Below are 288,358 nucleotides of genomic sequence, written 5' to 3'. Positions count from 1 at the left end.
TCGCATGTACAGACAGACTGGGGAATGAGAGGCTGGAAAGCAACGCTGTGGAAAGAGACCTGAGAGTCCTGGTCAATGGTAAGTTGAATATGAGTCAACAGTGCCCTGGCAGCCAGGAGGGCCAACTGTGTCCTGGGGGGCATCAGGCAAAGCATTGCCAGCCAGTCAAGGGAGGGGATTGTCCCACTCTGCTCTGCACTGGGGCGGCCTCACCTTGAATACTGTGGCAGTTTTGGGTGCCACAATATAAGAAAGATATTAAGCCATTAGAGAGTGTCCAAAGGAGGTCAGTGAAGATGGTGAAGGGCCTTGTGGGGAAGCCACTGAGGGCACCAGTGACAGGACCCAAGGGAATGGCCAGAAGTTGTGTAAAGGGAGGTTTAGGTTGGATATTAGGGGCATGTTCTTCACCCGGAGGGTGGGTGGATGCTGGAAGAGGCTCCTCAGGGAAGTGATCACAGCACCAAGCCTGACAGAGCTCAAGAAGCATTTTCACGATGCTCTCAGGCGCAGGGTGTGACTCTTGGGGATGGTCCTGTGCAGGGCTAAGAGTTGGACTTGATGATCCTTGAGGGTCCCTTCCAGCTCAGCATATTCTATGATTCTGTGAACTCCTAGGGCTTTTGAACTGTGTGATAATTCCTCTTCAACTGTCGAGAATTCCCTAATATAGAATTCCCTTGTGATAGGGACAACATTTTAGGATTAAATATTATCAGAATTAAATGTCTGAGGATATTTGGCAGAATGAGATTATCAGCATATAACACTCAGACTGAGATTCCTTCCAATAACAAACCTTTTACCTTGCACTTTATAGGTAAATATAAAGCCCTTCAGTTTTTCCTCAAGTCTTTGATCTATGGTCTATGTCCTACCTGTTAGGACATTGACTTCTAAAAAGTCATTAAGTGTTTGAATCTGAGCTGGAAGTGATTCAAGCTGACAGTATAATTTTTGACATAGAATAACACTTTACCTCCCTCTTTGTCCACTCATCCCTTCCTAAACAGGTAATAGGAGAAGAAGAAGCACTCTAGTCATGCAGATCTTCTTATCATGCTTCATTCTTACCCAAAAGTATGAATTTATGCTCAGAAATGCATTCTAATTTCTGTTATTACACAGGTCACCAGTATTACTGCGTGGGAAATTAGCACATTTATCTCCTCTTATCCCTGAGTGCCTTGATTAATTTTGTTCTTGGCATCTTGATTTTATGCTAACTTAGTGCTTATTTATCCTCTTCTCTTTTATTAATTGCGTACCTTCCTAATTATCCTCCCTGTCTGCCCCCTTAAGCAGTGAGTTGCAGGTTGCCCAAAAAGTTCACTTGCCTCTAAATAGAGATTAGTCTTGCACAAAATCTCTCTTCCACAAAAATCCTCAATTTAACTGACTTTACAACCCCCCCCAGCATTTCACTTCCACGGCCTTACACACTGCTTCTTTCAGAGACGGTCCCTGGATATGGTCCTTACATATTCAGCATCCCTCCAGGTTCTTTGTGAGTCATCTGCAGTCTGTGCATCCAGGATTTGGTCTTAGAGTGCTTAAAGGTTGCATCAAACAGCAGAAATACCATGGGATATTTCTCTGTTTACAACCATATTGCTCTGTCAAGGTAATTTCTGTAGTTTCTCCAAATACCTGGTAATGCCTGAGTGCTATGTAGAATTCATTCCTCATGTCCTCTGCACTTTGACAGTCCTAGCACAGCCATGTTCATTCTGTTCATCTCCTTGTGGAAGCCATCTCACCCTCATGCCTCTGGATGGTACAACATGCAAAGCTACTCCTTGTCTGTCTCCTGTTTTTCATCCCTGACCAATCTGGTTTCTGCTAAGCTATTGACACTTCCAAAATCTTAGCTTCAATTTGTCTGATCATCTCTACTGACTGTGTTTGTCCCTGCTAGCTTCAGTTTTCATATGCTCTAGGTCCCTTCTGAATTCATATTTGCTTCTGCTGGCTTTGGTACCCTTCTGATCACCCAACACTCTTCTGTGCAGAATCAAATCAAATGTATGTCACACTTTATACACATCTGACATCTGTAAGTCTCATGAGGTTAGACAAGACCAAGTGCAAGGTGCTACACCTGGGTTCGATCAGCACCCAGTATCAATCCAGGCTGAGGGATGAACAGATCAAGCGCAGCCCTGCTGAGAAGGACTTGGGGATGCTGGTGAATGAGAGGCTGGACATGAGCCAGCAATGTGCACTTGCAGCTCAGAAAGCCAGCTGTGTCCTGGGCTGCATCAAAAGCAGCGTGGGCAGCAGGTTGAAAGAGGGGATTCTGCTCCTCTCCTGAGAACCCACCTGGAGTACTGCATCCAGCTCTGGGGTCCCCAGCACAGGAAGGACGTTGAGTTATTGGAGTGAGTCCAGAGGAGGTTACCAAGTTGATTAGATGGATGAAACACCTCTTCTAAATCAAAGGCTAAGACAATTGGGCTTTTTTAGCCTGGAAAAGAGAAGGCTTCAGGGTGACCTCATTGTAGCCTTCTTGTACCTGAAGGGAGCCTAGAAGAAAGAGAAAGACTGTTTAGGAGAGCATGTAGTGACAGGACAACCAAGATGGCTTCAAACTGAAAGAGAGTAGGTTTAGATTAGATGTTAGCAAGAAACTCTTTACTGTGACAGTGGTGAGGCACTGGCACATGTTGCCAGATAGGTTGTGGATGCCCCATTCCTGCAAGTGTTTAAAGCCAGGTTGGATGGGGAACTGAGTAACCTGGTTGGGTGGAAAGTGCCCCTGCCCATGGCAGGAGGTTGGATCTAGATTGATCTTTAAGGTCCCTTCCAACCTAGGCATCCTATGGTCCTATGATACACTTTTATGTTATATATAGGCATTTGGGGAGGTGCCATTTTTCTATTCCCTCATTACAACCACCTGTAGTTATTTGTTGGGCTGAAAGTAGAGATGAGAAATCTTTGCTCCAGATAATGATCAGATTGTCAGGCAAGTAATTTTTGTTAACTTGACTGGGAAAAGCTTGCCTAATTTTCATAGATTACGTACTTGGGAACCACAGTTTCTGTTCGGTATGCACAGCAAACACAGAAGGTCTGAACCCAGGTGCATGAGCATTACTAGGTGTACATCACAAAAGTGTAGTGTCTGGCTGTGGTTGAGACAGGAATCGTGATAGAGATTACCCTTTGGAGCAGCTGGAGACAATAAACCAGCCAGCCTTCCAAAGAGAGGTTAAGTAGTTGATCCTAAGAGCAATCCTCTTTATGTGAAAATGCTATCAGTCACGGCTGTGGTATTCACAACCATGCAGGGGTGCCGACTGCAAAATAGACCTCCTAATAACCTTATAGTTCTTAGCTGAGTAGCTCTGTGTTAACAGCTGAACAGTTCAGATTTTCTATCTTTGGAGACCTGTACCCTTGTTTGGCACACCCAAAAACTTTCATTCAGGAAGCAGCTCCTGTCATAAGGAAAATCAGGAGATGTGAGAGACCTGTCATCCTACTAGAAGAAGAATAATCCTTCAACTCTTCTCCATTTAAGATATATTTCTACTTTTTTAGGAGTCACTTAGTCATGGGAGATTAAACATATGCCATATGCATATGTAATGCTGTTCCACGGATTTAATGGGAGCAGACTGATTAAATCCTATCAAGGATACTGTTGTCATCAGCACTGTGTCTTGAGATAAAGAACTTGACACTGAAGTAGAATCCATCACTCCACTATTGAATTATTAGACGTAACTTAGGGGTTGTTACCAAAAATTAAAAGGCAACTCACCATATGCCTACAGTAGGCATATGACATGAGTCTAAAATCCTACCCTTATCTGGGTCTTAGTCATCAGGTATCAAACTATAAGAGGAATATTAGAATTTACCACTCTAAACTATTTCTATGGTACAGCACTGCTATTGTTTTTTTAAGCATGGACAAAAGGAATGATACATCCTGTCTTTCAAAAAACCATGGAAAGCAAAAACCACAACTCCTTCATCTTTTCTTAGATTTGAACGTCACTGGGAGTCTGGACAACCCAATTCATGACTGTTGTTTGCTTGATATAATGAAAAAATTCATCTCTCACCTGCCTGGAGAATGACATAACCTCTAGTTTACAGTTCCAGACACTGAACAAATAAAATATTTTGTGTTGCCCTCTTTTGAAAAGGTGTTACTAATAGTGCTTCTTTATTTTTCTTTCTTAGCACCTTTATAAAAAAAATCATATAGATGCTGCTTAACCTGTCATATTGCAAGCACCTTCAATCATAAATGAAACTTTTATTTTCATGAGTTCTCAATTTCAGGCATAATATGGGCAACATGTGTATTCTGAATCATATGCACTATTTCTGACCATGAGTAACAGCTATTCACGTCAACCAATGGATGTGATGAAATGCACCTGTTTTGTGTTGCTGTTTTTACTACAAAATGCCTTTTTTTAACATGTTATAGGATTTTAGTCAACAACAACTTTTCATTTCTATGTTTGTATCTGAAGCTGAACAACATACTTCATCCTGGCCTTCCCTTGAGTTTACAATGTCCCTTGGTTCCACTCCTGCATAGAATTCTACTAGCAATTTTTTTCTGTAAACATTCCTCAGAGCAGTAATATTTTAATCCCCATAGCAAACAACCATTCTCCACTGACAGATTCAATTTCCAGAAACATTGAGGCTACATTTCTTTTCAAGTAGGTGGTGAGATCATTCCTAAAAGGAGTAATGCACTAGCCTATTCAAAGTATGCCTTATTTCCAGAGCTATTTCCCAGCCTGTATTAGGTCATCTAGGGGAATTATGCACTTTCTGTATATGTTTCTCTGGGGAGCTGGAACAATGAAGATAGTTTTTCTGTAAAACTACGTTTTCCTGATGCTGTGTAACAAAGGTCATACTGGTGAGCTGCTGAAATCAAAGCTTCTCTCTGCAACCTGGTAGCTGAACACAGGCTGTTGTCTACCTTTGGACCCAGGATACTTATTATTTGATTAGACCAATGTATTTTTTTCCCTTCCAGGTGTTAATTGGTGAAATTTAGTAGTTCATCAAGTTATACTCAATGTGCCCTTTTCAGATTGTGACTCCTTACTCTCATTTTCGGTTTTCTGTATTGCTTTGAAAATCATTCTACACATTATTAAATGCCCGGCCAATATAAGACAGTGAAGTGGAAGCCCACATCTCGTAAAGGAAAAGCACTCTGTCCTACCACTATGAGTTACTCTGCTTAAATGTGGCCAGTAACCTGAAACTACTTATTCCTTTTCTAGTTCCTCTCAGACTTTAATTTTCTTTTTGGTCCAGTATACTTAATTATTTTAAATACAGTGGCCATCAAGCTCATTGACTCATAAATTTGGAATGAACCTTTCAAACATGAAAATGTCAAATGTCTAAGATACTCTGCAGCTGTGAAGTATTCAAAAACCTGTATCCTTCATTTTCTTGAGCGTGTCTGTTGCATCTGGACAATACCTTGAGTAAATATCTAGGTTTGCAAAAGACATCACAGTTCGTTAGCTTTAATTCATACCACAGCACATTCACCTCAGTCCCCTCTGGGCTTTACAAACATTCCAGCAAGTGCCTCCTGAGCTCGCCTCTCATCCACCCATGAGGTAATGGTGTTTTGCTGTCTTCCCTCAGCCACTGACCCTTTTTTCTTCCAAATACAGCAGATACAATTGTGAAGGAGTTGGAAGCAGAATGGGAACGATTTCAGGAATGGAAAAAGATATACGGCGATTGAAAGGACTTTATGATACGGACTTTACAGTTCTTATGTGTTTTTAAATATATACATTGTATGTTTCCCTGGGATTTGTATTTCCCGGGCACACCCAGGCATCCCGCTTCCCTGCTTCCCTCTCTGATAGGCTGAAGAAGCTGCAGACAGGAGACAGTTACCATTCGCCCTTTCCTTCCCTGTTCCTCCCACGTTCCTCCCCCTTCGCCTGTGTCCCTACTCCGATTCGTTTCCCTGGTTGTCTGTCTCTTACTCTACCGCACGTTCTAGCCCTTTCCCTGCCCGAACTCATAAAATCCCATTTGCACCTCTACCTTGACTCTGAATCCGTCCGTGCTATGTCACGGCCCATTCCTCTCCCCTCTCAGACCGTGGCATACAATGACTTCTCTAATGGGCAATATTTCTCCTTAAACACCAATAAAAGTGATTTGGTATTTTGCGTTTACTCTTCACCTTGCTAAAAAGTAGAGCTGCTCACAGACAGGTTTTTTTTCTTTCAGCTGAGGGGAGACAAAGACTACTATGTAAAACACATCTGTTTTCTGCAGCTGACCCTATCTGAAATCCTTTGACTTTATATCAGCTAATTAAATATTCATTTGACCAGAAAAAGAGGGAGTAAGCACAAGGGTGACATGGTAGCATGACTGCCGTTGTACCTTCTCAGTTCCAATTTCCTGTCACAGTCAAGTAACTCCTTGATGTAAAATAAAATAGCCAAGGACTGCAGTTCAGATTGCTTTGCTTCTCAGGGAATGTCACAGCCTCCTCTCAGGAGAATCGTAGCCTCTACTAATACTGCAACCTAAGCCTGACTTAAGCAGAATTCCCTCAGCCCCTCCTGCTCTTCAATAGGCAGAGTAGTCTGTCTGACCATTTCCCAAAACAATTTGTAGCTTAGTGATAAGGGGACTCATATAGAAAACGTAGATTTGATTGCCTTCAGGAAGAAGACAGTATGGGACTACAGACTCTCCAATCACAGAAAAATGCTATGTGCTAAACTATGCTGACAGCAGCAAGTGATTAGCAACATATAGAGGCTTATTCAAAGTGTGAGTCTGTTTCTGAGGACACCTAACTCATCAGGATTCTGAGACAGTATCTGTGGAAATGCACCAAATGAGGTGCATTTTCTGTATCCTAGAAAAGTTTAGATGGAAGTTCCACCACAGCTACCATCCATACCAAGATAGGTTAAGGCGTATGAGAACTTCTGCTGTAGCAAATATAGGTCTCAGTGCACCAAGATGCTTCCAGGGCTAGGCAGAAACTGAATTTGGGATCTGATTATTCAGATTTTGAAATTAACCATGTAAAACAGCACCAGCTCTAGCTTTCTGCCTAACTCTTTCAGGGGTCCATCCTGGTCCTATAAGAAAATATGATCTATGATTGTTGTAGGCCATGGAAAAAATCCTTGAGAAAATGCAATTAGTTGAAATTTAAGTATATCCACAGGTTGATTTTTATGAAATTTCAGATGAGAGTACTGACTTTTTAGTTCTATGTTATACTAATGTGGATATTATTTTATTAATATATTTATAATCTATTTAACTATTTCAGTGATAGCGAAAGGAAGTGTTTCAAGATCATCACAGTGAACCGAATATTTCCAAGCTGATATTTTATGGAATTAAATAAAGTTTAAAATGTCAGGAATTCTCATGGGAATTTTGTTTGTTTTCTGATATGTGAAATTGTTTTCTGGCAGAGGTAATTGAAGTCTCTTCGGTGAGATCAGCTCCTTACAGCACTGAATCCTTGTTTTTAGTAATTAGAGTTCATAAAATGTGACTCCTGTGGTAATGTGTTGCTAGTATTTTGAGAAGCACTATCCTTCTCTAAAAGAATAAGGAAAGTATGATGAGGAAAATTACTTAATTTGAATATTGGATTGTGTTCTTGAAGAACAAAAAAGGTGGGTTATCGAAGTGTCCATTACTATTATGACCTTTTCAAATGCTTCTATACCAATTGAGAAGTATCTTTTATAAACCAACTCATTCTGCAACTTTTGTATTTAATGGAAAAAATGGAATTTATCTGAGAATGTATAAGCATTTGTAGTTATCAGCTGGAGTTTTCCATGTCTGATCTTCCTGCAGGCAAACAGAACCTGTAAATTTAACATGCAGTATGGGGATGGGGTATTTCTGTGTGTCCCTGAGAATAACTGTGGAGCATTGGAAGTACAGTCCAACTCACAATTGCAAGTGAATTACTAGAGTTTCATATGTGACTAATTTTACTCCTACAGGTTGTGCAGGGAAGGGTAAGACTCAGTGTCTGTGTAAGTAAGTTCACGTAAGAAAAGAAGAAAGGAATAGAAGACAAGTTAGGGTATTTCAGAAGTGTGGTTGTCATCCTACTTTGTGTCTTTTTGATGTATATTCATTTAGATTTAGATATAGTGACAATTGTCATAATTTAGTTGTACAAAACACACTTTTTACCTATTTTAAATATACAATGACTAAATTTTGCAAACATATTGGGAAGAAGTCTTCAGTCTTTTCTATGCCCCTCCTTAATTTTTCTCTCCATGTTTCTGGATGTCTTGTCTTAGAGTCACCTAAGGGATTTTGAGTCAGAAGCTAATTCAGTTAATATGAGTTGTTCCTAATAGATTTACTACCATAATCCAACATCCATGAAAAGTTATTACAGTGCATGACAGTGGCTGAAAGCAGTGGATGGTGGTGATGGTATCAATGGATGTGCCTCATGTCACCCAGGGATGCCCACACCTTTCTCAGAATGAATCAAGACCACAGAATTCTCCCTGGGTCAGAGACAAACCATTTTCCTTGCCATTCTCCTTGGGAGGATTTTGCTGCCCAATTTCAGGTGCAAGATAATACACCATGGAGCCACAGGGAATCATTTAAACTCATTTTGACCTATCTATTAAAAACACCAGAATCTCAATAAAGTGAGGCTTGTATTCATAAGCAAAGGAAATGTTCTTTTGCCTATTACTTTTGTATTTGTGTCAAGAATAACTTGCAAGCAGTTCTCCTGTATTTCCTCAGTCTGTCAGTATAAACAGCATTTGTTATTCTCTTTTTGTTAGGAGCAATTTTATTAAGTTGAGATCTATTTTCCTATGGGAAATGAGTGAAATTATCTTCAAAACTCTATCCACATTCCCTGCAAGATCCCACAGCAAATTCTTGTGGTTAAATAATTTCAGCTGTTATACTGGGTACTGAAGTATGAGAAGGTTTGTTGCCAGAATGCCTGGCTTTGCCTTTCAATACAGATGTATTTTTTATGAAATAGTCATGATGTTCACCTCTTGAAAAGACTGCATTAATTCAAAACCAGAAGAATCAAGCCAAGTAGAGATAACACTTCAGTTTTGACTGTCCAGTACATTAGGAAATAAGAGAATAAAATCAATATCTAGCAGCAAGATTGGATTTTAGAGGGAGGAGAGAGAGGAAGGAGAAAGGAATGTGGCTTCTAAAACTGTTAAAGCAGGTAAATGCATAGCTTGGAGGCAATGGATATTATATGTTTATTTTAATCTTTCAGTTTCAGGAAACTAAAAGTTAAGGTGGATGTATTGTTTATGGCAAAATTGGATTGACCAAGCTGGAAACCTGAATTCTCTATTTAATGACAGGCAAGACATAATATGCATTAGAGCCAGGCAGTATTTTCATGCCTCTTCACTAGTGAATTTTGGTTCTGATCAAAGAGAGTATCCTTCTCTCTGGAACTGGTACTGTACCTGGAGGCTGCCTCAGCCTAAGGCAGTGCAATACAGTGCAGCCACCACGACTGGGCAAACCCCCAATGGCTCTTGAACCACAGTAACACTGAGATGGAGATGTGAAGTTAATACTTCAGTCATGTTTCTGGGATTCTATCCTGCTGGAACTACTAGCAAACACACAGTGATGGGGTTTTTTTATATTGCCCATCTGGTAGAACTTAAACCTCAGCCTATTGAGCCCCATTTCATGGAAGAACCGCAGTTTCTCTTCTCTGGAGTGATCCTTGCTAGTGGTTAATAAACACAAAGCATCTGATTACACAGAGAAACAGGGGAGCTTTATCAACACAGCACTAGAAATAGGCAAAACCTGCATCCAACCCGTAGTAAATGTAAGTCTCGTGGCAAGAGTAAGGAGAGGCAAAAAGTAGGGGTTCCAGTCACACCTTTTAGAGTCATTTATCCCCTTGATAATACTGACAAAGATAATCAAATTCAAATCTCAGTTGCCCTCAATAATATCTGACTGCTGAGTTCTAGACTGTAGTGTGCATCAGTGATCCTCAGACTGGACTCAGCCAGTACTAGTCTGTAAATGTGAATTTAAAGACATGTCTGAAAGATAATTTCTGTCATTCCACCTGGGGTAACAATAGCTGTTTTCAGCCTTTTCTTAATGCTAAGGTCTCTGATGTACTGAGGAAGTTATTCCAGTTTGACTGATACAGGAATATTGGCTCACATCCAACAGGTTCTTACCTCTTACAAATAATTGTCTTTGTTTGTGGAAGTAATTGTGGAACTCGTATCACAGTCAGACTGGTTGGTAATACAGAGTTTGGAGCAAGTTTATAAAGTCTGGTAGCTGCGTTGCTGTTGGCATATCTGTTGACTGAGGCATAATAACAGGACGTGTGTTATATCAGGAAATGTGAAACTGCAGTTCCAGGCCACTTTATTTTATGAGCAACATTTTGTGGCTGCTACTCAACATGTATAATTATTCAACTTTGTTTTTTTCAAATCTAGCCTTTAGTATTTTCTGATATAAATAGTTTGATAGTAGAACATTACTCTATGCAAAGACAACAATAAGCAAATCTAGTGTTTCTAAAATGCCGAATTGAAAATAGACTGCAGTGATAAATAAGATGGACATGTTGACTTGTGTTTTGGGAGGTTTGTTTGTTGTAAATGATGCAAACAAATCAATGGTAATTTGCAGGGACTGTGCTTTGCAAATTGAGAATTGGCAGTGAAATAGCAAGACATTACCACTGTTGATATTAGCAGTGACTACAGTATATAATGTTGCATGAGGATGGACTATAATCATAAATGCAGCTACAGAGATCATTCTTTTCAGGAACTTCCAGCCATCCAGAAGATAAATGTATCTAGAAAATGGATATGCCAATTACTGTGGCTTTGCAGGAGTAGTCCTTACTGGGTAGAGTACACCTGCTTATAGGGAAAGCCCCCCAGAATAGCACAACCTCTTTCCAAGCACCCTTCCATACTGTTATTTCCCTCTGTGTGATAATTGGGAGATCATGGTAAGAGAAACAGGCAAAGCCAGATTTGCCAATAGAAGAGCCATAAAGAGGAAAATCAGTAGGAGAGGGCAGGAGATGTAAAGGATTATTTCATGTACCTGGGAAACTGGACAAGATAATGAAAGAATTCATGTCTAGTCTTATATTCCTGTGCAGCATTCCATGTATTTGTGGAGATGATATGACCCAATCTATTCACCTTATTAATGGAGTGATTTGTAGAGATATATTTTCTCCCTTTGTATTTTCTTATTTGTTTTGTGGGCCATAGTTTTCCTTTGGTCCAGTGTAGAGCTGATCCACTAGACAGCATTAGGGAGAGGGACTCATAACACACATCTGTTGATTTGGATAGTTTCAAGTTAATCACTCAGTCTGGGTCTGGAAGTTTTACTCCCAGCTATATCCAGACCGTGTCAGCTGTTAAAAAAGTTTACACTTGAAATTCTGAAAAATTTCTAATGAGGCAAAAACCTTGAAATCAGATGTGTGAAATTAGTAAATGATAGCAGAGACCACAGCAGGTTCTGGCAGAGGAAAGATGTGCTCTCCAGGTTGGAACAGATTCAGGAACTGAGCTGGGCTCATGATTTTAACAAGCGTGTTGGAAATATCATTGCAATATCAAATAGAAGTCAAAATGCCTCAGCATAGGTCAGCACTGGTTCCTGGCACTGACATACAGCGGAAGTATCTCAGAGGAGAGGGAGCTGGCTGCTACCTGTGACATTTCTTTTACCTTGGGGAGACTAGATGAATTCCGTCATGAGAGCAGTGACTCCACAGTACCTCTGTGCATTGTAGCTAATGTGAAACTAAAGTAAGGCTTTCAATTCTTCCAAATCCATGTAATGCCAATAGCTGATATTTATTAAATGCTGTTGTGTAAATCCAAGTTTCTGTACAAAACAACAGTGTGATATAGATATATCATTGTATATTATGCATATATTCAGACTAAAAGAATGTCTTCTCTTGAAATACTTTGAAATCAGTAGTAGTGCTGTTGTTTGACATGGGAATGATGCATCCATCTGGTCAGGCCAGATTCATCCATGGAGTCCAGGAGATAAGTGAACCTATGTCAATTACTTTCTGATAATAAGGGTATTTGTCTTTGATCTGAGGGTGAGATAATTTAGAGCTTTCTGTCCACATATTGATGTGTGAATTATTCAGCATTGTAAAGTACAACTTGTACTCTGTCACTATTCATAGAATTCCTCAGAAATGTTTCCTAAATGCAGCATAGCCTCATAAGAAAGCAGAGAGAAAGGACTTTCAGAGGCTCCTTGGTCCAAAGTAGGCTCAGATATACCTGTCACTCTGCACAGACTTTCCTCCTGACAGGGGAAGATGCCCATTTGTCACCATGGGCATCAGCCAGTGATTTATTCTCCTTGAGTTCGGACCAACAGCCAAATTGTATTGCTTTTCCTCTCACTACATGAAAAAGAAATGAATGCAATAAGAACAGGGTGTGAAGAGGCTGTTTGTGTCAACTTGTATGGTTCAGCTGTCAGTGCAGCCAAAGCTCGATGTGGTGGTACCCATCACCCTTCAGGGGAGGCTCTATTCTGACCTGGTGAACTGTGCCATTGGATGTCTACCCTGTGGAACAGCTCCTCTCTTTACCACATTGTGCGGTGGGGAAGATATGATGGGATTCATTGTTGTTTGAGCATGAAGAACCAACCCCCTTTGGGATTGGGCATATCTGTGCTCTGAGCACCTTGCAGGTGTGCTGTGCCACTCTTTCTGTGCAGCTTTTACTGCCACTGCTGCACGGGGCTCTCACAAAACCAGCTGTGACAGGTACACGCTCAGCCAGCCCCTATGAAATGCAAAGAAAAACATACTGACCTGGATCACAGTAAAATAGTTTTGCATTAAGACTCAAATATCATTTTTATGTGTCTGACAACAGGTAATAAAAGTTGTCAAATGGGCTGGAATCATACGTTCATTTTGCTGGGTAGACTCATTCTTCATCTGTATATATATGTAGGAAGGTAAAAGCAGGACCTCTCACAACAATCTACTTATAATGAGGCAGGAAACTCTTCACATAACCCGTTCAAGAATCCATTTGCTCAGCCCTGCCACAAACTATGGTGTACAGGGAAGGCCCAGCAGTGTCTCAGCTCAGGACACGCAAAACAATCTCTTCTGCAGTCAGTGTTCTTTGAGGATTTCTGCTTATCTGCTCAGAAAGCAACACTGGAAATAAAAACATCTGAGCCTTTTTCAGGTATATATGAAGGTACATTGCAGTCATCCCTTGCTGAAACCTCAGCTAAGTCTGCCAGAGCTGAGTGGTGAATAGCTCTTATTCACAAGTGAAACTCACAATAAATCAAACGCTTACCAGGCCACTGACTTCAACTGTGAGTATGAAAGTGCCATCAATAAAACACCCAATAGGATTTAAAAAATCCCCCTCTCTTAGTGAGTCAGGCTCCATCCAGTCTTTCAGAAGTCTATCACCTTTGTGCTCTGAGTTGCTCAGTTGACTTCTTACCTCATGCTCCAGGCCTGAAAGCATTTTCCACTGCATGATCTGATATTGTGCAATTTCCAAAAACCCCTACAGGGGAAACAGAGATATCTGATGTCCCTTGCCTGCCCTAAAATGTAAATTTACATTTTACAAACCACAGCAGCTCATAATCCCTGAGTGTCCTTGGTAATGCCAGGTTGTCTCCCCAGCTTGTGTTAATGTGCACTAATGAGGAACAGGCAATAGGTATTTGGAAGACAGATAAGCAAAAAGCATGTCCTTCTAGATCTTTTAGAATATGTTATAAAGAAAGCCCAAAATGTTTTGTTTGGTTGCAGTGTTGTGGTTTAAGGCAGCTCCTCTTGTTCTCTCAGGGATCAGCAGCTGTGCTGGTGGGGTCCCAAGACAATTTTTGGTAGGGTGCGAGGGCAGCAGGTCACTCACTGGGATGCAGCAGTTTGGGGAGGATTCCAGGTTGTTCCTAGGGTGGTGGTGAAGGAAATGTGGTTGTAGGGGGGTGTTAGCAGGTATGTTGTGTTGATGAGGGAGGCTGGGGTACTGGGCTGAGCTCAGCTCGCTACTGTCTCGTGGTCGCAAACCACAAACCCTACCTCTAGATTATGTGTTGCTGAAGAAGTCTCCGGGCAGTTAATGGGTAAGGGCAATCTCTGTCCCTGCTTTTGGTGAAACTCATATTCTTTGGGGCAGAAAACTGTGAATGAGTGAGACTTTTGGGACTTTCCTAGGCTCTGTTCCCACAACTATGCCCACACTTCATGTTACATGGACACCAAGGCAAAAAAAACCTAAAAGTGAGTACTATGACCACAAGTTCTACCTTTAAATAGAGCCCAGCAGTCATTTTGGGTGAAGAGAGAGGAGGATTAGGGTTAAGATGTGAGATTTACCATTCCTTACTTCTTTTGTGGGTTTGACCCTTTGCCCTCCAAGGGAAGACCCAGGAGTATCTCTTCTGTGTAGAGCGTGTTTGTGCTAATAAAACCAAGTCCTTTCTCTCTCCCTTTGGATAGGTCAACCTCTGAAATGCAGCCCTGGATGATGGACTGCCCTCATTCTTCCTCGGTTGTCTCCTTGCTCTGTTATGCAGCCTATAAACATACAGTTTATTTCTTCTTTACCCAAAGTCGTATCCTTTTTTCCCCGTATTATTTTACTCTTAATTGCTTGATTCTGCACATGTTGAAGCGACCAGAACTGTTCCCACTACAGACACAGTAACAACCCAGAGATCCCCATATCCAAGCACAAACAAATGGATGCCACAGATTCCACTATCACCTCTTTGAGAAAGGTAGTGAAGGGTTCAAAACATCCACTGCTCAACTTGCATGCTTAAAGTCCACTGAAATAATTTGAAGCACATAACAAAATATCACGAACTCTCCCCTGGGAGGGCAAGTGGTGAGATTGATTTGACATAAAAGACTAGCTATCGTTCTTAATTCATAGTTTGGCAGATCTCACGCATTTTAAGTGAATGAATAAATTCTGTATTACAGAATGTCCTTTGCAGAATTCAGGTTTAAAAAAGAACATTTTAAATTTGGGCTTTTTTAAAATCCTTATGAAATCCTCTTTGTGAGTATTATTAATTGTGCTGCTTTAGAAATTTCATTTTTGTTTTAGGTACTGTATGTTGTCACAATTTGCGACACCAACAGAACTGGGTGGAACTGGTAATACTGTGAGTCTTAAAGAACTGTGTATAATAACTGTGGACAGTTGCAGAGTTTGAACGTGTTCCCCACCCAGACAAGGTGTCAATGTTCATCATTATTTTGTATATTCATTCTGCCTGCTGAAAGAACAGAAGAGTATGAGCCTTGGCAAAAAGATTAAGACAAAGGCTGCAAGCTTCAAATTCAACTTACCTGGTGTTCGTGAATATGAACATATGATTCATATAATATATGAATCAAATAAGGACTACTTTAATTTGTGTTACAAAACATCCATGTTTTTCTGTTAGATTTCGAGCATAAGGAAAAAGCTTCCTAACCTAATATCTTGGGAAATGCTAAAATTTTGAAGTTTTCAAACCTGAACTTTCTCCCCTTTGTCAAAATTGATTCCATAACCACCTCTGTAGTGTGCTGCCCTAGGAACAAAATGCAGCATGATTAATGCGGTGAATTCCAGGGACATGCTTACACAGCGTATTGTAAAACACTGCTCTGGCAGGCAGCTCTTCCAGCATTGGATAAACAGATTTTCCACAGCCTCCCAGGGCACTGGTTTTGGCTAGTGACTGGGACACAGCAGGAGGGTTAGAAAAGCAGTAACTTTCCAAATGCTGGGAGCTGGGTGACTAACTGGGGGCTAGTTCTGAATTTATTACAAATCCTGATAATTAAGGGGGCTCGAAAGGATCTCTGAACAGTGACTGTAGGCTAGTGCTGCTCTTAAACCTTGCCAGCAGCATCTGTGTGATAATTCGCAGGTGCAGTCTCCCTGCTGAGACACAGAAAGCTGCTGAAACCACTGAGCAGGTGCCAGTGTCAGCTTCAAATCTAGAACTTATAGCTTTATTCCTGAGACCAGCAAAGGGTGTCTAACAAGGGTACAGAAGCTGCTCTTTTAGTCCTATTTTGCTCTGAGCAAGAAGGTTTGTGAAGGTCTGCACATCTCACTTTGGGCACGACCACATTGGTAGCTACATGAGCGTTGTGTCTCACCAGAGAAGAAAACTACAGGACATAAACGACAAAAATATATTTAAATGTGACTTCAATCTGGACACAGGTTATATTCAATTGGATGGGAAAGAAGGAATATGTTCCTAAATATCTTATGTGTGGACTCCTGCTCACAGTAGACAACTACCTATACATTTGTTTGAGGTTGAAACTTTTAAACTGAGCAACCATAATAGGAAGCTTAAAAGCAAAAAAAAGAAAAGCCAGATCCCTTTTATGGATGGAGTGTTCTCTTCCTGGACATTTCCAAAGTCAAGAATGTACTTATTTTTATTCCATTCATGTGAAAATGAGATTAATGGTCATACCCAGGATTATTCAAATGCCTTTTTTTTTTCAGAACAGTATGTGGTATTTCTTAATTTATGGTTAAAGAAAGAGATGTCCTGATGCAGCAAGTCTTTGATCTCTCTTTTCTTTGTATGGTGAGACTTCTGCTTTCCCTTCTGGAGTTTACAGAAGTTTCTTTTGCTGGGCAGCTTCCCATGACTATATACTATTACTTTACACTGATTTTATGTGTTAATTTAACATTGAAATTACTCATGACTGCCTTTGGTTCTTGAATGAGATGAGTCCTTACCCTTTTGTCTTCAGAATGACCACTTTGGTACATACTGTGGCATAACAATCATAGAAAGGTCCAGTGTCAACATTTTATTTCAACTTGCTTGTTTTAATAGTTTCTATAAAAGTTAAGTTCAACAGAAACATGTAATTACAAACATTATGCAATACACAGACTAGATAAGATAAACTAATGCTGTAAATGTTTTTTAAGTACTGTAAGTAGACTTAAAATTACAGTAATTCATTTTAGATTACATAGTTTTAATAAGCAATTTCTTCTTAATCAACCCTGCATTAGGGTTATTTGCTTGCTGGTTGCTTCTCCTTGCTCTTCTTTTCTTTTTCTCAGACAGTTTTCCTAGAAATTGCATCCAGATACTCTTTGGGTCCGTTTCCATTTTGGCAAGGGAGCATCCCTGACCATACCAGGAGCTCTTGCACGATAAAGGTGGTGACAACACTGATCAGGAAGATCATCTGCCCAACGAAGATGGGGAACAAAGGACAAGCAGTTATTCTGATATGCCTTGGTAAATCCCTAAACTGATCTGTAGCCCTAGTGGAATGGTGCCATTGTTACTGGACTTTTTTTTGGGAAAAGAATCCGGTAGTTACCAAGTTGGGTTATGGCCAGGATGGAAACTTACTGATGACTAAAGCCAATCATCTTGTGACCCTATAAACAATGGTCCTAAGTGAGGCCCTTTGAGCTATTCTGGACCACAGTGGGCTGCGCCAGCACCTCGCTCTGAATGGGACTCCTCTCCAAGTTTGCAGCCCTCAAGTTTTCAATTCTCAAAAGACCATTGCTGATGACAAGGCCTAGGCTGACATCCCCCCACATACACACTCTTTGAGGTGCAGCCCATGCCTGTTGAGAAGCACAAAGGGATTTGACGTGAATATTTCACTGAACTTGAGGGAAATTTTTGACAGGTACCTTTACACACATAGTTATAGATGTGTTATCTCCTTGCCTGTGTGTATTAGTGTGAATGGATTATGGTATGAATGGTATTAGCATAAGTCTATAATTACGTCTGTTATAATTGTAGTAAATCCCATTGAATCACTAGTTTTTCAATGCTAAATTAGTCAATAATTAAGTGCTGCTAAACCTTTTCAATATTCTTTGCACCCTTACCCTTTGGCATTCCCAGCCTTTCTGTAAATAATTCTAAGTTGATTCTAATCCAATTTTCCTATGTATACTTCATCTGTGTATTAAGCAACAGAGTGAATCTTCACATGAAGCTCTGTTGAAGTTGCATTTACATGAATTGATATTAAAACCTGACTTTTGGCCATAACTTTGATGTTGACTCTTTCAGCATCTGAAACCAGTTGTTCACAACACACATCAGATCTAGTTCAACAAAAGATTCTGACAATCTTTGGGTTTGTGTATATTTTTGAATGACTTGTTGAATTATTTGTTCACATTCCCTTTGAAATGAAAGGAACACTTAGAATCTATGACTTACAATTATGTGCAGGCTTAAGTAATATTATACGAATTTTCCCTTTCCTTTCATTCTTTAATGATGCCTTTTGTCTGACCATCTCTGATTGAGAGAGAGTTTGCTGCAAACTTAATCTTAATATATTCAACAGAATCAGAAACACTGCTTTAGTTTCTTGTGGTTGGTCTGCCTCAAAATTAAGATATTTCCTATAAAGTGTCTAATTTCTTGTAGCTGAAGGAGAGCTGCCAGTACGTGGGTGTGTTGTTTGGGTTACTTTAGTCTGTAAATTTAAATTTTTTTCAAGGTTCAAAATGAAGTCCAAAGCTTTGCTATTCAGACAGTGGCTGCTGCTTTATTTGAAGATGTGAGGAAGTCTCTAATTTTGTTTTAAAAATAGAGATACTAACACTAGATATTTTTCTTTTTTGACAGTTATTAAACTACTTAAGACCGTAGGCATTTAGGGTCATTGGGGTTGTGTGGCCACCTGTTGAAACCTTCCAATAAACTATTTCAGAGCCAAAGGAAAAATTGCAGTAATGAAAAATTGCAGTAATAAAAAATTGAAAATAAACCCTGTGACTTTTGGTAGTGCTGTCGATACTGATGCTTCAATGATACAAGTAGAATTGAACACCCAAAAGAGAAAACAATTGGACTGGAAGGCAGCTCTTGAGCCTCATTCTTCTTGAATTCACTTAATAGCAACTTATTTAATTTCTTTATTAGCATCGACTTTTAAAAGTAATAGTTGGCTTCAGAGGGAAAAGCGATGAATCTGGACAGAACTGATCAGGGTGTCTACTTATGTGTCATGGAAATAACAGTGAAAGCAGGAACAGTATTAGAAGAAAAGGATGGAATTCTGTTATTGAGAAAAAAATTCAGAATAAAATGGAAAAAACTAATTTTTGTGTTACTAACCCGCCCTTAGAGCTAGACTTCTCCCTTAATTTTCACCAATTGCTATGAAAGTATATATTTAGAGGATTTTTTTCTGTAACATGGTTGTTTTTACTCAGAAGGCCCCCCTAATGGTTTTCTATTTTCAAATTTTCTCATGCTTTTGTGAGGTTATTAGTGGCTTGGTGTGGTATGTAACTGTCCTTTGGTTACATTCGAATGACCTATAAGCTTCTTAATTTTGCCTAGAAGCTTTTAAATATCCATTTGTGTCTCAGTGCAAAAGTAATTACTGAGGCCGTTCTTATGTTGGCTTTGATCTTTTGGGGAAATCTCAACCAGCACACTTCAAATCTACAGCTGTATGTATTCATGTTCAAGTCTGCCTGACTGTTGGTTTACTTTTTATATTTACCTATTTATGCATTTGTGTTAGCTCATATTATAAAACACACAGATTCTGCAAGGCCACTGCTATAAAAGATAATAAAGAACATATTTGTAAATACATTAACACAAAAGGAGGGCCAAGAAAAATCTCCATCCTTTATTGGATGAGGGAGAGAACACTGTCACAAAGGATGAGGAAAAGGCTGAAGTACTTAATGCTTTCTTTGCCTCTCCAGCTGTCCCAGCCTATCTTCAGAGGTGTCCCAGCCCTCTGATCATCATTGTGGCCTCCTCTGAACCCACTCCACCAAGTCTATGTCCTTCTTTTGTTGGGTCTTCCCCCTTCGATTTGGGATAGTGGAGCAGAAAAACTGGATTCAAGGAAGTGAACAGACAGAGATTAACAAAGACATAAAGTGTGACATTTACTCAGCTGAAAGTGAGAACCTACAGTGTGTCTGCATAGATCTATGTCAACATATACTAATCTGGTTTAAAATTCCTCTGTAATCACTTTAGATTTAGGTAAAAAGATCAATAGCAGCTGGGAAGGAATTCATGTAATACAAACAGATACCACCCTTTGCTCATATGAATTCCCAACAGCATCCACAGTATGAAACTGACTGCAATGGAAGCTTTGTTATGTATCTCAGGTAGATCCCTCCACACAGAGCAAAGCAAGTCAACTCTACCTGCGTTATCTCAATTAAACTTGTCTCACTCACCTCTGGGGTGCTTGAGAAAATCTGAAGGTGAGAGTGCTTGAAGGTCTGGTGGTTTTGCACCATGCAACTGGTGACTCCAGTCCTAGATCTTGACCCCTTTGAGTGAGACACTGCCCAGATTCAGAACTAAGAATGATTTCTGTCCCTGAGGAGCTTACAAGCTGACTGTAAAACAAGACAGAATTACAAGCAGACAAGTATAAAAGGAAAGGCGAGGTATAAATGAAATCCCTGAAAACAGAAGGAAAGAAATTATGTAATGGAAGGGTATTTGCATTTGTGCATAGGCCCAGAGCTAACCTTTTGCGATGACTTGATGGGATAACTTTTTAAAATATGGTGGTATTACAGCCGTGGAAAACATCTTCTGAAGAAGCACAAGTCAGAAAGAAAATATTATTATGTTGGCTTGCCTACTCTATTTTCTTGGATTTGATATCAATGTGACTTAGCTTGTCTCTGAAAGCATGCATCTCACTTCTGCCTCAAAAAAAAGCAGCAATTCAAAAACAGAGCAAATATTGTCATTGTTTTAAAGTAATTTTTCATCTGGCATTTACCTCTATCCAAATGCCACATAACTTTGCAGCAACTTGAGCACCAAAACCTTTTCTAAAGTATGTTTTATTTTGAAAACTTAGCTTATTTTTATAAAGATATTAAATTAAAATCTATAGCCATGTTATGACAATTTCAACCATTCATTGCATAAAATGAACTGCTGATTATCTTAAGGTATGGATGAGATCTGGGTGCAGTCTAATAAAAAATTATCTCATCATATTATGTGTCAGGTTCTATTACTTCATTGCTGGAGTGGAAACATCAAGAGAAGAAGATCAATGCTAATTCGCATGAGAGAAAAGTTCACACAACATCTTATAATGACAGCAGATAAATGTCCGACTTGCATTTTATCAATCTGATTATTTTATAGTGGTGAAGAGAAAATTTGATAAAAAACAAAGTTCATTTCCTGTTTCCGCAATGTACCTTATTTACTAATACAATTAGTGTGACAAACTGACACTTGAGTGTCTTGGTTTTGCTTAAAACGTTAGATTTTTGTCACACAGAACTTGGAGAGTATGCAAAGCTGAACTAGCCATAAGAATGAAGAATGAGATGTCTAACCATCTGTGTGAGGAAAGTGGCCTGGATTCAGCTGACAAGTTGCCAACAAAATCTCCCCTTGTGGAGGAGAAATCCCCAGTGGCATTAGGTGACTAAAGACAGATTGGGTCTTATCACTTTCATGGGAGGGATGAAGCCCACAGGGAACAGCTCCAAGATGGCAACTCTTCTGGGTCTCCATTCTCCATTGACTGTTCCTGACTAACCAAAGGATGTAAGTTAGAATTAGCTTGTAGCTGGTTAATGGTTTTCTCTTTGATGCGCCAAATACAACCTGTCTGCAGGAGAGTCTTATTCAGCATCAGAGGAAGAGCAGTGGGTTCCTGTAAGACATTAAAGTAAAAGCCTTACTGCTGAAGACAGCTATTAGGATAGTCCAGAGAGATGTAAAAGGAAGGAGGCACCAGTCCTATGCTCACCTGGACTGATTCATCTCTGTTCTCAAGAAAATAAGTGGAGTAATGGCTCACTGTCTGTTTTTCCTTTGCAGAGGGGAGGACTAAGTCAGAGATCCCTGATTAGCTTTTGTGTGGGGTGCCTGAATGGCATACTCTTGGCAAGTGGTCTGCTTAACCATAGTTTTTAAGATAAGAGCACAAGCATGAACAGTGTATATGTGTAACAAATACGTAAAACTGGCTGGGAGGCACTGACCAAAAACTGATCAAGTTAGAGAGGTAGGTGACCATCAGCCAGATCAAAGGAAATTGCGAGGAAGCTTTAGAAATGAAGAAAGAGACTGAAAAGAAGTATAAAAGAAGCATGAACATTTTTAATAGCATTAGGGATCATCATCATGGCTGGGCTTCACAAACGAAGATTTGGGAAGGACTATACCCGCATTTGCTACAAGCGCGCTGGTGGCTAAAAAGGCCAATACGAGATAGACACGTCCGGTTGCAAAAGGCACAGCAGAAAGACTCCTTAGATGGTATCGGCAAGACACGATTCTTTCTGCACTGTCTTTTCTCCTCAAGAGTGATCCTGCGTGCTTTCTCAAAGGAAACAGCAGCGTTATAGATGGTGTGTCTCCAGGCCTCCCAATTTGAGGCCAGAGTAGACCAGTTATGTTGATCAATATGGCCAAGGCTGAGATGTTGTTTCAGGGACTCCTTGTATCTCTTCTTTGGGGCTCCTCTCTTGCGGCAGCCGGTGGCAAGTTCACCATAAAGCAGGATCTTAGGGAGGCGGTGGTCCTTCATACTGGAGACGTGCCCTGCCCATCGCAGCTGTGTTCTCAGCAACATGGCCTCAATGCTCATAGCTGCTACCTGTTCAAGAACAGATGTATTGGTCACATAATCTGACCAGTGGATGTTTAGGATTGTATGGAGACAGCGTTGATGGAAGCATTCTAGGAGTCGCAGATGGTGGCGGTAGATGACCCATGATTCAGATCCATATAAGAGAGTAGACAGCACTATGGCTCTGTAAACACTGATCTTGGTACTTTTCTTCAGGTGCTTATTTTGCCAGACTCTTTTACGGAGTTTTCCAAAAGCTCTATATACCTTTGCTAACCTGTTGTCTATCTCCCCGTCAATTTTACCGTCCGAGGAGATGAGGCTACCTAGGTAATTAAAGTGCTGGACTGATTTGAGCTCTGATTCACCAATGCTGGTATGGGGATGATGGAAGACTTCCTGAGGTGCAGGTTGATAGAGAACTTCTGTCTTCTTTAAACTGACTTCCAGCCCAAAGAGCTCAGCAGCATCTGCGAAGCAGGATGTTAAATGCTGCAGAGCTGCTTCTGTGTGGGTGATGAGGGCGTTGTCATCAGCATAAAGCAGCTCCTAGACAAGATGATTTAAGGTCTTAGTGTGGACCTTCAGTCACCTTAGGTTGAATAGGCTTCCATCAGTACTGTATAGAATGTAGATACCGTCCTGATCATCGAGGTCTGCTGTGACCCTTTGGAGCACGATGCTGAAAAAGACTGTGAATAGAGTTGGTGCAAGAACGCAGCCTTGTTTCACACCACTGGATATTATAAAGGGCTCAAAAAGTGCATCTCTGTGATGGTTTCACTCTAGGTCTTCCTGGAGACCAGCTTGTAAACAGGAAGGAACTAGGAAGGTGATCACGGAAGTATTCCATGCTATTCCTTTACGTAACTGGAGGTATAAATAAAGCCAGCAGGAGGGACCTTACTCTCTTCCTTTCCGGTGAGGTTTGAGAACGGTGGGTCCCTGTCTTGGTCTGGCTTATCTGGAGCTGAGGCCTACAGCGACTGCTGTTATGTGCCATGCGTGAGGGGAGAGTGCTGGGCTGTGTCTAGCCATCCTGCCTGTTCAAAGGGAAGTGGTGAGATTTTGCTAATTTACCTTCAGTTGTCTAGTTGCTTAGATTGTGTAGACTTTTTTTGGTCTTAGTCCTTTTTTTGGTCTTAGTCCTTTTTTTTTGTCCTTTTCCCTTCTCCCTTCCCGTCTCCCCTTTTGGGGAGCTATTTAGGATTTCTATTGTGGTGTATAGCATTCTCATTGTATATATCTGTCTCATATAAATATATATATATATATTTTGCTATAGCTTTGGCTGCTTAGGTCGTTTTTTTTTCTTCGCTCTCTGGGAAAGCAGGTCCTTGTTGTCGGGTTTCGGGAACTTGGCGGGAAGCCAGCTCGAAACTTGTACAATCGCCATATCTGACTTGGCCGCACTGATCCTCATGAAGTGAGATGATCATTTTAAGGAACGTTCCTGGAATGTTTAAGGAATGTTCCATCAGGGATATTTGAGTGGAAACAGCAGTAATCAAAACCCACCAGAAGCTGCCCTAATGTCCCATCAATCTTTGCTCAGCGGGATGGAACAGCCACCCCATCAGATACTGTGAGTTGCATTCAACTGGTTAAGGAATTGCAGTGAGGACTTGCACCTCACACATGCTTATGCAAACCTGTGGTGGGCTTTCTCACTGGCATGGGGACCAGCAGGCTATAAGGAGTGACAAGGATTATCCTGAGTTGCTGATTAATTGCACATTTTTTTAATAAACCTCTTCAGTCCTGAATTGGTTTAAACTGTGGGAACTCAGTAGCTTGTCCCTGTGAGAGCTTTTGTTGCTGTTCTTGAGTATCAGGCAAGTGCAGAAGGAGTGATGTGCACTTGGAAGCATGAGAAGAGAGAAGGTGTTTTCTGGCAGGCAGGAAAGAGGTAAAGGGTCTGCATGCTTGTATTGTCTGTCTTCCACCCTGCAGTTTTTCTCCCTTTGTGAAGATGATTTGTAGAGAACTCAGAAGATGAATGTTTCTAAAGAGAGTTTGTCTTCCTCCCGCAGGTTTGTCAGTGGGAGGGAGGTCAGAGAGTTGCACTGAAAATCATTTTGGAAGGAGGCAAATCAAGGCAGAAAACAGACAACAGCACTGAGACACATCAGATATCTCATATATCCTGGGTAAATTTAATTTCAAAATGCAATCACCCCATTAATTCTTGCTTTTAGGGCACACAGTCAACAAACCCACAGGAGGACAAATAACTATTAGCTCTGAGCAGGTCCAGAACTAGAGGCTCAGAAGATCCACCCAATGTCAGTGACCAGAAGATGCATGGATTTAACAGCTGTACTGAGAGGGAAAACAAAGGTATTCCTCACAGTAGAATGAAATGTTGTAATGGAAAAAGCTACCCTAAAATGAGGAAGCTTGTTAAAGAGACATTTAAAATGAGCAGATAATGAGGTAAAATGCAATTGGGACACATTATACTAGAAACTTAGGGCCTAGGATGATCATTTCCATATCTTAAAGCTGGCATAGCTGAACAAAAGAGTAAAGGAAAGTATTAGAAGTAAAAATACTGCATACCCTTAAAAGTAGCAGTAGTATCCACTTGAGAAGAAGATAATGGATTGTAGCAAATTAAATACTAATGAACAGCAAGGCAGCCAGTAAAAAAAAAAGAATAGGAGTAACTCAGCGAAGATATAAATGCCAATAATTAAAATTCTTTCAAACACATCAGAAAGAAGGAGCTTGCCCGAGTCACAATTATGAATAGGCAATGAAGATTAAAAGCTTTGATCCTCACTTATTGCAAAGGAAGATGGGGAAGGTATCACTGTTGCAAAACAGGAGAGATGAGGGTCGTGGGAAATTGTGTCAGCCAGAATTGTCAAGAGCAGGGTGACTGAACACAAACCTCTTAGAGCTGCTATTTTTTAAAAGAAATTCAGATATGTGATCTTCATAGAATAATAGATTTGACAAACTATTCAGTAAATATCCTACCTGTTGCTTGACCCAGCCTCAGAATCAGGGAAATAAAAAAAAAAATATATGTCTAGTATGGTACCATTGGTGTTTCAAAGGGTGCCTCAGATCATCTCAGGAAAGACCAACCAGTTACTTTTGATTTTAGAACCATCCAGATTGGCCAGGAACTGTAATGAGAAATGGAATTAATAAATATGGATGAAAATATAGATTTGAGATGAGTCATAGACAGGAATGTCTTGTGATGCTATAAGTATTCTTTGAAGAAGGCAGTTTACTGGTAAACCTGTCAATCCAGTATACTTGGGCTTAAAAAAAAAGGTTTACAAGAGCTTTCAGCAAAAACTGCTGAAGAAGTTTTCCTTCAATTAACCAAAATAATTTTTATCTCTGTCCTGTTATAACCACATATGCTAGTAAATGAGCATTTTAGATTATCGAGAGTCTCAAAAGATATGTACTAGGACCTGCCATACTCAGGATATTCACAAATGATAACAACAAAAAAAAAGATAAACAGAGGGGAACCAATTTTGCAGAGCTTATGAAATTATTTATGACAGTTCATTCTAAAGCTGAATTCCTCCAGAGATGCAGAAAATCACAGTGCTGAATGACTGGGTGAAGATCAGATAACATGCAGGGTTAATAAATGGGAATTAATCCACATGAAAGAACAAGCACTCTATCTCTCTGTGTTTAATAGGAGACATACAAAAGGGTATTATCACACAGAAATGAGACTTTAGGGTCATTCATGGCTGTTCTCTAAAAACGGTAATGGAAATTTCTTGTCAGCAAGACACATGCACAGTACGGCTGTGGCAGAGAGTTAAATGACTAGTCTGAGAAAACCCACACAACAAAATCCATCCAGATGGGTGATTCAAAATATTGCTGTAGTATGTTAATTACTTTCAAAATCTTGTTTTGGGGGGGAAAAATAAAGGGAAGAATTAGAAAAGGATGCAAAAGTTACCAGTGAAGTTCAGTGAAGTTTCCACTTCTTTGTTGTTGTCTTCAGTAAAGCCTTTCACTTTTGATTCAAAAGCTCATTTGGTGATATAATTGCTTTAGTGCAGTGGTGTGCTGAGGAGGAGAGCTGAGTAGCTGCTTTTAGGTCTACTGCAAAGCAATAAGCAATATTACTGCTGAATATTCTTGGAAGGCTTTGCCTTTCCATATATTCTTAGATTCTTCTTGAACTACTTTTTCATATATTTCCTATTGGCTCCATTGGATAACCTAAAAATGCCATTTCATGATGAAATACAAAAGCAGAAAAATATTAGGTTTGCGTTGGGGTTTTTTTACCATTTAAGAGAAAATATTTTCAATCCTAAAATACAAAGTTTTCATATAGGGGCACTGTATTCCATTATCTATGACACCTGGCACCTCATATTTGCCTTATATGTTATTCTTAATTGATCATGTGTCCGCTTTCTTTGACATTTTGCTATCATTATTTTAATTCTGTTCCTATGGAGATGATATTGCAGGGACAAATTCCGGCTTAAATATGTATGAAGTAATCAAATATATGCTTTTACTTTCCTTGCTTGGAGAACAGTGAAGCTTTTGGGTTTTTTTGTTTCTTCCTTTTTTTTAATGCACAGGACTAGCAGCAAATATCATTAGTGTGAACTTTGTCTTCTATAGACAACATTCGGCACAAAAGGTCCCAGACACAAGTTCAAAACTGTCATTAGAGTTCACAGATGTCAGATATTCTTCATACACCAAACCCTAAATTGTTCATTCTGCAAAATGGGGTCATTTTTTTATTTCTTTGGACCTTTGTTCTTATAACAATATTCTGAAGATTACTTACTGCAATAATTATTCTGATCATTATTATAGTGAGTACTGCCCAAATTTAAGTTAAATTGACCTAGAAATGTTAGTCTCTAGGATCAACTTTGTTTCAAAATATTGTTGACAGAGTCTGAATTCCCAAGTAAGGCACTGACACCTGTGGAGCACAGATTTCTTCTCTCTTGGGACTTAGAGCATTTCAACACAAGACCATCCTTCTCATGCCTGCACTCCCTACTTCACTCATTCAACTCTTCCCAAGTTCTTGCCACAAGTGAAACCATTTCTAAGTGGGGCAAAATTAGATACTTGGAAAACAGTGACAGAAACCAAGGGCATGACCTGAAGTTGTGTCAGTGGAGGTTTTGCTCAGATATTAGAGAATGGTTCTTCACTCAGAGGGTGGTTGGGCACTGGAACAGGCTCCCCAGGGCAGTGGTCACAGTACCAAGCCTGACAGAGCTCAAGAAGCGTTTGGATGACACTCTCAGGCACATGATGTGGCTCTTGGGGATGGTTCTGTGCGGGGCTAAAGGTTGGACTTGGTAATCCCTGTGGATTCCTTCCAGCTCAGCATATTCGGTGATTCTGTGAACAGTTTTCTGCCCTACAAAACCCTAATTTGCCCCCAAATCCCAGTTCATTATTTCCCTGAGGAATATAGACATGCATTTGATTCTGGCGAATCCTCATTTTTTGGCCGGTGCAGCCTTCACAGGACTCTGTTTCCAGGCAGATTCTGAGGAAACCTTTCACGGGGTGTAGATCCCTGAACTTTTAAACAGCAGACATGAGCTTGTTTTAGTTTCAGTTGTTGGTATGATACTCCATGATGTCCTGTGGTTCTCCAACAGCGAAGCAGTTTGACCCCTCTGCATGCATGCAGGGGTCAGTCCTGGCTGCTGCTCACACCTCTGGTACCAGATACATAAATGGGGCAGGAGTTCTCCAGCCTCTGCTCCCAGTAACTCTGCCTACATCCAAACAAGGTGAAGAAAGAAACCTGCCAGAAGTGTGCAAGGGCAAAAGCCAAGCACTGGAGGTCCTGCAGTATCTCACCATCATGGGAGATTTGGCATTCTCATTGCCCCACTTCATTTGCCAGCAGCAGCAGACCAGCAAAATACATGTATCTTAAGTTCATTTCTCAGGTTTAATTTCAAGGGAGTATCTTCCAGTCACCAGGGTCCTTATCCTCCAGGCCTCTCTAACTTTGATGGCTTCTGGTCTTGTGCCTCCCTAGTCCCTGAACGAGCTCTGCCCTGCCATCCCACTCAAGGTATTTTTCTTTGTCAAACTCACAGAGTTTCTGTTCCTTTACACCCATCCTACAGAACTCTCTTCTACTCTGATCACGTCTGCACTGGTTTTGGGCTCTAATTCTTTATCACTCCCCATGGCCAGGTCTCCCAAAGTCAAAAAAAATCTCTCCATGCCTGATCATAGGGTCTCCTCTCCTGACTTGCTTTCAGTGGGGTCCTCCTCCAACTGGGTGTCACAGAAAATGAAATCCATGTTCAGTGTCTCAGCTGTGCCATCTCATTCTTCCCCTCAAGTACTGTAGTGAGGATGGAGCAAGCTAAATGCAGAACAGGTCCTTGGTGCTTTACTTCGACTGCTCACTGCTGATATGTGGAAGCAGGTTTTTCAAAGGCTTAAGGGCTGAGCAGTTTTCCCATGAGAACACAAAGGCGTAAACTTTGCAGCAGAGCAACCCTCATACCTCACCCCTCATGACCTGCATACCAAACCACAGGCTGCTGCTGCTTCTCAGCCACTCCTGCACTGCGCCTGATACCCTGTGATCGCCCAAGGAAGGCATCCTGTCAGGGATCAAGAACATCAAGAACTGCAGATCCAGTTAACCTTTGATTGCTGCAATTGTAGAGTTTGGGCACAGTAAAAGCATGAATTGAAAACACAATCTTCAAGGGAACAGGCAAGATCTATTGTAATGGAAAACAATTGTTATAGCAACTGAATATGTATCAGCGCCAAGTTATTGTGTCGAGGCTCCAAACCACTGGCATTAAACTAAACACACAGAACAAATCAGGCATGCATGTTTGAAATCTGTTTGACATAAATGCACCTTTTGTTGTCATGGTTAAATCCACAGGGGTTGATTTATTTTGAATATCAGACAATTGGTTTCTTAATAAACCTATAAAAAGTGTGCCTCCTAGACACAGGAAGTTTTTTAGAACAAGAGAGCTTAGCTGAATAAAGAAATTTTCTTCTTATAATTTTTAAAATTGTTACAGTGAAAAATGCTAGATAGGGCTCCTTCTTAGCCAAGGTGGCAATTTGGTCAACCAAACATTTTAATGAGAATATGATCTCTTTTCCATGTTCATATAAAATAAATGAAGAGAACTTTAAAAGGTACTGAAACTTCTTTGCTGAAATCCTGTTCTTAATCACAGTTTTCACATATTTTTAATGTTTTCTACATCAGGTCTTATGTGTGTGCTAGACCACTGGACACTTAAAGGGAGTGTAATCATGTGATTTTCCCCTAAGCTTTAAATTTTGAAGCCAGTTTGAAGAAGAAGATATAGACATCTTTGCTTCTCTTACTCAGGCTTCTGAAAAATTACAGCCTGCACATCCTGTGGGATTTCAGTTTTTTGGACTTAGGCCAGCGCATGTCAAAGTTGTAATTAGTCAGTGCTTGTAAGAAGCTGCACAAACTGGTGAAAAGCTTTCCTACAGATAGAATAGCAGTCTTAGTGTGATTTGCTAAAGAACTATTGTAATATATTGCTGTTCCATTGTGTGTTGAAATATCCTAATGACACAGAGCATGGAAAGACTTTAAAGCCTACCACTGGCTAGCAAGGGTTTCCCACCTTGCTTTTAGCCAGGCATGTTTTACCTCCCAGGACAGCAGACACTGGCAGTCTTGGCAGGGGAATATGGCAGCAGCTCTTTGGCAGGTGCATGAGGTCCTTGGTAGCACAGTGCTGTGCCAAGCACCACTCCTAGTCCTGGACACCGTCCCTTTTCCTCCGTGCTTTCTGCCTGATGTGGCAGTGCCCGTGTTGGAGAACCCAGGGCAATCCAACCTTGCCTCTGCTGAGCCTGTGTGATGGGAAAGCAGGTGGGATTTCTCACAGAGAGAGGTGCTGTGCTCTGTGATGGTCACTACAGATTGCCAGCACCACCTGTCAATGGAGACTTCCAAATAGCTGAGAGAAGTGACAGTGGGGCAGATTTTGTTAAGGATACCCTTTTTAAGGAGTGTGGCACCTGTGGCAGGAATAGACACAGAATGCAGAGGACACAGAACAGAGTACCCCTCAGGGTTTGCTGATCACCTAGTTCCACCTTTAATTCTCATTATCTGAAGGTAAATATTTTGCAAGTTGGACCTGAAAAATGACATCAGGAAATTTCTTAAACCATGTGTTTCTCTGGGCAGCAACCTGTTATTTGTTCTAAAAAGCATCCACTGCTCTGGTCCATCTGAAGTGAAAAATTAGTTCATAAGCAACACAATTTGTTCTTTCTCCTTTTCTTTGTATTTCTGAAATTGTTTCTTCCACCACTTACAGTTTTTCTCATGAAGTGTGAAGTAGCTCACACTGAAAATCTTGATTTTTGTCTTTGAAATATAATTAAAACTCAGGCTAAAGAAATTATATGTACTTCTGGAGAAGAGCTTCCTTCTGGATCCTGTTTGCACTTTGAATCTTTCAGGATACGTGGCAGCTATTTTTCTTCTATTACTAAAATTGGATATTCATTGATTATATAGCATTTCTTTCTGGACCATGACAAAATACAGGGATAGCAAACATTCCTGAACCTCTGGTGATGGGTCATTAAAATGAAATTTTAACTATGTTTCAGAGAATGGATGAGAGTTTACTAGAAAAAAAAAACCCACAAATTTTTTTAGAATTCATCCCATCAATAACTTTTGAAGACCAGAAAACCAACCTACCAGCTTTGATACAAGCAGTGTGTCACCAATAAGTTCCTTGAGAGCCAGCTAGTCACTGCAACAGCAGGTGACTTTCCTTGGTGATTTTCAGTGCTAGAACTAGCTTCACTAGCATGATTCTGACTGCTTTGGACTCCAACCTGATCATCTTTTTGAAAGAGTTTGGTTCTTCGGCAATGTCCTTGTTTCACTTGTGCCCATTATGCACTCCAAAAAACTCTGTATAAGAGTATAAGAGAAGGGGAATTGCTTGAGACCTCTGAAGAGTCCCTGACCAAGAGATTGGCACAGTACGACATACTGCCTCTCTTACTGTGTGAAAGCCAGTTTGAACCTTTTACAAACTTGAGGTTTTAAAGACTTATTTTATAAGTCTTATATTTATTGCTCTGTTTTCACAATGTAGCTGCCACAACAGCACCAGTATCATTTTTGTAAGGATGTGCAACTCTTGACCAGTCTTTCCTGTAACAGTATGTTTTTTTCTGTCTACAGGAGTTTTTTTGTTCAAATAAGATATTCATTGTCACCATCACAAAAGTATTTTCACCTGTCTTCATTTTGGATAATTCCCTCTTCATCCTTTCTAACCCCAGTGTCTACATATCAGCTCAACTGTAAAATTGAAAATATTTAAATATAAACTATTCATGTGTCACCAGTATCCTTCTTTTGAGAAACCCAGCAGAGAAAGAAATTTTTTGTTTCTGCTGTCAGCACTCTGCTGCTGTCTTTATGAACAACATTCCAGGATGCCACTGGAATGAAGAATAAACCAATTGAGGAAGGAATATAAAAATAAATAAATAGACTGTCCTCACAAATCTGGAGACCTTTTTGAGCCAAATATTTCAAAATATTTTTACTATTCAGCTAACTCCTATTCTTCCTGTCATTATCATACCTCTAATTTTTTAATGTGCTTAGGGTAAAAAAAAATGGTATAATGCTGAACAACAATGAGAGATGAGGTTTTGAGAGTTTTCTACTAGGACCTTGAATTGAAATTATCAGGAAAAATGGTAAAATGGATCCTATTAACTTTTCATCCCAACCTTTTGAGAAGGCTGTTCAGGAGAACATGGTTATGGAAATCAAAGTTTGTTTGGAGGCACAGCCATCACTGATCCCTATTCAAACAGCATCTAAGGAGCAAAAACATTATGAGTAAAAAATTATTTATATTAAATTATTTTAAAAATTATTTATATTAAAAGTAAAGTAAAACATTATGAGTAAAGTAAAAGGTTTGGTATTGATCAGCCTGTGTGCATAATAACTTGTGAAGTTATTAATAAAGTTATTTGTTATAACAAGTACACATATCCATTATTAAGAAATTTTGTAAAGAATTCATGCAAACAACAAGTAGTAGGGATGATGAATCTACTTCTGCAGCTAGATTTAGTGAGCCAAAGTGCACAGAAGAAAAAGGAGATCTAAAGGGAAAAAATTCAAAAGACAGATTAGAATTTTAAAATATATTCACAGAATTTTGTCTTCTTAGAAGTACATGATTCCCACAATCAAACATGACCAACATAACCTATTACTCCAGGTTATTCTGGATGTGGATAGAACTGAACACAAAAATATTCTAAGAGAAACAAAATACAGGGCTAAGTTTTGGGCCCAACAACAGGAGAGATAAAACTCCTAGTGGTTCCCTGAGCCAGGCATTCACTCCAGAAGCAGCTGCACAAAGGGAAGACATAGCAAATAGGTAGATACAAGCTCTGCTGTGATAAGTGGCTCTCAGACACACAAAACATTTTTCAACTGAAATGTAATAGAGAAATTGAAAAATAACAGACATAAATGTTTAGGTGCAGTATTTAGAAAAAAAAGTCAGTACTGACACTCTAGCAGTGATTATGCATAAATAATATCAAGGGTTAGCAGAAGTGTTTAAAATAAAATGCTCAAACAATTACTCAGAGAAAAACAAACAAGAATGATGAGTTTATTTTTTCATACTCAACCCTGTGGATACCTAAAGACCAAAGGAGAAATAAAGAATAAACAGACCACAATAAAATTGAGTAGTGAAAAGAATCTGTAGTTGAAGATTGTATTAGGTTTGAAGACATTGTACTCTGTGGATCTGATTATTGCAATTCTTGCTTTCCAGAGAGAAGAACAAAGGGACAGTGTTAGCCACTTACTTGTACAATCTAATGAAGTACAAGGGGGTTGTGGTTAGAGAAAATCTGTTTGCTGTTGAGAACATTTGTTAACAATAACTTGTCCTTGAGAAATTTAAAAACATCAGATATTTTCTTTTTCCCCCATTTCCAAAAGTGTAGGAATTATTTTGATCAGCTGCCAATTAGGAAAAATGTAACTAACACACTGCTGGCTTAATCCAGTTATCCAAATTTCACCCACTGGAAAAAGGGAAAAAACTAACAGCTGCTGTGGATTTTTCTGGTGCTTATCTCATTAGTTCCTTCTGCATTTTGATTATTTGTAAAAGACTGATGATTTAAACACAGATGCCTAAGTGTGGCTTCCTTCTGCATCTGAATTTTAGTGAGGGAAATGTTCCCTTGTGCAAAGTTAAAATGGATTCTATCCATGGATAGATAATTTTGAATCTGATGGTACTTATGTCATACATGCAGTCATTGATCTGTAAGCATCTGACTATATCTTGCAAGTGCAACTGGGATGGAAAATATAAAGATTTAAAGTGTCTCCCACGGTGCTGTAATTTTAACTCTTCACAAATCCCCAACCCAGCTTAATTTCAGCATCTGATTTCTTGCCATCTCCAAACCTAGCAGAATAAAGTTTCAGAGTCTACTTTGACACCAGGGTCTCGTGTCAGCTCTCCAGTGTCTCCTCACTTCTGAAAGCTCAGTATGTTAATAGAGGAGGTGGCTTTCATGTAAACAAGTTCCCTAGGACATGGAAGCAGGCATTTTCTCTAACTTTTCACTGTCTGACACATTCTCTCCCTTCCTCCCCCCCCCCCCCGCCCCCATTTTAATCTCTTCTGCTCAAGAATAAGTGGTACAATGCTTCTGGAAGCAAACTGAGAATAGAGACCTGTTCTACAGTGCATCTAATAAAGGCTCATCTGGAAAAGACCTATAGCATGTTCCCTTTTTAACCATTCAGTAAAGATCAGGAATGATATCACTCCTACCAACCATTATTGTGTGGATTTTTCAAAGGAAAATTTCTTTCCCTACATTAAAGATATTTATAAATATATATATTCTGTTGATGTTTTCAGCTACAGCTCATTACTGGCCCATTTTCAGTTAGAGTCTGAAAAAAAATCTGTCTCCTTTGTCTTGGTGATACCAGAACCACATGCGAAATTAGTTCTATAACAAGCTATAGAGGAAACTTAGATATGGGGTAATAACTGGAATTATAATAAGAATTTCTTCCATTTGTTGACATTCATTGACACTGCTCTCTATCAGTTATGAATTGGCCTTGAGTCCCAATAGCATAAACTGAGAAAACACACAATCAGCCCAGAACAGACTCAATCAGGATGTCAAGAAACAAGAGATATCAAGAGGAGATATTTGCAACTCAGACAGAACATTTCTACAAGGTTTGAGTGTCAGCCTTGGTATCAGGACAATTTAATAACATCGTGTCACCAAAATACAACACGGCATTGCTTTCAGACTGGTCTGGAAGTATTGAAGGAGCTCAGTCCCAGCGTGGTCACTTCTAGCTGTGCTTCATCACTGTTAGGAAGGACCAAGAATTTTCTTTCATTCCCATTTCTAGTGTCTAGTTTTACATCCTGCGAAATCAGTTGGAGTCTCTTGATTAGCTTTAATGAGACTTTATGACAATACCTATAATAAATTGCTGTCCCTGTATGAGGCTACATATAGTGCTAAATTTTATCAGAACTCACAAATTCTCACTTCACTGTCCCCAGTAAATGTAAAGTGAATGGCTCAAACATCTGTAAACAAGCCACTGCAGAGTCATTTGGTGACTGTGGAAAAGTAGCAGTCCATTCCACAAGCAGATATTTCTAAATGTAGGCTGTGTAACCCACTGGCCCAAAAATCTCTCCCCATTTGTCTCTTTCTGATGGCAATGGTAAAAAGGAATATTTTATCTACCCATATATTTAAAAACCTACTTCCAAACTCCTTGAATGATTCAAAATGCTTTTGTTTCTAGCCCCAGGGAAAGATTTGTTTTTGACCCATACCATGTGTCAGTACTCCCTTCTTCTTTTGACATGTCATAAAAATTGATGGTAATTATCATGTTTCTGGTGATAAAAAAATGATGAGAGAGGCATACAAATTGCCACATGGAAGCACAGAGAAGTTCTGTTATGATATTTATCTCTGACACAGGTCAACATCAAATTTAGGGCAGTACATGAAATACAGCAATCTACAAATCCAGAAGCAGTTTTCTGGTTGCTGCCATCTGATTTTTTATTTATGCCTGAAAACATGCAGATAAATATTTCTTACATGCGTGGCTTATGTACACGACTTGACAGTGTCTTTCTACTCATATAAACTTCTCATTTTTTTACAAATACCAGTTATGCTCTGGGCCTCAAAGATACTGGGTAACAATTCTTCAGAGGAGCAATGCCCAAGTAATTGCTACACCATCGTGTCAAACCAATAGCAGACAAACAATGGCATTGTATGGCAGATGTTTAATGCGAAGTATGGTAATAAACATGATTGCTTTTTATTTCTGTTCTGCTCATTTTAGGCTCTGAAATTTCCATGTAGGAAACTATGCAAGTAAGCTGACAGCACTGTTGATTATATTACTCTTATTTGTGTGGAAGATTCTCTTGTCAGCCAGTTATTACTGTTGTTATCCTTGACTGGGACTTAATCACTCAAGATATAACAGTGACTTGTCACCTTTCCAGCCACTGTGTACAATTTTGAGGGGAAATGAGTGAGTCCAATTCAAAGCAGTCAGCATAATTTTAATCAGTCAGGAGCTGCCAGCCTTCTAAACACAAGGGTGTCCCTGGGTCAGCAGATGGACAAATCCTTCAGCAGCTGTTTCTGCGTTGTGCTGAGTTGCTCATTTGTCAGTGGAGCTCTGCCCTTAGCAAAACAGTCTGAATACCCAAACACTGCAATACATCACAGCAAAAAAGGAGACTGTAGGCTGGATTTTTTTTTTCAGCACTCAGTCCCTAAAGTAGCAGGAATTTTATTGCAACAATTGTGTTTTGATTAAAATTTGACACATGGATTCACAGATCCAGCTTCTGAGGCTCCAAATCATGGCAGTGAAAAATCTGGTGATGTTTATTGATTATACTTTGGAGTGTGTACAGATGCACCCACAGTAGACATAATATATGTGAATTATTATTATTGTAAGTCTTGTCCAAACATATAGTTTGTGTGTGTGTGTGTGTATAAACTGCAAACATAACTTGATTCCCACCTCTACAACTGACCTCTTCTTATTCCTGATAATATAAAAATTCTCTGTGCAGGCTGAATAAAACTGAAGCTCCTACAAAACTCTGTAAGTTTTCCAGAATCTCTTATTCTATAAAAGCACAAACCCAGAACATTTCATGGTGTTTTGCTTAAAAAAGGAAAATCAGAAAGTGGATGAGAGTTACAAATGCACCTTTCTTTCATCCTAAACAGAGATTTCATCCTTGAGCTGAAATATCTTTCCCAAATTTTTACTGGAACAGATGCGTTTCTACCACACAATTTTGGTTCTAACAGATTTGCATCAAATCTCCACCATTTACAAGGAGAAAGATTTTTCTTGGAATATATTTACACTCAAGTGGCTGAGGCCTTCTGAAACAAAAAGAAGAATTTAACAGGGATGTTTAATTAAGTAGTTAGAAAGAATTTGTCCCTAACAGCATTTGAGTTAAGGCCAATTTGCATTTTCAGGTTCTAATTTTCTGAATCGTCTCACCCCTCATTTCTGTATATTCTAGTGATACACGGATGAAAATTATTATTATATACTTGGAAAGGAACCTTAAAATCATGGTGAAAATGCAAGATATATGTCTTAAACCCTTTTATTGATGACCACTAAATACAAGGTCCAAAAAAGGGTCCTTAAATTTTCCAGGAATGGCGTTGTCTAAAACCTAGTCCAAGCTCTTCAGAAAAGAGGGGCACTTTGATTGTCAAAGTATCAACTCTTCATTTGTCAACTTCTTCATGTTTGTCCAACATCTTTCTACTTGTGTGAAATACTTATGTCTCCTCACTTTTAGGATTTATTATGCTAAGCATTTAGTTCAGTTATCTTTGCTACCATAATTGAAATTCCCCACATTAGGCAAATATCTCCCAAGAAATCATCTTTATCCTGTATTTTCATTTTAAGCTGGACAGCTGGGCCATCTCTTACCTCTAAGGACAGGTTTGTGCTGTGTTTTGACACTCCTGTGTTTGTTCCCCTTTCTGCGCTTGACGTTTTCCCCACATGGTCTCATCAACGTCTGTATTTGTTTTTCAGTTCATAGGCCTTTCTGCTTTTTGTGAACCCAACTTCCATATTCATGGGACCAACTTTTGCAAGTAAAGAATTGAAGTAGAGAGGGGAAAAATGGCTCAAATAATCTCCTCTCACACAGAATGAGAGCAAGATCCGGCCCAGACAATTGTACAAAACCTTTTAAGTTTAAAGATTTTTCAAATTTAGAGTCACACCCTAAATTTTTGAACTAAATTAAACTTGTCACATTCCAGTCATTTCTCAGGAGAGCATGCACGAATTGAAGTAGCATAAGAGAAGCTGACATTTCAGCATGACAAAAGCAAGGAAGAACTGGAAATTGAAAAGACAGGCTGTGGTTTCTGAAACTAATTGTAAAAATCCAGCACATTATATACTTTGAGCTCTGCAGAAGCATCTCAGCTTCTGAGATCTGACAAGAACAAGAAATGATCTCTGAACCTGCTGGGGATCCTAATGAGATTCAGCTCTCATTAATAATCTCTTTCAGTATCATCTAACTTTTTTTTTTTATTTCTTTGCTACATCTGTGAACTGGCCAGAAGTCACTGTATTTCACACAAAATCCTCCCTTTGCTGTTGCCTTTTAGCTCTGTCCTGCCTTCTGCAAGTTCTCATGGATGTTTTCAGTGCAAAAATGTTAGCTTTAGATTCCCATTGAAGTTTGACAGCACTTCCATAGTTAAATTTATCACCATGAAGGTGAACACTCGAGTCACCAGACCTGCTACTAACAGCTTGATGTTCTAGTGAATTGGTACTAAATGTTTCCAAATGTTTGTTGGAAAAACTGGAGCTGTAAAGAAATTGTACTGCCCTCTGGTCTCCAGCTTTAGCTTGAAAAGCAGCAGCACCATGAATCCTTAATTTCTCTGCAGAAATAAAGAGTAGCAGAAAAGATGTGACTGGAGGCTGAAGTGCACCCAGAAAGGCTCAACATACCAGCTGCATCCTGTACTAAGGGAAGAGAGTACAGATCATCACTCAAGCTAAGTTTTGAGAATGGATCATAGATTTTATACAAGCAATGCTGTATGGATGGTGAGATTTAGATAAAAGACAGCTTTAAGAAATTAAAAACAAGACCTTTACAAAGGCCGTCCAACCTTTGCCACATTTCTTGTCATGAAGGCTCACCTTAATCTTTTCTCCTCTCAGGTCCCTCAAAGACTATTCAAGACCTGATGGCATCAGTAGGTGTTTTGCCATGGACTTTGCTAGTCCTTGAACTTAACTGACTGTTCATTTGCTGTTTGCTGTTTCATCTATGACCTTCCATCAATGCTCCTTCCAGTCTTAGAAGCAGAAAGGACTCTGGTTCACTCAGTCATTTATATTCACTTATCTCATGAGATAAAGGTGGCCTAAAAAATCGTTTGGTATAACAATGGTCGTTTGGTATAACAAAATGACCATTTCATATATGGATATACTTGAAAATTTGCTTCCATTTACTAGTAACTTAAGTTTGTGGTAGTATTTGCTTCAAACTCAAGTTTTCTGAAATTAGAATAATTTTGCCCTAAAAGGCCCCAGATAGACACTGCAGGAGGACTCTGTTGTTGATCTCAGGTAATTAAATAACCCTTACCACTCTGGGGAGATTGGCTCTATGACAGATGACAAGGTACCAATGGTGAATGTGGTACAAAAATTAAGCAGATAAAAATTCTCCTTCACAATTAACTGTGAAGCTATTATATATTAAGCAAACTTTTTCTGGGATAAACAGTTATATGCTTTAATCTCCTTTACGTACATTTTCAGGCACCTGAAAAACTCCAGTCTTAATACCTCCAGTTTTTTCAAATTGCATATTTTTACGGTGAACTTTTTAGTAATCATGGGTGTCTCTGTGCCTTGTGGGTCTTTTCCAGCTAGGGACCTGTTATAATTAAATTTCAAAAAAATTCATTAAACACACATACATCTATATAGAGAGCACGATATAGAAGAGCACAGTTTTTTTTTCTCACTTAGCTTCTTCCAAAACACTACTGAGTTACATTTTTCCATGTGTTTAAAATCCAAGCTTTCACACAAGTGACTTACTTATCATAGCCAAGACTCAGTCTCTTTTCTGTTCAAACCTACCTTTTTAAAGCAGTCACATATTTGTGTATCTTAATAAAAGTAGAGAAGTGATCAGCGCTTATTTTACATTTGGATTAAGTCCTGGGATAGAATTTTATTCTTTATAAAGTGAAGAGAATGACCATTTGGTGCTCCTTCATTAAACCAAGATCATATTTGCCATTTGCAAAGGAAGTCAGGTTCTTCCAGGGACATAACTCTTTCCTGGTTATTAGTTGTTCACAACTGTTAAAGATTTTCTCGAGTCTGGACATCAAGGCTCTCTCATTAAGATTTGTGAGAGGAAAGTTTCTTGATTTTTTCTCCCAACACAGAAAACTGACAGGCATGAAAAGGCTAACTCCAAAAATGAATTTTCAACCAAAAGGAACTGTTTTCAGAGTTAAATCCTGCATGACAATCAAAAGCCATTCTGTATTTAGGAAGACAAAACCTTTTTATTCTCACAGTTCTGACTTATTTAACAACACTGCTCCTACTGAACTTTTATTGAAATTTAGGAAAATTGATCGGATCCATCAAAAGATTCCCCTTATGATGTTATGAGTTGTTCTTCCAGCTTGGTGGGACTCAGTATTCTGAGTGATCTGGTGAGATATTGTCAACTTATCTTCAGTCTCCAGTGCCTTCTGTTTTCACCTTTTTTCCTTTTGTTGCATGAGAAACTGTCTGTGCTGCTTTACATTTTATACCAAGGAGAATACTTTGGTCTAAAAAATACAGAACATCTTTAGTAAATTTTGAGCAGATTGTTGTGAAACAAGTTATGAAACTCAGATCCTAACTTACTGGAATGCAGGGGATTTTACTGTTGCAAGCTTTCATTTAGCAATGTTTATTTTATTCTTCAAAGATACATGTTCTTTCGTCCTAGATGAAATGCGCGATATGCCAACTGAGTCTGAGAAATGGAAATTCTTTTATTTAGTAGCTTTGCAATGATAATGTTTCCCTTAACATTGTAGTGATTATTTATTTTATACTGCGTTTGTTTTTTTTTTTAATAGATACAATATGCATTGCAGGGAACTTGAGCTGCAGTGTCATGCAGGTTTAAGCAGATGTAGATCTAAATATTTTTTCAAATAAACTTGAAGTTGTGACAAACTTTTACAAATTTGTGACTTGAAATCATTTTTTCTTGGCCTCCAGCATTTGTGGTTTGCTTCTGGAGTGTTGACTTGTATTGCTGGTTTTGGATTTTTTGGACTTTGTTCTGATGATAGGTTGCTTAAAACATTCCTTGTTTCATCCAGGTTTTGATGACCTTGGTCTTTGCTTTTCTGAATATAAGTTGGAATATTAAGTTAAAGAAAATATCATTTAAGAAATCTGAATTTACCTAGTAAAAAGAAAAAGAAAATAAAAGCTACAGGTTAAATACTAAAACCGAATTTTTAACTTGCACATTAGGAGCAACGAGCTAGAGAAGTTTTGTAGGTATCCAGATTATACTCAGATCTACCATCTAACCTGACAGAGATATCCTATGAAGGAGCAAAATCACATGGAAAAAGCTGTCATTCACCCCAGATTCATGGTTCTTCAGGTGTTGGCCAACTGCCAGGTCATAACTGAAAAGCTCAAGTTTGAAATTTTTCATTAAAAGATGTGAGGTTGCAGATCCAAAACAATCCAAGGGGATTTTCCTCCTATAAAAATCTGGAGGAGTCATGATCTCTGCCTTGGGCCTTGCCAGGAGTTCTGGTGCCTATTAAAAGCCACAGAAGTGGCTGATAGGGTGCCAGGAGAAGCTGACAGAAACATCACCACCGCCTGAATTTGACTGAAATGAATTGATTTGCATCAAATGTGACAGCTTGGCTAAATCATCAAATTCCAATGAATAATGTTTTCTCTAAGAGCTTTTTTTTACTTTCAAACCTGCTGTAATAAGGAACTTCTGCAAATACCAGAGTACAATGAAAAATGCAAAAACACAGTAGAAAAGGAGTAGAAATTTGGAATAGCATATCAGGAGGCTGTGGTAGAGGATGGTAATTCATGCCTTCAATTTATGTGAACATGGGTTATGATGGTGTTTCCCTTCGCACTGATGTAAATATATACACATATACACACATTTACACTTGAGACTATACATAAAGCTGTGTGGTTATCTATATTCAGACATGCAGATGTAAGTTTTAAGGTTCAGCAGTTCTCTTCCACCTCCCCTTTCACCCAATCTTTACCTGTATTTTAAAATTTAAAATTATCAAAAGAAAGTAAAGAAAATTTGAGCAAAACATTTTACTTGATGCACAAGTCACTGAATAAAGGTTTATAGCGTGTATTATGAGTTCAGGCTATACAGTTAGGGTGACACTTTCTGGTCTCAAAAACCACAGAAATTGTCTGGCTAACATTTCCCAAGCTAATTTATTAGAGGTCGGATATCTATCATATTTTATAATTAATTGTCACTTCGAATTTCAAAAAAGTTCCCAGAATATTTCCTGTAATCATAGTGGACTCTTGAGCTTCATTACAGAGCCGAGACTATTCTAAGGAATTTCCATCCTTGATTAGTTTTTAAATAATTGAAGAGATGTGTATAGGTCAGATACAACAGAAAACTGAGGAAGAAGAGAGGATGCTTTCAGAACGTTACTGAACAATTTGGCACTGACATCTACTTAGAATTACACTACTTACAGAAATAGGCTTCCCTGGAGAACACCAAAGTATGTATTTCAGACAGTACTTATGACCTCTGATGAACTGACCAAACTTAATTGTACTACATTGTTGAAATCCGTATCAGAAGGATATTGACTTGGTATGAGCTAGTTGATATTCTTCTCTTTTTTTTTTTTTTGTGCACGTAAATGTTCTTTTAAAAAGCCACTCTAAACAAAACTAACTCAAATAATGGGGAGAAGAGCCATTTCAAATGGGCTTTTCCACAGTCACCTTTTATTCTTCTTGCATAAAGGACAATATTTGGATAGTTTTTTATTCATGGTGAGAAGCGAATACTGGAACTAGACTAGAACTGCACCCAGAGTTACAGTCATCACAGTAGTTTGGACACTACTAAAATCAACAAGGTGCTAACATAAATTTAATATAGCTTAAATTCTTGGTCAAATATAGGTCCAAGACCGACTGTTGGGCTGTAAACTATCCAATGGCAGTACCTAATTATGTAAGAGGAATTTTTTTGGTTTGGCATATTTTCTGAATTACCATTAATTGAAAGTCTAACAAAGAAAGTGCCACACAACTTTCACATCTGAGACATGTAAAGGCAATATTCCCAGTTCAAAAAATAACATTCCCCCATAATCACACTCCTCTGAAAGGAGAGAAGTCCTCAAGATCACTCTGTGATCAGAGTTTGTTCAAGTCCAGACACAAACCTGAGCAGAGACAGGACAATATGCTACATTATCAATAGCAGACTAGTTGCAGATATATTTTTCCTATCTCCTCTCTCCAAAAAACTCTATTTCCAACAACTTCAAACCCAGTTTTCCTCCTTTTTAAAAATTTTATCAAAAAGGTTCCTTGCATTGAATGACTACCCCTTCTGATGCAGGGTCACTTGTCTTTAGTGCTCACATGTTTGGGATTTAGAGTGCAAAAAAACTTATTTTGCATAACAGGACATGTTGTCACTCCTCATTTTTCCCTATTTTTGTCAATATGATTCTGAGGTCAGAGCATTGGGTTAATGGAAAAACCACTGATGGGACTACTCTAGATGATGACCTTGATGGTTTGTTTCCAAATCTTTACAGAAGTTTCCCCATCAGTTTTTTTTTTAGGATTTCTCTGTATCCAGTAGCTAAAGTAATAGCAAACACAACAGTCAACTCTTCATGTCAAAGTAAGTTTACCAACACCTCCTGAACACAAAAACAAGGCTTCAGGACAACTTCAGTTTTCTCTATGGTCCTTATAAACACCCCATAGAACTGGTCATCATACGCAACCACAGTTATTAAAAAATATGTCAGCATGGAGTCCAATTTACTATTTTGTCTCCCCAAAGCTAAAAACAAAACCAAAAAAATTCTGTGTGAACCAATGGCACCTTAGAGAGAAATCTGCCATAATGCAAATATACAGACAAGAGGCCAAACGTCAAGAGATTGTGTTCATCTTGCAAACATGGAGGTGTTTAGGGATTTAATCTCTGTGTCTTTCTACCCAAGTTTTTCTTTTAGCCCCATCCTTAAATTCATCTGATCGAAGATGACAAGTGGTCAAACTGCAAGTGACCTCTCTTGGTCCAAACAAGAGCTGTCAAAAGATGACAGCCTGATCCCTGACAGCCTTCTTGATAGAGACAAAGGTGCCACTTGTAAAAACCTACCTACCTGTCCCACCACATGTTTATGAGTCATTCTGGCCAGTGTGGCTGGAAGGTAAATAAAAGGATCAGCAAAAGTCTGAGTGGAAGCATGAAAAGGTGGCACATGATATGAGCAAAACTGGCAATGGAAGATGGAAGACTTAATGTCTTCCATAGATAGCTGCAGGTGCATTCCTGTAAGGCAAGAGCATATCAATATTTTTCATTCCAGCTGACAGCCTAGATGAAATTCAGAAGAAAGAAGGAGAGAAATGAAATCACAAGAGGAGTTTGCAGACATGAAAAGTGACTTTTGTAAAAAACTTCACCTTGACGCTGGTCTGGTGAACCAAATGGTAGACGTGTTTGCAACTTCTGTACCAAGCAAAATTTGGAAATGCTCTTGTTCCTGTGGTGGTAGTGGCTTTGCAGCAGACACTCTCCACACCTTTCCAGGCAGAGCAGCTCCTGCACTGGGAATTTTGAATCACTCTCAGCTTGATGGGATCATTGGCTCATGCTGAAAAGTCTGAAGAGGTGCTTGGAAAGCGTGTTAGAGCTCTTTTCTTCCTGCTGATCTCTGAGATTATGCTGTTAAATGTTCTTAATCTGACCATTCAAAGCCAAATCAAGCCTGCTGTTACTTTTACCACAGAACAATGGTAATAACGATTAATGTCATATTGTCATAACAATAGATATCCTATTGCCTCTAAAACCCACAGGACTCAGACAGCAGCAATTACAGTAGCTCTTTTGAGACTTTGCTAATATTCTAAGCAGCAGAATTATCATTAAGGGAGAAAAATTCTGGCAACTGAAGGGATTATTTAAATTTGAGATGCCTCAGATCTCAGGGTTTCTGATTTGTTCATACTTATGTATTTCCTTTCATGCATGTGTGCATGCCCTCCTGAGCTTTAGAGAAGTGACACATGAATATGGAGTGGAAAGAGAAGCCTCTGTTTGTCCTACAAGGAAATGAAAACACAAATCTACCTTGAAAAGGAATATCGGCTTAATTACACTTTACCATATTTTCTCAATTCATTATACAAAAGCCAGTACAAAGATTCAAATAGAAGAAGAATAAATGAAGTGCTGTCTCCATTTGATTATTAAACAGAAATGACTGTGAGGCATTTCCATTTTTTAAAAAATATCACCCTAAGAGGCATCTTCTTGAGCTCATCACCTCAACATGTCTCCAACACCCTTGAATAGCAAAGATTTATGACAACTTTTCAGCTGAGGCTTCATTTAATTGACAGAACTTTGTTGCCACCACTGAAACATTACTCTGCAAGCTTTAGGATATGAATGCAGTGACTAGTACATGTGAACCCTGTCCCAGTTTCTTTCCAAACTATGCTCAAGCGAAACCCCTCAGAGGTGGCACCCACCATTTCTCACTGTGAATTGGAAAACAAGCTGCCTTTCTAAGCTGCCTTTTCCTGAAATTCCATCTCCATTACTGTTTGCTGCCTTGTTAACAAAAAAGCTTTCCTTAGCTCCTAGTGTTTTGTATGTTTGGCAATTGAGCACATAAAAAAAAAAAAAGGAAATGGGCATACAAATCCATATCTGAAGAAGATTCCAGATTTTGAAACACACTAGTGACACTGCACACCTCAATGAGTGACACAGTTGGGAAATCAATCCACTCATTCAAATACCTGCAAAAAAACTAGGAATACAGTTGAAAATAAGTAATTCTGTCTCATGAGGAATTGTAACATTTCAATGATCCATGTCTGAGGGGAAACTTGGTTGAAAATGCAAGAATATTTAGAGAGGAAAAGGCCTGTAGAACTAACCTGAAGCCTAGGAAATACCAAAAACATTGAACTTGATATTAATCTATGCCTTCACAAGCAGCTACCTCAGGACAGAAAAGAAACTTAAAAAAGAAAAAAAAAAAGAGAAGGACTTTGTTATATTATGTACATTTCCTTCTTGATTTTATAAAACAGAACTTAGTCAAAAGATCTTGAAGTATCAAATTAGATTCCAAATGATCTGTGGGTTTTGTAACAGAACAGACTAGTGGTAAAAAAAATCATGCTTCCAGAAACTATAGTGCTGAGTTCTACAAAGTCTTAATAACTGGATGTTATGATAGGCATCAATACTGATTATTTCAGTGACTTAACATTTGGGAATAATTTTGCAGCAAACAACTCTCTGGAAATGTTCTATCAAGTGTGATACATATTTATTTTTTGGCATAAAATATAGATCACCATTAAGTTTTATATCTTTTCTCTGAAAGGGTTTCTCTCTGATGAGTGGCTTTATTGTGGTTCCTCTTACAGGCAGCATTAGACACAAGACTGGTGTTGCTCTGCTCTGGAAGCAGTGAAAGTTGTGAGTGTCAAACACTTTTTCTTGATCTTACAAATTGGACCACTCAGATTTTAAAATTCTGAAATACTTTTCAATCAAAATGACACATTAAAAGAAAAAGACAACAAAAACCAAACGTATGAACTGACCAAAAATTACACCGGGTTGTTCAAAATAAACAAATGTATTTTTTACAATTAGTTAGACTAGGTTTTTTCATTTCACTTGTAGATCCCGAACTTCAGGATTTAAGGTCCCTAAAAGCCTAATTTCTTAGATTTAAGCCTTTCATGTGTTTAAGGATGAAAGAAGATAATTGCCTAATATTCTTTCATGATAAGTGAAAGTATGGTGCCCATTTTTGTAACAGAAACCTGTAAAAACCATTAATATAATATATAAATTTCAGTAGATGTTTATGAGTCCTGCACAGAAAACAATTCCTATCAGCAAAACTGAATCTGAGTCCTGGGGTTTTAACCTACAAGGGTTTAAATAATCCAGATAAGGCCATGACAGATGCCAGACAAAGAGTTATCAGGAACCTCTTCCCTTCTGATATTTTCAAAATTGGTTTCAGTGATCCCTATTTGCCTTCTACAAAATCCTATTCCCTTACTAAAATTTAAGAATTTAACTCCCTGTCCTCATACCACTCGTCCTTGCACCACCTGTTGTTGTATTACTGTGACTGCCTCAAAGTCTTGACTGAATCCACACCTTGCTCCTTGACTTAGCTCAGTGTCTCTTTTTGATTCTCTTGGTGTGGTCACAGAGATACGTCTGCCTTAATCTTTACCACATCAATTAAATGATTTTTTCCAATCTAAACTGATTACATTTAATGAATTAATTATATTTAAGTGAGTTTAATAGTGATATATTTCCATACTCAGGATATCTGTGTTTCAACTGCCTTCATGTCAGCAAATTGAACCATACATATGAAGTCACAAGATCTCCACAGTTAATAAATCTCTGTTATATCAAAAAGAAGCTTCCACAAATATTTATATATTCAAAAATACTAAAAAGTAGTAATTTTTTTCTCACTTTGAGGTGAAAAAGGACATATGGGTTTTCTACAATCAGTTATGACTTCAAATTGAAAATGCCACTGGTCTTCAACCCTTGTCTTAAAAGTGTAGCTGGAAAGAAAAGCAGAAAACTTCATACAGTTATTTAAGTGAAGTACAAAATACATATTCACATATATGTGTATATATAACCAGATTTTATACAATAGCATTTCTAATAGTAAAAATGAGATTTTACAGCCTCTTGAAAAATGCTCACAATTAAGTAAACCTGGAACTTGAGATGCATGAGAGCTTGTTGCCTTCCAGAGACTGGCTGTTCCACACCGATACATTTTGCTCCACAGAAGACAAGGATAATTTTTCCTCTAATATGCCAATTTTGCAAGAAGTGAGTTAGTCAGTGAACTGAAGCACCAGCATGCAAAGAATAAAGGATTGTTGGAAAAGTTTGTGGAACTGTAGGCATTTTTTTCTTTGTGTAAACTATTGCCAAACAACTATGAGAAATGAATTCACTACTACTCTGAAAAAATATGTTGATAGGTAATACCCAGTGATCTGGTACAAAGTCAATGAGTTAAATCCTGAATTTTAAGAGACCATATAATATTCCAAATTAAATCAAAACTGGGAATGGGAATCAGTCGAACAGTCTGTGTTATGTTAGTCACTAAACTCATTTTCCAAGAGATAAAGTCTAGTAAGATGTACTGTTTGTATTGCTTGCTTTTGGGATCAGCATTAGTCACTTACACAGGGAATTTTGGTGTTTCTCCAAGAGCTCATAGATGCTCCCAGATGTTCCTCTTAATTTATGATTCAGGCACAGAGACCCCCTCCTACAGACTTGTGTTTCTTTGATCTTCTGTACCATGGAAACATGATATTACTGGATTTTGGGGGCTATGTATGGGTACAGAGCTTGTTTTGGATTTCTCTAGAGGTTGCTGGAGACACTCTACAAAAGGTTACATTTTTCTTTTGGAAGATTATGGGTTTAAAAAGTAGTTAGTGTCAATTGCATCTGACTGGGTGATGTGTAAGTGAGGTGACTACGTTATTTTTATCCTGTACCATCTGTTAGATGGAAGTAACAAAAATATTAACTCAGCCTAAAATTTATTTTGAAATAATTAATTTAAAATAGACACATTTAAGCCTTTCGGTGCACAATTTTATTTCACTTGTAGTTTTTCACTACAATTTCACTAGCAATTCTTTTCAGATCTATATGATTGATCATCCTATTTTGCCCCTGCTTCAATAAGCAGCTGCCTGACAGACACCATATGTTGTTTAACCTAGATCTGGTACTGTGTTGTTTAAAATCCTCTCTTGCTGCTTGTTTACTCATTTTTTGTCACATCTTTTCATTAGGTGATTTAGTTTTAAATGGGTCATGGTATTTTCTCCTTTTCAGAGTGGTTTTTAACGTTGTACGTTTTTTCACTCCACACACGGTTTCTGTTTCTGTACATATTACCTCTGTCAGAGTCTTTATCTTGAGGATCATGACTACATTTTGCAGACCTCTGGTATCAGTAAGAACTCATGTATTAACAGTTTATTTTATTCCTCTAGTAGCATATTAACTGACTGAATTTTCTGCCAGCTATTTCATAGCCTTCATGATTTTTTCCCTATTCAGGATTTTGCGAGAGAAAGGAAGATTTTACTGCAACCCATTTTGCCACATAAAAATGTATCTTTTTCCCACTCCTCAATTCTGTTATCACCTGCAAGTTTTCTCATTTCGCTTTAACAGAGTACCTCTTCACCACTCTATGGATAATAATTTGCATAATTATGCAAACATTTTCTAATATTACGTAAATGCCATAATGAAAGAAAACAAAACTTTGACCTATAATTATTAAAAGGCACATTTGAATAACACATCTATTCTAAGGCTCCGAAATTGCTTTACACAGAAGGATGAGTGCCTAAACACTGCAGTCATGTCATGGCTTAGCTCCCTAGGGAAGACTTGGCAGGAACCACATCTGCAAAGGCTCAGCAAAAGTGTCAGAGGAACCCAAAATCTCTTGTGTGTCACTCCACAGGCCCATGGGATTCAAGGTGCCAGCAGAGATGTGCTTATGTGTAATACACACCAACAGGATGAAACTCTTCCCAGAGATCATCACTTTTTTTAAAAAAAACATACAGTCCCAAGAAACAATGTTGTAATTTTAATATGTAGTGTCTAAGGAGATTATCAAACTGCTTTCTTGCTTCGGGGAAAGTAATCTAATTTAAAGGAAGAAACCTCAAGGGATTTTTTTTCCAGAATGATAAGCTACATCCCCATTTCAAAGCAAAAATGCTTTTAGGCAGTGGCCAGTACATATGGAAATCTGTGAGGAAGTTAGTGCCCATGTTCTGTTTCTCTTTTGCTCCAGTCAGCAATAACTTGGCAAAGTGAGAATTATAGATATGCCAAGATGCTCATCTCAGCTCTATGATTCTCATTGCAATTGCCTTTTGTTCCAAAATATTCTATTTTAACCATTCATTTCCACAAAGATTTCCTGTATTATCGTATGGCAGCCTGTGTCATTGAGCTGTTTTTGTTGCCTTTCTTCTGTATTCTTATTTTGCCTTCTCTCCTCAGATCAAACGGCAGAGTAGCTGGAGAAGTTGACAGAATTCATAATGGTAGACTGAACATGAGAATGATATTAACGGCAATTCCTATTCCTCTCTGTGTCCAGACATAGATTCTAAAAAGGTTATATGTTCCCTCAGTAGGAATTCTCAGGAAGAAGGAAAAAATATAAACATGGAGATAGAGGTGTAGGAGCAAAGAAGGAGAGAAGGAAATAAAGGCTTGTGTTTTACAGTGAAGGTAAAGTTGTGCTGTATTCCAGCACAGTCATTTTTGTGAGTGATATAGTGAGAGCATAATGTGCAATAATTTTAAATTATCATGAGAATTACCCAACAGTATCTCCACACCTCAGTATCTTGGTTGTCACAAACCAATAAAAGGAACCATGGTGTCTGCTTTTTTTACATCTAATGTTGTGGAGGTTCTGCTTAACCTATCATTTACCAGTGAAAATGTATCTGATTTTATTCCTAAAGCTTCGAGAAGGGAAAATTATACCCTGTGTATTAAATTTAATTGAATGTAATATATAACAGTATAAATCAAATTTAATTGGTGTACTGTTCCATACAAGAAGTGACAAGATACTTCTTCAGCTGTGGAAAAGATAAAGTGTGATTGATGGCAGAAATTAATAACTGAGGAATGTAATTCACTGCAATAGATACAATCTACGGAGCAGTTTTCAAAATGGTTAGGCAAGGCTAATAATGGGAAAGGTTTGACACAGCTCTTGTTTGAGAAGCACAAGGTTGTGAGCCAAACAAACAAATAAATTAGAAGACTATTAAAGACAAAGAGAACTGAACTTGGACACCTTTTTAAACAGAATGCCCATGACCACTGCTCGTAGAAGTGAAATGACAGAGGTGAGGAGCCCCTGGTGCTGAGGACTGTGAGTGCCTCTGCTCCAGGACACTACACCCACTTTGCAGTCCACCCCATCAGTGCAGCAAAGGAAGATGCAGAAACCATTTTTGAAACAGAGATATGACAATAAGAAGAATCCTCTTTTAAAGTCACATTCCTGCCTGCCTGCATCTCTTGACAAGAAATGAGCCTTCAGTGGTTCTATAGCAGTCCTGTGCAAGGACATATGTTAAAACACCCAATCCTGATCCTCGATGTAATCGACCTCTCCCTCTGTTCTGGGAACAGAGGGCCATGTCCTCTTCTCCTCACTCCTGCCCAAGATCAAAAAATCCCATACTTGCACAGGTCATTGGGGCCACATCTGGAAACAATGGGAGGAGAGGAAAGGAAGATGCTGGGGCAGAGGTGTTAGGTATGCCCAGCAGCATTAGGTGTTGAAGTTTGGTTCTTGTGATACTTAAATATAGTTTACTCATCACCAACCCCCTTTCTTTACACCTGGCCTGTTGAACTTGAATAAAAATGTAAAGGAAAAAATAACTATAAAGAAGCTAAAAACTTCTTATTATATCAAGTTACTTAGAAGGAGTTTTGTGAATTGCTCTTTGGGCTGTATAAGAATTCAGATTTTAACTTTTTTACCCATATGAGTCAGGCCAAAGTATAGCTTTGTACTCTTTTGCTTTCCCCAGTTGTGGGAAATCCTCATGCCTACCTCCCTGTGCAATCAACTGATCAAATGAGTGTCCTCACTAAGAACTGGCTAAAGATCCCAGAAGGGCAGCCATTCCAGCTGATCTAGATAGCCAGTCCTTCCTCCTATATATTTGTAAGATCAATAAAGCACTTTCAGTTGATAGCCAGAGGAGTAAAGCATTGTGCTGGATTCAGTTTGCAATAACCATTTCCAATTGTCATGACAAAGAGGGTATTCAGCTTATTATTTACCTGTTATGCATCAGTGTCACAGCCATGTAATTTATGTTATTCCCATGGAGCTGATCCCTCAGCCTCTGTTTCCTCCACAGGCACATGCTGGAGCTCCTGCTACCCTGAGCCTGATGAGCTGTGATGAGCTGACAAGATCCAGACAGTCCTCCGGAGACCAGGCTTCAGGTGCACCACCCACTTTCAGTCTCGCCTCATCGTGTTAGTCTTCCAAGACAAAAGCTATTAGAAATATGCCTGGCACCCAGAGGAGTGGTATTTTCCACCTTTCAGGCAGCGTGTAGTTTATGTTGACATTGAATAAGCCTTTTTGAAGTGAATAGATTAGAGAAATCATTGAAGAACAGTTCATCCTTTATAAACATTATAATGACTGAACCGAACGTTTTCAACTGAGCGTGTATAAAATTTGAGACGCAGGTGTAGACATGAGTAATTAAATTTCTGGTTTGAATTCATCAAGTGGACTATTTTTTTCCCTAATCATCACCATCACTGTTTCATATTCCAGTGTAAATTAGACAAAACACAATTATTTGAATTGAAATTTTATTATTGAAACAAATACCTTCTTCAGCTTTTTTATTTTTGAAAAAGGTAATGGTTTTAAACTTAGTGAAGGAACCAGTCAAAATACTAGGACCAAGGACACACTGCTTGCTGCACTGCACAGAGCTAGGATGCAGCCGCAGCTACCCTGTTCCCAGCAAAAAGCATCTTAACCCTGGGCCCAGACTCCTGCCTCAACACAAACCCGTGTTAAAAAGCCTTAAGTCTTGGCTGTTAGCATCTTTTCTCTTTCTGTTTGTGTGGAAAAAACCCAAACAAATGACCCCTGAGGGGTCTGCTCTTTGCCATTAAATGTTCTGGCCTGAAACCTTGCAGGTGGGCATGGATGGAGAGCAAACTGCCTTCCAGGAGAAGAGTTAATAAGGCAACTCAAAAAAAAGTACACTTTCAGATATGAAGTAGACCACGAAGAAAAAGAGAATTTTGCCATTGGTTCAGTTGTTCTCTCTATGTCAACATTTTTCCCCCTTGCTTGTCTCTGTCATTCTTCCTCCTCTTGTGGTTTTTTCCTTTTATTTTACTTTCACCTTTTTCCTTTCCCCTATAACTTTTATATAACTAATCCCTGCCCTTCACCAGAGGCATACAGCAGCTGGATCATTTCATAACCTGGAAAGGGTGATGCTCTGCTCCCAACAGCAGAAACCCCATGTATGAGTACAATGCCCTTACCCTCAACCAGGTGCAGAGGGATGCTTTCCTCACCATCCCTTTCAGTATCCCCAGCTTCTCACAGGGGTTTCATCCTGACACACCTGAAATGTCCTGGAGCTTTTTTCAGGAGTCAGTAATGCACAATTTCTTTTACGTCCATGTATAATTTTTTAGTCATGAGAAACAACAGTAAAGTCCTCTTATAATCACACATCTAGCCTGATTCTCGGATACTAGTCAGTGCCTGTTGCTGTTCATGTTAAATCAGTGATATTTACCCACAGAACTGCTGCTGCAGCTCCTCAAGGGTTGATCTTGCTTGTTTCTCACCTATTTTAAATTTTCTCAGTGTCCTCTAAACACAATTCTGCCCTATCAGTTTGAACAGTTCCCAAACTTTTCTTGGAGAGAGCCAGATTCCAACATCTTTATATTAGGCACTCCAGCAGTCATCCCACTGAAACCAATGAAGCCACTTAAGAAGTAAAAGATTATCCAGTTTCAGAAGGCTCATCTTACCAAGGCAACTCTATCAGTTCTTCTGCACTTGAGAGTTTAATTTGGCTGTCATATGTTGGCTTGTTTAGATTCAGTAAGTTTGTTCTGGAGAGCTCAGTTAATTTTCTACATTCAATTTGTTATAAGTATTTTGCAGACACCTTGTCCCTGCCAAAGGCTGCAGTTCACAGAACATGAATGGATTAGCTTCCTTTAGTACAACAGCTGACTCTCCTTTTGCAAAGCACCTCTGTAAGTGTTATCTTGGTTTTGACCCTAAGGGGCCAGCTTCTCTCTCCAAGAGTGGAAAGAGCTACAAGTATAAATATCTTCTGAGGTTTATATCCAGTTCTGCATAGCTTCACTTTCAGGTATGAAGAAATCCCACATTGATAAGCAAACCTAGATCATGACTGTGTTTTACCTTACTACTCAAAAGTCAGAGTTTCATGATGCTTATGGAAAAGATTTGGTAGTTTCATATTATAATGACACCTGGATTCCCTGCAGGCAGAGGCAGAAACTCTTTCTGAAACAACTGGCATTGCTGGAAAATACAGGCAAATATTTACATGCAGAGATACTTCTTCAGGTCATCTGCACCTGTAGCAAACACACACCTCTGAAAAAGGGTCAGAGAGTTATAAACACACCTGACACCCTGTATTGCAAACTGCAGCAGCATGTTAACTGATACTCATGTGCATAGCTGGAGCAAGGGCTTTTCCTACTACCCTTGCTCTCAGTCATTCCTGCACCATTCCCAAACCAGAATACATACTTCAATAACAATGAAACTCCAGTTATATTGAACCCGCAATTTCCCAAGTATAATACATAATTTTAGCTCAGGACAATGGGGATATTTTATGGATTTTTTTTTCTGGTTTTGAGCCTTCTTTTTTATTTAAGCCCGTGATGTATAACAGAGCTGAAACAGCAGATTTCAAGTTTTGAATGAGCATCCTTGTAATCAGTAACAGGAAAAAAAAGAGATTACAGTCATTGCAGTGCAACTAAAGTAGCTGCACTGTAAATATGCTATTAGAAAGTCCAAAAATGGCCTACGAGAAGCCCCCTGCTTTCTTTTTTCTCCCATCTCCTGTAAGATGATCTCCTAGCTGCATTCATAGCACAGCTAGCACTCTGCTTCCTGCACTTGGAAATGCAAAATGGTTTCTTTCATACCTCTAGGAAAAAGCCTCATGTATGAACACATCACACTCAGTTCCATGATGTCTGTAGCAGACAGACAATCCAACCCCTGCAGTGAGATTAATCATTTGAGTTCAGCAATACATTCTCTCCTTCTTAATAGTATTACTCATTTGCACAGCCCCTGCATGTATCCAGGCACTGGCACTACAAGGAAAAAACCTCATTCTTGAGGAGATGAGAGTCTCATCTGAGTTACACTCTGAAGGGGGGCTTGAGAGGGAGAAAGTAGTCCCAGGCTTTGCAATGACATCTTCAGAGCTAACTAACTGGGGTCTTTGCTGGGTCAGCAACATGATAAAATCATGTTAGATACCTTAAATTCTGCAGTTGTCATTGAGCTGCCACCATCTGTCATCCACCAGAGGTGACAGAGTTATAAACAAGGAGATGAGAAAGAACCTGGTTGCAAGAACAAGATTGCCCCATTGCAAAGACTGCATGGAGTCAGAGAGAAAGAATAAGATGCCATACAGCTCATCAGTTGTCCTGCCCCTGGTGTGCAGGGGTGCCTCAGCCAGCTTTCTCATTTCTGGGTCTTTCCACTGAGCCTTGTGACAGAAAGATGACGAAGGGGGAGGTATCTGTTGAAACATATATAAAGTCATAGCATACCAAGCAGTTTAGGTTGGAAAGGAACTCCACATCCAGTCCAACATCCTGCACAGTTCAAAGTTAGATCAAGGGCCTGGCCACCCTGAGTCTTGAATACCCAGCATTTCCACAGATTCTCTTGCATATATTCAAAGGTGATTTTGATTTTTCCCCATATATCCATCAGAATTTCCTCGTTGTAGCATAGGACCATCACGCACCTCTGAGAAGAGTCTGACTTCTTCTCCTTAGAGCCTTTTATCAGTGAGGCACCACATTTCCCCACTGGCCCCTCAGCATTCCCTTCTCTAGGATGTACAATCCCAGAGTTCTGTCTCTCCTCACACATCATGTGACACAGTTCCCCACATCTCTCAGAGACCTTCTGCTGGACTTGCTGTGACTTCCTATCCCTCCTTTGCATGGGAGACCGCAAAAGTATTCCAGAAATGGCCTTCGAATCTCTGAGCAGAGACAATCAGTCATTTCCCTTAACCTGGAGCAGAGGGGCAGTCTGACCTGTGGAGTGAATCAGCACTGACTGGGATACTGGAAAGAAGAATAAACAGGATGATGGAAAACTGTATTGATACTGACATCTAAGAGCTGTGTCAGTTTGCATAAGACACATATGAGACTTCAGATGTGAAGGTGTTTATTCAAACCAGTCCCCTAAAACTTCTGAAGTTCTTCCATCCCTAAATAATAGGAGTACTTTCAAGATGTTTTTGTTTTCCTCCATCTGTTCTTGTTTCCTTGGGAGTCTCTTTTACTGAGAGAAAATGATGGTCTTTTTTTTTCTTTCGGTGAGAACCACTGACACATTGCCATGGAAACTCGAAGTTCAACATTTTAGTGTCATAACTTCAGAAAAAACATGCAGGTATAGCCAAGCCCATTCAAATTTATTTGCAGGAGTTTTTCTTTAATTTACTGCTGTTTCTAGTTAACTGTGGTTTTCATCTGTTTCTCAAAGCTTGGTCTGTTGGCACATAATTCATCACGATGAAATGTGGTTTTCCTTCAGCATGTTAACTGCTTATTGGTTTTCATAGAAATCGATTTATCAGCTTCAGTTTGTGCAGATGGACCTAGATATGTGTGTACAGGATTCAGACTTTCCAAGGACTGGGCACAAGCGATTTTGACAGTCTGAAGTTTTGGTTGTCTCATCTGAAGTAATGAATTTCCTCACCATATTCTGAAAATCCTGCCCACCAAGGAACCTAACTATTAGGAAATCACCTGAAAGGAAGATAGGCGGGGATTAGTTTCTTCTCCCAGGTTACATGTAATAGGGCAAGAGGAAATTACCTTAATTTGCACCAGGGGAGGTTTAGGTTGGATTTTAGGAAAAAATTCTTCACTGAAATTGGGGTTAGGCATTGGAACAGGCTGCCTGGAGAAGTGGTGGAATCACTGTCCCTGGAAGTGTTCAAAAAACATGTGATATAGAATCACAGAATCATAGATATTATATGGTACTTAATGGCATGGCTTAATGTCTGGACTCAATGATCTTACAGGTCTTTTCCAACCTTTGTGATCCCATGATTAACTATCCATGACTGGTAGTTAAAGGTAGTCTGGACTAAGAGCTGTCCTTTACGTGGGTACTCATTCTACTGATCAGCCACATGGAAATTATGAAACGAAGTGCTGTCTGTATTCACAGTAGAAACAACCTGATACATATTAAATACTTTTTGTTCCTAAAATTAAGTAAGCTTTTTAACAAAATACACTCAGTTTCTCTGACTCACACAGAACAAAACAGACGACAGATTGCAGAGATCTTACCTGTGGGAGCAGCTCCTGCAGTTGCGTCACAAAGCATGCAGTTAGCCTTAACCCATCCAATGTTTGTGTGCTCCCATAAGTGATAATTGCAAATTAGACCTTTTTCAAAATATTGAGTGCTTGCTAACACTAAATTTACATGACTCCTCTGTTACACTATCAGCTGTCACAGAGTTACCAAACTTCAGTTTTCCTAACTATCTTAAAAAATATAATCTGCCTTCAAGGACACTCAATGTCAAAACATCATTAATATCTAGTTGATAAGCATTTCAATTTGTATATTAATGTGTTACAGGGTTAATTATGCTCATTATACCATTAACAAATCTTTTACCTTCTCTCACAAATGCATTTCTGCTATGCAGAACACTTGTGCTCATTACACAAACCTGCTGAGCTGTTAGCAAGGCTGTCAGCAGGGTTCCTGCCTCACCAAATCAACCCTTACTTTTTCCCAAATGAGAGCAGCAGTTGCTTTGTCTTCCTCGTGGACACTGCAAGTTTGGCTGGTCCTATGCAGCAGAGAAGAAAAAAGTAGAGGGAGGAAGGTCTGCTCCCTTGCAGATGCAGATGGGGAGCTGGAGGAGTTTGTCTTCTGCTGAGGAGGAACGTTATTGTGGGAAGTCCTCACTCCTTTTAAAATATATGCATTCTCCATTTAGTTATACATAATTCATATTGCTTGGCTGAAGAAGTATGGGAGCGACTATCCATTATGTAAACCATTTCTCAAAAATACCATTTGTTATTTAAAAAGTACAAAAAGACTGATGGCAGCAGCTGTGAAATAGAATCTGTGTTTCAGTGAATTATTTAGACTAAAAACAAATGCTCCAGGGTGGAAGAAGATTATTGTTTTGCTTTAAGTCTTGTCATCAGGGAGTGTAGTTTAAGGGGAGAAGTAAGCTAAAGCCAAGAAGTGAAGGAACCCAAATAATTTGTTTCCCTGTTAATAAACATCATAATATGAACTAGAAAATAGCACCATGAAACAAAGTGGAGAAACAAAGGAACACATTGTGTCAGGGCAGCAGAGTTAGGTTGTGCTCCCTGTAGTAAGGCAGATGTTTTTCATAGAAGATATAAAACTGAGATTGCTAATTTTCTGTATTTCTAGCTGCTACATACTGTTGATCTAGAAAGGGTCACAATGGCTAATATCAGTCCTAAACCTTTGCAGTAGAAAAAGCTCCTGTGCATATTAGAAACCTGTCTAATGGGAAGCACATGGTAATATTCAAAGAAACAGCAATTAATCATGCAATAAAATGATTCATCTGTATCATACACCCAATTAAATGTGAAAATTACCCCAAGGACATTTTAAATATTAAAACCAAATTTTTACATTAATATTAGGGTAAAATTATGAGTTCACTGTTCATTATAACCGAAGCGCTCATGATGAAGTTACACTGACAATATAGGGAAGTTTAGGTTTTCTTTGCACTCCATACTGCTCAAAAAGCTAATATCTGTTAAGAATCAACCTTTTCAGCAAGGGGTCCCCAGAACATTAACTTTTGCATTGTAACTCACAAAGAACATGCAAGAGCCCCCAGCTTGTAGCCTAACATAGTCCAAGAACAGAGGTCTGCAAGATCTGAAGGACATAAGAGCTGTGGGTCTAAGAGCAGCTAGAAGGAAGTAGATCTTAATCAGAAAATTGTTCTTAAATTGCAGGTTAGTATAAAAATGTAGACTGTGAAATATGTACAATCAGGATAAACTACACAGAGTTTGGAGTCTATTGGTCAGAAGCAATCATTGGTTGCACAAAGTGTGTACCTCTCCCCTGTAAAAAGAAGACTGCATCGTTTGCACTTGTGGCCATCAATTCATTCCAAAGACCATTTAATCCTGCAGCTCTTCCTTACTTAAAATCATAGAATCATAGAATCAGACGGGTTGGAAAAGACCTCTGAGCATCAAGTCCCACCCTTGATCCTCTACCACTGTGGTAACTAGACCATGGCACTAAGTACCACATCCAGTCTCATCTTAAAAACCTCTAGGGATGGAGAATCCACCACTTCCCTGGGCAAACCATTCCAATGTCTGTTTAACCTCTCTGTAAAGAATTTCTTCCTAATATCTAACCTAAACATCCCCTGGCAGAGCTTAAGACCATGCCCTCTTGTCTTACTGATAGTTACCTGGGAGAAGACACCAACCCCCATGTGGCTACAGCCTCCTTTCAGGTAGCTGTAGAGAGTGATGATAATTTTTTTCAGCTCAAAATGATTAATTGTGCACAGAGATTGAAGCTGAAATTTTATTCCTTCCCCTCAACGTAATATTGATACTCCAGCCATATAGTTGTGTATGAATATTTTAGAAGTTCTCAAAAACCTTTCCTAAAGACTAAGATCTACAAAGTTTATTTGTCAAATTTGCAGTCTTACTTTAAAACAAAAGCTCTTTCATTTTGAAATGCCAAAAATATTCCCGTTTGTTTTAAAAATGACTTTGCCGTAGTTGCTGTTCTCAGCCATACCAATAAGGGGGAATGATGGAAAGTGATGACTTGTCAGTACAGAACAAAATGTCACCAGAAAAAAAGGTCTGTGCTGTAATTGTGAACACTTCTTTTCAAAAGGAAAATAAAAAATCAGGGAGTTATAGGGAAATTATTGTATATCTACTGTATCTAAATTGTTATGTATCTACTCCCACAATCAGTCCCTATGACATAAATGTTCCTAGTGATTTCAGTGACTTTCTATTGAAGCTGTAAGATGTTACATTCTCAGAGAAAAGAAGTAGAATTTTTTTCAAGTATGTGATTTATAAGCCTAAAATCTAATCTGTTTTCCACAAAGACACTTTAGAACACAAAAATATTTTTATAAAATAAACGTGTTAGTAAGTGCCAGTGCCAGTTTTTCTGCAGTTCACAAGAACATGCTTTAAGAGTAGTACTAATTGTAGTAGAATTGACAGCAACAGCAATATAAAATGTTGTCAACTTCAGATCTTTTTGAGGGAGTCCATTTCTACATCAAAAACCCAGGAGGTACCCAGCCATAAGCTGTGTTTATGTTCTCAAGTAGTAGCTTGGGTCATTATAGAAACTGATGTAATTTCAGTCCAGAAAAATGGTCATTTGTCCACTAATAAAGCAGATAAGAGGTCTCAAGTTTGAGGTCTAATGATGCAACCTCCCTTGTGAAAACTGGGGACTCCAGTTGCTGGATAAACTTTATAATGTGAATTTACAGCACATTCAAATTAAAATACAACTTTTCTACAGAGAGGTCATATCTTTCATTAGATCAACCAATGTAGGTGGGACAAAAAATCATAGGCTTTTGTGCATAATTATTTTTTTTTTGCATTCAAAAAAGGTTAGAAAGTTCAAATGTAAATGCAGACTGAGAAAAACTGCTCTGAATTTAATTTTAGAAGTGTTAATCAGTCTGACCACATGAAATAAAACGTTATTGGTATCCATAAAGTAAAAGGAGAGGTGATAGGCTGGTTTTCTCTTGAGAATAAAAAAGATTCAGGTCATTTATTACTTGCAGAACACTGAAGAGTTAGTGAGAGAGGAATAATAATATTCCAAGAAAACACTCTCTAATGTACATTGCTTCACTATTTTGTAGAATTAGGAAATATAATTACTTGACCTGAAAAGTCAAAGAAGGGTCTTTATAAAGAAGTACTCCCATACTGGTTAATGAGTGATTCTATCCTTTGCTTGTTGTCTATATGTCCTCCATATCGGGTGATGCTCAATTACCTGAAGCGGGATACAACATCAGACATCAAAGCTGTTGGAATGCAGAAAAATGTCAGTCTACAGCACAGGTCAGTGTTGGCATTTCCCTGGAAAGAATAGCCCTGTTATTGTTATTTAAGCTGTTCTATGTCAGCAGAGTAAACACTGGAGGAATTCTTAGCAGCGTCTTGAAGAAACAGAATTAAATTCTGGCTTCAGGAAGGAGTGCAGACTCCCCACAAAGACAGAAGGTGAAAGCCTGGACAGTGATACAAACTGCCTCTCATTCCAATTCCCACCTCCCCTTCTCTGATGTTTATCTTTCTACAAAAAAAACCAATCCAAAACTTGAAAGGCATTTGGGGTGCACATCTGCTCCTGAAATTACTTGTTTGTTGTTTATTAAACTTCAGTATTTATGTTTCTTATCTCCGTGTTCTGAGAGATCCAGCACCAGGATGAGTCTTGCACACAGCACAGTCCCAACCACAGAATCACAGCATATGCTGAATTGGAAGAGACCCACAGGCATCATCGAGTCCAACCCTGAGCCCTGCACAGGACCATCCTCAAGAGTCACACCATGTGCCTGAGAGTATCATCCAGAGACTTCTTGAGCTCTGTTAGGCTTGGTGCTGTGACCACTTCCCTGAGGAGCCTGTTCCAGTGCCCAACCAGCCTCTGGGTGAAGATCCCTTTTTTAATATCCAACCTAAACCTCTCCTAACACAGCCTCAAGCCATTCCCTTGGGTCCTGTCACTGGTCACTATAGAGAAGAGATCAGTGCCTGCCCCTCCTCTTCCCCTCAGGAGGAGGTTGTAGACTGTGATGAGGTCTCAGTTTGCAATCAGCACTTGGGACAGGAACTGGGACATCCCCCGGGATTGAAACGGCCCAGCCAAGATGACTGGAGAAAGGGAGGTGGTTAGGAATGTTCTAAAGCACTCCTCTCCTGCAGTCTAGATGCAGCCAGCCTAGTCTGACACTCCATGTCTATCACAGTCACACCTGAGTACATCCTTCTGCACAAAGGCTTCCTTATACTCTTTCCTGTGACATAATTAAATAGATCTAGCTAATATTCACATTTTCTTTGAAAAAAAAATGCTCTGTCTAGACAATTCCTAGAGTACTACAGGTCCTAGAGTTCCTAGAGTCCATGGGACCGCATGGCATCTGATAGAGGCTGTGTACTATTCATAAACTTTCATTTGTGCTTCCTTAATTGTTGCTGAGTGGACATGGGGAAATTTTACTCACTCTTTTTATACCATATTGATGAATGTTGGTTTTCTACTCTTGAATCAATTAATGACATTCCGTGAAATAACATTCTCTGTCTCTGCATTGACCAATGTTATACTAAAGTACATTTAGAGGAAAGGGTTAAAACCCTTTCATGTTATGCAATTAGAGTGAACATCCTTTTACATCCATCAGGTGTGAAATCCACTGCATAAAATCCATTGTACACTATGGATTTCAGCTAAAAAACCCTGATTTTGCTGTGTCTCATGATGTCCAAGGTTTATCAGCTGAGACAGATATTTAGAGTTATATTGCAAACAAGGCTAAAATTTTTCTACCATCAAGAATAATGAGAAAGATTCTGACCATAATCACGAGGTGGGAATAGTTTCACTGAAATCAGTGACAATTGGGTAAAAAGAAAATTAGCTCATATTCTTACCTAACATCTGTTTTTAACACATTACAGGCCAGCTTGTGCTATTCTGATTAGTGTTAAATAATCCTGTTTACAGTCAAATGCTGTAGAAAAATGACCCTATAAAATATACTTGTTTCTGGGTTAATAGTCAGAAGGGTATGAAGAAGTACCCAAATGACAATTTGGAAGTTATGGTAAATCTCTATGCTGTTCCAGTTCTCTACAGAAAGGCCAAGATAGCTATATGAAGTGCTCAGTTGGCAAATCAGCTTTCACCACTTTTTCTGTTTTGGCCACTGATTAGACCTATAAAACCTTTGATAAACTCCATGAGATGGGATATTAGCCTCATTTGACTTTCTAATTTTAATTTTTATAGGTTGCTGCTGTTTTAAAAAATAGCCCAGTTGTATTTTATTACCAGAAATAAACAGGAGCCTGTAGTTTCCTTCCCACTTTGATGGCTAGATTATAAATATAATTTTAATTTGAAGGTAAATAATACAGTGTATGTTGCTCCACATGCTAGGCAACATGGAGCCAATCCCATTTGCAATTCCAATAGGCAGTGTGGTCCTGAAGGTACAGATTGCTGAGCAAAGGGTAATCACAGCCCCTCAGTCCTACTGCTGATGCAGAAATGTTATGAAACAGAAGGCACATTTGCATAGAAAAATAAGCATGTTTTAAAATGTTTCTCCAATTACAGTTACTTCTGAGAATAAACTCATTTAAGTGGAAGAGTAGAACAAGAATTTGAAACCTTTTCTATCCTAAATAGGACACCTAATTTCACAGTGTAATCCTAAATTTTGTTAAATTTAGTTTTTTGTAGTTTAAAATCAGGGAGGCAAAAATGATCATTCTACTGAATTTCTACATAAAACAGTTAACTTAATGCCACTGATAATTTCTACCGCAAACACATCTTTATAACATTCCTAGAACATATTTTTTGAAAGGAATTTAATCTTGAGTAAAAGATTCAATTTATGGTGAGATTATTACCTCTGTTAGCAAGTACTTTTTTGTTAATTGAGCATGAAGAGAAAAATACCACACTTTACATTTTTGTCACTTTAGTATTTGAATGTTGGATTGAAATCAGATTTATGGAGGTTTTTTAATACTTTCTTTAAAGACGGCAAACTGCAGTAATCATATGTGTGATGAGGATGCTGAATCCTACTCGATTGCAGTTGTGTAGCATCTCTTAGTTGAGATGCTGTCTTAACTCAATTTTTATGTGACTTGCTTTAGCTTCCTTTTCTTTTGAAGGTTCCTCTCTCCAGCAGTCCCCAGACTTTACCTCAATCTGCTCTTTGAGCAATGTTACAAGATTATTTTCAGGTCTGGCTCAAGACCTGGAAGCACCATTCTGTAGAAATCAAGAAAACATCCTTTTCTTGTTACTCCTAACATTTTTTGTAACTTCTATTCCACAGCATCTCACTGGAAGAACATATTGAGGTTATCTATCATTAACCTTAAGGTCTTTTCAGACTTGTTGCTTCTAGAACACAATTTTGTAGTCTGAACTTGCCCTTCTCAGTTTTGATGTTTGTGTCCTCTCTAAAAGCATGCTCTATAAGTAAATCTACTTTGGTAATTTTTAGAGCCAGTTTTTGGGGTTTTTTTCCATTATGCATTTATATTTCACATATTAGAAGAGACTAATAGAGATTTCTGTTTGATTTGGGATGCCAAGCTCTATGTTTGCTTGTTCGAAACCCACAGCTGGATAGAATGAATTCGCATCAAGGGCTCTTTGTTCCTAAGTGTCTTTTAATGTTCCTTTGTCCAGGAAAGGGCCTGTCTTAAGTGTCCACTTGAAAACATATTAATGATTCCACTATGATTTTGTGTGACCTTTTGTTAAAGTTTTTCTCTGCTAAACCGCCGATTTCTGATACTCCCTTGAGTGGATGTTCAGCAAAGGCTTAAGGATGCAGTATTAAAGCTGACAACTTCTGACTCTGTTTCAGTAACATTTTGAGATAACAATTAGAAAATCCTATCAGTCAAATCATCTAAACAAGACTCCAGAATGCCATGAAAAATATTTTTTTTTTAATAAAAGCAGTGTTGGTGAGATCCAGAGTTTCCTAAAGCATTGAACTAGCTTTGGAAGGGGAGATATAGAAGAAGTAAAGAGTTGATATATTTGTTCTAAAATAAGAGCCTAAATTCCCTCTGAAGTCAATAGAAAGCATAGCTAGGATATCCCTGAATGCCAGGAGCAGTTGTAGTTTCCTAAAACAATCGTTGTTCTCCTCCACTGGCTGTCCAGGGAACTGGTAGGAATCAGTAAGAATTGTAAAGAATTACAACCCAGAACTTCCTATTCCTCTCCTGAGCAATAAATTTCCAGTGAGCAAAGCTTTTAAAAGGTGGTAGCAGTGATATCAGTTGCCCCCTAATCTATATGACTGCACAGTTTGCACAAAGGTGAACACTAAGGTAGGTGGCATGGGAAGGGCATCAACAAGTCCCAGGGCTAAACCCAAACCACCACAGTGAACACAGTAATGTGCTTTTTCCCCCTCCTAAGTCTGTATTTAATTAACTATGAGAATAGAAAAGGACTCTCATCTGGGAAAGGGCAGGAGAAATAATTAAATTCAATCTGAACTCCCATCAGATTTTCTATAAGAAACTACAACTGGTTTTTTTTGTATAAATGTAAGAAGAAATCTATCTGGCTTTACAGCAGTCTGTTCTGTTAGAAACTAAAACTATTTGGTCATATAAACTTAAAAAGAAAGCCATTCGTGACATTGATTCTTGTCCTACAAGTTAGGGTATTTGTTCTTTAGTGAAGAAGGTATATGTCTTTCCCGGTATAACTTGGACTACCTTCATCAGTACATTTGGAATCGTGTTTCTTTCTTTCCACTCTTTATAGGTGTGCTAGCAAGTGAAAAAATCCATCAGGATAGAGAAAATTCATACACTAATGTGTATACTTATAAACTAGAAACAGATCTACCTGACAGAATTTGTCAGCTTTCACATTCTTTCCTAAAACACTATAAATAAGCAATAATTCAATAGTGATGAATCAGAAATAGGATACTGACCCATACATTGATTCTTTTAAGTGCTGTTGATGCTCAAATATTTCAAACTTCAGTGCTGTGAATTACCATACAGCCTAAATATTGCTATAGTCCCAAACAGTCACTGAACAGCTTAGCATCGGGAGGAAAAAAAAATTAAACAAGGATGTTGTGGATTTTGTGTTCAAACAGGAGGTTATTTTGCTCTCATACTAGAACTGGTATCTCAACACCTTGAGAAGCTATTTATGTGGCACATCTGAACCACTCTTGTTCTGGTAGGATCAAAGAATATATTCTTTGGGGTAGGAGGGACCACAGGAGGTTTCTAGCCCAACCTCCTGCTCAAAGTTGTATCAGCTCTGAGGTCAGCCCAGGTTGCTCAGGACTTTGTTCAACCTGAGCTTGAAAATCTCCAGAGATGGAGACTGCACAATCTCCCCAGCACAGTGACCCACCGCTTCACTGTTCTCATAGGGAAAAATGTTTTTGTTCATACCCAGTTTGAACTTCTCTTGTCCCATTGTCTCTTATCCTCTTATCCACAAGGCATCACTTTAAAGAGCCTGCTTCTGTCTTCTCTTCCTTGTAGGTACAGGCAGGCTGTGGTTCAGTCCTCTGAAGCTGTCTCTTCTAGGATCTGAGGAAGCCCAAGTCCCTCAGTCTCTCCTCACAGGGCTTTGGCCCCACTGTCACAGTAGTGGTCCTCTGCTGAACTTGCTACAGTTTAAGGATGTCTTGTTCTGAGGTGTCAAAGCTGGACATGGTGTGGTCTAACAAGTGCTGAGCAGAGGTGAATGATTTCTTCCTTCAATCCACTGACTCTAATTCATTTCATGCAGGAATTGTTGGCACCGTTGCTGCCAGGGTTGCTCATGCTCAGGTGAACATTAAGGACCCCCAGGGCCTTTACAGCAGAGTTGCTCCCCACCAGTCAGTGTCCCCCCTCAGAGGGACAGGACTTTGCCTCTCTCTCTGTGGAATTTCACAAAGTTCTTGTTGTCTCATTCCATCTGCAAACACTGCAAACAGCCCTTCTTTACACTATTTTGGTCAGTTCATTTTCTTGGTCTTAGTCACAGATCACTGGTGATTCCCAATCTCCCCTCCACTTGGGTTTACTCTGTAAAATGGCCAACTTTTCTTAGAGGTAAACATGTTATGTCTGCTCTGGTATTTATGCACTTCTGGGACCTGTTTTATTTAAGTAAAGCTCAGTATAGCAGTAAAGCTCAGAAAATGCAGACAGCATATAGGTGCAGGTGAATAGCGCTTCTGCTGATCAGAAAGTTATTTCCTGGATAAGAAGTGCGATGTTGTTTTAAAGGCTGTGCTGTGGAGCATGGGATTAGTCACTCGCCAAGATAATCAGTTTGACTCTCCACAGTGCTACTCCAGCTGCACTCTTTCCTGTGCATAGCCATTGTAACAGCGCTTAGAACTGAAGTCATACAGCAGTGAATCAGGCCTGGAAAGTTTAAGAAAATAAGAAATGGAGGTGTGGTGGGAGGTTAATTTCCCTCCTACAATATTTCGCAACAGTGAAAGCAATGTAACTACCTTTTTTCTTTTTTTTTTTTAGATGAAAGAAATGTAATCTAGCTCTCAACTCACCACACAAAGGAGGAGTGTTATGGTTCAACAGCTGCTTGTAAAAAAGTCCCTGGTTAGTAGCATAAAATGTTTTCTTCTGAATTGTTTTCAATGACAATTATCACTGATGAAATATGCAAAGAGGGAAAATAAGAGAAGAAAAACAGAGAAAATAGTATTCAATGAAAGTGCATACTTCAAAACACCTACAATTAAAAAAATCAGACCCACAGTTTGCTGGATATTTGCACAGTATAGAAGATTTCATCTTATTTTTCCAAAGTTGATGTGACATCATTGCTATTTGAGTAGCTGGGATATAGTTATAAAAGTTGCAGTTCCATGGAGTGACAAATTAGATCTCATCTATTTTATTTAAAATAAATAAACAGTTGTTTTGGCATTTTTTACTAATGCTAAAGAAAAAAAACCCACTGTTTTAAACAAGCTCTTAGTTTACTTCCTTTTGCTTATTATTTTTCTTTCTTAACCCTGATCTTTATGATCAATACATGACAATGTGACATAAAAGAGCTGACACTAAAGTCAGAAGTTTCTAGCAAACTATCTACTTATACTAATCCATAGGGAACATGGTAATGTACTGAAGAGCTTCTTTTGGGTTTCCAAATGCGTTGAATGAAGGCTTTTATTCTTAGCCTTTCAGTTCACAAGAAATGGTCTTAAATGTTAGCAGATCTATTTGGTATTATATTGGGAGTTATAACTTCTCTGCATTCCCAGAACTTTATGCTCAATAATACTATAGAACAGTACTAATTTCTCTGCTGCATTGGCAAGTTTTCTCATTTTAGTTACAAGAAACACAGTATGAAACTGATGAAAAAAAGCTGTGTAACAGTTTGATTTCTGTATAATTGAATTTCCCAAATCTTCCCTCAGATGCTAAAGTACAGCTCTGTCTAATTTACAAGAGCAAGACAGAGACACATATATCTGAACAAAAATCAGCACATACTGTTTAATTCCTTCACAAATCTGCTTTTAGTATATTGACATCATTATTCTATTACCCTATTATTATTCTTTGCTGGACCAATGTTCCCTGACACAACCTTCCCCCAAAAGATTTACCTTTCCTGACATAAAGAGAAGTCCAGACTCAAAATGTAATTTTGATCTTTAGTTCTCTGTTTTTCAAGAGAAGATGCGACTGTGGCAACCAATACCAGCAGCAAAAGAGTGAAGTGTCTGTGATTTGCCTTCCAGCAGCAAAGCAAACCTGTTCCTTTGTTTATATCATTAGCAGTCAGATTTATCATTGTTGCGTTTAATGCTCTCCAAGAAGAGGTCCCCAGAGTGCTTTATGGGCATAATTTGAAGGTGGTCACTGCCCCAGAGAATTTTCATTTAAAATCATTCAGATGGGAAATAGGAGAAAACTTATCCGCAAGCAGAGTCAAGCGGTACTACACCTATTTAGGATTTTGGGGAGGAGGAGGCAGTGGAAGGGAACACAAAAGGGTCCATGGAGGCAATTAGCTTAGAGAAAAAGAAGAGGGCTGATTAGGATTCTTCCAGCAAGAACAAGGCAAAGGGGAACAGACTGAGTGAAACTTGGATAACAGAGGGTGCAAGCCATCACTCATGACAACAGGGCAGAGTGGAGATTATCAGTGCTAGGGAACATCTGAAACCTCCTATTGTTTGATTCCTGTTCTCACCAGCTGGGTTCTCTCAAGTTATTCTGCACCTCCTGGTCTGGCCTCCCAGAGAGCAGTGACCATCTCCCACTGTCTACAGGCCTTCCTCACATCATTTTTGCTGGTCAGGAACCCATCCCTGGTTGCCCCCATCCCTTGCTGATGCTCCCATGAGGTCACTTATCACTGCTGCAGTACAGTGCTGAGGCTGCTGCAGCAGTATCAGCACACATAACACCGTGGCAGCTGTGTTCCCTTTGTAAGAGAAACATAGTTTTCTAGAGTTTCGTCATACAAGGCACATCCCCTAAACCAACCCCCTCAGAGTAGGTACTGAAAAAAGAGAAGACTCAGCAAGGTAAAGAGAGTACCATAAGGATAAGGACAGTTAAGCATGCCATCAGGGCAAGCCTCCTGGAATTTAAGAGAATGAGTCCCAGTGAGAAAAAAAACAGGTGGGCTTTCTCATTCATTGCAGATCTGCATTTAAAAAGCCCAAGTCAGCTGGAGCAAGCATATTTCTGCTTCTTCTGCTAGGTATGAGGTATCCTAGGAAAAGAACATCCTCTGCAAAGCAAGAAAATTCAGCAGGTCAGTCTGCATCGTTCGCTAACACAAACAAATACTTTTCTAAAAAGCACAGCCCCTTTAGGATTGTTAGGGAATCATTCTGAAAGACCAAAAAATAGCCACTCCAAAGCATACTTAAGGATCTCCCTCTGGTTCATGCACATTCTTTAAATAAACCTTTCTGAGAGAGAATAACAAGTTCTAGAGCTTGTATTACTATTATTTTACATATTACTTAAATGATGTAAATTAACTTGTCAATCTCTGATCACATATATCAGAAGGAAGCTGCAGCTGCTTGTAGTCTGAACCATTGTCAACACAAATCTGTTACTGGCAACAATAATATGGGATGAAGTATTTTTCTGACAATCATCAGAATAAATAAAAGTATTACATAGCCACACTGTATCATAAGTTTTCTAATTAGGATCCACACTAATGATGTCTGAACAAGAATTCAGTTTTTAAACTCTTTGTTGATACCAGTCTGATTCAAACTCCAGTGGTGCCACAGAAAATATTTATGGAATGGAGACTTTTGCTTGTAATGGGAGTGAGGTGAAGCCAATGCATAAATGGTACTGAAGAGTGCTACTATCTCAGATTATGGTTCTCATTAGCCTCTCAGAGAACATCTCAATCAATAGTTCATTGAATATATACTTTTCTTAAAAAAAAAAAAAGGAATTGTGGATCAGAAATTACATTCTTCTGTTCCCATGTCAGCTGAGTAGGTATGGAACTGGGTATAGTTCCAGACGCTTCTAAAAGACTCTTCCACCACCAAACATAGCCTTGGTGTCAGTGCAGCGCTGTAAGCAGAAAAATGGCAAGGCCACATGAATCAGCTTTTCTACCCGCTATCTCTGGCTTCAAATGTTTAATCAGTTTACTTTATACAAACTGATTGAGGCTACAGTAGAATCCTTTTTCAAGCTCCTTTCATGCTTCTTTGGTGAATAAAGATGTCCTCTCCTCAAGCATTACTCGTCAGCTCTCTTTGTATTGTGTTTTGTAGATGCCTAATTAGCTCACCTGAAAGAGCCTGTGAGAATTTAGAAGTTGCTGTTGATACTGAGCTCCTTTGACTGTGCTCCTTGAGGAACAGCCCTTGGAGGTGAGATGGGGGTGTTACTATGGCGACAAGTGGAGTCAGTGTTCTCTCATGTCCCACTCACATAGAGTGACATGAATCTTTATAACACAGTAACTTGGGGTTTAGTGGTGAATATGGTTAATGGTTAATGGTTGGACTTCATGATCTTAGAGGTCTTTTCCAATTTGATGATTCTATGATTCTATAACAGAAGAATTTCTTGGTCTGTCTGCCCATTTGCAGGATGAAAGAGTAGCCCTCAGGGACTGAGATGCAGAGAGGGGTTCAGGTGACTGTAGTTTGATTGCACATACACCGAAATAAATGGCTGTTTTCCCTTGGCTCATAGCACATTTCTGATCCCAGATAATACCCTGAAATATAGAATAGACAGTGATAGCTGAGTTCCAATGGAAGATATGGCAAAAGTTATGAGAAGCTTTGGTTTAGGAAAATATAAATTTACAAAATGAAGCTACATGTATTACAGACTATGGAATTGCCTCTGTCCTTCTATGTTCTCTTGTATTTGGCATTTTTATACTGTGTGCTTTTACCATGACTGGTCTGTGCTTAAGAAGCTCGGTTTGATTTACATCAAGCACTTAAAGAAACTAATTTCCTCCATTTTTTCCTCATTGTGATCCTTGAAAAAAAATTGTAATGGAACTCAGGATTTTGAGAAATGTTGAAATCAGAGAACTGTTAGCAGGAGTTATTGGAAGCTGTTACCCAGGTAAAGGGGCTAAATATTTGTAACTGCGGCCAGGAATTACAGCTGGTTCTCACTCTCACTTCAAAAGACTTAAGATGCTTCCTGCAATTACAGGTAATTAGAAATTTCCTGGTAAATACAGTTGCTTTGGGGTAATGGAGGGTTGCAGGGAGACAGTTGTACCCAAAGATGGAAACTTTGCGTTATCAATTAGCATATCTATTATTTGCATAGTCTGTGTAATCACAGAGCAAACAAATCTTGAGGAATAGCAATGTTATCTTTTGGGTCCTTCTTTAGTTTTGTGGTAGAATCATCAGAACAGTGAAGATTACTTACATTTACAGTGAGAATTTCCAATCCTTTTGAGTTAAGGTTCTGTCACTGGTGTTTTGCTAACATTTTTGTGTATCTCCTTCAGAAATATTCAGAGGTCCAGATTTCCCTACCAGTTTTGACTGGGACAGCCCCTTATCTCCACTTATTTTCAGTTCACCTTCCCAAACATCTGAGCAAAATTTGGCAAATTGAATTTTTCTGTGTCATAAAAAGAACTGGGACAAATAGCACTAAGCAGCCAGGAAAAAAAAAGAAAAAAAAAGGAAAATTTCGAGATCTGAAATGAACCTCTGACCAGCTGCTCAGTGTTTTCAAAAAGATACTGTGATTGCTCATAGAGTATGGAAATGAACAGGACAGTAACAACAAGCTGCATATCGCTCAAGTGTCAAGTGAAACAGTAAAGCAAATCATAGGGTCAGGGGGTGAGCTGAAATTCAGTAAAGTACAGTTAAAAAAGAAAATCAGCCAAAAACACAGTAAAAACAGGCAAAAAGACACTACAAGAAGCACACAGAAGTTTTTCTGCAAGGGCATATTTTCTGTAAGTTTGCCACATTGGCTTTTGCACTATGAGGTGGGAGCATGATCTGCTTGCAAGAGGGTTTGGGTTAGAGATGTTCTTTTCAAACATTCATCAAAGGCTATGGGAAAGAGGGGCATTGACTATGCTTCCTTGGATAAAGCAGAGAGCTTTCAGATTCAGTGAGGCAACTGGGCAAAGGTGGGAGCTGCAACATGACCAGAATTAACAGCACCATCCTGGTCACACAGGGAACGGGAGAAGCAGAGGATAGAGTGTTTTCTTCTCCGTGCTAAAAAGCCACAGAACTGCCAGCAGAATGTTTGAGTGTTGTCACCTGGTTTATGGTCATCTAGTGGATAATAAAAACAAGACCTGAAAGAAGAAAATGTTAAGAGAATTCAAGCTTGGGGCTCTGTTTCTATTCCTTGGCTGATAAAATTGCCAACTGACAAGTGGTAACCCACAGCAATCAGAAAAATTTATTGAAGATACAAGTTAATAATTACAGTGGTACACTGTGTCTGTAGCTCTGGGACAGACTGATGTGCTTTCTTTCTGTCCCTTACAAGACTATAGAAATCCACATCCTGCAGTTATGTCCAGGGCCTTATTCAATCAGATACTCCATGAATGAAGCAGACCTGTGACTGAAATTAGGGGTTCCACCTTGCCCTCCACGTGCATCTGATTTCAAGCTGAGACTGTGCAGGGAGTGACTTACATTTCTGCCTTTGAAGATTTCTGTCCCTCATAGGAATATTTTTCAGTTCAAGATGGACTACCTTATTTTCATGTAAGATGTACTGCCTAATAACATAATTTTCTGTGCTGCTGTTAGGATTATCACATCCCTAAATCTCTTTTCATCTTAGGCTCTGAAACTCCTATTTTTCACAATTTGTTTCAAAAAAGAGGTATTTTTCATTCTATCACTTAGCTTGATTAATGTCTCATTTTTCTTTGACAGCACAATGTGTGTTATCATTAGGATTTTCATGATCTACTTAGTAACTCAAAGCAGTTAATTTTTTTTCTCCTCTCACAAGTACTCCCCTTTGAAAAAGCCCAGATGTATTAGGCCTAAATTAGGCGCTTAGTCACTACTAGAGATTGATGCAGCCCACCTCACACCTAAACTGACCCTTTGAAGCACCCTGATCTATGGAGGGAACCTGCAGAGATCAACCTGATGGTGTAGGTGTATCAGTTATGTGTATAGAGGTAAGTGGGAAGGACCACAGTCTTTTGCTTCTTGTGGCAAAACCTTAATTCTTTGCTCTTGTTCATAATGACAGCTAATTTACTGTGCCTTCAATGACAGTTAATTCCATTTGCCTTCTTTTTTTAAAATATACCCCAAATAGCACACTGCTCAAAGCAACTGCTTTGGAAATATAATATTAGCTGTTCAATATGAAATTATGGCTTGCAATACCAGATCCTATAAGGCAAAAGCTTACAATATGTTTAATTTAATGCATTTGTACTAGCACAGAATTAGCAAAAGGTGAAAAATATCTAACTTACAAATAAGTATGTACAGAACAAGTTTGCAAAGCCGGGGTGCTACCTAATGACTTCTGGCTTACATATATAAAATGCCCGGTTATTACTTCACTCCTTGTAACAGTTCTTGTTTGACAGTATCTCAGTGTATTTTGACATATAAATAACTAAAAATAAGGTAACAAGGTACTTGTTCCTAGGAGCTCTGTAACACCTGTAATGAGCTTACTCTCACCCAATGGTAAATGCTTTGACTTTGATTCTAATCCTGACCCCTCACTAGTGCGTGACAAAGTCAGTCCTAGCTCTACTCTCTTTCTTCCTGCTGCTCTGATTTTTGTCATCGTTTGATGTTAAAAATTCCTGAATTGTGTCTGGGTTTTCTGTGTGCTAAGGAATCAGATTGGTAGAACAGGCTCATTTCAAAATCTGCAGTAAGGTGAGTCAGACTCCAGTCATTGCAGAGCACAACAAGTCTTCTTTGGAGGGGACAAATTGCGGAAGCAGGAGAGATGCAACTTACCTACAGACCAGCATCAGGAGCAGCTCTCTTTTAGTTGTATTGATACAGTAAATATGTCCTTTCTTTTGGTTTAGCATTTCCTTTGAACCTTTCCAGTTCCTCACAAAATTCATTTAAAATAGGTTTTGTTCACAATCATGAAAGCTTCCTCTTTTCTTCCATTCTGCTTGTCCTACACCATCAATCCTCTTTCATGCTGCCAACAAACCTGCAGCCCTTCACTGATTTACTGAGAAATACATTTGCATGTCCTGTTCTCAGGATTAAAAGGAAGCAGGAATCCACAGTTTACAAAAGAATGAACAGAATGAAATGGAATATAATTCCCCTCCATCCTAGCAAAACCTTTTAAATCAGATCATGTTCCTTCCAAGGAATAGGCTTCTTTCCTGATAACTTATTTCCCCCCAGATATTTGGCCAATGTGACCTACTAAGTTAACACAATGTGAAAAAAACTCTCTACAGCCTGTGAATGAAGTCAAGCCACCCTGAAGACAAGATGTCAAAGAACGTATGTTTTGTTCTACTGTACACAGATGAATTGAACTTTTACTATTCCTTGGGGTGAGGGGAAAAAAAATTACCCTGGAATGGAGACACTCCAGAAGTTGAGGGGTGCTTGGGGTCCCCATTATTTCCCCATGTTCCTTTGCAAACATGATCCACATGTTCCTGCTCTTACATAAGTAACTTCTGAATCAGGGATGCTGAATGTCTCTGGTCCTCAGCTCTGTGTGCCAGTTGCAGTTGCATGTGCTCTGTGGGCTGATGGGGAAGGAGAACAACTACAGCAGTTACAAACCATACATAAATATTACGTGCTGGCCCACTCTAGCATGTTGTCCAAAAGTGGACTTGGGAAAGAAACACATTCACATGCCCTGCTATTAGAGAAAAGAAAGGGTGTGTGTTAGCACAACCTTGTTCACCGCTGACTAGTAGAAAGGGAAGAGGTACAAAGCTCTTGGAAGAGGTACAAAGCTCTTCTGAATAGTAAGTTTTGTCCTGATAGTAAGTTCGGAAGGACCTCACAGAATTGAGTCAGAGAGCGAGCGAGTGAGTAAAAAGGTGTCAGGTGAGCTTCACTATAGATTAAGGTAAATTACAAAGAGAAAAATAATCAAAATTATGCCAGTATTATGTTGAGTTTTGAACTGATGATGGCAATTTACGAAAAGTATGATGGTATCATCATTGTCTCTCTGAAACTGTGGAGTCATTGTGCAGTGGGAGATAAATGCCCCAAAAAGTGTTGGGTATCATCAAAAATGGTATTGAGGAGTCTCAGGGTAATGACGTCATGAGTACTACATGTACTTTTGGTTATCCTACCACAAGTTGGACTAGTGATGATAGAACAAGCATATAAGATAGCAAGTGAAGTAGTCAAAGCAATGTAGAATCAATTACACGAGGAAGAGTTAAGAAGGCTGGGATCTCCAGTTCCGGAGGACAGGGCTGAAGCAGATATTGCTGAGATTTAAAAAATCTTGAAAGCAGTTGATAAGGTGATTGATTACCAACTCTCTGAGAAGTAGAATGAGGGAACAGCAATTGAAGTTGGTTGGATGTCAACTTAAAACAAATAAACTATTGTTTAAATAGAGTAGTTAAGGAACTTCTGGAGCTTGTTGCAAGATAAGGCTTGGTGGCAAATGGAATCAAGAGCTCCTAGAGGGATTAGACAAATTCACAGTCTAATGTTTAAGGCAATAAATAAAGACGTACCATTTTAACTTTCCTAATCCTAAAACTGTGAATGCTGTGAGAAGTATGGAGTGTTGGTCTGCTGACAAAGGGCAGGCTCTGGTACTCTCCTTTAACAATATCATAACAAAATGCCATTTTCAGAGATAGAGTACAGGAGTAGCTGGAGCTCTGGAACTCCTATCAGACAAGTTAAGGCATTTCTTATGTACCTAAAACTAGTTGAAGACATGCCCAACCATGTCAGTCCCTTGTGTACTCCTAATACTCACTCTCCATGCCTCTGAGGTCCTAGTTCACCTCCAAAGATGTACCAACTCAATGGCTCAGATGCTCACCTCAGTGAGGTGGTTTCTGTGTTTTAGGCAAGTGCCTTACTGTGTAAAGGGACTGGGCAGTTTTGTTCAATGTGTAAACATGCATCTTTAAATATGTGCTAAGCTGATTTTCATTCTGTGAAGAATGTTAAGGCATTTTGCCATGACAAACTCTAGTTTGTGTTTAGAGCCTTGAAGAGCCCAGAGACAAGGACATTGACAACAACGATTGCAGACAGTTATTTTGTACAGATATTTGAAATAATGTGTTGAAACTCCAGCTACCACAAGCTAAATAACCCCCTCCGCTTTTCTTTAAGCAAAGTTGAATACAAATTCAGTCTGTTAAAACCTGTGAAGTGTGCTAGGTAAGTGATAGAGAAGGCAAAGATTACTAGTTCTTTCTGCAAATTGTCCCCTCTGAGACGGAGAGTGTGACATTAGAGTCTGCCTTAATCAAAAAGCTAGTGGGTAGTCCAGATACACTGTTTGATGCAACCAATCTAAAGGAAAACTCTGTAGGTTTATCATCCTCCTGCCTTTTCCTCTCTAATGTATTTTGCTTTCTGTAATTTGCTTTAAATTGTATTGAATAAGCAGGCTGGAAAAAAATCAAATTCCCTTAAATTACAAATTACTTACTTGCTGTATTTCTTGTTTTATTATACTTTCAAGAACAGAAAATACTTGAACAAAATGCAATCCCTTGTGTAACTCTAGAACTTGCTGTCACAAAAAAGAGACAATAAAATAACATTAGATTTATACATCAAGAGGAAATAAAAGTTATGTACCTATAGGAAACACTTCAAATGCCAGCTCTACTAAACAGCCATATTTACTTGTGAGAAGATAATCTCTTGGTACTGGGTTAATCAGGACCTCAAGCGTTTAGAACATATCCCAGGATTTTAGATCATCCTGCATGTTGATAGCTGTAATAGGGAGAGTTCAAAAGGATGCTGAAACTGAAACCATGCACTGTTGAAAACTCAAAAACCCCAATATTTATTACCAAGAGATGTCCAACAAAACGAAAACACGAGAGAGAGGAAGGAGTAGGAAGAATAAGCTCTCAGTATGACTCCCCCAGTCCCCCAGGTGCTGCTTATGAAGTTATCTTACCAACCTAGAATGCCTAGAATTACCCATAGCAGAAGCTGCATTCTCAGACAGTCGGCAGGCTCACAAGATAGCGGGCATCTCCGCAGAAGGCAACTTTGTCATTTGATGTGAAGCTAGCTTTTTTCATCCTCCACCCAACATGAGCTGTCTGCTTTTTATACAATTAATTGGTGACATCTACCTGGGCAGGTGTGGCCAGCACTGCCCAGCCTTCAGTCCCACCCCCTGTTATGCAAGTGGTATCACTTCCACGCACACGTGGGTATCTTGGAATTCCCCTCGCTCTTGCGCATTAAACCTCAGGGGTCTTTTCTAAATGAATCTGGGGGCTTACTTCATCCTCCTCCTCCATCCTCCATCCTTCACTTTCTCCTTCAAATGCCCTTTAAAGGTGATAAACCAATCATAAGGCAGCAATTAGTTTCAGTTTATACAAGATACTTGCTTCAAGGACGAAGTTCTCGTTTATCAGTGGTTGTTTTCTCATAGCTTGGCCAGAAAAGAACAGAACTTTCACAAGTGGCTGGGCCAAACACAGACCAAAGTATCAACATCTAATTAAGCCCTGATACAACAGCATAACCTTTTCCTATGACAAAATATCCCTCTGTTTGCAATCCATCTAGAGCTAGCATGGATATCTACACAGACCCTTGGAATTTCTGTTCTTGAACCCATCACATGACATAATCCTTTTGGAATCACTTTATCCACCATTTTCTAGCTAATAATGGCTAATAGCTAAGAATGTCTACATTAACTGATAGTCTGTGTTTGGCTATTTAGTTTACTGTTATTTTAATAATATGTAGTCCTCCAACAAGATGAAAACTTTGTGTACACAGCACAAGATCAAAGACATTATTTGACTTGAGACATGATTATTATATAAAAAGGGGAGTAAACAAGGTAAAATGACAAATGCCCTGGAAGAACAAAATGCAGTGGCCCAGATTCATGGTTTGTAATTTCTTTTTTGATTTTCCCGTTTCTAAAAAAAAAATTCCTCATGAACGGACCTATTTTGACAGAGAACTATTCTTCTATTCTGTAAAATGCACAATAGTACATAGTTCCTTATGTTCATATTCACCTTTCATCAAAAACTTCTTAAGATACCCATTAAAATTGTTCAGTACTATCCCCACTCAAGTCCAGCTTTATCAAGGGTCACTTACTGAGGCAAAGTTTCATTAGATAGTACTTCACATACTGTAAGGTGTTATAAGCTGGAAGCATTTTTCACTCTGATTGAAATCTGCCATAATATTTTTATTACTTTGCACAGGTGTACACTCCTGAAGTATTCCCAGAGGTCTCATTCTTTTTGTAGACACTATTTGTAGACACAGACTCGGTTTCTGTGAGTAAGGTGGGCACTGTCTCATCATCAAAACCAGTGTTCAAATATTCTTTCTCTTGTTAAAGGCACCATCTTCCTCCCTCTCATTGTCCCATCAATTTCATGGGCTGTGCCCATGAGGGATTCTGATGTGATTAATGGTAGATTTTACACTTTTGCTAGCAAAGCACTCTGTACTTCCAGAACTGCATAAATAGGTTATTTTAAAATTAAAATGTTAAATAAATTGAGTGGACTTTCAGCAATGGAGAAGTAGAATCACAATTGTTTGGGAGGCATTGTCATTATAATATCATAATATCAAAGAGCAGAGAATATCAATGCTCGCAGACATTCCTGAGTGTTTATGAGAGATTTTGTGATGAGACAAGGCTGTTTGAGGGCTCACATGCAGTGGCTCAAGAGTCAGGGAAGAGTATCAGGCGTAGATTGTGGGACAAGATAGGAGGAAGCACAGGGAAAGAAAAGTGATGAAAGAAAGAACAATTTTCTTTTTGCTAGAAAAACTAAGTCTCAATGTTACTGTTGAAAACATTAACTTGCACACGAAAATGATGGCATGCACAACGTACAATGATATCTAAACAACTCATTTCCAGTGAGCTTCAGCATTGTTGAACTTTTGCCTAAACATGGTTACAGTCCTGCAGATACTTAAGGCTACCAGCACTTTGTACATTTATTATATTTTTGACACTGCTCACAGTACATAGCATAATCATAGAATCATTTAGGTTAGAAAGACCTTTTAGATCATGAAAACCAACCATTAACCCAGCGCTGCCAAGGCCCCCACAAACCTTCTCCCTAAGCAACACATCAACCTGTCCTTTAAACACTTCCAGGGATGGTGACTCCACCATTTCCATGGACAGCCTATTCCAGTGTTTGATGACCCTTTCAGTAAAGAATTTTCCCCCAGTATCCAATCTAGTGCAATATGAGGCCATTTCCTCCTGTTCATTGCATTTTACTTGGGAGAAATACTGATGCCCACCTTGCTACAGCCTCTGTCTGGTCATTGTATCTTCCCAGACTAAGACCATATTTCTTTGTGGATGCTGCCCAACATAAACTAACGCTTCCTGGCTTTCAGATCCAAAACTTGAATGGTTCTTACAGAACCAGTGTTTAAAATCAGCTGTATTTCTTCCCTCCATTCTAGAATGTAGCAGGTTAGATGCAGAGACAGAAGACTATCCATAATTAAACCTGACCAACAAAAATTCCAATTAAAAGCTTTTCCAAATCACCAGTCCTTCAGCAGGGTTTCATTCTGTAAAGTTAATACACTGAAATTTCTGCACAGAAGGAAATTAGAAAAGTTTTCAACTTTTTCAGCTTTATAACTTGAAACAAGTATACCTGTATATCTGTACAGTGGAATGAACCACTGTGTGGTTACAGCTGTATCAGTATAAACCACTTTGCACCTTTGCTCATTTCTGTAGTTTTTGGGATTTTTTTACCATGAAATCACTTTCAACCACACTTGGTCAAGTTATTGATAAAGAATGAATAATTTGGAGAAAAGCTGATCTTCTGTGATATCTCTTGTGCAGTTGCCCTAAAAGACACCAACTAAATTCAGAAAGCTCCAGGCCAATATTTAGTGCAATAAACAGGTCTTTTCCTTGTGCATGTGTATGTAAAATCTGATTTTCTCTGTAACTTGCAGCATTATTGATGTCCATATATCTCAGCAGAACTCAGTGCACTTCCCTACTTTGAATACAAAACAAGAATTTTGTTAAACAACACTCTGATTATTTTGGGAAAGTTTTGTCTGGATAAAGAGTTTTCAAGGTAATACAAAGTCAAATTAGATCATCATGCTCCTTCTACCCTGTTAGCTAACTATCAAATGCTGAAATTCTAATTAAATTCTTTATGGCTACACTGCACTTATCAGCCAGTCTAACATGATTTGTTTCAGTGTTTTCATTGATAATTTAAATCAGCTTTGGTAGATGTGTTATGCATTTTTCTGAAGCGCTAATATTTGCTGTGTCTTAATGAAATAATTCAACAAAATATTAGTGTTATTCCTGAAAAAGATTTGGTTTCTGTAGGAAAGGAGAGATATTAAACAAATTATACACTTGCTAATGCATTTATTTTGAAACACAACTACAAAGAGAAAATCAAGTGAGCAGTACTTGTAACCTCTTTAAAGGACTGGGGTTTGTCTTCATTTTTTAAGTTAATGAACAATTTAGAAGAAAAAATTGACTCATCACTGCTAAGACTTGCAGAGGACACCAGCATGAGAGAAGTACTAAATGATGAAGACACCAGGCCAGTTGATCAGAAGTTATTCTAAAAAATATTCATAGGATTAATACTAATACTTGTGATGAGTTTTTGCTACTGGTTTAGAAATACTAAAATTTTGAATACCTTAAAAATGTCACTGGAATTGCAAATTCTGTAAAAAGTTGTATAGATGTAGATTATCCAAACTTGCTTGGGCACTTCTTGAAGTTCTTTAACCTGTTCAATAGACTACAGATGACTACAAGCAGTGTTTTAGATCCAAATACTCATATGAACAGATTTTTCCTACAGATCTAGCTGTCCCAGAGGTCCCTAAATATAAAAGAGAATGCCAGGCACCAGAGCAGAACAAAGACAGCAGGAAGAAACAGCTTGTAGTGTGAAATGCAATTAAATAAATTGTAGTAGAGAGAGAATGGGTTTCATATGGAAGTATAAAAAGTTCCCTGTAGTTCCTGGAGTGGATAAAAAAATAACTCTTTGATGAGTATCATTAAATGTTGTGGTTCTATAATCAAAATTGCCCTGGATCTGCAAGAGGCTTTTCTGCAAGCAACACTGGAAGAGCTATTTCTTCAAATGTTTTGAATACTATACACCTTCATTTTCTGAACGAGGTGCTTTCTGGAAGAATAAATTAAATAAAAATGTTTTGACTGTGAGATTGTTGCACTGTAATTCTTTCATCTAGGCAACAAAAAAAGTTAAAAACTCTTAATTTTAAACAGTCACAACTGACAGAAGCAGTTTAGATCTTTGGCTGGAATAAATTGATGTAGCCACAAGAAATTGAGGAGGCTACACTTCCTTCTTATATGAAAAAGATCTGTCTCTAAACTAAACATCCGAGGAGTTCAGATTATGCACAGTTTCAGCAAACTCCTATTCAGATGCAAATTTCTTGTGGGAAGAGGGAGAAGGGTAGGACAGAGGTACTTCACTCTCAGCTTCACTCCCATCTCCATGTGTTAGTACACTGAGGCATCCAAATCCCAACCCCGGCACTCAGTCAGTAAATATGGAAACACAGTGACTTATGTCTCTCTTCTTGGCTCCTGAAGTCTTGGGTCACATTTAACACCCTTTTAACAAGCGCAGTTCAACATTTGTAGCCCTTCTGAATCATGGAAAAGATTCTCATTTTTTGTGTGTGACAGTGGCATTCTCCAAACTATTAAAACCGTCCAAGTCTTGTGCCAAGGAAGGCACGAGGACCTCATCCCTTGTTGTCCTTTGTGACCACTCCACAGCCGAAGGGATGCAGAGCGCTGGACACCAGGCTGGTGAGTACTAGCCAGGCACTGGAAACTGCAAACTGGCAAGTGCAGAGCATGACAAGAGGGAACAGAGAGTAAAGCTGAGGATATCTTGGAGCTGGGAGTAGTGAGATCAGTTTTAGGACACAGAGAGAGGATGTGGATGTGTGGAAAGCATTGGACTGTCATGTTATTTAGTGTTGAGTACTTCCATAGTGAAGAAAGTTTAGTCTTATAGCAGTGAAAAGGATTTATCACCTCAGTGTTTAGGGCACCAGGCTTCATTAATTCTCTCCCTCATGGAGAGAGGAACTTGGTTTACAATAGTTCTAGTATCTCTTATCCAGTGGAGAAGTGTCAGGTAACAAGTATTTATTGAAGTTGTTTTCGTTACCTTTCTTTGAAACAAGCAAGTAGTTCCTTCAAGCTTGTCCTCTGCCAGATTAATTTGACCAGTCCAGACTGGTGGCCCAGTACCAGAAGCAGATGCAAAACTGTACGGGGTAGAATGAAATGAAAATCATTGCATACAGGGGAGAGGAACTGCTTTTGAAGTGACCTGAATGAGTACTGAATTTTTTTATTTCCATGCAGCATGAAGAACACCATGTACGAGGAGAATGCAGAGAGTGATTCCTTTAAAAAAATAAAATCAACCCGTTTGATAATGTCTTCTTGTTTCACAGTATTTAGGGTTTTATCACAGTTAGTTCTTAGTGGCTTGGAGTGTTTATCTTCACACCAAGGCTGAATCACAAATAAACGGATTAGAAGTCCTCAGTAATGCGAAGGATTTACATTGACAGGAGATGCATAAAGAATGAAACAAACTGTGCAGCTGAATCACCAGGCAGAGCAACAGCAGAGTGCTTCCATCGACATGTAGGTGCTCACTGATTCACACCAAGGAGCATTCTCTGCACGACACCAAAACTCCTGCACACCGCAGACTGCCACAGACAGAGCCCCATGCCATTTTTTGGCATTAGGTAAACAGACACATACTGGAAAGATGTATGAAAATATAGGACAGGCCCAGTATTCCTAGTATTTCAGTACCATCTGCAAAGTCAAAATTTATTCGGACTGATTTAGAAATATAAATTTTGCTTAGGAACTCTGTAAAGAGCGATCTCAGTGGAGGTTAATTTTACATGAATTTGGTTGTGGAAAATAAAGTTAGGTGTCTAATAGGGGATGAAAACATTCAGCAGTGTTCTTAGCATAATCACAGGTATGCTTTTCTCCACAGAGGATGATATTTTACATAACTTTTAGGAATTCCATGTCTTTGAGATCTCTTGTCCTCTACAATTAATATCGATCAGCAAATCAAAAAGCCAGTTATAGGTCCCACAGAGATGGATGAATAACTCATTTACCAGCACAATGTCACTGACGGTCCACTTCCTTAGGGTTTCTACAAAATTGGATCTTGAAGCTGAGGAACCACACAGTGCTTGCCACCATGCAGAAAGCACACAAATCAGCACACAGTGTGATCTTTGCTTTATTAATGTGCTAGCTAGCAGGAGCAGTGAGAGTTTCAGAACCATGTGCCCAAGCACAATAAAAACACAACCATGGCTGATTCATGCCAAAGAGTAACAGTCACACTGTTTCAAGGGACTTCAGCCAAAACCCTGAACGTTGGCTCTTTCTGGCTTGGACCCTACTCACCTAATGGATTGTGTGAAGAGCATCCCTCCTGCTCAGCTGGCAGAAGCCTCTAAAAAGGCAAAGCTGGGTGAAGGGCGCCTGTTGTATCTGCTTCTGTCTGTCCCTGCTAATACAAGCATCAGACAGGTCCTCAGAGGAACAGTCATCTCCTCTGAACTCACCCAGTTAGGAAAAGAGGAGTAAGTCTACCTCCAGAATTGCATTTATAGCAGTTGATTTTCCAGCTTCACTTTGCGTGACATGCCAGGTTTTTTGCCACCATTTTCTTTCATTGCAGGCCACTTTAAAATCTCCAGTGGTTTTAGTGATCTGAGGAAATTGTACTGCAGCTAGTAAAACATTTTTTAGAGAGACATTTCCTTCCTATGAAGCAGTAGAAAACTGTAGTTCAAAGTTTTCTCTTAGGTGTAATATATACATAGCTCATACTGTAAAACAAGCACACCAGGAGGAAGCCAATTAGTATTAGGAGCAGAAACCTCCTAACAAGGTGACATCAAGTTGCAGTTTCTTTTTTGTAACAAATTGTTGGGACACCAAAGATATAAATAACCTCTCATCTATTCAGGAAAGGAAGGATGTAAAATGACACTGAGGTGAGCCCTCCAATTCCAGTTCAGGCTGCTCTACAAATGGAAATACAGATTTTATATTTGTAATTTTACAATATACGGGTCCAAAGAAGCACACCAGTTACAGTAAGGCACAGTGTGATGCCTGTATGTGGTTTGTGCATGCTATGTAACACTACACTGTTGTCATTTTGACCAACAGTGGGAGGCAATAATACCCTGGTAATGCCCTATGTTTAAAATGAACTGTCAGAAATCAGTTCAAAATTAATAAAATGTGTATCGATAGTTGGTATTTAAAAAAGAATCTGAAGGCCATTAAACTGCAAGAAGCTAAACTCAAATTTAGGGGTAAGAGTGAAAACTATAAAAATTAACAGCTATACTATAATTGAGTTTCAGTTCCTAAAAAGTGCTAACAGAAAGCATTCTCTGTAGGTACTGAAAAACGATTTTACCTCTTATTTTATGACAGTCAGAAATCCTGATTCAAAATATAAAAAGCTTCGAAGTCTAAAAGTCAAAGGTATTGAATATAAAATTTTGTCAAGTAGGTTTATGTTGCTGTATAACAGATAAATAGTTCATATTTACATTTTTCAACACTGGAAGTGTAAAACTTGAAGAAAGTTTTAGGTGGCCAAACACTCATGAAAATTTACCCAATACCAAGTCCTGTTAATAGTTGAATTCTGGTCCTGCTCACAGGTATGCTGGTTTGTCAGGTGAAATCCCACTGATGTCAGTACAGTCTTGCACAAAAAAAAATCAGTTTCATTATGAAAAAAAAAGACCACTATTAGAGTGGTTCATACTATTGTAATAAAGTAGATACATAAAATGAGCTGGAAGCAAAATGAAAAGCAATGCTTCTCCAGAGCTCAGGAAGACAGGTCTAATGCAGTAAGTTAGGCTGACAGACCATCCACAGTCACTTGTCTGGCACTTTCCCATCACAAGGCTGTTTTCAGCTGCCAAAAGTAATTATTTAAGTTAAATGTGCATTTTATTTCTCCACCCCTTTGTGGCAGAAGGAGTGATGTACAAGTGAAGCAACCTTAAGAAGGAGGGGGAAGCCACCAGGACCCCCATAGAGAGGAGGCAAACCTGGACCTCCTACATCCTCAGCCTTAGCTACCAGGCATTTGGGCAGGGGGAGGCCAACATGACCTCTGAGGGCCAAGGCATGGACGTGGAGGGAGCTGCCCTGGTCCTCACAGACTCCAGTTTTTCTTGGTTGGGCCTAAGAGCAGCAGTACAGTGGCCTGGGGTATGTTATCATTGAAGAACTTCCATAAGTTAACCTTATCATGTAGAGGTACATCCCCAAAAGTGCAGTACCTACAATATTTTTCTGCTCCAGTTCTTAGTGTTAAACAATTTGTTTGTGTGCCAGCCTAGTACCAGACCCGGCCTAAATTTGCCTCTTAATAATTATGAACCCGGCAAGGGAAAGTGTTTTAAGAGAGCACCTTTAACTTTCATTTCAGCAGTTTCCCTGCTGGCATTTGTTGCCATTATTCACTTTAGAGTTGATTTCAAGTCGTATCAACTTAAACCTTCAAAAGAGGCTTAAAACACTCTGAAAAAAGAAATAAAAAATCCTGCATTGAAAGTGTCTGAACTTTACCAATGGCTCAGCAACAAAAACATTATTATTACTGTACCACAGGAATGAAAGCTACTGATGCACTGAACTACCCATGCAGGACCTCAGCACACACACACACACACCTGGAAGAGAAGTACACTGGAAAACTAGGAATGGACTGAGAAACCTTAATTTGCTCTATATGCATCTACTTTGTTTCTTTACCTTCCCTTTTGGGGTCATAGGAATTGTTGCCTTCAAAGCCTAGAGGAGGGATAGGATGCAGTGAGCAAGCAGCTTTCTTTATGGTTTGTTCTCATTGACCAGAGGGTGGCCTTGTGCTTTGTCTGTTAAGTTCAACTAGAGTATCGTTTGCACTGAGAATTATTAACATTCCTGTGGCATTTTCTACAGTATTCATCATTGTAGTGCCTGATTGCCTTGCAAGAACTAGATAATTAAACCCTTACCGTACCACTCGGAGGTGAAGTATATTAATTTTGCAGGTAGGGAGCTGACAAGGCAGTATTGAATACAAAAATTTACTGCTGTGTTGGGAGCTCAGTTTACAGAAACTATAACCCTTCCTGGAGGAGATATATTGATTGTATTTTCTCCTTAAGACTGTCAAAGGTGCTTTTATAATTTAATTTTCATTGACACACATAGATTAGACTGTCTATTTTACAGACCAAACTCACAAGAAGATCTTATTTGGATCAGTATATGTTTCTTCTGACCCACTTTCCTCATACCCAACAGAGTCAAACTTAGGTATAGGCTCAACTCTTCACAGGGGGTAATGCACTATAAAGCATAAGGCATTATATGCAGTACTACTCTTAAAACCATGACTTTTACTATCAGCTTCTGCATGAACATGATATTTATTTATTTAATTTAAAAACCCTGAAAAATAACCCTTTTTTGGTTAGCTACATAAAAAAAGAATATGCTTTTCAGGTTCTTTGCAAGTAGGATGACTATAAACAAAGTAAAATATTGCCAAGCCTTGAAAGAGGCCAAATCAAAAGGAGGAATTGCAGGATTTCATCATGCCTTATGAAATAAGAACAGGTTACCAATATTTTAGGTCTTTTAAATGTGATTCCAGTTTGTGGCTATACAGCAGAAAGAAGCCTGGAAAAAGCAGACTTAAAAGTGAACAGCCAAACCAAAACATATTTATTTCCCTTCCTAGACTTAGGCACTTTAAACTCTGCATTCAGATCACTCAGAACATTAAAGAGCAGTAAATTTCAAATATGAACTCTTAGAGAGGCTCATAATTCAGACAACTGAAACTGAGAGCTCTAAATCCAGTTTCAGCACCAGAATACAGAGGACAATATAGAACCTCAAACTGTCCATTATAATGCCTGCCTTAAAGTCTGTCACATGCAGAAATAGCTTCCTTTCATACTCGTTACAAACACATGCTAAAAGCTGCATTTCATATCTTTTGCTGTGTTACTTTGTAGCTCACTGAAGGACCATATACCATTCTTTGCGTTAAGGTACCTGAAAAGTAACCCATAATTTGGAGCTCTCAAAAAGTGGCAGTTCATTTCAAAAAGTTTTAAACCTCTTTTTTGGGAATCATTCAACATGTCTCATATTTGGATTCTCAGAAGTGGTTATCTCCATTCACTAGTCATGTTAGAAAATTTTCTCTTGAAATTTCTGTGCTGTGGGTTTCTCTCTTGCTACTAGCATTTTGTAAAGAATCATCTTGAGCCTTAGAAGTGTTGAACTCAAGCAGTGTGACACCAACAGTCTTATAGTCAACTATTTCCCTGATACTGAATTTTGCACATACAGTGTTTTGACACTGGCTTTTGTTTTACAAAGTGAAAATAAATTTCAAGTCCCTATGTTTTATGAAAACCATATGGCTTAACTCACAGTTCTTCAGCTTGGCAAGATTTGCTTCTGTAATCAAACATGAAATGAATAGCTGATTTCCTTCTGCATTTAAATTTGTTCTTGGAGATGGCCTTGACTGATACTGAAAACAAGTTATATTTGATTTAAAGTGATAATCACATGATTTAATTCCAGATTATATTATAAAAATGAAATTAGATATAAATAGCAAAAAGAGACAAAAACTAAATGGAAATTAACACAGTCCCAAAGAGAGGTGTCAAATATGTAGGTTAAACTGTAGGATTTGGTGGAATCTCTCCAATGACTCTGTAGAAAATCTGTTAAGACTAATGCTGCCTCAGGACTAGTTTTTGAGACTTCTTATGCATCATGTGGTACAAGATGCTTTTAACAATTTTTCCTTAAGTAAATAAAGAAAAATAATAGTGAAAAGAAAAAGAAGAATCCCATTTTGGGAGATATTAAAAATACAAATTCAGGTAAGATACACCTTCTAGTGACAGTGGAATAAATTGGGATACTAAGAACTCTGAATATATCAGCTTCAGACTGGCAGAAGAGAAAAAAACTGTACTCATTAAATTTTATCTCAATTTATTAATCTCTTTTGTTATCAGAATTTATGCACAGGGACAATTACATTATCTACTCCTGGGGCTCAGATGAGGAAAGGGCAGGGTTTGGTTTGGTGCTGCCAGTTGTTGTTCAAAGGCAATATGCTCCCAGTGCATTTGAAGCGTCACTGAAGTTTGTGCCTGTTGCCTGTCCTGGGTGCACAGCTCTCGTGAGGAGACAGATGACTGCTGGACCACCTTGCACTGTGTGGTAAGTTAGACTTGTAGGTGGCTTTTTCCCCTTCCCAGACTCAACCCTGACTCCACCAGGAGGGAAACCGTGTCCAGCATATCAGTACTTGGATGTGAACAACCAGACTCCAAGTAGAGATGCACACTAAGCTTGCACCAAAAAGAACTCATCTAGAGCTCTAACTTGCTAACACAGATGCATCCATAAGACCCTGTCTCCTTCTCACACACACAAAGCTCCTGAAAACTTCAGTGTTGTTGGAATTACATACCATGGCCATTAATTTCATTTATTGATTCCCACTAAGAGGGTCTTATACTTTGGATATTAAAATTCTTTTATTAGTAGCCACACACCAGCAAACCTATTCTCCTCCAAAACCCTTTGTCAAGCAAAGGGAATCAGTTCCTCTGCATCTACTACCTTCTACATCCTCTGCAGTAGAGGTGACTGGGACAACATACATTTTGAGTAGCATTTGGAGTAGATTGATATGCAAGCAGAAATCTACTTGTCTTTTATTATCTTCACATTTTGTTAGTTGGATATATTCTTGCTCCTTTCTCACCACTTCCAGCTAAAACCAAATTTAATGAGTCACTGTCATACATGGTTGAAGCTATGACTACAGGTGGTGTGAATCTGGGACAAGATTGGAAGAGTGTATCATAAAATGTCCTTAGGAAAACCAAAATGTTATGGTATTCCTCACTTGATACTCAGTATAGTATGGAGAAGACAGACACACTGTGCTCATCACTTTTGTGAAATGTAGGCTTATTTAAAGATATTTTGCCTCACTTAAGCCCCAGAGTCATCTTTATCAAAGGGAAAAAACCAAACTCTCACCTTGATGGGTAAGAATAAGACTGAAATATTAGTGAGACAGAAAATCAATGTTTATAGGAAAATTATTTTTTCCAAATAAAAAACTTCAAGAGAATTCACATAAAACCAACAAATATGGTGTGTATTTAATGACCTAGGTTTCTATTTTTCTCAGCTGTAAGTATATTCAGTTGTCATTCACTTTCCTACTAGAATTACTATTTTCCTTCTTAACTAACCACTTTGAAGTCCCTTAAAATTTGTGTCATGACACCAGACTCTCTCAGTTATATATAACCTAGTTATGCTGATATCTAAATCTGTACAATGTTAATAAGTATGGATCATGTGTGGGAGAAATTAGTTATGTACGTGCTATACAGAAATGAGCTCTGATAAAGACAGATGATAGACATATCTTTCTGTCTAAAGAGAGAAAGATACGCCTGTTACAGCCTTGCTTTAGATGCTTAGATTAGTCTACATCTGACTTCTTTGTCATTTGACTGTTCAAAGTGTTTGCAGCAATAACAAGAAGAAGGAAAACATCACTGCAGGGTTTGCCATTAAGGTTGGCTAATTTTAATTCCTGCCTTACCTGGCTATGTCTATATTGCTGTCACTGGCTGTACCTGAGCCAGGTTTAAGGCAGTGATTCGAGCAAGTTGCATCCATACAGCTTGTGGATCTTTCTTGGTGAAGAGTCTGTTGGTTCACTTTCGACCACAGCCAGAGCAACAGGTGACATGCAGGTGATAAAGGACCACTTCATCATTTCTCCTCCTGCCAACACCTCTCCAACACAGAAATAACAACAATCCTTTATTTCAGGTGATGGAAGCACATGGTACTTACCTTTGAAAATTACTTTCTCTATTTCAGGCCTGAAAGAGAACCCATGTGCCTGAGCACTGGGGTATTTTTCCAACTATATCAGTTGATCTAATAAAAACTATGACCTCTTCTTGTCTTGTTTATATCCCTTGATCTTAACAGTGACAGCAGCCCTACCACTACAATAAAAAGTAGGCAGTCTAGTAGGTCCTGAACATGGGAACAATAGTAATAAACAGTCTGAAGAGAACACTCTCCTTCTATTTTATGAAGGCCACATTTCATCAGTTTTTTTCAAATATAGGTGTTTCATTCAGTTTTAGACTCATACCAGTCTTCTATGGACAGAATCCGGATGCAGCAGTGACACACTCGTTAGCACAGCAAAGGGGAGCCATCAGCTTTATGGCACAGCTTTGTTGCTCAGTCTAGTCACATGGGTGTCTCTGATGGCAGGCCATTCTGCCTCTGTCTTCTTACTTTTGAGGTCTTAATTTAAAAAAGATGAAATCTGTGTCACTTTTGTCTATTGTGTGTCTTACTTTTCTTTTGTTATTCATTTCATGTATCCAGTTTTTCAAACTTCTGCAGTGTTTATTTGAAATGAAATAAGATTCTTATAAAAAAGTAGAACTTTTTTTTTTTAAAATTCAATTCATCATGAGAAACAATCTGTGTTCTACCTTTTATTGCTACTCTTTTCCTAGATAACCTGTGCAACATTGCTTGCTATGGTCTCTTCGTCTCGACTGTGTGTTCATTTCAGCCTTTATCTGAAATCAATTTTAGGATTATTGTAATAGTTGATATATTAGTTTGGAATCGCTCTATTTAGGAGCTTCTGGGTGTGTTCATTACCCACCCTCAGAAGACTTTGATGCTATGTAATAAACCTTTGATTAAACGCAAACATTTATTTTCTTTACAAGCTATTCTCCCATTTGTACAGGGTCTCTCATACAAACCCATCTGCTCTGGGTTTTTTTTATGATACACTTCCAATGCAGGCAATTTCTTCACAAGGGCAAAACATCACAGAATAAATCAATATTTATGTTATTTCATATTCCTACTTCAAGCACCTTCAAAACCTCCACTGAGTTTACTGCCTAAAATGTGAAGTTTTTAATAATATATATTTTCCACAGCATTCTAGAACATTGCATTTAAAATATATCCCATAAAGCAAAGCAAAAGGTTTTTACATCAGCAGCAGTGTCATGGTTGCCAATCTGCAGTCTATAGCCACCTTCATTTATCACTGTTTGGCAGTATAGGATTTTGGAGACAGAGTTCTGCAAAATAGAGTTTTTGTTTTGAATTTAAGGAATCAGAGAGAAGTATGTGTCTTATTAGTTTGAGTCATCCTTTGCTTATCTCTAATTTCCTATTGCTTCAGATGAATCAGCACATTTTTAATTCATTTTCTTGACTGATTGTCACTCAAACGCTGCCATCCTCTCCATCAAAAATAATAGCATTTTAAATTCTTTATCAGAAACTTAGAATGGTTATCAGATAACAGGTTAAAATCCCAAAGGCTGCTTCTTTGGAAAGAGGTAAATCCTGAGTGTAATTAGATTAAGAAAATACTTTCTAAATGGTGTCTTGAAAGCTTTGAAAATACAAGGAACTGAGACATAGCTTACTTACATCCTGGAAGTGTAGATTCTTGTCAAGAGGAGAGGAACTGAGGTCACTGATTGTCAACACTTAGAAGATTTACAAAGGAGATAGCAAGTCTGTCTCTAAAAAAAAATGGTCCAGGTATTTGGAGGACAAGAAAGAGGAGTCTATTTTCACTATTTCATTTTATTATGATTGCCTCTACAAGAATGCTTTTCAGAGACTTGAAAAGTTAAATAATAATCTTCCAGCAACATGACTAAAATCCATATGAAAATAAGTAATCTGATCCAAAGAAGAGTCAGAAATCATTAGGGGTACCAAGACGAGTTCTGGGGACATGAGCAATTGGTTTCCCCAGTTTGAAGAAATTGTAGAAGGTTGGTACCAGTGGATGGGAGGATGAGATCACAGGTCCTTGCCAGAGGGAAGAGGAGGAGTTGGCCCATGCAGGTGTTTTTTTGCCCACAGCCTCTTCACATTACAATTCAGGTGCAACCACAGCCCAGGCAAGCGCTCGTGTCTTACCTTTAATCCAGCCAACCTGGGCAGCAAGAGTGGAGAGGATATCACAGGCACAGAGGGCAACCCAGACCGCGTGAGCAGATCCTCAGAAACCCCAGCAGGCTGCTGCACTGTAGGAAGTGGAGGACAGACACCTAAAATCAGAAACTGTTTGTAGTTTGTGATGCTAGTCCTGTGTTTCCCATCAGGAACAGGAGTTATAGAAGGCAAAAATTAATAGACCTGAGAACGTATAGCAAGCATCAAGCAGTAATGGTGAAGGTGAACCATAGAGAAACACATAGGGTAGGACAGGAGGCAAGAGAGTTGCTTTTAAATTGAACAGGTAGGGTCTTGGAAAGATAAAACCAAGAATTAAATTAACAACTGTACTGAAAAGGAGTCTCAATTCAGCAATGATCTTGTTTATGTGGCCCCAATAACCACACCAAGAAAATACCTTGCTGCTTCCCTGGCCATAAGCGCTTCTTTCCCTTTCTGTCTCTTAGAGGCTGACAGCTTCATCATTTCTTCTGTCACTAGCATCCCTATTTGCTCCACAAGAACTGGCCTCCATTTCTCTTAAATTGTTTCATTCATTCAAGACCATAATTTAAACTCTTAGCAAATCCCCTCAGATTGTATTAGATTTTATATTTTCCTGGGGAAAACACAGGCTTGGGCCTAAAGGAGTACTCACTTCTTCAAAGCATGGCACTGAATATGAGATTATTTCTCCCAATAATTGTTGATTCTTTTATCTTTTCTGACAACATCCAGGACTGGTTAACACAGGAAACAGATATTCTAAAATAATAGAGTCTTTGTATGTGTATATTCAAGGAAATGGAAAAGGCTTATGGAGATACAAACATGTCATGGCAACACCAAATCTAAATTACAAATGTTGTTGAAATTTTTTTTCATCTTATAACCTCATTACATGTCCTAGAAGAAAGACTGAAGGCCGCATGACACCCAAGGCTGAAGGACACATGACACCCAAGCCTTGGGTAACCTAACATCAATGTGAAGTCCCCTCTGTTACAACACATGGCAGGGTCTGTTACTCAGTTTTTTTCCCCTTTCTCATCTGCAAGTTGTTCTCTGCATAGCTCACAGTAAATGACTTCTTTATTGTCACTATTACTCTAATTGAGAATTCTGGATAAGATAATGCCTCCTTTAACACTCCCCTGGCGTTAGGATCATGCTCCTTCATACCTTGCCTTTGCAGATCCCATAACAAGTTTGCTGCCCATGTAATACCAAGAGGCAAAGCTTATTTGAGGTCGTTACAGCAGCCACAGCAGACCCTGGTATGCTTCAGTGTTTTGAGGTTTTGTGCTCAGGTTTGTAGTGGGATTTGTACTTAGCAGCAGTGTCATGGAGAGAAGATTTTATGTCTTGTAGGAGTTGAAAATTCCGCCTGTGAGAATCAACCTGCCCTCATCCACTTAACACGGGTACAAAGAGGCACACATTGCTTTAGCCTCTTTCCATACTTGTAAGCCAATTTTTCTTCAGTGCAAAACCTGTTAGCGTTGGCTTGCACACATGGGCTTTTTATGCCTGAAATGTGGATTTGGCTGACCACGACATTGAGTGATTTTGGCTATGACACTGAATTGCAGAACCCACGAAACCTCCGAGTGTGCGTTTGTAGTGCTGAAACAGGAACTTAGAAGTAGGAGTGCAAACATTCTAAAGGAGCAATATGGAAACTTTGGCATCCTCCTGCACTTTTCCCTGTCCTGTTTCCTCTCTGGAAAATGCTGGGAAGCCTCTCTCAAAGCCCGTCCTTGTCTGCCAGCATATACTGACCCACGTTAAGCACTGGATGCGTCACCTGTACAGAATTTAGCTGCAAAGACATCTGAAGCTTACATGGATTTTAAGAATGATACCATTTCCATATATGAAACAGGATGATTTTTGAAAATATTCACACTTATGTGCTTTCTGGAAGCATCACTTATGTTTTCAAGACCCAATAAGCTAAAACTTCAGTTCTTGATTGTTATAGGGCTAACCAGGCAGTCTCTAAATAAAGTTTGGAGTTCATTCAAAAAGTTAGAAAATTTGAGCAGTATCCAGGTATGGAAGGAATGGTACTGAAAACACTTCCAAAATTGGATGCAATGACTTTCCTGGCATCAGACCTGGGATTAATTTGACCTGTTCAATGCCATATGTGCTTTCTCACTTGCTGTGTAGTACCTGTGATATCTTGATTCTTTGTGATTATCCCTCTGTATTGGATGGATTTGTATGACAGGAGCTCACTAGATTCTCTCCACTGACCTGCCTGCACAAGGTTTGTTTCAGTAGAAATGCATACCCCTCAGGGAAATGTTTAATCCTGTACCTTCTCTCACACCTTCTGCTCAAAATGCAGTCTAATCTTACTGAAAGTACACAGATCTTGAGTGTGTTTGGTAATAAAGGCATCGATTCTTCAACACAAAGATGTTACTATCTTCTTTGAGTGTCTCTTGTCCCTTTATTCGAAGCCTACTTGTATGTTTGATAATAAAATACATCTATCCATGGAGACAAAAACCTTTTTTAGATGACAGAGAAATATAAAGGTCTGAATTTTGCAGTTAGGATCCAAAACAAGAGCAAGAAGTCAAAAATAAGTTTGTTTAAGTTGACATTTTTTCACAGTATACAAAAAACTAAAGACTTTTCTTAGAGAACACAGCATCACTTAGCATTTCATACAGAATTTTGCTTTTGTTGCGGCTGGGAAGCAGAAGTAACCAGGCTCTCAGAAAGTAAGGAAGAGAGCCCATGCTAAGTGTACTCTTTACAGTATGGTAAAGTAATGCTGGAAAATTGCCAAAAGCAATGTGTACATTGAGGAGGATTAGAAACAGGTGTCTGCGAAGCAGCTATAGCAGAAAACTATATGCAAATAATCAAAAATATCTTCTGCCTTAAGAAAAGAAAAAAGAGCTGCTTTAAAGAAGCTTGAAGTGTAAATACAATTGAGGTATGTTATAAATCCTTACAAATAGAAATACGAGGACGTAAATGTTGTTACAGTCTTAGGTTTTTCACTCAGACTGAATTTCCCAAACACTGCTTTATTAGCCATGACACCAAGACAGAAGTATGGTGTGGCTGATGCCTTCTGTCAGTCCACTTGCCAGTCACTGCACTCATTAAAATGCCAGAAAGCAAGGTGCTGCAGAAATAATGTACATATTGGGGAGAGTCTATATTGTTTTTAACTATCTCTGCAAGAATTACACTTGTTTTGTTCATTTCTGAAAATTCTTGTTTCTGATATTTATGGCTGAACATCTGTTTTATAATCTCTGGAGAAAGCTGTGTAGAATAAATTCACTGTCATTAAATGCAGAACAATGTTGAACTATTCTATTCCCCAGTTCAGAACACTGCTGTTATTTAAGGGCTTGAAATGTTTCTCTTCATGGCTAATTGATCATGATCCATGTGACAGCTTCTCCTCTCCAAACAGAAAGTATCACTAAGGGATTCTTTGCCTTTCTTAAAGTCTGTGTCTTTATCTTAAAAATTGTCTGTTCTTAGCTGGGCAGTGGTTTTGGTGGAGTCAAAGGTAAGGTGGAACCAGGATTAAAACACAGCCTAGACTACCCTGACAACCCACAAATCTGATGACAGGCATTATCCAACCTGCCATAAAACCCAGGGATGAAGTAGACAAACTTCCCTCATCAAATCTGAGAAGAAAAAGTATCCACTCAGGGAAGAATTTGGCTAATGCCATCCTCATGGAGGGACACTTACGTACATCATTTCTGGTGGGAGACCATGTGAAGCACCCATGATGATGCATTTGCTGCTGTATGGCTTCCAAGCTGGCTCTTGGAAAACCAACCATCACTTTCATTTACGAGTTAGCAGTCCCATTAGAAATTCACTGGTGAAAAAGCATCTCTCAGGCTGACGTGTCATTGCTAGTTACTTTCCATGACACATTCCTGCCTTTGATGCTTTTGCATGGTCTCCCTCTGTATCTGTATCATTCAGTTCTTGTCTCCCCAGCAGTCAGCCTGTCAAAGCTTGCAGGCTTTGCTTTTTTCCATTATTCAAAAGGGTACTAGGGACATATTTTAAATTGCTTTGGTCCTTTCTCTCACAAGGCCTGATCCTACTTCTCATCCCTGTGCCCACCATCTTCTTGTGGGCTCTGCTTGTCTCTGTGATTAGAATTATCTGGCAATATCACGGGTCTGATCACAGCTGATCACAGCAGCCAAGCATGAGGTTGCCAGGAGGTAACAACTTCACAAGACCCAGAGAACAAAAAAGAGAAAGCAGCTAGAGTTTTTAGAAATAACTGAGCATCCTGTTTTTCATTAAATTTTAATGGGCATGAAGGTCATACACTGAGCTCATGATCCAGCTTGTGCCTGGGAGAAAGAATACAAACCGAAAACACTGTGATTGTATCTTTGCTTTTCTTTCTTATCAGTTACAGTAACAACACTCTCTGGCATGCTAAACTGGTATTTGTTTTTTAACATTTTTTATTTTTTCAATCTGTTTTATTTTATACTGAGTAGAAATAATTTTCTGAACATTGTTTTTAAAAGCAACTGCACAAGAACTAAAGATCATAAGGTTGGAACAGAAAACAAAACCAAAGTTGGTGGGTTTTGGAGGCAGAAGCCTGAGCTGTCACATCAGCTCACCATTCACCTCGAAATTCACATCAGTGAACACCTTCAAATGTGTTTATGGTTTCAAGGCCCCAAGCCTGGAACAAAAGATACTGATTCTTCCAAAGTATGTTTTCTATGAATTTCCCCTGAGTGTGTTGTCCTGCCAAAAGCAAGACAAACTCTGTATGTCTTAATGTGCTGCCCAAAATATGACACAGTGGAAAATTAAAAATTTTGAATCTATCCTGAGTTTTTCTATATAATGACAAAGATAAAAGGTGAAGACTTAACACAATACCTTGCTGCATAAGGGGACCTTTCATTTGGAAGTTAATAACTATTTGAGTAAAAACCATTACTGACAAACTAACATGCATACTCAAAAGAGAGGCAGAGGTCTGTAAATAAAACAAATCTATTTCCTTTTTAAATTGCATCCTCAAGTGTGTTCACCACTGAGAATTATTGCATTTAAAGGGGCTTCTCAAAGAGCTGCCTGTGTACTGGCTGTGTGATGCAGGACTACAGCCTCAGCCTCCTGCAGGAAGGAAAACCAGCTGAGGAAATTAATATGCTGTGCTCAAGGCTGAGGTGATCAGATAATTTTCTACTGCTTCAATGCAAGCTGAGACCTACTCAGAACTTCATTGTACCTGTACAGTGACACTTTTTATCAGTGTTTCCCTACTGTAACGAAACTGCTTTCTGAGTGACCCTCAGAATTGAGAGGCTAATTCACTTTCTTTTGAGCCTATAACCTGCAGAGGTTATGATCGGCCTCACTCAGAGTACTAACAATGGGAAAAAAAGACAGAGACAGTTCCAAACTGACGGTTGACATCTTAATAGCAACTTTTCTCCAAACATATTCCTGTTATGTCTGTACTTGCCAAATCAGGCACACAATTAAAAAGTGCTGAGGAAACAAACAGGACAGAATTGCTGCTACATTACACATTTTGTTTATCTTGCATCATCTTATCCCTTTCCTTGTGAAAATTAATTTGACCTCTTTTTCTGCATCCTAATTCCAATTTACTCCTTTCTTCATTTATTTTTCAAAAAATCTAAATATGTAATATACACTATGAAATTTTCCTCCATAACATTATATCCCTTCTCACACTCTAGGTCATCTTCTTTTGCATTCCTAGCTAACATGGATTCCCAAGGCACAATCTGAGTGATGTCTTGGTGGATGCACAGCAGAATAAATGCCGTGGAAACAGGAGGCAAAGTGGGGTGGAAAAAAACAAATTAAAAAAAAAAAAGGAAATAAAAATACCCCAAACAAAGCAAGAACAAAGAACAACTTAAAAAGGAGAGGTTTACGCTACCCTAAAAAATCCTTGTTCATCCCCCCCTCCAAAAAAAAGAGAAGTGCAGAAGAATGGAGAAAAATGCAGAAGGAACCTCAGTCATTACTAGTAGCTCAGTCCCACCAGCCAGAACCTTCAAATATGCTTACACATCTGCAGGAGCTTAGATTCTGCAGGTATAGACATCTTTTTTCAGCTGGTGCTGTACAAAGTTTGCAAGATCACAGGAACTTGACTAAACAGAAAGGATCACAGTAGTTAAATGAGATGTCACTTGGTTTTACCCTGGTTCTTGAGGTGCACATGCCTTCAAATCCTCTGGGCACCCTCTGATGAAGTCAAGTATGTCAATGAAAAGTTATTTTCTCATGATTTACTGTCCTTTTAAGTCATTCATCCGTACCTGCTTCTGCAAGGTAAAAGCTTTCTAGTTTAACAGCTGACATTTCCCTCACATTTGGAGTTTAGTGCTTACCAGAAAGCAACTTCTACCAGAAAGGAAGAAACCAGGTGGAAACTCACATATTGAAGCTTTTCTCCTTCATACCTTCAGCCTTATTTTATACTACCTGCATATAGACACTAACCTCTTTGCCTCCAAATTTAAATGACCCCAGTGGAGATCAGGTAACAGGGAGAATTTTCATTTTCTTTTGGATGACTCTTTAGCCTTTGAATGACTCAAGCAGCTCTCAGCTTGATTTATTTATTTGTAAAAATTTAATGCTATCTGATAAACCATACATACAAATGCCTTTAAAGCTCATGTTAAAGTTTGGAAAATAACAAATATAGAGCTTCTTGCTTGGTCCTTGGGTGTTGTCCACATCTCAGCAGGATCTCTAATGGATTTTCCACATCATTTAATATCTTGCAAGACACAACAACATATCGTGTCATTTTTCAGAAGCAATTAAGCTAAAGTTATGATTTGAGGGAAGCTGACTGCCACTTCATCAGAAGGCAATATGTTTCTTTTGCCAAAGTTTAACCATCACAAAGGGGGCAAATTTAATAACTCTAAAGAGTGAAGCTCAGGATCTATAGACATTTGTAAAATAGTTCTTGTAAATGGTAAATTTTACATGCATGGATGAAAACAGACCCTGGATTTACCCTGTTTGGCACTACAAACTGTGTGGGCATAACCAGGCTTGTGCATAACCAGCATAGCTCATGCATAAGGAAACACCTAATCCACTCACTCTACCTTGGTCATTAGCTCAGATGAGGCACTAACACATCAACGTGGTTGCCAGGGCTGCCACATGGCCATCCAGGTTGAACAACAAGCAGGGGATCCAAAGATCCTCTGAACCTACCCATGCAGACAAACCCTGTGCCCACTCAGTCTCTTGGGAGGAGCTGTGTGGATCAGAGCCCATGCTAACAAGTTTTTCTGGTTATCACTAAGATTTTGCTGTTGACAAGGTGATGGTTGAGATAGAAAAAAAAACCCACAAAGAAAACAAAGGAAGGCAAGGCCATGGCCAAGCTCCAGAGGACAAGGAAGAGCCAGGAGAGGAGCCAAGATGAATATCGGGAGATTCCTGGAAGTCACTGCTTAAAGCCCTCCAAAAGCTTCCATGACATATCTTTAGATGGACATATGAACTGCATTCACATGCTGAACCAACTCACTGATTTACAGACAGCAGCTATTGGTCTTTCTAGAGGTAAAATTTCTTTTTAGGCAATTTTTAGAAGTCTATAATAGTCTAATTCATTTTAATCTCATGGGGTTTTTATGCTTTCCTCTATGCCAAAGCTGAAATATTTTGTTAAAGTTGAATGGAAATCAGCTTACAATTTCTGGTCCAACTTTAAAACATAAGCAACTTTGCAAACCTAATTATACATATTCAGAAAAAGCTTAGAGGCTGTTTAGAAAACATTCCTGCCCTGGAGACCTTACAAGCTTATGAAAATCTGGAGATCAACAAAGGGCAGAACTGTCATGCTCATTTTGCACATTTCATTAGATCTAAAGAACAAGCCAAATGTGTGGTGAGGAGGAATAGGGCAGGGTAGGAGGTCTGGCTTGTAGCCTTACAGCTATATGCATTTGCAATGCAAATTCCTCACGTATGCACTAAAGTTGCTATTACAGTTTGATCAGGAGATGGTTTTAAAATATATGAACTGAACGGTTTATGAGTAACCTCTTTACACAGCTTGTAGTTGGTTCCGGTTTCAATTCCAGTCCTGAGAGCAAGAAAACTCATCTCAGACTTTTGCATTAGGTCCAGATGGGATATCAACCTTTCTGCTTCAAAGCACAATACAGCCTGTAAGTGCAGGAATTTCAAATAAACTTTCCAAAACGTGGAGGGTTTTGGCACTTACCTGACTGGTACTTTGCTTTTCCACATGGTGTAAGGCAGAGTGATAGTTGCTCTGAGGAAGAGGCACTGAATTAGGATTACTTGGACAATACTTCAGTACTCTCTTTTCTATGCACCTGTCCATTCTTCAGATCAGGTACTTACGTTCCTAGTAGAGGGTTTAGATCTGTCTCATTCCTTTATACTTGTCATAAGTAATGTGGTCTTGCATGGCAAAAGATATACATCAGCCAATCTTACTCATCACAACTTGAGTCTACAATTTTTTTCATCTGAATGAAGTATTACTTTGACTGCTGTTGCTAGTTAGAAAATGGCAAGTTCAATAGATCTGTCACCTTTAAATTTCCTGTAATGATTTAATAATTCTTTGTTAACTCTTTCAAATATATAAATTATTTATTCCAAGGTGAGGTAAATCCTGTATGTTAATGGCAGTTCTAGACATAGGCAGGACAAGATGTTCTGTACCTATTTATGTTCATTTTGCAAAAAACCCTATTTTTGCAAAAGCCAAGAGGAATCTGATAATAGCCTCTCTTACATTCTATTGTATTACAAAGAACTACCCATGGCCATGTTCACTTAATGAAAAGAGAAATGTATTTTTTTTTTCATTACAGACAAGAAAAAAACACAACCGTTTAGCTTGCGGGGATTAGAATGGAAATTCACTAAAAAAACATAAGCATTTACCATTGTGAGACAAAAAGATTGGAATCCTCCTTAATTTTTAGGCATCTTATGAGACAACATTCTGCTCAGGATGCAAGCATGGCACCTTGACACCACCAGTGAGTAGGTCTTTTGCAGCCTTCTCGTGGTAACTCAAAAGTCAGTTTGCAATGACTTCACCATGTGGACAGAAGAGACACTGTAAACCTCCTATTTTTGAAGTTAACCGAAAGCAGAGTGAAGGAAGCAACTTCACAAGCTGAGAAGCACCTGCTGCAGAAATTGTAGTTATTACAATGAAATAAAATAGTTCTTTCCTAACCCTACTGTATCTTAGTCAACGTAAATCTTGTTGACAGCCCACTTCAGAATACTTATGATAGATATTGGAGACATCTGTCATCACTAGTATTTGGCTTTCATCCGCTAACAGGAACAAAAAAACTTATTTTTTTAGGTGCAAAAGAGAATTCCTAATCCCCCACATTGCACACATACTAATTATTCTCATGTTGGTAAAACTGGTAGACTGTTGGAGGTAAATACATAATAGAAATAATCGAAGAGAGATCTTCTATTAAAAGGAAACTTAAGGTTTTATGTCAACATCTATTTTTGAAAACTTACATGGAACCAAATGCATATTGAAAGGACCAGTAAAAGGCTGGAGATTTTCACCACTGTGCCTAACTGTTCTTGGGAATGAAGAGGTATTTCTTGGTAACTATGGGTTGATACTTTCACAAAGAAATGAACAACATGATTGAAGGACATCTCTGACACAGTTTGTATTGAAATAACATTGAGGACAGAAGCTGGAACTGAGTGTGGTTAGATATTTGTCATGTATTATTAAAATTTCTGCAATTATTTCTGTGTCACTTGAAATAGAATTTACCTCATGATCAAATTAATACTGAGGGAAATGATCCTCCAACTGTGTAAGTGCAGACACTTTGGTCTGTTTGCCTTGAACTCTAGAATTACTTAACCTTGAATGTCTAATAACTCCCACTTTATGGTTTCAATTATACAACAATAAAAAAAATCAGAGCCTTTCACAAGTTATATATTGTTAAATAAAATGTACAACTCCCTAGATATGACTACAAAAATCAAACAAAAACCCCCAAAAATGAATAAAAAACAAAACCCCAAATGCTTTTGGTAAGCATATTATTATCTAGTCCAAGGTAATTCTCCTAGAGAATTATCTGGTTTTGTAAAAGTCATTCTCCTTACAAGAGTTTTAAAAAAGTAGCACAGACTACCTACCACTCACTACGGTCTTGCTACCAGCTTACCTGCCCATAAACCAAAATCCCACAGTGTCATAGCAAGACATCTTCCTTCAGAAAAACAAAACAATCATATTTTCCACTGAAGCTTGTTGCCAAACCCATCCACACAGTAATTCACCTTTCTCTACATATAATTTTTGTAAAACATGGAAACAGTTTTGGAGGCACTGAATGTTCTTCCCCACCTATGGGATGCCAACCTTTAAATCCTCTCTTCAGACATTTTTAGACTATATTTGACACATGCTAAATTTGGAGGTAAGACTTACAGCTGATTCTATTCTTGAATAGAATAGAATAGAATAGAATAGAATAGAATAGAATAGAATATACAGAGTTGGAAGGGAGCTAGAGTCATTAAGCCAATGCCTGACCCTGCACAGGATACCCCAAGAATCACATCATGTGCTTGAGAGCATTGTCCAAATGCTTCTTGAACTCCGTCAGGCTTGGTGTTGTGATCACTGCTCTGGGGAGCCTGTTCCAGCGCCCATCCACCTTCTGGGTGAAAAACCTGTCCCTAATATTCAACCTAAACCTCCCCTGACTCAGATTCATGCCACTTCCTTGAGTCTTGTCATTGGTCATGGGAGTGAAGAGATCAGTGCCTACCCCTCTACTTCCTCTAATGAGAATGCTGAAGGTTGCAGTGAACTCTTCCCTCAGTCTCCTCTTCTCCAGGCTGAACAGACCAAGTGACCTCAGTTTCTGCTCATACAGCTTTCCCTCAAGGCCCTTCACCATCCTCATGGTCCTCCTCTGGACGTCCTCTAATAGCTTAATGTCTTTTTTATGTTGTGATGCCCAGAACTGCCACAATATTCACAATGAGGCCGCCCCAGTGCAGAGCAGGGTGGGACAATCCCCTCCCTGGACTGGCTGGTGATGCTTTGCCTGATGCCCCCCAGGACACAGTTGACCCTCCTGGCTGCCAGGGCACTGCTGACTCATATTTAACTTGCACTGACCTGGTCCCCTAGGTCCCTTTCCACAGCTCTGCTCTCCAGCTTCTCATTCCCCACTCTATACACACAACCAGGGTTTCTTCATCCCAGGTCTGAATCAAAAGACTCGATTTCTGTCACAAATATGATTATGATGTCAACACCATTCTACAATTCTTCTGTATCAAAATCAAATTACCAAAATTCTCAACAACTTAAAACTGTCAACTGAAAAACTACCATATTATTGAAATAGAGAAACTAGCATGAATTCTACAAAATTTATTAATACTCATAATCTCTGTCCAGGTCAGTATAACTTGGACTGGAAGAAAATTGTATTTAAAAAAATAAATCAGAATACACACCATTTTTATAAACCACTATAGTACTGCTCTCAGTCTGTCATATTTGATCATTCTATTCCTCCTGTGCAAATGACTTTTCTTCTTGCCTGTTCCCCCACTGCTGAGCCTGTCACCTTCTCACCTATCAGCTCCAGAAGTGCTAATTACTCATTTTTTCTCTCTTGTCATCTAGTGGATTAGAACAGTTAAATTAAAATATGAGCAGTTGTTTATTACTTGTGGTTAGCTTTGAGTTTGTTACTTCTTTGTCAGAGGTCATGCAAGTACCATGTGCCAGGAAGCTTTTTATATCTGCATCAGACTGCTTAATAAAACCTGTTAAATCTCTCTACACCTGTTCTCTTATATTCTTAGTACAGCTACAACACGAAACAGCTGTTACTACATTTGTACATTTGTAGGGCAATTTCTGAGTTAATTGAGCCACTTCTTCAAAAATAAATGGAATCTATTGCATTTCGTCTTGTTTAGACTTTGCTTCTGATTATTAGGATTTCGTTTGATTTTATCCACTTCAAATAAATGACGTATTTTAACACTCATAATGGGGAAAGTTTAGCAAAGTAAGTGTCATGTACTGAGACAAAACTCATTACAGGGACCTTCTGTGCTAGAAGACCTGTAAATTTACTTTTTTAGAGTCAATTTTCTACTCAGAACAGGAGCCAACGAGTAATTTTTTTTCACAGAATCACAGAATACGGTGATTGGAAGAGACCCACAAGGATAATCGAGTCCAACCCTAAGCCCTGCACAGGACCATCCCCAAGAGTCACATCACGTGCTTGAGAGTATCATCGAAATGCTTCTTGAAAAAGGTTTGGTGCTGTGACCACTTCCCTGGGTGGCTGTGTTCCAGTGCCCAGCCACCCCCCTGGGTGAAGAACCCTTTGCTAATATCCAACCCAAATCTACCCTGATACAACTTCAGGCCATTCCCTCGTGTCCTGTCACTGATCACCACAGAGAAGAAATCAGTGCCTGCCCCTCCTCTTCCTCTCATGAGGACATTGTATCTCTGTTTTAGCTATGGGCTTTCTTTCACTTTTGAAATCTGGGGTAAACAATTTATACTGAAGGCTCTGCAAGAAAATTTCAAAGCTCTGAAAAAAACACTAGGAGGTAGTCACATAGGGATATATAGGAATATATTCAATAGTGTAAGTGAAAATTTTAACAAAGAATTAATTTTCTTGTTGAAGTAGGGTGTTATACTCTACACACAATATGTTCATTATTAAATATTTACATTTTGACTTCTCTGCCACTATCTTTTTTCTTGCCTTTTAGCAGATGTCAGAATTTATGGAAGGAATATGAAAGATTGAAGATCTGCAGTATTTTTCTGTTTGCTGTCTGTCTTTGCACTCGTCTGGGAAGTCTAGAAAGGCCTTTACAAATTTTTTTATCTAGCTGTATTCAGAAGAGTTTTCACTGAGAATCTTTGTCATTTATGTGCTGGAATGTAAGAGGAATTCATCAAGTCTTCTGTACATAAAATGTGTCTTTTGAACATTTATTTCTGTAAAGACTCTAGGGTGATGTATAATTAGGGATTATTGGTATGGAAGTGAGAAAAATAAATAAAATAAACCTATGGAAAATAAAAAAGATTAAATGAAAACTGGGTTCATAACTAACTGCCCTTTAAAAACCTGTATTTAAGAAATATCTTGGTGATTCAGGCTAATACACAATACTAGATCTCTGTAAGACTTTCACTCTTTCATCCCTCCTCCTCTTCGCTCTTTTCCACATTTGCTATATTTAATCTCTGATTAGATGTAAATGCTGGGAATCAGGCAGAGGTCACCTTGAGTTTGAGCAGCACCTAGTTCAGATGAGTCCTATTCTTAGCGGTAAAGTTATTACTGGATATCATAAGATCACCCTCAAAATAGTGCTCCAAGAAATCAGTTTCATAGTTCCCAGTCCTGCAAAGACTGCCCAAATTAATTGAACCATTGAAGAAGCATGTGTTAAAATGAGTGCAAACAAGCCTTTGCAGAATCACACATGCTTCCTGGAGATTAAGAATATATTCTCTGCTGCATTTTAGAGGCAGAAGTCTAAGCATATGGAGCAGGGATGCTGAACTTCTGTTCCTTAGCATTTATGGAATGAGCAACAGTGAAGATACTGTGAAAATGTGTGAAGGAGAGAACTAAACCTTTTTCATCATCTTTTTCACCAAAGAAGTCACTCAAGACAAGGGAACTAATTTAGTACTAAAGACACAAGGCATGCTGCCTTTCTTTATTGAAAGTTTCATCTGAGTGGAAAAAAAAACAACAAAAGAAACTTTAAAAAAAACCCCACCACATTTGCAGATAGGGAAATTATTCCTGGGTGTGGGTGTAGATAGAAAAATAAAAGTAGCACTTAAGATTAAACAAGGAGTAGGAGGAAATGTCTGTAGAGGGGAAAGTAGAACTTTATATCCTTAAAGTGTGAAGTTAAAAGACATCTGAAATATATTTGAAATACCATCAGAGATAACATCAGTATAGAAAATGTAAAATTATGAAACATACCTTGATAATTTGTCAATATGGGTCAAATCCATTTGATTTTTTTCCTGCTGTTTTCTTTTGGCAGTGAAAAAAAATTCATTATCCACAAACAAATCTTCTCTCTTTTTTCATGGTTTGTTTTTTTTTTCTTTTTTTTTCTTTTGTTTTTTTTTGAGCTTTATAAGAAAAGCAGTCAAGACAATCATTAAACTGTCATAACCATCAGATGATTTTTGATAGCTCTCAGGATGTGTGGGACCTAAATTAATTTCCTACCTCTAAAGTTTAAAATGTTCAAACCTACATCTCCTGCCTCCCAGGAGAGAGACCTCAGAGCCTCCATAATTTTTTAAAAAAATTAAGCAACTCCAGCAGGAAGTTGTTTGAAGGAAACCTACAGCAAAATTTCCTTTCAACAAGTGATGAGACTGTTCCTATGGAGGCCATTCAATCAGGAGACCATTCAATCAAGGAGCTGGGCAGCACAACATTTCTAATTATGACAAAATACGGCACCATGAAGGGATCTTTCAGGTACAACTAGACATTAGCATAATGAAGTAAACCAAAGGCATCCCAGCAGGATAATTCACCCACCAACATTTTTGGCCGTGGGTACCCAAAGGAGAAACTCATGTAACCCTGCTGTGGGGCGTCAGATGGAGATGGTAGGGAGTGTGGAAGCGGGAAGCAGGCTGCCCAGAAGGAAGGTTCTGGCACATCACCAACTCCCACCTCCTCTTCTGGCCAGAGAGAGCTCTGACAGGGACTCATATGTGCACTTGGCGCTGTTGCTCTTCACTTTTCCAGATCCTGCTGTTGCAGGACCTCCTTTTCCCCTCCTTCTCTTGTTTCCATTGGTCTCTAGTATCTAAAGAAGTTTTCCAGCTGGTCACTGAGGTTGGCCAAGCCTTTTCTGGCTGTCTTTGAACCATCAAAGCCCCAGATGCTTCCCAGAAGGATATTTCAGCAATGTTGTTCTGCAGGCAGACAATGGTGGAATGGGCAGGGAAAACAGGAGCATTGGTAAGCTCTCTGGAAGAGATGGAATTTTTGTGGAAAACTGAGAGCAAAAATAAACATTTGTGTTTTACCGGGTGTTTTCCCTCCGACTTCAACTTAAATAAAATGAAAGGACACAGAGTTTGTCATTCTAAACATATAATTACTGTCAGTATTTTCACTCTCACCATCAGGATTTCCACTCTCAAGTCAGTCAGTGTGACATTGTCCTTGTTATATACTCACAACCACTGGCTCAGTTTCTTGGCTACCCTAATGTAGATCCATAAAAAATTTCCAAGATTAGAATTAAAGTCTTTCTAATTTAACCCAATATCCATGTCACAGCTATCACTCCCATGACTCTTCTCACCTCTCTCCAGAGAAGCCAGATGCTGCCCACCAACATACCACATTTGAGTAGCCAATTTGCAGAGCCAAAGAAAACACAAACCCCTGTAAGTTCACACTTTAGTGCCTTTACCTTTGAAGTAATCATTACAGAACAGTTTCCATCAAGGCTACAGCATAAGTAACTGCACAGAGAAAGGCCAGGAATTAGAGTCTGTTCCCAATGTTGTCAGGTCAATGCTTCTTTTAAGTGCAGTGCTAAATTAATTTATGATTACAGACAGCTGTGTGCAGTGACCTTCCCTCCATACGTTACACAGCAACACAAATCTGACAAATAATTCAGAAAGAACTATTTGTAACATTCATAATCATACTTACTCACAAATACACCATCAAATGATCCCAGGCTGGCAGTTTAATAGCTTTATCTCTGATTACTGTTCCCATAAAAACCTCAGAGAAACAGAAGTGCCTGCATTTGGATGACAAAATCCCCAGCTATTTCAAAGACAACTAAAATTTTAAAACAGTAAAGATGTTTTTATTGTTCCCTATAGTAACAGCATGACAGACTAAATAACAATACTAGCACAAATTCAAGCAACTCTCTCTCTAGCAGAGACTAAGACAGGAATCATTGGCCTCAGGCATGAGCTCAGTGAAGTATTCATAACAATCTTCATAACAATTCTTATTTCAAAGTAAAAACAGCCCATGTTGAGATAAATTTGAGATACTCTTTCAGTTTTAATGTGTTTCTTCTTTCAGATATCAAAGATGCTTGGCATAGGGTTTTCAAAACAGTCTTCTACTATCAGGGCATTCTCCACCCTGCACTGACACTACAATTGTCAGTAAAGCAGTTTCCCTATCACACAGCTTTCCTTTTATTCCAAAATTGCAACTTTGACCTCTGTCCATTCCAGAGGTATTATTTGTCTCCCTGAGGTTTACCACTACAGCATCTTAACCCTCTCCTTGCCCGAACAGAAAATGAGGACTCCCACTAAGCTGATAGCAGAGCTCTGCACTTTCAGCTACATCCCCAGGGTTGGAGAGGAGGACATGCTCCACACGTGCATCAATGGGAGAGCCATGCACCAATACTGGATATCATCTGCAGGGACCTAAGGAAAAAGGTTACTCCTGGGCTGAGCTGAGTTATGGGATCTGGCTGTAGTTTGTGTGTCATACAAGGTGAGAAACAGTACAGAGTTGTGTGTCAGATTTGGTGCTTTCATCACCTACTGCTTAATTTTCTGATATTCAGGGTGGAATTCCTGTCTCCAATGAGACATTTTTACAACTAGGTTGGCGTTCTGGCAGCCACTAAATAGCCAGGAAAGAAATGGACACTTTTGGCATGCCTGTATCATTTTGGTTAAAATACCTGGGTTTTTCCATGGTTTATAAATGCAGTTACCTTGACCATCTGCACTGCAGACATGCAAAAGTGTGGGAAAAAGGGGAGATGAATCCCTACCTTTACCATCAGTGCTGTAGTTAGAGCACAATAAGTAGGGAAAGAAAAAAGAATTAAAAATGGGAGAGGGGCTTTTAACAGTTATTTTGTAATGACTATTCTTACTCCTCTTTGAATAGATGTCATTGGGCTGAGCAGAGAATTATTATTAACAAAGAATGAGGGAAAAGCTTTTTTTTGTTCCTAAACATGAACCCACAGTGATAATGTACCAGGATTACTTCTAAGAGGTCCCGTCTGTTTATCCTGTTATCACAAAGCCAAAACACAAGCTTGCCTATGGCCTCCACAATAACTGGAACTTCTTTGAACCGTGGTGTCTAGCCCAGTAGAATATTAGTAACGATATCACTCCAGTATCTCCCCAAGGCAATGTTATATCTGCAGATTGTATTATTCCTCCCTTTCCCGTCAAAGAAGTGTCACTAAAGGAATGAGCTTTTATCTCTGGAATTGTATCTACTCTGCCAAGAACCTAAGATGTTATTACTGGTAAAGTTTTCTTTATGGAGAGGAAACCATGATGCCTGGAGTGCTTTAAGCATAAAAGAAGGAGATATGAAACTAATCAGTGGTTGCAGTAAAAGCGCTTGGAAACAGAAATTTGCATCCCATTGGAAATTCTAACACTTGATATGGGTTTTGTTCTTAATTTGAGAAAAAATATATTTGCAAATGAGGTTAAAATTAAAACATACAGAGAAAGAGTTGTTCACAACCAACAAAAGACTTTGTTTCAATAAGCTAAAACCACAGAAAATGGAAGTTAAAATAATAACTTAAAAGAACAAAATAGAAAATACGGATTTTGCCAATGGATGAAATGAGCTGGAAAGAATCCTTTCTATTGTATTTTATAAAGCATTTAATCAAAACACTCATATGAAGCTTTTCAATTGCTAAAGCTGTCCTTTCTGGATTAGCTAAATGACATTTCTCCACAGAAAACTTGCCCTCTGGTTTTTGAGCAGACCTATTTCAGGGGGTTGTGCAAAAAGGGGTTAAAAGTTCCCAGGAACACTCCAGTATTGTCCAAGCCAGATCAACCTAAGAATGCAAATGGAGGATTGTGGAGAGAGGTCACAGATTTCCAGGGGCCAACTGGGAGAGCTACAGACTCAGTTGAGTTTTAAGGTGTTCTGCAGGGTGGAAGTAAAAGCAGCAATGTCCAAAGGTGCTTGCATTTGTTGACAAGTGCATTAGCTTAAGTTAGGCCATTTGAGAGAAAATACACCTGTTAGGTCCAGGCACATGTGGAGTCCTCAATGATAAAACAGCAATGTCAGCAAGTTTCAGGGTTCATTACTGTTTCGTAAACAATTAAAGAAATAAGCAGGTTCAGCACAAAAACCAAGCCAAGCCTTTTTTTCTGTCCCATTTCATGGATACTTGCACCCACTTCAGGTTAATGTTTCTGTTAAGGACCTGAATGATGAAATACAGATGTGTTTATACTCTTGCTCTTCCTCTCAAACAGGGCTGCTGTGAGCATTCATTCAAGAAAATGAAAACCAGAAGATGCATTAAAAAAATGGAGAAAAAAACATCTTGGGCAGCTTCCTGATAGGAAAAGATCTAGAGGATGTGACACTGGGTCACAAAGTGAGTACAAGTTAATGGGGTACACTTAATCTTCAGGAAGTGTCTACATAAGAATTGGAAGAGAATCAGCAATGATGACTAATGTATCCAGTTTTAAGCAACATACACAAAGAGGTATACTGAAAGATGGAACACAAAGAGAATGATAAGGAGTTTGGAAAAAAAGATCTTTGAAGAAAAGTGGGTGTTTGGAATATAAACAATTTTACTAATGGGAATCATAGAATCATAGAATCCTTAAAGCTGGAAAAGACCTCTATCCAAATTATCAAGTCCGAACATCAACTTAGCACCACCACCATATTCACCCTTAAACCATGTCCTCAAGTGCCATATCCACATATTTTTTGAACACTGCCAGAGCTGGTGACTCCACCACCTCCCTGGGCAGCCTGTTTTGATGCTTGAAAACCCTTTCCATGAAGAAATTTTTCCTAATATCCAGTCTAAACTTCCCTGGCTCAGCTGGAGGCCATTTTCCTCTCATCCTGTCTCTTGTTACCTGGGAGAAGAGACTGACCTCCACCTCACTACAGCCTCCTTTCGGGTAGCTGTAGAGAGCAAAAAAGGTCTCCCCTCAGCTTCCTTTTCTCCAACACAATACTTTTATTTATTTATTTTAGACTCATCTTAATTGCCAAAATATTGTGGATTAACAGCTTTCAGCTAACTGCACTGTGTTTGCTGAATCTGTGGATGGTTGGCTTGAAATCTTTACCTGTGCTGAGAGAAGGATTATGTTAGTGGAAGAATTATGCTTAATGCTGTTGGCTACTAATGAGTACAAGAAGTAAACAGAGAAAGAAGTAAGTTTTAAAAAGGGATGCAGTGGTAGAGAAACTGTGAGTTTTCTGTGTTTCCTCCTTAATTCAGAGATGAAGTAGTACCAGGCTTAGTTCCAGAATGTAGAGGAAAAGGAACAAGGAAGCTAATTGTCTTGTTTTGAGTGTAAGACAACAATTTCAGCAGTTTTATTTTTTATTTTCTGTCTGCAAACTCCAGTGACAGGAGATTTTTCTTCGATGTTAATGTGAACACTGATAAGTGAGCACTCTGATGGTGCTCAGTAAATTATTCTGCTTTGTATTAAGCCATACACCCGCCAATGCAGAGATAAGATGGAGCTTTGCCCAGTGGACAAAACCATACAGCCTCTGATTTGCATCGTTTTTTTTCCTTTAAGGGAAAAAATTATAAAACGTTGGCTAAATGGACATTATCTCAGTTACATGGTTGTACCCTACAGCACTACTGCTGAGTACAATTAACCTTGTTCCAGATATAAGATACTGAAATTGTCATCGGAAGCAGTCCTGAAATTTGGGTCTATTCTCCTGTACCATGAGATCACAAAAAACCCCCATCATGTATAACACTTTTCTAAATGACTGACTGAATTAGTCAATAATTGGGAACCCTTTTATAGTCAACCTCAAATTTATTTTTTACAATTATCCATCTTTTCAGAATAACCTTTAATTAGGAGCATTTAAACTTTGTCTGTGAACTTTTGGTGCGTGTGTACCTAAGAGCATACTGCTGTTTGTGTCTCATAACCATGTGTTAAATTGACAGTTATCACTGTATCCTCCAATACTGAACTTTGGCAGCTTTGTCAGATGTTACCAGCCAACAGTGAAGATGATGAGGCTGAAGGAATGCTTGCACATGTCAACATGCCATAGGGACCAGATGGAAGCACCTGAGAAATTTGGCACTCTTGATGCTGACCTACATTAAAAAATTTTGAGACCATCCATTTGTTAAGGAGGCATATGAGACAATAATGTGAGAGTCAAAGCAAGCTCCAATTTGCTTACATAATGTTCCACATTTTTGGAACATATCCTAAGTGACTCCTTTTCAAAAGGCTGAAAAGAATTTGGTCTGATACAGAACAGAAACTGACAATTGCATTGCCAGTACTTTTGCTACAGATCTGCTTTACTGTTTTGTGCTGAGAACAAAGATGCAGCAGGAGACAAATCAACTTCACTCCAAACTGGCTGCACACATAAAATCCTCAGAAATATTTAATGAAATGAAATGAAATGAAATGAAATGAAATGAAATGAAATGAAATTATTTTGCTTGGAATTTGTGCAGCTCAGTAACCTTCTGCAGCTCCTGTGACAAGTCTCCATAGAATATTTTTCATTACTGTATCTCACATATTAGCAATAATTCATTTCTCTTTTTAATGGCTCAGGATTGTCATGTACATTATACTCCATGAGAGAGCTGGAATCTAAATCCTGGATCTTTTACAAGCCAGGGCAAGGTCTTTCAGATCAGTTTCCTCATAAAAAAAAAAAAAAAAACAAGGAATAGAAATGATACTTCAGAAAGACTCCATGGTATCAACTCATCAAGTATTCAGTGTTTCATACAAAGCTCTCAGAGAGCCATGGCTAAGTGCTATTTGTAGCAGTGTCAAATATTGGAGTTATTAACAGAGGTAACCACAGGGCAGTCAGGAGGAAAAGTTTTAAAAACAGACTTCAAAAGAATAACAAATACTAAAATTCCCTTGCTTTGCAAGTAAAAGTTTAGGGCCTAGACAGCTTGTTCAGATATGTTCAGAATTTAATTTTTTTAAAAACCCATAAATTTATGTTAATTCTGCAAATTCTGACAACTCAATTTAACTCCTCTGTCCCAACTGCATTATCTGTAATGCCCCACGTTTCCTTCCACAGAAGCCTTCATCTTTTGGTCAATTGTATGTCTACTGAGGATGTCTATCACTAATATATTAAAGAGCAGATTTAATACACTAATAGCACTAATACATTAAAGAGCAAAATAATAGCACTAATACATTAAAGAGCAAAGGCTTATTCTCTTCTACTCAACACACGTACGTCAGATGCTGTTATATTGCTCACCAACTTGTAATAATTTGCTTTCCTTGAAGAACAAAAGGGAGAAGCTTATTTAAGCCAAAGGGCTTAAAAAGACAGCAGAGCTTTAGGCAGCACAGCCTTTGCAGCAAATACACTTTTGTGTTTTGCTGAGCTTGCCAATCAGCCTCTGGCTTCCAAAAGGGAATATTTAATCAGGAAGGACCAGACAGTCATTAAATGAAAAGTTTTAATTTTTGCTTCTTATTTTTAACATTACCAATCTCCAATGGTATGATTTGCTATCAAATCCCAGTAGTACAATTCCAAATTTAGAGCTTACATGTCTGTATTCAACTCCACTTAAGGTTTTTGGTACAAACAATTCCAATCAATTGCCATCACGTATATTTACACTGCACAAGTTATCCTACTTCTAATAACCATACTAACAGAAGTCATGAGAATATCTAGAAAACCAGGCATCCAGCAGTCTGGAAGAATTGTTGTCTCTCTTATTGATTATTCTACAGAATGTAATTATAGGCTTATGTTATACATCCTTCCTGCAAACAAGACTGAAGGTCTTGACTGGAGGATGCTTGGGTCCTCAGAAATCTGCTTCCATTTAGGCATTAGCAGAAATAAGCTGTTAGTTGCTCTGTGAATATGTTAATGCTTAGTGACTCCAACACCAAGGATTGCTATTATAAACAGCTGGGACCAGCAGCCCCAACTACTGGAGAGTTCATGTCTGAAAACACAATTACAACTGCAGAAATATAGAAAAAATGCTATGGTGGGAGGAACTTGATGTATATCTTGATGTAAGGCAGCCTGGGCATTGTGCATGGGTCCCAACTGACATATTTGCTATCATCCATGTGAGTGTTAGTCAAGAACCAAGATTAAATGTACTCAGCAAGCGGAGTCCACATGATCTACTGGTACTTACCCACTTAGCACATTTTTAAGTTCTTCGGTCTTTTCCAGATCTCATAAATTTATAAAACTTGAGAAGTAAATGAAAATTCTTCAGGCTATGGAAAGCAATAAAAGCTGTTTTGTAGAAAGCCAAAAGATGGGCATTCTCCACTTTCATTCTCTCTACACAAGGGTCACACTTTAGATGTGCTCTGATGTCAGGGGAATGTCTGGTCTTCGGACTCTTATGCAAGTGAATTGTAGCAGCATCTCTGCAGTTGGTCTACAGCTGCAAGGGAGATAGAAACCAGGAAAAAGTACAGATTTGGACTACTCAAACCCTTCTTCAAGTAGTGGATTGTCCCTGACTGAACACTAGCTGCCCACCAAAGCTGCTCTATCACTACCCTCTTCATCTGGACAGAGGAGAGAAAACATATCTAAAGGCTCGTGGGTTGAGATAAGGACAGGAAGAGATCACTCAGCAATTGCTGTCATGGGCAAAACAGACTCAACTCGGGGAAATTAGTTTAATGTTTTTCAATCAAATCAGAGTAGGATAATGAGAAATAGAACACCTTCACCCCTCTGTTCTTTCTGGGCTCAACTTCACTCTGTATTTCTCTCCCTACTCTTCTCCAACAGTGCAGGGGGATGGGGAATGGGTCTGAGTCCATTCATCACACTTTGTCTCTCCTGCTCTTTCCTCCTCAGGGGCAGGACTCCCTACATTCTTGCCCTGCTCCAGTGTGGAGTCCCTCCCACAGGAGACAGTCCTCTATAAACTTCTCCAAACTTAGTCCCTCCCACAGGCTACAGTTCTTCATGAACTTCTCCAGTGTGGTCCCTCTGTGGGGTCACACGTCCTGGCTGGAAACATGTTCCAGTATAGGCTTGTCTCTGCATGGAGCCACAGGTCCTGCCAGGAGACTGCTCTGGCATGGGATTCCCATGGGCTGCAGGTGGATATCTACTCCCCCATGGACCTCCATGGGCTGTAGTGGTACAGCCTGACTCATCATGGTCTTCACCACAGGCTGCATGGGAATCTCAGCTCTCCCACCTGGAGCACCTCCTCCTTCTCCTTCTTCACTGACATTGGAGTCTACAGGGCTGTTGATCTCAGATATTCTCAATCCTCTCTACTCTAGGTGCAATTTGCTCTTGCACAGTAACTTTCCCTCCCCTTAGCTCTGTTATCCCAGGTATGCTACCACCGTCACTGATGGGCTCCGCCTTGACCACTGGCAGGTCCATCTTGGAGCCAACTGGTGTTGACTCTGTCAGATATCAGGGAAACTTCTAGGAGCTACTCACAGAAGCCATCCCTGTAGCCCCTCCACTACCAAAATCTTTCCACATAAACCAAATTTACTGTAGCAGAGAAATTCTCTCTCCTTGCTACAAAGTTTTTAATAGACTCATGGTAAAATTGAGGGTTGGGGAGTATTGGCAAAAAATAGCATAAGCCACAGGGCATAGGTACCTAAAGCTTTATCCTCTTGCTGCAGTCTTACATCAGGACAGTTCCTTTGATTTTTGTCCTGTGGATAACCAAGTGAACAACCCAGACATGTATATTTATTGAGAATACATGCATTCACTGCATTAATTGTAAGCAAATTTTTATATTCCTTGGTTATTTTTTCCCTAATATAATGCAAGCTGTAGTGTACTTTGTACTGGTCCCTGTACTTTTAGAGACACTACTCATGGCCTTTGCACAAAGTACACTGACAAAAACATGGTTTTGACTGAAGTTAAGCAAGTGGATTGTTCCATATTGGATTTAGTAATTTTGAAGGGCACAGTTTTCACAGAAAGTGGTTGAAAAAGGAAAAATATTAATAATTATATATCCTTGATTAGATTGTAGCTATACAAAAGTAAGTTCTTGATTCTCTGCAATCCTCCAAACAAAGGTACTCAAAGTATAGGAAAGCTAAAGACAAACAGGACTCATGTTTGACAATCTCCATGAAGGATATATAAATTGACTAATACAAAGAAATTTAATGGCAGATTGGAAGAAAGTTAGCTTATCAAAAAGAAACTTGACCCAATTAGAAAGTATTTTGATATTTAGCACATCAAGGAATATACTTCATATTTCTGTATTTGTAACTGTGCTGTTTGGCATTTTCCTTACAAACCCAAGATAGTCCTATCTTCTCTTGGATGAATCCTATCCTTTTCAGATTTGCTGGGAAATTTGGCAACATACAAATAAGACCGTTCCAGAAGTGACCTCATTTCTTACATCTTTCAAACTAACACCAAATAACCTTAATTTTCACTTTCCATGTATAAATCATAGCTACAATAAAGACTTCATCTTTTCCTCAGTTATCTTTTAGAAATTAGACAATAAAATGTCACTCATGCTGTACTTACTGAAAACTAGTCTGAGATAGAAATCAGTTTATTAATTACCAGTGCTGCAGGAGGGCATAGAAACTATCACGTTAACAGATTAGTGATTTTCTACTAGATGGGCATAATTTGATTTGAAATCACTGACTAACTTAAGTGGTGGTTTCCAAGCAGAGTAAATCAGCAGGTGTACTGAGAGTAAATGCAAACAATGCTAATGTGCTCGCACATTTAGATAAGAAGCATCAGCAATGTTTCCTGTCACATTTATTTTATGGTCTAAATAGTATTTGGTGCCAAACTAAAAGCAAAAATATATTTTTTGTTTTATTTCCCACAGCTCCATTTGAATAAAATACATAATTCCAGGCTAAAGGTGCTAAAAGCATGTCTTAATGAGAAAATCAATTTTATCCTGACCTTTTTTGAACCTGTAAGATCTTTGAAAAAGAAGCTATTTCTTTGGCCTGTTCAGAACTGAGAATCCAGCTTAATTATTGAAAATAATTAATAAATTGGGTGTTGAGGAAAAAGCCTTAAGCTATTTGGGATAAACAATATCCATCCCAGCCACACAACACTTAAACTCAAACAAAACTTCAGCATTGATCCAACCTACCAGAGGCATTCAAAGCTGACTGCCTGTGCAATTTCGGCATAAAAAACGCACTTCACTGAATACATGCGCTTTTGTACCATCATGCTTTGGTTGAGTCACAAGCATTGCTGAGCTCAGGGCTGAAGAATGTGTCCTGCCTGCTTATCCTGCAGCACCTTCTCTCTGTGTTAGTTCCAGAATGGTTTTCTTGCAATTGGTCCTTGTTGACCCATGTTGACTTTTATTAGCAGTATGTAAGGCACCATCCCATGTTAGAGAGCAATTTCAAGAAGATCTCATCTGAAAAAACTGTCTCAGTGCTACTTGTGTTAGTCAGTTCTTAACCTTCCCATGAATTACTGCAGAAAAGGGTTCACTACAGTAACTCAAATTAGAAGTAGATGTTATAAAATTATCTAATTTCAATTGCTATATCCATAAATTAAATTCTTTACTTCTTGTCTTAGTCTCAGTGGGTATGGAGACAACTAATTATAGTCTGATTTAAAAGGTCTTCCTGCTGGAAAACTAGAGTTCCCACTCTGTTTTCTCTTTGTAGTGTCTGTTTGTGCCTTTGGTGATGTGCCTGATATACCTCTCATGTACCTCCAGGGACTAACAGTGCTTCAGCATGAAAACATCTCAAAAGTGGGGTCTTTCCTTCCTCAAACAAATCAAGTACCTTCACGTTGGGAAAGGCAAAACATGATCAATGTATTTACCCAGAAGCAAGTTCTCCTATCTGGAAAATGGAACTGGAAAAAACAGGAGTTGGCTAATGGATAGTCAGCTGAGAACACAAATGTTGTTGTAGCTGGGAGGGAATGTTTTCTTCACTGCAGGATTCAGAGACCACTGAGTCATTTCCAGCTAACTGATAATGTTGCAAATAGCTGCCTTGAATAATAATTGCTTTGTCATGAGGTACAAGGCATGCTGAGATCAAAGATTATTGGATCTCAAGAGTACCATCAAGTTCATTGCACAAAATGATAAACTCTTTGTATTAGGGAGGTTTCATCTAGAGGGAAGTGGTCTTGTTTCTAACATTGTGTTGAGGGCCAGCTGGCAAGCAAGTTTGCAAGCACAAGATGATGCAGCTGCAGGCACGGCCCAATATCCAGTGTTGTTAGATGCATCACTACAGCACAATGTTATGTTCATGATGTCAGAATAACAACACTCATGCAAGATATAGGTAGTGGGTTTAGCCCTCAGTCATAAGGATTCAGCTGTCAAGTGAGTCAAAGCCACTCAGAGACTAAATATTGAATGATTTAAAGTTGCATGTGCCAGAAGACAACCCAAATCCAGTTTGTTGTTGCTCTTAAAATAAAAAAAAATCCAGTGCAAAAGACTCAGGGACACAGGACACAGTGTACAATGTCATAGCAAAGGTGGATGGCTTTGCCATGTGGAAATATCAGGATTGTTTTGATGAAAATAGACATTATAAAGATGCATCATGTATAGCATGAAATTAGCAAGAAAGCAAATTTCTTGCCAAATAACCAAACAGAAGTTGAAGTAAAGCTTTCTCTCTTCAGATGTAAAGGGTAGGCAAAAAAACCCAGAAGATCAGCAGCAAGCTAGGCATGAGAAAAACATCCAATTCTTTTACAAAGGCTTAAAAAATGTTTGTAGTTCTAAAGGTAGGGATGTCAAGCCACTTCTCAGCAGTGAGAGTCAAATACAGCTGGCTGATGAAAAGAAAATCTTGTGTGAACATTGTAGCAGTTTATTAAATGGTCTATCAGCTTTGACAAAGTGCTGTAAGTCCCAAAGCAGCCACTAGCAACCCCAGCAAATTTGTACTCTTAAAGTCACCAAACAAGGTTACCAGATGAGTCAAAAGGCATCACAGGTGCTTCTATAAATTCATACATGGATGGTGGGCAGCAGATGGTCATGTTACTGCTTCAGGTAATGATCAATTCTCAGAAAGTTTAATGATACAAGCAATATTCCCCACTCCGCTTCAAAAACCAGGGAAGTGACCCTCCACATTCCACTGTGCTCAACCTCTGCAAAAATCCTTGGGAGACAAATAGGCAGCTACTCACTTAAGGAGCTTGCTGGAAAACTGTTTCTGAAGGACAATTGAGCTCTCAATGTGATTGAGACCTGACTGCAGCAACCCCTTTTTATAGCTGGATAACGTCAGGTGAAGTATGCAGTAAACTAAAGATTTGCATACTGTGTCAGATGAAAGCCTTTGAGACTGTAAGTTATGAGAGTCTTTGGAAGTAATTGCAAAAATCCTGATGTCCAGATAGTTTTATGAATCCTGCTTCATGGTCTAGAGATGAGGGTTCCTGATCACAGCAGGCTGCCACAACATTTCACTGTACTGGTACTGCGTAAGGCTGTATTTGCTACCTGCTTCCATTTCATCACACTTCTACAGTAACATTTTATTCAACGGCAATGGAAGATCCATTTTCAATTACCAGATGGTGTTTTCACCATAGAGACACACGATCCAAAGTCAAAGGCTGTAGAGCAACCGCCTTTACAGATGACTGTGCATTATTCACCCACTCATGTTAGCCTGCACAACACATTATAGGCTTATAAGATCACAATTCCAGTCAGCTCAAAATTATTATCACAAAAAAATTCAACCCTGTACCTTTCCTTACTGGAAAGCACGATGAGCATGTTGAGAAGGGTGACAACACAGTAGCCAGGCCCTGTTAGTTCAGCTACATGCTGCCACATAACACTGCAAGTGATGATGGAGTTACTTAGAAGACTGTAGAAGCCAACACAGATTTGGGACAGATTGAAGAGGTACGTCTGGAATGACAAAAAAAAAATCGTACATCTTCAAATAAAATAAATGCATACTATGCAGGTGTCATTACTATTCTTCAATGTGAAAAAATTGAAAAATTTAGCGTCATTGCATCAATCATACACAGGCTTTCTTGTCTCCTCACTGATAGCAATTTCTGAGCACTGAGTTCTCAGAGCATTGATGTCACAAAGCTCTCAATGTTTTGGTCTGGGGAAATGTGCTGAACAAAATATCTTCTGAAATTTTCTTTGTACGACCAAATCAACTGGGTTGCGGGTCTGAAAACCAAGTTAGAAGGATATTTTCAGTTATATGGAACTTCCTCTACATCATGGAAAACTACATATAGAGGCTATCTACTAAGGCCATATCAATGTTGTCTGAGCATGTGAGCAGAAAGAGATTATAATGCACAGTCAAGAGGTGAGAGAGGACAAGGAGAATAGATGTGGTGTTATGCAGATAATGCTATGGATGATAATTGCACTGAAGAAATCAGGTTACATTTATTAACAAAAAGCCACAAAATTTCAGTGTAATGTTCTGAGTCAGCAGGAGACACTATGATTTCCCAATAACAATAATAACAGTAGATCCTGTTATTCCAGAATTCATGCAATTTCATTAAAAATTCATAGTCTCCAAAACTGACTAAGTTTGAAAACAGAGGTTTTTTTATGAGAAGGAAATTCACACATTGTAAAAATAGAATATTCACCAACTCAGATATTCAAAATATAAAGAGAGATTTGAATATGCCTTCTACCAAAGGTCTTGTTCCTTGGGTTATTGCCCCCACAGTATCCTCTGCCATTCAAGTAGAGGTAGTAAGACACTTGTAACTTGCCTTGTTTAAAGGAGAAAAAATTTTAGCCCTCGTATCTGTGTCACAAAAGTCACCAAAATTAGTTAAATGTCGTGTACACAAGTTGCAAATTTATGTAACCATGCCTTGCACATTTGAACTGAAAAAGGTGCGAGCAAAATTTTATTTGGTAGGTGATTTTTGAACCAGATTAAGAGCAATGAAAATGCCACCATCATCATGAGGATAAAATAAGAATATGGACAGAGGTCCTTGCAACCAAAACCCATTCCTTCTCTCATTTCATATAAGGGGTTCATTTCAGATATCTCAGCATCACCTATTTTCAGAATTAACAGTCATCATCTCTATTAAAGCTGCAGATTTGAACATGAGCTCACTCAAAAAAGTGTTGTATTCTTTTTTTCTCCCATCTGATACCATGCTAACTATCAAGGAGTTCTGAATTTTTTTGTTTGTTTCAGTTTCAATGGAACTAATCCAAATATGGCAAAGATCCATAGTTCCCTAAGGGCTTAGCCAGTAGAGAAAGGCTTTACTCATGAAGGCAAGATAATGGATTTCTCAGATATATTTAGTTAGCACTGCCTGTATCCTCTGCAGGAAGCACAGCCTTCTGCTACTCTTCACTTCAAATTATTCATTTAACAAATATTTGACATGTTACTCACTAATATTTTCACCCAAAAAGCAGTTTATAACAGCTTCTGCAGTAAAGAAGAATCAATATTCATGGTGTTTTCCTTGCTACCTGTGTTCATTTCACAGTCTCTTTGTTTCTGTTTGCCTAAATGATAGAAAGTGATTTTCTTTGTCCTCTCTTTCTTTCTATTGATGCAAAACATAGGGTCTATGAATTCTTGGACTTTCAAACTTTGCCCTAAGTAGTAAGGATGAGGTAAAACTTAGAGGGCATTTAAATTACAGGGATATGGGGTGTAAGACTAAAGGATTCTTTTATTTTCCTCCATTGATCTAGGCACTGATGCACTTCAAGATCAGTATAAAGACTGTTCGGCTTGAACAAGAATAAAAGATGAGCCACTAGTCAGTGTCAGAAAAATTCTGTCACCATAGGGATCAGTAAAAACATGCAGGGGATTCTTGAAGAAATCAACACTCCAAAATACACATTTGACTCTTATCACCAATTATCTATTGTGGCAGGCATAGTGAGTTAAATGTGGAAGAAAAGCTTTAACAGACAAAAAAATGGCAAAAGGATTGATGAAGAACTGTAAAAAATGGGGCGAAGAAACATACAGCGCTGTGAACACAGAAGGAGAAAAGGAGCAGATGAAGATAAGAAGGAAAAGAAACAAGAGAGAATTCTTGTTCCTTTCAGAGTACTTCCAGCATGTCCATCCCCAGGCACAGCTGCAGGGTGAAAGGTCCTCATTCCCAGCTGTCAATATGTCTCCATCCATGTTCATAAACCTGGTCTAATGAAAACAGAATACCTCGAACTGCAAGGCTGGAAAAATCCAAGCACCCCAACAAAATTTCCCCAACCCGGGAAATTTAAGGGTCAAACTGCCTTTTGACCCAGCTCTTATCAGCAAGGTTATAGTCACAATTAAATTTACATCCAAATTAGGCAGAACGGAGCATATTCGTGGTGCCCAAGCATTAAGATGATTTACTGAATTTACAGTATCTCTTACACAGATATACAAGGCAAACCTGACATGAAATATAAGGCCCTGTTATAAACATGTAAATCACTGCAGAAGGAAGAGAACAAGAACTGACTTCTCCAGGCCAAATGAGTAGCCAGAATTTTTACTCTGAGTATCTGGGACTTACAAGTATCTGATATTTCATTAATGTGCTGTTCCAAAATCTTCCTAGTAAAATATAAGTGTCTTAAAAAATGTTCATATAAAATCTGCAGCCAAAAATTAAGAATGCTAATTTTAAAACTTTTACCTATTAACAGCACACAGCTCCAGTATTTCAGAGCTACATTCCTGTGACTGTAAACACAGTTTACAGTAGAATAATTAAGTAACCTAAAAAACTTCTTTACAGTTGCCCGGTATAAATGCCAATAATTTATTCATTATACCACGAATAAGGCAGTTCTCCAAAGGACTGACATATTACAAAACAATAGAGGTTTCTACAGTATCCAAATAGGTAAAGCAGATTCTGAACTGGGTAAAAAGAATCTAAAGTGGGATTTGTACAAGATTTCACATCATTTCTCCATATGAGGTCAAAACCTGCATTCATACTGAAATGCCTATTTTAAAGAAGGTCATTCTGTCAGAGGTTATTTCACCTTTGAAATAATGTTATATTTGTGATTAAGAAGTGCAATTCACAGTGGCACTTGGTCTCATGACACATATTCAGGACTGCAATGTCAACCTGTACAACTAAGTGCAGTATAATTGTTGATAATATATTAGTTTAGTTTTAACATTTCCTAAAAACCTCCATAGTATGCTGATAAATTTTCTCAAAGCAATTTACCATTAGAATAAATTTATGAGTACTATTATACCAAAATTTTAAAAATCAGGATATCAATTTAGGCAAAAATGTGTTTTGAAAACAGTGGAGAAAGCTTTTTGACAGCGTTGAAATATCTTGTTTTGACATTTTCAGCATAAGAAAGTAGGATCAGGAGTTCGCTAAGCAGGAACAGTGTTAAGTGACTCTGTACAGCTCTAGACTCTCTATTTTGATCACTTCAAAACTCTATTTACAGTAGCTATTATTTATATCAGATTTCTGCAGTGGAGAAAGCAGCTCACTAAGAAATTAAAGTGTTTTGATATGGATATTGAAAAAAGCATCATCTTAATCCATCCACACTTTTAAAAGATTTTTCAAGAAAATAGTAAATTGTTAGTTATGTCATTTTCTAACTCTTTTTTAGAAAAAGTGGAGTTGACATGAGCTTATATGCACATCTTTAAGTCACTGTAATAAAGGTTCATCTTCTGATTGTCACACTCCCATTCCTGGACTATAGAGACCAATTTTATGTTCAATTTAGGATGCCTGTTTGAGCTCAGCAAGATAATTGTGGTCAGAATACCACCTCATCAGTTGAAATTCTGTCAATTCAGTGGCTCTGCTATCTTCAATTTGCCTTGGAAAGAAGCATAGGGTTCTTTCAGCCAACAAACTCCACGGAGAAAAACTAAGGTCCTGGAGTGAAATTTCAAGAAAGAAGGCATTTATGTCAAAGAGCAGTTGTGCACCTGTGCTGTCAATAAATCCAAATGCCAACCTATAACTCACGGTGGATCTTAATACAGGGTTTTGTGAGCAGTGTTAAGGAACGAGATAAAGTCTCAAGCAATTGGTATTTTGTAAGTAGAGACAGTGGATAATGAAAGAGATTGAGAGGAGGAAACACAGCTGTCCAAAGTGTATATGTTCGATGGGGTTTCTGTCCTTTAAACCTTTAGTTCATATTAATTTATTTTCTTGCAGGATTCTTATTGCTGCAGCTCACAGTTGTACTGAATTACAAAGGGGTTGTAGAACTTATGCCATGTGGGAAGTAAGACTTAAAGTCAAGCTTATATTATACACACAAATGTGATCAAAAAAATTACACTATTGGATTAAACTTTTAATTAGTGTCAAGATCTTGTACAAAGCAGCCATTGTGAGTACATCACTGTTCAAACTTAACTTTACGCAAACAAAAGATATTAAGGTTATGCTAAAGTGTTTGATAAGATATTGTTAGAATTTGATAGTCAGGAGAAACAGACAAATAAACAAGTGTATTTTGTACTAAAATGAAGGACTGAAATAACTGATATTGATAAGGTAATCCATACGCTTGGAAGATTTATTTACAACTGAATTCCCTGTGTCATCCTCAAGATGTAATGCGGGTGGTATACATATAATCTTTACAAGATATAAAAATACCTGAGACCATTAAATGTGTCATCCAGAGGCTTATTAACAACAACAACAACAAAGAGAGTCTTGTTAAGGCAATTTCAGTTGAAAACAGATTTAGGGTATCTAGTTTTATTAGGGCTATTTAGGAAGTCTCATTCCCACAGATTAGCCAAAGAGGGACACAACTCTTTGAGGCTGTGCAATTGACCCAACTTGAGCAATGCAATTGCCAGGTCTCTGTTGCCTACTCACACTCAACTCTCTTCCACCAGCTGCCTGATCCTATACATCCAGGGTTGATTTTAAACTGTGTGTTTCCTGTACTGAAAACAAGAAACCATTTGCACAAACAACCTGACAGATTAAAGAGGACTGCCTATAACCTAAATGCCCTACTTTATAATTCTCTGTGGGCTGTGCTCAGTGTTTGTATCTAGCATCACTGTCAGTCATTCCTGCATCAGCTGAACAAACTTCTCACACTACCAGTTGGTTGAAAGAAGATTCAAGGAACTTCTAGGCCAAATCATGAGATGTCTACAGGCTTATATAACCACAGGATGGAGACAACTTAAAATGTTCGCTCATACTTAACCTCATTTTCTTGTTATTTACATTTCAGTTCATATTGAATTCAGGTATGGGTTGGACTGTTAAAGGGCACTGAAAAAGGTAGAGGATATCATTTCATAGGCTACCAAACATCTCAGTCACTTGTCCTAAATTAATCTAAAAATTTGATGTCCACTGTTGTTGGAGGTGACAAAGAGTTGAGATACATCAGTGCGGCTGGCAGAAGTAAAACAGGAGCTAGAAGATGTACATGGCCTAAGGGTGCAATGTCAAGATTTAGGCATCTACAGACAGATATTTCTAGATGAAGTGTCTTGAATTTGGAACTTATCCTGTGGCTTGGAAACACTCTGTTCTCGTTCCATGCAGCACAGAGGTCTGATGACTTTTTTAAACAAGTTCAGTAAAAGTTCTTTTTCACCAATACTGGTTTGTTTCTTTCAATGCTACTAAAAAGAAACCAACAGAAACACATAAGTATTACTTACTTAAGTTTAAGAAGCAACAAGAGAGATTGCTTGCATTGACATGACAAAACGCTCAGCAAAAACACTTTGTGTCAAATACCTATTGATTCTTTCTTACATTTCAAAGGCAGGCAGATGTATATGCATCTTTCCTGGAATATATTGATCTTCAGTAGCATATAAATAATAGAGAATAGATAATTTCATTGTATCATTGTGATGGAAAGTGACACGACATCTATAAAGCAGTAAACAAAAGGTAAGAACATCAGGTATGTGCACGTTGTTGAAATGTTTCAATATATGGTGGGAGAAAAGCAACATTAATTTGAGAGAGAGCAGAACTGAGTTTGCAGATGCAAAACCCTGGCATTTTACACTGAACCATTATGAATAAAAAAAATACAGTCTTAGAGAAGACTTAATAAATTTTGCTCCTCAGTCACTTAAGTACCACAGTCTAGTTCATCATTACAAGTTCAGAAATTTGATATTTGAGTGTCAAGCATCTACTTCTGCTTGCAAAAATTAAAGGATTCCCTTGAGTCTAGAAAATTCCTCCTTTACCACTGAACACAAATCACATAATATTTCAGAGATCCAATCAGAGAAGCATTAAGACATTTCCTTGCATCTTGTGTTAAGGAAATTCTAAAAAAGGTTTCAGTTATTGAAAGCAATCACAATGAGACTTTTAGCTTCAGCTTGCATTTCATTCTGCTGCTACTCGTCTTCAAAAAACAGGTTGCAAAGGAAAGTCAAAATTTTGCAAAGGGATGTTTGGTCATCTGTATTGGTGATAAAAGGTCAAAAAGACCTTTATAAAGTTTCATCCAGTAACTCAATTGTGAGAGCAGTGTCCTCCTTTTGGACTTCCTGAAGTCTTCCATTTTCTTTATATTTACTTTTAGATAGACAGTTAGCATCTAAAAATAAAAGAAGACTGATTCAAGAAATAAACAGCTGGTTTATTACTTGTCATAATGTTGTAATTATTTTATAATTCCCTTTGCTTTCATATTCTATTCCCCCTCCCCCCTTGAAAATAATCTTGTGGAAACAGGTAGTAGAATGGGACTGAAGTGATCTCATGTACAGCAGAAATAATTTACCATGAAAGCAAGTAGCTTCAGGAAACAGCATAGACTGAAAATTGTTCCTTCTGTCTTCACAGTGAAGACTTTTCAATCGTCCTGCCATTCAAGGTCAATTCATAAAATGACTTTGCAGATAAATAGACAGACTATATTTGCAACATATATTATTTGCAGCAGGCAACGTGAGTCATGCCGCCTGTTATTAACAGAAACATGACCCCTGTATCAGTGGACATTTCAAAGAAATGTTTCTTTTGCAGATTTTAACCCATGCATCTACCTATGCCCATCTACACTACGTGTAGTTTGAACTCAGTAAAAAAATCCTATCTTTCAATATTTACATTCTAAAATATATTCCTTTGCTCGCTTAAGACACGTGGCTGTCTGGCTAATGAAATGCTGACAAATGATCTGCTATGTTGTAAATGGGGCATTCAGAAGTGGACAAGACAATTACATTATTTATCAAATGACTTTTCAATCAAAGTCAAGGAGTCTTGCAAAATCATATGCAAAGTATAAAAAAAAAGACTGGGGCGTGTTTGTGAAAAATACCATAAAATAGACTCTGTTTGCTGGTAGAGAAAGAATATGAGCACACCATTGGAATGAGATGAATATTTCATATTAGTATAATTGTATATAAATATATACCTATTTTTATATATCTGTTTCTGTCTTTCCAGATACATTTTTACAGAAATTAAAAAATACTCAACATTGATAATATCAATGACAAATATGTTAAAAAATGTGGATCCTCTTTCATTGTATTCAGACTGAGTTTTATATCTCAAAGATTCTCTCGACTTCCTCTGACTCATATCTGTGCAAATCTGGGACCAAACTGCTGAAGTCAGTTATACAGTCACAGATCTGATGAATAAAAGACCTGAATAAGCACATAACCAACATACAGAAAAAAAAAAAAGAAGATTACAGTAATAGTCCCCTTAATAATAGTCCCCTTAATATTGTCATATTATCATACAAGCATTATTTCCATTTCTAGAGTGAATGGTAATCTGTCATAACTAGCAATCTCATAAATACAAATCTGCTTTCAAGGATTTTAAATTCTTTTTCAGATTTTGAGTGAACCACAATGTGGTATATATGTATGTATACAAAAAAGTCCAAAAGAAAAAGAAAGTTGCCATTTAAATAAATAAACAAAACAGCAATCTTTTCTCTCCAAAGAGCTGGTGAAGGATCTGGAGCACAAGTCTCATGAGGAGCAGCTGAGGGAGCTAGGGGTGTTTAGTCTGGAGAAAGGGAAGCCGAGGGAAGACCCTATCACTCTCTACAATTACCTGACTGGAGGCTGTAGCTGTGTGGGTGTCAGTCTCTTCTTGCAAGTAGCAAGTAACAGGACAATAGAAGATGGCCTCAAGTTGCACCAGGGGAAGTTTATATTGGATATTAGTCATAGAAAGGTTTGTCAAGCATTGGAACAGGCTGCCCAGGGAAGTGGTTGAGTCACCATCCCTGCAGATATTTAAAAGACTTGTAGATGTAACACTGAGAGACATGGCTTAGTGTTGGATTTTACAGTGTTTGATTAACAATTGGACTTAATGATCTTATTGTCCTTTTTAACCTAAATTAGGTATTTAAAATGCATTATATTTTGGATTTTTTCTTGGACAGACATGTTGCTAAAAAATGACCATATGTCATGTAAGCAATGAAGATACTCCACAGAGGCAAAAAGTAAGTTAGTGATGAAAGCACATTTATCTTTAAAGTTGCAATTTGAATAAAAATTTTTGTGAGTCCTTAAATATCATACAGTAAGGAGTTGGGTTTTTAAAAAAATTATTCATAATTCAAGGAGTCCTGACAGTCTGAAATTCTCTTGTGTTCTTACATGAATTTCTACACGGGTGGACATTAGGGAGCTTACGTTCAATAATGCAGATGTAATTGTAAATTCCCATAAAACAAATCGGGATTGGTGGTGGAAAATGCTTATAAAAATAAATAAATAATAACAGGACCAGAAAAATTCTTGGTCACCAAAAAATCACCAAAAAAATGGTGATCTACTTGTTTTTACATCTTGATAATCCATGTCTGACCCTTGACCCAAGCAAGAATAGAACAGAATTCCTGAATTCTAGTGTAATTCCCAATAACAGAGACAACACTTCTCTCCTCCCAATACAATCTATTCCTCCCTTGGGCAGGCATTATCACTAGAAAAGTTTTCCTAATGTCTGCTGTAAAGAGTCCTAAAAAATTCCTAAGGAAAATTAAGCACTCTCCTTTTTGTCCTGTGTGCTGTGAACAGTGGGAATGGACATTTTTCCTCCTCTCCCAGGCAGTTCTCAGGAACAATGACATGGCAGGTCTACCTACTTCAGCCAAAACTAGCAACTGATTGTCTCAGGAGAAACAGAGGTATTGATGAGGGAAACTTGTTACAAGGCTATAGCCTCCTGCTTTATAAGAGATTCCATGATTTCAGGATTTATGCAGTGTCTGGAAACTGTTATTTCATCATACTGATGTCATCCCTTTATTAACTGAGAAACAATAAACAAAGTGATGAAAAAATCAGTAATCACTCTTTTGATGGCGTGAAAAAATTCTCACTGCACTTCCTAGATTGATGTCAAGCAATGGCAAACTTGCTAATATCTCTTCTCAGTCTCTGCCCTAAAACATTGCAAGTTCTCTGATTTTCTAATTGTACTGTCTTAGGAAGAGCTGAGGATGAGATATTCCAACTATTTCACTTTACAGCTTTTCTTTCCAGTATTGCAAATCAATCTGCTTTACCAGAGTTATAAATGATGCCATTTGATTTGAAATTCTGTTGTTACAGTTCCCTGTGCATGATACAAAGAGGCATGAGAAAAAATTAAGACCCACAATGACAACAAACAAAGCCATTTAAGCCTCTAAAACTTTTTAAATGAGCCCTGGGCAATAGCTGTTCAACAGCTCAATTCTGCGTTTTCCAGAGAGACCACTTTGGATGATTTTTTCTTTAAATTTTAGCTATAATACTTATGCAAACAATATAACCTTATAGCTTATGATCCTCTTTTGTGAAAGAATACTGAAACTGAGTCTTCAACAAATTCATGCTAAAACTAAGAGTAAAATTTTAATATTTTAAAAAGTTATCAAGAAAATAAAATGTTTCCCCAATATAATTTCAGAAGTTCACCTGTCCAACAATTTATATTTGCGCTATTCGTGGGAATGTTCAAACATTTTACTATACTAAGTGTTTTCAGTAGGCACACGATGTGATCTGGTGATGTTCAACTAGAGCAGAGTGATGTTGGCACTTGAAAATAAATGTTGGATAGTGTGATGACACGGTTATAAAATGACGGCTGATACAGAAAAATTACTCACAGGTGCAAAATAAACCACATCTGTAAGCGTTGGTATGGTAGAATTCATGGTGCCAGTGAGACAAAAAAAAGCTGTGAGAAGGGGAGTTGTTCAGTGCATGAGGAACAAAGAAGCACGGAGACAACAGTGAAGGCTGTGGAGGGATGGCTTTTGATAGGGCAGCCATGGGAGAGAGTCCTTGATACAGGAATTGTATTGACCCATTACTTTGATGTCATGAGGAAATCTGAGGGGCTGGGAGAGGAGTTTGGAACCTGTTATTGCAGTTCAGTGAAAGGATGGTACTGGTTTCACATTTCTTGAGTCAGTGACCAGTGTGGGGTGAGTATCAGGAAAGCCAAAAACAAGAGGAGAGATGAGATCAGACTAAAATCCTATGAAACCAGCTGTGCTTTGTGCCCTAAAAGGAAAAAATGACTTTAAAAAATGTTTGCTGGAAGTATAAGTAGAAGATAGGCACACATTTTTTACATGTTAGTTGGACTCTAGAAACCAATGTAAAACACCTGCAGGATGGCTAGACCAGTATAATTAGCTACTCTTCATATTTTCCACATAATAACAACTTCAACTTTATTGCAACAGAAAGCTGTATAAAAGTAACGGAGCAGGAAATTATCTCCACAGTGGAAAAGATTTCACTGTTGTGACAACTGATGCACATTACAAACTGTCTGATGATATAACTGTGGCATCAGAGCAGAAAATATTCTATTCTGTATCACCCCTAAATTCCCCATTACAGTTGTTGTAATAGCTCAGTCGTATTATTTTTGGAGATCATAGACAAAGCTGAATGTTATCTCAGTTATTGCTTCTTGCTTAATGGTTGTTTCATGATGTGGGTTGGACACACTAAGGACAAGCATGGTCTTTGAGCTAAGAAAATGCTTCATCCAAGGAGCTTAAAAGCTAGACATATGTGCAGGTACTTAGTGAAATATCACCATTTTGAGAGATAACTTTATGAACTCAGCTCCTCCGCATAATGTCAGCTGCTTTAGCTCATGTTTGTGTTTCACTGCACACCCGTAGAAGGCATTTCTCTTTTTTATTCTGAGGTTAAGAGATGCTCCAGAAGGTCTCAATTTCTAAGAGAAGCTATGCTGCTCTATTCTCCTTCATCATTACTGGGGTTTTCCACAGCCAAATTAAGTGTTCTGTGCTACCCATTTTCATACTTCACTATTTCAATGCCAATTAAGACCTAAAGGGTCCTCTATACTTTAAGGAACAGAGAAAAGTTTATAGAGATCTACAAAAGCACAAAAGGAAGTAAATGTTAATCACTGACAGCAAACCATGGGTTTGAACACACAATCTCATCCATCATTAGAAAAAGATTCTTCACCCAGAGGGTGGATGGGCACTGGAGCAGTCTCCCCAGGGAGAGGTCACAGCACCAAGCCTGACAGAGTTCAAGAAGCATTTGGATGATGCTCTCAAGCAAATGGTGTGACTCATGGGGATGGTCCTGTGCAGGCAGAAAGGTGGGACTCAATGATCCTTGTGGGTCCCTTCCAACTCAGCATATTCTGTGATTCTGTGATCATGTGCAGCACATCTCCTAGAAAAGATCTGCATTGGCTTGATATTGAGTGAGGGCTGGTGCTGGAGCCATACACTGGATTCCTTTCTTTCCTTCCTTCTTTTCTATCCTCTATATATCTATTTCAGATTTATGTCCTTTGAAAGAGGACGATGGCAGGGACTGGTACTGTGAACCTTTATGTGCTGCTCCAACAAGTTTATGTCAGACTTTTCTTTATGTTAGCCCAGAGCAATCCATGTCTTTGTTCTGGGAAGCCACAGCACTAACATAATCAGGGATAAGGTAGTATTATCACCAAGCTGATCTAAACCTTTCTCAGGATGCCCTCTTCACCTCTGCTATACACGCTGTGTTGTAGCTCAGGGAACTGTTCGCCATATTTCTGGTTCGTGGGTCATTATTGCTCTTTGCACAGGTGATATCTGAGTGAAACAAGATTGATCACTGCATTGTTTGAACTGTTCTTTGACTGTCCATCTGCTGAATGCTTCTTGATATTAATTTCAAAAACTGAAGAGTTCTGAGCCAGAAAAGCACTTTGAAGAGCCTCCTCTGGGATATTTATTCAAGCATTACAGCAGAAAATCTGATTTTTAAGACAGCTTCCAAGATGTAGGTTTCCCTTTATGAAACAAGGATCTCGATATAAGGTGACAATATATGCATGAAAGTTACCTAATTTTCCTTTCACTTCAAAAGGGGTTTCAAAGGACCCATCTTTGCAAACCCCATTTTCATCTCCATGTCCAAAGAAATATAGTATATTAATGTTAGAGTGAACTGAAATAAAATTGGAAAATGTGGCAAATACTCCAAAGCTTCTTCAGGGATTTTTTACTCTGCTTTTTTTATCCACCTCTGCATTATTAAATGAAAGAAAACATTGTCATTACCTTTCTTCTGCAATGTAATTGAGGTAAGGCATTGTCTTCTCAGTTCTGCTCTTTCTTCCTACTTGAAGGATGGATTGCTAATTGGACTTTTCCTTATATGGTCTAACAGAGATTTTGAAAGCTTTCCTATATTTTGATTCTACATATATTATTTCAAGCCCCAGTTTTGATGAACATGTGGCTTCTGTTAGATCGCCAGTTTATTATAGTCATGCCAAGGCTCCTCATATCAAGTTCATGGAGAGTTTGGCTCGTGATAGACAAGTCAGGAACATCAGGCATGATAGTGAAATGTAAAACCAGAACTGCAACTTGCATGGCAGAGGCAGTAATCCTTCACGCTGCTCAGCCTGAAACAACTGATGGGTAAGAATCCACTGGAGAGAGTCCAGAGGATAGCAATGGGAAACAAAAAAAAAAAACATGGAAAAAATTTTCTCCTTGAATAAATCTGTAAAGCACTGGGGCTGTTTAGATGTGAGAAGTGGCACTGCAGTAGTGTTGCAGCACAAGCATTGTCTAAGCCCCTTTTGGATAAGGTGTGAAAAAAGTTACATATTTAAATAACTTCCAGATGGTAAAGATAGTGAGGCTTTGAATGCCTTGCCTTGCAAGACTGGGAAACGGCCATGACAAATCCCACCTTTCAACAGGAAATGAATGGGATTATGATATAAGCCTCAAAAATGGTACTTCCTTTGGCTACTTCTTTGCCCAGTTTGTGATTCTTGACATGTTTACTGTTTTCACCAATCACAAAATCATAGAATGGCTAAAGTTAAAAAAGACTTTCAAGATAAGCAAGTTCAACTCTCAACCCAGCACCACCACCATCTTTACCATTATATCATGTCCTCAAGTGCCATATCCACATGTTTTTTGAACACTTCCAGTGATGGCGACTCCACCGCTTCCCTGGACAGCCTGTGTTCTGATCCCCTCCATGAAAAAAAATTTCCTAATATTATCTAATCTAAACCACCCTCACACAACTTGAGGCCATTTCCTCTCATTCTAAATATTCAATTAATATTTTCTCTTGCAAATGTAGATACACAGCTTTTACACATTTATCTGCTAAATCTGCTTTTTTTTTTTTTCTTAAAAAAAAAGGATAGCTGCTGGGTATCCCAGCTTAGCTTTGACACAGCCTTGCAACTCAGACCAGGGTACAGCAAAGAGCAGCTCTGTAGAAGCAAACACCACAGGTCACTGCTCCCCTCAGTGGTGTTACTGCAGTAATTTCTTGGAAGATGAAGAGTACTGTCAGCAGAGCCTAAGTAACAAAGAGGAGAGGATTTCTGTCCCTCACCTGGAGGTGTGATTATTGAGTGATTCTGAGCAGATACCAATAAGTCAGGCCCTGAAGCTGCAGCATATGCTATTCAACCATTAACCAGTTTTCTTCCCATCTGGCCAATGTTGCCTGCAGACCTCAGAAACCCTCCACCCAAAAGCCTGCTGTCTAATTTACTGAATTTATCTGAAGGATGAGCAACTGAGGATGAGCAACCTGTCAGCTTAAGGTAGCCTGGATGGGAGATTGGCTGTCCTTAGAGAGGTTATGAATGATGACGGAGCTAAACTTGGACAGGTAAATTCTTCTGATGTGACAAATAATCATGTGTGAGGCATGTATTGTTGGCTCCTAACTGAGAATGACAACAAAGTGCAGTAGGAGTGTTGTGATAGAGATGCACTGAGCCAGGTGTCGAAAACTCAAGCATGTCACCTGGATCAGAGTCAGTGCTCCAAAGGCAAACCACCAATTGCCACTGCTTACTCTCTTGTTACCAGCTCTAGCTCTTTTTTTGTCTCACTGTCAGCATCACTAAGGTGGTGACACAGGCAGTTAGAAAGCAGGAGGTTGAAGACAGCTACCTTTAGCCCTAAAGTGGGATACAGTCATTTAGGACTGTCTGTTGTTTCCACGATGAGTTGCAGTCCTCTTCTTGCCTTACTTAGCATTTACAGGGTAAGCCTCATTTGCCCTGATGCTCATGCAACAGTAAATGGATCTTCATGGCACAGTTTTTCACCTTCTTCAGAAGCCCCAGAGATGTTTAGCAAGTGGTATTTTTTCCAAACTCGTAAAACAAAGTATTTGTCCCATTACTTTGTATTCCTTCAACACCTTAACCTGACTGGAACACAGCTAAGCATCACTCTGTACCCTGAAACACCACACAACTAGACATCATCACCCTGTGCTAATACCCCCAAACAGTACTGCCATGCCCTGCTGGCTTGTTGGCAGTGCATGCTTGTGACAGCTTCTAGAAACTCCTTCACAGAGTCATGATCCAACAATTCACTACTGTCTTTGCTGACTCCTATCACAGTATCATGCTGCCTGGGTGCTTGCTCCACACATCACAATCCCACACATCTCTAGGCAAGCACACAGCTCTGAGGGATAATATGCAACCAGTGTGTTATACCTTAACATATTTCTTTTTTTTTTTTTTTCCGGAGGCTTAGGGAGTTTAAACACCTTCTGTTTTGCTTTTACAGCATCCAGTTTATCCAGTTTGGCTCATGTACCTACATCTGTCTACCCTGAATGAATTCTGAAGGTTACTAGTGCTTCAGTGTAAGAGAGTTCAGTATGTTCTGCACAGCAATTCATGCCCTTAAAGATTCATGTTCTACAAGTCCAGTTCTCTCTCAGCAACTCAATCTCTTCCTTTGCTTTTGGTTACTATACAGCACCAATTGCACAGTCTGATCCTGTTCAGGTTAGGTACTAGTGTCAGTTCTCAGACAGTCTGTGAACTTGATAAACTCTCTCAATTCATGATACAGCTGCCTTCTAAACAATGCTGTTGTTTTTCTAGGCTTTCTGAGGCAAACATGCTGTCCTTGTGACCTATGGATAGTTCCTTTAGAAAATAAAGCAATTTCTCAAATTTTCCTTTATAATGCTTTGCACTCTACTGCTGTTCAAGTAAAAAGGATTTGGCCATTTTACTCTGCCTCCTTTCTGAGAAGAAATGCAAGCATGAAAATATAAATTATCTAATAAAGGGTGAGTTTATTTTCTTGACTAGGATAATAGGAGGGTTTCTTTCCAGATATCAAATTTCATTGAAATTGTAGGAATTGATATTTTATTTTTTTATTGTATTGAGCAAATACTCACCATAATTTCTAAAAATATAGAGAGGGACAGTTATATCCACACACAGAGTTTTCATTTTCCCATGAGCAGAGCTGACAAAAGAAGAGATGAGTAGGAAATTAAGTAATAGCAAGGAGAGCACAGTCAAACTAGAAAAATGTTTGAGGGATTTTTTTCTATTTTTTTTTCTATTTTTGTATTTCCCTAGATCAGTTGAGGGGGTTTTTTTACCCTTATTAAAGTCATGTAATGAATAAAAGGTGATACCACCTTTTTTGTGTGATGAGGAGACATCCCAGCGCACATACCCAGTAACTAGCAGACTTTGACAGGAGATAGACTGCCACAGAGGATTCAGTCATTTTTGATAACTATTTTCTTCCCCAAAATTAGAGCCTTAAAAGAAAGACCTTGACGCTTTTGACCTGTATTGACACAAATTCTCACCAGGGAGACAAAACAAGTTACAGCATCCATCAGGAGAGCAGGAACTACTCCCCACTAGGGAAGATCAAGTGTCTCACGTTCAATTTGCCTTTCTTTTCTTGCTGGTTTCTCAGAGAACCACCTCTGCCTTAACATTTCCCATGTGTCCCATCTCCACTCCTCGTGGGTACCCACAGCTTGAGCACCCTTTCTTGGCAAGCCCTACCACACCCCAGTCAGCACAACCTCTCAGCACAGCATTAGCATATGCCACAGCAAGCAGCTTCCTACATGCTAGCTGCCTTCACTCCCCTCCACTTCTCTCCTCCTTTCTTTTCACTCTTCACAAAAAATACCTTCGGGCCCCTCAATACCCCTAACAATCATCTGAAAAAGTGAGAAGTGACAGATTTTATAGTGAAAACTGGCAAAATGTAATTAAGCAGTTGCCAGTGATGTCTGTTTTCTGTACTCCCAGCCTCATTACACATCTTTGCTCCCCCTCTGCTGCTGCCCTATAATCTGTCATGATATATTAGGCTGAAAATTGTAGTCAATGTTCCTCAGTAAGACTGAGCCTGTTGGCTTCACACTTAAATATTGCTGAAATCATTCAAACTGTCCCTGTGAACACAAAGTGTGTGACCCTCTTAGTAGCCCCACATGCAGGCAGAGGTTGAGCTTCCTGCCCCGTTACAGAGCACTACACCTGTGTAAGTAAGGTTGTATGATAGTTTGGCTTTTTTTTTTTTTGACATCACAGACTTCAGCTCCTTTCTTCATGTGCTAACTGGTAATCTTCTAAGGCTATTATTAATTCGCAATTTTTGTATTATATTGTGTGAGTTCTTCTAATTTGGTTCATCTTGTTTAGCTGTCTTCTCTCTGCTTCTACTAGTAACTTGTTATTTTTAACATTGGAGTAGTCGTTCATAAAGCCAAACTGCTCACTTAACATAGTCTCTAGTCACCTTTTTCCACTTTATTATGATGGTTCAACAGAATTAATCAATAATTACATTGAATATCAATTATGTCCACGTGTTGTTCTAACTGTGGTAGAATATACCAGATATTGTACTGGGTATTTGCCCAAGCATTCCTCTCTGTAAAATTACAACATTGCAGTGTATAATGCACTACTCTCTACCACTTCCTCATACTATAAAGCAGAGATAATAAATTGAAGAAAACTCTAAGAAAGCTATCACCCTTCTCTCTTGCCATAGGACATTCTAACACTTTTTGACTTCTTAATTAATTTTCCAGCAAAACATTAAAAGATACAAGCATTAAATAACGTTTATGTGCTTTTCTTTCATTAGTTAGCTATAAAAAACCCACAAAACTCTCAGTTTACATAGAACTGTAGATATGAAACTTCAGACATCTATGATTATCCTCACAGTTATTTTCAATTTCAGTTGAGGTAAACAAGTGATAAACTGAAAAATAAAATTAAAAAAACCAAACAAAAAAACCCAACAAAAAAACCCCACAAAACAAAACAAAAAACCTCCTCCACATTCTAATCTTCCTTTTGAGAAAGTAGATGAATCTGCTCAGGGTTCAGGGTTCGCATACTCAGGTTGGAAAGGTAAAGATTTAGATTTTGAGCTTACTTCTTGCAGATATTCTTCTCAAGGCTTGCTGAGTCAAAAAACTGGCAAAATGCATCTAATCTCAGATTATCTTTGTCCTTTCAACCCTGAATACAGTGGAAATCGACAGAATACAAAACTCATTAGTTCACATACATTTACTTTCTTAGCAGCTGTAGACAGCTGAGTGCATGAATTTACACATATTCCTCCCAGAGCTCTGATTTACTCCAATCCCATTTTACCCAGTAACTCCTCTCTTCCTCCTCAGATAGTTCTGGCTTCTCCACTCCATGGCTGGCTTCTCTAAGACACTGCCTTGCTGAGGTGGGGTTAATGCACTGAATTTTGGTTTTGAAAGTCTGTCCTTTTCCAACCCATTTTGGTAGTCAATATTACTGACACTCCAACTACCATAGTTACTGGTCATTTCATTGCTCCCAAAAGATGATTCTTAGGGGAAAGATGTCATACGACCAGAAGATGAGAAGGGAACTGGTAGTGACAACCCGTCCTTATCCACATCTTACATCTCCTCCCTCTCCTCCTAAGATTTTAGTTGACTTTCATATGACCTGCATGTGTTCCTTGGAGCCCAGTGCCTCAAATCACCACAAACACTGAACATCAGAGACACTGACACTTTTGTGTAGAAATCACAAACTTGGATAAATGTCTGTGGAGCTGTAGAATCATACAATCATTGAGGTTGGAAAAGACCTCCAAAATTATCAAGTCCAGTCTTTGACCAAACCCCTAGAATCTTCTGAAACAGCTTTCTGTCAAATCTCAAAGCACCCCAAGGCACAGCAGCAACTGTCTGGTTGCCTACTTGTGTTAAAATGTTCTATGACTGCACAAAGGCAAATCCAGCAACAGACTATCCAAACTGAAGAGAGGTTTAGGGGGTGTTGCCTTGGTTTATGGTTCCTCCTAGGTGGCCACCTGCATGTTTAGTCAGTACCACAGAGGTAGGCTGGCATCATGCTGCCTCTAGTAAAACAGTCCTAAACATCCCACTCAGTTGATTATTCTGGCACTGAGTAAAAGGAAGGCATTGCCCAGGGTTAGAGTCACAGGCAAGCACTTGAATTAAAAAGGGGGACTTAGCAGAATGGCATGTGATCCACTATCCTTATCCCTCAGCATCACTGCATTTTAACGGAGCTCTCCCGAGCTGAAGGAAACCTGAGGATGGACACACTCCCTACAAAGCATAGGAGGGACAAGGTGGAAGCATGCCTGTATGTACTACACAAACAAGGCAGTGCACTGCACTTTAGAGCCTGGACTGTATATATATTTGAGATAAGAACACACAAGCGAACAAGTGATCAAAGAACACCTATGGCTGATAACTGACCCTCTGTTCTGGGAAATCATGAGTTATATCTTTAGAATATAAGTCCAAAAGAAAAAATTCTTTACATTTCATCTTTATAAATCCAGAGATTAAGCATGTAAGAGCTAACTTTTAGAACTGATTCCACTATAGGGCTGTAAAATTACAATCGCAGCCAATTCTGTCCTCTGTATTGTGCTTCGAAGAATAAAAGCTGGCTAATGACTTCCCATATCTCTTTAGACAGCAAGAGACTCTCTGAAGAAGGGTGCTGGAAATTATAAAATCAAGCAGCTGCATCCTCAATACCAACAGCTGCAAAAGCGCCTTGCTGAGCCTTTGGTTGTACGTGCCACCCACTTTATGTAGAATTGCTTGGGAAGGAGATTTGTTAGACAGACAGGCTACAGACAGAAAGAGAAACATTTGCCTTCCTGGTGCTGTTTTTAAATCCCTTCTCCCCCATCCTTTCATGGTTCCATTTGCTTTTTCATATTAAACAACAGCAGAAATTCATATGATAATACCAGTGACACAAAACCTATAGAGAGAGTTTCTTGAGTTGTCCCTTGTCTGGGCAATCCCTCCCTCTCCTTAAATGAATTATATAGGATTTTCATATTTTGAAACTCATATGCATACAGTCTGTACAGTGATGGCTGCAGACAAGGATTTGTCAAGGCCAGCAGACACGATTTACTCATGACTGCTGGGTGCCACCTGCAAAGGACAGGGTCACTTGTGCAAAGTTCATTTGGAGCTCCGTCTTTCCCAAAAGCAACAGTTCAGGTCTCAGTGAACAGTCCAGAAAGGGAACATGAGAATCAGCACTTGTTTCAGGCCCCACTGCCTTATTGTCTGTCAAAAGGGTTGGAAGAGGACCTGGAAGATCATCTAGTTCCAACCGCCCTGCTGTTGACCGGGACACCTTCTACTAGACCAGGTTGCTCAGAGCCCCATCCAACCTGACCTTGAACACTTCCAGGGATGGGACATCCACAGTTTCCTTGGACAACCTGTTCCAGTGCCTCACCACCCTCACAGTAAAGAATTTTCTCCCAATATCTAACCTAAATCTACTCTCTTTCAATTTCAACCCATTCCCCCTTTTCCTGTCACTACTTGCCCTTGTAAACGGTCTTGCCCCATCTTTCCTGCAAGTTCTCTTAGGTACTAGAAAGCCACAATTAGGTCACCCCAAAGCCTTCTGTACAGCACCAAAGGAGACACTGCTACACAAATTTGGTATGATAATGTCTTAATCAAAATCAGGAATGTGGGAACAATGAACTCTCTGAATTTTCCATGCCCCAAGCAATGACCATTTCAGATTCTCTCCCTTCATTCCTTAGGTTTTCAGATCTTGACAGGTTTATCAGAAGGTCGTGTTCTCTGTGCCTGGGAAGCTGATGTGACAACCAGAGCACCAATGCAGCTGTGTGTGAGCTCAGGCTGAGCTGAGCACACCAGACTTTGAAGAACTGTGTTGAACTCAAGATTATTAACAGGTGAAAACTCTCTGATTCTCAGACTGTCCTAACCAAATCCATATGATCAGAAAACACAATATGAGTCCAAAACATAGTACACATCTACTGTTCCAGCCTGGTGACTGTTTTCCACGGTGTTATGCTTTTATCTGTCAGAAATGGAAGAGAGATGCATAAACAGGAGAGAGATATAAAATACCAATGAAGGAAAAACAGCAAAATTTATCTATACTGTTGAAGGTATCAATTTTTCTCCATAGTTTGCCAGCCATTACACTTCACTCCAGAACAAGAAGATGCAACTGAGACAGCTTTGCCTGCTATATTTGTCCAAACCTCTTCTGAAGTGATGATGCTGCACTCCTCTACCCAACTAGCCTTAACAAATAGACATTTAAAATGAATCAACCATTTTATCCCTGATCTCCTGGGAGGGATTAAACATGATAGTCACATTTAATAGGAAGAAACCTAATATGTTTATTCCTATAATACAAAGATCTGTACTAATTTCTATGTAGTTTCCCAAGGAGAGCACACAGACATGTATCGAACAACTCCAGTGGTATAATCAGAGATACAGAAGTAGAGAATTTGGCTTTAATAACTGCCACACAAAGACTGGTTCTTGAGAACCTTTGACAGCCTCACTGCTCACACCTGATCTCTCAGGGTAGATGGTTCCTGGACCCTTAGTTCTGGCGCACAGTAACAGCCCAATTAGGAGACTTTATTTAGGTGAGACAAACACTAATTAATATATGCAAAGAGGAAATTGAGATGGTATGAGTGTTTTAATAGACATCTGTAGAAAAACAAAAACTAGACATGTTTTCTTCAAAAGCTTTCCCCCCACAGTTTTACATAATCATATGAAAGGTCTTGGGTTTTTTAGACCATAGCATAATGAAATCATTTTACAAGAATGTACATTCTGAGAACTCGAAGTTATTTAAGAATGAATTTCTGACATAGGTAACCTTGTTATCCTTTAAGGATATGCCAGAATGCCTTCCTTCCTCAGCAGTTTTCTATCAGTCTTCAGTGATGTTAATAGCAGGAAACAGTTTTCTAAAAATTTTCCCAATTCTTCCAAATACTTCTTTTCTCTTTTTCCACATTATATCAACTAAAAATATCATACTCTTTAGGTGCCTTGCTAGCGGTCATCTTCATTAGTGCCTTATTTGCCATATTTTTCTCTTTGATAAATAGTTACAGTGTTTGAAAAACAATCTCAGCATGCAAATAAGAAGTCTTACCACTGTTTCTGTCAAGAAAGTGTCCGATTACCTGGTTAGAATACAAATTAAAGAACACCATGCAGGGCAGATTTTAGTCTTCTGCCAGCCAAATGAAAGAAAATGTTCTAGATTTATAGAAGTACAAATCTAATCAAAATCAGGCCCTACCTTCTATTCATACTCCATTTATTCTCCACAGTTGCACCACATCTGCGTTAAGCTCTACCTACCATCATTTCAAGACTGTAAATTAACAAGCAGCAAGCAATTTCTGCTGCTAAGTTTATCTGCAATGTTAGTTTCAAAGTTTTACTGTAACTTAAGAAGAAAAACTACTGTGCTAAGGAGAATGGCAGGGAAGAAACATTCATAGATAGAGACACATCTGGTTGAATTATAGCAGTTACCTACAGTTATATCTGCTGGGCAGTAAGAAGCAATAATGCAAGTGTACCAATTTTAATGGTCTCCTCATCAAGTGCTGTCCTTCAAAATCTCCCTTTCTGTGTATTAAGTCTTGTAATTTTCACATATTTTAAGATATAGAAATCATATAACATTCAACTATAATGAAAGCAATAATGGAAATAATGGCATTACTTGAAAATGTCCAGATCGTTTTGTGGAAGCTCAGGTAAAATGCAATGATTCAGGAAAGAATTTGATCCAGAGTAAGATATTTGCTATAATTCAAGGTTCAGTGAATAAACAGATGGTATTTCTACCACAGTCATTGGCTGAGGTGGAGCAACACAGAGTCTGTTCAGGAGATTGGGCTTGCTCAGATGTTGCCATCCACTTTTCAGGATCCACTGTCCTCCATTTACAAATAAAAAGAGGGATTTCATAGTGCTGGTGTAATATTTTCCCAGAAGACTTCATCACCAGGTGAACTGAAAAAGTACATGTAATCTAAGGGTGATTTTAAACATTGCTGCACATCAGCTGATGTTTTGACAAGGCCCCATTATACTGATATAATGGACTATCCTCCCCCCAGCCCCAACCCCAGCCCCTTACTTACCAGGCTGGCAGAGTTTCTTCTTGAATCTGGAGAAAAAGTACTAAATCTCTGTACCAAAGCTATAAAAATGAAAATATAAAATATACCTGAAAAAGGTACATTGGACTTGTCTATTCCAGAAAACATATCCTCAATTCTTCATTTTCTGGTCAGAGGCACATGTGCACTATCTGCTTTGGTCTGGTTCATTAAGGCCACATGTATATTCTTTTTGTCCACCTTTTCCCTCCTAAATTCTGCAAAATTTAGTCTTTATAAAATTCTGTACAATTAGAGTAAAAAAATACAAAGGATGACATATGAATTCTGTTTTTAAAGAAAGTAACACCCTGAAATGTCAGCCATTTTTCTCTGCACAGTTGTTATGAGAATATCAAAATATCTTCCCCAAGTCCATCCTCCTGGCCAAGGCACCACATTTAATGAAGTGCACCATTTGTTTGCTAAAACTCAGCAGTGCTAAACTCATTTTATACTCTTAATAAGGCCCTGGCCAGTGGTTCAATGATACAGTAAAAGGTGAAGGGAACTTGGACAGAAGAGAGGAGCAAATAAAGGGAAGTTGTCTCCTGATATCATTTTGTCTCAGTACAGAGCACAGTTCATGAATATGATTCTCTCTAAATTCCAGCTGTCACAAAGCTGTCAGAGTCTTCGTGCTGAATATGAATTTCTTGCTAAACCACTCACATATCTCAACTCTATGTACTGTTCATGTCGCTAAATGGCTGCATAAAATGATTTCTTTAGTACTTGTGAATTGTGCTACATGTGGAGTAGTATTCCCACAGAGAAGATCTGAAATATGTTACCTTAGCAACAAAAGTGTGTTAATTTAATATGTATGTGTGTTTACTTTCACTGATTTCTTCAGATGTTTTACAGGAATGAAAATATACTGAGACATTCCCAATTCCTAAATCTAGGATTTTAGATTACACGAGTAAAAGTCAGGTTAGTTAATAATACCATAAGCAGGTCACATTGCCATTCACTTCCATCTCACCCAAGCAGAATCTTCTCAAACTGAAATGATCACATGTTGCTGTAATTCCCAGCCAGCCCAAATGGGATTTGACCTTCATTGTGATTTCCAGACTATTTCTTTTTCAGGTAAGGGTAGTTCTGTGCTGGACCAATTTGCCACAATCTGTACTGATCAGTTGTCCACAAAATACAGTAAAATGCCACTTCCAACTGTACTGTATTCCAGAACCTATAAAATGAATTTAATTTAAAAAGCATGTAAATTATGACTTTTATTTTGGACTTAGATTAAGAGTAAATGAAACATGTTAAGGGCTTAATATTTTCCACAGCACCCATGGGTATCTGGGAGTTATTCAACACAACAACATAGCTCAGATTGCCTAAGGGCTCTTTCTAGAGGAGAAATCCTCTTATATATCAATAGTTTATCTTAAATCAGAACTCACCCTGAATTTTAAGATAAGGAATGATACAGTATATTTTAGCAGAAATTTATATGTTTCAATCAAATCAACATGTTATAAAGAATACTGGTCTTTTCTTTGCAACCCTGGTGAAAGCAAACTATTCCTTCTGTATTCTGTATTTTTCATATAGAATTGTGTATATTATTTTTTAACGTAAAAATGTACCAGGACAGCCTCAAGTTGTTGTAGGTACCTCAACAAGCATCTGTTATGACTCAGAGAGATGTGAAACTGAAAGCAGCAGAAGCATGTTGTAACCCTCAGCCCCAGCCAAGTCAAATATATCTGAGCCTGAAGGCCCATTTGTGCAAATCAGAACTGCGTGGCCTTTGCTCAGCTCTGCTGGAAAAATGTCACTTGACTGTGGGAGAGGGCATAAGCTGAGCCACACAGAAAAATAAAATCAAAAAAACCCACAAAAAACCAGGAAAGAAGGTAGATTGTTGAGATAATAATAGTAACTCAAGTGAGAAATGAACATGTGAAATGGCATAAAACTCTGAGAAAACACTGACATTTCAGAAAGTGACATTCACCAGATGAGCACATTGAACTGGTGATGGAGGCACACCCGTCACGGCCCTGCCCACACAGATCCCTGGAGTGCCCATACAGGGGTGAGCATTTCAGTGCTCAGCTCAGCAATATGCAGCCCCAGCTCTTCCTGTGAGTACCACCAGTAAGTAGCTGCTGGGTGAAGATACCCAAACAAAAGCAATCCAGCGGTGGGAAAGTCAGGCTGCAGGACTCTCTGATAAACCCTGCATGCCAACTGTGGGGAGAGTAGAAGACCCCCAACATTACTGAAGTCTTCCTATTCTGCTTGTTACACCTTTGTTGCCTCCATCCAAGAGCATTTTATGCAAGTATATGGTAATATTATGAACTTTCAGAGAAAAAAGTATTTTCAGACTAAGCACTACTCCACAAATTTTAGAAATGGGACAAATAGGACCATGAGATTTGCTATGCTTGCTTTGCTGTAACTGACATTTGGAGCCTTGGCCTCGCCTGAGCCCACAGAGCTATTTTCCCTGAGTTATCAGTGTGATTCCACCTAGCACACGTTCATACAGTAAGTAGCAACAACTTCACTGGAAATTAGTATCACACACCACTGATATTTGGTGTATTTTATTTTTTTTTTTTACTTCCAAGTGTTGTTTCGTTATCTTCAGGGAAATATTGTTTTATTGGTTTCAGGCAGCAATGAAAAGAAAGAAATGCAGTACTTTGATGTGTGCACAGGAACAAGATAAAACCAGAACACAGGCAAAAGGCAGCAACGCTCCAGTGAGTGTCTTCAAGCCATTTAATTAAATTTTGCACTGTCTTGCAGCCATATAATCCCGGGGGTGACCTGAAGCATCTAAAACAATGGAGCAGAATTTGGTACTCTGTTCATTTTTTTCCACTTTGAACAGAAGACCAAAACCTTCTCTGCAAGGGAAGCAAGAGGGATGTAGACTTTTGGCTTGAGCTAACTGGCAGAGAAGGGAGGACTCTCTATCAGTCTGTTAACATCAGCTGAAAACAGCAAGGCTGCATCATGCTTCCTAAATCACTTAAACAGAGCAGATGGGGAAAAAGGAAGTATCACTGCTTAGCAACAGCAGTTCAGTCCATGACAGGTGTGTTGTACCAGGACCATGATCCCTTCCACCCCACTACAAGCAAAGAGACAAGCACACAGCAACAAGCAAATGCATAGGCTGTAGTCAAGCTTTCATGAGGCTGAATACTAAAGCAAAGCCTCAAAAGTTGGTTCTTGTCTCTTTTTCAAAGATGTCAGATGGTGATTAGATTTTTGTCTGTTGGTTTGTTGAGGCCTGTTGGATGTGGGGAGAAAGTTTGCTTGTGTTACTAACAATTAGGAGATGTGAAGAAAAACAATAAGTAAAATCCTGCATTCTAAAACAGTTGGATGCACAGTATGGATGTACACAGGTAAAGCTTCTTGTTCCATGTTGCATGAGGGAAGGCCCTGGTATCAGGAGCAGAGCAGACTAGCAGCTTAATTCTAAAATCTTAAGTACAGGTTCCCTCTTTTCCTGGCCCAAATACACAGTTCCCCTCCATGCATCTATTGATCTCATAAACTGTCCCAGAAATCCATATTGTGACTTTGATTAAGGGTGACAAAGTCATCAAAATGCAGAGCAAAGCTGCAGCTCTCTTTCAACTCCAAGCAGAAACAGTAGCATCAGCAAGTTCTTAATGCCCCATTGACTTCACTTCTGTATGATGGCAATACAGATGGCACAGTAAAAAACTAGCAGCAAGAAGAGCTACATAAAATGCAGAGTTTCAGGATCATCCTGCAGAGTTCCATCCTGTTAAAACACATCTGTTCAGCTAGAGAGACAAGCTGTGCTAGTTGTAGATTGATCTAAAATAACAATCTGAAGAAGGGATGTTACAGTCTCCACTAGCACAAGTGGAGGGTTGAAACAAACAAAACCAATCTAGCAGCAAGTTTTTGATTTTGGACTAACTTTGACTCAACTTAGAAAGAGTAAAGCAGAAAAAGCAGCCTAAACTGCCCAGTGGAGTACATCTGAAGACAAGTCCAGCCATAAAGCACTAGTCTAGTCAGGGAACTATCAAGCTGATTTTAATACTTATCTGTATTCTGCAACACTTATTCTATAACTATTAAAAGAGTAGCTTAGCCTCACAAACATTTATTAATGAACCATATCCTGCCATTTATTTATATGCTAAATTTCTTTTAAAAATTCACAGATATTTAACCTGGAACTGTGGCATGTTTAGGGCTCTGAAAGTTCTATTAGGGAAGGAACATAATGATGAATATCTCTCCTCCCAGAAAGAAGAATATAAGACTAGAGATGGGACTAGCTAACAGCAGCTCCTACATTCTGCTGCTACTGACAGCTGCAAATAAATATTGCAGATTTTTGCCTTCTATATATGGGGAAAAGCATGTCTGCATCTCTGTTCAGCAGGGCCCTTTGCAGTCCAACCATGTAACTCTTGTGCTGCCTGAAGAGCTGGGCAGATCTGTGGTAATTCGCAGGAATATTCAGCCAGGCATAGCCCAGAGTTCAAATGTTGTAAAAGGCCAAAGGCGAGGGAAGGCTCTCTCTCAAAGGAGAGCAATTTCACTGGGGCAGCCCTGATGCTTTGTTGGGATTTGTCTTAATTTTTCACAGCAAAGAAATGTTGTGAAGAGAAGAAAATAAATGTTTTAAATAAAACAGCACACACACACACACACACAAAAAAAAAATCCAACTAAGCAAATAAAAAAGTGGAATTGCTCCTCTCCTACCACAGACTAAAAATCAGAAGCTATAAAACCCAATAAGAACAAGGCATTACTTCCCATCATAAGAGAAAGGTTTTAATAATAAATTAATGCTATTTGAGGCGTTTATTAATGATCAAGAGAAAGGGAAAAAATGAAATGGGAAATTTGTACTCAGTTGAAAATCATTTAGCACAAGGGCCAAAGGAGGGAGGAGAAGAGCTCCTTCTTCAGCCCAAAACAACAAATGTAATGCACAGAAAATGCACAGTTATCCCTGTGGAAAGTAATGATGTAAAATCCTAGGAAGAGTCCAAACAGACTAAATTTCTATCAAGAACACCAAAACAATCTTGTGAAGAGCCAGTGAACCACATCATTAGCAGAGTATTAGGTGATGTGGGCAATATGTACCTATATACACACACCTATGGATATCATCTTCCAATATTATGACATTATTTAAGCCCTTCATATAGCTTCATTCATAATCATGTGTTCAGTTCTAATCACTTATTACTTGAAAAAAGTTTCAATGGAAGTGGTGAAAAATATATAAAAATGCCTTATATAGAAGACATTAAAAAGAAAGTTTTCAGAGAGAAGAAATGAATATTACAGACAATGAAGAGGTGTATCAGATACTTCCAATTTTAAAACCAGACACTCATGTCTCCTACTAACTCAAGAGTAACTTAATATGTATTTAATGTGGAAATTTGAAAGACATTTATTTTAAAATCAGACTTATCCTATGCAGATCAGTACCACAACTTGAAAAAGGCAGGTGGATTTATAGAACAAAGGCAGCAGTGGCCTACTTAAGATTAGAAAAACCAACCAAACAAACAAACAAAGCTTCAGATATTCAGGCAAGGGTATGATTTAGGACTGGGAAAAAAACTTTGAAATACTTATTTAATTAAAAGTTGTGCAGACAGGATTTCTAGTACCTTCCCCTAAATAATCTGACTGCTTAGATAATGCAAGAGCAGAGTGACAGGTTTCCCCTTGAGTGATGTCTGCTCTTTCTGCCAGTGCTCCTAAAGTGGGTAATTGGGAATTGACATAAAACTCTTTGGCATTAATGATGAAGAAACATAGTGTGTATTCTGTTGGTTGTTCTTAGGTAATAATATAACCAGGTAAGATTGTGGGCAAACTTTTTTGTACTCAATTTTTAGTCCCTGATGTTTTCAGAACAAGAATAAACATACTGATCCTGCACTGGACAATACCCTGCCCCTAAAATATGTTCCCCACCACAGTGCATTATAAAAGAAGGCTAATTTGGTTCTCCTGTAGTCCCATATACTACACAGGAAAAACGCACTAAGGATTTTTTTTCACAGTCATCAGTTTCAAAGATATGAGGAAAAGGCAGACACTGATTTATGGACTGCAATAACTTGGAGGATATTTCATAACCCTGTAATTTAACAGCCAGTTGAATTTTCCATTTTTAAAAACCTTTTTAGGAACACATTCTCATTTTCTCACAAAAAGTGCAAGTGAAAATTAAGGGGGAAAATCATCTAGGCAATTCCAGAAAAAAAAATCATATATATATATATATATGGAAAAAAGTGCTATTAGTTGCTAGGTGACAACATTTTTACCTGTTCTGTCAGAGTATTTGCAAAATACTTACAGCCAAGAACATGAATGTTTCAGTTTCTCATCAATTCTATATCAGGTGAATATATTCAAAAGACATAAAATCATGTTTGAGAATCAAGTCAATACTGTAAATACCAGCTAAATAATGTAGGACAATCTATTAAAGTTAGACATGCAGATGGAGGATTATGAAATGAGATTAAATTTATTAACATGTCATGCATATCGTGGAAGAATAACCAAATGGAAAGACAAAACTGCTCAAAAGCCCTCATGATCAGAGATAAGTGCTCTGACAGTCTGCAGTGAGATGAGAGCAGAAGGTACAAGTTCAGGCTTCACACACAAGTTAAACATCATGAAGTTGGATGCTAGCAGTTCTCCAGTGCAGCAGCAAATAAAATACAGGGCAGACTTGTAAGAACTGCATCACCTGAAACAAAAAAAGCAGTGGGAAGAATTCTGAAAAAGAGCAAAGAAATGGTACCATGGATACCAACAGGGATTTATGCCAGCAATTAAAATCATTACATATACCTTGATTAAGGGATTACAGAAGCGAGACACAGTGAAATGTCAACATATTAAAGCAGAGAAAAGTACAGAAATCAAACTGTAATGAAATTTTCTTCTTCCAGGGGATTCTCTTAACTCTGAAAGCAAAGGTAAAGTTTTGACATGTAAAAATCAACTAAAACACTCATATTTTTTATTAATATATATAAAAATTAATATATGAAATTAATATTAAAACAACTTTTGCTTTGATGAATTATGTACATTGCCCTTACAGTTATATTTTATCTAGTCATACAGACCCAGAAAAGAGGAACTGAAAAACAAGAAGAGTAATTTTCATACAAAATGAGATATGTGCTGTGACAATTACTCTCCAGACCTTCACCTCAATTTGTTACACCACTACCACATTACTGAAAGTTAATAGTACAGAAACCAAAGCCTGTGTCACCCTCCATCACAGCAGGGATCAAACATCATGACTGCGCTGACCTGCAGGGAGGCCAGAGCCTTGAACACAAGCTGACAACTTTCCTCGCTGTTATACCTGCTTGCAAAGGAAAAATCACCAGTGTGTTCCACATGGTTTTAAAAATATAGATACTAGAAATCAGATATTGAATAATCACCCTTTTCAAATTATTTAGGACAATTATGGTAGCATACTTCACCTAAGCAGTATGAGTTGTATACTTGGCAGCTACAGGAAAATAATTGCATTCTCTTGGCTCTCCAGAGGGAGCACAAATGAGACAAATCATAAACCAGGTATTAAATCTCATTTAAAACAGTGCAGTACATTAGTGCCTGATTGCTTTCTTAATCACATTTGTTCTGTGCAGAGCATCTTTCTTAGTCATTCTTTTCCCCTATATATAACAGCCCCCATATAATTATGCTGCTTTAACATTATACTCTTTTGGATTAAGGAAGTGCCTCCTCTGCTCTTAGTGACAATTATTCTACTCTGTGCAAGAAATTGGTTACTTTTTCCCAGCAACAGAGCTGACGTCCATTGTGGTATCTAAAGTTTTGCTTGATTAGTTAAATGGTGATCATTTTCAGAAATCACTATGTGATAATTATCTACTTTTTTGATACCATGGTTTTAACAAATTTGTCTCCATATATTGAGTCTGAGAATTCCTTGCTAGTCTTTAAGCCTAAATCTTAGTAAAATAATGGAAACTACACCAAATTTGTTTTCCTGACAGAAAACTCAGATCTGTTTATCTTCACTGTCACTTACCATCTATGAAAATGGCTCCCAGTGACGTCTACCCTTTCACCATCTTTGAACGTAACTTTTTAACTCTGCAGCTCTCTTAATGCTCACAAAACCTTACCTGTGTATAGCTACATTGTGGGGTTTGATGGTCCTACCACAGCTCCAAGCAGACACACGTGCACTATGAAAGCACTCAGCACAGTGACAATAAAAAGAAATGCCTCTGCCGGCATCAACAATTAAATGAATGAACAAATAGGTGATGCCTAAGTGTCTCCTCTCTTTGGATGTTTTCAATGTTGAAAAATCAGGGGTGCTCTAAAGCCTGTGTGTGGAGTATTGAATGGCTGAGGCTGCACTGCTACTGACTGCACTACTCTGCAGTTGGAGAGCCTACTCTCTCTGAAGCAGTTTTATAGAAAAAAAAAAAAGAAAGATAAACACACACTTACAAAAGTAAAAAAAAAAATGCATTTACTACCTACAAAGGAAATTATCTAAATTACAAGATTTATAGAATGGCAATCCATGAGGTCAATTTTTCCATGGCTCATAAAAGCTTGATGCATTTTGTGCAGAAGCAGAGTGACTTGGATCATTCATTTAAATATCATTGAATCAGTATACGTTGGTTTCAGTCTTCGAGTTCTGACTCCCAGGGAATTACAGCTAGTGATAATTCATGGCTGAATAGTCCTGGTCCAGAACAAAACAAGCAGAGAAATTGCTATTTTTTCACAGGAACAAATATGTAAATCTTACTTTATGGTTCCGCTGGATGGAAATATTTCTTCTTTGATGAGGAATATTAATATAACAGCTACGGGTCATTTAGTTAATTAGTGGGTTATTAATCTGCTGATCTCTGCAGAATGTTATATCTTATTATTCCAAGAACTAAGTTATTTTAACAAACTTTAACTGCTGAGCTAATCTTTTCAGTGATGAGTTCAAACTATTTGTTCCAACATCTGTGTTGCTGTTCCAAGACTTCATAGTAAACAAATATGCATAGTAAAATCTCTTCATCTCTAAGTAATTATTTCAGCTTTTTTTAAATGAACTAAGCACTAAGTGCATCTGACTGAGTCTGCCAAACTAATCTTCAATTATAAAAATTCATAAATAAAACAGAAAATATGGCAAAACAAATGTAGTGAATATTAGCAAAGCCAAATGTGACAGGACTGCCTTTGGATTTAAGTTCTTAAAGAGATAAAATGAGTGAATTTTTTTTTTTCTTAGGTGCTACTTATCTCTAAGTTTGTCCTTAAATACCTCCTCAAATTTTTTCACGTACAGAAATTATGATGCCACCTATACCAACCCTTTTATTTAACATGAGCATGTTCCCATTTGGAACACCCCTGATATTCTACTTTATGCCTCAGGGAATCTTTACACTTCTCTCATCTTTTTCATGTCTTAAAAATTGTTTTTTTCTTACTGTCCTTGAAGACAGTATCCTCTGGGCAAAGCAGTGTTAGCCTCATGGCTCATCTCGGTCCATTAGTTTCTATCCAGTTCTCAAACAGAAAATAATATTCCCAATTGTTTTCCTGCAGCTGAAAACATTCCTAGCTAAAAGCTCATCTTTTCCAAAGTAAAGTATGAAAAGTGACTGCAACAGTCACAGTGTAATATTTGTTCCTGTCCTGAAGGTGATTTTTTCTCTCTGAGCCGACAGCTCCCAATCTACCGCTGCCCTCGCCCTGATGCAGTATTTAGGTTTCACTGTCATTGCCTCTCGTTATGAACTTCCAACCAGTCACCTGGCCTGGAGCAGCATAGTTTGCCAAAGCTTTGATCTGAAGAAGGAGGTGTCTGGCCTCAAATAACTCACCATTTGCTTTTCTTTCATGGGGTACTAAACTGCTTAGCCATCTCTCAGAAGAGGCTGTTGAGCAAAAATTAAAGAGGGTAACCGACTTCATCACGCACAATCTGAGTTTCCTTCCCAAGGAAACTATACTCAGCATCCTGCATGTCCCTGAATAAGCAGGAACCATGATGAGGGCCTCCTCTATGTTCTCAGGCGAGTAGGAAGCCAAATCACTCAAAAGTGTTAATTGAAATGGGCTCATAGTTTTCTTTCAGCTCTTTCAGTATCATAAGATGAGCAGAACAAATCTCTCACTCAGTTACATGATTCTGACAGGAACCAACAGCAGAGACATAGAGAAAACAAGAAATGAACAGGGAATAACACAGTGAAGTTTTCCCCACTGCATACTTCCACCTTCTGGCAAAACACAATTCAGAGACTTCCTAAACCAAAGTTTATATCTGCATCCTTATTTTGAATGATTCTTTTTTTTTTTTTAATGAATATATTTTTGAGTGTTTTTTAGCTTTCAAAGTCCCTATCACACTGTAGCAACGCAAGAATGGCAGTGTTTCTGCTGGGCAACAATTTTCTTGTATGTTCTTCAAACTGTATATGATCATTTCAGTTGCTGCCCTACAGGTCTCATCCTGTGAGAAATAACAAACAGTTGTTCCTTATTCACTTTCTGTATGGTATTTATGGGTTTATATGTTTCTATCTGTTCAGCCTCTCTTTATCTAGCAACTGTTAGGCGCTTTTTATCATCTTCAACAATCTTCTATATATAAGATCAAAGATACAAAGTATTCAAAACATGAATACACAGTGGGATTTAGACTGACATAGTGATATTTTCTGATTTTTTCACTGAAATTTTCCTACTACTTGTTTAATACACCATCTGTATTTTTGACCACTGCTGATCATTGAGTTGACATTTGTTTGAACTATGCACAAAAATGCCAAGATATATTTACTGAATGGTAATACGTAATTTACAGACCAATTTTCTTTAGTTTAGTTAGGGTTGATTCCCCCTCCCCCCTTACCCTTTCTTCCATTACTTGACACAAATCAACACTGAATTTCATCTGCAAGGGTATTACATATCTTTCGGCATCATTAGATTCTCTTGCAACTTCTCATGGCCAACTTTTGTGTTTACAAACCAAAACAGAGTCATAAAGCCCATAGATGCTTTCTTTGCTCTCATAATTGCTTTACCAGATTCTCTGTGAACTTTTATCCTAGACTAAAAGTTTTAGATAAGCTTCAGAATTACAACCCTGTAATTCTGAGCTTTCCTCCACCTGTGTCAAGATCTATAAGCACCAGCATTGGAGCATCAGAAATACAGTAAACAAAAAGAAAGATTTGGAAGGAAAAGAAGTGAATAAAACTGTTGTGCCTGAGACTGCTTTTATCTGCAATTATGCTTTATTTTCAACTCAAATATATCAGGTTTCTCTTCTCTCTTTGCAACTGGTGGTCTCAAGTATATCTAGCTAAAGGCTAAACTGCTGATAAACATGGGAACTGAGAGAAAAAAAAAAGTGTATCTAGTTATAGGAAATTCACTGGCACCACAGTGCCAGCTCCATTCACAACCAAAATCTGAGATTAAATAGAAGAGGAGAGAATCAATGCAAATTGCTCCAGACAGCAGTAAGCTTAGTCACTGGAGGTATAGCTGGTCAGGAACCAAATGAATCCATTTGTTATCTGGTAAAAACGTTGCCATGTAAGTTATTAATCAAGGTTAGAAAACTATTTCCCTCTTTTATTTATAGCTCCAGGCATTTTGTGCAGCATGTGAAAACATTCTTCTAAAAGTAGAGGAGTATTTCTTTGGCTTCTTTGGCACATTACTTATTTTGCTGCCTGAGCTTCATTCTGTCTGTACATCCATTTTATAAAGAACACTTCATTTAAATTATGATATAACATTCCCCTCCTCCTATGAATACCTGCTTAATTTCATACAGAAGACGTAAATGGTTCAGCAAAAGGAACAATGTTCACTGGGGGGGGGATGTCACTTTTTTTCTTATCCCTTCAAAGCAAAATTAATTTTTTTGTTTGTTTTCCCCTTACAGATATTTCTGTAGCTTTGAATACCATAATCTGTGAGCATTTCATGAGCCATAGTGAGTTCTAGTAGTATTATCCTGGGAGATGCTTTAGAATTCAGACTCCTCTACCAACCAATCCTTTTCAGGCTCCTTCCAAAATGAACAAGATTGTGAAAAATAAGGTAATTATATAACAGCAGTTCAGTATTTTGCAACATGTTGTAAAAAGAAAGGAAAGAAAATCTATAATATTCAGCTCTTTGGTGTTCTGCAGTGAAGTGCATAATATTTGGAATGTATGAGGCAGGTACTGTCATGTCTCAATACACAACTCTGGAAATTACTGAGTATTTAATAGTCTGAGCAAATATTCACATTAAAATCCATTATTTTAATCCACTAAAGGCCATTAAAAAAATCAGAGAATGTTGGACCACTCCTAACGAAAGCATTTACAGAAATCCTGTAATTGAGAAATCCTTAAATTTCACTGAAAAGTTCAATCATGCCAGAGAAGCTTTCAACTGCTGACACATCAGAGTTATTTGGAGTATTCATTTTATGGTTCATTTTTATGCTTTTAAAATTTAATTTGACTAAGGGAAAAAATCTTTGGCTCTAGTGTGAATTTACAGGTGAACTATATAAAATTGATAGCAAGTCACTACAAAAACCTTCTTACTCACAGGACCCATTTCTGAGTAACTCTTTCCTTTACCTATTTGGATAGATTTATCAGTAAAGATATCAGTTGTTAATGTCTCTATTTGTGAATGCAAAACTGACAGTATAGACCAAACGTGTTTCCCAGGGTTTCAGTGCCTATTTCCAGCTTAAAAACAAACAAGCAAACAAAAACCACCTTATTTCCTCTTATCTTCTGACTTTTAAATCATGTTCTCTGCCTGCTTCTTCTGGTGCTTCCTCCCCTCACTCATCTGTTAAAAAAAAAAAGCTCAAATCGAACATTTGCAGCCTGTAGGTCTCACTCAAGTCTCAAGCAGATATTTGCATATATAAGACATGTAGGAGCAGCTCATCCAAAACAAAGCTTCTGTTTGTGTCACCTGTGAAAGCACTAGTTTTGTTAACGCAAAGAGCAGTGCAGTGTCCACGCAGGTAACATGGTACAAGTAAGTACAGTTCATAAAAGATGCAGAAAAGGCCTGCTCCAAATTTCGAGTTACCTGGGCAGTAGTCTGGGTCACATTCACTAATACAATCATATCTTTATTACTCTTTTCCTATTCACTGTGTTAGCTGTTTCTAACCACGTGAAGGTCACTTAATGTTCCCACTCATCACTGCTTACAGGAGTGTTCTGTTGCTTCTCTGAGAACTTTCCTACTGAGGGTGTTTGTCAAGTAAGAGATCTCCTCTACTTTAGTCACATATGAGTCTTCTGGCTGAGTGTGGGAAGTAAAAGCCTTGCTGCTTACAGATGGCAGGAGAGAAAAGACACTAATCTCCTTTTGCCCTACCTCTACAGCAACTCAGAGAGTCCCAGGAACCCTCAGATTCCTTAGCAACCACATATTAGTGGAGAGAAACTCAATCTGTTTAGCCTTCCTGTAAATATAGTTGAGATCTTGCGAAGTCTAACAGTTGAAGCAAAACGGGAACTTTTTCCCAATACTTATTTTCTAATAAGTATTTTTGCTTTGTCTAGGAGCACAGGACTCCACACACAGACTGGATAGTAGTTAGATTGTTATCAGCCCATGAACAATAGGCTAGAAAGGTGTCGCTTCATACATGTCACCCAAAAGAGACTTCTGCCAAAGCAGAGCACACTGTTTCTCTGGTGAATAAACCACAGGAAAGGATGATTGCATTTGATACGAACGAGGAAAGAGACAGGTCAGCCATCCATGTGTGTCTGCATACACATGTACAACTTCACAGAAACACAAAAGGTGGGGATTTGGCAACACCTGTAGAAGGGTCAATTCCTTTCTTCCAATTCCTTTCTTTGACCTTAGTCAAAGATGCCTGTCTTGTGAGGTCTGCTGTGGATATCACTGAGGCATGCTGTGAGTATTCTGACCAGGATTTCTGCCGCCATTTGAAAAGTATGATACTGCCTTTTCTGAATATTCAGAAGAAGCTGATGTGATAAATAGAAATTCAAAAAGACAACAGCTGATGGCTTTCCGGCTGCTCAGCATCTGCTATCATCAACTCAAAAATATCCTCGTTTGATAAGTGTACCAGGACATTCTACTAATATTCATTTGAATTCACAACTCTTACCTCATTTTTCCTCTCCTTTGCCACCTCTATGTAGCTCCACACTAAAAGGTATGAAGCACTTTTATCTAATTATTGGAGTTGTTATAAAAATTGCCCTAACTAGCATTTTGAAAAATGAAGAGCTGACAAAATACTCTTGAAATCAAATTTTTATGCACTTGAAAAGGTTTAGGCATTTGTGGAGTTTTGTTTGCTTTTCTTTTGTTTGTAAATTGTGCAGATAATGACATAAAAACCTAAAGGGTACTATTCATACACACTGAGGAATTGCATTTTACCTGTCCTCTGTAAAGACAACAGTGTAAAATCCCTGAAATTGCTCTAAAGTTAATTTCCAAGAAGAGAGGGATACTTATCCTTATGAACATTAGCATATATAGAAATAACTCTTTTTAATACAGTGTTATAGTTTTTATTTATTATTTTATTATTATATTATTTTATTGATCGCAGTCTAGACATGCACTAAATCTCTAAAGCAGCAGTTTGTAATTCATGAAGGGTGAATTGTATAGCTCAGCTTAAGGCTGGCCATTTTCCTGCTTTATTGAAATACTGTGAAGTAGAGACATACACAGAGTAAATGTGAAACACTGTAGTAGAAGGAAAGAGCTCTGAATGCCTTATTGATTCCTTGATTTTTCTGATCCTTTTATTATCCACCTTTGAGCAGTCCAGTCTGAGGTGCCTGTAATTGCAGGCTACATAATACTATAGATTTCTAAAGTTTACGCTGTAACTGCCAATCTCTCCCCATGCCATCTGCTTTTCTCCCTCTTTCTTCTTTGCAGCACAGTTGCCAGCATTGTATCTTCACTATTTTGCACAGAAATGAAGATGGTTCCAGCTGGGATATTTGGGGACCTAAATATAAAATACAATAGTTCTCTCTCTGGGAGGGTTGAGTTCTGCTGAGTCCAGCAAATAAACTCTGGTAGCTCCAATAAACACTGCATGCAGTTTGGGGTGTCTTGAGATGGAGAAGAGGTAGGGAAGAAGTTAATAGCAGCAGGAGGGATGATCAGGCAGTGCTGTCAGATCAAGGACAGTACTCCCAGGCATTACATCATGTCAGCATTGCTGAACTATTTAGGTAGGGGAATAAATGGATCAAAACTGGCTTCTTACAGATTTGGCTTTCTGAGGGTCAAACCAATCTACCTGCCCTCCAGTACAGTCCTCGCCCTCATAAACCTGTAATACATGTATAAAAAAGTGTCACTTTTTCCCTAATCCAGAAGTTAAATAAATACATAAGGGTCAATTCTATCTCTGTCAGGCTTAATGTAAAAGCCTTCCCACACTTGGGCACAGGCAATCTGTGAGGCTGAGTTTGCTTAAACTTAGGCTATACAGTAAAAATAATGACAAATTTCCCTACATCTTTTTATTTCTTTGGAAACTTGGGAGAAAATAAAGATTTCAAAGAGGAGTTGATTTCTTTTTTTTTTTTTTTTACTTAATTATCAGTGTTGCCTTTTAAATTCAAGTCAGTTAAACCCAGAAAAAACCACTGAAATAACTGAGATGATGCTGAGGGTCTAAAGTGGCATGGAAACCCTTTGCTCATGCCTCTGATGCCTAAATTGCAAATGACTGACCCTGTGGAAAGCAGCATGAGGGAGAGAAGGTAAATTTTTAGTGAAAACATAGTTAAACTCAGTATTTCTGTGAAAGCTGAGTGCTTTTGGTTAGGAAACCACAAAGGTTCCAAGAGTTTAGGACTGTGATATATTTCTGCAGAGTATATTCAAACTAGAAATCTCTTAGACCTTAGTTTGATTTGATGGAAGGATTTTCTACTTCCAGAAAACATGCTTAATGCAATAGGTCTGTATCCTGGTGATATTGTAGGGATCTCACTATTTATGGGCTTTTTGTGTATAATTCAAACATTCTTGTTTGTACAAAAACTTATTAGGAATATTGCTTATCCTTGAATAGCAAGTGTGTATATAACTTCTAAAATAGATATACTGGACAACACACTCCCATCCAGCTGCCTAATTCTCTCAGTTGCTTATGTCATTATTAACCTGCAGGTTGCCACCACAAAGGGCAACTTTCCCAGGAAAACACTGATCAGCTTCACCCAGTTGAGGAAAAATTAGTAAAATTACTGAATAAGTCAAGGTGATTCAAGATAATTCCATTAGAAAGACTGAGAAGGAGATTATAAAGTTAAGTATACCCAAGAAGAGGTGACAGGAGAGTGGGTCAGTCTGTGAACTTTCATCACTTTGACTATCACTTACATGGGGCTGATGCAATTAATAGTGAAGAATCTCATGTGGCCAGCTGGGCACTAAAGCAGGTTTTGAGGAATACACCATCCTTCAGAGCTGAACCACAGGCAGTAACCACCTGCTCAGTGGTGGCAGGAAAGACAGAAGGAACACTTTTATCTCAGGTCATTACAGTTATTTTTCTGCAGTGACTGCGCATTTTAATGATTGTTCTTTGACAAACAGCAATTAGTATGCTGAAGAGCTTGACAGACACCTAGAGAAGTAGTATTTTTCTTATCTATCAGAAGGAAAGGGTGGAATGATGAGTGAGTTGAAATCTCCCAGACAAGAAGGTAAGATAAAGGTAAAAAAAAAAAAAAAAGAATGTAAAAAGGCATCAGGGAATTTTAAAAGGCATCACAGACATGAATCTGTTAAAGGCATGAAGGAAACTTTGTAGGAGAAGAGAAAACAAACTTTAGATGGACTTCTCAAAAGAAAGAAAAAGACAAGCAGAGGTCAGGAAAGATGGGTGTGCACGTGGTCTAGGGTTTACCTCCAAAAGGTAAACCCTACCCAAAGTCTGCTCTAATCAGTATGACAGCAGAGAAAGAAAAATAAATGTGTGTAGGCTTTTCTTTGTGCAGAGAAAGCAAGAGGTGCTTCCAAAACTGTCTGTTTCTCTGTTGGAAACTCTGTATCTCTTACAAGAGAAACAGGCTTTCCAAGATACCTGAACTTCTGGGTGAAAGGAAGCTTAGATTAAAGAAGTCCAGGAGTGCTCTGTTATCGCAGCTACAACATAGTTGCACTTGGGTCTCCGCTCTGACTCCTTCCTCATCCTTACTTTCAGTGTAATTTTTTTTTCTTTTGCGATAATCTGATGTTCACAAGCTTGATGCTGACTTAGTGCTTTCAGCTGTATTTCAGCAAAGTACAGAAATACTTTACAAACCCCAGGAAGCCCAGAAGACATCAGATAAGAGCCTACATAAGATGATTTTGTGGCAATTCGGAGAGTCACTTGGTCCTTAAAAGCCTGCCTGAATAATTTCTTCCCTGTGATTTTTTTTTCTAAGCTTTTTCTCTTTAAAGGTCTCTCTACTCTCCCTGGAGACCTCTGTTTTCTCCAGAGTATACAGGATAAAGAGAAAACCCTTCTTCTACTACCTTCCTTGAAGTGAGGCACCTGGTACATGCGTAGCAAGTTAATATGTTTCCATGAGCTACATGGTTTAGAAGTCATACACACTGATGTTTTGAATACTTTTTATTCAGTCAGAGCTGCATAACACTACGCCCATAATAATTCGTGGTAAAACTTTTTATTCTAAACTCAACATCTGCATTTGCAGTGCAGATACTTATGCCTGAGTCCTGCAAGAACACCAATTACATGCCCACCTTTGTCTGGGTGGATTGTCCTTTAGCTAGCACCCACACTAGTGTTTTAGTTCAGAGTTGGAGGATGAAGTAAATCTCCCAGGTGTCCCCATTTCCTGTGCTTTGTTTCATGTGGTGGAGAGGGTTTTGAGAAGGTGGACCTCATGGAAGTCCAGTTGCTGAGCTGGTCCCAGCCACACCTCTGTCTCTGTGCATGGCCACTTTAACACCCCTCACATCAGCAAAGCCTCCAGGCCGCCACACAACAATTTTACAGTTCCAGTTTGAGTTTTGCTGGAATGACTCTTGGAACATGGATATGGACACCAGGAATGAGCTATGCTGTGTTTCCCACCTGGTGGGGCATGGTAAAGGGCAGATTTCAAGTCCTGTCCAGAATTTCTTGGTTCTCAGGTTGTCAGTATTGCCGTGTGCAAATTCCCAAATCAGGAAAGAGAAACCTAATACTTAGGCATTTGCACTTTGTGCTCTGTTCCCTGTCATTTCCATTCTGAGTCCGATTTGTCAGACATGCCCCCAGGTCTGCATTTTTCTTTAGGGCTGATTTTACAGGAAACCTTACAATACTGTAAAAATATTGGTACAGAAATGTTACTGTGAGGAAAATAATTATGCAGATAAAAAGCAGCACATACAGGCAAAAGTAAGGTAATGCTGTAACTGACAACACTCATTATTTGAGATTTTTATTTATTTATTTTCTGTAGTAGTAGATTATCTTTTTAATCCTTTACTGTTTGAACAATAACTATTTTAATTCTGAATTCTCAAAAGGGAGACATCCTCATGTTATTCTGTGTAGTTTTGAATATCATTAACAATACTATTATACTTACTTGGGCTACTCATGGAATAAGATAAAACTAAGAATAATGTTATCAAGGCCTTTTCCTTTACATATCACTTTTTCAACTGGGCTAGGCCACAGTTGTTCTTTCTTTTAATTTCTCTCTGGGTCATACAGGCTAAGACATATAGGTGAAAATGAAAGTGGTAGCCTATATCATCTTCCATATGTTTTGTCACAGGAAGAGAATTTGTGTTTCCATCTGCTTTCTCAAGGGCCATAGCAAACTTCCACCACCGAGACAGCTTCCCAGGCTTTGCAACTTGATGGGCATTACACCTGTAATGTGTCACATTTAGGTGTAAAATTCACATTTACCTTATGGAATTGCACTCAGGTCAACCTCTTCAAGATCCGTGTCCTGTTAAATGTTAAAGTGCCAATCACCACACAGGAGTTTGATTATTGATTTAGTTTCCCCCAAACACTGACAGCTTTAAACAGCACATCTATACGGTCCTTTAAGGAATGCAACACTTTAACTCCCTTTTCTCCTAGCTTGAGACAGGTTATTAAATTGAGCTTTTTACACTGTTTAAATCCCAAGCAATCTTTTGAACTTATGTGGGTTTTGCACAGCTGAAAATCATTTAATAACCCTACAGACCTCCAGTCAACTATTTTTCCCTCTCCAATTTAACTGCACTAAGTCCGAACATTATAATCAAAATCCCAGATCACAGTTTGCCTTTGAGCTATTTGAAATGGAGAATGACTGAAAAGTACCAGGGTATGAAGTGCCACCATAGAAGAACTAAGCTGTAAGCAATTCAGGCATAATTTCTTTACAAGAAGGGCATTATGGAATAAATTGCTTGGGCTATTCAGGCAGCGAGGCAGGCAAGTACCGTAAATCAGCTCTGAAATATAAACTGGGCAGTTGGAAGTGGGAGTAATGACAGGGTTTGATCTCGCTGGTTAGGTATGTCATTTCAGTTTGGGATAAATAAACGCTCTGATCTGAAATTGCACAATGGCAACTGGGGGAGCAGAGGGAAAACCTGGGGTTGGCCAGAGGAGGAGGAAATAACAGTTCTACTCTAGGTGTATTGCACCCAACTGTGAAACAATCCTATTTAAATACTGCCAGTGGCCAGAACCACAGTTGCTGGACAAAGACAAGCTACTTTACATACTTCTTTTGTAAGAGCAGTTTTAGGTTTCCTTGCTCATTTCTCATCGTATTGGAAAGTCAGGCTGAAAGGGGAGGTTTGGGAACTTTTTTGTTTGGGTTTTTTTTGTGGTTTTCTTTCTTCTCTTTAAACTAAATTCAAAAAGGACATCATCTTTTGCCCTTTTAGCTCAGCAATTGAATTCCAGAGCACAGTACATTACCTTTCTGGTCATTTGGTCGTGGTCAGATATAATTGTCATCTGAACCATTCACCACCTCCTCAGATGAGTAATGAGTGGGTGTCAGGAAGAAATCAGACTTTTTACTACATGTGGAAGTTGGTTGAAAACTTCTGTAAGGAGTCTTTCAGGGAAATACATGAGCACAAAAAGCAAATAAAATACAACCGAGAAAACAAACATTTGAGGTGTGTTCAAATATTTGAGTGAGGAATTATAATAGGAATGTATAAACATAGAAAGGACAATATTTTTATGACAATATAAAAAAAACCCCCAACCATTAAATGTGAAATAACATGGATATGTGCTTGCTCCACCCTGGTGTGATGGGGAGGAGAATCAGAAAAAAGGTAAAGCCCACTGGTTAAGATAAGACCAGTTTAATAATTGAAATGCAATAAAATAAAATAAAACACTAATAATAGTGATAAAAATAATGTAATGAAAAGGAAGACAACAAAGAGAGAGAAATAAACCCCAAGAAGAACAAGTAATACACAATGCAATTGTCCACCATCTGCCAACCTCTACCCAGCCCATCCCTGAGCCACAATTGCTCTGCCTTCCAGGTAACTCCCTCCAGTTTTTATAGTTAACATGACTCTGGTGTGGAATATCCCTTTGGTCAGTTTAGCTGCCCTGGCCATGCCCCTTTAAAGATTCTTGTACATCTCCTCACTGGCAGAACAAGGGAACCTGAAAAGTCCTTGATTTAGAATAAGCACTACTTAGTAACAGTCAAAACATTAGAGCTTTATCAACATTTTTCTCATACTGAACCCAAAACACAACACTATACCTGTTACTAGGAAGAAAATTAACTCCATCCAGCCAAAACCAGGACAACTAACCAAGCTTTGAAATGTTAGAATAATTTAATTTTTTTAGTATATGTCTGACTCAATACTTAAATGCTCAAGTATTTAAATGCATTTCCTGGAACCATCTCAATTTATTCTCTAGCTGATTCGCCTTTTACTTGTCCCTTACAAGGGACATGGAGTAAAAATTATTTTAAATTCTTCCTTCTTGTGCAGTGATTTACCATACTAGCCCCAAAGAACCACTTGCAGCACAGCAAGAGCATTTTTCAGTCCTTCGGCCCTGGTGAGGCCACAGCTGGAGTACTGGGTCCAGTTCTGGGCTCCTCAGTATAAGACATGGAGAGCTCCTGAAGTGGGTCCAGTGGGGGGCTACGAAAAAGATCAGTGCATGGGAGCATCTCTCTTACAAGAAAAGACTGAGAGCCAGGTCTTTGAGAAGAGATGATTGAGAGGAGACCCAGTGAATGTCCATAAGTATCTGAAGAGAGGGTGTCAAGAGGATGGACCAGGCTCTTCTCAGTGGTGCTGAGCAATAGGACAAGGGGCTGTAACTCAGGCACAGGAAGTTCTACCTGAATATGAGGAAGAATTTCTTTACTGTGTGGGTGCCCAAGCACTGGAACAGGTTGCCCAGAGCAGTTGTGGAGTCTCCCTCACTGGATATATTCAAGAACTGACTGGACACAATCCTGTGCAGTGTGCTCTAGGATGGCCCTGCTTGATCAGAGAGGTGCTGAGGATCCAGAACTGAACACATTCCTCCAAGTGGGGTGTCACAAGAGCAGAGTAGAGGAGTAGAATCACCTTCCTCAACATGCTGATGATGCTGTTTTGATGTAGCCCAGGATAATGGCTGGCTTTGTGGGCTGCAAGCACACATTGCCAGGTCATGGCTATCCACTAGTATGACACTTTCATCATGAGAAATACAGCACATGCACTTTAACTCACCATGTTCACACAGCTCTTCCCAGAGCTGACATATTAATAAAAGAATTGGTATTAAAAGCTATATTTAAATTATTTTGTCTTCCCCTCATCCATGTACTCATACAACTATCATCAGTTTGGAGGAGAGGCAGGATTGCTGTCAAATAAGATTTGCATGCTAAAATTGTGATAAACAGCCTTACAGTGATGTCACAGAATGCAAAATCCTTCATGTCTGCTTTCCCCAGTTCTCCCTTCACTGTGCTTGGGGTGCTCTGCTGAGTGCTGGCTGTCAGACAAAGGGTATCAGAGTTGTGATGGAAATTCACCTCTCTGAGAATTAAAAGATTCCTCTTCACTTAGCTTTGGGATGCGAACAGTACAATGGTGACAATCGACTCTCACCCAGGAGCACTGCACTGCACAGTGCACACAGCCTGTGTGCCAGAGGCATTTTTTGTTAACTACTAAGTTATATCATAGATGCATAAGCAGTCACAGCTCAAGGGCTAAAAGAACACCATATAAATTCTTATAATTATTTGTAGTGACAGTAAGCAGAGAACAGCTTAAACGCAGGAAGTATTTATGGGACTGGGTAGAGAGCACACAGGTTGGTATGCACTGTTCACCTACTGGGAGGGAGGATGAGCAGACTGGGGGCTCAGACAGAAAAGATTGCTTCTTCTTTCCTTTGAGATGAAAAGCTGCCACACAACCAAGTGCTTTGGCCCTGTGACCCTGCAAATTTCACCTCTGTTTCAGACACAGAGCCCCTCTCTCTTCTTGCCCATCTCCCATAGTTTGTGTCAAGATATTCATGGAAGACCTTAAAAACATAGATCTGATCTCAACTTACCTCTGCCTGTTCTGAAGGTATTGGTACTGCCAGTATGACTTCTTCTTCCTATACAGGTACTAAAAAATTACTTCTTCTATCTCCATATAAGATTGAAAAAAAACCAGAACAAAAGGACAGTCCTCCATATTGAAGATACGGGAGTAGATTTGGGGCAGGGATTCCCAGTTACATAATGGTGATGAATTCAGATACCAGAGGAGACCTAGACTGTGAATTAAGATATTCTTTTTGCAGGAAGGCTGTTTGGGTTTTGGTTTTGGTTTTGTGGTGGATTTTTTTTAGTAGCAATTTTAAAGGAAAATATCTCTTTCCACTGCCAACTTATCAGTTTCTAAAGCAGGAAATTCCTGCAGACTATAATAAGTTTAAACAAATTTTAACATTTTGGAAGTACTCTATTCAAGTTTTCTAAATTAATACTCTCTTGAAAACTATATTTTTAAACAAAATTAAATCTAAGTACACAATTCAGAATTTTTAAACACTTAATTTCTATGCTTTCATAAGACCAATTTATTTTTCCTTTGGATTTCTGTTTGAAAACTATTTGTGAGATTTCGGATTTTTACTTCAATTTCAGACAGGGTAAACATCAACATTTTAATTATTCTTCGCTTGAAAATGTAGGAAAATTATTTCCTTCACTGATTTTCTGAAGAAGTCCTTCATCTTGTAGGGCAACTGCTAAAGAAATATTCATTTTCCAGACCAGTCCATGCTCCTAGTTAAGAGCAGTGAAATTTATTAGGCAATGAGGTGACTCTGAGGGATGCCTCTCCCTGGCAACACTGTAAGTGAAAGAATGAATTGCCTCTGAATCCACATTTAATTGAGATACTCTGGAGTACAGCAAAATGAACTAAATTTAAATCTGCAGGGCATTATTTGCTGCAGTTTTTGTCATATTAGTTCCAGATAAACAGAAATAAATTTTGAGTATGTGGTTTACATACCCTTATATATACATGTTTACATAGCCACTTTTTGTGATACATGTATTTGCAGTGTATACAGCAAATACTTTCCACCCCCCCACACCAAAGTGGAGCACACAGAGGTCTATATTTTTATGGTGGATTGACAGTAGGACTGATTTTTCATAATTAACAGAGCAATCACACTGCTGCCAGCTTGGAGAATTTTATACTCACAATGCAGAAAATGAGTCCGTATAGTGCACCAACGGGCCTGAATAAGGAGAGCAATTTGGGTTTAGTTGGGAGAAAATGGCATTTATTTACATTAGAGATATAGCAGACACTAACGTGCTCTGAGTCACAGAAGACTGCTTTGTTTGAACACCAATGTGTTTTAAGGTGAGGGCAAATGCACAGCTGAGCCTGATGGTGTGATACGCTGTGATTTACTGCTAGGGTGGGAAGGAGTCCCCTGTCTTATAGCACATGCAGGTTTTTTTTATTTTTTGGTTTTTTGCAAGTTTTGTTTCCAATTACTGTAGATACAGGAGAGCAAAATCCCCCAAATTTGTGAATGACTGTTTAGGTGGATTTGGTATTTCACTTTATAATGAGACTGAAGAAAACTTCAAGCTAAACAGCAAGATCCCTGCCTAAGAAGGCATGTGAACATAAACTATTACTAATAATGATGATGATTACATCCAGCTGGAATTCAAATTCCCTTCTAAGCTCCTCAGTGCTGTTCATTAAGTGATGTAGAGTTAAAGCTCTAGAATTCTTCAGTTAGGCAGCAAATGCCAGTACAACCTCCAGAGAGTATGTGGCTATCACTCCCTCTGAGGACAACAGCTCCTCACAATATCCTTGAAATATGTGTGTTTGTAAAAAGACTTGAAGCTTTTAATTTCTATTGTTCTTAAGACCTAATCTCCTCTAAAATACCTGAATCTTCAAATTCCCAGTATGTCTCCGTTATGCATAGCTAAATATTAAGAATGCAAAATAAACTTAATTAGCTGGTATGCTAATATACTCATAGCCCTTTGTAGTCAGTGGAAAAATCTCATATTTAAAAAAGGGAGTGAAGTACATAATTTTTTCCCTAACACAGTAAGAAAAGCTGTGAGAAAGTAAATATGAGCTCTCAAGACAGAAGCTGTTATAGTTACATATTAATTTGGTCTTTTTTCCCAAGCCAATGAAAATTCATTTCTGTAAGTACGTGGCAAGTGTGTGAGTGTACTCCTGTAGCAAAGCTTCACCTTTCCTGATGACAAAGATGCTGCTGGCATTTCCCTATGGTCAGCAAGTTAAGCAGATAGTCAGTCTTCCAAAGTATCCCATTGTTAATTTTCCAGCTGTCCTTGTTAACCAGAGAACAAGCGTGGAGGATAGAGCCAGAACACAATCTACATCGTCTAGAGCTTTCTTAGATGCCATCTGAGCTTCCATTGAACAGAAGAAATGAAGTTGGTAAATACAGTTTTCAAAACAGTTTTCCTGTGTTAACATAATAATTCCCCTTTTATTTGTGGTGATTTTTTTTCTTTTATGTATTGGTTGTTCTGATTAATTTAGGTAATTGCAGTTCAGTTAAAATATATGATTGTATCTCAAGGCATAAAAATTGCATGAAGAACTCAACTGCAATCCAGCCTAGTTTGGTCTGAATGATCAGACGAGAAAAAATGAAACCATAGTACTAAATCCGACAGAACTGAAAGCAATAATGAAAAATTCTATAAACAATGCATTTTTAATTGGATGGAAACTTTTTAAAAATTAGGACATGGAACCTGGGTAATTTTATCTTCAAATATTTCTCATATTGTGAAGTTGAAAGAAATTTAGGAGCTTCAAACGTTTTATAATGCTTCTTGTTTTCTAAAAAGAGACAAATATCCAACCCTGCAGACATTTTACTTACAATATTGAAACCTTCAGATATGTGAAATCTTTTATTGTGGCTAAATTTTCCAGCAATACACACATTCACTATATTAACTTCAGAAATATTAAACACTGGAGACTAATATAAACGTACACTGTAATGTTAAGCTTCTGAAGCTGCATGGGCAGACACAAGAGAGGAAATTCAGGCCACAGAGTCTTTTAGAGGGATTACAGCTAAATTTTTCACAAAACTACTTGCTTGGTGTAGCCTCACTTCTAGACATAAATCCTGATAGTTTAGGATCGCTCACAGATATAGAACCCCTGGTGGCTGCCCCACATTGCACCTCTACAGGGCACTCTGAGTCACTGATCCTGCATTTTTGAGACCCGTGATGGATGGAAGAAGAGGGACCTGATGAGACTGAGCATTGTGTTGTGTGGCAAGCTGGGAGCTAGAGTGACAGGGACTCACCACGCAGCTTCAAAGGAAGATCATAATTACAGATCCTCTGAAAGCATACACGTCTGAAATGGCCCCAAATCCTACATAATTTCTTGCTGCATTTGTCATATAATCAGTGACTACTCTTTTTGTAGAGAAACAGTGTGACATGCAACAAGACAGGATGTTGTGTTTCCCCTGCTTTCAGCTTGCACACACAAAACCAGGGAAAAGATTCACTTCTCAATCCTCATGTCTAGCCTACTTTTCTGTAAGATCTGAAGCAATCCACATAAATTATTTAAAGCTTAAATATCGTAACTGCAGGAGATAAGGTTTAAGAAAGAGAAGTCTGTAAGTTTTCTTAACCACAGAAGACGGGAAACTTTCACGGATACCGGGGGATACCTAATCTGTGAGAGAAATGCATAGCAAGAACCACTGACTAAATTGAAGTCACACTCAAGTTCAGACAAGATATAAGGCACACATTTTTCAGATCAATACAATATGCTTTTCTGGTAGAATATACTTCAGATAAATATGAGTTAATGGTTGAATAAGGGGCATAGTAGGAGAAATTCAGCCCCAAGATAAGATGAATTAAAGGTCTCTTCTGACATTCTAAGTTTATTACTTGTAATATCAAAGATATCTTACAAATATTAAATATTCAACACCATCCATTTAGAAGGAAGGCGATCTTGTTTCCACAGTAACTTGCTTGTGGGCAAGCCAATAGTTGGTTACAAATTCTTCCTGAGATGCTAAGTTTGTCCCCTGAATACTTTAGTTCCACCAATTTTACAAACTACGTAATTAAAAAAAAACAGCTTTTATTTAAGCCAAACATAACAAATCTTCAGTTTGCATAAAATGTAACAAGACCTATGCATTTTAATTTCTTTCTCAGGATGATGAGTTTCTCTTTTGTGATTCATAAATTCCAGCAGATGCGGCAGAAAGTTACATAAAAAGCTTTTTAGGGTAATTATGTCTTCAGCTGGAAATTTTGACATTTGTGATCTCTTTCTTCAATCTCTACTATTAATATCTCCTTAGCAGCTAAGACTTGTAACCAAGAGTTAACTAATTGATAGAAAAAACTCCTCAGAGTTGCAAGAGCTTTCTCTTCTTTATTTCAATTCAGGTGACAAGGCTGAGCTGAGAAGGATCATTAGCTTTCCAGTTAATAGAATACTCAATAGATAGCAGTAAAAACATGACGATGACCACTGAAAAGCTGGGATTTTTGTCTTTAGCTGGTACCTAGGTGTTTATTTATGGTGTACAGGTATTTGCCTTAACATAGTGCCTGCATTTCAACACACTGTTGCTTTAAGAGTGAAAGAGGTGCATGGTAACAGTCTGAACAGCTGGTGAACTAGAGAAATGAGACAGAGAATAAAAATACAGAATTAAAATAACTGTACTGATAGTCAGAGAAGTGACAGCAATGGAGCACCTACAGAGATAAGTTGTACTGGCCTTTGCTGGTGCTGTACTCTTTTTATTGGCCATCCAGGAGGCCTAGGACATTAGATGTCTTGGGCAATTCAAAATTAGGTGGCATCAATCCACCCCATAGAGGTTAAGGCATTTGCCTGGCATCATACAGTAAGTCCTTGAGTAAAGTGCAAAACTTGCCCACGCATAATTTTGCTCCAAATTATGGCCTAGCCTAAGCTCACATCAGAAATCCTCCACATCCAATCCGCAATTCAGTTTAGCACATCATTGTCTCTTCTGATTTAAGATTTTGTAGAACATTGGCTGCCCCAGGAAACTACCTAGATTTACTTTACTGAGAAGAAGTATTGTACTAAATTTTCTTTAAAAAAAGATTATAAAAATGTCAACGTTTATTATGATGTGGAACAGTTTTTCTTATCTAGAGAACAAATTAAACTCTTATTTGCTTTACCTAAATCAATACACACCTATTATGGCCTTCAAACTTTGAGTCTGTCAGATGAGTACTACTTCTGATTAAACGCAGTCTGTATGCAGCAGCGAGTTTACTATCACTTGAGGTATACTATGCACTGTGTGCACTAAATAGTTCTCTTGGTGATTAGAACTTCTGATTAGTTTGAACAAGTAGCCTTCTTTCTCTGAGTATCCTAATGAAAGAGCCTCTCTGAAGACAAAATTCCCATGAATGCTGTACTCCTATCTACAACTTTATCTTTTCTTAAAGACAAAGAAGAGTAAACTTACATTTTCCCTACTTTGTAACACTCAAAACTTGAGTGAAGGAAACCACTGCCTCATTCAAGCACATAGGCCTATACACTCACAATCTTGCCAACATCCATATAAATGGGGTATGGGAATGATGTATCACTAGCCTAACAGTTATAGTATGTGAATTGGTTAGATGTGACATGGCATATCCTTTTGCTAGCACACTTTATTACTTTTTTATGGTTGAAACATCAGCCTCTTAATAGAAGTTATGCACCATGAATACAGTTATTTATTTCCACCTCCACAAAAATCACAGATTTCAAATCTGTCCTCACTGTTACACATTCTTTTTTGAATAGCAGAGCAGAACTCTGATACCAGAGTTTCCACTTATTTATAAAACTGCTAAACTGGTCATCGTGATTCTCCTTGCTTACTCCGTTCCTCCAAAAACTGCCAAAAATAGAAATGGAATTACAGAAGAGAGATTTCAGAGGGAAAAAACAGAGGCATTAGAGTATGTTTCTTTGGATTAGGGAGGGATATGGCTGTTATCAGGGTCAGAACAAGGACAGGCCTCTGTTATCAAACCTATCACACCCTGCCCCAGCTGGACAAGGTTTAATCCCTTCTGATGTGTGGATGAAGCACCTTTCTCTGAGGATGCCAGGCCCATCCATATGCTGTGAGCAGCAAAGCATCACCTAAATTCTAAGCTGCACAAGAGGTTTGACAGTGTCCTGACTTCAGACTGAATTAGATTTGTATTTGTATGCCATAACATTTCTAACAGAAAGTAAGAATAAAAAGTCCAGGTTTCATAATCCTGCAGTTTATGGAAACTATTTTTGTTTCTTTTCAGTTCAACTTCTGCTAAAGCTCCTGTTAAACAGCCATTACTTAGGCACATTTGGGGGACAAAAAGTGTCTTTTTTCCCAAATAAAGAGATTCCACGGGAAAAATTAATGTAACATTGGAGTGAAAAGCAATTATTTATTGCCTAATAAGCAGAAAAAAAAGCTAGGAGTGAGGTGTTATGAGGCTAAGCTTTACTAGACTTCCCATCCTGATGAAACACCAATGAAACCCTGATTGTCAGACAGCCAGGCGGGGAGGACGGTCACTCTCTATTACACCTTGTATTGCTCATCTACCTTCCACTGAATTGGCATCTTCTGGGTGTCTGCTTCTCTCTTAAGGTTCTATATTTTCTCACTAATTTTTACTGTCTCAGCATTTCCACTTCAGTCTCTGTTTCTCATGTTTATTAGCATAAGCATGCACAGCTTGCAAACTTCATCACACCTTGACGACTTCCTCAGTAAAAGTGAGCCAAAAATTGCATGGCTCAACTGCACCAGGTCAGGCCTTGAACCCTAAACAGCTGAACTGGCTGAACCTTAGGTCAGGGTACACTCTGGGCATTTCAGTTGAAAATCTATATGACCTTAGAGCAGTCTTGATATTTATTTTATTCAAAATTATTTCCTTTAGTTCGTCTCCTCTAATACTTCATTTAAGGCAGTTGCTGGCCAGGGCATAAGACATTAGCTGAGTCTCAACTACTTTGAAAGCCTTTTCCAGTGCCCATCAGGTCAGTCTGTCCCACTGTCACCACAGAGATCATCTCTGATGTAAACACAGCAAAATCCACACTGTCCCACCTGCAGTTGCCAGAAATAAAGGAAACGCAATATTAGGGAAATTCAGGCCAAAAATTATTGGGTGGGAGATTAGATAAAACATAAATCCTCCAGGAAGTTTTCAGCAAATACAGAACAATTTACCTGCACCTCATCTGCAAAGGGTTAAGCCCTGCTCCTTAGAAACCCATCGACACCTCCTTCCAGCACCAGCAGGGAAATGTCTGCCTTTATTTCGGTAATTGCTGCCTTGGTGCTGCTTAGCAATTCTTCTCCTCGGGTAGGAGAGCAATCATTCTCATTAGATGTCAGAGCACTACAGCAGAGTGCTTTTGTTTGGAGTACAGCATGCAGAATGATGATTACAAGTCTGAGAGCTGGGGAGAGCACTCCTCCCTTTGGAAATTAAGCAACTGACAGATGTTAGAACATCGTTATACATATACAAGAGCTCAGGGCCTTCTTGCAAAGTTCATTGCTCTATGCAGAATTGGCTAATTCAAGGAGGAATTCCATGCTGTAACACAGGTTACTCAAACTTATTTTGTATGAAAATGTTGGACTGAAAGCAAAGGTGCCAGCTATAACCTTCCAGGAGCATTGTGTGGTTAATCTCAGCAGCAAAGACTTTTAAATGTCGTCCAAATCTCATCTGTAGGCCATGCCAAAAATGTTTTGTGCTTTTCACGAGCTAATTCTGCTTTATGCCCGGTGCCTTCTTTTCTCATGAGAGCAAAGGGGGAGTTCTGTCTTTATGCTTTGTGAAACAAGCAGTTATTAATCAAATATGAAATTTTATTGACAAGTCAGTATTAAAAATTAGGTTCATGCACAGAGTTTCAAACACTAGAAATGATTGAATTGTCTAGTTTGGTCTTTTCTACATCTAGTAAACCTAGTGTGATAAATAATTGTGATTCGTGAAACAAATGGGTGATTACATCAAAATAAAACAAACGGATTGTAAAACTTAATTACACCCCCATAAAGAAATAAAACAGACCCTTACAAGGTCAAGGGACCCTAAACCTTCCTACTATCCTAAGAATAAAATATGGTAGAACTTTAAATCTTTTAGGCACCTGTTCGTCCAAGAATGCATGAATTATGACCAGTTGTAGAGATAACCATTTAGCTTTAGCTGTAAGAAAACCCATATATTAAATACTTAGCAAAAAACTGTAAAATGTATATGTATATGATATAATTAATATAAATGAAGTAGCTAAGATAAATGCCAAATATACACTGTAGTAGATGTGCAGATTTGGGAAACTTGTCTCCATTTCCGTCACCCAGCCGGCTGCTTGCTTTTACTGTATAATAAACTCCTATTCAAAAACTTATAGAAACTCGAGACTTTGTTTATCACACCTAGTAAAATATGAACGCTGTGTCTAGAAAGAGGAAAGATTATTTACGCAAGAAATTCAGATAGCTGCAATAGTGCATACTTGGATATAAAATAAGAATAGGAAAGGACAGTACGTAGACAGAATTCCCATATGGGGATACAAAGAGTGACTGGCAAAAAGATTGTGACAAGAAAAAATTAAGGAGGATAGACTAGGACAAGACATATAAGGAAAACAGGACCTAGCCTTAACAGAGACTAAGAGACAGGAACAGGCAGAGGAGGCAGCAATGATCAGAGCATACAGCCTGTGATGCCAGATTTTATGTCTTTTCCTCCTGCTGGTAAATACCTCTGCAGCCCTTGACAGAGTGTGTGCAATCTCATCCCCTACACTGTGGGATTTGACCAGGAAGCTGCAGTGGCCACTAGACTGCCGTAGGCTGCCACTTCTGTCACTACTCCCCTGCATGCTCATCAAAATTACTACCCCAGGAATCTGCCACTTCTGCACATGCAGTTACAGCATGAGCTGGTTTTAGAAGCATTGTGTCTTTGCCCGCAAAGTAGGGAACAAGTGTGTTATTGTGTTCCCTTACCTCATTGTGCATGATTACTTCCTTGAAAGCAGAGGTTACTATTAAAGACGCAACAGCAAGAATCCTAACCTAATCCTTGAAACTGTGGAAGAAGTTCTAGGGAAGAAAGTGCTGTTCCCAGATCAAGAAAGGTTTTTTTACACATTTTTCACATTTATTGTTTGGATGGTATTGCTTTTTTTGGCATCCATTTGCATTGCAAGTATTGTGGTATCTTCTTCCTAAGTGTTATTTTTATTGTTGTATTTTGTCGTGATCTTAATTTATCACTGAGACTAAAAAAAAAAGAAAAAGAAAAAGTGTCATTATAAGACTTAAGAAAACTGCATTCTGGAAAACAATATAAGAAATACTAAGGTTTAGCTCCAATCTCTGCCTCTTGCAACAGCAGCTATTGGGAATACAGGATTACCTATTAAGGAGCAATGACATTGTGTAGACTTCAGTAACAGTTACTAGGGCACAAAGCAATAATATTTGTAGTTCAGTGGCCCTTACATAAAGCATTTTTATTATGTAAGAGATAGGAGATGGAAAACTATTCTGTGTACACCTCTTCCAGTCAGAGTGCTGCCAGGTTGAACAGCTCATTTTCCCTTCCTCTGAGGGCAATGACAGGTTTATTTTTAATCCAACTGTCTTTTCCCCTCTCACTATCACATAGGCAAAGCTTTTTTCTTCCTCAGATGAATTAAGCCTTATCTCATCTCCATCAAACATCTTCTCACCAGCTCATGTATCATTAACAAGCACCTCACCACAAGTAACAAAGCTTCTACAAGCAACCCACAAAACATCTTTCCCTGTAGAACGGAGTAAATCCAATCAATATGTTCAGCTAATGGAGACAAACGAGCAAGTCCAGGCCTGGCAGCAAGCAACCAGGGTGATGACTAGGTAACAGATGGTGAAGGATTTGGCACAGATGGCTCTGATCCAATTTCCTGAAGGGTCTGCAAGAGGCTCTCAGTCTGACAGGGTAGTGATGAGCAAGATGAAAATGCAGAAACCTGGGGCAGTGTCATCCAGCTCTTGCCATACTATTACCCCAGCTGAAACACATCTGATCAGCATCCCATCCTTTCTAGGTTCTAGGGATGATTTGAAATAAGACAGTTGGTAAAACCTCTTTTTCCACTCAAGGAAAATAACCATGAGTTAAGTAACCCTAAGAAGGAGAAACAAAATAACACTCCAGCTCTCAACAAGTGAAAATGCCTTCTGAGGACATTCAGGAACCCTCACTGAAGGATTGTCCTCAACATAAGTTTTCTAAAATCACTTCTACATCTTTGAAATATTTCAATATAGATGTAGCAAAAGAAGTTTCTTTCTCTTTTTTCACTACATATTTCAGTGAAAATTGTAGAAAATATTTAATCCCAAACCTAAAAGTGGTGTGTTATTATCAAAAGTACTAAAGAAATAAAATACACCATTGAGCTACTTGAAATAAAAGCATTAACATCACAAGGTTACCCCTCAATTAGCTCAATCTAGTCAAACAACTAAACCACCCATTAATCTAGTATGGAGTTATCTAGTTCCTATTTCTCATTAGAAATAATTAGGTACGTTAATTTGATTTAATTTTTTTTTCCATCATAGAGAATAGAATTAGTTCAGGCTGATGTCTGATAATATGATATTGCCATTCACAACTCAGATTTAAGTAAACTTAAAAGAGATAAGGTTCTTTACTGTAAGTGTGAAGCTGTAATTAAAAGTGAGCTCCTATTGAAGTTGTCCTTCCAACTTTATGTCACTCTTTTTATCAACTACAACAGTTGAAAAATCAAATTTTTAATATTTAGATAGTATAACTGTACAATTATGTCTGTATTAGTAAATCTAGTACATAAAAGGACATGCCTAATTTTATATTTGAGATAAGTTTTGTTTTCAAGATATTTCTTCACTCAGAGGCATGGAGCTTGCTTGCTTAAATTGATTTTTTTTAAAAAATCATATTTTCTGCACCTCAAAAAGGAAATAATATGTGTCATTTGCAAAAGACACAAGATGGGAAGTATAGTCAACGTGGTAAAATAGTGAATTGATGTACAGAAGTACATGTAATATACTGTGTGACCTTGAAAAGGAGTGTAATATTAAAAATGTTATGGTCATGTCCATAGGGAAGAGAAACAAGCATTTTAAGCTCTGTTTTTGCCATAGACTATGGGCTTCCTGTCTGTAAGTGACAATGAATGAGAAAGAAGTAGGTGTATCAGTCAATCATGAGATGACTACAAGCTATCAATGTGATATAGACATAAAAAAGACAATTGTAATTCTTAAATATATCAGGCAAAGTTTTTTCCATAGAGACAGGGAGTTTTTAATGCCATTTTACAAGGCAGTGATAAAACTTTGTTACAGTATATGTAATCCTGGACACTGATGTTGAAAAGAGATGAACTGAAATCAGAATAAGGCAGAAAATTAAATATTAGCATGTTCAGAGTAACAAGCAGCTAATTTCTGAGAGAAATCAACAGAGTTTTTTAACCTTATAAAACCACAGCTGCAAGGGATAAAATATTATATTGCTACAAATACATCAATTAAGTAAAGACAAGATGAGAAAAAAGGTTATTTAAGCTTAAGGATAATAATGGAAGAAAAAAGATGACCCTAACCTGATCATGAGTAAGTGCAAACTGGAAATAAAACCAAGATTTTTAAGCTTTAAAAAAATCAAAATTGCCTTCAGCTGAATTTTCCAATAGCGTGAGGTTAGAGCTCATGGTATCCAAGCATGGAAATGCCAGTCTTGGTTCTCTTTCTAATTTATTTCTTTCAAAATTTCTATTAAAATGCTGTCATACCTTTCCTGGAGGCTACAAGGAACTCTATAAGAGTAGGAGGAAGGAAAAAGTAACTAGGAAAATCTGAGCCTGGAACTTGCCACGACAGATGAAAATCTTTGCCTTCCTCTAACAGCCACTATCTGTCTGCCAGGGCAGCTGTCTCCAACCCAGTCTGCTCAATTTTCCTCTTGCTAGAAGTCCTGCACAAAGTCTTTCATACTGGTCTGGTTCTCAGCCCTAGGACAGCAATTGCATGACAGAATGAGCCAGCCTGAATCTGGGTGCTGCTCTGGCAGTCCTCTGCATAACAGTGTTGATCTGCACAGTGAGCAGAAAGCTATCCTCTCATTTTTGGTTTGCTTAGTTGTTCTGACTTACTTTTTCAGCTGCTACATCTTCCCAGAGTAACTCATACTGAGATCAGCTGAAATCCAGCACTGGATGGAGGAGATCATGTCTAGGCTGGAATGGGAAGGGTAAAACTAAACCAGCATCTTCTTAGGCTAACATAAACTGTGTGCTGGTACAACCAAATGAGGCTGCAGTGCTCACTTGCTTTCCCTCCCTCTTCTACCTCCATAATAAATTACTGAAAATTCTTCCTATTGGTCTTTTAAACATAAAAGAGATTAAATATCTGGAGGAACGAGGGGGAAAATGCGACCTATAACCTTACTGCAGACCATAGATTTACTTGCTATGAGACAGTTCTCTGAAGAATCTGCAGCCTCTGCCTGGCTTTAGGCTCCTGAATGGCCAGAAGGGATAGAAATGATACTGGGGAAAATCTCTGTATTTCTTCCTGTCAACAGCTGATAAACAACTGTGCCTCTTTCCTGCTTTTCTTAGGAACACTGAGTGAGCATTTCTGAGAAATGGTTTGGTATTTTTTTTGCATCTGCACAGGATGGTGGCCAGGACCTCTACTTTTGATTCCTGGAACATTGTTCCCAGAAGGCCAGAGCTAAAATCTAGACCCAAAATTTAAGTGATGGAGAAGCCATTTCAAGGTACTGTATGGATATCAGGAGTAGTTAAAGTTGTCTGCATACACAAAGCCAAACCGATTCTTGGTTCATAGGCCCTTTTTCTGCAACCATTAATCGTTTTGGAGGCCTCCTAATGATGTCTTCGCTGGCAACCTTGGGAGTTGAGTTTTCCCACCACCGCTGCAGCATTGAAAACTGGACCCCAGAGCATCAGGTGTCTTTTGGAAGCTGGCAATCCTCATTTGTTGATTTAGGAAGTCTACAGCTCAGACTTTGGCTAAAGGGCCAAATGAAAAAGTGATGAAGTGGTTGTACTCTGGCAATATTTCTTCTTCTCAGTGAAGAAGCACAGCAGGGTCCCTCTGGGTACAGGCAGCAGGAAGTAGCCAGCTCTCAGAAACACTGCAGAGCTAAATTTCAAGATATAACTTTTAATTTTTAGGCTACACATATTCCTTATCCAACAGCCATCACAGTCCAGAAACTATTCTCTTCCCTGTCTAAAAATCATATCTGAAGGTATTGGTTGTTTGATTATTTCACCAGATTCCTGAGATTCCTTGGCAAAGGACTATTCAGATCCTGCTTAGTTTAGGTGATCATTACAGAGATATAGTGGCTGCCTTAGAGATTACAGCATGATTTTAAGGTTGTTTGGTGAAATAGATTTAATCTTAAAAAACAGAATCATATGCATATTGTATTCATTTCCAAAGGAAAACTGGGCAAATCTTTTCTCTGTAACTAATAAATACAGTCTTGGAAAGATAAAAGATTATTCATAAAATTTGGTTGAAGCTTAACAAGTTGGAAAAACAGGGAAGGAAAAAGAATAAATTCACAAAATTTTACTTTTGAATTGCCAGAAAGAAATATTTTGGATACCTTCAAATTATTTTCTTTCAATGTGTTCTTGTTTTTACAAAATGTAGAAATCATTCAGTGATGTTGCCTTTCAGGTTAGACAAGACGTATCAGGCCAATACCTGATTGTTTTTGTTTCAGGCACCAATCACTGGAAGGCCATTATCCACTCAGTCCGCACCCCAAAAGATTGACTTGCTCAGTCTGGGATTGATCTACCACTACTCAAAGGGCAGGGAGATGACTGGGTTGTTGCATTGTCTGCACTGACAGGAGACAACCTAGAGGAATTGCTGCTGCATTTGAGAGAACTGCATGACATTTATGTGAGGAAAGAACAAGCACAAGGGTAAAGTCTGGTCCAGGGTTAGGAACTAGAGCTGCTGTGAACTGTATTAGAAGAAAAGGCATAAAATCATAAATTGATTATGTTTTACCTGTGGGATTTTTCCTCTGTTTTTTTTATACCTGTAGACCTCATAGAAGTCTTCTAATTAGACAACTCACATAATTTTATGGGTAGATCCAGTTAAAACAATTCCAGTGTTGGCTGCCCATCAAGCAAATGCAAACCTTACAACTGATCTTTCATCCACTGTGGTCAGGCAGCCTCCTAGAGCTCATTACTCAGTTAATTCCTCCAGAGCAAATAAGCAGAATTACTTAATAACAACAGTTTTCTCATATCTATCCCATTTGTAATTCCATGTATAAGAAAAACTTGTACCAGGATTAAAAAATGCCATATTTTCTTTTCCTCACTCCTGAGCTATGCTGCCTTGACTTATTAGTGTCAGCAGATGCTTTGGAGTACAAGAAGGAAGGACAGGGTAGCACTCTGATCCTGCAGTCCAAACAGATGGGCATAAGGCCAGACAGCCAAGAGAGTAAGCCATGTACACCTACCTAGGAGGTGCAAAAACTCAATCCTAGATTTATGGTACGGCGTTGATCAATATCAGTATGCACTTAGACTATAGAAAAGCGAACCGCTTAGAAAGAAAACCACTAAATGCACCTGATGCATTTACCAAACTAGTTTTTGGTCTAGTTGCATTATCTGCAATGCAGCATTTTGATTATATGTTCTCTTAGCCAGACAACTTGCTAAAGGTCTTTGTGAAACAAGTCAGCAGCCTTCTGCAGGCTGACTGCAATTCAACCCAGTCTAGAGCTTGAAAAGTGTACAGAAGTGATACTTAATTATACAACTGCCACATAACCTATTCAAGCAAAGCAGCAAGAGGCAAACAGCTTTCAAGTCACTTTTAATGGCTGTCAAAAAAAAAAATGCTTTGATACATTATATAACATTAGGTCAAAATTTCTAACTATCCTTGCTTCTCCAAGGGCTTGAAAAGGCCAGCTAGCAGCCTTTCAAAGTAATGATACCCTTCTCTGAGCTGATTTTCCTGGTCAAATATTTGCCAAGTGCAGAAAAGCCCAAACTGTGACTTGGCCTTTGTGTTGCATGATCTATCTAGTCTTTTATCAAACTGGCTCGTCTTGGCTTTCATATTTCCTTTTCACAGCTCATAATCTCTTTTGCTTACTTCAGCATTCTTTATTATTTCCTCACTTTGGCTAAACTTTTGAAAAGAAAAATCAAGATTCAGCCTTTGCAACACATGAGAAATTAATTTCTCCACATGCATTTACTACAGGAAATATTTTATTTGGCTTTTCTTTATGAGTTAAACCTGAAACCATTAATTTTTTCTATTTGTACCTACTCTAATAGTCATTGCAGCAAGTTACCAAAAGTCATGGCCAATGAAATTTTCTTTTATGTATTTTACATTGAATTTCTTCATAAATTAAACAGTCCCTACCAAAAATGCTGCAACCAAGCATACCACTTTAAGAATGCAGAAAAGTTCCTGAAAGAAATAGATATGCTGCATAATGAAATTGCTTTCTAAGAGAATGGTTGCAAGCAGTGAAACAGTTAAACGGTTTAAACACCTAAACAGATGATTACACATGAAATAAAGACAAAAATTCCAGCATAACTGTGGTGAATCTATCAGAGAAAATCTTCCTTCAATGAAGAAGTCTCCATCCATCTATTTCTGCTCACACCGTTACATTTTCTGATACTAACACTGAGATAACCCATAGGTTACCAGTTAGGGCAGGGCTGTTTCTTTGTTCAGTGTAAGATAAATACATTTTATCTATTTTTTTCTAAGTTGTTTATACATTTTAAATCTTACCATTATTCACAGTGATAAGCTTTATCTTTGAGTAACCATTCAAACTGCAAAGGCAAAAGACATAAGGAATTCATTGTATCTCGTTGCAGTTATCAGTCCTGTTTCCCAGAGAACACTGTTGGTTGCTGTCCTATTTCTTACCTTATAATTCCTTACTAATTGAGTCATGCATTAGCCACTTTATTATTTAACTTATATAGGCTATTAAGCTATTACTTAGGCCCGAAATTACCCAAGTCTCCTGTACATCATTTTTCAACATTGAACCAACATTAGTATTCTGCCAATCTTCTGAAACTTCATTACAGACCAAAGCTTATTGAGGATAATTCCTTGGCTGACTGTTTAAAAACTCCTGCATTCAAGTTGTTTCAGATTGCTTTTAAAAATAATTGGGTTTAATAGTAACTGTTTTCAATTCCAGCAGTAACTGAGGAGAATAAGTGCCTTCAAATATTCAAATATTCAAACAGAGGCAAGAAATATTTATCAATTAGACCTTTGTGGTCTGTATGGTTACTAACCTGACTATTTTTCCCATTTCTGTCTAACCAATGTCAGAGCTGGTATTTCTTATTTTTCTTAATATATATGTTTCTATCATTTCCTTGAGGTATCCAGCAAGCACCCTTGTTACTGTTTGCTCTATGAAGGTTGTACTCATTTTAACAGTATCTACTACTAAATAAAAATATTTAATCTCAACCATCTACACTGGTAATGGAATTGTTCTAAGTGTATACCTTTCTGGACCTACCACGTCTCCTTGGAAACCAGAGGTTTTCTTTCTCTTTGATTTATTTCCACTTCGAAGTCATATAAAAACAGCAACAATAAGGGGAGAATTCAGATCTGAATCCACAATAATGCCCTTATTTGAAACACCATACAGTTTAACATCTTATATTGGAGGAAAAATGCTAAAAGTAAATAGTGGGAAAAATATATAAAGTTAAGAAAAATGAATGCTTATCTTTTATTAGTAAACTTAACACCCTAGGGAAGATATGAATGTTTTTCACCTTTAGTTCTTGGATTCCATATGCTCCTTAACTGGTAAGACAGACTCAATTTTTGTATCATTTAAACAAGCTGAAAAAGCCACAAAGTTTTGAAATTCCCTTACAGTAAGAGTCTGTTTCGGTTACAAAAAAAATATGAGCTGTGTGGTAAGGTCATCATGTACAGATCCCAGCAATGCTGCTAGAGATGGTAAAATGACTTCTGACACTGAAAATGGTGAAAAACACTATGAGGTAGAATCCTTCACAGAACAGTTCTGTAGTACCAAGAAAACATGAAATAATCCTGCTTTCCTTGCCCAGCAGGTATAAGTAACACTGGATAAAGAAAAACAAAGGAGAAGAAGGATATTTGAAGATAAACATTTCTGACAGGAATGCTTCAGAAATATGTGTTTACAGTCTCTAAAGAAATTCCTGTATTTCACAGCCCTATAGATTTGAACTGTATGTCTGTACATTTATGTTTTTCAACTTATCGACTAGAGTCTTAATACTTTAATGAACTTTGGCCAAGGACAGACTAAGGGATGTGAGGTGATGAATATCACAAGAGCAGATGTACCAAACCCCAGTAGTGACTGCCTTTCCTGCACTCATGTTTTAAACGCAAGGAAACTGCAAGGTTTCCCTGACACATCAGAACTAAAAGAGAGTTTGATTTGGGGCAAATACAGCTTTCCAGATACTTCTGAAGTTCTGAATCCCCCACCGGGGCCTTTTTCGCCAAAATAATTCATTCTTTGTAAGCTATGCTCAGTCAAACTTGTACAGCCACCTTTCTAGCTCAGGAAATGTTGATACAGATGAAAAAGATCATTCATACAGAGTGGGGCTGTGAGGAAAACCACAACTTTAAAGACAAAAACAGAGGTGAATTGAAACCACTGTGTTAGAAAAATCTTGGCCTCAACTGGCAAAAGAGACTCAAGTTTGCCTGAATCAGTTGAAGTACAAAGAAAATTATTCATTAAATAATATAACCATCATCCCTTCTTAGGTTTGGACAATTTGATAGAAAGAATAAAGATAAGAAAATGTGAAAATCCAGTAAGATATATACATATAAATACTATAGGTGTTGTTTTTGGGCTACTGTTACAGTTTGGAGATCTGGAAAGGCCTAATACTACACTAAAAAATCTCTCCTTGATGTAGTGTCTGCTAAACACAGGACAAAACAGCTTCAAGATGTCCTCCTTCATGGGAATAAAACATAGGATAGTCATCCTTGATCTTGTTCTGAGCAAATGAGTTTGGACTATAGGTAAATGATAACTCTGCCGAATAAAATCCCGGCCTGAAGTTTGATAACTGAGAATGGCAGTGAAAACTCTCCCAGCTCCACTTCAAAAATGAGATGTACTGATAGGGTTTGATCCATGCAGAAAAAAAATTAAATAAATATTCAAGTAGTAAATATAGTTTTAAAAAAATTCCTTTCTAATCTATTTCAAAGAAAACAGAAAAATGGTGACTCTTTTACTTACTACTCCACTCCACACTCTTTTTAAATCCTTCTCATTAATCTTGCACTACCTTGCACTGATGAACTAATACATGACACACACTTCCTGAAAAGTAATTTATATTGCTATGAGTTCAAATTATTTCTCTGGAATTACTTGTCAGTGGCTGTTGTAATTCTTAAATAACTCAATTCAAAAGGCGTTTTTCTTAAACGACACCTTAAAAGTATTAGAACTTGCTATTACATACTGAGTATTAAGAGGACAGAATATATAAAACTGACTAGACTAAATAGTAGACAAAATAGTATTACTATTACTGATATTTGAATCACTAATAAACACTTGAGTTACTAGTTGGATGTATAATCTAACATGTAAGTCACCAGAAATAACTCAGCCTAAGCACAATTTAAAAACAATTTTGTTCACAAATCTTAGTGAAAATTTTTTTCTTCCCACTGTACCTTGATGGAAAGTTATCTCTATCAAATGAAATAGTCATCTCCTTTGTAATTTTTTTTGCTTGTTTCTCATGTAGGTGTCTTTTCCACAACCTATATAATGCAGCGACTCAATTTAAATAATCTTCAAAAAGTGAATGTCCTTTTTCGATTTTACATGTAGTTTGTCAGAACAAAATCTGAGAAGCCTGTAGGTTTCCTGTGTGATACTGAAAAGTTTAATGCAGTTTGAAAGTGAGCTCCACAACTTCCTCAGTCTGTTTAGTATTAACTTTATTCAAAAGATTTGCAAGTCATTAAGGTTTCTTCATGTTCATTGCTGCAAAGAGCATTGGTAAAGAGAGTCAAAACAGGAAACTTCCTTTAATTCAGAATAATTGCCAGCTTAGTCACTAAAATTAGGTCTGTACAATGCTTTCTTCAGAATATGCAAGTAGTTGATGTGCTTGTTCATACAGAAATGAACAAGAGGCAAGTGAATGTGGATCTGGTCTGAACTTACCGAGTTTCCTTTTCCTCTGCTACCTAGGCAGGCCAGAGGGCTTATGACAGATCATAACCAATAGTGATCCCTTCGATAGATCAAAATCAGATCTTCTACGTAATGATCCACTATGTAAAACTGTAAGTATTCCACCTCCCCTAGCTTTGAAATGGAGGAAAAACTTTCCACAAAATATTTGCTGCCATTACCTGTACTCTCTAGTGTGTGTGAAGCTATATTCCTCTTTCTTGTGATCAGGACTGGATACTCTTAACACGGTGTCATTAGTACAGATAACCCACATTGCAGAGCTGTGCTGGTCTTGTGCTTCTTCTGCTGCCAGTGACTACGGCATATGACAGATACAGTACATCTGCTTTTGCCTGTCAGAAGGCATAGAGGTCTCTAAGAATGAGCCAAACTTTCTATATAGGCTACAAACTGAGTCTCTCACTGATAGAAGAAACAATATTGAACAATGAGCATTAAATAGGTGGGTTGGGTTTTCTCCTTACAACAGTTGCAAAATTAAATTCCTTTAAAAGCCATTCTTTTTCACTGATGAGCTATAAGACAGCCCTGCTCCCTGAAGATATTTGTTCATTTCCCCCTCCTTCCCCACTGCAGGAGGATTAAACTATTTCTCAGTGCAGTGAGCTGATTAATTTTGTTCAGCCAGTGCAGCTCCTTTCTGGGCAGGGAAGTATCACAGATTTACAGTTTTCATTACCTAAGGCTGAAACTGTTAATGAGGTTTATGCTTGCTGCAGGAGGCTGAGGAAAGGCAGTTCCCATTTGCATAGCTGGGCTGAAAGGATCCCTTACAGAAGACACCACACATGACTGCAGATCCCCACACATGCTAGAAATGGTTATTTCATTTGCCCAATATGAGTACTTCTCTCCTGATTCACAAACCATGGTAACACCCTGGGGCTCTTCCTTACAGTTGTGAATCCTGACGCAGGTTGACCTGATTGTTTTCTCTAGCAGTTCTAAATCCTGACTTTAGGATATGGTCATAAACCCACTGTGGATCTCAACCCTGAATGCCCTCTCACATGCACTAACTGGACTAGTGTCCTTTAAATTGTAGTGATGAGTACCCTTTTTCGCTTATTTTTTTTTTAATTACATGAGGAGAAGGAAGGAATCCATTTTATACAGCAATAGAACACTGCCCTGAGAAGTGACATGTCCATTCCCACCCTGGCTCCTCTCCTAATCCCCTAGTGATATCTCTGGCCAAAAGGCTCTGGGTTGAGCACAGTGAGAAACATTTCACATAATTCCTGCTGAAGCTGTGCCACCGTGGGAAAATAGCTCACAGGGTTGGATCAGAAAGTGTGAGAGAAGCCATTAGATGTGCTCAGACTGTACCTCTGGACCTGCACAGAGCTCATCCTTGTAACTTCACAAGTCCCACCTGCAGCTCTCCACAGATCAGCAGCTGCAAAAATGGAGCTCCTCTGGACTTCAGGTGTCTCCTAGTTGCAGAGAAACTGAAACAGCTTCTTTTGAGCATAAGATGAATGTATCCCACTGAGAGGGAGCAGGATGTGCTCCTTTGCACACAGAGACAGGTGTTCTTGCACCCCTCATCCTTTTACTGCTGGAGATGAAAACGGTCCTAGGCAGCTTTGGGCAATGGGTTGTCCCTCCTGTGTGTTGATGATGCACATCAGATGCTTAGGATTTGTGGCAAAAGGAAACCTGAAAACATTAACTAATTCCTTCTAGGTAGGAAAGAATTACTATTGAGGCACGGGAGCAGAATATTTCTATTCTAAGTCCACTTTACATAGTTAAACACAACCTCTAGGCTGTTGATGTAACAAGTGAGAAAAGACAAATTGCTTTATGAAATAGGATATTGGACAGGTTTTTTTGGTGTTTTTTTGGTTTGTTTTTTTTTTTTGCCAAACCCATCCAACAGTACATTGTATTCCATATGTTTAATTGAAGCCTAATTGGAATAACAGTGCTGCCCTCTTTTCATCTTTCTAGCACATGACAGGACTAAGGATATGGAAATATTTCGGTGTTAGTTACTGTGCCTGCCTGAATAGAACAAGAGTGACAATAATTCTTCATTATATAACACACAGGAAAGAGCCACTTTCATGAGACAGATTATATTGCTGATTTCCAGAGAAGGACCAGCTTCTTCTGCTTTTTAGAGTAACTTCCAACACAAACTTTGAGTTCTTGGCTCACTAGTCACAAGACTCTTTTGGAGCCAAAGATCAGCACATTCAGTGTCTGTACTGAAGGTAACACAAAAGCATTCAGTAAGTTAATTAAAAGAGTCCAGAGAAACAGAGAGCTGCAGGCATGGAGACGCTGCTAGGAATAGCAGAGGGGGCAAGGAGCCCTTGGGAATCCAGATTTTCTTTATTTACACATCTCCAGGTTTACACTCATGTATCTGGAAAGTCTGTCTTTCACAGACTTAGAGCTGTGAAGGGTTTTGCAAGCTGTTATTATTTTAGTCTGGCAAGTCATCTACTCAGAGAATTCAAAGCACAAAACACTGAAAACCTCTATCAACCGGGTTTGGGTTGTTCTTTTTTTTTATATCAAATGAGCCTAAAAGATACCTAATTTGTGCAAGTTAGCTGTGCAGCAAATATGTTCTAAGGCAAAGCACTGGGCTGAAATGCTGTGAAGTGAATTTTGCTTCAAAGGATGTAATAGCCCAGCTGTGATCAAGAAGAAAACATGGTTAGATGTGAAAGCATAACAGACATGGTATCGAAGTTCCTTGAATACAGATCTTTAGAGAATAGATTTAAACAACACAGAACAAAACCAAAACTACTTTAAGTCATTCTGACATAGCATAGAAACGGATGTTATACAGTGAGTAAAACATTAACAAAACCTCCTTAAATTTCCTATAGCTAAAACATCACATTGTGCATAGTTCTGTTGATTTCCTCGTGGCAAAAATATTACCTAGATTTGTTAAACTAAAAATCAAGTAGGATGTCACTAGAGTTTTTCAGCATGGGAGAGTAAGGCTGAATGTTGTTTGATACTACCAAGGTAAACTGTCCTGGTGGGACCAGCCCTTCAGTTAGACTTTCAATAATGTGTTTTTTCTGCCTGAGAGTGGAAACTAATTCAGTGAAATGTAATTTTTATTCAAAGAATATGCTTGCTTTTGCTTTCCAAAAGCTCATATCTGGGTTAATTTACTCAAACTCCCTCTGGGTTATGCTTTGAAATGAAGATTTAATGGAGACAAATATATTCACCCACCCAGAAAAAATATTTTAATTGCTATATCTCTGATATTACCAGAACATTGAGAATGCTGGCAACACAGAAAGTGGTTATGTTTCATGCAAAAGTAGAAGATTAAAAATGGTAGTGAACGATAGAAAAATTTGAAGTGCCTGATAAATCAGTCCTATTTGAAATCAATGCAAACATGCTTCTTGGATGCAATATATTTTGGCTGAGGCCTTAAAGGGTTACACACCTGAGCTGTGAATCAAACATATGTCACAATCCATTCAAAATGTGTGTGTGTGCTCGTGCATGAAGCAGAAATGATACCACTATAAGCTCCTATTTGTTTCTGGATGAGTTGCATTATGGAGGTAATTTAGATACTGTGTTGTGTGACATTATTGTCATAATGAATAGACTCACTCCTGGGTAAAGGATAAAAATGAAAAAAAAAGCTGTATGTGCTACAGTAAGAGAAAAGAACCTAAAAATTTGTGATTTCATTTTGCATTTTCATGATGCAGAGATATTACTGAAATTAAACAAATACAATCCAGAAGGTGAATAATTTAAAATTCCTCTGTTTTACAGAAGAAAAATAATGATCATAGGTCTCCTTAGTATAGAAACTGTCTCAAGTATGGCTCTGAAGTATGAAATACAGCAATTCTGAGTGCTTAATTAAGATCTAGAGGTATGACATAGATTGAAAGTATTAAAAAGATTCAGACTGAAAATACACACTTGGGTAAAGGATACCAAAGAGATACCTTGTATAGAAACCAAATTGAAAATCCTGGAAGAGTTGATGATGGTAGAGAAAGAAATAAATAAGATAGTGGTAGTCATCCCTAAATGCTTGGCAACCCAATATCTTCTGGAAAATTACATTATATCTCCTCGAAAATTACATCCTGATAAATTATGGTAGAAGAGGCGATAAAAAGTGGTGGGGTTCAGCTAATCTTTTTTTTTTTTTTTTCAGAAAAGCATAAAGAGACCAGTGGAAGAAACTGAAAAGTGGGAAATAAGGACAGGGAGAGACTGAATCCAGTCAGGGTAGAGGCCAGAAAGATTTTGGGAGAAGCCTAATATGTGGGAAGGATTGCTAACAGATTCAGCCAGAGGTGTATATTTTTATCAAGTGATGTTAAGCATTGCTTAACATGCAGCTTAACCATGTACAATTTCTGGTGCCCTCTTGGTCTTTCTTTCTTGATAATCCAGTGCTCTTTGTTCATTAAGTGCTTGAAGAGGGTTTCAAGTCATCTCTAAGGTAGATGGCAGAAGGGAACACACTTTGTTAGTTTAAGCCTGAGTTTGAATCAATCAGCATTTCTTACACTCTTGATTTCTGTCTTGCATCTTCACTTTATTATAAAAAATCACAAAGAAGGGACTTCATCAACCTGCTGGTGATCAGAGGAAAAAGCTGTACTAAGAGTGTACTACAATGATGCTGAGAAGATGCACCTTCTGACATCCTCCTTTGTAAAATGTTTCAGTTAGTTAATTTTTGCCACTTAATCCCTCTGTTAATTCATATCAAACACATAGTAAGAACACTAACGATGTTAATAAGGCTTGTTTGAAGACAAATGTCTTACCTCTGTGTTCTTCTGTTCCTCCTAAACTACGTACAGTTGCATCTACATTCAGAGGAAACAGTCAAAGAAGTAATGCCACAAGATGCCAGACCACAGTTTTCAGACTCACAGTAAATGCAATAATCAGCATCTTATTAATTTAATAATATTCAAATTCATGGAGGGAGAGTAACGCTATATATTTTGGTAAGCTTGCTTCTCTGGGGACAGCAGGATCTTGCCCCACTGCTAATCACCATTCATATCATTTATAATGAGACTTCTGCAGGCCATACTGGTAAGGACACACCAAAGCACGCTGGGTTTGCTCGGTGTGTGCAAAGTTGTTTCAAATCCCCGTCCAGCTCTCAGAGGATTACGTTACCTCATGTTGTACGTGGCCCTAAGGAATCCATGTCCCACCTCACTGCATTTTGGCTGAGGGATGCTCTCTTTGCCTTTTCTAGCATCTACGTCCTTTGTCCAAATGTTTGAAAAAGAAATAGATGGTTGAAGAGCAACGTACTTTTTTATAATAAAATACCAGAAGGTGACAGACAGTAAAAAGGTCCACAGGGAGTGGTGGAGATCAAGGCAATACCTGACTCCCATGGTGAAAATTCACCTTTCACTTGCAGAATCTGTTATCCAGAATATGCATTGCTGCAGTGGGCAGGGTTTTCTTGGAAATGGAGTATCAAAGTGTGACAGCAAGAAAGCAACACACTCAGAATAGCTCTAACTGCAGTCTGGGAATAGTTCTTGTTCCTGTCTGTGGTGTGGAAACCACAGGTCTTGCACACTCCCAGCATGGGAAACCTCATCCCAGTAGAACAGAGATGGCAACTGCTTCCTAAGAAAATTCTAAAATGCTTTCAGCCTATTTCTCTATGGGATGGTTCTAATTTTGTTTTACTTCACATCTTAATTCCACTGCTCAACCACAAGCTAGAGGTCTAAATGACAGGAAACAAACCTAAAATCCCATACGCATTTTCTAATTTTCTCCAATCACTGTGCAAATCAGGGCTATTTGTTCCAGCATCACTAGGAAATAAAAAACCATAATTCTTCTGTACTCTAACTGAACCTCTGCTAAAGGTCTTAAATCCAGTTCTCTGATGGAAGGAGTTTCATTAATTACAACACACAGTTTTGACATCGTCACTGGAACAATGTTCCTGGTTTCTGTGCTACCAAGGCCCCAGTTTGTGCGTGAACCATTGCCCTGTCTGCATCGACTCCTTCAGCAGTCTGTGTCTTCGTGCTCTTACTGAAATTTCTTACTAGCACACACGCACTGAGTCATAGTGATTATTTCCTCACTTAAATTGTTTCTTCTGTCTCTATCTGTCCTTGTTAAGTGAAGGGAATACAAATGGCAAAACACGTTCGCTCACTAGAATGGAGGAAATAACAGCAATATAGAATCATTTTATTGTCTTTTTCATCCAAGACATTTTTATGACCCCAAATAACCGTGACTTCAACCATCCACAACTACCATAAACTGGGATGCTTTTAGTCTTGTAGAACAGGGTGTCATACTGGACTAGGCCCTGAATAACTATAATTTAGTCCAAAGAATCTCTGTCTGCAGCCCAATCCCCCAAAGTTCCTTTTTGCTTCTTCCTCCCATCATATTAACGACATTACTGGAAAGATCACTAAGTCAATCAGCTAGGTAATATAACACTTGGAAAAATGAACAACAAAACAGGTAACATATAATAAATACATCCTTACCCTTTGAGGAGAATAGCAGCCATATCAAGTCACGTAGAAGAATTTCTTGAAATCAATGAGAAGAACAATGTTATCACAGTCTGATGGAAAAGTAAAAACTTTAATTGGAATATCTTTGTAGACATGAGAGGTAGATTTTCACTGTGACAACTTTGAATTCATGAAGTAAAATGGACTTTTTCACCATTCCAAGTGCAGTAAAGTCATAAAATATCTTTTTCCTGGGGTCTGGCTTTTGGTTTTCTTTGTTCTTTGGATTTTTTAAAGGATTTAAATGATACCTCTATTATTACAAATAATTGTTTTGTGTGGAAAATACCAAAAATTCTGTAGACATCATGTCTGGAAAACAATTTCCCCTTTTGAAGTGTTTTGGATTTGTGCTGGAAACAGCATTGATAACAGGGTTGTTTCCATTATTGCTGGACAGAGCTACACACAGTCAAGGCCTTTTCTGCTCCGGTAAGGTGGTTGGGGGAACACAAGAAACTGGGAGGGAACAGACCCAGGACAGCTGACCCAACTGACCCAAGATATTCCAGACCATACGGCATCATGCTCAGCATAGGGGGAAAAGAATGGAGGGGAGGGAATTCTGAGAGATCGAGTTTGTCTTCCCAAGTCACCATTATGTGTGATGGAGCCCTGCTGTCCTGGGGATGGCTGAGCACCTACCTGCCCATGGGAAGTGGTGAATGAATTCTTGTTCTGCTTTGCTTGCATGTGTGGTTTTTTATTTACTTATTTAGCTGTCTTTAGCTCAACCCATGGGTTTTCTCACTTTTCTAATTCTCTTCCCCATCCCACTGTGGGGGAACTGAGTGAGCGGCTCTGTGGGGCTGAATTGCCATCTCAGGTTAAACCACACTTTTATAAAGACAGTAATAACAAATAGTTGTTCTGTGCAGCATGAGCTATTTATGATTCTAATATAATGTTATAGTATAGAGTAGCACAGGTCTGGTTTGACAGCAGGGCTTATCAGTCTACTGAGTAGGGACTACAGGATGACTTGAAGAGGACTATGGGTATGGGATGATAAAAGATGGGACACAATCTGACCTCAAGGCTGTAAATCAATCACAGATGGTCAGTTAGCAGAGTGCAGACCTGGAGCTGGATGAAACTCCAGCTAACACAGAAAACAAAGAAATAGCATCTAGTATACCAAAAAGGTAGTATAGTAAGATTGAATGTAACATGGAGCTGCAGACAAATGAAGATCAAGGTGTAAAAGCAGTAATAAAAATTACTCCAAGTAGATATATCACCATTATTACTGAGAGGCCTTCTGTGTGACAGTATTACTTTCCCTTTTCTTCCTTTTTTTTTTCTGTTGTAATTAAATTGGATTATAAGCATTCCTGGATGAGACCATTAAGACTTTAATTATATGAACAGCAAAACTTGTAGGATGTGTTTCTTTTTTGCCCTTGACATTATTATGACTGCAGTGGTGCACCTATATTCCTTCTCTACATTAACATGCTGGCTAATGGAAACTTCATATTCAGTTTACACATGCCAACAAGTGATTTTCTTTTCAATATGATTTAAAACTGATATCCCCATCCATCCCACTGGTAGGACATATTCTACCTATGACTTCTGAAGAAAATTTTTCCTTACACTTCCCTGCTGGCCCCTGCAATGATACTGCTTGACAACAAATACCACAGCACCTACTACTGGATCCTTTGCACCTTTCCCTCACTGCATGCTGAGGTAAGAAGAAAAGTAGTCAAGATACAGAACATTTATTCTGCCTTCCCAAAGGTCTACATGCCTAACAAACTGGTCCTCATAAAGCTGAAACAGGCAAAAGCACATCTACTGTTGATAGTTTGATGTGCCAGTAATCATATCTCAAACAGTAACTCAGAAACTGCAACAGCTTACTTGAGAAAGAAAAAGAAAAACTCAGCAACAGGATTTCATGAATTTTAAAATCAAATTAACTTAAATTTTAATGTTAATTTTTTTCAGACAGTACTTTATTAAACCTTCCCAGAGAATGAGTATTCATAAATATTTAAAAAAAATAAAAATTAAAGGATTTTAGTATTTTCACTAAAACAATACCTCTGTGGCTGGAAACATACTCAAGCCCTGAAGGACTTGTTCTTCCTGATGATTTGGTAGTTTTATCATGGTTTTGTTAGACTGGGCACCATCTATGAGATGCCACCTCAGCTGAGAGGAATATGAATTGGAGAAAGAAACAACAGCGCCACCCATGAGAAAGGAAGGAAACCTTTCTATGCCACTGAAAACAAATGACACAAACAAACCCCCCACTGAGAACAAACGTGTCTACTTGCTGATGTGCTTTATTCTTACCAAGTTGTATGCAGAGAGGTTCTGTGTCATTAGCTAACACAAATCCTGGTTCAATGAGATCTTTGAAGTGACAAACATAAAATGACAGGGGATGGAAAAATAAACTGTGTACCCAGCAAGGCAGAGTTCTCTTTTAGGACAAGTGTAACTGGAATACACAACAGAGTTGAAATAGTAGCTTTTAGGCTCCTTATACAAACAACACTCAATGAGTAGTTACGAGTTAATGAATGATAGTGCAGGGATAGTACAAATGATGCTAAATGCAGAGACACTTAAGCCCAGGACTTCTAGAGTTAAAGCCTTCAGATCATGGAGACTGTCACAGCTCTTTTGCCAATAGTAGTGCTGTGACAATTTGCATAATTAGAGGGTTTAGCTGGATTTTGTTGGGACATCTCATGTAACGTGCAACACTGGGACCTGAATTAAAAAATATAAGTCCACAGCAGGTATGGTACTGCAGTCATAGGAAATGGCAGGAACGAATTCTGTGAGGGCAGGAGTAACTCATGGGATTAGACTAGAAAAGGTCAGGAAGAAGGAAAAGCTATTTATGCATGCAGACAAGTTTAAACCTCATATGATATTGAATGGGAACAATTTGCGCCCTGAGCTTGTGCAGGTGTTCAGGCAGTGGCCCTCCACCCCTCTGCTGCCAGAAAGTAGGCTCTGACAGGATTCTCATATCAGGGCATTTTCACAAGAACTGATTTATCTGGGTCCCTTAAACCAGATCTTACTTTACACAGGATTTTCCTGTGTAATCTATGATACACAGCTGGGATGTATTAGGGACAGAGCCTAATCCAGAGCTAAAAGGAAATTTTATGGCTTCAGGTCCTCAGGCTGTGGGCACTGGGGTAAGTGCAGCCTGTTCTCAGCTGTAATTTGTGAGGCCCAACACTCAAAAGTACCTGTCAGTCTGCTTTGAAAATCTCCTGTGCAAGTCAGGCTCCCAGACCCCCAGTGGCCCCTGAATTAGGGGGTAATTTGAGCACCAACGGGCAGAAACGTCAGCATCTCTTAGGCCAGACTGCAAGATCTGAGCAAGATTTTCAGAATTCCAGTGGCATATGACCTGTGGCTCCAGTGGCTAATATGGCAATGATTTACCCTGGTACCTCTGCAGATTTAGTCCAACACATACAAACACTTCCATGAATCTCAACACTGACCCTTGATCTGCATCCTCTTTTCCTCTAGTTGTGAGTACCTTGTGATTCATTTTCATCAAGTCTACAAGGACTAATGTCAGTTATTGTTTTATCTTGGGCACTTTAAACTCAGAAATTAAAGAAGAAGTTACAAAGGGTACATAGTATACATTTGAGACCTGGAAGCCAACACCAGAATCAAGGGGCTTAACAGCATTAACTCCTTGAAATCTCCTACTGAATCATCAAAAAGAGGCAAACTCTGTGCTTTTTAAAAGAAATTTCAAGGCATCTGGGATTTAAAGATTACCTAGTTTGACTTCGGATAATAATAACTGAAGGTAGAACTATAAAACATAGTTACTAACACTACAAAAATTTACAAGAACTATTTGTTCTGTTTCAGTAAGGAAGAATGTAATTAATAGCAACCAGGGAATAATAGGAGGAATTCCCATTTATGTCTTCTGACAAAAAAAGAGCTAAAGAACATTCGATTATAACATGCAGCAAAGCATTTACTCAAATTCAAAGACCCTACTGTCCCAATATCTCACCAAGATCAATAGCAGAGGCTGGTGTGACATTTTTCAGAGTAACATTTTTTTTCATCAGAGAATGGCTGCTGGTTGAAAACTAAAACAAATTTTCAGAAACCTGTTTTGACAGAACTGTTTTCTCAAGTCTAAACTGGAAATACTGATGAATAAGAAAGAAAGAAAGAAACATCATTTTTTACCTTCTCTCCCACCAAACTGACATGCTGGGCCATGCATCTTGTTGGCATGTAGACCATGTTCAAAACCTTGCCACCACTTAGAATTTGAATTTCTTTCCTCCACTTCTTAAGCAAGTGGCATATGAAATGATCTGTGAGCTCATTCTGTCTGACCCAGCAGGAAGCTTACTGTTACAGAAAATGTCTCCTAAAGGAGAGATCAACACAGGTTTGGAGGAAAAAGATTCAAACCACAACTTTGCATTAATGTGCATACTTCATCTACAAAGCAGAGGGAACATTCCTGTTCACAAAATGCTCAGAAAATTTTTGAGCATAAATTTGTTTTTAACTTGACATTTTTTTCTGATTTTCAGCCACCCACTTAATGCTAAACAATGTCAAGAAACAATTAGCAATGAAAACAGATATTGGAACCATTAGCAAACATGTTGTATATGTTTATAATCTACTTTAAAAATACTGAGTGTACTCAAAACACAATGACCAAAGAAAACAGCCTTTGGTAGCTTTTATAATATATCTTCCTTCATACTGATACCCATTTCTCTGCTCTTACCTCCTGTCAAAAACAGAAGCAGACATCCTTATAGGTATAATGAAGCATGGCCATCTGTACACTAAAATATAGATACACAGGGAGTAGAATAACTGTCACTGTGTACCCAGAGATAAAAAATACATGCAGCACCAATATCCTGGTTTCATTACTATTATTATTATCATTTACCATTGTTACCATATTTTATTTCATTTTCAATTATTAAACTGTTCGTATCTCAATCTACAAGTTCTATTTTGATTCTCCTTCCCGTTCCACCAGGGTGGGGGGAGAGAGAGGGGCTGAGCGAGCAGCTGCTTGGTACTTAATCTCCAGCTTGGCTTCAACCATGACAACTAACTGAAAAAAAAAAAAGTAAAATTTTAATTCACATTTTTCATAGCAATGTTATATGAAATGTGATATATTAGGCCTTTTTATTCCTCAACAGAGAGTTAAAATCAGAATCAGAAGTATCGACTTCATTGGTATCAATGATGCCAGACAGAATACAGCACTGTATGCAAATTGGGAAATATCTATAAATTAATGACCTCTGAAAACATATTTCCCTCATGTAGTTCATGTAACATGTAAACAAACAGACCTAAGACTATTCTAGTGAAGAATTTTGGTTGCATTGCAGGTAGATTGGACGGGAAACACAGAAAGGCAAATCCTTTCTTTGAAATATCTTAAGTATTGTGGCATTCTCTGTCTATAATTACCAACCCTTCTTTTAATTGCTTGCTAGCCATGACCAGGCTCTGCCACACTGACAAAAAATTAGCAACATTTCATTGCAATGAAATTGAGTGGTTCACAATCTTTCTTTCCCAGAAATATGTTGACTTCCTGAAGAATGACATGATCTTACTGTACAGTAATATAACTGCACTTTTCTTTGATGTGCTAAAAAGTGTCATGTGTTAAAAGAATAAACAACCGGGTAATTGCTAGTTAGAACTAAAGTGGGTCTAGAAGTTGCATTTTGTCATGAAAATTGTGACAAGAGAAGTAAAAAAATTCCTTTAACTCAATCATCTTCACAGACTGTCTCAGAAAAATGAAAGCCTGAAATCTCTGCTCTAGATCTGAATGTCTCTAATGCTTTGTGCTAAATGGACAAATGTGGGTGTGAAAATAATGTTTTAAACACTGTGTTTTCCAGGTGAGCGGCTCAGTGCTTCTCCAGGCAATTGCTCATATGCTTTTTATCTAAGGCAGATGCTATTAGTGCTCTCAAACCATATTTTCATTGCCTAAAACAAATGCACACAAAAAAACAAATGTCCTTACTAACCCAGGGTCAGTTCCTGCCACTCCATTTAAATTGATGTAAATCTCTCCGGAATATGAACTTCAGCAGTTTTTCTTTATGTTCAGCATCAAATTGGCTTTCATAGTGGAATTAATGATGGGAAGTCAAATATGAAACTCAGAAGTACATGAAGAAATGATTTAAACTACAAAATACTTTAAAAGGAGCACTGCTGTAAGATTGTCCTGCAGGGTCTCTGCTATGTTACATTTTCCAGTCATAAATAAGAGAGAGTATTATTTTCTCATTATCAGAAGAAAACTACTTATTTATGCGACACAGGATCTATTTCTATTCCTGAAGCAGAATGAAGGTATAGGCAAAGTCCCCAGCTGTTATCCAAAATTGACAGAGATCCCCTCCTCCCCTTACAATTTTTCTCAAGGCCTTTGCCAGGAAGTGGGTTGGCACTGAGATGAAGATATATTTCTCTCTTCCAGTTTGTTTGTAAGCAACTGAGGGAGAAGGTAGAAGCAAAAATCTCAAGGACTACTTCAGTCCAAACCAGAATCTAGTTCAAGTCTTGGGTAAACCTTCACAAGAGCCCAGCATCCAGGAACATGAAGAACTCCCTACACTGTCAAGGTGTGTGGGGATCCATCTGGAGACTTTGCTCATTTTCATTTTTCATAGCTATTTCCTAAAAAATGTTTATTTTAAAATGTGGGCTTGAGGTTAAATGCCATGTTTTGCTTGAAGATACCAGCTCTTAAATGTATCTCGAAGAAACCAGATACCAGAAAGATTTCAGCTTCATAAGTTTATTTCTATTTTTCTTCAGATTTTTTTCTTTTTTTGCTTTATAACCCAATAATTTTCTTTATATTCTCAGATTTTCTTGGTTACCGCTCACCCCTCCAACCTGCATTGCCTTTTGTCAACAATGTAGTTTAAGCCACCAGACAGGTTATAGACTGTTCTAGGTGGGAGAAATCTCCATTTTCTTACTGGCCAATCAGGCAACTAAGAATACAAAAGGCATGAAGACTGAATAAAGGTCAAAGCAAAAGGGGAACCTGACCATAGCTCAGAATTAACTAGACTGTATCACTGCCCTGGCAATGGACATTGTCATACTTTATGTCCATATAAAGCAAAAGAAAGCTTCACAAAGATAATATAGAGATGTCTGTGTATATGTACTTAAGTCTACTCAAGTCTGACTGTACCAGGTAGGAAACACGAAAAATACTTAAAAATATAATAAACAGTGGATGCTGGTAAGGGATATTTTCAGATTGAAATAAAAGCATGAAATAGGATTGAGAGATGCTGAAAACATGAATTGTGTTTGGTCCTATCAGAAATAGGTACCCAGAGAATAAATATGTCATCTCAAGTGGTGACAGGGTCAATGACAAGACCTGAATTTCAGGTCTGAGTCTGATTTTGATATTGATGTAATGGTGATACACTCTGTACTACGGGGAAAGCAGGCAACATATTGAATGTGGATACACAGTAAAGCTGCATTACTGTTGTAAACTGGCATTTAATAACTGGTTTCACAGCAGGGAAAGCTAAGAGCAATCCTTTGCCCAGTCCTATTTTTAGCTGCTGAGGGTTTTGGAAAAAATTCAAGTACAGTCCTAGATGGACTGGGCATGACCTACACTGAAGTCACGAGGATAATGCTTGATAAAGATGTGCAACCACCACAATTTATGAAGGACCACAACTGTCTCACTGAATTTTGTTGGCACCAGAGTGCCTGATTCCTTTAAATTCTCCTGAAATCCCCAGTACACCATTTTACAAAGTGTTACAATACAATGCATTTCCAAATTATGTCAAATTGAAATTCAAACATGGCTGGCTGCACTAATACATACTAATGGAGCAAAACACTCATACCCTTAATCCTCACTGACACTTCTGGTTTACATTCTTCTCTCCAGTGTCTCATTATGCACAATCTCACTACTCTTATAAATTTTCATTGATGTCTCTTCTCCCTTACTTAAAATGCAAACATCTGGATTAAATCAACTGAATTCACGCTGTCAGTTTTGCAAATACTCAATAGTTTTTAAACAGATCTTCCACCTTGTCTGTATTTTCAAACCTCCATCATTACGAAAACATGAACTCTCAGTTGGTAGTTTCACTGTCTGATCATTTCCTTTGAATGATTTTTGCTGGAACGTAAATATAATCACTCAGTTTCGGTATTTGTTAACAAGCTGCAGATTCACAAATAAATAGAGATACGTGGCCACACAGCCTACATCTTTTATTAACAACAAATTGAGCTGAATTGAACTGAGTAAGCACATCTTTGCAGCTCTGAGGTAGGCAGGTGTAACTTGTGCTCCTGTGCTGAGCTTCTGGTACTGGAAAGGTTGTTGGGTCTTAGCCCCGCTTAGCATGGAAAATTTTGTCCAATTGTAAGACCAGCTCCACTACAGGTTTTTGGTTTGGGGTTTTTTTTCCACCAATGGTTTATCCTTCCTTGGTGTGTTGAATTATAAATGACATCTCTAACCTCCTTTCCTGAGTTCTCCTCAGCAGGGCATCTACAATGCACAACCAGAGCTAGCAAGCTGTGTCACAAATAATTAGATGGCAAGTATCTCAGGAGCACTAAGGATTGTGGAAACTACTTGTGAAATGAAAGATTAATTAAAAAAAAACAACACAGGAAAATTCCAACCAAAGAGAAGACTGGAACACGCTTGACAAGCATCTTTACAGGAAAAGGTGTTACTCCTCTCCCACATCACCCTACAAAAGGAAGTCTGTGCACCAAAGTGGGGCAAAAGGGGGTCATGTAAGCCAAATCCTGATTAAAAAGAACTGGTACATAGAGAGTTTTGATGGGAAAATTTTGGTATAGCTTTACAAAAGCCAAATGTATCCTGGCTTTTACATCTCTCTCCACTACACTTCCTCAACAGCCTTTCTCAACAACTTTATGTCCTGGTATGTCTCAAAAAACAGCTTTTATTTAAGGCCCCTCTATACCCATGGATGTACAAGGTAACAGAGTGTGTCAGAGTGGAGCTACAGTAAATCTAGACAGGCTGTACAAGAGCAAACTGCAAAGTATCCAGCTAAAAACTGCTTCTTGTTCCAGAGTGGCCCTGGTTTATGTTACCCTTCCATGCTGGGACCTGTGGCTGTGAGATGACCCTTCCTAGATGCAGTAGGCCTTGAAATAGTATCCACTTAAATTATAATTCAAGTAGGAGAGAGAAGCAGGACTGTAAACATTGTTTCTACGTCTAGTACATCACTATCCCTCTTGTCTAGAGAGAAGTGTTAGCCATCATTAGTGGCTCAAAGCCTTCTCCTACTACACAGCAGTATTTAAAGTCCCTACAAATCTAGAAAGTGGTTTTCCTCAAAATGTCATTTTTTGTCTTCAGACTAAGAAGGATCTTTTGGGCAACTTTTTATTTTTTATTATTTTTGGGGGTGGAATGTCCAAACTGGAAGATGATAGCCACCAAATTATCTAAAGCTTACAAATTATCTAATTTAAATGCCTAAAAATGTTCTTACCACATTCTTCACTTGCCACAATGAATTTCAAGGATCTCTAAGATGTGACTGCATATGCCATATTTATATAACCATAGCTTGTAGATGAAACAGACATTCACATAACCCAAAAGAAGCACCTACCTGAATGCAGGATTTCTACTCACGCCAGGTTTGTAAGGAGAGGTGTAAGAGCAGCATTCAGAGGGCCATATTGCATCTTCTGCCCCTCTGCTGTGTTAGAATTTCACGTGATGGCATCATGCAAAATCCTCTGCAAAGCCCTTTCTCCCCTTCTCAGCTCAGACCAGAGCTGTTGGCAACCCTTGGCTTTGAGGGCAAGAGACACCAGCAGTAAAAGCGAAACTGTACATTGGAAAACAGGTACAGAAACACCATCTGGTTCAGCCCACAGGAGAGGTCTACAGATGCCTTGTTCAAACTTCTCTTTGGCCTGAGCACTAATGTTGGAATAAGCACTGGGAACAAAGACCCGATTGCCTCCCACTGGGGACATTAAATAAACAGGACACTACCAAAGAGACTGATTTTTATCATCCTAAAGAAAAATGAGCAAATCCGCAGGATCTAAACTTAAGCAAACTGCTTGGCCAAGGCAAGGAAGGAAAGAAAAGAGAAAGTAAACACAACACCAAATTAACAATTTGCATTTAAAGTTGTGTTAGATGGAAGATTAGGAAAACTTCTGAGAACAGACACTGAGAACAAGATGTCCAGCTCCTCTCTCCAGCTATGTGAAAACAGACATTGAATAATGGCGCAGAGCCTTTTTGCACACAACTAAGTTTACTAGTGTTTCATGCCTCTGATCAATTTTTTCTAATATTATTTGTCTCCAGTTCCTGGCCTATTACATGTTTGAGAGCACAGTTCCAGGGCTCTCAAACACGTTGTAGCCACCTACAACCATAGAATTAATCCACTTAAGGAAGCGGAATTTCCAAGCAATAGAGAAGGTGCAAAATCATTTTGCTAGCATGAGAAGAAAAGCCAGTATCTTGTCCAAGATGTATCAGCCAGTCTGGGATACCATAGCTCTCATGTAAAGTTTCTTCTTATTGTTCCAGATGCTGAGTTACCCACTATGGTGGAATCATACCATAGAATCATAGAACGGGTTGGAAGGGGTCAGTCTGATGCGAGTTACAGACATATGGCGCCCCATGTGAGTGGCAGACACAAAAGGATAGTATTTTCTCTGTGTTTGTTCCATTGAATTAAAGAAAATAAAGAGTTTGGCTTACATTAGGAAAAGTGACATACAAGGTTGCTGTGCTGTACCTTGGTACATTGTGCCCCAGTGTGATGTGCCCAGCAAGGTCTTCCAAGTCACATCATCCATGCTACTCCACAGGGGCAACAAGACCTGGATTCAACCCCTGCATTTTGTATTTTCACAGTTGTAATGGAGCAAGTGGTAGTTGGAGAAACACAGCCAGTTCCCAGGTGTCAGTGACCCCCTCTGTCAGTGCATTGTCCCTCAAACATTTGCACACACTGCAAAAACCCCTCCTCGTGTTCACTGTAAGTTGTAGACTCAGTTCCATGATGGAAATATGTAAAATTAAGTTTCTAGCTGGACCTTAGTCTCCTTTAGTGTGAGAACATAAGCAGCTTTGAAAAAAACGAAGTTCTAATGAGCTAGCAAATATTTTGATAAATTTAAGTATTTATTTTATTCCACCTTAAAGTTACTGTAAGTTGATAATTTAATTTTCAAGTAGTTTTCAAAATGGTAATAAAAGTTGCTTCTAATACCTTCAAAACTTTTTAGAAATTTATCTATAAAAATTCACAAAATAGGTCTCCTCCTACAGCCACTTTTGATTTCAGCTGATTATTGCCAGAAAAGTGAGTGGAAATGTCCTGATTTAGTCTTGTTATAAAATGTCAGGGAAGTAATGTCTGCAGGAATGAGAAGCAATTAAATGTTCAAATAAAACAATCAAATGCAGAAAACTATGCTCTGAAAGTCAAAAGTCATAGGGCCACCAGAGAAAATTCAGAAAAAGAGCATAGGTGACTAGAAAAAAGTTAAAAAGGAGACTTTTGGGAACTCATCAGTGTGAAGAAGTGATTAGTCTCCTTTGTGAAAAGAGTAAATGGAGAAGAAAATAGAATTTAAATACAATTACCAGAATGAAGGTCTAAGAGATGTGAAGCTCACAAGATGTAGAAAAGAGATCCAGAGAAAATCACAATTAAGAAAAATTGAAGGCACCAGAATAAGGCATCTTAGTTGTATTTCTCTGTAAGAATGATGAAGTTCTCTGTTATTGACTTTAAGACAGAAGAAGATAGCTGCAGTTCAAATGTCTCTAGTTTAAAGGCTGTTGTCATCAAACTGCCAAACGTTGATATTTTTAAATATCAAAAACCGATAATGTCATGTACTTAGGCCATGAAAGGTACTTTACAATTTTTAATGCATGCCAGAAGCAGCAGATTGTAGGCAAACACCAGGATTATGAGGCTTGGAAAGAGCAACTTTAGATGCAGGTCTGCTGCAGCAGCAACTTCTGGGATCGAGCGAAGCAGAAAAACAACGGCTACTTGAGTTATTTATTGTATGGGTTGCCCCCGCTGAGCTGTGCATTATTCCCGACCCACGCAGCCCCCCCACTCGGAGCCATGTTGTCTCCCCTCCCCAATCACGGACTCCTCCCCTGCACAAGCAGGAGAGGTTGTCTCGCCCGCCTCTCCTCAAGTCCCTGTTTCTGTTACTGGAACACGGTCCTCCTGTATCTCCCATTGGTCAGTGGAGCTCTCAAGCCACTCCCTTCCCCCCGTACCTTGACCCAATCACGGCCCTTCTTCTTGCCCTCCCCCCGAGCCCATATAAACCACGGGAGTTTCAGATTAAAGGTCTTTTCGCCACGGAACACCGAGTGGTCACTCTCTTCTGCCTAAGGGGGACTGCGTGACTGAGTCTCACTCCGGGAAAATCCAGCGGAGAGTCAGCACCCAGATCCGTTAATAGATAACTTATTTGTTGAAAAATTCAAATGGATGGGATTCCTTTGTGAACAGAGGTTTGCTTTCAATCAGGCCTCAAAATATGGAGGAGAAGCTACCAGTTCACATCCAAAAGTAAATGAAGAGTATGGATTTTAAACAGACGTCCCTCTAGTACAAAAGGGGATAGATAGCAATTATTCACGTTCGGGTAACATTTCACTCTTCAGAAAAGGAAAACTGAATATGCAGATGGATTTCCCACTTCCAAGATTAATTGAATGAAATCCAGTCTGCTAAAATTTTTGCCATCAGATATTAAACAGATGAGAGAAGTAAGAAATTAAAACAAATTCTTAAAATATTGATAAGCCTAGAGTTGCTGGGATGAAGCTTCTTTGCTTTTTCTTTAAGTTTATATGATTGTTACTCATATACCTCTGGTTCTGTTCATTTGTATGTATATTCAATTCTTACCAAGACTTTTGAAAATGTATGAGTTCCACAATTTGAATAAAGAAAATCATGTATAGAAATGTCTCTTCCACTTTTTTTAATGTAACTGAAAGAGATTTTTCTTCAGCTGTATTTCTTCTTTCCATCTTCTGTGAAACATGAAGGATTCCCTTTGATCACTCTACATCAACCTTTTTCAACTCTGTGCTCACTTTACATTCAAATACTTTGGTTTTATCTGTTCTCCACCATAGCAACAGTAGATTTCATTTCCTTAGCGCTGACATCAGTTAAAAAGCTTTGAAGGTCTATAACTGCTGTGGTTAATAGGAAGTGTATGTCTTACCCTCTCCTTCCAGTCCGCGTCATGCTGGATGGATAGTAAGAACTCCTTAAGTATTAATTTTTCCATAGTAACAATACCTGTGTGATTTATAACATTACACCTTCTAGCAAGACAGCTGCCTTTAATCTCTTTGCAGTATGTGGCACAGGAAAATAAGTTACTTTTCCTCTCCACTTGAATGTCAAACTAGTGAAATACGTGGAAATATTCTTCCTTTAATGAGTGTTTTACACAAAAGCTGCTGCCTACCCTCAGCTAAGGCCACAGAATAGAAAGATGTGAACATGGGGGGTGACCCAAGGTGGGGAGTGACATTCACACCAAGATCCTCATTAAGTTTCCTCCTCAGCTAATTTACTGCAAATTGATTTGTTCCTCTTATGAGCAGCCAGGGTGTTTTCTGGCACAGAGGGGGAACAAGGTGGATAATGTGGAGGGCAACACGGTTCAATCGACTAATCATTTTGTGCATGTGTGAGTCAGAGACTCTTGCTTTTGAGTACCAGCTCTGACACTCATTTTCCTTAAGGAGAAAGTCCAGCACCGCCAGCCACAATCCTACACAGCTCCAGTGTGCTCCATGAAATGGGAGAGGGAAAGGGGCCTTACAGCCTTCCCTCAACAATACATAATGGATTACAGGTGCAGATGGAGGAAGGGCAGGTACATGCTCCTCTGTCTCCCCAGAAAGCAGCCTGTGTACAACATCAGAGGAGGTGATCACTAGAAGCAAAAAACTTTCTTTCCCCATCACCAGTAGTCACTCTGACAGCCAGGGCTCCCTGGCTGCAGTAAGGTTTTCCAGGAAGAGAGTTGTGAGCAGTAAAAAGTGGAAAAGACTCTACAAACCCCTGTGTTTTCTTTTCTTTACAGTTACTTTTCAAAGCGGATCTATCCTGTTTTGAGACAGAAATCTACAGATACCTGGAACAGTGTCTGTAAATCAAAATCTTATCATCTATTCATTAAAGGTGCACCGTTGTTCTTTATCTCATATAGAAAGTCCAGGTACGTTCTCTGACACTGCCCAGGAGATCATGCTTAACTTGCCACAAATTATTTCAATTTATTATGAGCCAATGCAGTTTGTCAAGATCTACTATTGTCAAGAAAGGGCAAGCAGAGTTTTTTCAAACTGTTAGATTTTTTTCCTTTACTTTATGAAATGTTTTGTATGCTGGTGCATACCCAGAGCAAAACAAAACCTGTGGTTCTGCTGGACTAAACACACTGACAGGAGAGGCCTTTTTAATCCTTTCGCTGAAGGTATGTTCCAACTGTAGTGCCATTATGGGTCCCTATTTCCTTTTAAGTTGCTTTTTATTTTGCAGGTAAATGGAAGCTAGCTGTAAATTTCTAAAAACACAGGCAAGATCTTGCTCACAAGGATGGCAGTAATTTCCCACTTCATGTTGTGCACCAAACATAAGTCAGCCAGCAATCATCATAACAATCTGCAGTGTTTTCTAGATATTGCTGTTAGAACTTATCTTGCAGCAAGCTGGAAAGCATGGCAGGGGCTAAGTAACTCCTCTATGGGATTGTCAGAGCATGACAGCATTACATTTTGCAGTTCGGAGTAGAGAGAGAGAAACAAAAGAGAGAGAGGAAGAGAAATAGTCTTGGTGCTAGGACAATTCTTGAAAAGTACTCACCTTTCTAAATTGCACTGGACTGTATGTGGAGACAACACAAATGTAAAGATAAGAATAATTTTGTGCATATAAATGCTGAAATAAATGTGACACCTTACAGCAAAGCTTCATCCTTTCTGAAATAATCTCCAGTACATTTTTTGTGACACCAAAGAGTTCATCTAGGACCGTCTTTTACCAAGCTTTAGTGAAATTTAACCATGATCTCAACAACTGCCTATTACCCTTACTGAAGAGTGAGAATACTGAGAAAGTCATAAAAAGCATCATCTGCATTTGATGTGCACATTCCCAACCATTGCATTGCCTTACCAAAACAACTCTCACCCCAGAAAGACTGGTTGATCAAAAGCTCTAAGGACTCTGACCACACCTTGCTCTCCAAAATCAGCTGTTCACCCACTGACTGTAGGTGCTCTTTCTAGAGTTTTGTTTTCCAATCTTACTCAAAGATAAGACTGATTCAGGCTTTTCAAGCTGTACAGCCCAACTTACTGTCACACTTTTCATGTGATAAATTGTTCCGGAGTTTAAAGGATTCCTACCATTGTGTACTGGCAACCAGACAGCACTTGGTAGTGTTTAATTGTTCAGCAGCTTCAGTAAAAAAAACCCAAGCTACAACTTTTTGTAACTTAATAAGCTTCTTATTTACTGTAATAAGTACTCATCAGTTAGGTATAATCTCATTGCACATGCCACCATTTACTCGCCGTAGTGATGAATCCTTTAAGGACAGAGAGTAAGTACTTTAGAGGTGCAATTTTAAAAAAGTTTTAAGTCAGGTGAATTGAACCCTGAGGATGAATCAGCCTAGGTCACAGAGCTGTAAAGCAAGATATTACTCAAGCTGCACAGCCTCCTCGACAAATCACCACAGGTGTCTTGTGCATGCCTTTGTCAGCCCTTTGAGGACTTCTGTTATCTTCCTCTTTAATGCGGTGCCTGACTGCTTAGGGTGCACACTCTCAAGCTCCCCATGCAATTGCATATTAAAGCAATTGAATTTCTTAATTTTTAGGCTTTAATACTATTACTTTACCCTACAATGAGATTCCTAGATCAGTGAAATCCTAAGAGCTCATTAATGTCATTACAGCACAGCCTTGAAGAGAGGGAAATAGGAAATATATTTTTTTTAAAAAATAAAGAAATACAAAGAAAAAAGAAGAGGTACTATTTCAATATTTTAAGAGTCTTTTCCCTAAAATTATTTTACTTAGTGATTTTTCATCTCTCACCACACGTAGTCTTGGTCTGGCAACTCTTCCCCACACGCAGCGTAGGGGAACTGCTCTTAATGTGTGACAGAGCTCAGAAAGGGCTGTTTTGTCACTGGCAACTGCTGGGTCTGTGTTAGTATCTCACTGTTCCTCTGTCTTGCTGCTGAGAAGATGACAAGGTTTAACAGTGTTAAAATGCAGAAAGGATTCCTCCACCATGGTATGCCCAAATAATGGAAGTTTGTGCCTGAGGGGGTGTTTAATGTTGCTCCAGTGCTGGGTAGAAGTTCACTGCCATTCTGTTAGTGAAAGGAAAGCTGAATTTCATTTTTTATTTTGTCCCAGCAATGAAGAATCCTGCAAGACGTTAGAAGTGGTTTGTTTGTTTTTTTTTTTCAGAGAACCATAGCTTATGCTTTGGGATTATGTTACGGTGTTATGCTTTATATTATGTTATTATGTTTTCTCACTTGTGTTTAATTGACAGCTGTAGTGCTGAACGTTTTTGTTGCAAAGAGCTTGAAAAATTATTTCCCCTCAAAAAAAGAAATAGCTCTTGCAGTCCATTATCCCCATGCAGTGTTTGTAATAAGAAATGTTTTTTCAGAAACTGCTGTGCATGTTTGGCAGATTTATATGCATTTACGTTGACAGCTTCCTTGAAATCCCCATAGAAAGAAAACATTGTTTAGAGCCACAGTTTAAAGCTATGCATCTCTCAAAGGTTGCCTGGCACTAAAAGGTTACCATGTGTCATGAAGACAAAATTTCAAAGAATGAAAGCAATGACTGTAATCAAACCAAACACCCAAATTACAACATCAATTCATCCACCTCTCACCTCAATTTTGTTTTCTAGGATATTTCAACTGCAACTACAAAGATATAAAGAAATAACCTGAGATAACTCAAGGTTTATCTTGTAGTATGTTCCTAAGTAAACAACCTGCTGTTTAGAAAGTACAGCTCCAGCACTGCACCACAGCAGATGGTGATCACTTCAGATATCTGCAGCTATCAGCATCTGTAGCCCCAGACCTGCAGATCCTTGACATATTTAACTTCAGTTATTTAGGAGGTGGGGTTGTGAAACCAGTGCAAATGTGATTCCAGCAGTTTGTCAAGTGAGTAACTGGGTACAGGACTTGGGCTTCACTGGAGCCGTTTACCAACTAAATGGTTCGAAGGCTCCTACCTCCATCATGCCATTGAATAACACTTTGGTTGTGTCCATATAAAGTGTCAATTTCAGCTTTACAGCAGCCTAGAGGTAGCTGGACTCTCTCACAGTCACCCATGAGAAAACCCCTGACAAGATTTTGTACTTGCACCTAGAGTGCACAATGCTTTCTTTGGATAATGGGAAATATCTTGCACATGAAAAACATCTTTTGATGAGCAGAAGTTTACCGTCCATCTCGGAGCTGGACAGGCTGGTATTCTAGTTCAAACTGAGCAGTTTCTACTGCACTGTTTCTGTGCATGCCCATTCTCCAAATCTGAAAGACCTCTTGTGTTCTTATTTTCCTTTTCAAGAATTTTACAGATTTCCCGAAAATTTTGTGAACCAAATTATGGTCCTGCTATTTTTTTTTTTTCTAAATTGCATTTTCATTATCAAGGAATCAGATGGATACGTGGACAAATACAAGGAACAAATTTTTTTTTAGCTATATTGTTTAGTCACCATGCAGTTATACTGGAAAAGAAGGAATTATACAAAAGTAATTGTTTTCTCCAAGGGAAATGTGATGTATAGTCACTAAAATGTTTCCTTCTTTCTTAGAAAACTTCAGTGGTCTAAGCCAAATACTGAGTGGTACAAGTCTTACCAACAGTAGCCAAATAGATAACATTTAGACGAAGAAGACTGGTGATATTTTGTTTGCATATATAACAAAGATATTTCATCATGACAAAGGTTTGTCATCTGTTTTGTCTCTGTCCACAAATAAATATATACACTTGCTAGTTGTCTGAGAAAGGAGAATCTAGGGCTAAGCCCTTGAGTTAACCTATTTATTCAGATCCCTAAATACAGATTTAGGTGCCTTCACAGATTCTTCTAAATTTGGAAGCAATGTCCCAGATGTCTGGGCTGGTATAGTACTGTAAATAAGTCAATTCTCCCTCAGCCCACTACCAAAAAGGAGCAATATCACTTTACACTTCCACACTGCTTTTCCCTCAGGGGTGATGTACTTCAAGAAGCTAATGGCTTTATTTCTGGTTGGGATACTATCTCCATCTCCCTTCCTTCCCTGTTCAAAAATATTCTCAATATCTGAAGCAAGACATGCTACCTGCAGAAAGCCCTTTGAATTTCTTTCATTATCTCAATTAGCATTTTGCATCTTTTAGGCCTTTGATTCATGTGTAATTGGCATTTTCCCCTTTGTTCTCTTCAGTTAGCTGTGCTTACCCCTCCTTCTTTTGTCATCCTCATTATGCCTCATGTAGTTTTCCCCTTTCTGTTTCATTTCCTGCTCTTCCACATTTTAATATTTCTTTATTTCAGCTCACCATTCTCCACTTGTCAACAAGGCTTCTATTTTTTCATGCATGCAGGTACACTACAGGCAGTCTGATTTGAAATGTCACCTATAATCTTGGTTTTTATTCCAAGCATCTTAAGAATTCTTCCAAAATTTGGAGGGCCGGGTTGTGCTCTCAGTTTGGTAATATAAGTCCAATTTTCCTCTCAATAGCGATTACAGATTTACAATGGTACAAAAAAGAAAAACCCAGAATTTTGAACTAAAACTGAATTTTCTAGGAATTAGAGTAAAGAATTCTAGTCCTTTAAAAAAAAAAAATAACCAAAACCAACCAACCAACCAGAGAGTGTAGATTAGGGTTTTTCCTTGTTTATTATATGGAAGGAATATGGAAGAATAGAAGTTCTGAAAGATAATGCAGGAATGTATGTGTGTATATATTTATAATAATGCCCAAGATGCCTAGCAAAGATCATGGATCTCTTTTTGCCAAGAACACCAACAACTGCACATACGAAAGGAGAGGTAGTTTCTAATCACAACATCATAAGCAAAACCATGCAAGTTCAAAAAAAAATTTAAAATCAGTTGCTCAGGAAGTCATACAGAGTCCTTGAGGGGAACATTGTCTCCAAAAAACCTATTCTCCATCTTTGCTACCTCAGATCTCACTCATAGAGTCTGATTTAAGCTTCAATCGTATATACCAGAGGGAGTTTTTATTGTTTCATCTCTTCTTCTGCCATGATTTAGTAACGATTTCTCTTTGAAACTGAAACTCTTGCTGAATTACTAAGGGAGCCATCATGCCATGCTGCAATTTTAGTATCTGGAGAAGTAAGTTAGGGAGAAAAATTTCAACAGTCTTTAAAATATGTACTGTGTTACATACTGATAATCAGACAAATAAAAATAAAAGAAAGAAAAATAATAAAAAAAGTTAAATAAAAATAAAAGGCTAGTGTGTGGGAAAATATTCAAAATCCTTCTCTGTCTTGGTCTTCCATAGTAGGAGTCATCTGAAGCAGTGTTCTAACTCAGTCTCATCAAATTGAGGAAGACAGGAGTAGATACATTGTCAGAGAACGGTATCAGACAACCAAAAGCAGAAGGACAAGGTTCCTGCTCTGACAGGACAGTCCCTGTTTTCATCAGTCCTGCTCAGTGAACATGTGCAGGCTGGGAATGCACTGAGAAGCTAGAATTTTATTCTCAATCCATGTGAATTGTATTAAAATACCAACCATATGAAGTTCAACAAAGGGAAAGTACCAGATTCTACACCTGGGATGGGGCAACCCCAGACATTCGTATAGACTGGGGAATGAGAGAGAGCAGTGCCTTGGAAAGGGACCTGGATATCCTGGTCGATGGCAAGTTTGAGTCAGCAGCGCCTTGGCAGCCAGGAGGGCCAACCATGTCTTGGGGGGCTTCAGGCAAAACATCACAAGCTGGTCCAGGGAGGGGATTGTCCCACTCTGCTCTGCACTGGGGTAGCCTCACCTTGAGTATTGTGGCAGTTTTGGGCACCACAATATAGGAAAGATATTAAGCCATTAGAAAGTGCCCAAAGGAGGGCAATGAGGATGGTGAAGAGCCTTGAGGGGAAGCCGTATGAGCAGTAGCTGAGGGTATTTTTTTTCTCATTGCAGTTACAACTTCCTTGTGAGGGGAAGAAAAGAGGCAGACATTGATCTCTTCTCTGTGGTGACCAAGGGAATGGCCTGAAGTTGTGTCAGGATGAGTTAGGTTGGATATTAGGAAAAGGTTCTTCACCCAGAAAGTGTTTGGGCACTGGAACAGGCTCCCCAGGAAAGTGGTCACAGCACTAAGCCTGACGGAGTTCAAGAAGTGTTTGGATGACACTCTCAGGCACACGGTGTGACTCTTGGGGATGGTTCTGAGCAGGGCTAAGAGTTGGACTCAGTGTTCCTTATGGGTCCCTTCCAGCTCAGCATATTCTGTGATTCTGTGATTTTGGACCAGAAAGGCTCTCCTTGCAGCTGTTTGTCCGAGAGAATGTCCCTCTGTTATCTACAGTGTTACAGTATGTTTCTCCACCAATACAGAGACTCACAGGAGAAATCATTCCAACAGTATCTCAAAGTAAATATAATCCTGAACAAAACTTTCTGAAACCTTTCCTGACACAGCTGTAAATCAAACAAAAGGAAAAGAGTTGTAATTAATTTTAGAACCAGAACAGCTGCTTTTAAACTAGAAACAAAATTGTACAGGATTTTGGGATTTTAATTGTCTGATGGACAGCAGAGCCCTCAGCAGCAGTTCTTAGTGTTGGCTTCATTTCATCGCCAATAAGTGCTTAGTCAAACATTTATATATTTAGATTCATCCAATCCATGTCACTTAAACCTGTAGTTCAGTTATGTGAAAAAGGAAAAACACGTCAAGAAAGAAAACTGGTGTTTAAACTTTCAGTGGTTGCTTTACAATGCATTTGATGTTTTTTACTGGAGTTCAAGCTCCTAAATCATGTCTGTACATAATAATCTCAGCTTTCATTTGGGGAACAAAAAATAAGTTTCCAAGTTCCTATGGCTTAGGAAGATAAGATGAAATATGTACAGCCTAAAGGCTTCCACATCAGAGACACAAATTTAAAAAATCTCAGAGGTGATCTGCTTTAAAATCTCATGATTTATAATCTGTTCTGGCACCATCTTTGGCCTCTGACTTAATTACTTTTGCAAGCAAGGTGTTGTAAATACTTCACTTCCCATACCAGTTCTCCTCATTTTTTCTAGTCATACGACTTTTGACTAATTCCACTGTAAAACTGGCCTATACAATATTTTTAGGAGCGTTTCTTTAACATCTGCTTATTACAAGACATTTTAATATACAATTGAGGAAATATAAACTAAAGTGTAATTTATCACTGATGCAAAATAACATTGTGGATAAAAGTTCTTAATGGGATGTTTTATTCTTATTCCTGATCTGAGTGAATATTTGAATTTGAAAAATAGAAATCATAATAATTGTAATGCAAATGAAGCTACCACATTCCCTCTCCATCATCACACAATCAAATAAAGTGGCAAAGGAAATTACTGCAATTCCCTGAACTTGTTTTGCTATGCACTGAAACTTCTGAATACATATCATGTGAGGCAGTAATTAAGTTCCTAACTTATTTACTTCTTCTATTGGGGATACATCATCTGAGACACAGTCTTCTGGCAAGAAACTCACATATTCATCTACTATGAGATGCAGAGTATCTGAGCTGTTCTAGCTGCTCACAGTTTAATTTTTAGATTAACCATAAACACATCTGGGATTAGACAATGGTTATACACTGCCTAGAAATAAAAAGGCTATAGAAATCTCTGTGAAAAATCTCTCATGAAGACATAATTGTTGTTCACTGAAGAACACAAAACAGAGCTTACTTCCAAAGGGATTTGAAGTAAAAACAGTGTGAAAGCAACAAAGGCTGGAGAACTGCCTTTACTTTATACAGGTCCCAAAGAGGGATTCCAGAGATTGAGTGGATTTTGCAATTCCACAGGCTCTCAGCATTTCCTGAAAGGCTTTAAGATTAATATTTCCAAGCAAAAGAGAGAATAAGATGTTTGCCTGAGGGTTATTATCACGACCAGCCATGTAGTTCAACAAGGAATAGCAGCAAAGGATGAGGCAAAAGTCACTGGGTCACAGCCACCCACCTGTGTACTCTGACCAGACTGTCCTAATGGAGAAATGCTACTTTGATAGAGAGGCCTTATATTTTTTCTCAATTGTCTTGCTGTTCTGTCTGGGGTTTTTTGCATACATGGACTGATTTTAAGCAGACGTTCTGCCTGCAGGTCTTGCACAGACATTTAAAACTTGACCAGAACAAAAAAAATCTGCAACAGTGATTTCAGATGTGGAAGCATTTACTTGTGTTTTCAACCACTACCTACTGCAAGTGCCAACTTATTGGTTGATTCGAAATTTCAGCCGAAGGAAAGTAGTATTTATCATTAAATAAAGGCAGTTATAATAACTATAATATAATGACTCTATTTTAAAGACTTGTCCAGCCACATCTCCTTTATTTGTTCTAATTCAGAAGGCTATAGGGGTATTTAATCTTATTAGTTTCATATTCATTGTTTTCTTTCATGCTTAAATTTGTGCCTGTTTTTTATTGAGTTATCTAGAAAACAGAGGCTAAGAAAATCAGATTTAAATACTCATTGATACATAAACTATTATTAACTAAAAACTATGAAGTGATGAAATGCTATGCGCTAATACTAAAAGTATAATTTACTACTTAGTAGTTAACTTAGCTACTTTGCTTCCATTACAGATGTTCTAGACAATTTCATTAAGAAACAGCCCCATTTCTTCATTGTTTAGTCCAATTGCCAAATGTGTGTTAGCTGCTAAATTGTTAGACTGATATGAATGAAAAGGTTATGATAATAGAACATTCTCAGGCTGAAGTCCAGTGGTATCAGTTAAAATAGCACCTGGAAATGGAAGTAAAGACTCTGAAGCAGGAGACAGTGCCACAGACATGAGGTTAGCAGAATTCAGTTAGAAGAGCTATGGACTTTGGTCTGTTACAGAAAATATTCTCTTAGATGAGTTTTTTCAAACAAACATAAAGAGCAGTGAGTTCAGTGGAAGATCACCAAGATCACTGGGACAGAGACACCAGCCCTTTGAGAAGGGGCTGAGGGACTGGGTTGTTCAGCCCCCAGAAGTGGCAGCTTCAGGGGACCGCACAGCATCCTGTCTGGAGGCTCTCCCCAGTGGTATTAGGTGAGGCAATGGGTACAACAGCCTGTCAGAGAGCAGCAAGGACTGGCTGCTCCCAAAAGGAGGGCAAGCTGGGAAGTTAGGGTGGTCCCAGGGTGGGCACTGCCCTCACCAATGGGACATAGCCCCACAGGTTCTGACACAACAATCAGAGCCAGGTGCTTCCAACAGGACCCACTGGCAGCCACAGTGAGGGATGGACCACATCCAGGTTCCCTCCATGGAGTTCAGCCAGGTGCAAAAGTAGACAGAGACAGAGAAAGGGCCAGAGGCAAGTCTACCAAGTCTACCACATCTGTTCAAAGTGGCACAGACTGGGTGACAAAGTCTGAGCTTAAATGCAGCTCCCAGACCCACAGACGGAATTGTGGCTGAGGTCCCAGGTGAGACCAGTCATGAGCATTAAGGCCTAAGAGTGGCCCCAGAGCCTGGACACGGGCATACATTGAGGACAGAGAAGTTCAGACTGGACAAAAGGACTCTCCTTTTCACTGGTAGGAGAGTCAAACAGTGAGACAGGTTGCCCAGAGGGGCAGTACCTATCCTGGCAGGTTTCCTAAAACCAACTAGATAAACACCTAAGCATCCTGGTCAGACCTCACAGCTGACCCAGTTTTGAAATGAAGGTGTCTTCCAGTCTGATTTCTAATGAGATCCTATATTTCTGTAAAATTTGAGTTACTCTAGCTTTATCTTAGTTATCATATTTCATACATGAGTGCAAAAATATGCATCAATGGCATTTTATTTACACCACTAAAGATACTGAGAGTTCAACACTGATTTACTTGCTTCAAGAGAATTCTGCTTTATATAATTTCTACAGGCAAGAGATGGCGCAAAGAGGAGTACAGACCAGACCTTAATATTAATTTTTCTTGCTCTGTACATGATAAAGTGTTTTTATCTCCCCATTTTCATGTTGCAAATGGATTTATCCTGTTGCACTTAAATATCTTTCCTATGCCTCTTGTACTCTCTGCAGAATACTGTCGTTTCTTTAACAATTTAGCCCACTATCAGATGCTTCAAAATATCATGTATTTCCCTACCAAGTCTATCATTTTTCACTTGGTGAGACAAGTGTTACAATGGCTATTTAATTATAATAAAAGGTAACTGATCGACTTCCTTGCATTTACCAGCAGAGAATGGAAATGTTTCTATTAATTTGCTGCTTTGTGCTCTGGTGTTGCCACTGATGTGTGCAAAGAGCTCTGACGAGAATACAGAGGAACCTGCTACTTCAGTGGATGGGGGAATGACAGCAGGAAAAGAGAAATGTACTGCATGCCCATGGTTTTTGCTTTTTGATAAAGCAGAGGAGTGTGTGCTTCCCACCTAACACTATTTTATTGTTAATGCTGCTGTTTAATTTCAGATGTGTTCAAGTAGATCAATACACCAATTCTTGTGATATCCTCCAACAGACCAAACTGAACTGCTTTAAATACTTTAACAACAGCTGGTTAGAAATGTGTATCATTTAAGCCCTCTTTTATTCAATCATTTTCCTTTCCTAGGTGACAATGTTGTACTCTTACACTTGCAATCATAAATCTGTACTACATGAATACAACCTTCCCCATCTCTTTTCTGCCTCATCCTCATCCCTTAACATCATACCTGATATCATTTTAGAAATTTATTTAAGATTTGTCCAGCACACTGCTAAATGTTGAGAGAAATAATGTGAATCCATTATTATGGTAGGTGGAAGAAGAATCCTACATGCATTTTTGACAGTGTATGCAGCCAATCCAGTACAACCAATAATTACAGTGCAGACTGCATATACCATAAAGGAGCACACTAGATTCACTATGCAGTTATCAGCCACTGGACCCAGCTGTATCTCTAATTTTATATATGGGGAAATAATGCTATATATTGTCAAATGTTAAATATAGGCTTCTATTCTTGATAATCTGGGTATCTGAAACTTGAATGACACATAACCTTGACCAGTTTGTCTCTGTGTGTTGTTTTTCCTAATATTTTTCTGTAAAACAGCATCATATTTCTTAATGCATGAAGAAAAGAGCACTCTAAATCTGTACCTTGCATGTAAGCTTCAAAACAGAGCCTCACCTGCTCCTCCTGTAGTGACTTCCTTGGTTCTTAGTTTTGTATATGAGAGAGAGACCCTTTGGAGAAGGGGAACAATCTATAACTTCCATTTTTCATTGCATTCCAGTTACTTATTAAAAGATTTTTAGTATGTTGCTTCTGTAGAGATTTTTCTTGAGGTAAACAAATCCTATTTTGCCATTTTTTTTCAGAGCTGGAGGTTTTTTTCACAATCTTTGTCACTGCTCTTGTTGATATCCTTGCAGAGTCATGCTGCCCCAAACTGAATGCAGCACTCTCATTAGAGCCCAATAAAGCAGAAGGACTTAAACTTGTTTCACATGATATTTTACCAGGCAAAATGTTTTTTTCCAGGCATGCTTGCAATATTGATTCATGTCTGATGTGTAGGTTATTCTATGTGATGGATCCTTTTCCTGGGGCCATTTTTGCTAGCTATACAGAATGATAGAATTATGGAATCATTCAGGTTGGAAAAGAACCTTAAGATCATCAAATCCAACTGTTAATCCAGCACTGCCAAGTCTGTCATTAAACCATGTCCCTAAGTACAACATCTACAAGTCTTTTAAATACCTCCATGGATTCTACTTCTTCAAGACCTGTTTTACTAATGCCCTGGTAGACAACATCCACAGCCTTTCCCTCATCCACTAAATGGATCACTTTGTTATAGAAGAAGATCAGGTTGGTCAAGCAGGACCTGTCTTTCTTAAACCCATGCTGGGTGGGCCTGATCCCATAGTTGTCCTGTTTGTGCTGTGTGACGGCACTCAAGATGTTCTTCTCCATGACTTTCCCCAGCACCGAGGTCCAGCTGACAGGCCTGCATTTCCCCAGACCCTCCTTCCAGTCCTTCTTGTAGACAGGTATAAAATTTTCTTAACTTCCAGGCAACAGGGACATCTCTGGTTAGCCAGGAAATACATAACTACATATAACACTCTAAAGGACTATATCTAAATGAGTGCAGAGCTTCATCCACATCAGATTGCATCCTGTTCCTCAGTACATCAGGATCAGCTTAAATTCTCATCATTCATCCAGAGAATCAGCAAAGTGAGCAAGCATCACTTCCACACTATCATTCAGTCCATTAATAAAAGTGCCAAACAGCATCGTAGCCAGGACAGATCTCTGAAGGTCCCTCAGGACACAGCTGTGCTCTACTCAGAGCACAACTCATATCTACTTCTTTAAAACCTTCAGTTGATTTTTCACCCTTCAGATGTCTTTTCATTACAATTCTCTATTTCACAAAGAAAAAAAGTCTGAGTTTTGAAAAATGGGGTTGGGAAAAATTTTTGAATAAAATTTGAAATTTAGAAATATGAAAGACAAGTAAAATTACTTCACAGTCACACAGTTGAATCTCAGGTATACAAATAATAGTACATACTGGTTCTAAAACCCTAAACCTTTCATTCAGTAAATAAGAGTTGCTTTTCTCAACTTCAGAGAAGACAAGCTTTTAAAAAACAGCTGGCTTATTAAACATTAGCTCAGGTGTATTTATGAATAAGAAACCACTCACCTCCTTTGTGATTCTATTCACAATAAGCACAACTATCATTATATTTTATCATTAAGCTATCATAAGATTTGGAAATAAAATCTGCTAAATGGGAAAGGAGGTTTTCATAAAGACATGGCTTATTTAAAGTTCATTATACCTGTAGATGGCTTTTTTAAATGTCCAGGTTCAGTCACTCTGAAATGACAGGGATCATCTTAGGAGGAACTGCTGTTGCTAGGGGACTCAAGCATTAAAGTACCACAAGTTTGTAATTTATTCTTTTTGTCAAAGGATGTTGAAGATAAATGTACTCCCCAGAAATTGCAAGGCTTTAACCAGGTCTGTGTCATTTCACATGAAAAACAGGGACTGCAACCTCACCTTATTGTGTTCTAACCACTTCCCAAATCCCTGAATTCACAGTATAATGGGAGTTGAACATTTTCTCCTCTTGGAGCAGAAGTGTTTTGCCATACCCTTTTCCCAAGTCATCCCGCTCCATTAACAACTCTTGAAGGCAACTGTCCCTAATGGGCAAGATAAATAGGCCTGAGGAATGAGAGTCAGCATTTAAACATCTGGGATTTAAAAGGTTGCCAAGTGTAGGAGGGGCAAGGGGATTTCAGAGGGAGCAACTATTGCCTAACTTGAAAACAGCCCACACTGGATGAGAGGGTCTAGTCTTTCATATCTGGTGGAAAGTGTGTTTGGGGATTTTTGCCTGGATGTGGCTGTGGATCACCATAGCTCTAGATGCATAGAAGCATCAGTTAGACACAATAACCTATTTGCTTTTGTTGACCCTAGGAATCTGATATGAGCAAGCACCCACCTGGTTTGACTGGAGGAAAGCAAATGTTACTCCCATCTTCAAAAAGGGCAAGACAAAGGACTTGGGAAAACTGCTGGCCAGTCAGTCTCACCTCCATCCCAAGAAAGGTGATGGAAATAACATTCTGGAGGTCACTAGGAAGGTGGTAAAAGAAATTAAGGTCATCAGGAATAGCCAGCATGGATTCACCAAGGGGAAATCATGCTTACCCAATCTGACGGCCTTCTGTGATTACATGGCAGGATGGGTGGAAAGGGGAGAGCAGTGGTTGTTGTTTACCTTGACTTCAGCAAGGCTTTCAACATTGTCTCCCATAACATCCTCATAGGTAACTCAGGAAATGCAGGTTAGATAAGCAGACAGTGAGGTGGTTCAGGAACTGGTTGAATGGCAGAGCTCAGAGGGTGGTGATCAGCAGAGTAGAATCCAGTTGGAGGTCCGTAGTCAGTGGTGTTCCCCAGGGATCAATACTGGGTCCAGTCTTATTCAACCTGCTTATCAATGACCTCAATGACTGTGACCTCAGCAAGTTTGCTGATGATACGAAGTTGTGGGAAGTGGCTGACACGCCTGAAGGCTGTGCTGCCATTCACCAGGACCCTGATAGGCCAGAGAATTGGGCAGAGAGAAAGATAATAAGGTTCAACAATGGCAAGTGTAGGGTCCTGCTCCTGGGAAGAAACAACCCCAATTACCAGTACAAGTTGGGAGCTGACCTACTAAAGAGCAGCTCTGCAAAGAAGGACTTGGGAGTCTTGGTGGATGACAAGTTGACCATGAGCCAGCAGTGTACCCTGGGGGCCAGGAGGGCCAATGGTATCATGGGGTGCATCGGGAAGAGCATGGTCAGCAGGTCAAGGGAGGTGATCCTGCCCCTCTCCTTGGCCCTAGTGAGGTCACATCTGGAGTACTGTGTCCAGTTCTGGTCTCTACAGTTCAAGAAAGACAAGGAGCCACTGGATTGGGTCCACCAGAAGAGCACAAAGATGCTGAAGGGTCTGGAGCATCTCTCTTCTGCGGAGAGACTGCAGGAGCTGGGCCTGTTCAGTATAGAGAAAAAAAGACTTAGAAGGGATCTCATCAATACCTGTAAATGTCTCAATATCAGGTGCCAAGGGGGTTGTGCTGCACTCTTTTCAGTGGTGCCCAGAAATAGGACAAGGAGTAATGGACATAAACTAAAACAGTAGTTCTACCTCAACATAAGGAAGAATTTTTTATTGAGGGTGGCAGAGCACTGGAACAGGCTGTCCAGGCAGGTCACGGCATCTCCCTCTATGGAGGTATTCAAAACCTGCCTGGATGCATTCCTGTGTCATCTGCTCTGGGTGACCCTGCCTTGGCAGGGGAGTTGGACTAGATGATCTCCAGAGGTCCCTTACAACCCTGACTATTCTGTGATTCTATGAGCAGTGCACAGCAGTATAATGCTTTCACTTCTAAGGTGCAGTCCTAGGGCACTGTCAGCCTCATTATGAACAAATACTTACAGAAATTATTTTGAAGAAGTGAAATGAAAGTGCTGAAGGCAGTCTGCCCTTAACATTGAAACAGCTGCAGAGACTTGTGGGCACCTTGACTTCAAGATTACTGAGAGGGTTTCAGCACAAATGAGCTAATACGAAGTAGAAAACAATGGAGCAAGGACATCTTCATAGGGAACAGTTATTCACTACTCTCTGTACCTCTAGACAGACCAATTCCAGGAAAATTCTAACTGCGATTTGAAGTTAAAAAAAAACCAAAAAAAACCCAAAAAAAACCCCAGAAAATGTTGCAGCTGCAACAGAATATCAACTGAGACACTTCCATGCCAAGATACTGATGACGTGACACTGAAATAGACTGTTCCCAGGAAGGCCTTCAAGATCCAAAGAACAGCACACAGCAGAAGGGAAGATGGGGAAACACCCAGAGGGAGATGTGCACAGTTGCATAGGTGACTATGCAGTTTGAACAAATCCACCTGGATGGGAGACTGGCTGTGGTCAGTTAGGGTCAGCTGTTCTGACTATGTCCCCTCCCAACCCCTCATTCACCCCCAGCCTCCTCGCTGGTGGGATGGTTGAGGAGCAGAAAAGACCTTTTCAGTGTGTAAACCCTGCTTGACAATAACAAAAACAACCCTGTGTTATCAACACTGTTTCCAGCACAAATCCAAAGCCCAGCCCCAAACCAGCTACCACGAAGAAAATTAACTCTGTCCCAGCTAAAACCATTACACCCAGCTTCTTCAAATATGCTTGCATGTTAACTACATAGGAAGGGCCCTAGGATGATCATCTAGTCCAAAGAGTGTATCCTGTAAAAGAAAATCTGCAGATACCACTTCATAATTTGATATCCACTCTATATGCTGCTCTAGAAGCAGTAAATGCAGATATAAACACAATACAGCTAATAAATGGGTAATTTACTTGCTGCACTAAAATATATTACTAGTTCAATTCCTAGAAGAAAAGTGGTTACTGATTCATTGTTCAACCTGATAGGTTTGAAATGTCCCTGATAGCTAATATTGGGAAAGTCTCCTATAAAAACTTAAAAAGAAGTCTTATAAGGAGGCTCTTTTCCAGAACAGGATGGTGAACTCTCTTATCCGCTTTTCATCTTAACAAAATGAAGCTGAAAATCTATACAGTGTAGGACTGTGGTAGTCTATAGCCCTGAATCCATCAAAAGCTTGCTTTAAAGCCACTCCTAGAATAGTTCCTACAATTTAGTCATTCTTTGCTCTTTCAGACTGATACCTCCAAGTCTCCAGTGAGTGCACAAAGCAGCACTTTTATTCCTTGTAATAACCATAAGACTTGTAAGATGATAAATTCCTGAACAATTATATGAGGGGACATTTATTGTGTTTCATATTATATAGTCAGGAATTCCTCTCAAGGTAGCATGTGACTGCCTGTTCCTCAGAGATGGCAGATTAACGGGTTTGCCTTCCACCTCAGTGTTAACCTGTCCCTGGCTCAATAACTGCAGACAGCTGCCCAGAGCAGGAACAGAAGAGTTCTGCTGTTGATCTTGTCTCTGCCCCACCCATCCCTGTGATCTGCAGATCACAGTGTAATCAGTAGCAGGAGGATAAGTTCTTGTTTCTGGTGGATGATTTGCACTGTCTCAGAAGCCCACCTATTCAAGTATATGCCAAATTACATTTAACAATGCCAGAGTTATAAAGAAGTTCAACAATAATTCCAGTCACGTCCTCTATGAAACTGAAAACACACTTGAGATATCTATTGACATTTGGTTCCCCATGCACACACCAATCCTCTGTCCCTTACTGTCATTCATTGGCTCATTTGCATCTTGAACATAATTATATTCAGACCAAGACCACAGTGCATGAACTCATTCCATATTTACCTTCTGGTCTGAGAAAGGTCATTGCTTTGAGTACTGGGAGAAGCTTTAAAAGTGCTGCCACTTCAGCACCTCTGTGTCAGTTTTCTTTTGACCTCACAATAATTCTGTGGGGACCTTGGGTTTTGTCAGCATGAGGTTCTCTGTCAGACATTTCAGCCTACCTGTAATTATGAATCCATTTACTTAGTACAGTTCTTGACATGTATTTTCTAATTTATAGGAGCCTTAAAGATAATTACTTAATTTTATTAAAAATATGTTTGAAATGGGAATACACTGGACTGATAAAATTGTCATATTTCACTTTAATGAAAAGAGATATTGACATGTTTTAGACATAAACAAACCACAGAGACATAATGAGTATGGCCACTTAGGCTGATTGAAAAATGACTGAATATTGGCCACATTAGTGTGGACAAAAGTGGATTCCCTCTTGAAGAATAATTATGTTTTTCTGACTAGCTGCAGCAAAGTAGATGGGAAGCTTAGATTGTTTTGTTTGGTCGAAAGATGACAAAAGTATGGACGTAAATCTGTACATTTAATTTAGGTTCATTTTTAACTAAAAAAATGCCATTTTGAAACAAAGCCAAAGTTAACTTCAAATCACTGAGATGCTGTATTTGGATATTTGAATATTTTCCTCCCCTTTTTGTGGTCTCAACTATTTATGAAGTTGAATTTGAACTGGAAAAACTGTTTAGTTCTCCTGCTACAGCTCAGGTTTTAATTGAATGTATTTCACCCACAAAATAATATCACTCTGACTCTACTGGGAGTATAAATAAATAATTCAAAATTTCTTGTGTTCACAACCAATAATTTTCATCAGTTATACAACCATACTGCATTTTGCTCTAAAAAATATCAGCTATTAGACTCCAAGGATAAGGCATCAAATGACCAGGTTCTTTCATTTCTCTTGAGAAATCAAAAAGCAGTAATAATGGTCTATTCTCCTCAAGTGGTCAGGAGTAAAGTTATTATCTGTGTTCACCCTTCTGTTACCATCATTTTTCCATCAAATATGTTTCCATTTCAAGCAGCTTAAAAAGAGAATATTTTATATTGCGGCTTCTCTTTTTCTACACCCTGAGCAAATGCTAAACAAGATTATGTCCTGCTTCAAGAGCTTACAAAACAAATGAGACACAGCGGAAGGAGAAATGGCACTGACAGACTAAGAGACGTGGCAAGTCAGTAGCTGAGAAATTAGTCCTTTTGTCTCCCGGCCTGCAAGCCTGGTATCTCACATCACAGTGTCTCAGTGTGGGCTGTCTTCTTTCCTATTTGTTAGCCCTGGGACTAGATGATTTCAGGTTAAAATTCAGGTGGCTTGGATCTGTAACAGCTTTACAGAAAGTGACATTAATGAGGAAACTACACTAGTAAAACCACTGATTCAGGCAATGTACACATTGCCACTCTGCTGTCCTAGTGCTATATTAATGACCAACTGATGCAGCATCTCACAGCTGCATCAGAAGTTCCTCATTTTGAATGGGGTTAAAGGTGACTTAATTAGTTTAGATGTAGAGGAATTAGAAATTAATTTAAAAGATTCTCTAAGACCAACATACCTGAAAACACTGGAAATATTTTAAATTGCTCCAAGCAGAATGCGAACTTTGTTTGTATAATGATCGTGATAGATATCTTACCTTTAGGGTCTGATTTCCAAAACCATTTGAAATGCCACAGAGGATCTGAAATGTCTTGTTTTAGTATCAAGAGAAAATGAGCACTGACAGGTCACCGGAGGCATAGAGCTTTAGCAGTGTGCTGTCCTCCAGAACATGTTACTTGAAATTATGAGGCAAGCCTTTGCCACTTCAGAATTGAATGCCTGGTAGCAGAGTGCAAACAAAGAAAGCATGCTAAAAACCAAGTTATTGAAGAGAAGCTGAGCATCACTGAGGCAAGCTGCCGTTCTGTCCTCCCCACTGGAGGTATTAATGCCATCCAGCTATTCATTCCTTTGGCTCTATATGGTAGGGAAGGCAATGCCACACCTTCAAGCAGCACCCCAAAGATTGCTGATTTAGACAGAAGAGCTTCGATCTTCCACTACAAGACCCAAGGCGGTATAAAGACTTGTCCAGGAGGTACTTGTGAAAGGAGAGTTGAAAAAAATCTGCAAGAAAAAATCACACATGACCATCAGGAATGATCCCCCAGTGAAAGAATGCTACTACCCTATTCTGTGTAAACTATAGCTTAATATTTCTAAACAGTAATTACAACAAACACGATACAGAAATGCTATGGCCATATATGTGGCAGGTTGTGTAATACCTGCATGTCAGAGTTACCAGAGGGTTTTATTCCTGAAAGTCAACGCCAAACAAACGACTTTGTCACTTATTCATGGTGCAATATCTACAATGCAAGTAGGGTGAACACCAGTATTATGGACATAATACTCTGCTCCTCATCAGAAGGAAGGCCTCCCTGCATTAGAGGAAACTGGAATTGTGTAACCTTTGCAATCCCTGTTTGAAAACAATTTTGGTTTCAGTCCTTTCTGACTTCATAAATACTAATCCATATTAGCGTACTTTCTTCATATGAAGTATCTCAACATGCCAATTGTTCTGGCAATTCAATCATAAAAAAATTGTATATTTGAATACGCAAACTAACAGATATAAAATGTAAGATAACATTTTCAAACTCACTTCTGCATTTCAAGGGTCACCAAACCTTGGGGTTTAGGTGGTGTTCAGACTCCATATTATCCCCTCAGTGCTTCTGATGCTGTGAGTCCCCAGATAGTTTGTAAATGCAGCCCTCATATGTTCACAGCAGCTGTGATTTGATTGAAATGGCCCAAGTAATTTAACCTATCACTAAAGCTGTTTATTAGAATTACAAAACAACAAAGACAATCATATTTTAAAAGATTCAGCACGGCTGAGAGGCCAGTACTCTGTGTATGTTGTCCCTCTCCTAAGCTGTCAGACATATGCAACATTCATGCTGTAGAACACCTATTCAGAAAATATCTAATTTGTTTGCATCAGCCCTGAAGATCCCTTCTTGTCTGATAAATGAGTTTTCCACTTCAGCCAAATAAAGAACATTTGTGAAATGTTCATTTATAAGAACAATAGTCCTCTACCCATCACAGTGACAAGTAGAGGAATTAGAAATGAGCAAGAGATTACCGGGTAAAATGTCCTCACCTCGTGAAGCCCCCAAAAATATTTCAAATATGGCACAGTCCTCTCTTACAAAGTGTGCTGATTTTGATTAACATCCTTCTTCATTTTTGCAGTATAATTCATTATTCTGTTCATATTTGAACTAACACATGCAATACTTTATAGTCTTTTATTCTTCCTGCAAGGTACAAAGACTGGTTTTTCTATCACTTACTCATAAGTGATTCTACTGGCAGCTAAGGAGACATTTTTGTCCACCAACACAAAAAATATCAGAATCAGAGTCATAATTTCCTCAGTATTATTAGATGTGTGATCTCCTTGGTTTTCTGAATATTTCTACTAAGCTTATATCCATTATTGCCCTACATTTATTATTGCTACAATATCATCTTTGAAGGAAGACAAATAGAAAGGAATTCAGCAATGCCCTGTTTGGCCATTCATATGAAGCTTTAATAACTCTTCCAAGGTTGTACTTAATATTTCCATTAAGAGTATAGTTTCTTGGATGCAAGCTTCTTGTAGAAAACAATGTTAAAGTTTATTACAACATGAAATAAAGATGTATTTTCTGCTGTTATTCAGGGCACATAAAATATTTTTTTTTTTTTTCCACTCTAAGTGCTAAGGCATTTTGCTAATCTGCTGCAGTTTTGTAGTAATTTGAAAAGGTCACAGACCTCTTTATAAGCTTGATAATACAGTGCACTGGCACCCTTCCACCAGCTGATACAATACTGCCCTCTCTGAAGTCAAGTGAATCAATGCCTGGTTCTGCAAAACATTTGGGACTCTCCATTATGAGCACTACTGTTCTTTATTGCTCTGATTTTCTTATTTCCTGGAGCATTTTAATGGAACAGCCAGGGAAATACTCTCAATGTAGAATCTCACTCTAATACTAAATAGAAAGAATTTGTCATTTCAGTTAGTGATTTGTTATTTCTTGCCTTTTTATTTCTGTGCTGAGAGAGTAACAACAATTTCTCCATATGACCAAAGTAGCTCTTTAACAGAGATTTCCTAAGAAGAGAGCTTTGTCTTTCTTACTGGTAATACTTTGCCTGTGAGTTTTGTTTTGTCTTTTGGTTTCATGCCACGAACTTTAAAGCCGGAGTGAAATATCACAAAGGAAAAAAAAAAACAAACAAACTTTAAGTGTATCTAACATACCCTCCACTGTAAAAAAGAGGTATTATGAAAAAATAATAAGGTATTATAGAGCCATATGATAAAATATAACACAAAGTAAGGCCTAATAGGTGAGTTATTGGGACACTTTTGCAATGTACTGTCAGCCAGGACTCTGGTGTCCTTGTACTTTGTGCTGTGCACATGCAGAGTTGCTCTGAAACCCTGACTGCAAATGTTCCATGAACTGGTACCCAGCCACACAATCACCAGAGCGTTGTATCTTGCTCGTCAACCCTTCTTTGGGCAGACCAAAAGGAAGACTAGAAACTAGGGCTGTCTCCTTGCAAACCCAACATCCCTCTGATCTGTCAGGAATACCCTTGCAGCTCATGTGGCTGTAGGATGGGGTATTAGATGGGGCAATAAATTCCCGAACTTGGCACTACCAAGATATTGCAGAGTTGCCCCTCATCCGATGCAAGGCTGGGTTTATCCTGGTCCTCTGAGAGAGAGGGAAGAGGTATGATAGAAACTGGAGGCCCACTAAAAAAGGCACTTTGAGGATTATGGGTCTGGTGAGTGAAAACTTCTGGGTACTTTCCAGACCAAGCCCTGCTCCTGCTGAGAACTAGAATGTCAGCAAGAACAGCCCTGGGGATCCCACTGATCCTGCTTTGCTGAAACACAGCACTTCGTCTTCCCAGCCCTGCTTCTGTCCTTAACACTCTCTTAACAAGATCGATGTTAATTGAAACAATTCCATTCCATTATGGATCTTTCTATGTCTATTATTTATTTGATTCAATTCAGAATTTTTTCTACATTATTTAAAGGGCCCCTCTCTACAGTTTAAATGAATAATACAGTAATACAACCGTAGAACAATCTGAATTGATTTGAAAATGGATACAACAGTTGTATTTAATAGAAATTATTTTGTTTCTGAACTGCCATACATATGTCACTACCTTTTGTCTGCTTTCTATATAGCAGCTAAAGCATTAATATTTGCATTAAATCATCTTGCACCTAGGAATAAGAGACACAAACACCTCTGGTACAGATGGATGGAAACAACAGTCATCAGGAGAGATGGCAGCCTCTGTTTGCCAGTGGCCCAAACATCAGTGGGATTCAGGAATAAAGGGTTGAGATGTGCTCATGAAAGTTTCCTGGGAATCATTTAATCACAGGCAGTTTAAATTACCTAAACCAGCAACTGTGTGCAAGTGATGAATTCTGAACACCATGAATTAGAAACACAGCTGAGTAAACTACTCGGCTGGCAAATACACAGCAGATCATTAGCAAAATTTTTACATGGATAAAAAAAGCCTTTGAGAAAACAAATATTGAAGTTTTTTCAAATGCAGCTGCGAGTAGCTTAATATTAAAACCTGGCTTGGGGGATGGACAGATCAAAGCAAACTGTTACCACCTGTTCACCACTGTTTTCTAAGGTCCAGGAACAATCATCATGTTTGGTTTGTTGGCAAGAAATTAGTTCTTAGGCTATGTTAATGTAAATGAATATAGATTATAAAATAATTTGGGGACACTTCTCTGAAATGGCAGAAAGAAATGCAGTGTTTGCATTTCATCAACAAAAACTTTGCTTAACCTTATTAATTAGCAGACAAGAGAGGCAATGAGTCACGTGAAAAGAAAAAGTCTAAGGATTATATGCTTTGGTAGTCAAACATCTTGCTAATTGAAAAAAACCCCATGGTTCACAGAGAAAGAGTGAACTCACATACACCAGTGGCATGAAGGAAAGAATGTGAGGGGATCACACACCTACTCCCTGACATTCTGCTTATTGCAAAATTCTTAGTGCCACAGAAGGTAATGAAATTTTTAAATACCTCAAATTCAACAGCAAAGCTGAAAGCAAAAGCTGTGCAGCAACTTCTAGAAACAGCTGAATGAGATGTTTTGTGGGTGACGTGTGAATTCTGTCCCTCTGGATCTGTTTATTAATCTGAAATAGAAATTACAGAACTGAACGAATCCCACAGAAATAGCTTCCTGATCAATGCGGATATAAAAGACTGCCATTTCCTTTAGTAGCCTTGCCATGAGGCGCTGAAATAATTTTCTCTGGGTGCCTGTTTCTATCTGCTACAAATATTCTAGCTATTCTAGGATTGAGAAATGAAGTTAATACTGAAAGAAAGTGAACTTTGAGTCTAGGTTCGTATAGGTTCCAGAGGCACTACACTTTTATACCAAAAATTGTATTTCTTTTAACTAGGATCTAGGGAGAAAAAGATTGAGATATTGCTGATAATCTCAAACACACACTAAAAAATCAGAAACCAGTTCCTAGCTGCCTCTGGGGAGAGCCCAATATCCAACAAACTATTTGGTATTGAAATCGAGGCCAATGGTATGGTCACATACTATCCATAAGCAGAAAATTAGTTCTTGCTTGCTCGGACTTATTTTCCTTCTTTACATAATGATTTGACCTGGTCAGTCTACAGAGTAATGTCCCTAGGTTTTACTTTATCCAGCATGACTCACATTAAATTTCCACGGTTAGAGCAAGTTTACATTTTGATACTGACACTTCTGCCCCATCAGGTCACATATACCAAATTTAAGATCTTCTTGTTGAAAGTACTGCTACAGCTGAAAAATAAAGAATTTATTACACTGTGATTATAAAGCTGAAGAAAAACATATATTTTTATATTCCCTTGTGAAAAGGTGAGATTTGAAAGAATACAGATTTTATAAGAGAAGTGAAGGCCTTCTGGAATTTGGTATTTCTTTTCTCCAGCCAATACATACAGTGGTGCAAAATCATTCTGAATGTCTCAAGTTCTTCCACCGAATGTAGGGCTTCACAAACTCCTGTGTTAACATACAGTCAGGGGATGCATCTCTGCCTTCCAGAACAGTTGATAGTGTTTGTCTCTGTGGGAAATATATTCCCAAATGCAAACAGCAATTTTCTCAGCTGGTAGGAAAAAGCAGGCTAACATTTCCACACTAGTCTTACTGTGTAGTTTTGATCCAATTTACATTTGCAGCCTAGTCAATTTATATAGTTGAAAAGGCATTATATACATTATATTATAGATATAGTTTTAAAAGGTATGTATGCACTATTACATAATTCCAATGGCCCATAGATTGCAGAACAGTTGTATATATAGAAAAAATATACCTTAAATACAAGGCAAATGCTTCAGCACCACTGTCCAGTCACTACATTGTTTTAGTGTGTCTTAATACCTTACTGACAACATCATAACTTCCTTAATTGGAGATTATTTTGGCTATTTATTCTGGAAATAATACATCATCCTCTACTGTCCCGGAAATAATTTTGCCATGAGTGCATTGGGAAGAACACAAAGCTCACGTTAGAAGAGCATACAGAGAATTCCCAATCAACGCTGGAAAAAACACTAAGAAAGACAAGATCATGAAGTTTAATAGAAAGAATTGCTCTAAGAGTTTCTGTGCCAAATCTTGTCCTAGTTTATATCAACAAAAATAAGAGAAAAATACAGCAGCTGTAAATAATGTTTCACTGAATTTGATGTAAGTAATATCATATCCCAGTATAATAATCTCACCTAACAAGTGTTTTTGCTATAGTGTGCAAAATATCCTATGTTATCTGTACTCAAATCTCCCAGCTCTCCTCTCTTTGACAGTCTTAATGCTTTCTCTGTTACATTTGCCAGTTTTCCTGGTGGGAATATATCAGCCTTCTAAGTTTTATGACTTTCTATATTAATACCATTTTCTATGTATGTTTATTGGTTGTTTCAGAACTGACCTATGAAAAACAAAAGCTGTTCTGTTTCACTAGTGGTTAGTTCCAACACTCAGGTGACAGCAGACTCATCCCTACTGTCTCCAGTCTCTGATTTCTGATATCGAAATTGCTTTTGTTGGTACTGATGCTCATGATCAGAAAGACAACCAGGCTCTGACCGCTCTGAGTGGTTTTTTTTCAAAAAGTAGTTCCTTCCAGCAGTGTTTGAAGCCATTCACTATATATTTAGGTCATAATGTACAATACCCTTCTTGCAAATGACAGACCATGACCATGTTGGACATAATAAACCTATTCTCGAAACACCTTATTTGAAGTGACTTTCTAAATAGACTTTCTTGGAAAAGGTTAGTATTGCTAACAAAAGACAAGTTTCAAGGGCTTTTATTTACCTCTTGGGGCTATAGCTATTTACAACTGTGGAGAATCAGGACTACAGCACTTCTGCTACTGTCATTAGTAAAGAATTCTGCTCTCTTATTTACTGTACCTACTCCTCCTTCCCAGGAAGTTATGCTCGATACACATACACACTTTGTTGTTCCTTGGTTTTGCAGCTTTCCTCCTCTCTGCAGATCTTTTCCCCTGAACTGTGATCCTGCTTCAGATGTGAGTTATCTTCATCATCACATCCAAACCTTCTAGCCATCATTTCCATCCTGAATGCAATCATGAGAAAGAAATAAAATCAACCATGCTCAATAGTAAATTTATTTTTTAAAAAGTGCATAATTTTACAAGCCATCTAGTGCTTTCCAAAATCTCTACTATGCAAAGTACTCCTTGTCTGAAAATCCTTGTATTCTTAGTAACAGCACAGTAACCTGCCCTATGGAAAACAAACCTTGGTGCTCAAAGAGAAGATACCTGTTAAAGGAAGAGGTTGTTGATAGATGGGGCTTTTCTCCCACATTTCAATTACCCAGAGAATTGCAACAGGCCTAGATTAACCTGCACAACTATAATAACACCACAGCTAATGACCCAAGCCCAGGGAGATAGCAAATTCAATGCTTCATTGACTTAAGCACTCACAGCAGCAGCTTCCTATTCTGCAGAAGAAGAACAAAGTCCTAGAAAGTCCCTCCCCCTTCCCTGGCTCCTCTGGTCTTGTCTCCTAAAATAAGTTGCTGCTTTGTAGAAACCTTTGTGCAGCAGTGAAGGCACCTAAAAGAAACTTGACAGGGGAGCCTTTGGAGACCAGACTCTCTCCGATAATCCCCACAGTGCAATGTGTATTGGAAGAGGATTTAGCAGACCACGTGGAAGGATGCTGAGCATTGTGTTTGTGCCCTTCCTCCTCCAACCTACCACACAGACACTGCTGACTGCATTCCTTGGCATATCAGGGTCAAAGGGAAGATAATCTTGTTCACACTCACCTTGAAGTAATGAGGATAAAATCATGAAATAGGAGGGTGATTAAGCACCTGTGAGCAAAAGCTGTTAAAATATTAAAGCTAATTTTGTATCATTGGAAATCTCAGAAAATACATGAAGAGTCAGTGACTCTGCACTACCACTGAAACTGCCAAACACAATAAATGACAATGCAAAAGAAGCAAGAAGTCTTATGTCAACTAAAACAGGAATAAAAAGATATCACAGAGCACGCATGCAAATATATTTTAATCTTACATGTTTTATTTAGGAGAAAAGCAGTGGGGAGTTTCATCTGCAAAGCCAACCAGGAAAAATTCAGCTTCTGAAATGTTTTCTCTTTCACTTTGGTACGAAAGCTTTCTCCTGGTGAAAAGGTCCTGCAGCATGGAGTGTGGCTATTTTAAATACCTGCAGTGTTAGGAGTTGAAACTTGTGACTTTCAGAAGGGAAAAGAAAAAGAAAGAAAGAAGTAAAACTTTCACTGTTTTGGAATTGCATATTGCATTTACCTGTGCATTATTCAGTTGCTTGCCTGTGTTTGGGCTAAAGTGGTCTCAAGTGGGATGCTAAACTCATGCCCACAACTACTTGTCAGGACAATCAAAGGTCACTAGACCAAAATAACAAATTAGATGTCCTGAGTTGTCCAGGTAGAAGTGGAGGCTTTGTTAATGATGGTACCTCCTTTTCCCAGAAAGATATGGTAAAGTAGGTGCTGCTCCAACTACACCTGAATTTCACGAGTACCCAGTCACCTGTAACAAGAAATAGTCAACATTTACCATACTCAGTGACAAGTACCACCTTTGGAAATACCCCAGTCATTCGTCCACTTTCCACAGCAGAATAAAGCCTTTCCCATCACCTGCATAATTCCACCACGATTGATTCCACATTTGGTGCTTGCTCAAATCACCATATAAGTGGTACTACTCAGCCAAGCTGCCCTTAAAAATATACCTGAACCAGTTACCATTGACTATTTCAGTTCTCTCATCTTTCATATCTTACTCTTTTCTCACACCTAGAGTTTTGTTCCAGATGAAATGAAGCCATTTCCCTGCAGGGAATGACCTCAAAGGACAGGACTAGCTCATGGTGCAGAACTACACTGTTAGTAATTTCCTGAGTGGACAAGTCATTGAGGCAAACAGTAGCTGCAGTTCCTGTTATAGCTTTTCTAACCACCCTTGTGAAGTGTTTTACACTCATAAAGAACTGGATAAAATATGTGTCATTGCTATTATTTTCAGTTAGCTGCCTCAGGGTGAGTGCAAATGTGGCCCTAAGCTCAACAGCCATCACTTTATACCCTCAGTATGTCTTCAATTACTTGTCCCTACCTTAATATCCATTAGAGATCCCACCTGCAGATTTCTATTCCCACATAAGACAGCTTCTATCAACGTAGGACTGAAGGTGGGAAGGAACAGCAGCACATGAGATATGAAGTACATCACTGGTACAGACACAGATCTGCATAACAAAGAGCTTTGTGCCTCTTATGAAAAAGGAATTGTACGAAGCTCACACAGTTTTAACCCTCCCAGCTATAACATTTCTTTTAAAGCCTACATGTCAGTTTGGATAAATGACTTTGGAGAAGTAGGAATCTTGTGAGTCTCAGCACTTCTTTCTGGGGGTGTCAGGCTGTGAGACACTGCTATGTTACAACAGAGTAAAGAATGTGCACTTCTTCTCAGCTATGAAACAGAAAATATATTGCATTCCAACTTGATTTCACTAGGAGATTAGCAAATTTGCTCATTAGATAATGGAACACTTGGATGTGCATTTTAATAGTATAAAAGCATAACACTCGTGAGTGTCTGGTAAAAAATATTTATTGCAAAAGAATTTTAGAAAAGAGAATTTAGGGATTGCCAGACCATTAGTCAATCTTTTCCAGCATCACTGCTCTGAAAGGAGCTCATTTCAGAGCCTTTAGATTAAACACTAAATTATATCTACAGCATGATATACCTAGATGTTATGCCCTGATGATATACCTAGTTGATATACATAAATTATATGGTTATACCATGACACACTTAGATATCTAAATATAACATGTTATACTGAAGTATGTATCTGTGTACAGCAAGTTGACAATCAGCCCCATGGGATTATCTCCTCCCAGACATTTGTATAACCTTCTCTATGGGATGTTTCATTATGAACTTCAATAGGAGTTTGATTTTGCATAAAGAAAACAAGAAAGAAGGAGGGACGATGCATCATTCTAATAGCAGCTAGCCAGAACAGTCCAAGGCTCAAGACTTCTAATGTGAGCAAGAATCTGTCAGAAGCCATGACATGCATAAAGCACAATAGTCCAACGGCTGATGGAGGGGCAGTGACATTCTGCTGCTGGAAAAGGTGAGAGGAAGCATCATGAGAACTATCTGAGCCACTTGTGTTGCCATGGCTGCAGGGGAGCCTCAGTTCTGGCTCTTCCAGACTACGCTTCTCCAGGTAACTACATTGCCCCTCACTGCCTCTTCATCTTTACCTATATAATTCTATGTCTATTCCAATGTCCTCTTAGCACAGTTTTACAATTAAAGCCACTTCACCCTCTGAAGTATATATTTACTCAAAGAATGATGTTCTATTGCGTCCATCTTATTTATCCATATCCCAGAGCATGCTTACCAATACTTCTAACTTGGCAGCTGTAGGTATTTTTAAAATTAATATTAAAAAAATAGCTGAGCCAGGAGAATGTGCTGGCAAGATTAAATAAGAAGAATTAAGAACTGACAGGACAATGTGACAGACTTTAAATTTTGCTATAATATATTTTATAGTGCAAAAAACTCCACCTAAAACTAAATCCGAGGAGAAGACAAGAGTGACTTGTTCTGTGTAGCTACTGGATCAGAGCTAATAATTTTAAGGCTAAAGGAAATACCTTTATCTACATGAAATGTTCTAGGAGCTACTTTGTTCACTGGTTAAAATAAATAAATAAAGATAAACAAATAAAAACACACTTTATTTCTTGCCTGAAATCCTCCACTTTCAGCCTGCAAATCTTGGATCTTGCTATACCTTTCTCTGCAAGATTGAAGAGTTACCTACAATTAGACTGCTGCTCATGGTAATTAAGTCTTTAGCCTTCTGGATAAAATAAGTAGGCTGAACTTCTGGGTCCTTTTACAGTCAGCTATGGTGAACCAATATATTGTGAAGGGATAAGGTGAAGTTAGAATCATAGAATATACTGAGTTGGAAAGGATCCACAAAAATCATCAAAGTCCAACTCCTGGCCCTGTACGGGACAGCCTCAGGAGTCACACCATGTGCCTGACAGGGTTGTCCAAACACTTTTTGAACTCAGAGAAGCTTAGCACTGTGTTCTCTTCCCTGGGGAGCTTGTTCCAATGCCCAACCACAAAGCAGATGAGTGAATGGTGATTTCTGAAGAGTATTAATGAGAGGTTCTTTAAGGAAACAGGGGCTGCTCTCTTCCTCATTATTCCTGTACTCTGTGTGGTGCAACATACAGTCCCAGTTCACTGATGTGGCTGTGGTTGCATAGCTGTTTTCTGTCCCATTCCCACTAAAGATATTTCTAACCTATTCCTAACTGAGGCTGATTGGCCTTTACTCCTCTATATACTGCTGACACACCACTAGAGCAAAACCCTTGCTTGACAAAGGTGTAATATAATCATACCAGACATGTCAAGCACATTAACCCACTGTTCAGAAGTATCTGCAATATTAGAAAAATAGCCCCAGGAATGTCAGTCTGTGTCACCTCCATGCATAAAACAAGTCACAGGATAAGAGTGTCTTCTTGATTGCTTAGCAGTCACAGAACCATTTCTGTGCATCACACGATTTTCCAAGCTTATTTACAAAGTACACATGTGTTGGAAATGTACACCAGTGTGCCATATTGGACCCTGATTCACCTCCCACTGAAGTCAGCAGAAAGAGTGTTTTAGGTTTGACAGATCCCACCAAAATATTCAGGTTTGTGCACTTTGACATGGAGTCACGTTCACTGGAGTGGTTTTCAGCCAAGCCAATATTGCACTAAAAAACTTTGTCAAAAAATAAAATCTGGAATTAGAATCTCTGTGAGGAACTGAAAGCCATACCAAATGTAAGGGAAAGCTGATGGCTTTCCATACTGGGAAGCAGAATTCTGAATCCTTATAACAAAAACATTGCTAAGCCATTTAAAGATGGCTTTTCCTTTTAGCAGTATTTCCATTCCTTTCAAAACTGTTCAGATAGAAATAAATGAAACATTTTTTTAAGTGATATTTCCATCTGATTTTAAAATGACAACTAAGTTTCCAGACATCATAGAGAATAATTTATTCTGAAATAATATTTGTAACATACTTACTGTTTTCTAAATAGGCAAGTTTCCTGATATTTGTATGTAGAGCACTTCTTATGCACCAGGCTCTGCCCCTGGACTGGATTACTTAGCACTCTTTATAGAACAAGCAATACATAAGAGCAGCTGCTTACTTTACACATCTCTGTACATGTTTTCACTGTAGATACTTATCTATATATATCATGGCTTTATGGCTCTTGTAGAGGATTAACTGGAAAATTGAAGTCCTGCTCTGGGCAGTCAAATACTCATGCATTTTCCTGTGGTGCCCAAGCCCTTTCTGGGAACTGATGCAATCTCATTATGATTCCTTAAAGCTTTAGAGTCTTTACTAAGTGTTTAAATTGCCAGTAAGTGACCCAGCACTTTCTTGTATTTCGCACCATGTGTGACACTTCATACAGTATCTGGTCCCAGGAGTGTACCCAGTGCAGGGGAGGGGCAGTGTTTGTGCCATAGGGTTGTACAAAAATTTTGTATCTTCCTTAGAGGGAAACATGGTTACATCTCTGCAGGGTATCAGAGCTCAAATTGCAGTGATCAATGTCACAATCAGAACAAACACATGAGGCTGTCACACCTCAGGAACAGAAAGGGTTTTTAGATCAGAATAAAGTTAAACTTCCAATTAAGTTTCTCCATATGTAACACCATATCTATCTTCTACAGTAAAACCATTAATGGGGCAGCAGTGTCAACTCTATGAAAATCATTTCTAGAATCAACTGACATTTTCTGCCCTAAAACTTCCACTTTTGACTAGAATCTTGCAGGTCTCTCAATTGCTCTAGTTCAAAAAAGGAATGAGACGATATTACCATGGTGACAGTAATTTTATTTTCAGAAAAATTTTATTTCTATAATAATGTTTCTGTATTCAAATATGATAAATCAAAATATTACTCTAGTTAAGTTTGTCTCTGAGAGTCGCCATTCAGGACATTTGTTCTGTGCATTTGGGATAATCTGATTAACACTGTGCTGTACCTTGAATTTTGCATTATTTTCTCATAAATTTCAGCATCCTGGCAGGCTTCTCGGTTGCAGTGTTTACTTCCATGAAAATTTATTGTGGCTGAAGCTCCAAGAATGAAGTGCTTATCTGTTGACGTCAATGAGAAAGTTGTCGTTGTCTTCAACAAGTCCAGAATTTCATTTTCATCTCCTCTGAAGAGGAAATATTGGCTGCACCTGGCAAAAATTCAGTGCACTGTTCTGAGTTTAGGAAGCAAGGTAGCAGTGGATAACATCAAAGCTCCATGAGGCCTAATTTCTCCACAAAACACTAGTGCCAAAATTCAGTACGAGAATGTTTTATCCTGATTTCCCACCCTCTAACTATCTTCTTCAGGAGATTCCTGGGCTTTATGCTTCTCGTGTATTTAGTTACTCTTAGGGAAGCTCTTTTCCATGAAATTGTCCAGTTTCTCCCTGAGCCCATGGTAAATTCTCTTGCATCCAGCAACCACAATATCCCAGACAAAAGTGTTCATAAGTCTACAATGAAACATGCAACATACTGCTTCCTCCTGCCTGATTAGACCATGGTTCCCATTATTTTTGTACAATACAGTGACAGAGGAAAGTCCCCATTTTTTTCTCCAAGCTTGCTGTGATTTTGTGGCTTTCACCCCAAGCATCTCTTCTAGTCAGAAGATTCACCAGTTACAAAACTGCTACTGCTCCTTTTATAGAAGCCGTTTCAAGCCTTTGATCCCTGTTTGCCTTCCCTGAACTTGACCATGCCAAACCCTGACCTTCGCACCAAGTGGAAATGCTAACTTGGAACCCATCAGGAGAAGCTCACAGAACTTTTTCCTGTATTCATCAACTTATCTGCACTACATTCTATGTGACATTCTGTTGACTGTCACATAATAAAATGACTCAGATAATTTTATTACCCTGAATAACTTACTACCTCTGCAAACTTTGTTAACTGTAATGTTCATGTCCTTGACCGGATGACATGAATAAGAATCCCCAGTAGGAATCTGGTGGGAGTGGATAAAGGACAAAGTTTTCTTTGGCTGTGGGTTTTAACATACTGTGAATATCAAAATGCAACTGGGATTTGGATTTCTTCTAGCAATACCATGCACTTTATTTTGCTGGCCTACTGCCACCATATAAGCAAACATGCCATTGGGAAAACGTTGTATAGAGAGGAGTGTTGTATATAACGTATAAAACAAGAACACATGAAAGGACTGGGCTGTTTGTGCATAGAGAAGACAAGTGAGAAAACTTAGTGGTCTTCTAGCTTGTCAAAGATTGGAACAGAAATGAAGGCAACAAACCATTATTCACATCCACTGAGAATAGAACAGAGAGTAATGAGCACAAATTGCTGCAATGGAGAAAATGTTTTATTATTCAAAGTAATTAAAAACCTGAAAAGACTGCCTGGAAAACTGGACTTAACACCACTGAAATTTCTTAAAAATAGTATCCGCTAGGAAATAGTGTAGATGCATTTTTCGTTTCAGCTTAGGGAAGTGGATGGAATGGGGTTAAACAAGTTTGACTGAACTCATTATCTTGCCAGTGAGGAAATATGACAGAAATGTCCAAACTTCCATGCTCAACAGAAGGATTTAGGCCCTCAGTGAACAGGATCTGATTTTCAAAAGGGCTGAACTCCTTCAACTTCCACTAGATATAAACCACACGTAGGTACTTGCAGTCTTTGACACCCTAGACTTTTCTCTTGCTTTGAGGGCTACCTAAATCTGACTCTACATAAGAATTAATTATTTATTCACTGATAGTGTTGAAATAGGCACCTGTGAGATGTAAACACAGGAATATTTCAACCTTCGGCTGATATGGTGTTTGGAGCTAAGGAAGAAAGAGTTTTCCACACTTCAGCTTCTGAGTTAGAAAGGGGTTGTAGTGAGTTTCTGTTTTATAGAGGTGGTTTTGTTACTTTTCTTATCCTGTTTGGACTCCAGAACTCAAAGTTCCTTAAGAAGAGAAGGTAGCCTTCTTTTTTATTGATCAGTAGCTTCTGTGGTGAGGGGAAGCAGACAGAAAGGCTATATCTGCCTTTGTGGGTGTATGACATAAATAATGCTAAATGGAAAACACATAGATTGTGCTGAATGCCAACTGAACAAGGACTGAAAATCTCTGTGCCTCGCAAGCACTTGTCAGTACAAAGGCAGGAAAGTACAATTATTTCTGTTTTGAATATCCCAGACAAATGCAGGCACTCGACCTGGATATCTGTGTGTATATGTGATAACGATGAGTAAAAAAAAAATAGCTGTAAATTTTAGACATTTCCATAAACAAAGCACAGCAGGGTATCTCTGCATTATGCACAGGATGCAGTGGGTTCCTCTCAGAGATTAGGATTCAGTGCAAGGAAGAAAACAGTTCAAAGTTTGTAATGACTTCATTTGAACACCTGCAGTTTCAGGGGTGGGGTAAATCTTTTAGATGAGAAGTTTAGATGAGGAGGGGTGAAAAACAAATTGCAATCAGAAGCAGAGCCAAGTATCAAGATAGTGCAAACTGGAACAGTGATGATGAAGTCAATCAAGCTCTGACAACTTGTAAAAGCCAAACTGCTGCTCTAGAATATTCTCTGAGCACAAACCTTATGTATTGTGCTGTCTCCCCTTATGAAAGCAGGAATTGCTCACAGATTCAGAAAATTTTTTAACTCTGAAACAAACAGTTCCATCAGATTTGAAAAGGTTTTGGCCAAGTGAATGCTCTACAACTATGAGAACCCAGTCAGCTGTTTCTGAATCAAAACTTTTTTTTTGTTAAATTCAAACTTCTGACAGGTATTAATGAAACTGTGCAACATTCCTCTGCCTCAGCAAGCAAGCTGGATGGTCCCAGAGATGTGATACAATTTAAGTATGTGAAATGAAACCTGTCTTCCAGTTCATCTGTCAGTTACTAAAGCAGCATAAAAAAAGGCTAAGCTCCTGAAAATGAACATGCCATAGATATAGTTACGCAAATGAGTGCCTACTTTTTGGGAAAGACAGGTTAATGCTTCAGTTGGATTCAAGAATTAAACTGAAAAGCTATCTTGATTTTTTTTTTCTCTCCACGAAAGCTGGAAGTTGTGAATCTGATAGAATGCAAGGTCCCTGACAAGATTTTAATCTCTCTGATAAATGTAATTGTGTTGACATATGACATAATATGTTCACATCTCTGCAAAGCAAATACCATATAACAGTCTGATTTTAAAATTTTGGCACTACTTACAAATTAATGTTGTCTACATCAAACTGATTGAAAACATTCATATGGTCAATGGAGTCATTGGGACATACGGATGTTTGCAGGAGAGAGAAAAAAAAAGAAAAAAATCCTGGATGATGTTATTATGTTATTTCCACATAAATGGAAAAGCAATAATAAGTTTGGCAATGCAAAAGTTTATCAGACACTAAGCCAAAGCAATTGACATTATAAACAATCAGCTCATTATTGATGCAGAAATGGCCTTTGATTTAATGACAACAAAAAGGTGCTCCTACTCTGAAAGAGAAGAAAGTACCTTTGTGAAATCAACTTCTAAATTTCTGCATAAGGCAAGCTAATAAAATTCCCTGTTTTCAATCATGACTGATGCAGGGTGCTTCAGAAAACCTGCGTTCTCGACTTAAAATTTCCGGTGATGGAGACTCCATCAAAGACTTCATAAATTGCTCTATTGACTAATTGTCCTCATTTGTTTTAACAAAAAAACCAAACTCATACTCTCTCAAAATGCAGCAATGATACTCATATATAGCCTAAATGGAATTATGCTAAAACCTCCAGCTTTTGGTCTGGCAGCATTATTTGCTTTACAAGGGAGCTCTGGCTACAGTCGGTGGTGTCAGAGCAGAAGTGATGGAATAAGCACAAGGCAGTACATAGCAGCCTCTGTGACTTCCAGAACGGGAGTCCCTTGCAGTCTTTCTGTCTTCTGCAAGGCAAAATAAATATGAGTGAATGAATCCTACGATGCATTTGCTACAGCAATTGCTTCTTGAGAGGCCAGAGCCACACTGCAGGAAAAAAATCCTTCACTTTGCCTTCCCGTAGTGTCAGAACTCCACAAACGTGGCCAGGAGTGCAGCGGTCTCATATGATATAAATTGATTTTGACACACACAGGCATGCTCTTTTCTTTGCTTTTTATACAGGCAGATGAACTAAAGAACTGAGTATATGAGAGTCCAAATATATGCCTGCTCTTAATAGAGGAACATGTGCCAAAACAGTGTAAACTTCTTAACTGATCTAAATTATATGAATAATTCCTCTAAAAGCATTGTGTAATCCACTGAAATCCAAAATCTATACACTCATCTCAGAGAATAAATGTACTGTTGCAACCCATCCTTTTTAGATAAGGAAATAACAAATATCCAATAATCAAATACATTAACAGTATAGAAATGCTCACCGTGAACTTATTGACTGAACCTCAAGATGGCAAAACCAGCACACCAAAATGAGAGACTCAAAAGCCTAGAAGAAAGAGCAAACAGAATTATGTTAATAACCATTGACAAGGGTGAAGAATTTTGTATTGCACAGAGATTTTCTAATTTGTTAACCCAGCTTGGCAATATTGACAACAATTACATTACTAGACAACATTATCTCATGAAATGTCTGTTATATTACTTTGAACCTCACACATTTGACTTTTCCCTTCTACATAACAACAAAAAGGGCATTTATTTAAAACTCCAAGTACTATTTTGATCTTTGTGATACCAAGTTAGAAGAAATAAATTACATTCTTTTAAACTACCATATTTGCAGTTATTAATGGACATAAGTAAGCCCTCAGCATTTTTAAATTGGTTAAAAGCAACCATAAAACAATGTACATGCATTAAAGGATATTCCTGCAAATTAAATTTAACATTTCAACCATAAAAAACCACCTTGAACTCAATGTAGAACATCTATGGTGATCTAATATGTTATCATATTAGACTCTTTTGAAGTCTTTAAATATTCCCCAAAGGTCAAAGTCTTTGACATAAATTATGAGTACATTTGGGTTTACACTGATCTTCAGTAAAGCTGGTTATCTACAAGACAGTATAGTCTAAAGCCTTATGAAGAGTTCAAATACACCAGAGACCTCATTTTTTGACTGGTAAAATAGCAATAAAGAAATTGTAATGCTTGTTGCCTCTCTGAAATTGTGATGTACTTAGACTTGCATAGATTGGTTTCCAAAGCTCTTAGGAATTTAATAGGCCCCATTTCTGTGAGTTGTAAACTACTGCCTGAGCTGATTTTTGGCACATTGTTCTGAATTGTTAATAATTTGGCTCAGACAGAATACAATGAATGGTAAAATGGATGAATTACCAGGGAGGCAATTGCTCATAACAGATTAATGGGCATGCCTAATATTTCTATAAACTTAATGTCTCTCAATGCATATAAAGTGTCAGCAACCTATTTTTGCCATACATTTTTTTCTCTGACACCTACTATGGAAGTGGGTTCAGCCTTGCTGCTGGAACTCCTCTTGTAAGAGCAGGAGATATTAATACATACACCTCGGTCTTTCTTCGGGGGTCTTGTTTTAGATATAGAAAAGGAGAGGTGATACAATGGCAGATAGCACAATGCACCATGAAATGTTTGCAATTGCCCATTTGGTCAGTAGCTCACACAGCTATCTGACACTCTCCTGAAACCTTTGAGGCTTTTTATATGTGTTGTTTCATACATCTGCCAAATAGCGTTTTTAAAGAACATCCGACAGAAGCAGAGGTCTGACAAGAAGCAAAATGATTTCAGATATGTTCCAGTCGAGAGATTGAAAATTGTATTTTTGAAGCATCAGAGGAAAAGTAATACATTCACATATCTCATTTTCAACACAGTTGAATCCTCGTCAATATAGTGTTCTCAAATCTGTCTTTATGGCATTTCTTTCTTCTTGAAGAAAGCCTCCCTGTATATTTTCATGATGTTTTCTGCCCCTCCCCACCAAATTCAGGCAAGTCACATGCCTAGAGAGAAGGGAGCTTTTGGTTTGCTGAGCTCGATTAAGAAACCACCCTTCTTCTCTCAAAACTGCTGCTACTACCCTTCAAATCTTCAAAATTCTCAAAATTCTGTGGCATACACAGAACAATCACTTTGGTGTGCTGACCACTCTGATGTCATGCTGCTTACTAATAAACAGCCCACTCTGATGTAAATTGAAGTGAACACATAGTCTGCCAGGAGATAAAAAAAAAAAATTCTCAAAAAGCAGAATTATTTGATGGCTTTCAGTCAAACTATTTATTTCAGCACTTCCTACAGCAATTTAAGTATTCACACTGGTGTGTTTTCTCTGGCAGCAGTCACTTTGAAACAGGATGCTTTTGTGCAAAAAATGATTGCTCTAAGAAGGCATTCACATAAACAGGTGGGAAAAGAAATAGGACAGCACTTAGATGTATAACTGGTATACAACAAGAAGTTGTGAAAGGCTGTGATTAGCTTGGAGGTATTAAAGCAATCTTAAAATTGGAGCTGCCAAATCATATTATGTTTGTGGTCATCAGCTGGGAGTCATTTAGGGTGATCTTGACTATACTAATCCTTTCGGAGATGTTTGTTGAAAGAAGAGGCCAAGCAAATTTATCCGTTTTGAATTTAAAATTGATGAGGGGAACAAAAAAGCACACCTGCTATAAAGGCATGTGGAACAAGCACTATGGGATGGGCAGCACAGTTAGGATTTGGGGCATTTCAGTATCTGCCCAACTTGCAGAGAATAAGGCAAAATTCTGGACACATAAGCTCCCCCTTGAAACACCCTTCAGAAAACTAGGCTCTATTTCCTTATGTTCTGAACACTCAACTTTTTTTTTTTTTATGAAAAGCTTTGAGATTTTTAAACTATAGAGGAAAATTCAAATGCAGCTCAGGGGCTAACAGTCTTTTAGGCTTCTTTGTGAGGAGCCAGAAGTGCTACGTAAGTGCCCATAAATTATTACTCATCAACCCTCATGAAAATAATTACATATTAGGCCAGTTTTGAAGATGAGAAAAAGGCAAAGGTTAGGCTTGGTTTATATTTCACTAATACTGGTGTATAATGAGTTTAACAGGAATACAATGCCCTTCATATAACCAGGATAGCTCTCTATTAATGTTGTTATGCAAGCAGACATTCAGACAAATTCAGAAGCATGATGGAAACAATGCAACATTTAGTCCTGAGTTTCTTTTTCCTAATTTCAGATAGAAGCATTCTCAAATTAGCTGGGAAAAATAAGTTACAATTCATTATGTGATAAACACAAACAAAAATTTCCTTTTCCTTTGTATCTTAGGCTGAGAAATCTGGTTTTATCTACATGAAACCAACCACCACAATAACTATGCTTGGGGTTTTTTTAATTCTAACTGAGCCTGGTTATTCTTTCTCTGCTGTTCTGTAGCCTTCTCAAGCTTAGATTCTTTTCTTTAGTATACAGAAAGAAGCTTGGATTTTACAAAAAAGGAGTCATTTCCAAGCTGTTGTACACAGCTTGTGTTGACCCCAAATCCACAGCTGAAACAGTTCCATTTGGCCAAGTAGCTAAAATTAATAATATATCCAAACCAACTCTCTCATCACAAAAAATAAAACTATAAGGTACTGATGTAGGCAAAGACTGGTAGCAGCATAATACCATTATTGGTATACCCCACTATCATTTTTTCCAAAGAAGAATCACACAGGTTTCTTATGGACGGAATATGAATATCTTGTGACCTGTCTGACTAGATAAACAGCACAATTTGCTATGAAAATTCATTAGAACTACATTTTAGGATTTTTCTCTCTGCAGTTGAAGTGAAAAGCAGACATTTGGCATCAGGCTTCCACAGCTGTGGGACAATATCGTATCCGAAAACTGGAGGAGAAACAAATTCAGAACTAGTGAAGACCTGGGGATTTCAAAAACATTGCCCATCATCTCTGCTGGAGCTCTTTCTTAGAGAAGTGTTATTACCAAACTGAGCATAAACAAATCATTCTACGAAACTACTTACAAGACATGAACCTTCAGATGTGGCTGTAAAATCTGCAATTGCAATTTAGGTTGAAGAGTTCTATGATTGTAATTAAACTCTAACTCCAAGACAGGATAGGTGAATTGTCATGTTCTCCACATGGTATTTAATTTTCAGATGCTGTTCCTTCACCTTTTTCCTCTGGAGATAAAACTCTGGAGTACAAATTATCAAAAGAGAGCTATAATTTTGGATCTGACATTAAAAAAAAAATGGGTGACTCATAGACACTGTGCATCTGTTATCATAACCCTAAACACATGATTATCTGGTAGGTTGAACTTAGAGTTTCCAGGAGAGAAAGCTGCAGTTTCTCCTTTGAGTTACATTTTAGATTTGGTAAATAATCACAAGCACACTTTTTCAGCTTATTACTACAATCAAAGTAAAGCATAAAGCACTTGGCAAGTGGCAGGTGTCTTTTAAAGAATCAAAATGATGTAGGTTTAAGCGCTAAGACCCAAGGATTTCACAATAGGATAGAAAATAGATCTAATCTTTCAGTAAAGCGCTGAATATGATGTAAAGCCCATAATACTGCCTTAAAAATGAGACTCAAAAATCGAGGCAAACTTTCTAAGATGTGCAAACAATTGGAGTGTTGACAGGGATAGCAGGACTCCATTTTTAGAATTTTTAAAGAATCAATCTTGGAACTGATGCTAGCTAATGTTTTTACAAATTACTTCAACTAAAAGAAAATTATTGTCAATGAAGTTTCCTGGTGACACAAAATTTAAAGAGAACACGTGTACATCAGATGTGAAGAAAAGTGTGAGTTTGAGGAAACAAGCAAAACACAAATTTCAGACAAAATACAAATTTAAATCCACGAAGTAAGATTTTAGGGACAATGACAAAAATTTCTGAAATTTTCTGAGCTGTAAACAATATAAAAATAAACTAACAGTCTGAAACTAGTTAGGATATGTACTTGTTAGATACTTCTGGAAGTAAAACCAGTTTTTAATATTCTAGTAATTATTATTGATATAATTTATTTATGCTCTGAAGCAGTAACAGAGTTTCATACACATTCAGTGATTAGTGTTTTGGTCTAGTTTTGTAACAGGAAAATTGTAACTTGAACATTTTTAATCACAGTTCATATCTATTTTTTGGCTGATTTTCTTTGGAAATAAGACTTATGTGATAATGTAATCTGAGTGTCTTTCCTAATGAACTGTGGAACTATTGGTCATTTTTCTGTCCAAGAAGAAAGAAGAGTTGACATTTCAAAGATGATTATGCTCTTATTGCCATGACAAAAAAATAAATGGCCAGAAAGAGAACAGAGTTTCTTGAAGACTTGATCTCACACAGAAAATCTGCAAGGCAGAAAGACCTCATAAAATCTCCAGCTGTAGGAAAAGTTTCATGTAGTACTTGCAGTGAAAGTATCTATGACTCCAGTCCTGTAGAAACATCGCTCATTTTGCAAAAGATATGGCCAGTATGTTAAAACACAAGAAGACATGCAAAATCTGTGTATCAGTCATGCAAAATTGCCACCAAGAGGTGAGTGCTGGTGCTCATTCCAGGTTAAGTGAAGCATTTGGCTATGTGAAACATTTAAGAAATTATGATTTGATCCTCACTTGGAAGAGGGCATTTCAATGTTTTAGTGCCTTAGAGGGGAACAGTAACAGCAGACTGAACAATGTGGATCGTATATCAACATGTTCACTGTTGTGCCTATTTGTATTCTGTGTGCTTTGCATGCTGCTTTCTCCTAACCATTCAAAGCTGGAGACCTGCCTGGGGCTCTTCCCTTCTTCCCACATGGCACTGGAAACAAAACATGGTAGGAAGGGTGGGAGGATGCCTAAATTTTCTGTTATTTAATATCTACACTGTTGACTTACAGTGTTTGTATAAGAACCTCATAGCTACTGTAAACTATACAATGCTGTGGGATTGCTTTTTAATTATTTTTTATTTTAAATGGTACAAAACTAAGAAAAAGGATTTTGTAAAGTATATTCTGATGTCTGAATAGGGAGGAACAAGTTAAAGAAACAGTTTATGTATATCTTAATTTTGGAAGGTAAAAGGGTGGACAGGAAGGGTCAGTATCAGCTTCTTACAGCACAGAAAATACAAAAAAATAATCAGCCAAGTTAATACCTAAGTACTTTCTAAGCATCCTATCAGCCATCAAAGTTACGGGACAAGTGACTACCCAAAACAGAGACTGGGATTACCAGGTAGTTTTTTAGTAAAGGGAGTATTCCTGACTCATCCTCAAAAGCCATAGTTGCATAGAGAGGGAAGAGGAAAACTTCATGAGTGTATTTTGTGAGGTGTTTACCCAGAGATGGGGCACAACTGAAAAATTACACGGTGAAGAGTTCTTGTAGCGTACCAGCTAAGAGATCTTTTTACAAGTTTTTAGAATTCTGTGTGGAAGATACAGGAACAGCTCATGAGATTTATGTTTTTAAATATATTTGAAATTGTGTTTATAACCTGTAATTAAACATTTTCCGTACCTGGAACAAGCATCATCTTTTCTTCCTTACACCTGACAGGTCTTGAAAGAATGTCCATGTAAAGGTAAGAAAGTTATGATACATACCCCTTCAAGGAAAGAAACCCAATTAATGTAATGTCTTGATGATGATGGTGGTGTGGAAATGCATATTAGTCTGTCAATTATCAGTGAGGGGTTTTTGCCCCTGCAAAGACTATGGTAGAGATCAGTGCTTCTGGGGATCTGAGGAAGAATTTATTTAGAAAGGCTGTATCAGAGGGTATAAATTGGCATAACACAGGGACATGATCTAAGAGAAAATGCAGGTTTATAATGGTGACACAGTCAAAAAATAAGATTAACACACTGTGGAACACTTTAAAAGAGTGGTGAAGGTCCCACAGCTAGCACTACAACAACAGCTTGGTGAGGCCAAATATTACGATTTGTGTTGAAATGGTATGAAAAGAAGGTGGTATGGTGGTACTGATACCAGTCTGAAGTGAGGAACCTGTGGAGCAATTCATAAATTCGGGACAGATTCCTTATGTTTGCTTTGGGACAGCATCTATAAAAAGGCTGAGAGGTCTCCTTCCAAAATTTGTCCCCTCAAACTAATCCTGAGGGTTCTTAAAACAGCCAGGACTTCCCATGTCTTGATGAACACATGAAGCTAAGTACCTGTACCAGCTCTTAGCCTCATTCAGGCTATAGTCCAGCACAGCTCCCTCCCTGTCCCACCTGCAGCACGGCAGATACTCTCAAATAAAACCAGTCAAATAACAAAACCAAGCCACAGAAGGATGCAACCTCTGTTAACTCACTGATGTGGCTGTATCCACCTAAGATACACAGAATTCGTCTTGCTTATCCACTCCTGTATGAGGTACCTTTAACACACAGCTCACTTAAAATTTCCTTAGAAATTAAGGACTTTGTCAGACCTTCTTATTAAATCTTTACTTTTCAAGGAATAAATTGGAAAAAGGAGACCCTAACCCAGCACATGTTCCCAGCAATTTTCTCGTGGATACTCAGCAACTGGAGTCTAGTACTGACCTCTGTCAGGGAAACATCAGAGGTATTAATATATAAAATCATTCTCACACTTATTTGCCATGGTCTAACAAGCACTTCATTAATTTAAATACAGTGGGAGTGTGACACAAGGAATTCAAAGCTATGCTGATACTCAGATCAGGACAGATCTCCTGAGGGCTCCTGCTCTCCTCACAAAGTGCCTTTTCCCACGTCCTACAGCTTACAGTAAAATCCCCAACACAGAGCAGCAAGCTGCAGTAAAGCCACACAATCCTCTGCACAGATGGCCAGTAGCTCCAGACAACTTTGCTGGGACAGGACTGGGGCATAGGTAAATGTCCCTATATTTGCTGCCCCTACTAGCAATACAAATACCAAATAGGTATTGCCAGATTCCACTGCACAACTGCATTCCTTATAAGAATCAGTTTCCACTGAAAATTTTTGGATGGCCAAAGAAACAAACTCCTTAATTCAGACCTGACACAGTCCCTAAAGGATTCATTGTTGCTATTTTTTTTGTTCCAGCTGCTTCCTTGTTCAGCACAAATGCAATGAGTAGGCATCAGGCGGCCAAAAAACCTTCATCACCTTCAGTAATTGAGTTCTATCTCTTAGGCACCTCGGTACCAGTCACCTTGGGATTAGCGATTAGCCCACAACAAAGAAGCTGAACTTTAATTCCCTTGCTCATGTGAATAAAGCTCCTGAGTCCATGATTAAATCAACCTGTTTTTCAGACACTCAGAAGCTGTGAAGTACATTTTATAACACCAGCTAAGCAAATGACACAAAGGTTTCATTTTCAGTCAAAGCCTCTGTAATGTGGTGTTTCTTTTTCATGGGGGAGACTGAATTGCTAGCTATTCCATCTTTACTTGCCAGTGTCAATATTTTCTTCAGTTTAGAAACAACTGCAGCTCTAGCTAATTGGACAAATCTGATGAACATCCTGTGTGTACCTCTGAGACCAGAGATAATTAAACATTTCCTTTTTCTATAATAAAAAACATCTATTAAAAAGATAATTCTGATTTTTCAAACATACTGAGAGATTTTTCTGTATTTTGGATATATTCATAATCAGCCATATTCTTGCAAAATACTACAACATCACTACATGTGTCTTTGTACTTCATAAGGGTCTGTACAAGCTGATAAACCAGAAAGACAAAGCTGAAACTCGAAATAGATGGAGTTATTTGTCTGTGGCTCTAAACATCTTCCACAGTGAATATTTTTCTGCTTAATATGATCCAAAAGTCCGCTAATCATGAAAACCACACCTGTACTTCTTTAAATGTCACTCTTTTTACTAGGGAATTAGGCAACAACACCTGCTCTTAGATGGATTTGTAAAATTAGGTGGGCAGAAACTGCTACATTCATGATACAAAATAAACGGATTTTTCCATATGTCAAACTATATTCTTGGTTTCTCATCTTTGCATTAATACTTCAAAGTAGTAATTCAAGTGTAAATAAAGACAAACATGACCATTAGAGATAATGCATACCCCGTCTTAAATTGTTTGTGATCAGAGGACTTTGTGTTTTCCCCACATACACAACTCTCACAGCCCCAAACATCCTGATTCTCTGCAGATTGTCTACATCACGGCACAGCTACAAGGATATACTCCTACAAGGAACTTCACCAGCATCTTTGGATCATCATTTTTAGTCCATGTTCTGAAACCATTCCTTGCAAAATCCTAACGTCAGTGAATAGTTATTTTGCTTCATGGAAAAAATACTCTGTGTTCCCCTATTGTTATATTTAACTATACTGTAAACTTCTACTACAGAAAAATCTTTCTGGGAGATAAAGTACAACAAGAGAGTTCAACCAATTAATTGGCTTTATTAGCCTGGACATAATCCAGCACTCTGCAGTTTGGGGGTTTTTTGCTTACAGGAAACATACAAAGTATTTTTCTATGTACCTGCTTCTTCATGATCCCAAACTAATCAAGCCAGTGTCTCACAAATTTCCTAATTGGCTGAACATTCCTAGCCTTCTGATTTTAATCAGGGACACATGGTGCATATCAATAGCCTACTTCATTACGCCTGACGAAGATCCAGACTACTGTCTATTTTCAATTAAATTGTATTTTAAAAGAACAGCAACTTGACCTTTTGGAATACCACATAATAGGTTTAAAGACTTAAACCGCTTTTTTTTTTTTTCCCCTGGAATAACTAACTAACAAATAGAAACCAGCACCCCTTACTGCAGTGTATCACCAAGGAGCAGCCTTTGATACTGTGTTCCATCCATTGGCTACATCTTATGATAATAATAACACCTGAAAAAGAATCAGCTGCAGGAGAGTACAGATTTGTGTGTCTCTACAGCCTTGGAGCCTCCTATTATCATTTTTTTAATAGAAGGACCTAAAAGCCACAAAAAAAAAAAGTGGGTGTGAATCAAACAGCAGAACATGGATCTTTTGATTTGTATTACACCAATTTATATGGTCAATTCTATTAATTTTCTTTAATTCAGACACTGACTGAAACATCTATTATTCTAAGACTCTCATGACATCCCTGAAAGGCCATAAAACAGCCAAGACTTTACCATCAGCATAATTTTCCTGTACTTCAGATTACAGGGGTTCTTTTTGTCTACCTGTGGTGACAGCAGTTGTTAGTCAATATAGTTCTGTGTGTGAGGCAAAAGGAGAACTGAATTAGGAGCAAGACATTAGGTAGCCAAAGACAGCACTGGTCAGGAACTTTTAGCTACTATGTGAGATTTCATAAGCATCCTGTTAAAGTCTGAATAGAAAACATGAGATTTTTACTGTAATATATCAGCAGTCCTGGGGAAGCTGAGACAAAAAAAAAGATCATCCCTTCCAGCCCGTGCTGGCCACGTTGTTGAAAACCTCTTTGATCTCTTAAGTTGATGTGTTGTGTTTAACAGCTGGCTCACTAAAGTACACTTATCTCTGTAATTCATGTGCCCTGATGTTTAGCAATAATATTTTTCTCCAGATTGAATGTCACTGTGGCTCGTGTAAGTGAAAAGTGACAAAGCACTACCACATCTCTAGAGCTCAGAAACAGTCCCACACACAGTGTGCTTGTTCATCACCAAATGAGATGGAAGCATAAAACAAAAGCAAATATAACAAGAAAACTCAGGGGAAAAAAAAGATAAAATTATTCATTAAGAATAATAGCCTAAACAAATGGTACATATCATCTCTGCAGATTGAGATCAGAGGTGATTTTAGTTTACATAATTGATTACTAGAGACTTTAAATGTCCTGGACCTATATCAATACAACTATTCTCTCACCTAAAAGTACAAACAATCCCCTAACACTCTACAGCTAGGATTTCATCTGGCAGAAGCAAGAAAACTACATTTAATTCAGGTATAAATCATCTTTTTCTTTATTAGCAGGTTCTTCAGTGAAAGTCAATCCATTCTTTTTGGAAGTACACTTCCTTCAAACAGTCCCCCAGATGTAGCCAAAAGGGTTACTAAAGAAAAAGGGAACAAAATTAAACCTCTCAGAAGAGTATATTGTTGACACCTCAGAATATTAATAGAGCATCCTCTGGAGATCTGGGTAATCAGAAGCCTCACTTTAAATATTCTAACTTAGGTGCTTGGAACTACAATTCTATTTTGTTGATGAGAGAGGAGCATTTGGACTCTTTTGATAAAGTTAGCCTTTGTGAATGCTAATTCTTCTGTCCCACCTCCCTTCAAAACACAGACCTTCAAAACCCTGCTGTGGATAGTTTTCCAAGTTTAAGCCAAAAATATTTGTAAATAGTTCAGCTAGAATGCCAAAGGCATCAGGGTCCAGGAGGAACAGCTATTCTTTTTCATTCTTCTCAGGTACTCTCTCATGAGCAACTAACCAGACATATCCAGATCCCACAACAGCCAGATGACACTAATTACATCAAGGCTAGACAGAAGATGCAATTTTTAAGTGAAGGTAATTAGGGATTTCAAATATTTACCAGATAATATAGTGACTTTTTGTCACTACAAGTCTTGAAACAAAATGTAGTGTCATTCTAAAAGCCATGTTTCTTGTCTAAAGAAGAATTTATGCTTGAATTACGGAGTTCAGTTCCTTTGTCTGGCTTGTACAGGAGGTCAGATGAGACAATCCTAATGGTCTCTTCTAGCCTCTAAACAAGTGAATAAATAAACAGCAAATTTTCCTTGATTAGCCAGGAGAAGAGGTTGACTATATTAAAGAGAAAGAATTAAAAATAAGAAACTTGGGTTTGCCTACTAACGTTCAGAAGTGGGACAAAAATAAAAATTCGAAGTAATAATCATTGTAAATTGTTTAAAAAGCAGAAGAAAAATAAAAACAACAAAAAAGCAGAAGACTTCTACCATCTGCTTGGCCATCTGCTTCAACCCCGTGCAGGGTATTACTTTCTATGTGTTTTATTGTTTTGTCTTATTTGTCCTAAAGGTCACAAAGCAAATTTTGTCTTCTGCATGAGGCTATTGGACACCCTAATAGATTTCATTATAAGGGCTATTTCTCTGACATTCAGTTGACATTTGACTGTCCATGACTTCTCCTGAGCAACTTCTTGTGACAGAAAGTAGGTGCAGACCTATCTAGGAATACACTGCATACGTGGTAGAGAGTAGGAAAAAAATCTCAGAGGAAAGCAACATCAGAATCATCTCTGACGTGACCATTTTCACACTTTTTAAGTATTAGAAAACATCCTCAAAGACTCAAAGAAGCACTACTTTAACTCTTCTACAATACTTAAGGATAAGACAGTAAAGTCAACTGTGAGATTTTTAAGGTAGTGTTTCAAGCAGAAAAAGTGACTATGGAGAAAAGTGAGAAAGGGATTTACCTGAATACATAAAAAAGCACACAACAGATTTGGGTGAGTGGCTCCACTTCTTTTATCCTCATTGCATACACAAAATAAGTGATGTGTAAAATGAAATAAAAGGAGTCTTACCCAAGTGTTCAATTGCAAAATGCACATTTCCCCCAGAAAAACGACATACTCAGCCAGGAAAACTTCATCACATTGTGGTTATATCATCACTGCCCATCCTTTGCCAAAGAGACATTGGCTGTCACTCACTAAAATTAATTCCCCTCCTTTTCCGAGCACTTGAGGACATCAGCTTCCAAAACTACTCCAAAAGTTTGGAAGATGATATTTACCAGTCTGGGCCACAAGCCCTGCATAGGACTTGCCATCTTCCTTGGGTTCTTGGCCTTCTTGACAAGTCAAGCACCTTGAAACTGTCAGATTTGTTTCGCTTCACCTTAGACAAACTTTAAAATAAAAGCCATAAAATTTATCCCTGCAAAATAAAACATTTTGTTCTTGATTACGAAACTGAAAGCACACTTTAAAAGTAAAGCATAAAATAAATAAATTGACATTTAAGACAAACCTGACATCGATGTTCTTTCTTACCTTAAATACATTCTGTGGAAGTTTAGCACCTTCTAAATAAAAGCTAAATACCTGAGTTTCAGCATTCAGAGTCCCATCAGAAGCAGTGTACAAGCTACAAACTAAAAAACACTACTCAGAAGAATTATCTTTCAGAACGGGACTTCTTTGAGCTATTATTCAGAAATAGAAGCTAAAAGTGCAGCAGCCCAGTAGCATTGTTTCTCTGAAACATTTTCATTTCCAGGTGATCTAAAAGGTTAGCTTGGGAGCCAGTAACCTATCCTTCATAAATATGCCTTTCTAACTTTTAATATTATTTCAATTTTTCTTGAAGACTATTCCTGTCATATTAATAGCACTGATGAGAGAGCCGGTCCTTAAAAAGCTTCCTGTTCTTCTCCATTAGTTTGGGGAGTACAGTTGTCTCCAAGCTCAAGAAATACCCAGACTGCACAAATTACTTTCATATTAATAAGAACCTGAAGTATGTCAAGCGATGTATTAAGTACTCAAATGTACTCACATTCTTACTGTGTCAAACACCACTCTTAAACTAAATTCTTAGTCTTTGTAAACCAAGTATTCCCCTCCCTTTAAAGCTTAAATCCACTAGTCTCAAAGCACTCCTAGCAGATTAACCTTCATAGAGAACAGTGGAGTTTCCATTTTCTCTCATAAAACCAAACAGTGGTATCTCCTATTTTTCAAAGAGCCACAAAAGGCACACTCAGCTCTCTCAACTGCTTTGGGGATTTAAAACCCACAACACCTGCTTCTCTGGAGAATCTTCTAACTAATAAGATTTATTTGACCAGCTAAGAGCAAGGGTATGAATCAACAAAGAGCAAGGGCATAAATCAGTAACCTAATAAGTTAGGACTCCTGCTCCTATGCCTGGGTTGGAGTAAAGAATAACATGTCCTCGGCCACCAGGGAAAACACAGAAAATTTCTTAAGGAAAAAAAACAAAAAATAAAATCCATCCTTTCCATGGAATACTCCTACCACTATTAGTGAGGTTCTCAGCATTTTCAGTTAAAATTCTCCTTACTTCAGTTTGAAATAGCTGCAGGACAAGGGACAAAGAACACTCTCCCAACACCATGGGGGGCTGCCATACTCACTGTTGTATTGTTTGTGCCACCTTCCAATTTAGAGGGTGGAAGGGAGGATGGCATCAACAGGTATCAACCTAAACCAGGGATGGAGAACCAGTAGTTCCTTAGATGTCATCACAGCTCTCAGATTCTTTGCTGTAATTTGCTCCTTCTGGAAAGGAGGACTGGGAGAACCAGCTGCTCAGCCACTGCAAACATAGCTAAAGGTGTAAATCCACTTCTTGATCAATATGACTTTGATGACTGTTAACCATGATCACTCCTATTACCCCCTCAGGTACCTGTTGAGAACCAGACTTTCAGTGAATAAAGCTTGCCAAATTTATTATAGAACAGTATTGCCCTCCTGTGGCCAAAGACTATTCCAAATAAATGAATTTTACAAGTGTTCCTCTTTGGTTGTTTGGTTGTTTGGTTGTTTGGTTGTTTCTCATGCACAGCCTCAGATACACCAGGCACTCTTTCTGAAGGGAACTGACAACTACGAGATTCACCTCCAAACCCCTCCAAAACCTAGATCCAGAGCTGGTTTTGGTATGTTAAGGCATAGCAGCTGAACAGAAAAAACAAGCAGTAGACATGATGCCAATCCCTCTGGCCTCTTACACTTCTCTTGATGATGCTATTCACATCAGAAATTATGATTATCTGCATTCATCTTCAGTGGTGATGTTTAATACTGACAGCATTTTTTTCTGTCCATTATCAATTAATCAGTCCACTTCTACTTTAGATTTACTGCCTTTTTTAATAATCCAAAAGTAGAACATGCTCACTTTCAGAGTAAGAGATCCTCTATTCCTCCACTGGGAGCAGGCATGGGCCTTCCAGACCTTACCCAAACCCATATAAGTAAGCTGATTTTCTCTGACTTAAAAGCCTTTTGGATCAAGTCCTGAGTGACTTAGCAAACATAATGTAAGAGTCTGCAGCCACACACAGCAATAACAGAGACTACCATGCAGCTCAGGGACTGACATGCAGCTCTCCCCATGGCAAAACCCAAGTCCCTAGGCTACAAAATTGATGTGTACAGCAGAAGAGATCATCCCACCCTTGAATACATAAAGTTCTTTCTGAAATCCCCATAATTTAGCCAAACAATATAGCTTAACCAACACAATTACAACCCTTTCATGGGTAAAACACTTGGAGATAATAAAAATTTCTTAAATGTTGATCCATCACACACCTGAGAGAAAACTGTTGAAATAAATAATTTATATAAATGACAGGATATAGGTAGCTTAAAGCAGTCTAAATTCTTCACCATTATGTCAAAGTGTTGTTGAAAATCAAGTTAAAGTTTCTGTGAAATTCCACTTTACATATTCCATGGAATGTGCTTGACCCAATCTATTTCACCTGCCAATAATATTTCACCAGATAATATGACTCAGCTTTTCTGTTCAGCTGTCAAGGCTGAACAAATAAGGATAAGCAACTCCATCTTCCTTTTCTGATTGCCAGCCATGCAGTACAAGAATGACTTGCCTTTCCTTCTCACAAATGGTCTTTTTCCGACAGACACTCTTAGTTCTGCAACAGAGTAATGTAAACAGAGTATTGAAAGTAATTACCATGATGGAATTTTAAACTTTTCACCATGACTATGCCTGTTCAACCCTTGTGGCTTTTCTGAGGCATGGAACAGAAATAATCCCATGTGATCGATACTCTTGTTACAGTAAAAGAGTCAAATTTTATCACTAACTCTAATTATAAAAAATGTGACAAATGCTCATGTTCTAGAACAGATTTATGCCATTTTTAGGGTGCAGTTATAAGAAGGAAGCCCTCTATGAACTTTAATAGGTCAGAATCAATTCCAAAACAACATATGTGTCTTTAATCAAGTCTTACTTCAATTTATATATATGTTTCAGTATTTTCTACACTGGATTTTTGTGTTGTCCACTCAAGTTGAAGAAACCAGTCACAAATAACTCATACAACCAGAGAAATTTAGGGAATACATCTGTGCTCAAAATACTCAAAAATATTATGAGCTCTTTCTGAAAAACATACAGCCCAAAACAGAGGATGAATAGGAATCCTGAGCCACAGCTAACTTCCTTGGCTGTAGTGGAAGCTTTTCAATGCACTGGAATGCAGCTAACTGCACACTCCACAACACAATTTTGTTCTGACTAAATTAAGATCAAATCTGATTAAAATTTAAAAAAATAAAAAAAAAACCTTTTTTTTTCAAAGTACTGACAGCAAACTTTATTTGCTGTTCAATTTCTGAAGAGTTACTTTTAATGATCATCTCAAGAGAAACAGTATCTGCTTAGCATTCGGTTCCAGAAGGATCTATAGAATGTGATGAAAAATGAGGATGGGTACATTGAGAGAGAGAGGGCAGGATAAGGAATAACTCTCAACCTCTTGGAAATATCTGATATGGATTTTTAGCTGTGGTTCCCTTCCAAGAACATTTTGTACAGACCAAGCATATAGAACTGCAGCCTGGAAGGAAGGAGAATGTTTGAAAAGGTTTTATCAAAAAAGTGGCAGTAAACACAGCTCACTTGCTCATTTTTTCTGTGTAATGCATGTTTAGAGATACAGGCTTGCTGCATTTGGTTTAATGGGGCAGATCATCCATGTCTTCTGGATGGAGGTACAAAAAACTCAGCATTTTTCAGGTCAAGCTCCAGTGCTGTGTTACAGCACAGATGGGCACTGGCCACATCTTTCAGCAACATGTATTGAAGCACCGGTGAAGAGGGGCACTCATTTCTTCTGGGAACCCCAGAGACATCATTCATTTCCTCTTGTGCACATTTTTCCTAACTCTGTGGCAACAAAGAGGCACATTTGGATCTTGCTGCTCACTCCCAAGTGTAACAAATTTTTGGTTGTTCACTTTATTTTTCCATCTTTTCTGATCAGTGTTTATTCTGGATGCTATCTAGATAAAAACAAACAAACAGAAATTATTAAGTGGCTCATATTTAGATTTCCATTTATTTATATTTCTGGCTGGTAAATTTGTCATCTGTAGAGCTCGATATTATTTATGCCACATTTAACACTACCCAGAATCATTCTTTTCATTTAACCACTTTTCCCCAGAAAAGAACTTTCTTGACAATTACACTGATTTCTTTTTTTATTGGTAGTCCATCTTGCAGAAGCAACACAATCCAACTGAAAAACTGGGGATAACAGGATGCCACGAGCTAGTGCAGGCTTTCCTGCCTTTCTTCTTGCTTTTTGGCCTAGGTCATAGCAAAGAAAGTCAGTTTATCATCCCTCCCATTGCTCACACTCACCATTTATCTTGTACTCTCAGTACTTCTTGTTCTGTTGTAAAACTCTACTTGCACTTCTTCACAGCACATCTCTACCTGGATAGTCCATACTTCAGGCAAGGAGCAGGTCTTTTCTTCCAGGTCATAAGTTATTTTTCAGGCTGTTGTACCAAAACTATGAAAATTGCTCTCATTCTAGAGAATGGTGTGACCTAATCTCCCTCTACAATTATTGTCCTTTGGGGTTCATTACTCTTGAGCGGAAGTTCAGCCACTGCTACTCAGGCTTTTCATATTGGAATGCCTCATAGACAATAAGGATGACAAAATACCCTGAAATCAGTGTTTGACTGGTAAAGTCCTTCTAACTCAACAGTGGTCTCTCCCTCCTTGAGAATGTTCACTATGAAGTACTAAGATCTCAGACATAGCAGGCGAAGTAGATTTTTTTCTGGCTCTGAAATCCTCTTTGAGCCTTCCAGAAGAAGAGTAGTTCTTTCACCTGGACTAGAAGATCCCATCTGTTTATTTGGTTTCATTTTCTATAGTTCCCATGATCCTTTTGCTGCATAAACAGCTGAAACTTCAGGAACAGTAATGAGAATGAAAACTGCTCCTTTTAAATTCTCAAGTGCTCATGTCAGATCTTGTAATACTCTAAAACGCCAACCCATCTCTGAAGGTTGCTCACCAAACATTCAATTCCCTATTTAACAGTAACTTGAAAAATATTGCTACTTCTCTTCAAGAGTTTTGATAACAAACATGCCAGAAAATAATCAGTTTTCTGTGTGTCTCAACAGATATAAAAAAAGATACTGAACTACATCTGAATAACGTAGAATTGCAACATACAAGTCTTCCTTGAGTATCTAGGAAAAGAGAGCCAGGAATTTTGAAAGGTATAGGTATTGTTTGGTAAAGTTTGAAAACTATATACACAATGGAGGAGATGTCTGTATTATGATTGTATACTTAGAAAGTTGTGATGTCAACACTAAACAAAAACAATGAAGGGAGCTTGTGAAGATACATAAAATAATAACATAACCCACTTAGATGGGAAGAGGAAGAAGAAGCAAGAGAGGCAGAGAAGCAAGAGTCAGAAATGATTCAAGTTGGCAGCACAGTCAGAGATGAACACACAAGTACACTTGCTCAATGCTGAAGACCTCCTACTGTCACAGCTCACAGTGACAATCAGCAGTGTAGAAGCCGTCAGGATTGCTGTACTACATTTCCGAGGAGAAACTCTGATCAAGTTAAACTGCAACCATACTTTTAATGAGTCCTTAACTAAATTCCTGATAAAAAGGACACAGTTACACTGACAGAAAGCTGATGTAAAGGAGCACATCTGTCAGGTTTGCTTTTACACTGCACTGTCAGATTCCAGAAAGGATGATTCAGGAGGAACAGAGTTACAATTAATTACCTATAATACTTTTCTGAGAGAAAAACGCAGCACTTAAGTATATTGTATTCAAGGACATGGCACTTGGCATTTCTCAGAATCCTTTTTGCTATCTCATATTCTGTTTCACTGAACTGCTCTTGCATTTTTTATTGAACTAGACCCAACCGTGAGTTGCACTGATGGGCTTCATCTCAGAGGAGCAGCATTTCACAGGCAGGTGAGATATGTGTTAGCAATTCATTTGTTTATTTTACATTCATTGTTTATTTTATACTAATAATCTACAGCCCAAATTCTATTCAAAATTTATCTATTTATTTAATATTTAAAATACAAGTAGTCTTACAAGAGTAAAGTTTGTGTATTATAATGCATTAGTACCAGAATTATAAAACAAAGATAGTTTCTGGGATTCCGAATGCTTGAGAAACCGCCTCTCATTTCAAATCTTGAATTTATTCAATATCTAAACTCTGTCTCATTGAAACAAGATTCACCTACAAAATCCTTATCCCCTCCACACTTATGAAGAAAGAAAGAGCCTATAAAAGCGCATGTTGGGAATTAGATAGAAAGGAAAGCTGGATTCACCTCTGCAGTTAGAAATCATCTAGAGCTGTAGTCAGGAGCATCAAAACAAAGAGCTAAGAATGCCAGTGAGTTCTTTGTTTCTTCTCAAAACAAGTCATGTTTCACTTTAATCAGCCACAAAGATCATTTCTGAAAGGGCAGAATTCACAAGTTGGTTTTCACACATCTTCAGCATCAGCCCTAAACAGTTCAGCTAAGGAAGTAATTTCAGGAGGATAATGGCAATAGAAAGGTGTTACCACTTCTGAGAATTAACTACTCTAGAGATGTGTTTTGCAATAATATTATATCAACACTTGCTTTTTTCTTTCACTAAAATCAAGTACATAGAAGAAAGGATCCACTACATGAGAATACCTGTTTAAAATAAATCCCAAGCTGATTAGTTCTTTTTTACATTCCAGTAATTCACATTAAGGACATAGGTAAGGAGGGAATGTAATAACAAACATTTCCCCAGCTCATCTTTTCAGTGTGTTATGGAATTAATTTTCTTCAGTTTGACATTGTTTAACTTTCTGCTTGAATGCATAGAATTAAATTCAAGGAAAAATAAAGGAGCTATTTCAGAAAAAGGAAACTGTTACATAGCTTAACTTAATCTAAATGCACAAAAAAATTAAAAGTTCTCATCCCCACTACAACAGAAGAGTTTTCCTATGATTCAGACTTGGAACAAAGCAGACCTAAAACTTCTGATGCTGGAAAAGGATGCATTCTCTGGGTTTGCTTGGACAAGGCAAGAGTCAGCCCTGCAGAGAATCATGGAGACAGAAGCTGTGATGAAATCTGCCCCTCTGAACTGAAAATGGAATTTGCACAGGGAAGGCAGGTTTACAGTGATGTCTCAAGTACAGCTGTAAGCCCTTGGGCCACTTGAGGAATGAGCCTGTAAAGTGCTTTTAAGTGCTTTTAAGACAACTGTGATTTTCAATCCCAGTGAGCTATTGCAGATGCCTTAAGGGAATATCAGAGGAATCCAGGTCCCATTAGCCCTGCTGAAATAGTCGAAATTGATGTCTAAAAGCTGACTCCGACTTTGGTTTGAGATTTCCAGAACAGCACACAGTGAAGGAACAGCCTTAATCCCTTGACAAACAGGATTGTGTCTTTGATGAGAGAGTTCAGCTCAGTCCAGATACATATCTCTGATTGTCTTGTCCTGGGAGACTTTAAGCACATCTGAAAAAATTCTCTTTAAATTAATGTGAATTAGGATAGAAAACTATATATCTCTGTAAAAAAAAAAAAAAATCAATGTATAAATGCTTTCTCCTCTGTTAATAAAAGAATTTAAAAGAATTAGAAGAAGAAATAGGTTCCCTCCATGTTTACAAAACCATACCGAGAGGTGGACACCAGACACCAAGAATGTTTTTTGTCACCAACCAAGCAAAGACAACCAGGAATCTCCAAAGCCATCTTGATTTGGAAGGGTCCCGTGCTGTCAATTCCTGACATCAACCCAAGAGTTTTTGCCAAGTATGGATCTGGATCTTTATAGGGTCAAAAACACTTTAAACTACTAATACCCAATCCAAAATATGAAAAAAAAACCCCTGCAGGTGAAAATAAAGACAGTAGGATTGTATATAGTGTTAAGGTACTTTTGTGGCTCTTTGCAAGATCAGATTATAACTTGCTCCTATGATAAGTACTGAAGGAAGCTTTGGTTTTCCATCACCATTCAAATGGGATAGACAGATGCTTTTAGAAAAGTTTTTCCTTCCCATCATATTTATTACACCTTTTTGGGACCAAATGTTGTCATTTAGGTAGCCTGTATAGTCTCTTGCAGAACAAGACTGTTGATTTTAGTCCATGGATGGAGTATCTACAGTTATTTTAGATCAACCTTGGCTAAAATCTATTGTTTAACCAAGGGAAGAATTCAAAGTGTTCAGGAGGGTGAAGTATAGACTGGTTACCCCCAAAATGGTGTTATTTACCCACTGTCAAAAACAGGCAACAGACCAGGACTGACATTGGTATGAAAGGGTACTGTGGTATCTTAGATGAAGCTACAGGCAAACCTGGACTAGTTGGAGACTCATTAATATATTCTTCTCTGCAATTATTCTGCAATATTTAATAATCACAAAGCTCTGAGTTTGTTATAGATATAAGATTGGCTGCTAAAATAAAACCTCCCCAAAATCTAAATAGTAAAAAATGCCAGACTTCCGAGAGGAGAGGATAACTGTACAGAAACGTAACTGGGGGAGTTTTTGAATTAGATAGCATTTTAGCTTATTTTTTTTGTTTTGTTTGCTGCTTCATTCTGCAGAAAGGCTTTTTACTATTGCTTCTTTTCCAAATGGATAGGGAAGGAAAAGTTAGTCTTTCATGGAGGACCTGTCCAAGACATCTGCTATGATGTGGTTAATTTACTAAAGCACTGAATAGTGCTGGGATCTAGATTAATCTTCTTCTAAAGGAGGAAAAGCATAATTAAAGTACAGATATAATGGGTGACTGAAAACTAATCTTAATCAAATAATTTAAGATTCATAACTGCTTGTCATTCTTAAAACTTAAAACGGAGTTTTGTAATGCATCTTTCTGAACTGAATGCATCTATAACTGCAAATATATATTATAGTCAAGAGCCAATTATTATTGCATGCATGGTTTAGACACACTTGTCCAATTTAGATAAGCACAAAGGACATATTTATTATATTATCTGAATGAAAATAAAAGGTCAGTTAACGGGTAGCTGCTATCTTAACTAAAAAGGAGCATGACCTCAAGAGCAGCCTACAAATAACCAAACAAAAAACCACAACCAGATAATGTTGTTTCACAACTATTTGCCTCCCATACATAAAAATGTCCTAAATTTACTTAAATTAGGACCAAAAGACAAGTGTACATGTAATTTTTACCAGGACAGACAAGAAAGGGAGTGTTTAAGGAGATGATTAGTGGTGGTTTACAATTAATGTTAGGTTAAAGAGGAGGAGTAGGGCACAATTTGTTGCCCGGTATGCTGTTGGATGCTCTCAACAGATACAAGGGTATATTGTATTACAGAAATTAAATCAGTTTTGGAAGAGTTATGAGTCACCTAGCTCAGGCTTTGGCTTGTGCTGTTTTCCAATTAAACATTTAGAAAAATAAGAATTTATGATTGAAATATATTGTTGAGGTACTGTAGACTAACAAAACAAAGGATAGAATCAGGGTCTGCAGATACTAATAGCTACTGTCATTTTTTGGTCTTTACAGTGATCCTGAGACCATGCTTAAGGTTCTGTTAAATACATGTAAGACCTTTCCATGTTTTCAAATATAGAGAATTAGACAGAAAGTTAGCAGAATTCCGGACACTCAGACTACAACAGCACAGAATGGAGTGTTGATCATAAAATATACTAACGTAGTATCTTTTCAAATATGTCCAGGTTTGCCACAGTACAAGTCAGGACTTTCTTATAACATGTATTATACTTAAGGAAAGTAAACATCAGCAATTTCATTTCACTAGTGGATTATGCATATCTGCAAAACTAAAAATCACTGAACAAGGATAACGGATATATTTAGTTTGTATTTAAGCTACAGCTGGGGTTAAGTTTATAAACAGGAGTAGGAACAAAGAGAACTGAGAAAGCAGAACTTGCATTATTTGTTAATCTTCTTATCTCCAGAAAAAAAAGAGAGAAGGAGTGATGAAAAGAGGTGATAATTACATAAAATTCTGATAAAAGTATAGATCATACAATTCAGGCTTGGGCCTAGAACAAAGGGGAAAATTAAAACTTTATGAACTTAAATCAATGGATGTTGCATTCCTCAAAGACTTAAAAAGGGAATGGAATTGTGCAGATACAATTGGTTTTCTGTTTTCAACTACAAAGTGAATTGCAACTGGTGTTGCAATTGTATCCTGGGCTGTATTAAAAGAAGGGTGACCAGTAGGTCAAAGAAGGTGATTCTCCCAAGTACTTGGCTCTTGTGAGAACCCACCTGAAGGAATACTTTCAGTTCTGGAATCTCCAGGAGAAGAAATTAATGGATCTGTTCAAACAGGTTCAGAGGAGACCATGAAGATGCTCAGAGGGCTGGAGCACCTCTCTTAGGAAAACAGGTTGAGAGAGTTAGGGTTGTTCAGCCTGGGGAAGAGGCCTGGGGAAACCTTAGTGCAGCCTTCCAGTAACTAAAGAGGACATACAAGAGAGCTGGAGACAAACTCTTAATCAGGGGTGTAGTGACAGGTAAACTTGTTACTTACTTCTTTTTTTCCTTTTTCCAGCCTTGTCCTGATTTTCCTCAATGCTCTTGTTATGGACCTGCATGCCCCAGCCTGGCTTTTGGCCAGTCCATGCCAGGAACCAAATGGAATCTGAAAGTCACAACACTGTGGCTGGTCCTTCCCCTTCTGCGGTTTCCTTGCTTTCACCAGCTCAGCAAATCTGGGCAATCCTGACAATTTGCCTGTTATAATGCACTCATTTTCTATCAATTTCCCCATCTGAGGCCCATCTATGTGACCCTAGCATTCCTGAGTCCTGCCAGAAGCCAGGTATGCTCTCCCTTTCCAGGAGACAGCCCCATGCCCCTTTATGGGACCCCAAGTCCATGTGGAGGCCTGGGAGTGGGTGGTCCCACAGTGCTGCCAGAGGGACAGACAGGACCCTCCTGTGTACCTCTCCCTCACCAAAATGAAGCATCAGGTCACCAGGGAGGAAGGTGAGCATGAAACATCCCCCTGGGCACCTGCCAGAGTAGATTTTGGCTGGTGCCCAGCTGTGCAAGCAGAGGTCCCTGCACTGTGAGAAGGTGTTCTGGGTTCTCCCTCACTGTGTCACCCTCACTGCCACCCCAGCTCAGCAAAACTAGGTATAATTTTCCTAGTATGATGCACTCATTTTCTCTCCTTGAAAATCAGGGGGAACAGAAGGAGGAGAGCAGCAGCAGTGTCTGAGCGTCATGCAGAGGATAACTCTGCAGCCACCCAGCTCCACCCCCACTTGTGTTCCCTCAGCCCCTGCAGCACTACAAAGTCCACCACTAAACCATGTCCCTAAGCATAGCATTTACATATCTTCTAAATATCTCCAGGGATGGTGACTCCACTACTTTCCTGGACAGGCTGTTCCAGTGCTTGACAACCCTCTCAGAGAAAAAATTTTTCATAATGTGCCCTGGCTCAACTTGAAGCCATTTCCTCTCCTCCTGTCACTTGTTACTTGGGAGACTAACCTGCACCTCACTTTAGCCTCCTTTTGAGTAGTTGCAGAGAGCAATAAGGTCTCCCCGCTGCCTCCTCCTCTCCAGCCAAAACAAACCCAGCTCCCTCAGCCGCTCCTCCTAAGACTTGTTCTCTCTTGAATCTGAAAGTTGCAGACCTGTGGCCAGCACTTCTTCTTCTGTGGTTTCTTTGCCTTCTCCAGCTCAGCAAAACTGGATGATCCTTACATAATTTTCCTAGAATGATACACTTATTTTCTTTCCTTGAAACCCTGCACCCACCCAGTGGCGGGGGTACAAAAGGCCAGCAGCAGTAGGGGCCAGGCATCATGCAGAGGAGAGCCCTGCAGCCACCCCAGCTCCAGCCTCACTCGTGGTTCCCTCAGCACTCCCAGCACCATGAAGGTCCTTGCAGCTGCCATGGCTCTTTTGCTCCTTGTGGCCATCTGCTCCCTGGCTGAGGCTGATCCTGGAGACTCCAGCATTGGCACACCATCCCAGCCGCAAGGTATGCTCTCCTTCTCTGGGAAAGAGCTCCATCCCTATTGACGGGACCCTTGTGTCCATGGGGAAGGCTGGGAGTAGATGGTCATCACCAGTGCAGGGACTCAGCCTCAGAGGTGGAGGCTTCCAGGGGGTGTCCCCAGAGGATACAGCACAGCTGACAGTTAATCCCCTCGGAGCCACAGGTAGAGCCTCTGCCACAGTGTGGGGTCTCACTGGGCCTGCCTCTGTACCCTCACAGACATCATCCCCACCTCTTGCTGCTTCAGCTACTTGTCACGCCCCATTCCACGCAGAATGATCACCTCTGCCCACAGGACCAGCAACACCTGCCCACAACCAGCCGTGATGTGAGTACCCAGCATTGCCAGGGCTCGGGGGCAACAGCCAGGGCAGCACCCCAAGGATGTCCAAGGGTGTACGGGAGGGACAGGAACATCCAGGGTGCTGCCAGCAGAACCCAATACAGGCACCCTGCTGCCCTGGCTGAGCACCTCAACACTGCTTTTTCCCCAACAGCGTGGTCACCAGGAACGGGAGGATGCTCTGCGCAGACCCTGAGACACGCTGGGTGCAGCAATATCTGAAGGACTTAGAGATAGTGGAGTCCTGACTCTTCCCCACTGCTTCCCAGTGCAATGAACTCGACCCCCAGCACCAGACACACAAAAAGAATGCTTGAGCTGCATCATTCTTCAATAGGAAAATTTATTACAGTTGACGTACATTCGCAAACTAAATTTTGCTTGCTAGAGTGAAAATACAAAAGCTATTAACATGCCTAAATAAAGTGTTTGGCTAGTCAGACCCTTTGGTTGTCTCTGAAGTCCCTGCTGGAGCCCTGACATGACAGAAGGGACCCACGGGGAGCCCCTTGCCCTCCCCACTCCATGGTTTCACTGCTCCCCCTGTGGAAGGTGGCCCCATGACAGCTCTCACAGTACTTCTCCCTCTCCAGCCCAGACTCAGCTCCTGCTCTCCAGCATGACCCAGACATACCTGTGGGGTGACACCACCATCTCACCCATTTTTTGGGACCCTCCCCACACAGCATATGTGGAGACCAGGAACAACCCTCCTGGGCCAGGCAGCCCCGCTGGGCATCTGCCACCAGTTCAGTGACATATTTGCCCCAAACACAGTCTTTGACTGCACCAACATCCTCACTCCTAGGCCCTCAGGCCCTGACACCACCTCTGTCACCACACCATTGCCCAGCTCGGGGGAAGGGAGTGGGACATCTCTGCAGCTGACACACCAGCTCTGCCCCAGTGCCACTCTCTGCCCTGCACCACTTCTGCTTGGACCAGGACACACAGAACAATACCAAACAGTCACTTGACACAGATGTAAGGGCACTGGAGGATGAGATCCAACAAGCCAACATAAGCAAACTAATGGTGCTGCAGCCCTTCTCTATTTCTAAAAAATTCCACAATGTAGCTCAAAAACTCAGGCAAACAAATGCATAAAGCTGTGCACAAGTATACTCAAAACGAGAAGAAGGGTGGGAACCTGTGTGAGTTTATATAGCATGGAAGTTGAACTTATTTGCAGAGAGCCTGAAAACTCAATCAGTACTTCAAATGGCAAACAAGACAAAAACACCTATTCCAAAGTGATTCAAAAATTTATATATTCATTGTAATAATAAGAATAAAACAAGCTCTAAATCCTAAAACTGATGTGTTGAGCTCTGCAAGATTTGGGCAAGGCTCATTGGTTTCTTTCCCCACCACTGGTTTGCCGTACTTCAGTGTGTACTTCAGTGCTCACTTCAATTGCTCTTCAATGCAACATATATCGCAATGCCTTTTCCCACTTGTGCCATTTAGTCTTACAGCCACAGCTTCTAGATTAGTGACACTGAGAATCTCTGACTTGGGAAAATGTGGAAGAGAAAAGAGACTTTTATATTGCTTACAAGGCAAAAATGAGAGTCCAGTAAAAATCTTCCCTGGGGCATTGTTTTCAGAAATCTCATAGTTTAGGCAATCTATTTGTTCTCATAGAACTGATTTATAATTCATGAAGGCTTGGTGTTGACAGTACTACAGAGCTACTCTTTAATTTGAGATGGAAATTCACACATGAGATCTGAGGTGAATTTGTAAAGTAACTGTTTCCCTCCACTGCCAGTTAGTCTCACAAAAGTAACTCCACTACTACATTGCTAAATAAGTTCAACATAAAATTGTCCAACTATGCTGAAAAACCTGTACTACACAAGCTTTGAAGCGTGCAGAAGAGAATTGATCAAGAAGACAAGAGAAGGAACATCTTCCTTCATCGCCTTCCCGTCAGAAACACCCATGGAGTTTGCTGTATATCTCCTGCACTTCTTGCATAGCAGCATTATATTTTAGTGCATTTTCTTAAAACTGTGGAGGATATATACCAACCCCGGACTAAATATTGGGCATTTTCACAGCATCACGGGGTTTTTTTCTCTAAGTAAAGCTTGACTTAATCCTCTCCAAAGATTTGCTGTTGCCCACTGCACCTCTTGGCTGGCTCCTTGAGGAGGGAGCACTGCGGTGGGAAGTTGGCACGATGCAGGACAAGCTTCTGCCCAAGAGCTGCACTCTGAGCACTGACCACCGAACCCAGAACCATTACCACAGTCCGCCCCTCGATAACAACCCAATCTACTTGTTAATGCGTTTCTCATAATCCTTCTCCCCGCACCATCATCCCTCTGTCCTGTCCCGGCTAGAGATGTCCCCCACTGCCACCCCCAAGGGGGAACAGTCCTTCTTCCCCTCCTGTGGTGCACGGTGGGATTCATCCCCGTTCTTGCCTTCCACCCTCCCTGAGCTGCCTTTTCTTTTTCTGTGTACTCTTGAACATTGTACTGATATCTGGAAACTTCGTTTGATCAAAATCAGTGGCGTTCAAACACACCCGTGCCCCCTTTTCCTCGCACAGCTGACAGCAACACCTCGCTGCGGGACGCACAGAACGCAGGAGAGCGTTCGCTGCAGTCACTTCAGGCTGGGGATGAAGAAACACGCAGAAACTGCCACACTCAGCACATTTGCTGAAGCAAGTGCTCAGGAGAATGACACAGAGCGCTCGATTTTCGACCTAAACTGGACTCCCAACCAGTTTTCCAGCACCGACATCCCCTCCCTGGCCGAGGTGGGCGCGGAGCATCTCGGGACTTGTAGTTCCCGGCGCGGCGCGACATGGCGGCTCCCCGGGCTCTGGCGGCTGTCGCCGCCGCGCTGTTCCTCGCTGCCGCCGGCCAGGCCAGCAAGTACTCCCGGGAGGCCAATGAGGGGCTGGCGGCCGCCGGCGGCAAGCGGCGGGAGGCCGGGGAGTTCCGGGTGGTGAGGCTGAACCAGATCTGGGAGAAGGCGCAGCGGGTGAGTGCCGCGGCGCGGGGCGATGGCGGCGCCCGGAGGGGGACCAGGGGTCGGGCCAGGCCGCTTCGGGCACTCATTCCCCGTCAGCCGCCTCAGGAGATGGAGTACGGGGAGCTGTGTGTGAGGAGAGATCGAGGCTGTTCGGTTCTGGGCTGCCGGGCTGCGGTGCCTTTTGTTGTGTTCTCGGTCATGGCTGTCCCCGGCCGGCAGCTCAGGGACCCGCTCCGTGGGGGCTGTCCCGGCGGCGGGGAACAGCCGTGCTGTGCGAAGTGTTCTCTCGACAGATGAGATACGTATTTATATCCTGCGAAGTGTTGATCTTCCCGTGTTTAAATCTTGCAGTTAAACCACATGGTCAGGAAGTTGAAAGAGGGAGGGAAGTCCCTCTGGTGCCATAGAGGATCTGAGACTGGCTCCAGTGCTGGTCGAATGCTTTAGCCCTGTCGTTCAGGGCTGTGATGCTCTCATCTGGCTGAAGGCCTTAGTTCCCATTTTGCACAGGACAGGATCTCACTGAGAGAGTAAGAAACCCTCCACCCTGCTGGTTGTGTCACCCTCATTCACACCAAGTCATGTAGATGCATTCAGGGGCACCAACAAATGGATATCACCATTCCCACATGAGAGCCTTAATTTTGACAGTGATACTTGAGTTTCTCTCATTTTGAGCTACGAAACAGTATTTAATTAAAGTGAAAATACAGTAAAACTATTTAATCACAGTGGAAGTATTTGCTTAGAAATAAGCAGAACAGCTCCAACAGGAGAAGAGCGCCCTGCACATATCCCCTGACTATTGTGGACCTTGGAAATTAGGCTCATGACTGACTGGCAAAGATTCAGTTCTTTCAGGCAAAGAAATATAGTTAATATTAATTCTGGATCTTCTGTATCCTGAATAGACATTCCTCAGCCTGAGCTACTGAATTAGAGGTAGGGCATCCCTGGGTTTAGTCAAAAACTAGAACCCTGCCATAATGCTGCTTCCCAATGTGCCAAAAGAAGGTATCAAAAATATTCCTTCCCTCAGTGGGAGAAGGATTGAATGGGGCATAGGGCAATGTGTATTAATGGAACTCCAACTGTGAACTGAGCTGAAGAAGAAACAACATGGAGACTACAAATAATCTATGCTAGTATTGTCAGTTTCCTCTTACCTTTCCAATTACAGCCTTTTTTAATTTTCATACCTGGATCTTCTGGAATTAAAATTTAGGGTGCTTTACATCATCTACAGTAAGATACTAAACTATAAAATTAACTCTGTCAGTAAAGAACTAAGGTTTAGTAAATTTTGCGTGAGCCAGATTTTAGAGATGCAACACCTACTTGAACTAAATTTGCCACCTTCTAAATTTCACCTTTGAGTAGAACTGACACACAGTCTGTGTTTTATAAAGCAATTTTTCAGTATGTCTGGGCAATATATGAAATAAGAGGAAAACTATGTGTGTTACACCTGCATTGAAATATTTGCATGTGCCAATGCTGAACTCTCTTTCCTTTGTTTTGGTAGTGGTAGAGATAGTACTGAAAACAGGGAACTTCTCTGTTGTGACATAAAAGATAGATGCTGCAATTCAGCATTGCAACACACAGCAGGACAAGCAGTCCTTAGGAAAGCCCCAAAATGTTACTTAGTGGGACCAGGAACTGGCAAGCCAGAATTCCTTCTTGTTTCCCTGTGAGTTTGAGAGGGAGGGTTTGATCTTTCTCCAGCATCTCTTTTCATAGGTATATGGTTAATATAAAAAATTTAAAAAGTTATTTTATTACAAGACTTCTGCTTGGTCAGACCCTAACTCTACAGTTGTTTGAACCAGTGGCAAATACTCTGTAGGTTTCATGTGTGTGATTTGGCCTGTTGGTCTTTAACAATCCACTGTGCCGTGGCTGTTGCCATTGGTGCTGGTCCAGCGTCACTTGTTAAGGGGATTCCTGGCCATCCCAAAGCAGCACTGGCCTCCAGCATCTGGGCGATGTTACATCTAAAAAATTTGTAGTAAAGAACCCTTTCCTCTGGGAAGCAGCGGTGTAGGTAATGATGTTGCAGGTAGTGATTGTAGCCAGGCAAACAGCAAATGGCTTAATTGTTGTGATGTTTGACAAATTTCCAGCAGTCATTTCCAGAATGGCCAGGTACCTAACTTGGATGTTAATGTCCAGGCAGCATTAGGAATGAAGAGTAAGGAATGAATGTAAGGAACTTGTTGCTTTGTTATTTAATCATTAAACTTAGCCTTGCACCTCTCCTTCTAGTTAGTTATTCCAGCATATAGGTGGAAGTAAAGTCCACTAACACCTTATTCCAGATGTTAGTAAAGTGACGAGGATTCTTACCCATTGACATTTTTCACATGGTGTTTTTTAGAGTCCTACATGAGATGACCTTGAAGGAAGCAGTTCTTGAGCTGAATACTTTAAATTAACTTATGTGTTCACTCTGTGTTACATGAATGAGGCAGGCAAGGGGCTTCCAACAGGTTTCAAAGGATTTATAATTCTTAAAAGGACAGTTACTTGAGCTTTGTACTAAATTGTAGTGAGAATCAGAAAAATATTACTGGAATTGGGAGAATTTTAATAGAAGCTTTCTCTTTTTTTCCCCTTAAAGAGCAGTGGACTAATGTAGTTCCTTAGTTTTTATTAAGAGTGTCCAAAATCTGGAAGTTCAGAAGTTCAAGTTCAGCTTACAGCAGTGCGGCTTAGCCAGCTGCACAGTAGTCATTGTCTCTGTTCCTGTTTTCTCTGTAGTTCACAAAACTTCAGGCTGACCTGGCATTCATTTTAATTTTAATTTTTATTTTTATTTTCCTATCTTTAGCCTCAATGTTTTATCTTTTTGTTCTGTTATGCCAAACAGAATTACCTCTAGGTTTTGTATGTTTTAATGCACATAAACCATGTTAAGAAGTGATCTGAGAATTTTTTTTCATTTTGAATAATAGTAAAAATTGCTGATGAAGTGTCTTTGACCTGCAAGGCCATTGTCAGTGACCTGGTAGTCTGAAAAACTGTACTAACCAATGAAGTTTACCAACTCACTGTAACTATATGTTTGGAAGGTGGTCCACAAGAAAGCACACATGGTGACAATGGCACCTTGTTTGAGAAAAACTGCAGTGCTACAATATCTATCCTGGCTTCTGAGGTAACTCTGCAGCAAGAGGTGACTACACATAACTGAATACAAACCTTTCTCTGTTCTTGTTAGCTCCATCTTTCTGCTGTGAAACTGGCAGAGTTGCATAGTGATCTAAAAATACAAGAAAAGGATGAGCTAAGCTGGAAAAAACTGAAGGCTGAAGGGCTAGATGAAGATGGAGAGAAAGAAGCCAAACTCAGACGCAACTTAAATGGTAAGAAAGAAGAAGTTTAAGCATTGAATCAGACACATGCCCAGTTAGACACCTGTGTTTGTGTTCAAACCATTAAATAACAGGTTGTCTGTCTGGACACTGAGAACACACAAGCTCTTTGGAGGTCAGTAGGGAGCTGCAGCAGGCTAGCAGATTCCTTTGCTCCTGTCATTAAACCTGAGAACTCTGTGTCTTAAACTGTTAGGTTTTCCTCCATGAGCTGCAGAATCCAGCTCTACAGGTCAAGGATGTAGCCAATCTCTCATCTTCCATACATCCATAGCTGGTTCTCATGTTTCTGTATCTTCTATTTCTTTGCAGTCATTATGACTAAATACGGAATGAATGGAAAGAAGGACTCTCAACTCGTTGATACCAACTATATTAAAGATGGTACAGAAAGTGACACACTAGATGATCCGAGACTGGAAAAGTTATGGAGCAAGGTGAGTAGGGTTTCCAGGAACTGGAGTATTGAAAATCAGTGTTTCTTCATTGAACTGTTGGCTGTATCTTCTGAGAGCCTCTAGACTTGGAATTGATAAGCTTTACTACTGTTCTGTTAAGTACTGGCCAAGCTTCTGTGCTCTGTAGCTCACATCTTTGTGCCCTGAGGGTATCCCACCTGCATCCAGATCATCCAGGTGTGGCAGGTTGACTTTGCAAAATAAAACACCCGCATTGGTCTGCATGAAGGAAAGAGCCTGGGTCCACTGAGCTCAAATGGAGAATTTCAGTCAAATTTCATTGAACTCATGATTTCCCTGAGTGTCACTATCACACTGTGTATTAGTATATCTATGGTGTTTTTCACAGTTTTCTTATTGTTGTGTATCGGCTTTTTTAAAAAAATGCATTTCAAATAGAACCATTTCATAGTCTGCTTACAAGTGAAATATATGAGGGGAGGGGTTTTAAATAAGAACTTTCTCAGTCTAGTATTCAAGTGGAAATTTCCAGGATATGCATTCATGCTTAAAAAGTGTGGCCTTAGAAGTCTGAGGAAAACTTCTTTTTGACATGATTAAAGCCACCTTATCCATCAGTGTCTAAATCCTGACCTCATACTAATATTAAGAGAATTAAAAGATCTAAGGAAAAACTACACTTAATAATTTTCTAAATGTGGTGGGAAGTGGAAAGATGTTTTGGCATGTGAGTGCACTTAAAAGCACTTGGCCTGGAAAATATAATCAGCTCGTGTTTCTTTCAGGCCAAGACCTCTGGGAAGTTCTCTGATGAGGAGTTGAATAAGCTTTGGCGAGAATTTAAGCATCACAAAGAAAAGATTCATGAATACAATATTCTGTTGGAGACCGTGAGCAGAACAGAAGGTACCTGAACATTTTTCTGATGTTTCGAGATCAGTGCAACTCTCTTCTCTACCCATTGCTTTTATCATTTCCAAACTTCTTTGAAACTCCTGACATTTCTGTCAGAACTGCTTGCGGATGCTGACATTTTCAAATACTTACTGGGTTTAGTTCTGCATTAGCTGCCAAAAATCATGCCAGCTAATGAAAACGTTGCCATTTTAGTTTTCTGATTCTGCCTGCATTTCAAGCAGCTAACATACCATCAGATTAACAATGATGGCCATAGTAGTTAACTGGAAATTATGCAGCAAGCTGCTGCAAAATGTGGTTCTAAAGTCTACAGAACATGCATATTTTATCTCACCAGCTGGGAGCCCAAGAGGATATACTCAAATATCTTAGACACTGAGCCTGAGGTGTATTAGAGCATCAAGGATCTGAATCCAGCTTGCTGTACTAATCTGAGCTAAAATTCTGAGAGCTAAAGAATTCTAAAGCTGATAGCTTGATGTTTGCATTGTATAGTCCAAGCTAGAAGCTGCTGAAAGTCATTTCACTGTCGGATGTTCTGGTTGGTCCAGGGAAGAAGGCAAGGGGCTCACCAACCATCCCTATCCCATTTCCTTAGCATCTTTTATTCACCTTTAATTTGGTGGATTTCTATTGACCTATAAAGATTTGGCCTACAATCAGTAACTCTCGTTCTTCTTCAACAGATATCCACAAAAATGTTATCAATCCATCTGAAGAGAACCTTGTGAAAGAGGAAATCTTGCACAACAAGCACAGAGAACTCAAAGAGAAGTTAAGAAGCATCAATCAGGGGTTTGAGCGTTTGCGTAAAGTCAGTCATCAAGGATATGACACAACCAGTGGTATGATACAGAGGGGTTTGTGCTTATTTGGGATTAATTTCATTTTAAAAAAATAAAAATCATCGGGCAAGTAATAAGGTGTAGCTACAGTATCACAGTAATAGTGTACCACAGTGGGCTGAAGAGATACAGCCAGGCTGTTCTATGTGGAACCCAACACTAGAAGCCTAATGAAAGGATAGGAGCAATGTGTTCAGATGGTAGTTCTGTCTTCCACGCCCACATGAGTAGGGATATTACACTCTCAGCCCCTGTAGGGCAAGCAAAACAATGCGCAGAGCAAGCAATGCTGTTATTCAGTTCCTATGGGGTTTTTTTTGCTTTTGAAAAACTACTTGCTACAACAGTACTGTAGTTTTATCCAGTACTTGTATTTTTTCCCTTTTCATCTGAATAGATCTATTAGTAATGCAGTGTTTAATGTCTCTGTGTGTATGTGTATGAGAAAGCGTGCTCATACTTCCTAGAAGTTGGGCATGAACGCATTGTGTCCAGATTTTCATTTAATGGTATATGTTTGTTTAGAATTTGAAGAACCAAGGGTGATTGATTTGTGGGACATGGCCAAATCAGCCAATTTCACTGAGAAAGAACTTGAGTCTTTTCGGGTAAGTAGAATTCCAATGAGATCTCTTATGCAAAGATATTTTCCCACATAAAGAAATACTCAATGTTACTCTGATTGCAGCCACTTCTGTATTACCCTCCAGCCATCATAAAAAAAAGTAATGCTTCTTTGTTAATACTATATAAACATGTATGTAACTAGTCATATGCATGGTTCTGTTACAATCAGCAAAATGAAAATTCTGAATCCTGTCAGAACAAGTGTCGCATATTTCAAGTCTTTGAAAGATTGAACCCTGCTTTTTTGTTTCCAACGCACCAGATTTACCTCTCTTACCCAGTATCTTAATTACTTCTTTGGGAAGCAGTGAAATCTGTATAACCAGCAGTTCTCCTCTCATCCCCACCTCTTGCACTGTTAACTTCCGTTGTAGCTATGTTGAACTAACTCAAAACTCCTGTGACTGCTCTTCAAGGAAATATAATAGAAATTAATTCCTGTGTGCTTCATATTGGTTTTATTCAAGTTGCAATGAGAAAATGTTTGATTATCTTTTCATCTGACTCTGCCTGTTTATCAGATGGATTTTGATTGATAGCCTGAAGAAGTAACTCTCTTTAGGGCTTCTTCATGGAGCTGCATGTACAAAAGATGTTGTTTTACCAGCCAGGCTGAGGACACTTTGAGCTTCTTTTCCAGATAAGGTAATGAGAGAGTTTTAACTGCCTAGGACCAGGTTTGAAATCTGTCTCTCTGAGATATCAAAGATCTATATTTATTTATTTTGACTCACGTACAGCCCAATTCTCTTACAAAGCAAACATTTTAGTTACAATGATTTCAGTGGCCCTGCTTCTAAGAGTGTCAGAGGAAAGGTGCTGAAGTCTGCAACAAGGCTTCTGCTTAGTGGGACATTTTGGTCAGGGTTGTACAATTGCATGAGAGGTAAATTTGACCTTCCTATCTGCCACAGTGAAAAAGAAAAAAACAATTCCATAAGCAAGAACACATATCTGCTTATTGATTCTACTGTTTTAGTAGAAATCTTTCATGCAGACCCTCATCACCAGGTCAAACCTGTATTGTTACCGTGATTGTTGGGACATCCTAACAAAAGTAAGATGGGAAGAATCAGTAAAACATCTGCAGCTAAAATGATTTATCAGACCATGAAACCTCAAACTGAGGTCCTGAATGGAGTGTGTAAAACAGACTGGAATGTTCTACAGTGAAAGGAAACTATTTTCTTGTCAGAAATATTGAAGACAAAACCTCCTTCCTTTGAAAACTGAAAAAAGAACTATTAAGATGATGGGTTTTAATCTTTTTTTTAATTGTCTCGAAATGAGAGAAATTTTGCCATCCACCAGGACTAAAACACACCAACGAACAAAATGAAGTGGGTTCTGTCAAACCAGGATTTTACTGGTTGGTTTGGTTGGGTATCTCTGGATGTAATGCATAGACCTGCTGCCATAAGTGACATAACAGTTTGAACTGTTCATATCCACTTCACAGAGGAGGTATCCTAAGACACAGAGAAACTGAATCTTTTGCCTTGAATTAGCAAAGCAAGAACATGCTTTGGTGGGTAGAGACATTACTCACTACCCCTTATCAGGCTATCTGAGGACTGTCTCTGATACATCACTGAACACCACAGTCTGGCCACTCTCTTTGGGGCAAATTAAGACTTGCTTTTTGTTTGTTAACGAATTCATCCTCTTTCAGGTTTGTTGTAGCAGACTGTAAATCCAGTAAACATTTAAGTCTGAGCAGAAAATAACAGATCCAGGACCTGATTTTGAAAAGAGTCTTCTTTTAAAAATTGTTTGTCTCCCTCCCCTCTCCCCAGTCCACTGTTCTTATGCAAAAATTTTTTTTTTGGTGTTCACTGCTTTCATCTCCCAGCACCTCACAGCCATCCACAGTCTCCTTTTAAGGACTCCACAGTGGGTCATTTTCAGCATCTGCTTTCAAAATCAGGTGTCTGGGTGGTGATGATAATGGATTGTCCAGACCTTGTTAAGAAGCAGGGGATTGAAAAAGCTTTCTGTGCTTCACTTAGTAAAATATCCTTAGCAGTGTCTTGGCAGGAAAAGAGGAAGGAAGCCTTGAAAAGAAAATCCTGTGAAGCTGTTTGTATTTGTTGTCATAGGAGGAGCTGAAACATTTTGAAGCAAAAATTGAAAAACACCATCACTATCAGAAACAATTAGAGATTTCACACCAAAAACTGAAGCACGTAGAGGGAACTGGAGATAAGGAGCATCTGAACAGAAACAAAGAGAAATACGCCATGCTGGAAGAAAAGACAAAAGAACTAGGATATAAGGTCTGTATAAATCCAGTGTGCATACATGTTGAAAGCTTAACTCAGCAGTAGAGGGTAAGTAGATGGTCCAGTACTGATTTTGCATGCAAGTTGAATGACTTCCAGAGGGGGAGTTCAAGGCACTTCTGTTCTCATGTCTAGTAGAGGATACACATAATTGTGTTTTATGGACCTGATTCTAAAAGGCTTGAAATCTCCCTATTCTCTGCTCTCCCCATTGTCACATATACTAATAACAACATCTGAATATATTAATTATACTGGTAATTTCTTGTCTTACTGAAATTTGTGTCATGTGTTTTGTTTTCCTGATAGGTAAAGAAGCACTTGCAAGACTTATCCAGCAGAATCTCTCAAGGTCTTCAACACAATGAATTATAAAAATTTGTTCTACTTCATGGGATCAATCTATTAAGACAAAACAGATAATGTGATTTTTTGAACAGGGCTTACAAGGAATCCTTCTGAAATAGTAAAGATTGAACAGATTGTCTTGTAAGAAAATGTATTTTTTTGTCTCCTTAATTGCCAGTTTTGTATTTGCACTACAAAATTAAATGATTAGATTATATATTTAAGTTGCACATCTTGGATCATATAAATATTACATCTGAATCAAGTAGCAGCCTTTGAAATAATCAGTCATGTCAAAAGTAAAAATATGTGAACTCTCAAAGGATTCCTTCTAGTAAAAAAATACTAATCTTACAGTCAGGTAAGATATTCTTATCAGTGAAAGCAAACACTGAGGTACAGGAAGTTAGAACAGAGACCAGAAAAGTCTTTATTTTAATGCTTGTCCTATTAAATTTCCTACTTAAGGTAACAAAAACACTTCTACTGACTTTGAGCAATGGCTCTGACTGAGCAGTGGCTCAGAGCTGCACTGTGTATGAGTCTTTCATGTGAGAGGGGGAGGAGGAGTAAGGAGGGAACAAGTACTGAGGTCAATTCACACAGTTTACTTATTGACTAACACATCTGAAGTTACTGAATATTTGTGTACAATTATCTTGTTCATGGTTGCTTGGTTTTGTTACACTTAGTCATTAAAAAAATCAAAACAAGATACTGATGTGGCTTTTTTTCTTTTCCTTCCCTTTCTTATAGCGAGAAGTAACCAGACCTGAGTTTTGAGCATGCTGCTTATTCCTGTAATGTTCATTCACACAGTAGTTTTTAAGAGAGGAGGGGTAGCTTTGTACCACAAGAATGTGTTTCTACGTTCTGAATAGGCAGGAGGCTCCCTAAAGCAGGTTCTCTCTGAGCACATATTCCAGTGCAATCTCCAGTAAAGGTTATTATCGCTTTCCCTTTCAAGACCAGTTTTTTCTGGTCAGAACTTTGGCAAACATCAGACATCTGGGTTGAAATTATCTATGCTGACCCTTTATTTCAAATGACACTTTTCAGGAACAAGACTAAGACAAAGGTCCAGCATAGGTAAACTATTACAGCTTCTTGGTTTAGGAGCTCTGTGACTTGCAGATTGCGGTGCTGCCGTGTGCTACATGAGGAAGCTGAGCCTCACTCTCCCTACTTGTTCCATGAGAAATAGTGAAGAGATCCATTCAGTCAGAATAAGGCACTCATCCTGGGTCCATCATGGGATAAAAGTAGCATGATTCTGTACAAAGACTAATATTATGATGGTGATCTGAACTGAAACTGTGGTAGCAGTCTTACTTTGAGATTCCGAATCTCTTTCTTTGAAGCAGTAAACTTTTTTTTTTTACTTTTTTAATTTTATGTAAGCTAAGAGTTATTTATATTTCAGAGAGTCATTGTCCATCCTGATAGCAGGCTACTATTAATATTATCAGTCTCCTTAGGTGGCTCAGTTCACGTAGTTTATGGTATACATCACCTTCGGTTGGTAAGCTAAAAAAAAGTAAACCCAAAAATGGCTACAAGCTATTTATGAGAAAAGTGGTTTGTTTGTTTTTCTAGATACTACACACTATTTCTTCCCCAAACTATCACTTGAGCGGCTGTTCAGCTTCTGTATCAGAGCAGTAGCTGTATTATCTTACAGGTTTGTCTTCATCATTATTTTTTTCAATTTTTAAAGGAATGCAGAACACCTTGTATTATATACTATGTTAGAAAGTGCAGACTTCACTATGTCCTTCGGTTTTCCCTTGGCAGAGTAAGAATTAAATCTATGTGCCCCAAATCAGTTTGGTGGCTGTAGCTTGGATGTGGAGAGGCCCCCAGTACTTGTTCTTGGGTGAAGAACTTGCACACATGCACTAAATACATCAGCAGAGGAGAGGAGCTAAGCAAAGCCACTCCTGCTTAGCAATCCTAACTGGGTTCTGTGGGAGTGGAAGAGCTTTTCCTGAGCATGTTCAGACACTGCTGCTGAGGGAGATGTGCTGCATTCGGGAAAGCAACGTGAGTGTCTCAGCCTACACTGCAGGCAGGCAGAGCAGCTGTGTGCTCTGCACAGGAGGGCAGAGCAGAAAGGTGAATTTCATCTTCAGCATGTACCTGAAATAGAATATGCTTACTGAGGGATTTCTGAAGAAGTTCAGAGCAGCACAAGGTGCTGGATTCATGGAACAAATAACCAGGGTCTGATGAGTTACTGAACAAGTGCAGAGCTGCTTCAGCACAGGATTTAAAGACCAGTGATGGCTAAACCAGGCAGTGGTGGATGTACCTTGTCTTTATCCACCACACCATGACAGTAATTGGGCTCAAAGGCCAGGAAAGCTCCAGCAGAGAGAATGTTTGGCAAGCATGGCAAAGTACAAGAGGCTGACAAAATATTTACATGTCACAGTAATTTAAAATTGGGAACGAGTCACAGATCCGCAGCAGCAAAGGTTGGAGACTGGGGTCAGCACAGTCACCTCACTTTAGCTGTTGAACATAGCTGTTAATGAGTCATCAGGCCCAAAGATTGTTCACACAAACCTAGAGGAGAAAAAAAAATAGAAAGACTGTTGCTGCCCCTGCATCCAACTTCCCCCTGAAATAGTCTGTGGCTGAGGTAGAGTCTACAACAGCCTAGGGAAGACATGAGGAATAGTCTCCATTCCTGTCAAGACTCCTTGGGGCTTTCCCTGATTTTGAGATTTGGGGACAGAGTAGTGTAAAGGCTAGTGAGGTGTAAAGTCTGATTTCACTCTAGTTCCTATAGCCTGCACCTCACACACAACAGCGTATGTACAAGTCAGTTAATTATTTCAGTTTTTAAGCCTCCAAAGACAATTCATATGGCCAAAATAACAAGAGTGGGTAGTGTTTGAGACATTAAAGATTAAAAAGTAACGTGAGTCACCATTGTTGTGTTTCTGTAAATAGCAACAAAAATTCAAAGCAAAGAAAAATGGTATGAATGAAATACACATACAGTCCTGTACCCCATGAGAGGTGAAAATAGAGTTCATAGGTGAGACTGCATGGAAGAGGCATCTGAAAAGGAAAGAACTAACAGCTTTTAAACAGTGGTTGAACCTTATCTTCCTTAGTAGGTATTTTATCTGATCCTTTTGCAATTACTTAAACTACCAAATTTTTCAAACCACTCTGAGAAACAATTTGAAATACAAAAGTGGGAGCAAAATAGGGAGGAAAGAACTGCATTTGTTAGGAGAAAAAAAATCAGAAAATTTAATATTTTATACAGTTAGTCAAATTCTGCCCTGAAAAACAACCTCAATTTAAGTAAACATGTCAGTGACTAGAAGTAGGACAGATTTTATTTGTTAAAAAGTTTGGGGGTGGAAATGAGAGGAAAATAAATACGTAAGGCATTAAATACAACAGAAATAACCAAGTCTTTCTTAAAATAAGCACATCCTACATGTTGGTACAACAGCTAAGATGGCATCATTCTACCAAGACAAGGAACAGCACTACAGTAGATGTGCTGCTGCAACAATTTCCGCCTCCCAAGGGATCCCGATGCCTGATAGATCCACAATAGCAAGAGTATTTAAATTCACCAAGTAGAGATCATTTACATTTTGTGAGCTGAGTTACCATGTGCCTTTTCAGATCCAGTTCCTGCAGGTAGGGATCTCAGTGGTCAGGAGCTGGTGGAAGCAGGATCCTTGGCTGGACTCTCCTGCTTGCTGTGTGCCCAACTCTGTCTGTGGAGTTCCCTCAAGCCAGGGTTAACAGAGCTTTTGCACAGGAGGTGATAGAAAGCAAGAGACAGAGAAACCAGCTTAGCTTCCAGAACGTGGCTGCCTTGACAGCTCATCTTGGCTGAGCATTTAGCAGGGCCTCAGAAGGGCTTCAAGCCCTGGCTGGATAGCAGTTCAAGGACAGGAGGCACATCTCAGTGACTGCCTTAATCCCAGCTCACAGGGTCTGCAGCTTCACTTCAGCAGCCATCTCACCCTGTTGACCCTAAAGGGAGCTGAAGGGGCCCTAACACACCATATTTTCAGTTCTGCCATTTATTCAACATATGGGTCCAGGTGAACTAGTGCAGTTAGTTACACCCCATGAAAGAATGTAGGTCCCCAGCCAGAATCCAGCGTGCCACAGTGCCCAGAAACAGAGCCTTGCACTGGGAGCCAGGCTGCTGAGAGCTCCTCTGCAGGCCCTAACCCAGGATCAACCCAAGTATAGTGTTCAGCTCTGGGCTAACCCAGACAGATATAAAGCACAGTTCATATGTTTCTTGCCAAACATGCTCATCATCCACAGCCCTTCTCTGCCATCATTTGGCGCCACGTCAGAGAAGGTTTCAGCCTGTTTTGTTTTGTTTTTTTTGAAAGGTGCCATTTCACATACAAAAATCTACTAGTAAGTAGTACATAGGCAGTTTTAAAACAATACTTAAATGCACTTTTTCTTTCCATAGTATTTAATGAGACTAGAAGAAATAAAGTAATTAAAGTCAGTAAATAGAATAGATTGTTGCTTTCAATAGAAACAGACCTACCTTAGTAACTGAGAATGGGGTGCTGCATTTTCTATATGCATTATGTTATCTAACAAACTGCTTCTAAATACCAAAATCAACATTTCCTAATACAACAGACAGTTAATATGTATTTCAGGCCATTCATATAGCACCTCTGGGGAAGCAGGATGTTAACCTATAGAAAAAAAAAAAGACTGTATGGATTTCTTTTACTGGTAGCCAGAGGCATAAAATAGAAGCATTCATAAAATCTGTCCAGTAGAGCCAAAATAAATTTGTAAACTTTCCTCCACAGCAAATATTTCAAGTTGAACTGTATTTGGTACAGCAGTAATTGCAACCCAAATGCTTTTATCAATAGCCCTTAACACACTTTCATATCCAAACCTTCATGTAATTTCCCACTGCTCAACAAAAGAGCACTCTACTAAATCAAAAAGAAAACAGTACACAGACATTAATGCTTAACATGTGAACTTTGTTCCTTCACTGATGTGTTAATTTATCAGAAAGCTGCAAACATCCATTTTAATAAAACTAACCATTTCAGTCTCAAAGGTTGCCTGTCAATAACTGGTCTATGGTAACTTTAACCTGGTTATTTCTATAGGCAAAGTGAGTGTTGAATCACTTTGAAATAAGCCTCCCACTAAAATAAAATGGTATTTAATGTGCTACAGTTATAATTTTCCAGGCAGTTTAAAGAGAGAAGAGAGCTGCACTATTTTAAGAATAAACACACCGAGAACTGAAAATCTGAGTATGAAAACCAGTAATTTGCAATGCCTGGCATTGGATCCATTAGTCCAACTGCAAAATTCAAACCTCAGTTTCTAATTTAAGAAGACATCTGAACCAAAACCATTAACTAAATGGTCCTTCCATGGGGAAAGAGTCTGTTTTCCAATCAATTAGGTTCCAGGTTCTGGGATTCAAGTTTGCAATTCCAAATATGCCCAATCACAGTGTAAAGAGTCTTCATTCATACCAGTTCCTGGGTATGGTATTCATACCAGTTCCATTGGTGTCCCTTTAATTGTTCCATTTTGAAGTTCAAGAAAACAGAAGAGTTAAGAATTATGTGCAAAAAGTGACATTTCTCAAAGACGAGTGTGCCATGGCAAAAGTTTAGGAATCAAGGGATATTGCTCTTTTTGGTTCAAGAGCAGACTGCTGGTACTGGGAAATGCAGCAAGTTTCTCCCTGTTTTGGTAGGCATTTTTCAGATTATACCTTTTTCCTAATCTGTACTGAACTGACACAGATTCTTACAAAAAAACACATTCCAACAGTCTGAACACCTTCCACACTGGTAACTGCAGCCTGGAAGAGTCCAGTTAGCCTTCTCCAAACCGTTCTTTGAGCAGCTAATAACCATGATCTATCTGGGATGCATATGTCTTAGGCAATGCTAGCATTAGCCTCAGTTTGTTGGTATCACTAAACCCTTACCACTGATCAGTTGTTTCAGGTCTTGTACTAACTGACCTTCCTTCTCCTCAGAGCTGCAAAACAAAGTTTTCCTTTATGATTCATTATCAATTCAGAATAAGAACACGGTTTTCCACAGATGGTTTTAGGAATTGTTAGAAATTTTGAAAGAAAAAACAGCCAATGTAACCAACTAGGACACTCAGAAGTCCAAAGTACTGCCACAGTATGTGTCTGGGATCACAGAAGAAGCAGAAGTGAGCACGTTTAGCCAGAAACATACAATGAGAATAAATATGAATTCTCTGCAGCTCCTTCAAACCAAGGAACAGAGCGACTCACCCAGTTCAACTTTGACCACTTACAGCAGAGATTGAGAGCAGAAGGAGGTCACATAGCTCTTCCTGCACTGCTCAGGGCTGATGGACATAGGGACAGGGTTCCCATTGCATGAAGATGTGGCCAGCTGCAGGCTGTAACCTGCACCTTGACAGTTCCCCAACCAGAGGGACAGCAATGAAGGGGTCTAACCATGTTAAATGTTGCCACTGTAAAGGAAGGCTTGGACAGAGGTAGACACGTTGAAGAGCATCTAGTGTCTGCAAACCCCAGAGCAGCACACCTGGGGCTTCAAGCCCAGTCACAGCAGGAAGTACATCCTCACAGCTATCACTTATGGTCACTAGTATCATGCATTCACCATAAAATGGACAGACAACAAAAATTAATCTAAGACCAGTTCCTGGGCTTTCAGTAGACCTGATCCATCTCTATCAAATATCCCAGCCTCTGTAAATGACACCAGCATAGCTGAATGCAGAACTAGGTGCACCTTCACATCAGGTCAGGGTGCTCTTTTATTTCGTAGCATGGCCCAGCTCTCACCATCCTTCATCTAAATTACTTACTAAGCTTTCATATACTTTCCACAGAGGAGAAAAAAGCAGACATGGAGGATAATTCTGTCCAAGTTCTAGATTGTATATTCAGTGCAGGCCTGAACCGTTTGCATGACGTGACACCAGGACAATGAGACACACCATCATACATGGAGCATGGCAGTCTGCCTCTTTAGAGCGGACTCCAGCTTTTAATCATGCTGATGTTTTACTCCATTCCTGATGGAGGCAGTACCAGCACGTCATCTATGAGAACAAGGACACAGCCTCAACTTTGGTCTTTTCAAGGTAACCACTTCCTTGCTATAAACCACACATTGTACAATGCCAGCAGATCTCCAGAACTGGCACAAACTGCATTTTACAGACACGTACACTCTTCTGGTGCTGCCCTTCTGTCAGTGTAATAGCTGGCAAAGGACAACTGCTGCTTTCTGGCTCATTGCTGACACCTACCTATTTCATGAAATTCCCAGTAAGATTTTTTCCTGTGCTTCCCAATTTGTATCTAGTACTACTGGCTGTTGGTAGTAAAAGGATAAAGTGTTATAGCAGCCAAAGGCAGGTCATGGGGTACATCCTCCAAATGTGGCAGAGATGCGGGGAGTGAGGAATCTGAGTGATTCATTACATAATAAAACTCCAGTATCCAAAGGCCAGGTTCCTTTCTGAACATTCCATATGCTCTATTTTCTGGATATGAACGGTCCATAAATTTCCAGCTCAGCCCACAGATAAGTAAAATTTAACTTATACAATAGCAGATGCTAGGGGGGTTTTATTTATTTATTTTTCTTTTTAAGCATTTCACAACAGTATAATGTAATGTGGAGACAAATTACTGTCATGCTAAATCTGCTTTTGATCCCACCCCTCACACTGCACATTTCTCAAATAAGTTGACACGTGCTATTTCAGTAAAACGGTGATATTACATACGCCTCTGTGTACACAGTGGGATAATAAATTTGAATTATTTCTAGATGCTCTGATGCAGGGAAATGTTTAAAAGCTCACAAGCTTTAAAGTTCACTCAACCTCAAGTTTTTACTAAATGCAAAGTTTACGTGTCACTTGCACTTTCCTAAACTCGCTCACCGTCTTATAAATCTATTTATTGTATCATAATCCAGGACAAGAATTACATGTATTATCCTGTCACATATATTCCAGCCTTTCAGAGAAAACTTATAAGCAACTGATCAGTAACCAACTGATATCATTGCTCTAAGCCTCAGAGTCAGGCTTCCCTGAAGCCTGTCATCTTTAGGATGGGATGGGATAGAACAGAATAACAAGAAACAGAAAAAACAGAAATAGAATATTATATTTTAGTTGGAAGGGAGCTACATCAACCACCTAGTCCCACTGCCTGACAAATTCAGGACTGATCAAAAGTTAAAGCATGTTATTAAGGACATTGTCCAAGTGCCTCTTAAGTATTGACAGGCTTAGGACATTGACTGCCTTTCTGGGAAGCCTGTTCCAGTGTTTGACCACCCTCTTTGTAAAGAAATGCTTCCTAATGTCCAATCTAAACATCTCCTGGTGCATCTTTGAACCTTTCCAGCACATCCTATCACTGGGTACCAGGAAGAAGAGCATCTCCCTCTCT

General features: G+C 38.8%; 2 protein-coding genes across 2 annotated transcripts; both read left to right on the top strand.

Annotated features, from left to right (window-relative positions):
* Positions 1-267,512: 267,512 nt before the first annotated feature.
* On the top strand, positions 267,513-268,511 carry LOC113946887 (C-C motif chemokine 3-like). The gene is made up of 3 exons (XM_027642895.1): positions 267,513-267,708; positions 267,946-268,054; positions 268,224-268,511. The coding sequence occupies exons 1-3, from the start codon at positions 267,600-267,602 to the stop codon at positions 268,315-268,317; spliced, it is 312 nt and encodes a 103-aa protein (XP_027498696.1). The 5' UTR covers positions 267,513-267,599; the 3' UTR covers positions 268,318-268,511.
* Positions 268,512-270,862: 2,351 nt separating this feature from the next.
* On the top strand, positions 270,863-280,592 carry LRPAP1 (LDL receptor related protein associated protein 1). Its single transcript, XM_027642941.1, has 8 exons — positions 270,863-271,072; positions 274,287-274,431; positions 274,753-274,877; positions 275,645-275,765; positions 276,464-276,622; positions 277,148-277,230; positions 279,349-279,525; positions 279,841-280,592. Exons 1-8 carry the CDS (start codon positions 270,893-270,895, stop codon positions 279,904-279,906), a joined length of 1,056 nt encoding a protein of 351 aa, XP_027498742.1. The 5' UTR covers positions 270,863-270,892; the 3' UTR covers positions 279,907-280,592.
* Positions 280,593-288,358: the final 7,766 nt, after the last annotated feature.

Source organism: Corapipo altera, unplaced genomic scaffold, assembly GCF_003945725.1.
Source record: "Corapipo altera isolate COAL_440 unplaced genomic scaffold, ASM394572v1 22, whole genome shotgun sequence".
In the NCBI taxonomy this organism is placed as follows: Eukaryota; Metazoa; Chordata; class Aves; order Passeriformes; family Pipridae; genus Corapipo; species Corapipo altera.
This window is presented reverse-complemented; position numbering and strand designations above follow the sequence as displayed.

Coding starts and splice junctions, on each gene's coding strand:
- LRPAP1 (XM_027642941.1), top strand. CDS start 270,893: ATGGCGGCTCCCCGGGCTCTGGCGGCTGTCGCCGCCGCGCTGTTCCTC. Junction 276,623..277,147: donor AGGATATGACACAACCAGTG/GTATGATACAGA, acceptor ATGTTTGTTTAG/AATTTGAAGAACCAAGGGTG. Junction 277,231..279,348: donor AAGAACTTGAGTCTTTTCGG/GTAAGTAGAATT, acceptor TTGTTGTCATAG/GAGGAGCTGAAACATTTTGA.
- LOC113946887 (XM_027642895.1), top strand. CDS start 267,600: ATGAAGGTCCTTGCAGCTGCCATGGCTCTTTTGCTCCTTGTGGCCATC. Junction 267,709..267,945: donor CACACCATCCCAGCCGCAAG/GTATGCTCTCCT, acceptor GTACCCTCACAG/ACATCATCCCCACCTCTTGC. Junction 268,055..268,223: donor TGCCCACAACCAGCCGTGAT/GTGAGTACCCAG, acceptor TTTCCCCAACAG/CGTGGTCACCAGGAACGGGA.